This window comes from Coturnix japonica, chromosome 1 (assembly GCF_054131305.1).
Source record: "Coturnix japonica strain WE chromosome 1, WE-NBRP24, whole genome shotgun sequence".
Taxonomy (NCBI): Eukaryota; Metazoa; Chordata; class Aves; order Galliformes; family Phasianidae; genus Coturnix; species Coturnix japonica.
In genome coordinates this window covers 133,567,283-133,855,640 of record NC_140663.1, presented here as the reverse complement: position 1 = coordinate 133,855,640, position 288,358 = coordinate 133,567,283, and the positions used below count along the sequence as shown (strand labels likewise).

At 42.6% G+C, this 288,358-nt stretch overlaps 4 protein-coding genes and 1 long non-coding RNA gene across 49 annotated transcripts; 2 read left to right on the top strand and 3 right to left on the bottom strand.

The window, feature by feature from the left end:
• Positions 1 to 28,363: 28,363 nt before the first annotated feature.
• On the bottom strand, positions 28,364 to 33,005 carry LOC107308012 (2-oxoglutarate receptor 1-like). Its single transcript, XM_015851554.3, has one exon. It carries the CDS (start codon positions 29,519 to 29,521, stop codon positions 28,556 to 28,558), a length of 966 nt encoding a protein of 321 aa, XP_015707040.1. The 5' UTR covers positions 29,522 to 33,005; the 3' UTR covers positions 28,364 to 28,555.
• Positions 33,006 to 38,958: 5,953 nt separating this feature from the next.
• Positions 38,959 to 45,342, bottom strand: OXGR1 (oxoglutarate receptor 1). Its single transcript, XM_015851555.3, has one exon. The coding sequence runs from the start codon at positions 45,340 to 45,342 to the stop codon at positions 44,311 to 44,313; it is 1,032 nt and encodes a 343-aa protein (XP_015707041.1). The 3' UTR covers positions 38,959 to 44,310.
• A 66,570-nt stretch (positions 45,343 to 111,912) lies between these two features.
• Positions 111,913 to 212,704, top strand: MBNL2 (muscleblind like splicing regulator 2). 41 transcript variants are annotated; one of them, XM_085535956.1, is made up of 12 exons: positions 111,913 to 112,021; positions 145,610 to 146,084; positions 146,223 to 146,465; positions 183,637 to 183,801; positions 186,807 to 187,007; positions 188,079 to 188,342; positions 192,517 to 192,570; positions 193,223 to 193,376; positions 196,551 to 196,586; positions 197,996 to 198,090; positions 202,595 to 202,657; positions 209,587 to 212,704. In XM_085535956.1, exons 3-12 carry the CDS (start codon positions 146,292 to 146,294, stop codon positions 209,599 to 209,601), a joined length of 1,221 nt encoding a protein of 406 aa, XP_085392082.1. In that variant the 5' UTR covers positions 111,913 to 112,021; positions 145,610 to 146,084; positions 146,223 to 146,291; the 3' UTR covers positions 209,602 to 212,704. The 41 variants fall into 41 exon arrangements, with proteins under 41 accessions (XP_085392082.1, XP_085392075.1, XP_085392103.1 ...); XM_085535953.1 differs by lacking the exon at positions 111,913 to 112,021 and adding exons at positions 122,087 to 122,433; positions 123,745 to 123,856 and having other exon boundaries at positions 145,610 to 146,465; XM_085535955.1 differs by lacking the exon at positions 111,913 to 112,021 and adding exons at positions 126,663 to 126,950; positions 128,377 to 128,608 and having other exon boundaries at positions 145,610 to 146,465.
• Positions 211,176 to 227,771, bottom strand: LOC146762739 (uncharacterized). The gene is made up of 2 exons (XR_014942055.1): positions 226,449 to 227,771; positions 211,176 to 225,172 (listed from the first exon to the last, which is right to left on the bottom strand). It is a non-coding gene; the product is annotated as an uncharacterized LOC146762739 (long non-coding RNA).
• Positions 227,733 to 260,632, top strand: RAP2A (RAP2A, member of RAS oncogene family). 5 transcript variants are annotated; one of them, XM_085535988.1, is made up of 3 exons: positions 227,733 to 228,316; positions 228,774 to 228,802; positions 231,345 to 231,836. In XM_085535988.1, the coding sequence occupies exons 1-3, from the start codon at positions 228,003 to 228,005 to the stop codon at positions 231,371 to 231,373; spliced, it is 372 nt and encodes a 123-aa protein (XP_085392114.1). In that variant the 5' UTR covers positions 227,733 to 228,002; the 3' UTR covers positions 231,374 to 231,836. The 5 variants fall into 5 exon arrangements, with proteins under 5 accessions (XP_085392114.1, XP_085392115.1, XP_085392117.1 ...); XM_085535989.1 differs by lacking the exon at positions 231,345 to 231,836 and adding an exon at positions 256,602 to 256,862 and having other exon boundaries at positions 227,734 to 228,316; XM_085535991.1 differs by lacking the exons at positions 228,774 to 228,802; positions 231,345 to 231,836 and adding an exon at positions 235,542 to 237,530 and having other exon boundaries at positions 227,735 to 228,316.
• Positions 260,633 to 288,358: the final 27,726 nt, after the last annotated feature.

Genomic DNA, 288,358 nt, shown 5'->3' with positions numbered 1-288,358 from the left:
GCCATGTTGTGGCAAATTGAAAGTGGGTGCCCTTAACCTACATCCTTTTCATCAAAGCCAACTGACCTCTGCTAAGTGCTATGGAAAGTCTTGTTAAAGGTAAAAAATTATAGTCAGCGTGAGAAATCACACAGTGAAAACAGCAGTTGTTCAGGGCAGCAGAAGGAAGGAAGTTCTCAAACATTCTGGTTGGTTTTGTTTTCTAAATTGTCCTTCATAGAACTTTACATTCGCAAAGCTAGTGATTAAAAAATGCTGTTGTAAGGGGAGGCTGATTGAGTCTAGAGGAATGAGCACCTCTGTGGAATTTATCCTCACATCATCCTACCTGGTTTTGTATTTTTTCTCAATTTAACTGTACTTCTGGTCTTCTCTTGAAATGTTTGTGTATGTATGTGGGTATGCACCTGGGGTCTAAATGTATCAAAAAGCATCATGAAGAGGAAGGTCAAGTGGTGCTTGTGCCTTGCAAAAGGTCTGTTTGATAAGCTTTTGTACCCCTTTTACTGCTTTTGGTGAAATCCCTATTGCAAATTTCCATTTTCTTGTCACCTGTACCAATTTTTGCGTGTAAAATTTTGGAGAAATGAGAGGATTGGAGGACTTTGTAATCTCTAGATTTCTCAAAATTGTACGTGTGTCAACATCTCATTGCTTGCTTGGTAGTTGATGTGAATTAAGCTTAATTCCTGGGAGGCAGATGTCAGCCTCTGGAAACACATAGTGTTTTTTGAAACCAGACCCCCAGAAACTGATGGCTGAATGAGCAAAGAGAGTGGACACTGACAGCGAAGACCAGATGGCGTGGGGAGCTCATTCTACTTCAGAACAATTCAGACTGCTAAACAGAGTCATCCAGCACTGTCTGCCTGCCTGGCCTCCAACTCCTTCTACAGAAGGATGTCGGTCTCAGCATAGATGCTGTTCTGTATTCATAAACCCAGTGCAAATGTCTCAGATACCCACAGGTCTCCACAAAAAAAACAGACTCTCTCTACTGGAGACTTATATTTAGAAACCCAGATTGCTGCCCCATTGCTTGTATCATTTGAGGCCATCAATTGAGACAGTCTGCAAGGTGAGAGTCCATCATCATTGCCAGTAGTGAGCACAAAATCAAATGCACTGCAGGACAGTGTGAGTGATAGAAAAGCAAAATGAATGTTATTATGTTTCTGAGTCCTGCACTCTAGTGAAAGCAGTTATGAGGCAGGGGCAGAAAGACGGTAAATGAAATAAATGTCTGTATTACTGATAAATATTACTATATAGCAAAAGTAGAAATGGATTTTGCACCAGAAGACAGATAACTTTTTTCCACATACATAGTTACATTTCAAGAAATGTGTCAGAAAATTGTACTGTAATGCGCAGTTATGGCACAGTTATAAGCAAGTGTGAGAATTGACATTTCTGGACTTTATTACACACAGCTGGAGAAAGACTTTCATTTTTAAGGTTTCATTCGCATTTATTTCTATTTTAGCTACAGAGGTTATACAAGGTGTGACACCCTTCAGCATTTGCTAAGAAATTTGTGATTCTGTCCCTAAAATTTGGAATATGAGCAAATGCAATTAGACAGCATGGAGGTAAGTAAATGACTGTTATAAATCCTAAAGTTACATGAAAGCACAGAGTGCTAAAAATGTGTAATGGTGAGAATAAATAAGGCCTGCCCTGCTCCTACAAGAGGTCTACTGCAGGATTTTGTCCTCTGGGTAAATAGCTTGCAGCTTCACTATGATACACATACGGTGAAAGTCCCTTCACACCATGAGAAGTCAACTGGCACACAAGTTTGTCATGCAGCCCTTGGGGAACCCCTGGCAGGGCATAAGCATTTGGACTGCTTTAGACATTTGCTGTGGAGTAAGAAGGCTCTTGTTCCAGAAATGGCTCCTTCCCCACACTGTCTGCAAACAGGAGAAATAAATCCCCGAATGTACTTTAGAGGAGGTAGAAGCTCTGTGACAAATGACGAGGGTGCAGCACTTCACGTTTGGAAAGCCTGCACTAGAAACGAATCATAGAATCATTAAGGTTGGAAAAGACCGCTAAGGTCTTCTAGTCCAGCCATCAATCCATCACTGCCATGCCCACTAGCTGTGTCCCTCAAATGAAAGTAAGGCTCCCAGTGTGACAAGACTAGAGATATTTGAGGATGTGCAAAAACCAGAGAGGTAGGATCAAGGATGGAGAGAGCTGACCTCGGGACCCTCTGTGCAAAGATAACTCTCAAAACCACTAGAATGAGTTTGCAAGCTGAGAAATAGAAGATAAGCAGGGAGGAGCACAAGCATCAGAGAGCCAAAGAGACATCAGCTGTGTAGAGACAGTGTGGATGTCCTGAAAAATCAGTGCAAAGATCAAGGAAATAATTGACAGCAGATTTTGGTGGGTTTCTATCTTACTCAGAAAGCTTTCCACTGCTTAATACATGCTCAGTCTCAGCCTAATGAGGCAGGATCTGATAGGGTCACATCAAACTGCATGTGCTCTGCCAATAGTAGGCAAGGTCCCTCTGGGATTCCACTGCTATGATGTGACATCCAAGTGACAAATAAGCAGCCTCGCTTTACCACACACACGTGAAGCCTAAGAAGTCTCCCTTTGTCTATACTGAGTGTGGAGTCAAAATTGCTGCTCCAGCTGTGGGACTGTGAATCTGTGCCCAGAGATGCTTATGATAAGCAGTAATGGCAATATCACAGCTTCAGAACTTCAAATGTCTCTAACAGAATGCTAGAACATGCATGCCAATAAATGGCTAGATATTAAATAAGAAGAAGTCATAGTTGAAATCCATTATCAATAGACCAAAATAAAACCGCATTATTATAATTAACAATATGATCTGACTTAGAGATGCAAGTTGTCCCAGTCAGGACAGGGACCCGAGATCAAATCAAATAAACACTGAAGAGAAAGCATTGACATTTTGGAAGACGTGAATGCTGCACAGCTCCAATTACTGCTAGGGAGTAGTGGGGTTAATTCTCATGAGTGACTGAAGATTAATGCGTATGGATGGATGTGTGTGTCCGCATGTCCAAGTGCACATGCACAGACATACAGTATGTCACTGCTGGCCATTTGCTTACAAATGTGTTGATTCCTACATGTTGGACCCATATATTTCAAACTATAGTCAGATAGAGCCCAGCCATGCACCTGGCTTTGATTTGGGGGAAGCTTCTATGTAAGGACCAGATACAGGGAAATGAACGGTCCTCCAACCAACACAACTGCTAGAGCAGGAGATCTTGTCACCTGGAGGTGTACTGACAAAAGCTATGTCATCTTCTGATAGCATGAGTGTCCACCCAGAAGCTGAAACCTCATTAAATTCATATTCTTTCTCTACTATTTAAATACTTACTAGTGATAGTGTGTGGTTATGCAGAACATATCTGATTTCAGAAATGAAGGTAAAATAGGAAATACTAAATCCCCTCCCCGGTTCCTCATCGTTTTTGGGCACACTGTAGGATTTGTGTCAGTACTCTCAGGGACTAATATTTCTTACAATGAATCTCTTCATCAAACTGCCTTTATGAATCATGGATCAAGTTACATTCTGTGGACCTTAGCTGTCTTGCAGCTTTCCTTGCTTTCTCTCCTTTGCTTTGCCATCTGGTATGCTCACACACACATATGCTCACACTTAGTTCCTCTGGCTATCCATGAACTGGGAACTCTGCTTTTCTTCTGGACCTTAGTTTGAAATTGAGCCTCAGCTTCATAAGGATACCCTTGTCCTAACCAAGTACCTTGCTCTCCATGCAAAGAAAACAAAAAGCAATGGGGTAGATGGATACTGTGGCCACTCCAGTTGGAGGGAGTCTTCCAATGATGAAGGCTGTGGGATGTGGGCTTGACACGCTGGATATATAAATTACACAATTGTAGATTTACTCACCTATATGTTTATGGGAATTAAACAGCAAATAAATGAGTTACAGTTTATCAGTGGTTTAGATAAACAGTCGTGGGATGTTTCATCTCCTGTTGGATCAGTCAGGAAGCCAGCTCAGCAGATCATGGGCTGAATGTAAACACCTCTTGGGTCTGAGCCACTCTTGTCTTTGCCAGATTTTATTTTAAAGAAGCATCTTTATTTATAAACTCACAGCAAAATTTATGCTACATTTAAACCAATTTAAATAAATCACAAAATGGAATAAGAATCTGAAGGAACAAATAGGTAAGAAATGTGCATTTGTGGTACTCCTGGGCAAAATATGCACTCTTGTTGAGTCATAACGGTCCCAGGTTTGGGAAATGTAGGCACTGGGAGAAGGTGATTCGTCTCCTGAAACATTTCTTCTTCACCATTTCTTGGTCTGCTTCACCCTTCGTTGGAGCTGAGGGGGGAAAAATCTGCCCACAGAATTCAAGGTACAAGTTCACTAGGGATTTGTATGCTGACAGAATGATATGCTGCAAGATGTTCATTATTGTGGTAGGAATTTTTTTTTCCCACAGTATTTCGAAGAATTCAGTTTTGATATTTTCTTTCTGACCAGTTACGAGCACAAATCTACACCTCCATCAAATTATCTGTTATAAAGGGAAGGCCTTATTTCAAAGTAGTGATATTCAACTCAGAACTCTGCACAGTGTATGAAAAATTAGGGATTATTTTTTTCCACATCTCCCACTTTGAATTCATCTAAGTTGAATTTCATCTGCTGCTCTATCACTGTCACTCCTTGTCATCAGGGCCCTCTGCAATTCACACTCAGCCCTTATCTTTAGTACCCTGACTAATTTAGCTGCTATTCTCCAGCAGAGATCAGTGTCCCCAGAGCTCATTCTGCAAGCTGTCGAGGCAGCAGGGGAGCAGAACTTGTGGCAAGCCGAAACAGCATCCCAGTAGCAGGTATAAAGGCTTCATTTACCATCCCAACCACTTTGATGAAAGTGCTGAGATGTACGCTCCCATTCTGCTGCTCTCGCCGTGGAGGTGAAAAATCAGTTTTTATTAGTGTTGAAATTGCTTTTCACGTGGGTTGCCATAAACAGAAAGGTATTGCTTTTTGGCTCATTCTTTTAGCAGAGAGTCATACTGAAAATGTGTTTAATTCCCCTTTCTCATCTGTATTCTCAAATTCTTTTAAAACTTTGGAAATTATAACCATTTCCCTCTTTCGCACACAGATTTTGGCAAATAGGATTTTCTGTTTGTTGAGCACACAAGCAGCTCCCATTTTCATTTCTCTCTGCTGTATGGCTCTAAACAAAGGTATGTTGAGTGAGCTGGCCATCACATTACAGAAAGCTGAAAAGGTCAGAATCTTAAATTACGGATCACATAAGACAAAGAATTTTAGATATCTCACAGCAAATAAGAGAATGAAAACATGATGAATGCCGTGTGTAACAGCTTGAAAGCATGTATGGAAAAATGTGAAGTGCTATAAACTTCCTCTTCTGATTTAATTTGATACAACTGCATATAGGAATTATTGCAAAAATGCACTGATACGCACATTACACATTCTTCTTTACACACAGTGGGAAGCAAGCCTGAGCCACATTCAAAGACTGTCAAGAAAAAAAGGGGAGTGCTTTAGTTCTGCAAAAATCTTGTTAATACTGTTTTGGTATGGAAGCTCTAACTTGCCACGCTAGCAACTGCTGGAGACATACAATTACAGTGATGCTATTCTTATATTTCAACAGTACACGAGAATTTGGGCTCATGTACTTCTCTGTGTGTGTGCAATCAGGAGACTTGAGGGAGGAGACACCCACTTTACAAGGGACAAAAAATGGGGTCCAAAATGCACCTTTCAACAGCCCCACCTGTATGTGCGGTTGTTTTCTCCAGGAGTGTATAGGTGACCCAAGGTTGGTGACCAAAGAAATCAAAGCCATTCTGAGGCAAAAAAACCAAACCTGATTTCTGACTTCAGTGTTCATTGTGAACAAAAGCCATTTTAATGAACAAGTCCCCAAAATGTCCCAGATTACAAGGAGAAAAGTAGCATCCAAAGTCAAGGTGAGTTACTGGAGCGTGGCAGAAAATACAGGTGAGTGGGAGGTGGCCAGAGAAAGGAGCTGTTGCAGAGTATGTAGGGAGACCCACTGGGTGAATACTTCCCTCTTGCCTTGGTCTTTTCAGATCAGAGGCAGCAACCACCTGTTTCCCCTCTACTGGCAGGATGGCCCTGGGGTCAGGCTGGTTTACAGCAAGGTGATCTGGAGAAGAAACAGGTTAATGGATTTTGGCAGTACTGAGGACTGTATTTTCTTCAGCTTTTTCCTGTAAGACTCAAGGACAGGAACCTTAGCATTTCTTCTTAAAATTCTTAAGACTTCTTATTTATGAGCTGTTTCTGATACTGAAAACATCTCGTAGTCTCACTTCAATATCCCAGTGTTTGGCCTAGTCTATAAATAAAATAACAGTGCAAGCAGACGCATTTCCATGGCAAGACTGTAAATGTATAGTGAATATTGATATCCTGTCTTCTAAAATAGGTGGGAAAAGTTGCCTGCCCATGAGCATTGGTTGGCTGCCGTGTGGGGTTAATGAGATGAAAGCATTCTTCTGCCAAGTGGGAATTCTCAGGTCTGGTCACCTCTTACACTCAGTGCATTGGTTTGGCAAAACCCAGGGAAGGAACTTCAGCCTGGCAGATGTGAAACCAGTCAATGTTTATCCTCATGCAGCTTCTTATACAGAAGTTTGTTCCTGGTACATTCCTCCATGCTCTTCCCTGTCCACAAAAAAAACTTCTCTAAACTGTGTATTATTGACCATAAAGATCCAGGCATGAGATTACAGTTGACTTTCCCAGCAAGCAAGATACCCACTTAATAGTTTGACTTCACAGTTTATCACAGAGAAACAGGCCCGGTGGAGGGACCTGTAAAGGTCTGGACACACTTTTGGGGAGGAAGTTCCAGCAGCACAAGGCAGTGAGGAACTAGATATTGGATCAGAAGCATGGGAGGCAGGAAAGTTCAGATACTCTGCAAAGATTGCATTTGCAGTAATCAAAACTTAACCCTACTTTATACTTTCAACTACTTGGAGAAAGAAAGCCAGGTAGGCAGCAGGAATTGCTGAAGGCCTGGTGACATCAATTATCGACTTCCTAATTCCACTGGAAAAATGTTTTCAGAGAGGTCTGTAGAGCCCAAAATGTGGTCTTGAAGTGCAGTAATCAAAATAGAGTAATCTCAGGGACTAGAAATGGTGTTTTCTGGGGTATAATTAGTCAGCAGGCTCTCTGCTGATTCTTCCTTCTCAGTGCTCTCTCCTTTATGGCAAAGATTACAAAAAAAAATAAACAATCAAAGTCTTTCTTCAAATTCTTAAACCTCCAAAGATCCCCACTGTTATTAGAAATAGTGTAATTAGTGTGCACGGCCCTGTAGCTTTCAACTTTACCTCTTAGATATTAGTAAAATTGCTTAATCTCTGATTTAAAAGAATCCAAAATCCAAGAGACTGCAGCTTCTCTGTCAATGCAGAGAGCATCCCATGGAGCAATTACCATTTAAACTCTGTGGTAGGTGCCCTACCAGGAGGCCAGAAGAAAATCTGAAGTCCCTGAGAAACTTATCAGGGACTTAGAAAATGGAAGAGAGCCCTGTCTCTTTCTAACTTCTCATCAAAGGTGTGAGATAAGCCCCAGGATGCTGTATGTGTTAATGCTGTTGCTGCTGCAACCATATGGGAGGCAGAAGCAGCAGTATGAGTTCCTCCCCCAGATTTGTTCATTGTGCCCCGCCAGCTTCAAGAACTGTAACCTTTCCTCTGGATGAGGATTTGTCAGCTGTTGGTTTTAATCTGCATCATTAGTGGGAAGATCATTAGCAAATTACACACTGTAATGTGTTGGTAAACTTATATCCTAAGTTGTCTGCTTGTGGGAGTCACAAGAGTCCCACACAGCACAAGAACTACAAACAAACAGAACAAAATCCCAAGCCCTTCCAATAAACCCACGTTAGAGCAAGTGATAACAAGCAGCCCACAGTCTACATGCTAACACGCTACTTTTTCTAGTCCTTGTCTTTCCCTGCATTAATTTATTGCATCTGTGAAACAAACCATCCTTAATCTCATGTGCAGGATTAGGGGTGTCTGACCTGGCCCTAGCACAGTGCAGATTGGCTCACATAGATCAGGAGGAACATCAGGGGTGTAGTGTTGCGCCATGCTAGATCTCCCCAACAGAGGCTACAGGAGCCCCAAGCCCATGGCATTCCACAGAACACAGCCAGTGAATGCAGTGCCACAGCGTGTGTGGAACCAATGGGAAGACCTGGAGAAAGGATTCAAGTGTACGCTCATGTTGAGCATAACACAATGGCTCTGAGTGCTACTGAAGCCTAAAGTTACCCAACAGAATTAGTGAATAAGGAGACTAATTAAAACCAAAAAGCAAGCAACAGAAGATTAATAGTTTTTTGCACAAGAAAGCTTGGATTTTAGGTTATTTCCATTGCTTTGAATTGACAGTATAAAAACATGTACACTTCTGGCATCTAGGTTTGATCTGGGAGACACCTGAGCTCTGCTGTTCCCCTCAGACACATCACTAAAACTATTTCCTTTCTAGTTTACTCTCTGTGTAGCACCTTGTCTCCTTCCTCAACTTGCAAGATATTTTGCCCCGCTCTCTGCGTGGCTGTTTACCTGTTGGAACATTCCCATTGATGCTGCAGAGCAGGCGGCCGCTCTTGGCAGTTTTCCTTCGGACCCAGTGGGCCAAAACTGGAACTTTTTCAGCTTGAAAAGGTCAGGTCATTACAGAAACTGGCAATTTTTAATTTGATGTCTTATGCAGGGAGCTGAATGGCACTCACTGAACAAATAAATTAGCGTGAGAATGACTACTTTTGCTGAGCTGCAGTTGTCATTTGGGGGAAGAAGTAAATTAATTCCAATAAACAAAGAGAAGTCCTTGATGCCCTTCTGACAACACTGGGACCTCAGCGAGGAAGGAAAGAAATTTAGCTTAATAATTGCTTGTGTCTTTGGCAAACTCCCAGTTTATCTTTTCTGTTTGGTTAATGATAATGTTTTTCATTTGTATAGACAGAGGGGGCTCTCAAACACTGACAGAGCCTCAGCCACACAGCATGGCCACAACATCTCACATAGGAGACAAATTAACCTGGCACAGAGAAGGCCACCAGGGTGCATTTGTCATCACAGCTGTACTAGTAGAAGTTTGTGGGAAAACATGTACATGAAACACATTCTTTTTAAGCAAATCTTATCACTGGAGGCATTCAAGGTCAGGTTGGGTGGAACCCTAGGCAACCTGATCTGGTAGGTTGTAGCCCTGCCCAAGGCAGGGAGTTGGAACTGGGTGAACTTTGAGGTCCCTTCCAAGCCAAACCATTCTGTGATTTTATGATTCCCCATTCTGTTTGTAGGAAGGTACAGAGGACCAAGGAGTGCTGCTGCAAACCCAAGCAAATCCATCCCAATGCAGATGCTGCCAGATGGGCAGATGATGTGCAAGGAACAGCAGCAGTAGTTGTGAGCAGTCAGAGAGCTGCAAGGGGCTCAATGCTTAGTTACCCTGGGGCCTCCAGAACTTCTTTTGACACTAGGCTCCAGAGAACCTGCCCTGGTTCTCCCTTCTCCTACCTCTGAGAAGTGGATACGGTCTCCATCAGGGATGTCACATCCTGTCCTTCCTTCCTTCCTTCCTTCCTTCCTTCCTTCCTTCCTTCCTTCCTTCCTTCCTTCCTTCCTTCCTTCCTTCCTTCCTTCCTTCCTTCCTTCCTTCCTTCCTTCCTTCCTTCCTTCCTTCCTTCCTTCCTTCCTTCCTTCCTTCCTTCCTTCCTTCCTTCCTTCCTTCCTTCCTTCCTTCCTTCCTTCCTTCCTTCCTTCCTTCCTTCCTTCCTTCCTTCCTTCCTTCCTTCCTTCCTTCCTTCCTTCCTTCCTTCCTTCCTTCCTTCCTTCCTTCCTTCCTTCCTTCCTTCCTTCCTTCCTTCCTTCCTTCCTTCCTTCCTTCCTTCCTTCCTTCCTTCCTTCCTTCCTTCCTTCCTTCCTTCCTTCCTTCCTTCCTTCCTTCCTTCCTTCCTTCCTTCCTTCCTTCCTTCCTTCCTTCCTTCCTTCCTTCCTTCCTTCCTTCCTTCCTTCCTTCCTTCCTTCCTTCCTTCCTTCCTTCCTTCCTTCCTTCCTTCCTTCCTTCCTTCCTTCCTTCCTTCCTTCCTTCCTTCCTTCCTTCCTTCCTTCCTTCCTTCCTGTTTTAAGCCTGCTGCTCTTCTTCCCAAGAGCTTGGTGACTTCACAGCCTCCCTGGGCAGTCCATTCTAATACCTGACTGAAGAATTTTTTCTCAACATCCTTAATCTCCCCTACTGCAATTTGAGGTCATTCCCACCTATCCTATTGCTGTTACCTGGGAGAACAGGCCAATCCCCAGTATGCCACAACCTTCAGCACCCTGTTGGCTCATGTTTAGCACTCCCAGGTCCATTTCTTCCACACAGTCTTCCAGCCACTCTGTCCCAGGTCTTTAGTTTTTTGTGGTGTCGTTGTGGAGAAAGTGCAGGATTTGGTACTTGGTCTTGTTGAACTTCATCCCTTTGGCCTCAGCCCATCAGTTCAGCCTATCCAGATCCCTCTGAAGGTCCTTCCTATCCTCAGGCAAACTGACACTTCCTCCCAACTTGGTGTCATTGTTCAGTCTCTATGTTTTCTTACACATGAAAGAAGTTCCAAGATCTGTGTTTATTATGTGGCTCTTGTACTTCAACTTTGCTTTGGAGATCTCATTTGGTCTCCAAGGTTGTACCCTGCACACTAGCAAAGACAAGACCAAGGCCCATAGCTGGTTGGTTTAATGTTAGACAGACCTCAAAAGTGGAAGGGAAATCATTGCCATCATTTTCCACAAGGATCAGCTTGAACATGAAGAGGCTTGATTCTCCCTCTGCTAACAAACGTTAAGAGCTGATTCAATTTGTCTTGTTTGCAAACTATACCCTAGGTGCTGACTTACTACATTACACCATCTGTTGTAGTCACCATCTCTGGGGGCCCTGCTGAGGCACAGAAAATACACATGAGGCTGTAGTTGTGAAACATAAGCATAAGCCACCAGCTAAATAATGATTCTGAAGGAATATATAAGCCCATTGTTGGTACTGAGAAAGGTCACGAGCTGGTCTTCAACAGGTCCAGTGCAATGACACTGAATCTCTTGCTTGGAGAGGACCTGCTGACTACTGACACGGTGCTTGGGAGAACTATGCAATGAGAAAATTTAAGGATATGTGGGAATTTGACTGAGGGAAACAGAAGGGGTCCTGGAGGTCAGGAAAGGAAAATAAAGCAAAATATATTCTTAAAAAACTGTATAGATTTTTCCAATATCTGTTTTATTAAAAGTGAAGGCCACATTAGGCTTAGGACCTTCTGAACCTATGCACTGGTTAATACAAAAGCTATTACTTAGTAGAACACAGTCCCTATCAGAACTGCCATAATAAAACAGAGCATTTAATATTTTCTTTTAGTGTAACTAGAAATGAGGCTCCATGTTTTCTGACTGGCAAGGTATATCACACTGGTTTTAAGCTCTATTCTGTAAATCAATATTCAAATTCATGCAATCTGCCAAGCAGGTAATGAATATCAAGGAGGTTTCCAGGAAAACTATGGCAAGTTGAATTCTTTAGCTACTGTAATTGATAAGGCCTGTCTTAAAATATACTAAACATCATGCTTTTATGGAGCAGAAGTCTGAGGACATAAATGCCCTTTGGAAGAGAACCATGCAGGGGACAGCAGCAAAATAGCAAGCTAATATTTATGACATGCTTTTTATGTCATTAGGTGGTCAATACATTGCTCAGCACACACAGAGACAATGCTGTTGTTGAACAGGTGTCTCCCAGGAGGTGGAAAGGCCTTTTCTGGTGCCCCAGCCTGGCCCGTGATGATTTCTTGCCTTGCTGTTCAATTTATTCTCCTGCTGCTGGAATAACTGACAGCAAGAGAGTATTATGGCACTTTCAGCTGATGATCCCTGACAAGGTGAGAGGAAGGGTGCTCTCCTTTCCCGTAAGCACTGCTACTTATCCAAGCCTCAAACCCCTGTCTTGGGGCTTGATGTACACTCATCTGATGAAAGCATTTTGTCTGAGAGGTAGTTTAGGATGCCCAAGGCATAGAAATGGGCTATTACCGTTTTCATTTGCACTGTAGTTATCTACTCACTGTAGATCACATAGATCTTTCTCTGTGGCCAGATCTTGAATGTGCCTCACATACATACCTCTGCAGCAACTGTTTCGTGGGGGTGCATTAAGGAATTGCTAAAACCATTGAGCAAAGGAAGGGCAGATGTAGTCTGTTAAAGGCAGGACCCAGCCCTGCAGGTTGGAGCTTCCTTGCAGCTAGATGTGGTCAGATCTTTTCCACCAGGATGGCTGAGCAACTTCTCAGGTGCTGTCTATGGGCTGTTCAGAGCACGGTCTGGGTGAAGGGAAATTCTAAGGGTCAAACATGTGCCCAGGAGCAGCATAATAACAAGGAAACAAGGACCCAGAACAAATTATCTCGCTAGTGTAGAGGTGTCCAGCTGCATCCTCCATTCCCCTGCAGTGAGTATTTTGTACATTCACCCTGAGCTGAGCAGGGTAGGCAGGCAGCAGTCTGGGAGGCACCAGATGTGTTTACCCAAGGGCTCAGGGAGCTGGGGGAATAACCCCAGAAAAAAATCATACCCAGCACCCATCTGTTGTGTTGAGAACGATGCTTAAGAGCAAAGATGTCCTTCCTGAAGTTTCTGCACCTACATCCTATCAGCAGGAACAAAGAGCAGCAATTACTGAGGAGTGTGGTTCAGAACCTTGTAAGAGAGTTTGATAAGGAAACTGAGAGTGAAGCCAGATGCCTTTAGCTGCCAGAGATCTCCCTGACCAACAGCAAAATGAGCTTGCCTGGAGCACACCAGCATGCAATTCAGCAGTTCAGGTTTCCTTAGAGCAGGCTGATAGAGCAGAAAATCTGAAAAGAGCTCGAGATGGTCAGGCCATCAGCGGAGCTGCACTCTGTCACTGGACACACTCTTCTGCTGCTTATTTGCTTCATGGAACTCCTCCTGCACCTGCACAAGCTGTCGAGGCCCATCTTATGGGGCTGGGAGCTGCAGGCAAGCTGCCATAGGCTGAATATTGTAATCTGTGAACTTAGTGTGAACTCAGCAACACAACATTAATCCTCCATGCCTTTACAAGCATTGTCATCCTCTGACTGAAGTGGATCTTTAAATAATGAATGTGCTGTCACGTCTCATGTTTTCTTAGCTAGGAAGTGTGAGAATTAAACAGTGTAAAAAGCCAGCCTCATGGCTAATAAGACTTTAATTCCATTTGATGTCACTTACATGAGCCACAGCTCACTCTGTCTACTCAGGGACACCGAGCTGAATGACACTTCAGTGCCCACCAGTGTTGGAGGTGCCCAGCCCCAACATCTCTTGCAGGGAAAGCCACTATGAGAAGCTGTTTGCCATCGAACAGCTGGATTGATAACTCTCTGGAGCAAGCAGCCAAGAGAGTTACAGAGGTGATGGGAGAGCTGCATAATATGTATATGTCAATTTAATTGGGAGTTGTAATGGCTATTCATTTGCTGGCAATTCTATGTTGCATATGCACAAGTAACATTAAATGCTACTAATGGAGAAGCCTTGCAGTGATGGGTTGTTGTTTTTTGAAGAAGTGGCATTGCACTCAGCCGAGACAAATGTGCTCAGGCTTAATTGACACCTTTAAAATGTTTCTATCTGCAAGTTTTTACTCTGGGTGCAAGCCACGAAATATTTGCCAAGATATAAGGAAATGATCTTTTACAGGGAGGGTGGTGAGGCACTGAAATGCATTGCTCAGTAATGTGGTGGATGCCCCATCCCTGGGGACTTTCAAGGTGAGGCTGGATCAGGCCATGGGCAACCTGACCTAGCTGTGGTGTCCCTGTTCATTGCAGGGGAGTTGGACTAGATGGCTGTCAGATTCAACGATTCTATGAAAAATGCATACAGACCTTGAGTATTGCTTCATACAACAGCAGACATGGATATGCCCCTTTGGATGAGCTGTGGAGAGACCTCACCAGAAGTCTGCAGGGTTGGGGCACTGGGACCTCTCCATTGATGTAGATTAAAAGGCACTGAGATATGAAGTGCTGTCTCTCATGCCTGTAACTAAGAAAATCCTTAAAAATAGGCCTACTTGTTCACAGAAGTATTTTTGGCTATAACCTGGGATAGGTGAACTGTGGAAAATATATACTGTAAGAAATGTTTATGAGCAGAGCTGTAGTTTGGTCATGCTGTTACCACTGTAAAATTTATAGTTGGCTACTGCACACTCTTGCTATAAATTCTGGCTCCAGTAATCTGCATTCTTATTAACAGCTTGGTTTAAGAAAAGAGGGAAGTGTGGGAGGTAGAGGATTAAAGAACAGTATATGCCTGCCTTAGATACCTCTTCTTAGCAAAAAGCTTACTTAAAGGGAAAGAAAAACAACAAGCCCTTCTATCCTCTGGGGGAGCTGGCTAGAAGGCTAAGTAGGGAAAGATTGTGTGCAGCTGGTGGGTTAAGAGCAGCCATCAGGTGAAGCTGTTTGCAGGGAGCTAGAAGGGTTTAGAAAGCTGTTCATGGTTTTGATAAGCAAGCGTGTCATTTCAGGGGGAGATAATATGCCAGAAGAAAATGAGCTCAGGAGATATCTTCTAAGCACATCCACATGGAGGGATGCTGCTGCCTGCAGTGAGCAGCCCATGGGTCCCTGTCCATTCCACACTGCTCCCAGCCACACACCTTTCCCTCCAGGTTCATGTGCCAAGTGTGTTCACTCCGACATGGTCTGGTTACTCTCTTGGTAACCCCAAGACCTCTTTGCTTAGGCTTTGCCATTGAGCACATTGTTGCTTTTGCTTAGGATGGATGAGAGGCAGTTTGCTCTTGCCCAGTACCCCCTTGGATGACAGGGAACCTGAGGGCTTCAAACCTTGTGCTCAGGGTTTGGCACAGCTTGTAGATGAGGCTCAATCACACAGACAGCCAGTGAGATAAAGTAAAGCAATAACTTAGGCTCAATGATAAGCCAGATAGATGTGATATACGGACATACAGAAGTGATAACTTTATAGCGCCATTCTTGTAGCATATACTAGAAATACTAGTTTTGTGCCCAAATCAGGGAATCCTGTTCAGATGAGAATTTTGTCTGTGAGAATCTTACCAGCTTCTTATAGAATTACACTATTCTTCAGTATCTGTATTTTAATGAAATGCACATAAAAACCAAGGACCATTCCCAAAGACTGATGACTGCAGAATTATTTCAGTTCCAGGAAGTCCCCATTACCTCAAGGAGCTGAGAAAGTCAGGTCTCCTGGGCAGGCAGATCCTTATCACAACATTCAATTGGGTGCAGCTGCCTTGTTGCTCCAGCTCTGTTTTCCCCCCTGAGTAATCTCATTCTTGCTGTGCATTGCAGGAAGGCCCCCTGATGAGAGCACTTGTGAGGGGGAAGAAAGGCAATTTTGGCTTGGAATAAGCTGCAAGTCAAGCTGGGGACATGCGTGGGAGTAGAGTGAATTCAGCACTCAAGAAAGCACCCACCATCTCACAATTCACCCAGTAATAAGAGCGAGTAATAATTCTAGCTATAGCAGAGCTGTCCCTGGGGGAAATTAAAAATATCCCCATCAGCTCTATCATTGCTCCCAAATTAGTTCTTCAATTGTTCTTGCATTTATACCCAGTAAAGCCCCAAAGCCTTCTTCAGAACCAACTGTGGAAATGGATGAGTCCAGTTCCTCCAGCACAGAGCTGCACTGAGTACCACTTAGAATCATAGAATCCTGGACTCATTAACTTTGGAAAAGATCACTAAAATCATCTGTTCCTACTGTCAACCCATCACCACCATGACCACTAAACCATGTTTCCCTTGCTGATGCCACCTGGAACTGGGTGCTTTGGGGCTGGGTCCCGGGGCCTCAGGGCAGGCTGATGTGTGCCCAAGCATCCTCAGGACACACTGGGTACCTTGATGCACATGGCAGGGGTGTTTGCCTGTCCTGCCAGCTCCATCTGCTTGCTCATATACCTAAAATATCTCTCTAACATCAGAATATGTTCAGAGCTCATCTATGCCAGCTGGACTCTAAGATTTCTTCTATAGCTGGAAAAAAATAAATAAGAAGAAAAAAAAGACCCTAAGTAAAGGTGGCAAAATCAGCAATACACATTGCTGCAGCAGCACGTGGGTGTCCAGGTAGCTCCTTAGCTTTAGCAGCTTAGAGAGTATTTAATTCCCTCACTCTACTGCAGAGCAGAGCTGGGCACACTAGTGCCAGTGTGGCCTGTAGGAGCCCAGTGATGAGCAAAGGAAACAGAAATGCAACACCACCAGCCACTTTTTGTGACCGATTTTGGTCCTCTTGGGATTTTAAAAGCAAGGAGAGACTGTGTATTAAAGCTGTAACATCATGTTAAGGGATTGCTTCATCAAACCTGTAACTTCATAGCAAGTTGTGGCATAGCCTGTAAAGATACATCCAGCTTTGATTTAAGCACTCCCAGTACTGCACATCTCATTTTGAACCTCAATTAATTTCACTTCTTCTTGCCCAGAAGCTGTGCTTGTTATGTATTTGGATTCAAGAAGTTTCTATTAACAGTGACTTCTTTACAAAGCTACTCTGAAAGCAAGACAGAACCAACCCAACTTCTTCTTCGTTAAGCCAAACAGATCAAATTTCAGGGGCTTGTCAGCACACTCACTGCTATGACTGTGCTGTGAAACCAGTGTTGAGCACCTGTATGAAGAGTGGACATCTATAGTGGTTATCACTGCTTTGTACTGATGCCAACAGCACTTTGCAGGAGTGATGGCATCTCCTTGTGTGCTGCAGAAACACCCGTTCTTTGCCCAGGGGCTGTCCAAACCCACTCATATCCCGCTCTGCAGGGAGAAGGACTGACACCACAGGCTCTTGTTGCCTTTCAATGCTGATGTGAAGAAACTTCAGTGACGCCTTAAATACTTTTTCTGAAGTGATGTGGTCTTGTCTGGTCTAATAGCCTCTGAGAAACAGCTACGCGAGCACTTACAGAACAGAAAAAGAGATGGACTTTTAGCTAAAAAGCATTTTAAATGGGTTCTGCATCCTTATTTTGCAAATGCATGGTCCCCATGGCAACTGTGGGATAAATGGCTCTGTCCCCATACCCAGAGGAGAAAAAATAGTGACAACACATCATGTTCACAAATCACTATCTGTAGGGATTTGTCCAGTTTTTTTTTCCAAGAGAAACATGCCCCTTTCTATCCACAGGCAAAGAAGTTAAGCTGACCTGCTCAGTGCTCACAGTGGGCCAGCAGCACAGCCAGAACAGGGCCCAGAGAGCGTTGTGGGAGAGCATACCTCCCACTGGGTGCTTTTACACCATAGGCAGCAGAAGCCTGCAGTGAGCTGTTTTAAATCAGCCAGGGTTTGTACTGAGCCAGCTACAGCCAAGGGCAGATGCAACAAAGCCATCTCTTTTTCTAGCCTGGAAGTGCTGAGAAACCTCTTGGACATCCTCTTGTGACAGAGTGTTGTCTGTGCATCGTAATCAGCTGCCATTGAGAAAGCACAGCACCTGGGTCCTGTCTCCTTCACAGGACACACCAGGCTTCAGTAGGGTGCTGATAAAAAAGAAAAGTGTGTGTTTGTGTGTGTGTAAAACGCCAGCTTCCACAGCTCTAAACCTGCTTCCTTGTGAGGAATTTCTTAAGGACTGTATGTCATTTTATTATTTCTCGCTTCAGTTGCAGCTCCTCGGTGACTGACTACTTCTACCTATTTGTTCCAGAATGATGGCAGCTTTATTTAGGTGATAATAGGAGAGTGATGCTGCTTTATGAGACTGTAATCCAATTCCCAAGTGGATGAATACTCTCCAAGGCCACACAGTTTCTCCTGACAATCCAAAGAACTGAATTATTGACCAGAAAAATTGTGGTGTTCCTGCTCATGTTGTTATGCCCCAATTCCTCAGTATTTTTGCTAAATAAATGTTCAATGTGTTCAGAGGGAGAAATAATACAGGGAAGAGCACAGGGAGATGATGGGGTTGGCCATGAGGAATAGACCGGAGGAGAGCTTGGAGCTGGGGATACTTCATGGTTTGTTTCTTAATTATTTCAATAATTCCTTGAGGATATTCCCCACCTTCAGCTAAATCAGAACCTGTGCACAGGTCCATAGGGCTGAAAAGTGAAGATTGCTCATAACTTGTAGAGTTTAATCTGCAGATGCATCGCCACGGGATGAAGGTGGTGGTAGTGCTTACACGGAGCAGGCTCAGGGCTCCCTGTACACAGTGTGCAACAGGGTGACTGCATTTTTCTCTGCTGTGCTTCCTTGTCCTGCTTGCTCTTGAAAGAGGTCTAAAACTGATTCTGGCTCTTTGGCTGTGCTACAGATGCAAGAAAGACACTTCTGACAGCTGTTAGGCTTCGTGTCCCACTCCAAGGCTTAGCACATCTCCACCAGTAATGTTTGTGCAAAACCTATAAGAGCTCATTTGGCTCAGGAATAAAAGTGACAGCTTACCTTAAGAAATGAATAGATGTCGTAGATTCCTTCTTTGAGTCAGCTTATTTCACAGCACCAGTGGAGGGTAAAATCACAGTTTCGCAGAACATCCCGAGTCAGAAGGGACCCACAAGGCCAACTCCCAGCTCCACATAGCATCACTCAAAATCCAAACCCTATGTCTGAAAACAGTACCCCCTCAGCCTCCTCTGCTCTGACCTGAATAAACCCAGGGACCTCAGCTGCTCCTCATGCATCTTGTCCTCCAGACCCTTCCCCACATTTGTAGCCCTCCTTTGGGCACTACATTACCTTACAACTAACTAAAATCACAGATTAAATGTTACATCTTCCAGTGTACTTTGATACTCACTCTTGATCTGAGCATGCAGATGTGAATTTGTCCTCCCTTTTTGCACTGGACAACTGGACTGCCTTTATTGTTTAGTCATCATCTAATAGTGTTTACCAGAATTATCAATCAATAAAGCATTACCGGCTAAAGAAGCTTTATGTTAAAATTCTTACCTGTGTATTACACATGGAGGTATTTACCTAAATCCCAGTCCTGCAAAGCATTTAAATTAATCTTGCTGACTGTGGGAATAAGTACAGGTTTACATATGAGCTGTCTTCCATATGTATGACAGATTAGTTGTGGCTTTTGTTTACACAAGAGATTTTCTTTCTCTTTTGGTCAGCATACTCACTCGTACTTACCTGAATATTTGTGTCTGTACCAGCAAAATAAATGTTAGTCTATCCTAATGTTTCCTATGACCCTTTGGGCCAAACCCCAAATTCAGTTTCTTGCTGAAAGAAGAACTGATTGCTGTCCTGATAGCGGCAGGCACTGTGCATGGACACCAGGTCTGCTCTTGGTGGCTCATTAGGACCTTTCAGCCAAGCAGCAGTCACCCAAATGCTTGGCTAGGAACATTTTAGAGGAATTCTGTGCTTTTTTGGAATTAAGCAATTAGTCCAAGTACCGATTAAACAGCATTTGGCTTTCTTGGGTAGCACATGAATCATGAGTTTGAAGATTGGATTCATTTATCTCTTGGTGACAAATCTACTTAAGTGATGTGCAATTTTGGGGGCAGACAGAGGTGCTTATTCAAATAATAGTCACGGTTCAAAGATACATACATTAATTATCCCATGACAGCTGCAGCCATATCTAATAAAACATTTCTCAGCCTAGAATAATATAAATAAATTTTCCCTCACTGAGGGGTTTCCACATATCTGAGAAGCACCTCTGATAATGGACGCCACTGGTGCATGCAGAACGTGTGCAAGGAGCAAGACCTGGTCAAGCTGTTTGAAGGGATGAAAGAAGATGTTTGTGTGAGGTGGGACTTGTCCTTATTTGGTGTTTGTCACTGCTCTGATCTTTTTTACCACTGACCTTGCTGCTAAGTCAGTGTCTAAGCTCATATTGCTCTTCAGTGGCAAGGCATGAGCTGGCATTGGTGGTCCCAGACAGCACCCATAACCTTCTACAAGGCAAATGAGGGTGACAACCAGATGGTAATATTCAGAGAGATATCTGCTAAGTGACAACAGAGCACTGCTATGGAAATTCAAGCTGAGTAATAAGTAAATCTGTGTCTTATAACAGAATTCAAAGGGATTGCACAGGTATGAAAGAGAACCATAAAGGAAAAATGGAAAACAAGGGTCTCCAAGGTCTCCAAGGAAAAAGATGTCCCTGGACATCTTTGATACCTTTCTATCATTTTTTTACTAGAAAGGTAATGAGGTACTGGAACAAGTTGGCCAGAGAGGTGGTGGAAGCCCCATCCCTGGAGACATTCAGGGTCAGGCTGGATGGAGCCCTGAGCAACCTTGATAGTTGTCACTGTTCACTGTAGGACATTGGTCTAGATGACCCGTAAGGGTCTCTTCTAACACAAACAATTATATGATTCCGCGGCCTAATGTTTTGGTGACCTGTTTGTGACCATCTGAACTGCTATACATACTAGGTCCCACCTGAGTGCGTGGATTTTGGTGTGTGGTTGCAGCAAACCCCACAGTCTGTTGGGCTGGGCCACGGTGGGCTCTCTCTACCTTGTGATCTGACGGAGGTGCAGACAGAAAGAACCATTCTCTTAGGGAACATCAAGGTAAGCAAGTGGGAAGGTTTGTCAGAAAGATGTGTGTTATTTGTGATCCTTTCGGGACATCTGAATAAACTTAGATAAAGGAGAACTTGAGCACAGTATTTGCAAACAGCTCTCCTAACTTGTTGCTGTGATTGGTAGGTATGCCTCTGTAAAAGACAACAGTAACATAGAATTGACAATGTACAAACAGCTGGATCAACATGATATGGTGAAAGCTGTATGGTGTAAGGAATAAGTCATACACACCCCTCTGCACCTCTCTCCTCCATGTTCTTCTCTCAATGTTTGTTTCAGCCATCGCACTGAATTGTCCTGGTGCAAGTGGGAGATATTTTTATATTGCATCCTTTGATGTGGGCATAGCTTGGGTGAAACCAAGACAAATTTTCAGCTGTGTCATTTTTTAGCTAGAAGTGTAGCTTAGAGATTGCCGAGCATTAGAAATGAGAGTTAATGCTCGTCAGTGCAGACGCCTGTTCCACAGGTGGGGAAGATATCTCTCCAGCTGCTTGTCACCCTGCAGGCTGCCACTCATTTTAATCTCCCCAGCACCTGTATTTCTCAGGCACTTGCAGCACCTCGATTTTACTGCTGAAAATTATGTGCTTCAGAAGTCCCATGCAGAAATTTAATAGTTTGGTTACATCGCAGGAAGGAATCTCCCACAAGTTGTGCTTCTGAATTTCCATAACATTTTCTCATATGCCATCTTGGGTGTTAGTTAGAGCGTATCCCATCTCAGTGTTATGGCAAATTAGAGGGGCCTAATGAGAAGTCCTTTTCTGACAAGCTCTTCTAAGGGTCTCAAAAAGCTCTCCAGCAAGTTCAGTGAGTTTTCAGAGGTGCAGGGCAGTGATACTTCAGGTGTGCACCACCAGGACTTGGGCACAATAAACCGCCCCTCTGAATGGCTTCTCAGGCTCTGAAATCCATGTGCATGTGTCTGGTGGGCACCATGTCTGCACACTGTAGTCGTCCTCTTCTTCCCTTGTGATGGCTCTCTTCCTGTTCATTTCATTCATGTTTGCTCAGTGCTCTTCATCCTTTTTCTGACTGCTGAAAGCACAAATTCTCTCATGGCTTTGGCTGATGTTTTTGTAACTCCCATTCTCTTGTTTTTTCAGTGCTGCTACTGTCCTTCCAAATACCCTTCTCACTACTTTCTGAAGCCCAAACCCAAATCCTAGCACAGCAGCAGCCCCTCCCTTGCCATACCTTGCAGTCCCCTATGCAAAAGTATTTCATCTTCATAGACAAATAGCCAGTAAAATAAATATACATTCTAAATTGAGTATATTGCCACTTGGGTGTGTGCATGGAGGGTGGGATACTCCATGACACAGGACCGGGGATAGGGACAGAGCCTTGAGTGCCCCAGCTCCTGTGTGCCAAAAATTTGATCTGAGTCTTGCCTTTAGATTTTTCTTAGTATATTTTTGAATGTTTTTATCTTTCATTATTATTATTACTATTTCTTCACAATTCCACATGTTCTGTTGTATTTTTCTCTTCATATTGTTCTGCTGTTGTTGTTCTGTTGCTCACTCATTATTACTATTTTCTGTTTTGTTATATTCTCCCATGTCTCATCCATATGGTGTTGTAGTTCTAGTGAAGCACTGGAACAGACTGCCCAGAGAAGAGGTGGATGCCCCATCCCTGGAGACATTCATGGTCAAATTGGACTGGGTTCTGAGCAACCTAACCTAGCTGTAGGTAGCCCTGTTCTTTGCAGGGGCTTGGAATAGATGATCTTTAAAGGTCCCTTCTAACTAAAATGATTCTATTAATCTATATATAGTCTTTCTATAAAGCAAATACTGAGAATACATACAGGATGTTCTGTATTCTGTTCCACATAACCACATCTTCTCATTTAGCAAGGCAAACAAATATAACACAGATTTCCTAAATTAGGTTGCCTGAAGATACTGATTAGCCAGAAGGTGTGGCAAAAGTTCACATTATGCTTCAAAACATAACATCAAAACCTGAACCTGTTGGTTTGTTGGGTTTTTTTCCCCCAAACTTTTTAGTACAGAAATAATGATCATCATATGGATGAGACACAGCGGGCCAGGTTCATCGTGCCAGAGGCACTGAAGTCAGAACTGTGGACATCACTGACTGCCTGTACAGTTCATCTGCCTTAGGAGGGACTGACTGAGCCCTCCAAGTTGCCATTCCTCCCTGCTGGCTGTAACACTATCCATAGTTAGCTGAGAGATGATAGGTCTCCATTTTATCTGAAGTCAGTTGAGGGAGACTTAGCTAGGATGACTGCTAAAAGAACTTAAAATAAAAAGGCATGCCAGAGATATGATTCTATTTATTTTTTCCCCCAGAGGAGAAAGGAACAGATGCTTTACAGAAAGCAAAACTTGTCACCCTAAGAGGGTGATGTAATGCTAGATATGCATATAAAACAGGTCAGATAAGGATGCTCTTTGTATTCTGAGTATGTGAATAAACGTAAACGACTTGGACAGTGAGACACACTCAATTGTGCAGTGCTGAAATGAGCCACACAATCGTCTTGAAACATCAACAACTTAATGGCAAAATTTACATCAAAATTTACACAAGCAAATGCCCCACACTTGAATAGCCTCCCCCTGGATGCACAGATAAATCCATTTTAATACAGAACATTACTGCTTATCACATAGGCAAATAGAGCTTGTTTCCATGGCACAAAAAAAAGAAGCTAAATAGCCAGGTGCCACTTATATTAAATATAAACAAAGCAGAATAGCTAGAGATTGGCCTTGGAACCAGTAGTAAAACCTTACTAATTTGTGCACAGCAGAAAATTATACCTGAGAGATGATCATGTTTATTTAACCCAGAACGTCACCACGTTTTTTGGAAAACTGCTTCCAAAGATTTTGCCCACTGCTACAATTATTGTGTAGTCATTTCTTTTTGCTCTGAAAAGGTAAATCCTTTTCAGCCAACCTGTGCCCTCAGCATTGTGCTGCTCTGGTACTAAGAAGAGAAAAGAAATAAGTAAAATGTGCATTCATATCCTAAGGAAGAGGTTTAAACATAACGCAGCACTGTTATTTTGAAAGAATGATGTTTTTGCATTAGGTACTACTTCCCTGTGTATCTGTATCTGCACGTCTGTGTTTCTGTGTCTCTATAAGCACAAATGCTAAGTAGCTGCATCATTTACATTTTTATGGCACAAGTCCTTGACTGAATTTTCATAATGCCAGGAGGGTCCATTTGGGATTCTGATCCTGCTGTGCAAACGCTCACTAAGGCATCTGCCCCAAAGAGCTTATAACTCTAAGCGGATAAAATGTGGCAGGGGAAATAATTAAGGGAAAATAAAGTGGTTCTCTGTTGCTGGATGGGAGGGTCAGCCAGCTTTAGGACCAGAGCTTGGCATTCCTCTGAGCTCATGGCCAGACTGTCCCTCCTTATTTGCTGGTGGATGGCTTGGCCACAGCACACAGTAACATCTTCCCCTCCACTCATGATTGTAGTGCACAGGAATGAGAACACAAGCTGCAAACTGCTGCAATTGCCCACTGCCCCTCAACTGGCAGATTTAAGTAAAATTCAGAGCCCTCCACAAAGCCTTTGTTTCCTTCTACAGAAGTCCATGATGTATTTTGATGTTGCCTTCATCTCTGTCGTGCTGTCCCAAGATGCTGCAGGAGTTCAGGGTGGCTTCAGAGAATAGGTTTGGCTTGTCAGCACAGTTTGTGTTTCAGATTCTCAGACCACTGCATGTGATTTTAAATGAAACCATCCGGGTCACCATTCTTCAGGGTTTGCATATGCAAACTGATGCACAGCCACTGAGGTTAATGTTTGGGTTGGTGGTTTCAGAAAGGGGAAATCTGTCAAATATCTGTGGGGATGCACTATGTGACTATTTGCGTATGATTGGTACATGTACAGAAAAGAAAGGTTCCTGACAGTCATCATATTAAATACAGTGCTTAAATAATGATATTCTTAACTGAGGGTCAGGTTTACTCCTTTGGAACGAAGACATCTGATGAATTAGTGGAAGCTTCTTCTTTCCTATACGGTCACAGGACCAAAGAGCATTTTGTATGTCCATCCTTGTGTGGTTACACTTCTACACATGTGACCAGATGACTCAGTTTTATGGGTTGCTTTTGTGGTTTTGTGTGGTGCCTTCCCTCCCCACATGGGCTTCACTGCCAGTCACCAGGTCCCCAAGCCCCACACTACTAACAGGCAGGTGTGGGGAACAGGCTTGACAATCTGCCACTATCACTGCTGCTGGCACCAGCTGGGTTTCTCCTATGCTTGTGTAAAAAGAATCCTCACTGTTTTTCCTTTCCATTGGGAGGTGATTTAGTAGAGGCAATTGGAGAACAGCATTTCACTCTCTGATATTTTCATGAGTCCACAGCCTCCTTTCCTTGGAGATGAGGCTGATGGAGCTGCCCGAGGGGTGAGAACATTGCCTCTACACTTCTAGGGATGGATCTGTTGCCTCCAACAGACCAATAAGAAATCTCCAGAGGAGCCCTCCCAACAATCCTAAAGGGTAGCCTGGAGATGAGAGCAGAACATTACACAGTATACACAGTAATATTCCTAACATTTACTATTTGCTTTACAAAACGTGATTCCTGCTGCTTTCATTATATAAGGAAGCATTTTATAAGCCACCAGTTTTGGTTCAACTACTGCTGGGAATCAGACACCAGAGAAATTCTGTACCTTCTGAGAAAAAGTCATCCTTATCTTCTGTGGGTGCTCTCCTTCCACCTGTGCAGTTACCTGTACAGGAGGTCTGGGACTCCACTGAGAACCTTAAAACATCTGTTTTAATGCTATGTCTCTCTGGCTTGTGTGTGAATGCAGTTATGCCCCAGTGCAGTGAGAGCATCACTGACGTGATCAGTAAATGACTGTAGTATGCTACTTAATTAAGGATTGGTGCCCTACCTGTAGTAGTAGGCTGAGTTACAGGCCCACTTTATTCCTTGAACTTGATTTCCTCTTCTTCCCTAACGCAAATGTATTAGAGATTGTTGGAATGAAACCCACACAGGGGTAAAACCAGAAATTAATAAAATACTAATATGGTTAAACTGTTCTTCCTATCTATGGTGATGTAAATCTGGATTGTGTTCTCCTATTAGACATGTCTTGTCATGGCAGATGCTTGCAGTTTCTTGATAGCACTGCAGTAGTCTTTCCCTTTTCTCCCCCCTGGCTCAGGCTGAGGATGAACTACAGTGGGGTGCTGAATGATGCTGACAACTGTACAGCAGCTGTGACCGTGTGACTGCCGCTTTTGGTTGGCTGTTGTCACACCATAGGATACAGGGTCAGGAATGAGCCTCCTGAGATCTACAGCCCTACAGCAATCAGTGTGCCAGGCATGCAGTTGGAGCAGTGGGGTGTGAGAAGGGCAGGGGAAAAGTGGGAGTATGTCTGCACAGAGTACATTCAAGGGGGGTAGGTATCACAGCATGGAGCAGTGTAGAAACTACATGCCAGCAATGACTGAGGGGATAGGAGCCAGGGAGGACTCTTATAGTCCTCCTTTTTATGTCTACTATTTAAAATGTAAAACTACAGGTTATAATTAAGTCACTTACATATTTGCTCTTCTTGGATTGCAGAGAAACCAAGATCTGGTTAATCAAAATTATAAATGCCTAAATTATACAAGGTGATGATGCTAGTTCTGAAGGCGTTCCAGTCATATGGCATTTTAAAATGGTGCAGAAAGAAAAAAGAGAAAGAGGAAAAGGGAAAAGGCAAAAGGCAAAGGGAGAGGAAAAGGGAAAGGAGCCTTAACTTTTGCTTCAGAGCCCACCTTCTACTCTATCATAGATTAATAACTAATAATAATAACAACTAATGCTGTTCTTCCTTTCCCCATCTCTCTTACTATGTCAGGGATGGTTTCTCACATCCTCTCCTGCCCCTGCTGTGCCTGTTGTTTGCTGTTGCCTGCTGTTTTTCCCTATCTGCTGATACCCTAAGAAAGGCAGTGAATAGTCTCCCTGTGCAACAGAGGAATCACAGGCTGTCTACCAGCCATTCAGGCCCGTGCATAATGACAGCAGTAGGTTGGTGGTCACTTGAAAATAAAGGGACTGGACAAAGGCCTTAAGAAAGTCTTACGGAAGCATGTGTTATCAGTGATTAATGGACATTCTAGAGCAGTGAGTGACAGTAATGAAATATCAAATAGAGATGCTATAAAGACATTAGATGAATCATTCTGTGGCCATACTTCTAGTCTCAAATTATTATGTTGATAGTAGTTTGGTGCTGGTGATGGCTAGGATACCTTAGCTGGTCCTGGGACCTCTCTAGATGGTATCTGCAAGTATTAGACTTCTATTTTGCTGTGAGTCTACAGTTGCGGGTTTTTTTCTTGTGAAATGGCCCATATTACTTGTCAGATATGTTATTGCCCAAAGCTGTTCCTTAGAATCATAAAATCGTGTAGATTGAAAGAGACCTCTGAGATGATCAAGTCCAACTGTCTCTTTATTTGGTGTGAACAAATAGAGCTCCAGTGAGTAAAGAAAGAGAGAAATATGAATCTCTGTTTTCTATGGATCTGGGCCATTGATACATCCATCTACTTACACAGAATCACAAATGTATAGAATCATAGAATGGCTTGAGTTGGAAGTAACTTAAAAGCCCATCCAGTTCTAAACCCCTGTTATGAACCAGGTTGCCACCCACTAGATCAGTGGACCCAGGACCCCAACCACCTCATGGATGTGATATTCACAACTCCTCCGGGCAGCCTGTTCCAGAGCCTTACAACCCTCAAAGATTTTTCCCTTACCATCTAACCTAAATCTTCCTTCTTTTAGTTTAAAACCATTACCCCTTGTCCCATCACTAAAACTCACTGATGGAGAGTCAGTCCTTGTTTCTCACTCCTGGTCTACAATTAATCCACAAATAACTGTTAATAGCACAGAAAACCCTTATATGAGAAGGCTTGTGTTACTGCAACATTAATGCTCAAGAGATTATTGAAGGTACCAAGTAGAGTCTTGCTGTATGAGCCCCTTCTTCACCACCTCTTGAGAGCAATCCATCCCACTCTGTACTGGACCAGTATAAAAGTAAAGCACCTACATTCAGGTCTGTGCCCGATCTATTTACCTTTTATGGTCAATGGTGAGAAACAGGCACTTCTAGGTCATGATTCATCTTGTCTAAATGCAGGCATCAAGAATAATTAGGTGAATCACACTCTAAAAACCGCTTATTTCTCTCCACTATAGTAGAAATTTATAACAGGAGGCCAAGGTGATTAGCTTATATATAGAGATCTACTCTGTCAAGGTCTCTAGGGAGGTGAGATGAACACTCCTGCAGGTCTAAAGTAGGTGTGATGAATTGTCCTCTGGAGCATTTCATCCCTCTTCTTTAATTAGAAAAGAAGTCAAATCAAGGTACCTAACTTAGATTGGGCACTTTACTTCTAAGTTACTAAAATTAAATGAAATTACTCCCATCCTGAATCTGTATCTGCCACTAACAAACAACTATTTTTTTGCTGAAAATGATAAGCTCTTCTCCAAAAGAGACATTGCGGATTCAGGAGATAAATGCAAAAAAAAAAGTCTGAGAAATTAACTTATTTTCAGTATTTTATTTCATATTTTTGTTGTAATTTTTAAGGGGGGGTTGTTTGTTTGCTATGATGATGTGTAATTCCAAAACACAGAACGGATAAATTCTCCTTTGGCATTGGAAGTGCGAGTCTGAGTACTCCGACTGAGGAGAAGTTCTGCCTGCCTGGTTATGGGCAGGTTTGGACTCTCTCTGTATAGCTCTTTTATGGCATCAGTCTTTTCTATTTCAAGTTCTTGTGTGTCCAAAACTTGAGGAGTGAGAAGATGGCATGCTGGAAGCTGTCTCCTGCCACTACGTAGAGCAACAAGTTTCCAAATGTATTTAATGCTGCTAAAGGTTTAGTTAGAATGAATATAAAAAGGATCGTGTTCTTGAGATTGCAGCTCGCCACTCGCACACGAAGCTCAATCCGAATCATCTGAAAGACATGGAAGGGGAGGAAGCACACATAGAAGACCACCAAGAGGACGACGGCAAGCCTGCGGGCCTTCTGTTTGTAGCAAGCCTGCGTATGGGGCCCTGTGGCCAAGGCATGAATAATGAGTGCATAGCACAGAGTTACTGTCACCAGGGGCAAAAAGAAGGCAAATATCGTCAGCAGCCAGTTATACCATAGAGTACTGTCAAGGTCCTCTGCAGAAGACAGGTCTAGGCAGATTGTCCTGTTCTGTGTATGCTTTATGGAGATCAAGGTGTTTAAAGGGCTGATCGTTACCAGGGAAATCAACCAAATTACTGTGCAAGTCACCACAGCCCATCTCTTCTTTTGAATAAAAAAGCATCTAACTGGGTGGACGACTACAAGGAATCGGAAGATGCTGAAGCAGCTAAGGAAGATAATACCGCTGTACATGTTGAAATAGAAGCCAAAGTGAATAAACTTGCACATGAAGTTTCCAAAAATCCAGTTATTTCCATTAGCAGAGTAGTGTATAAAGAAAGGAAGTGTAGCTACATACAGTAGGTCAGTGACAGCCAGGTTTAACATAATGATGGTGCTGCCTTTCCAGGGCCTCATCTTGACAAAGTAAACAAAAATGGTCACAATGTTCCCAGGGAAGCACACTAGGAAGATTAGGCCATAAAAGGCAGAGAGGTAAGATTTCACCTGTAAGAAATTTTCATCCTTGCAACTTGTCGAAGGGTCTGACAGAGCAGTAACGTTGTCTGTGTGTCCAGATGCCATGTTTGCAGAAATCTTCTTTAAGCTTTACAAAAATCAGATGTTTATTTTTAATGTATTCACCTACATCTCTTGTCATTGCAGCAAACTTCTTTATGATAGGGTTTAGTAAAGGGGAAGAATAAGGTTTTGTCAACATACCCAGATCTGACTAGATCCCCTCCACTGCTCAGTTTGATTTCACCCTTCCACCCACCTTCTGTTGAATTTTGATAGTGATTAATTTTATCTTTGCTTTATTTAACCTTCTACACTAAAGATGACAATTGCTGCTTATGTGCAAACCTACAAGGGCAGCAAACACACTTACAGGAAACTAGAGAGAGTTCATGCCTAGGTTTTGCAAAACTGTGCATTAGTCTTAGCCTTTCAGAAAGCAAAGCTATATCTATCTCTTATGTTCATTAATTTGAACTCATCTGTAGCCATGAAATCAGAGACAGCATTCTGCTTTCATGGAAGCCAAAAAATGCTCAGTGCAGATACAGATCTCAGGATCCAATGCTCCTGTGACCTGACAGTCAAGGCTTGTTCCCTGAGTACAGTCATATTCCCCTGGAGTCATCAGAGTATGAAACTGGTAGAAATGCTTTTCAAGAAGAAAAAATGTTTGATTGAGGCATAAAACTGATTCAAATGACTGAAGACTGTTTCTCAAAGAGCAGAAGGTGGAAAGCACAGATACTGTTAAAGGCTCTGATCTTGCTTCCCATTTAGTGCAAATTGGAACTAGATAGACTTGTCTCTGAAATGGTTTCTCATCTGCCATGGGCAGTTTGGATCTCTTCACGGTGAATTCAAGATATAACCTTTCTTGATACTGTTTTAACCTGAGAGAATGGTAACCAAGGATGAAATTAACCTCATCTAACTTCAGACATAGAAACATTAGATGTCTAAACTGGAGCCAGTCATCCTAAGTCCCTCTTTGCCATCAGGGGAGAGATCTAGTTTCCTCCAGGGCAAAATGTCTTCCCATAAGAGAAGTTTCAAAGATAAATGATCAACTCTTTTGACACACCTATTTTTCTCCCCTGATGACAAAGGCAGCCCAAGGAGACTAGTTCAGACATGAACATTTAACATTTAACTTTTAGATGTCTCAGGTGAAACAAGAGGCATTCCTCTGGGGATCTTCAATGAACAGAGACACCTATAGCTTGATCAGGGTGCTCAGAGCCTCATCCAACCTGACCGTGAGTGTTTCAATGGGGCACCCCCTACCTCTCTAGGTTAGCTTAGGGTATAGCAGCTTTGCTGTCAAATGAATTTGGTAAAGACTATGAAGCTTGTTTTAAATAACTGCAGATTAACCCTCAGACAAAAGGTAGATATAAAACTTTTCTCTCTCTTCTGCTGCTTGGTGATACCACTGTCACACAAATGTATGTCTTTAACAAGAAGGTACATTTTAAATAAAGCTAGGTGAAATTTCCTAGAATACTTGATTCACCCTCATTTTAGTTTCCTTGTACTTCTGATCTGTACTTCACTGCAATCTTGAACCCTCCAAACTAAAAATGGAGAAATACTGCTTACCTGAACAGCTGCAATTCTGCTTCTAGCTTTTATTGCTGCGAACAAAGAACACTACAGATGAAATGTATTTTCGTCTTCCTTACAGTGAAGCAGTTTTAAGTATGGCACAGTCAGTGCAGGTTATAGTATAGCATCAGTCACTGGCTTAGGTATCAGCTCTCAGACCTGAGCAGTTGTAGGAGCTATCTTCTGCCCCCTGTCACTCATAATGTTCTGCCTTCTGAGGGCATATCGTGGTTTACTGGCGGCAGTTCTTTGTGCTGAGGTAGTCCTGTAGTATTCAAATAGCAGCAGATCACATTTAAATTAGTATGTATGTGTTTATAAAAGAGAAAATTAAATTTATTCTCTGTTTCCTGTGAAGTGAAACCCAATCACCAAACAGAATAAGGTGTGATGCCATTTCAAGGTCAGGTGAAACGTATTACGACATTGTTTCTTCATTAAAAGCAAATGTCTAACAAAGTCAAATTTTCAGCTCACGTAAAAAAATGAAGTTTTCTTTGGAAGCGATGTGCTTTTCAAGAACTATGGCACTTTCTGCTTATTTTTGGTGACTAGATTATATGCAATTAGCACCAGCTAGTTATTAACAAGATAGCTGAAGTTGCAAACTTGCTTTCTTTTGAGCCTTTGCTTTCAGGCTTCATGATTCCCAAAAGCTGCAATTTTCCATGCTCCTTGAACCAAAAGACTGTTCTTGAATAAAAACCTCATTATCATTCTTAGCTTGAGGAACAGGATCAAAAGAGATTATTAGAAAAACCCAAAATCATACTACCTTGCACTTTGAAACTGCTGGCTTCAATCCCTGATCTTGCAGCCTGGTCCATGCATAGGTGTCCCAGCTGCCCAGCATGGCCAGCAGCCTCGTGGCCTTGGTACATTTTATAGGTCCTAATCAGCGATGAGGTCTATGTGTTAGTATTAGGAGAAAAGAGAGCAAGATTCCAGTTCTGAACAGTAGGTATGTTAGTGTAGTTGCAGAGAACCACTTAGATAAGAATATTTTTAGGAAGACCATCTTAACTCTGCTTGGATGCCTACACCATAGGCATGAGCTGGGAGAACGTTACTTGTTTTGCTAATCATGCTGTAGGGAGAAGATTGGTAATAGGCGTAGTTAAGATTGAAAGTGTCTAACAATCTGCTACCACTAGGGGAAGGGCATCATCTCTGTTCTTATCTGAACAGAGTATTTGTCCAGCTCAATGGCTACAGTGCTTTTAAAAAATATCCAAAGTTTCTCAATCATTGTAAAATACATTGTCGTGTACCAGCTCAAGGATCAGCAACTGTTTAAATAGCTATTACCCTGTTCCCAGTCACTGCATGTGTCATTAGAAATCATTTGTATGAGGTTGTAGTGTTAGGTGCACAGTGGGAGCTAATTATAGTTAGGGATCATTTAATGTATCTGCTACTTAATCTATTACACTCCTGTGAAGCAGGGGCTGGTATTTATCCCACCTTGGTGGTGGTGGTGCCTTACAGGAAGCAAAAACAGGATTTCCCAGGACCATGACCATCACTACCAGGGATCCAGGGGACTGTGGAACTGGTGTCACCTCCAACTATCTGACTTGGGCAGAAGAGAAATAAACCTCTATTTTCACTTCCTCTCTTCTTAAACCACATGGTGTCAGTGGTTCTAGTGTTTCTACAGTAATGAGATACATCAGCTAATTGAGTCGGCCGAAAGCAAACTGTTTTTGTTCTTATTTCTGGCATGCTGCTGAGTGGCCATGGCTCCTCCTGTTTGTGCATGGGCTCCAGCAGCAGGGACTGGCCTGAGCAAAAAGAGGGCAGCAGAAAACTAGCTCATGCAGGGGCATGGCAGTGAGACTATGTGGCAGGTAGTTTTGTCATATGATCTACCATTTTTCCCCAATTTGATGACTGTTTACGGGAATTAGGAAGACCAGATAAGCGCGAAGAGGAAGCTATATGCATCTTCCCTGAAACAACCACTACAAAATCCTGCAGAGTTCATGTGTATATATAATATACATATATTATATTATATATATTATATAATATATATATGTGTGTGTGTATTTTTCCTTCAATGAAAGCAAAGTGAATAGGAAACACAGAGCATGGGTTCATGTATTTGGAGCACACAGTCTGCTACAGAAAACTGTAGTCTAGAATACAGAAGTAGAGAATAGATTCCAATGCCTTTATTTTTCTGTGTCATGTTAAATCACTTTTGGCTAATTGCGAACAATGCCCCTTTCCTCCACGTGGGCTGGCCATTAACTTCTGCAGGCAAAGGGGCAGAGGAGATCTTACAGGGATTTTTGTGGTCTCTCAGCATCACTGCCAAGTTTGACTGTTATTATGACTTGTAGATGTGAAGGTCAACAAGCTGTCCCTCAGGCTCAGAGGCCACTCTCATATCATGAAATCTAATCTAAAATTGATGAGTGTAAGTGAAAGACTTCTGTCAGTGGTACTATGCTTAGGGTCAGACCTCGAGACATAAACATGCATGGTGTAGCACAGTAGGGATCACAAGGATAGCTCTGATTGATGACTGTATAGGAAAATAGGCAGTTTGTTGGGCAAGTGCTAGGTTGCAGAGCATTAAGAGCTTCCATTATATGTTTTACTTTTAGTTCGGCAAACATATAATCTTTCCATGGGCTATTTCCTTTAGCAGGCATGCATTTGTTTGTCTGGTCTTACCCTGTATGTGATTGAATACCTAATTATCATTGTTATCAGAACACTGTCGAGAAATGCTCTGTTCTGTTGAGAATAGTGCCATGTGTCTTCATTGCACAGGAAAGCCAGCTCCTGCTTTTCCCTTTACATTTCTCCTCTGGGACAGACTGGTAAGGGCAGCATTTTTTAATCCCCAAAAGCATGTTAAGTTTCAATTAATCATTGCTAAATGCTGCCATCCAATTATGTAGGTAATAGAGACTGTTAATGAAAACTTCTGGAAAGGAATATTTTACCCTCAGAGAATTGCATGTATAATCTGGAATATAAGCAGTGCTACCACATCAGCTGAGCAGAAGTAGTTCGATACAGTTCCAAAAATAGTCTGCATGGATCTGAGGTGCTATTTTATGGCTAATATTAGTCCTTGAAATGAATCAGTGCTTGCAGGCTACAGTGCATAGAATAGGGAAAAAAAAAACTACTGAAGCACTGAACTTTCAGAAGGTGAGCTGTTCCATGGGCAGTGGGCAGAAGAAAGGCAATGGGACAATTTGCTTAAAGCCAGTATGTGCTCAGATACCTTGGTACACCTTGGGCAAATCCATAAAGTGGTGAATAAAAAATGTTTCAGGAGCACCCAGCTATGAAGCAGCCTTAAATGTAACAGCTGTGCTGGGTAGTTTTCCCACCAGACAGTATAAGCCAAACTAAACTCACTGGAGATGTGACAATGGTTGTAATTGTTTTAGGTAATGGAGCATTTCCTGAAAATGACCAAACTTAGATGATCCAAAAAGAGAGAGGACCAATTTGCTGGTTGTTGTTCTGGTTTTTAATTTAGACATGAAGCAGGCTCTAAAGTCTTGTGGGATAAAATGGGCATCCTTGCATCAGTAGAGGATTCATTGAAAGGTGCTGGTAATGTGGCCTTCAGTGTACAAGCAAGCTTGTAGTCATTGAAGATATACTCTGTTGTGTTGCCACTGCTGCTACATTTTTTTTCTGCAGAGCCCTAGGGCAGATGAAGGAAGGTCTAACCTTTGCCTCAAGCCACTGTAACAAAGTTTGTCTTCAGATGATTACATGGCAGCCACCTACACATGAATTCAGTATATGCAGAAATGAGCCTTGATGTTATCTGGGTGCTGTTCCCTCAGCAGGCAGGAGTCCCCGACTGTGCAGAGGACCACTACATTGCTGTCTTACTGCATAAGTCTCAGCAGCCCTACTACCACCATCCTCATGCTGCCTCCTTCCCACACCAATCACTGCTATTTAAGGCACTGCACTTGGGCTGGGACAGTCCCAAGTGTTTATACAAATTGGGGGAAGATCTCCTCATGAGCAGCCCTGCAGAGAAGGACTTGGGGATCCTGGTGGATGAGAGGCTGGACATAAGCCAGCAGTGTGTGCTTGCAGCCCAGAAGGCCAACTGTGTTCTGGGCTGCATTAAAAAAGGGGTGGCCAGCAGGGAGAGGGAGGTGATTGTCCCCCTCTACTCAGCTCTTGTGAGGCCCCATCTGCAGTACTGCATCCAGGCCTGGGGACATGGGTACAGGAAGGACATGGAGCTCTTGGAGTGGGTCCAGAGGAGGGCCACTAAGATGATCAGAGGGCTGGAGCACCGCTCCTGTGAGGGAAGGCTGGGGGAACTGGGATTGTTTATCTTGGAAAAGAGACAGCTCATTGTGGCCTTCCAGTATTTGAAGGGAGCACATAAACAGGAAGGGAAACAGCTATTTAGAAGGGTGGACAGGGATAGGACAAGGGGGAATGGTCTTAAACTGAGACAGGGGAGGTTTACATTAGATATTAGGAGGAAGTTTTTCACACGGATGGTGATGCTGCACTGGAACAGGTTGCCCAAGGAGGCTGTGGATGCCCCATCCCTGGAGGCATTCAAGGCCAGGCTGGATGTGGCTGTGGGCAGCCTGGTCTGGTGGTTGGTCACCCTGCACATACCAGGGGGATTAAAACCAGATGATCATTGTGGTCCTTTTCAACCTAGACCATTCTATGATTCTATGGGTCCTGTTCCCATCCACTTTGGAAATGAGCCTTTCTCAGCAGGGCTGGTGTCAAAGTGTTGTCACTGTGTGGGCAGTGAAAGGAGCTCAGTCCTGTGGGATACATTTCAAATTTGAAAAGTATTATTTTCCTCCCAAGCTCACTTATTTTAATTCCTTTCTTTTCATGATCATTAGAGTTATAAACGAGTAAAACAGTTGTTTGCATTACCACTGTTTGTTTCTGATCAGGTAATGATGAGTTAGAATTGTAGTGTCATAAAACATTTAGCAGAAATAATCATCAGTCAAAGTGAGTTTGATCGACCACTGCAACAGAAAAAGGCTAAACCAGTATTAGGGAGATGGTGAAGAAATCACAACACCTTATAATAGAAGATTCAGCTCCTCAAGAGAAACTGTTGTCTTGCACTAGCTTTGAAGCCAAATTAAATTGCACCAGCAAGGCATCTAGCCCTCTAACCCACTGGCTTTCATGGCAGTCAGTGCAACAAGCCAAGTGCAGAATCCTTTCTGTAGGATTGCCTTGGGTGCAGGCAGCAAGTTGCCTGTCTCTCCTGAAATCCTGTGTCCTGATTCCAAGAGGTTTTGCCTGCTGGCATTGCAGGAGGTGCGGTAGAAGCGAGTGCCTCAGGAGTCTGATGCCTGCAGTCTGCACTCTCATTTCCACATCCCATTCTGCTGTTTGCCCTTTTCACAGCATATTTGTCTGATATCCAGCTTGTGATCTGCTAAGACCTTTGATTCTTTACTGCAGTAATGCTGCCTAAGCAGGCAGACCCGTTTTTTGCAGTTTTGGTTATATTCCTATAATCATAAATTTTGCACTTGTCCTCACTGAATTGCATCTTGTGTTTTCAGACCATTTCTCCAATTTCTGTAAATTGCTTTGAATCAAATGCTGTCTTCAAGCATGCCGACAGTCATCTTGTCATCTGCATGCTTAAAGGGTATGCTTTCTACTCCATTGCCCAAATCACTACTGAATATAGTAAGGGTGAGCTCACTGCATAATCTGGACTTGGATGGAGAATTTTGTGATGCAAAACATCCTGGAGCTGGGTCTTGGACTTCTCTCCCAGAAACTCCCAACAGTGTTATTTATGTCTGGAGCAGCAGCTCAACCACAGCTCCAGCAGCACAGGCTTTTGTGAAAAATCTGAGAGAAGCAGCAACATATCAGGTTTTATCCTCTTGTGGCCCCCTCCCAGAGAGAAACATTTTCCATCCCAGGATGGGAGCTGGATGACACCAGGCCGAGCAGCTTCTGAGGCCAGCAGCCCTCTCCATCCTACTGTTGTGCTCCATCCCATTCCCCATTTGGGTCTGCTTCTCTGGCTGGGTAGCTGAGAATCCTGGATGCTGCTACCTGCTTTCTGCCAGCATTTTTGATAGATTGAAGACATTCACGTGAAGCACTTTGATTCTCCCAACTCAGCATTTTCTGGGGGAAAAGTACCCTGTGGGAAATTTTTCTATTAGCTGTAATCAGCATATATGAATTCTTCCCAGATAAACCAATATAGGGAAGTCAGCCCTCATTCTGAGAGCAAATGGCTCTCTCTTATCTTGGGTCAGGCAATTTTTCCTAATTCTCATCCTCAATGGTTGGTGTGCGGAGATAATCCTCACTGCAACCATGGAAGTGGCTGGACTGAGCTGAAGTCTCCTGGATAGTAAATTGATGGTGTCTTTGTGACTGGCAGTGAAATATCACATCGCCTCTGCATGCCAGGGTAGGGGACAATAAACTGTCAACCAGAGAGGGCTCTACACCTGACAGGAAGAGGGGTTCAGTAGTCATATAGCTAATCCTTTCTTCGAAGACTTGATTCACACTGCTTAGTGTGGCTGTTCACGCTCCAGTGTCTCTACCTCAAGAAGAAGTGTACAAAAACCTTCATCATCTGCCTAGGATCAAAAAGGTTTAGAGTAAAAACTTGTGCTCCTGAGATGACACTTCTCATGCACCACAGAACACCAGCAACAAGTAGGGCCTACTTTACAGCTCGAGCCAATGTTTTGTGCTCTGTGGAATCCACAGAACAGCCTTGAATTTCTCCAGGAGGCCTCAAAAAAGAATTCATAAGACTGTGCAGAATAAACGCCGTCTCTCTATATTAGTAATCCTTAGTTAAGGCAATACAAGGAGAATTTGTACAAAGCTTAACATCAAATGATCCCCTGAGGGAACTTCGTGGTGAGAGAGAACAGGTGCTGAGATCCATCTGATCCTTGCCAAAGTCACCTTGTTGACTCCCTGCAGGAGAGGTTTGCTGGTTTCCACCCACTGCCACAGACTTGTGTAGAACAGTCTTTCTTTAGTACAGGATAAGGTTTTCTTTGGAATAATGAAGATTTTTGCATGAGAACCACATCATTTGAAGTAGCTCTCACACTTAACAGGGCAAGGAATGTTGGTAGGGGCACTGATAACCTCTGGGTAGAGAAATCTGATCCCTTGGAAGAGTGTGGTAGACATCAAATACAACCTTGTGCTGAATTCCACATACCTCTCCCCAGCCAGTGCTGGTATCCAGCAGTGCTACATTCACACATTACAGTACAAGCCAGACAGAGAATATGTAATTTAACCTCATTTGTCTGGACTGCATTTCAGGATTAATGCTTCTTCCTTCTCTTCCAGTAATGTGCTGTGAAAATCTCTTTGCAAGGTATTCATGTGCCTCAGTGTAGTAAAAACACACGCTGCTGCCCAAAGGGCTCCTCTCTGCCTCATTAGGGCCACAGAGGTAATTCATTTCCAGGCACACCTCCTCTCTAGCCTTTGATGTGATAACTGTGGAGACTATTGCCTGTAGTGTCACATCTCCACCAATTTCATCAGCTTGTTTGACTGGAGGGAGATGGAGGGAGATTCACTGCCACCCACCCAGACTGTGCCAGCAGGTGTGACCCTTCCAGAATAGACAGGACATGTGCCTTTCAAAACACACAGTTCTTGCAGTAGGGAACATTGCTGAGCCTGTCTTCCTGAGTTCAGCAAATTTCAGGTCTAAGGATGGGAAACAGAGGAATAAGCCCAGCGGCAGGCATTGTCCCAGCCTTAGGGCCTTCTGGGCAGGAGACATTTTCCTGCTGCCTTTCCCCCAGAGCTCTGGTCCTGGTTCTGCACCAGGAAGGAAGCAGAAAATAAACTCTTGTTAAATCTACTTTTAGTAGATTTAAGTCTGGGTTATAGTGAATCAGTGTGGAATCCTGCTTCAGAGAAGAAGAACAGCTGATGAGAGAGATCTGTTCCCAGCACCCTCACCTCAGGCAGGCTCACCTGGAGAGGTGTCTGCTCTTCTCGTGGGGAGAAAGAAGGAAAAGATGCGCTGATGCATACAGCCACACTTCTCCCTCGTTTAACAAGGTACAAAGAAACCTGCCTGCATTTCATATGTGCAAAAATGGGTGAGAAGGAAGCACAAGCTGTTATTGCCTGCAGCTACAGAGTGGTCAACACCAGGAGGTAGAGAAAGACCCACTATTGGTTGTGGCAGTCAGGAGGGGCTGAAGTTGTTGCCCAAAGAGGATAAGCTAACTTTCTGTTTTACCTTTCTCACTGCTGTACTTACATGGCCCTATCACTGCTTGTGAGACAACATCCATAGGCACAAGATGAGAGGTACTTGGTTTACGCTAATTTATATTATTTACCACATAGCCACTCTAGCTATACCCAGTTTAAAAGTATGAACCAGCTTATGCTTCTCTGGAAGAAGTCGAACCAGCGCTCCCACCTTGCTCTTGTGGATGATACAAACATCATTTTATTCCTCTGCCTGTGCTCTGCTGCTTATCCAGCGCAGACCTGTTCCAAATTACAGTTATCCCACACACTTAAGCTTTTACCAAGGAGATCCCTTTTCTGGAAGTGCTTTGTCTGCCCTCTACTGGGAATTAGAATTATAGCACTTGCAGGGAACAGCAATTACTCGCAGCTCCTGCAGAGCCAAGAACTGCTACATCAACTGCTCTTCGTGGTGCTTCCAGCACAATACGAGCCCCCATTCCTGTTCCTTCAAGTCTGCATTTTACGGGGGAAATGTCTTCTAGGATTTTGTTCTGGTACAGAGGATTTCCATCGACGTTTGTCAGCCATGTAGGTGCAGAGTGCAGTGCTGGGAGCGCACTTGGGCTGAGCTCTGCTCTAACTTGGACTTCATTGCTGACCTACCGCTACAGAGCAATTTGAAAGCCTTGCCTTAAGCCTTTATTGCACTCTGAAAAGCCCGGGGCTGGGAAGTGATCTTTTCCTGCTGCTCATTTGTTTTGTGACAGAGGCAAGTCACTTATCTGCACTGTGCCTCAGTTCCATCACCTGTTAAACAGGAATGATGTGCAAGAATCACTGTGCAATTTACCCACAGAGAGGTAAAGGTGAGAACACTCCTGTAGGCAGGGGCTGCTGCCTTGTCTGCTCAGATAACTTCCTGTTGCTAAGAAGCCTTATGAAGCGAGAGGAAATAGCAACTTTCAAAGGGACATATTGCTTTAAGTTGCCGCACAGTATGTTTGCATCTCTTTTTTCTGCCAGGTCTTCTTCTTTACTTCTGAGCTCATAAACAATCGGACAATCCTGGTTCATTCAGTTGAAAATAGCCCCTCTGGGATTATTCAGGGCTGAAGTAAATCCATTCTTAATGCTCCTCGCTGACAAAGGAGCGTGCTGGAAACACAACTATGCTTAATGAAAAGATATGAAGAAAAATGTGTCTCTGGGAGCTGGTACTTTCTACCTTGTTTCATTAGGATTCAGTACAGCATTGGCTGTGTGCTCCCAGCACTGCATTTTGTTCTTCTTCACCTTATATTCCACTGCTATTCCACAAACTTAAAGTAAATCCATGACAGAATTTGATCACAGAAAAAGCAGAAGTATAGAAAAACACCCCAGAGCTCTGTTTTCCTTACAAGAGCACAGTGTCACTGTGACTGTAGCTTCCAGGCAACCACCTCTCTCTTGGTTTAGGTATCAGTGATATCATCCACTGAGGAGAGCAAAGGAATAGAGAAGAGATCTTAGGAGATAAAATACCCTTTAGATCAAATGCCTTTCAGGATTCTAGAGGTGATGAATCAAACACACTCTGCATTGTACTTTCCTGCAGCAACCCAGAAAAACCATGTTCCCTCTGTGTGGTTTTGAGCAGTCGATGTTTGAGTTTTAAATTTTGTTTTGGAAAGAGACTCAGCTCACTGTTTACTGACTTTGCCCCTTCTCCCTCTGGGTCCCAAAGTACAGCTCTGACTCAAAGGAGGAATGTATTTTCTCTCCTGTGTTAGAATCATCTCACTGTCTCTGTGCTCCACTGCAGCACTCAGGCATCCCAGGCACCAAGGCTGCAAGACACATCAGTTAGGAGCCTGAAAACAAGCCTTGAAATATACCTTCTTCAGGGCATGCTTCTTTCCCCCCAGACATAATTTATGGCTTTTATGTTAAAGTGGCATCATCTGACACCACTAATGCCTCTACTTTCACAAAACATATGGGAACTGTAAAGGAACAGAATAAGCTTTTTTTTTAATCTCTTCTCCTTTTGTTCTGGCAGGGAAAGGTGAATACATTTCAGGGCTTGAAGCAGTTGAATAGCAATGTATTCATTGCTCATTTGTTGTTTTAGAGTTTAGGATCACTCAGCCTGCATTTGCAGATGACAGAAGAGTGACAGAGGGGAGCAGCAACCATCCCAAGTTTATCCTCCCAGCAAAATGATAACATCTGTCCAATGTCTAAATGACTCCATGGTGAGGCCAGTACTGCCCTTCCTTCACATGGTGGATCTCTGCTGAGGAGTTAAACTGCACGGCTAATGTCACAGCAGCCCAACTGCACACACAGTTACACCTGAATGAAACTGTGGCTTTGTCTCAGATCAGGATCCAACACAGAACTTTCAATAGTCAACCACTGCCAAGCTTTCACTCTACTAGATGTTAAGCAAGGTATTCATTTTCATTATACACGCAGTTTAACTATTTCTAGGCATTCAGTCAAACTGAGCACTGGAATTGTTTGAAAGACATTTAGATTAGGACAAGGACAGATTTTGCAAGATATTTTCTTGTTGATTTTGTTGTGCAGAACATGATCAGTGATTTCCTTTGGGGGTCAGTACTGGAACAGTATTTTTTCTGGGAGGTCTGAGTTGAGTTTTGTTTTCATTTCTAATGGGAACACACAATGCTGGCAGAAAAGGTAAAAACTGCTGATTGCCCTTCCTGACAAGTAATGGTAAAAAATAACTCTGCTGCAGTCTCTGACACTACGTAAGTCACTGTGAAGAGTAAAGTTCAACATGGCTATGAAAGCAGTAGGCAATTCCACAGTCTCTTCATTACTATCATCAGAACTGACATCTCTCTAAGAGGTCCGAACCCTGTTTACCTTGCAAAGTTTCCTTTTTGGACACTACGCAGTCCCAGGCAGAGAGCAGATGGTTGCCATGCACTGAAGTTGACACGACTGTCTTTGCAGACAAACTTCTAACAGAAACCTGGTTAGTGGAGCATAACTACTTTGTGAATCAGCCTTCAGTATCATAGTAGCTCACATAGCTTTTTTGTCACACTGTATGCAGAGCTCGGATAGTGTGTACTGTTTACTGCAACTGAAACACTGGTCCTTGTTTAAGCAGTAAGCTTACAGCTGCTGAAAATAGAAGCTATCAAATCTCGCCCTTCACAGCAAGCAGAAGGAATAAGTCACATGAGATAATGATCTCCTGGTCCCACAGGGCACCTGAGCAGACCCTAAATTCTTTAAAACTGCCTGCACTAGGGCTGAGCTTTCACCCTTCAGATTTAGCCACACTTAACAGAAAAAAAATGACTACCTTTCTGGTGAAGACTGCCATCCCACTGGTGAATCATGGCTCCTGGGAGTGCTTCCTAAATACAGGATAGATTCAGGTTGGATATCAGGAAAACTCTTAACCAGAGAGTAGTTAGCATGGAGCAGGCTGCCCAGGGTAGTGGTCGTGGCACTGAGATGCTGAAGTTCATGGAGCATTTGGACATTGATCTCAGATTTAAGGTTTGAATGTGGAGTCAGAACTGGACACCACAGTCATTGTGGGTCCCTCCTGATGCAGGAGATTCTGTGATTCAGCACTTTGGAAGCAGGTAGTTCAGCCCAAACTGAGTGAAGAGAAACAGTAGGCAAGTAGGTGAGACAGAAAGAAGGCAACTAAACTATGGCTAAGTTAAGGGAAAATAAAGAGGAAGAGGTGGAACGGCAGCCCCTTTCCAAGTCACTGAAACTGTGAGACTGTCACTCTTTCTGCTCTTTCTCAGAGATGGAAAGCCTTGAACACTTCCATTACACACTTTTTTACCTTTAGTCCCTTCGTTTTATGTTGTACATGTGGCTGTACTTCTGTTCATGTGCGATAAGCTCAGCTTGGGCTTGAGAAAGAAGAGCTTCTGAGAACAAGGATTAAAAATGTAATGATGGTCCTTGCTCTGAGAGAGGAAAAAAGGTATTTTCAACCCACTGAGAGGATCCAGGTCTGTATGTATAAGCAGTAGGAGACACATTTTGTGCTTCCACAGAAGAGTGTATGTACTGTGCGTTTGTGCTTTTTTTTTCATGTTAGAAAGTTAAGATGTAATGAATTTATGATATCAGAAAAGACTTCTCTCACGTGAATCATCTTGCATATTTGTTCTGGACATGAATCAAACGTGCATATGTGAAACCAGGCAGCTTGAGCATGAATGATCACCATCTAGTGGCAAGACAAGGCATGTAAAAACATTGTAATGTCATACACACAGCGCTTGCGTAGCACCATCTGTTCTGTAATCAACCATAAAGCCCAAAACAAGGGAATCTTGTATTTCCCAAGTATCTTTGGAGTGGTGCTAATCCGTAGTGGGTACCAGCCATTGTCAAGAAGCAAGTGTCTGCTGCTGTCCCTCCACATGCCCCAGGTGCCACAGCGCTGTGGCAGGGTGGTGGGACAGCCTCCAGCCCCAGGGATGTCCCTGGGCACTACTTCTTTCACTGGCACTGATCTTACCAGCAGTGCACACCTAATAATAGAGCTGATTGTCCAAAATGGATCTCCAGAGATCAGGTGGCCTTGTGTCTCTCTTGTCAAATGACTTGATATCTGCTCCTGGAGACACACAGTGGCATGGGCTCCTCTTGTCCTTTCCAGTGCATTGTTACCTCCACAACAGAAAGCCCTCACTGATGTCCCCCACTGAGGTACTTTTGGACCACTTGTTTTCATGTCCAGTTCCTTTTCCCTTTCGTCATTCCCTTGGGAATATTCTTACAGAGCTCAACTCATCGCCTCTTCTCTGGCTTTTATTTTTCCTTTTGTGTTCGTACAGTTCATTATTTCTACTTAAACTCAGTACTTTGCACCTGTCACTGCCTAATAGCACCCTGTGGTTTTTCAGAACATGGTTGCAATTTATCATTGTAATTTTGTCCTCTCAATTTCATGTCATTTGCAAACACAATAACCAGACTTGCCTATGTGGCAAGAAAGCAATCCCAGGTTTGCTGAAATTTTCTTCAAGGGGACTCTTCTATATGCTTAAGGTGATTTCTGACTTGTTCACATAATTACTGCTCCCAGGTGTCTGGATGCATTTGCTCCACTTGCACCATGAGAGTGAGAGGATGGCCTGCTGGAAGTTATCTCCCATCACGACGTACAGCAGAAGGTTACCACAGGTGTTGAGTGCAGCCAGAGGCCGAGAAATGATATAGATGGTGTGAATCTGCTTCTCAACATGACAGCTGACAGGACAAAACTGCAGTTCAACCCGAGCTACCCGAAAAAGATGGAAGGGGAGGAAGCACACATAGAAGACCGCCAAGAGGATGATGGTAAGTCTGCGAGCCTTCTGTTTGTGGCTAGCCTGAGCCTGGGGCCCAGTGGCCAAGGCATGAATAATGAGTGCATAGCACAGAGTTACTGTCACCATGGGCAAGAAGAAGGCCAGGCCTGTGAGCAGCCAGTTATACCACCTGATTGCACCCAGGTTTTCAGAGCTGGCGAAGTCAAGGCATAAGGATCTGTTTTGCTCCTCTTTTGAGGAGATCAAGAAGTTGACGGGACTGACAGCTGCCAAGGAGATCACCCAAATGGCTGCACAAGCCACTGCTGTCCACCGCTTCCTTTGGATGTGGAAAAACTTCATAGGGTGGACAATCACCATGTAGCGGAAGGCACTGAAGCAAGTGAGGAAGAGGATGCTGCTATACAAGTTGAAGTGGAAGCCAAAACGAATGAACTTGCACAAGAATCCCCCGAAGATCCAGTGCTCCCCACTAGCATAGTAATGTATCAGGAAGGGAAGGCTGATGAGGTAGAGCAGGTCTGTGAGCGCCAGGTTCAGCATGATGATGGTGCTGCTCTTCCAAGGCCTCATCTTGAAGCTGTAAACACAGATTGCAATGATGTTTCCTGGGAAGCCCACCAGAAAGATGAGGCTGTACATAACAGGGAGGTAAAAAGTCTTCAGACTGACTTCTACATCAGTGCAGTTGGGAAAATCATCTCCGATGTCTTGCCATGTCATGGGGTTGGCTAAATCACCACTTGTTGTATTCATGTTTCTTTCCTAATGCTTAAGGAAGAGAGAAATACTTAGTGCTCTCTGACAGAAAAGACCCTATGCTAGCCTGTTAAAAACAATGAATAGCCAGGTCTTATTTCAAGTTCCCACCACTGCCTCTGTTAAAGTGCCTCTATTAAATAAGAAAAGGCATTGCTGCTTTAGTGAGAATTAATCCTGATCTATAGGCCTTTTGTTCATATTTATACAGATACAGTAAAAATCGTATTCCCACATATTTTCAAGGAAGAATTTCCACAAGCAGAATGTAAGGGACTCCCAGCATCACAGTGGGTGACGTGTCCCCCAGTGCACAGAGGTCATCTTCTGCTCTTATCAGGGCTCAAATACAGCAGACAGACTGGTTGTGCTGTGTCACTGACCAAAGGCACACAGAGGAATGTCCAGAATGTTGCTGCTACATAAAAACTATTCGCTTCATTGATAATTAACTGGAAAACAGAGCAGATGTTGAAATGTTTGCATATTCTTTTTAGCACTGGAGTTCAGTAGCATTTTTATTCCTGCTTCTTGAAAAAAAAAAAGAAAACTGATACATGAATATTTAATTTTTTTTGTTCATTAACAAGATTAATATAGCAAAGAAACAGGCCCTTCCTAGATTTACATTAGCTGTTATGTAAATGTCTATTCTCTACAAAAATTAAATGAATGATGATTTTCTTTTAGACAGTAGCCTTCAGAGTTCTCTGAAGAATTTGAATAATTGTGGCCAACTTTGCAAAGCAGCCATTCTCAAGATATATGCTGGGTCTTGACCAAGATTTAATGGACTTAAAGATGGTCATAGAATCATAGAATTGCTCAGGTTGGAAAAGGCCTTCCATATCATCTAGTCCAACCCCAACCTAACCATGCTACCTTAACTCTAACAACCCTCTGCTAAATTTGATCTCCAGTATCTCCAGTACGTAGAATCTCCAGTAGGAAAGATGGGGCCACTGAAGCTCATAGGAAATAACCTCCAAGGTCTCACCCTGTAAGAGCAGTTTTGTGGATGCTGGTTTTCTTTTAAAGCTTTTTTGATGGGAAAAAAAAATAATTGTGCACATCTCAAATGTAATTACCTCCTGAGGTAGGCCACCTCTTGCAGGGTGATGTCCATCCTCAAATTACTGTGGTCTGTGTCTGCTAAAGAAAATCCTACTGAATCATCACCTCCGTTTCTTGTTCCACCTCAAATTTTCTTTATGTGGCTCCCACCCTCACTCACTTTAGGGATCTCACAGAGGCAGGTTCCAGGATTTTAATTCAAATTTGTGTGGAACATACAGTTGTATGTGTGAGAACGACAAGACCACCAGAGAAAAGCCAGTGCTGTCTGTGAAGCTCTATTTCATGCCATATAGAAAGATGCACGTGGATGAGGGCAAAGAGAACATGATGTGGAAAGATGGCTGGTCAGAAGAATTGCAGCTACACTGTCGTACCCAAACCAACCTAAAGCCACCCTTCAGTGAGGCTTGTGAAGGGCCTGGAAAATCAACCCTATGAGGAGAGGCTGAGGGAGCTGGGGCTGTTTAGTCTGGGGAAAAGGAGGCTGAGGGGAGACCTTATTGCTCTCTTCCAGTATCTGAAAGGTGCTTACAGTGAGAGCGGAGCAGGTCTCTTCTCACTGGTGACAGGACGAGGGGAAATGGCCTCAAGTTGCACCAAGGTAAGTTTAGGTTGGACATTAGACATTAGGAAATACTTTCTTTACAGAAAGGGTAGTTAAACACTGGAATAGACTCAGGGATATGATTTAGAGGAGGGCTGTTAGAGTTAGGGTACTATGGTTAGGCTGCGGTTGGACTTGATGATCTTTGAGGTCTTTTCCAACCTGAGTAATTCTATGATTCTATGATTCCATTAAATGGCTAATGTTTAACCAGCCAAACAGCAAAGGCCCTGTTCCACAGCAGCATGCTGTCCTCACTGGGAGCACAGCCCTGCTCACAGTATAGTGTTTACAGCATGCACCTGTTAACCAGGCTGAAGGGCATGGCTGGGCGCTGTTTCCTGCACTTTCTTCATAGGTTTTTTAGGGCTATCATTTTGTCAACAGCATTTTTTCCTGCCTACCAATGTGTTGCTGCAGCAAATCCATAGAACAAACCTATAGGGGCTGTAGGGCAAATATCTACAACCATCAAAAAGTGTGGTGGCAGGAGCAGCATTCAGCTGCTGCAGTACATGAGGACCACCACTTTCTCCCAGTGGTCCCCTACATTATGGGTTAGGTATCTGACAGGACAAGGTTTGGGTCCTGGGCCAGTTAGGGATACCTGGTGTGAGGACAAGTACTGCAAGAAGAGCATTGAATCTAGGGGTCTCCCTTCTGACCTGCCCTAAGATTACACCCAGTGTAACAGTCTGTCAGTGACTAGAGAGAGCAGACAGCAAGTCTTTGCTGTTGGCCTTATTATTTCACAGTCAGAATTACAAATAGGACGTAGACAAAACTTAAATCTAATTAAGCAACAGTTTGTGCTGTGGCAGATTTTATCACACTAAGTAATTGGCCGTAATGGGACTTCTGCAGCCTGAGCTGAGGGCAAGTGATATATGCTGTAGACACATAATGAACTTTAAATAAATTATCCAAGAGCAGAACTCAAAATAAAAGGGAACTAGGTTATTGAAATAGAAACTCTCTGTCTTTGCAGTGGAGCCACCGCTCCATTACATGGTGTTCTTTACTGTAACCAATTGATCGGAGTCACTTCAAAAAATGTTGTGATTGCATGACTTTAATTGCAGTCACGTATAAAGGAAACATATCTGCTCCTGCATTGTGATAATTTAATTAGAGCCTGCTGGAAATCAAAGCCAAATGTCTGCAGCCGCGGCAAAGTAACCTAATGCCCGTAATTGGACTATATTTCACACAGATGTGTTGCTGAATAAATTAAACAGGATTTGGCTCACAGCATCTGACTCTTCCGCTGGCCCCATTCTAAGAACCACAAATGATATATTTAAGGATGAAGATATAAGTTCAACTTTCCTTAGTCTGTAAATTTCTGTGAGGTGTCTCCATGGAGGAACATGTGGATTTAACCTGAGCAAGGGATGCATTCCAGAGAAGATAAATTTGTTGTTAATTTGTTCCATGCCTTCGTCACCCTTTAACCCTTTCTCGTCTCTCCCCATTCTGCCCTCTCTCTGCATTCACACTGTTAAAGCAAAACAGACATGTTACCTGTAAGTTCTCAGCATGTTCTCCTCTCCTCCTCACAGCTGAATCCTTAAATATCCTGCTCCTGGTGCACTGGGGTGATCTGGGAGGCTGCAGCAAATCCCCCAGCTGAAGTCAGGCTGTGGGAAGGCTCTGTCCCTGTTTGCAGCTCTATGGCAGGTGAAGGCAGTGTAGGCAGCACCACTCTTGCACAGGATGGAGAGACTGACCCAGCGTCCATCACAACATGGGTCAGGACTGCCTGTAACCTGTCTGGTTTGGCTGAGGCGGTATTTTTTGGCTGCTTCCAGCCTCCTGGAAAGAAGCAGTCTGGACAGAGAGAAACAGTACTACAACAGAGTCCAAGTGAAGGAGCACTGGCTCACCTGGTCCCAGCACAGGGGAAGTGGGAAATGTGGGGTGTTATGGAGAAGGAGCAGGCTGTGAGCTGGGGGGAGCTGCTCTGCAGATGGATGGATGGATGGATGGATGGATGGATGGATGGATGGATGGATGGATGGATGGATGGATGGATGCTGAGGGCAGGACCAGGCCCTGGCCTTTCCAGAAGGGTGCCTGTGCCTCCTACACTGGGAACAGTGGGACCCTCCTGTGGGGAGGAACTTGGAAGGAAGTCAAAGAATCATAGAATCATTAGGGATTGAAAAGACATCCAGTCCAATCATCAGCTCATCACCACCATGCCCACCAACCGTGTCCTTCAGTTCCATAATCTACCCCACTCTTCTCTATCCCTCTCTAACATCTGTCTCACTCTTCTGAGAGGGAGGAAGAGCACAGGCACCTTTTTGGGTGTTCTGGGGCAAGTGTTTTACTTCCCTTGCACATTGACCTGCAAGGAGCCTGGGCTTGCTCAGAAGTGCTGGGGTAATTACATGGGAGGAGGCAGTTAAAGATTTTACAGGATGACTTTGCTTTCTGGTTTGGTGCTACCTCAGACTATGACACTGCTGAGATTTCCTGCAGAAACAGTGTTTAAACATAATGATTGATCTCTTCCCCCCTTCCTTTCCAATTGTTTCATTTCATGGGATAGCTGTGCTCCATTGTGGACAGTCATCTTGTTTAAAAGCAGCAATCAATGTTCTAGTTTCAAGTTTCTCTTCTTTTTTTCTTGCTTTCTTTTTTCCTCAATGAAGAAAACAAACTTCTTTCAAAAGCATAAGTACCAGATTTGTTTTGAATCAAATATTTGCAGGCAGGAGGGAAAGTTATTACCTTTAGAGGAAAATGTTTGGTTGAGGCTGAAAGGAATGTTTTCCAATGCTGAGCTTAATTTCAGATCTGGCATCACTGCTCGTTTGAATCTATTATTTACTTTCTCAGTGTGATAAGAGATGTGAACTTGGTAACACAGACAGTTATGTACTGCATGATGTAATGGTGAATCGGGCCTCAAAATAATTTGCAAACAGTGCAATTTAAATTAATACATAACTGTCCAATTTCCTTACCTTTATACAAGGGATGCTTTGAAAGTCATGCCTCCTACTTTATTATGTTAACCCGTAGCACCAGAGGTGGATGTTGGTGGTACTGCAGTAGAGGTTGAACCTTGCCACCAATATTCCACTCCATGTTGTTGCTGTGTGACAGATAGTAGCAGAGGGGCAGTCTGGCAGAATGATATCTGACATGGAAGTGTAGATGAAGCAAAGGGGTGTCACTGAACTCCTCCACATGGAAAAAAATGGCACCCATTGACATTCGTTGACACTTGCTGAACGGTTATGGAGACCAAATGGTAGGTGTGATTACTTGAGGCAGTGGGTGATGCATTTCAGCAATGCCAGTGTGACTGTCACCGTGTCCTATCATCCTTCCTATTTCTTTCTTATTGGGAGGTGGTTGAGTCACCATCCCTGAATGTGTTTAAAAACCATTTGGATTCGGTGCTCAGAGACATGATTTAGAGGAAGATTGTTAAAGTTAGGGTAGCGTGGTTAGGTTGCTGTTGGACTTGATGATCTTGAAGGTCTTTTCCAACCTGAACAATTCTATGATTCTATTTGATTGGTAGCTTTAGTGCATCCCACTGTATGCCTGAGCTTCTACAACCTATTCTCTCTTTCCTCCCATCAGCCTTGTGAGGTAGAACATGAGGTCCTCCAGACTCTATCCCACATTTCTGCATCTTGGACAGTATGGCCAGAGCCAGTGGCACCAGACTCAGAAATCCCATGCATCCCCAGTGTGTGTACACAAGTCAGCTCTGCCCATCTACCCCATGCGACACTGCTGAGGCATCACAGATAGTGTCTTCTGCACATCTAACCCCTTGAAGAGGGGTAGTTGGAATCCTACCTGCTTTGGGCCTCTCTGTCCCTTCACCCACAGATTTCATCAGTTTTTCTTCATGCATCAAGTGAATACTATGGTCACACTCCCATAGGGACAGAGAAAAGGAGAAATGATCACTGTATCCCTGTCTTTTTGATAATCCTCAGTTTTTCCCTTGGGAATAACTTCCCTTTTCCTTTGACTCCAATTTGACACAATGTCCCCGCATTCCTGCTGTCCTCTAGGAGCTCTGCAGAACCTACACCACTCATTCATCCAGCCATTCACTCCCCCTTCCTTTGCCAAGTACTTCCTTCCTGTGCCCAGTAGAAAGCCCAGACTGACAAAATGTGATGCTAATATCCCTGTTATTCTCTTGGTATAACATGTTTGTCCCCAAGAGAGGAGCAGTGTGCCTGCAGGACCTAGAAATACAGACAGAGGCACATGGGATGGATGTATAGGAGGGACGTCTTCCTATGCGTAGCAGTCAGACACGTATAGTCCAAAGACATACACCTATTTCCAAATAACTTCCCCACATACTGTAGCTGTTTGCTGGGATGATGCAATAAAGAAACAAATAAATAAATACACGCAATGCCAGAAATGCCTGTGGAAGCTTGCACGGCAGGATGAGTAATTGGTACATAGTCTGTAGCGTGATTAATTGAAAGCACTTTTTTCTTTATTTAAGTTCAGTGAGATTGCAGTGCTAAGATAAGTTAGGTAACTGCTGCAGAATATATATTTCAAGGATGGGTTATCTCATATATCACACTTAGGGGGCTGTCTGTGTCTGAGCTAGGAGTTCATGCTTCTTACTTTAATTCACTGCTTTCATATCAGCATTCATGACTTTGATGTTTTTTCAAGCTGTCTCTGGCATGGCATTGAGGAAATCTCTCTCCTTCATTATTGTGCTACACCCTGCTGAGGGTTCCTCTTATCTCTCAGGGTGTGTTTTGTCAAGGGTGGGTGTTGCTGACAGATTGTTCTGCAGCTCATTGCAAGTTATTTCCTCATTCCCTTTCCCGGTAGGGTTTTGCAGGTAGAGCTATTTACATGTCCTGTTCTTAGCAGTTAGGGATGGACCTCGCTGCTTTTCTTTAGCTACAGAGGTCCAGTTTAGGCAAAACAAGGACAAATGCATAAGGGCAAGAACTTCTTTGTTTTCAGTAAAAAAAGTGCCTCACTGTGCAAAGTGTGTATTTGATCTGACCTTTCTCAGGCCAGAATCCCACACCTTGTAGACTCCTCCTTAAAAAGAAGGAGGACTGGGCTGGCTGGTTGCACATCCCCAGTTCCAGAGAGCTTCTGTCCTCTTGATTTGTTGATTTTTAAATGTTACTGTGTTGCTTTATTCACAAATGGCCCAACTTCTGTCCTGACAGAAAGAGGGATGAGGTGCTGGCACAGGCTGCCCAGGGAGGTGGTAGAGTCACTGCTCCTGGAGCTATTCAAGAACTGTGTGGATGTGGCACTGAGGGACATGGTGGGGACCTGTGAGCTGATGGTTGGACTAAATGATCTTAGTGATCTTTTCCAACCTTAATGATTTTATGACTTTGATACTGACGGCTCCAGGTTTCATTTTTGTCAACCCATCTGAAGTGTGAGTTACTGCTACTCGTTATAATAATGCTGACTCTCACTCCTTGCAGTTGATAGCGGCAACTGCAGACCTGAGAGCAGAAATGATCAGAGCCCACCCAGCATCCGTGTCCTTATAAACCAGGTCAGTGTGCACCAGCTCTGCTCTTTGTGATGAACAGCAGATGTCACTCTTGCCTAAGGTATAGAGAGCTGTTTCTAGGCTGAAAGAATCTTTGGTGAAAGTGTTTAAGAGGAAGGCAAAAAAAAAAGAAAGAAAAAAAAAAGAAAGAATTTCGAGTGCTGGTTATAATTACTACTGAGTGAAAAGTTTATTTTCAAGTAGGAAATGTCTACTTTGAAAAACCTGTGGTTTCCTGTTGTATTCAGAACTTGTTCTGAATTTCTAAAGAGAGGTATGTTTCAGGACCCTTTTTTCATCCACTTCCTTTGTTAATATTATTATTACTATTGCTATTATTATTACCCTGAGCAGTCTTTGAAATGTATGTTGGGGGACTGCTGAGCTGCACACAAGCACCCATCTTTTCATCATTTTGCCATTTGGAAACATAAACGAGAGAGCATATAACAGTAAATTTGGATACTAAAGGGCTAGAGGAGAAATTCTTGGACATCCATGCTACATGTGAAGAGCAAAACAGTACTGCTCCACTACCTGTGAAGGTGGAAGGGCTCCAGCCTGGGCTGTGAGGCCAAGTTCTGCTCTCCTCTATTCACAACAGCTCCAAGGACTCACCTAGCAGCTGTGCAAATCATTGCAGTGATCCCTCAAGTACCAAGGTCTGTAGTTCGTAAAGGAGAGAGCTTTGCACTACAATTGTGTATGCTGCTACACCTGACTTGTATTTGAATATCTTGTACAGAGTCCTCTTGAGTATCTTGGGAGGCTGGACTGGCTCCCAGACAGGACTAAAATGCCTGTAAAGTAGCAACCTCTGTGAGCACATGCTATTTCATTTTCTCTTTCTTACCAATTATGATCCACATTCCCCAAACAGAAACATCAGATGGTCTCAGAGAGGCAACAAGTGTTGATGTACCTCACAGAAAATGACACTTTTTAGGGATACTTGGAATTTGTAATCATTTCTGACACCTGTTGGACTTTGGGCTGGTGGTTTCTTACAGAAGTTGTGCTTGCTTGTATAGCAACAATTTTAAAGACTTTGAACATAAGGTCAGGACTTTTCCTATCAGAAAAGAATTCCATTGTTCTGGCATATGGACTATATAAATTCTTCCAGTTGTGTCTGGATCCACAGAAATTCATTTTCACCATGCAGGACCAGAAGGTGTTTACAGAAAGAGATACCAGTTTTCTTTGTTGTTAATGTCTTCTGAGGATATGCAGTTTCAAGAAGGAGAAAGAATGGGGGAACAGCACAACAGGGACATTACTTGAGGGAGAGATGCTTAGGCAAGACATTTCACATTGCACGTCTGGTACATACTCCTTTCTTTCCTAATCCCACCCTGTACTCACACTGAGATCTTTGTTGATCTCAATCAAGCATTAAATGTTTGTTTTTAAAAGAATCTTTGAAAACATAAGATTAATCAAATTAGTGGCATTATTAATAATCCTAGTGAAGACGGTGACAAGGATGTATGTCAGTTTGGCAGTTCTTTAATTTCTCCAGAGGAAGTCAGTGCACAGCTTCCTTCATAACAGCAAGTCACATCCACCCCAGAGATTCTGCAAGAAGAGAGCAGTGCATCAGGAGAAAATAGATAGCTGGCAAATGCATGAGTCTAATTAAACCAAGGGGTACACGTAACACCAAGGGAAACCTCATGGATCCATCCACTTACACTATTTGGGAATTTTATTCTTCTGAAAAGTATTGTTTGGAAACAAGCTGTCACAGTGAGTGATAGCCTGCAGAGCCCTGGGGCTAATTTAAGTTCTGGCAGGATGGCAGGTTAGCCTCTGTCTGGGGCGTCTACTCCATTGCTGTCCCAATACTGTGGTCACAAGGTCTGGCTGTTCCTTCCCAGCAGGGAGACTGCTGATGCCACAAGATGGTCAGGCACAAAATCAGGCTGGTTCATGTTGCAGTGCTGCCCTTTGTTAACAGTGTCAGGCACTGTGGGCCAAGGGCTAAGAGTGTCCCCCAGTAATCACCTCCATACAGCTGTATGGTCTGTACCTTTTCTTTATCTCTTTCATTCATTCTTTTGCTCTTTAAAATCACAGAATCACAGAATCACAGAATTACCCGGGTTGGAAGGGACCTCAAGGATCATGTAGTTCCAACCCCCCTGCCTAGCAGGGCCACCAAACATACACATTTACTAGATCAGGTTGCCCAGGGCCCCGTCCAACCTGGTCTTGAACACCTCCAAGGACGGGGCATCCACAACCTCACTGGGCAGCCTGTTCCAGGACCTAACCACCCTTCTAGTAAAGAACTTTCCCCTAACATCCAACCTAAATCTTCCCTCCTTCAACTTAAAACCATTTCCCCTAGTCCTGCTATTATCAGCCCTTTCGAAGAGTTTACTCCCCTCCTGGGAGTAAGTTCCCTTCAGGTATTGAAAGGCTGCAATGAGGTCACCTCGCAACCTTCTCTTCTCCAGGCTGAACAAACCCAACTCCCTCAGCCTGTCCTCATAGGGGAGGTGCTCCAGCCCCCTGATCATCTTCGTGGCCCTCCTCTGGACCCTTTCCAAAATCTCCATATCTTTTTTGTACTGAGGACTCCACACCTGGACACAGTACTCCAGATGGGGCCTCACAAGAGCAGAGTAGAGAGGGACAATCACCTCCCTATCCCTGCTGACCACCCCTCTCCTGATGGAGCCCAGGATCCCGTTTGCTTTCCGGGCTGCCAGAGCGCACTGCTGGCTCATGTTAAGTTTCTCATCTATCAGGACCCCTAGGTCTTTTTCAGCCGAGCTGCTCTCAAGGACAACTCCTCCCAGCCTGTACAGGTGCCTGGGGTTCTTCCGGCCCAAGTGCAAAACCTTGCACTTTGCCGTGTTGAACCTCATTAGGTTCACCCGAGCCCAGCTTTCCAGCCTGTCAAGGTCCCTCTGAATGGCATCTGTTCCCTCCACCGTATCGACTGCACCACTCAGCTTGGTGTCATCAGCAAACTTGCTGAGGGTGCACTCCATTCCCTCATCGATGTCATTAATAAAGATGTTAAAGAGCACCGGTCCCAAGACAGACCCTTGAGGGACGCCGCTCGTTACCGGCCTCCACCTGGACATAGAGCCATTGACCACCACCCTCTGTCTGCGGCCTTTCAACCAATTGCTTATCCATCTAGTTGTCCACCCATCAAATCCACCTCCCTCCAATTTGGAGATGAGGATGTGATGGGGGACCATGTCAAAGGCCTTGCTCAGGTCCAGGTAAATGACATCGGTCGCCTTCCCTTCATCCACCAACGCCGTCACTCCATCATAGAAGGCCACAAGATTAGTTAAGCATGACCTTCCCCTGGTGAAGCCATGCTGGCTGTCTCGGATCACATGCTTGTTCTTTATGTGATCAAGCATGTTGTCCAGGAGGATCTGTTCCATAATCTTCCCAGGCACAGAGGTGAGACTCACCGGCCTGTAGTTACCCGGGTAACTACAAACTTAAAAGGCCAGGTTGGATGGGATTCTGGGCAGCCTGGTCTAGTGGTTGGCAACTGTGCCCATAGCAGGGAGGTTGGACCTGGATGATCTGTAATGGACCCCTCCCAGCTAAGTCATTCTGTCATTTTGTGACCAGAGTGTAGTGTTCAGGAATGACTCTGCCTGAAGGGGCAGTAGAAGAGAACAAGCTCACCAAGCACTCATATTGGTGTATGAAAGGGGTCCGTGAGCAATGAAAATGCACTCCTTTGTCCTCAGGTGTTCTTCATGTAGTTTTTGCTGCTTAAAGTAAGTAAGCCCAGTAAGTAAGTGCAGTCTGTCTATCCAACAGAATTCCCTCAGTGCTCTTGGCTATTTCCTCAAGGCAGTATCTGAAGAGACGCAAAGTCCCGGTCCACAGCTCAAGTGGGTTTCTCCACAGCTTGAAAGAATCTGGATCTGCATATGGATCCTGCACATGGACCTCACAATCCCTCTCCGGTCCCTGAAGATCCCTTATGATGAGATATATTGAAACACATCTTGAAAGCTTTTCTGTTTTGTTCTCCATTGCAAATGATTGTGTTGACGATGCATATCCAGCTTATCCCATGGAAGCCATTATGGAGCATCACGAGGATCACTGGGGTGTATTTTATCTTGGAGATGCATGTGGTTCTCTGGTCATGGCTCACCCAGGCCTTGGTTCACCTGACAGACTCTGGACCTACATGTGGTTCTCACAATACTATGTGATCCCCTGCCAGGCTCTGCAGTCTCCTTATAGAGAAGCCTGCTACAACGTGGAGAGGAAAACTGTCTTCTGTTTGTTTACATACCTGCCTGCATGCAACACATCTGAGCTGCATCATTTTCATCAGCCTCAAGGATACTCCAGAGGTGAGTGGTCTGTCTGTGTTCATTTCATAGTGTCAGCACTTATTTTCAGCCTTGTCTTCCTGTGCAACTTACCTTACTACGTTCTTTGCTGTTGCTGGGATGTGGAGAAGAGCAAAGCAAAAATCAGGAGAGCACAGAGATGTGCCCTGAGATTCTTTGCCCTGCAAAGCCGTTTGCCAGCAGCCCCAGCTGTGTGTCTCTTCCAGTGCTGACCTCAAAGGCAGAGGCACTTGGGGTAGTGTGTAGGCTTCCTGAGGGTCCTTTCCCCCAGCAAACCCATGCATGGTTTGTTTTATGCCAATACAGTGCTTCTTGTGGCACTTGGTACCCATTTGTCCCATATATGTAGTGGAAGAGGGAGAAAAGCATGTGTCAGTAAGATTGCTGCTATTCAAAGCTGAAGAGCTTAACTGCAGTGTATGAGAGAAGCTGTGATCTGCCTTTGGCAGATGTAGCCACTGGGGCTGGCTCTGCAGCTTTGCAGTGGGATCCTGATTTTGGGACTTGGAGGAATCACATGGGTACGTAGTGTGTCTAGACTTCATGTGAAAGCTGCCAGGCTGCAACCAGAAGGCCAACTTGATCCCTCTGCAGCTGTTGTTTATGAAGCAGTGTATCACCACACGTAATGCAAATGTTCTTCCTCTGTTTTTTAATTACAGCTGTTGCATTGAAAATGGCTTCTCTGCCTTGTCAGGTAGATCCTGCTTTTGAGCCACAGGAGTATCCCAGGGGTATGTTGTCAATGTCCGCTTAGCAGAAGGAACAAACATTTCCTTCTCGAGTGGAAACTAATGTCAAGCTCCACACTCACCGCCATTCAAAGCTGATGAGGTGCATTCAAATACACAGTGGGAGTTCTGCCTGCCGCAGCAGAGCTGGCCATAGAGGATGGTTGTCAGCTTCCCAGAAGGATCCTGGTTTGGGTCCTTGGAAGTAATGCATGGGCAACAGACTCCTGTTTATTCCCTGAGACACAGCTGGAGGTAGCGACTGTTCAGCCTCTCCCTTGCAAGCAGGCTAATTGCAAGCAGGCTTTTTGATCTTTTGTGTTTTTGTTTTTATGACAGTGCTCTCTTTATTGATGAACATACACTACTGAGGAAGAACTGTGATTTTATAATATCTCTCATTCACTAAAACTGAAAGGTCTCCTAGTTGGTGTCTGGTGGGACACAACACATGGGCCATATTAAGATGAAGCCCCACAGGCTGGAGTGCCCCTAAGGTAGCTTGTACTCCTTCAAAGCATACCCCTGGTGTAAGGCACAGGCTAAGCAGGGTAGGCTGCTGGATTTGGGGATGGTTTAGCCCCAGCAGGGCTGTTCCTACAGCACAGGGATTGCCAGGCAGGTTCCTCCATCTTCCTGGCACACTGAGTGAGCCCTGCTGTATCTGCCCTCTGCACAAAGAGACACAGATTGTGAGGGACCTCTGGCGATCATCTAGTCCACCTCCTTGCTAAAGCAGGTTCTATACAGCAGGTAGTACAGGAAAGCATCTGGGTGGGTTTTGAGTATCTCCAGAAAAGAAGACACCACAGCCTCTCTGGGCAGCCTGTTCTGGTCCTCTGTCCTTTGCGCTGCTCTTCAGGTGTTCTACCATGGACCTCCATTCCCTTTCCTGGCTTTGGGAATCTATTGCTGGTGCTGACACCAAGCATGTGGGATTCCTGTATTTCTCTCCGCCATGTTACCTAAAATGCTCAAGTCGAAATCACATGCTTCCAGGAGCTCTGAACATGTGCAGGAAGCAATGTAATTCTGTCATCTTTTACCTTCCATTCTACATACTCTACCAGAGTAAAGGAATCCTTGGAAATACGGGCTGCCCAAGACAAATGCATTGCAAAGACATTTTGGTGATTACAGAACAAGACTTTCTCTCCAAATCAACCCCCCTCTGGTAAAGATTGTTGTTTGTATTCTACCAGTATTTTATTTTAGAAACTTTCCAAAATAATAATTTCCTTTGACAAAGAAATAAGTAGGATAAGTTTTTTACTTAACAAATAGCCTACAGGTCACCTATAGCCTCTTTGGGCAGCATACAGGCACTATGGTGGTGTGTGTGGTGCTGTATGATCAATTAAGGGACTGTATTCTCAAGAACGTAATAAATAAGATCTAGGTTGTATTGTACAGTAAAATGCTAAGTTCAGTTTTGTTAGGATAAGCAAAAGAGAGCAAATGTTATAATACAGTGCTGAAATCCCAGCAAAACTGACTTGGTTTTGATTGCTTTTACCCAATGACTGGCTGATATCAAAGTTTCTGTTCCTAAGGAAAAGGTGTATTTGATTTCCTCAGCTATCTGAATGATATTTGAAGCCACACCAGCCACGACAGATGCTCATCTGCAGAACATGGCATTTTCTAAGGTTGGCTGCTTATCAACCTCTCCCATGGCACAGCTCCATGTTGTTAAAATATCTCTAGGAAACCAAGGAAGAATGATTGCAGTTGCTTACCTGGGAAACGTGGATGCTCACCTGGGAACAATGATAACCAAGTCTCTTCCTTGCTCCACTGATTGCCCAATAATTCAAGGTCAAGAGCCATCAGCAAAAGGTCTAAGAGCTTTTCCCATACACTGTATCTTGTAACATGAATAGCAGAGTATGCTCCTGAGGCACAGGATATTCATTTTAAAACCCAAAAGCTAGAAGTAGCTTCCCCACTTCCCAAAGAAGAGCTGTAGCCAGTTGGCCACCAGGTCAGGGGTTGGCAGAACCCACCCACAGGTTTTTGAATTCAGCTCCCCATTCCACCCCAGTCTTGATTCCAGACAGAGCAGAATAAAATTGGTACTGGTTTGGGAGGGGGGGAGGGAAACAACACAATTTTTGGCATGTTAACCATTTTCTGAGAAAATGTTACCCAAATCTAACAATAATAACTCCTATAGTATCAACATTCACAGCGAGAAACTCAAAGAGAAAGCTCCTCAGTCTGCAAATGTGAACATTAAAATCATTGCTGGAAGGGTTTTCCCCCCCTTTTCTTTGAAACTGTTTGTGCTCCCACTGACATGAATGTGAATGCTTACCCTTATGTTTATAACCAGTCTGGCCTACCTGCTGTCATCTACAAAAGTGTGCTCTGCACCTTGCTGAGTGTGTTAACAGCTGAAGGTAAGCAACACTGTTAGCAGTGTGCCTGTGTACTTCAGCCCTCTGTGGTTAGTGCATGGCTAGATTATACAAAGCAAAGTATGTACTGTGTTGAAAAAAAATAAATGACCTTTCAAAGGATAACTATGAAGACAGCATGCACCAGAATGCGTCTTTTTCCAGGCACTTTACCTAATAGTAGTTTAGAAAAATCAGTGAGGTCTCTATATCTTTATATATATGTCCAGATTTCTAGATGCAGGCTGGGTATCAGGAAAAGGCCTTTCACCAGAGCCTGGTCAGGCACTGCCCCAGGGCAGTGGGACTGAGATGCCAGAGTTCACAGTGTCTGGACAACACTCTATCAGTCATCTGGTCTGGTTTTGGGTAGCCCTGGGGACATAAAACAAGCCTCAGTGATCTTTAGGGTTTCTTCCAACTCAGCATGTTTTATCATTCTATGATAAGTGTACATATATATATCTACTTCTATCAGAAGAGATTTTCTTCCTGCATTTCCACTGCTCAAAGCTTATCTAACATGTCTGCCTAACCTTCAGACACATGTTGTCTTCCAGAAGGGACCCAAATTGGAACTTTCAGTGCAAGTCAAGAAAATGTTCCAAATGTGCAGTTAGAATTAGCTATAGTTGGAGAGATCTTTGGTTCTTTGCTTTCCTTTACAGAGTAGAAGATCTTCTAATGCTGAGACTAAATATTTTTATAAGCGGTGCTTTCAAATCACTGAGTAAATTGCTGATAACTGCTGATAAGCTTCATATCCTTCAACAGCAACTGTCATTTCTGACATTACAGTTACATTACATTACAGAATAGAAAGCTACAAAAACATACAAACAACAAAAAAGAGTGAGGAAGGAGAAGCCTGTTGTATCAGATGATATGCCTAGCATGTGATTAAGAACTTTATCATAGCAGAAGACAGCTAATCGCCAAGGGCGCTCATTTGCTTCCCCCTGCAGTCACGAGCAAGAGCCTTGGCATCAGCTAAATACAGGGTGTGCGCTGTGCAGAGCATGGGGTATTCTGACCTTCATGCTCTGCACAAGACTTGTGCCTGAGGAAGCTCAGCATCAGAAATATTTTCCAGTGTCATGCTGCTGTGGGGCATGGTATTTTTAATCATCATCTTCCTGTACACTAGCACTGTCTGGGGACCCCAGGAAGGCTGTCACCGCAGGGGAAGACAGAAAGGTCTCCTTTCCCAGCCTTTAAAATGTTCCTGCTCCAGCAGCCTGCTCTGTATTTTGGTATCATTTTGTTTGCATTTATGGTTTAAATGTGAAAAGATGCATTATGATGCCATTCATTATCTCAGTTTAATAAACTTCCACCTCACAGAATCACAGAACTGCAGGGGTTGGAAGGTACTTGAAGAGATCATCAAGTCCAATTCAGTTGTTAAAGCAGATACCACAATAGGTCACACAGGTAGGTATCCAGAAGGGTCCTGAATGTCTTTGAAGGAAACTCCACAACCTGTCTGGGCAACCTGTTCCAGTGTTCCATCACACTCACAGTCAAGTTCTTCTGCATATTTGTGTGGAACTTCCTATGTTCCAGTTCTTGGCCATTGCCCCCTGCCCCATCACTGCATACCACTGGAAAGGTTCTGGCCCATCCAATTGCTTCTTCAGACATTTATGATCATTGATCAGATCCCCTCTCAATCTTATCTTCTCCAGGCTGAACAGACCCAGGTCTCTCAGCCTTTCCTCATACAGGAGGTGCTCCAGGTCCCTCACCACATTTGTAGCCCTCCACTAGACTCTTTCCAGGAGATTGCTGTCTTTTTTGAGCTGAGGAGTCCAAAACTGGACACAGAACTCCAGATGTGGCCTCACCAGGGCAGAGTAGAGGTGGAAGATCACCTCCCTTGACCTGCAGGCCACACTTTTTTTAATACACCCCAGGATATCTTTGGCCTTCTTGGCCACAAGAGCACATTGTTGGCTCATCACCAGTCTGTTGCCCACCGGGACACTCAGGTCCTTCTCTGCAGAGCTCCTCTCCAGCAGGTCAGCCCCCAACCTTTACTAATACATGCAGTCATTCCTCTCCAGGTGCAAGACTCTTCTTGTTAAACCTTGTATCACGTTTCTCCCTGCCCAATTCTCCGGTCTATCTATCCACGTCCCGTTGAATGGCAGCATGGCCTTCTTTGTCAGCCACTCCTCCCAGCTTTGCATCAGCAGCAAAATTGCTGCAGGTGGACTCTATCCCATCAACCAGGTCATTCATGAAGATGTTGAATAAGACCAGGTTCAGCATCGACCACTGGGGAGCACCTCTAGTTACAGGCCTCCAACTAGATTCTGTGCCACTGATCTCAACTTTCCAAGCTCTGCCAGTCAGACAGTTCTCAATCCACCTCACTATCCACTCATCTATCCCACACTTTCTAAGTTTCATTACAAGGATGTCTGTGCCAAACACCTTTCTGAAGTCAATCTCCACAGCATTCACCTCATCATTTATTTGCTGTTAATGCATAGACCACAATCATTGTGGTTTATTTGGCCCAGGTTATCTGCCTATAAGCAAGAAGCAGACATAAGCTGCTTTGATATTTGCATGACCTGTAGCTGAGCTTGCTTTACCTCTCTGCATTGCTTAACTGCGAACAGAAATGGCACCACTAGGCATTATTTCCATGTTCTGCACACAGTGCTCAACTTGTGCACAATTTAGATCATAAGAAGTGTGCATATAAGGTTGTTTTCTACTTCTTGCTAATGGAGAAATGGAGAAAATGGAGACAAAAAAAAAAAAACCAAAAATAAAAACCAGCAACAAACATATCACTATAATAGCAATAAAAGAAGTATAAGAATAAAAATGACAGTTTAATGGGAATTTGCTTGAACTGTATGTTTTCCTTTTAACCAGTTGTTGTGGTGCGTTACTAACGGTTTTCAACAGCCTGAGATGGAGCTACTGAAAACATTATGAGGTTTGCAAATATGTTATGTTTTGGGCCACTGGTTCAGTATGCAAATAGTCCTACTGAGCTTTCAGAGCTGCGATAAGTGCTCTAAGCCTTGGAAAGCAAGTTGCCTTTCTCCTTTTAAATGTTGTGCTTAAGCTGTCAATCTCAATTTTTTATATACAGTTAGCTTTTCTGAACCAAGAAGAATTTGTCTATCACCATGAGGAAATGCTGTCACTTGATAAGACTTAATCTTCTGGTCATTATAAATAACTTTATTGTAATCACTCCTCTCTTACTGAGACTTACTTTCTTGGTGATGCTTTTGGCTCACAGTAAAGCTGTGCAAGGGAAAACGCTGGAGAAGAAGCATGCATGACCTAATGCAACAGTCTCCCTTCACAAAGTTCACCAGTAGACTGAGATCTTCTTAAAAACTTTACGGATTTCATACTGAGTGCTTCCAGAATAATACTGAGAGACTGAAGTGGAAAATAATGCCACAGACAAACCCAAAGCCTGGTTCCTGGGGAAACCTAGCAATCAAGCAGTTATTATATGTATTTTTATGAAGTAGATGTACAAGTCTTGGTCCTCTTACTGTTTCTTCTTCTTCTGTTGCTTCTTTTCTCCACTACTAACAGAAGTTCGGACATCTTGGCAACCTGATCATGGCATCACAATAACCCACACAGCATTTCTGTTGTGCATTGCTGTCTCGCTCTTAAGCCATGCGGGAAATTCCGTGGTGGTTGTCAGAGCGCAGAGCCAGCTGTTCATCTCTGTAACAGGAACAGCACAGAAATAGCTGTTCTGCTCAACGCTTCCAGCCACATCAATCTCCATAACAGGCGCTGGGATCTGTGCGTGACACCACTGCGTAAAATTACTGCATGATGTGATGGCTGGCACCCAAAATAGTGTTTGAGCCCTGGCTGCCAGGGTTAGTCCTTGTTAGTCTGTAGTGCCCTGACTGCAGGACAGTGGGGCTTCTGGTGTGACAAGGAGAGAGCACTTTGCTCCCCACTGACCACAGCTGGAGAGATCAGTGCTGGAAGCTGACTCATTCAACTCTACCTTCCCCAATGCAATATTTTTTTTAACCAAACCCTAGAGCAAGGACATCTGCCTCTCCTGAGGGCCTGCAGGACACCCTGGTTCCTGGGCAGGTCTCCTTCCCTGCTCCCCTCTTCCCCATGGCCATACACACATGGAAATGCTCATGATTTTGTTTTCTTCACACATTGTCACAACGATAAACAAGAGAAACTCAGCTTCTGACAGAAGCATCCACAGCAATATTAGTAGTAGAGGCAATGTATTAAGATGGTAAATGCTTCCACTGCAGAAAACTCATTCTGAGGTCTGTGTGTCTTCTGCTGTACTGCTTCCTGTTCCTCCTCCCTTGTCTTCTGGTCCATGGCCTAGTGAAGCCAGTGCACTGCTTTTGTGCTATGTTGGGTACCTGACAAAAGGAACATCTGCATCCTCAGAAAGCTCCATAAAAAACTTTATGTTTTGCAAGCATAGGTACACTGAATGCATCATCAGCAATTTGTAATTTGCCTGTATTTTCCTGTAGTCTCACACAAGTGTTTCCTATTCTCCACTGTCAGATCTTCCTATGTAGCCTGACAAAGTAATGTTTCAATTAATACAACTCATCTTCTAGCACATGATGTTATTGTGCAGTTGAGTCAACCTGATTCAATTGAGAAAAGTCATAGCTGCTAACTGATAGCTCCATGCTGCACTGACAGCAGCCCTGAAGAAACTGAGGCAAAAGGCAGCCCCTGAAATACTCCATAAGCAGATTAGCCATGTTGTACTTAGCATCGCTACTCTGCCCAGACCATGAAAATGGTTTCTGCTTTTTCTTATATTTTTATTCATGCTGTGCCAGTATCATGTGCTGGTCTCTCTGGAACATAAGTCCCTTATTCAGACCTTAGTACTGCTATGAACCTTCAGATAAATATAGCATAGCCCATATATGTTCCAGCATGGATACCCTGAGCTGGGCATCCAGCTACTCCAAGGTGACCAACTAAAGAGAGGAGCACCATGGCTGATAACAAAAACATTGGCCACATGAGGAAGGAACAGTCGGTGGTTTTTGCTCTTCTGGACCTGTCTTGCCATGCAGCCCAGTAGGAGTTTGTAGCTGGATTTTTTTGCTCTGCTAGTTCTTCATTTTCTCTTTTTCGTACCCACAGTACGTTGTCTTTTGCTCTGTAAGTCTTCTTTGTTTTTTGTTTTTGTTTCTTTTTCTTTTTTTTTTTTTTCATACAGATTTGAATTAAAAACAAAATAATGCACAAATACAAACCTATCCCAAAGTGACTTTCCACTCTGTAACTCCACTCTAAAGCCAGCAAGAATGCTAAGTCAGGAGTGTATATTCACCTCCTTACAGCTAAACAGATAATCAAGGTTGTTCCTATAGGGGCTGGAAAGCTGATCAGTACTATCAGTGGCGCACAGTATGCAGTTACCTCATTACAGGTAAGCATTTCCATTTGATCTTAAGACCCCACTTACTGGGTCAGCTCATGCTACAGTGGCAGACAGGAGACTCACAGTCAGTCTGGAAGGCCAGCCACTGACAAGTGAAGCAAGGCCAATTGAATGTACAGTGAAAGTGAAAGTTTATTTACATAATCCGCCCTTGGAGTGCTCCTGAAAAGTGAAGCCAGGTAAGAGAATAGCTTTTTATCTTTCTTTCTTTTTCTTTTTTATTCCTTGACAACAATAGCACAAATTCCTGTGGTTCAGCTGATGGTCAGCTGAAAAAACAGCTCCACCTTGTAAGGTAAAGTTGAGGACAGGTTTTTCTCTGGTGGATTTTACATCAAGTAGATTAGGAAAACCTCTGAAGTTTGTGCTCCACACTTCACGCTGTAATAAGTAAGCCATGGTAAATAACCTGGAGTGAGTCTGTGAGAGCTGATAAGGACACAAAGGAGCAGGATTTCAAAACAGATAAACTGAAGAAATGCAGAACCACACACGTGCACAAGACAAGCAAAACCAATAGTTGTTAAATATTGTCTGGAGGACCCCAGCTGGGTATTAAACCTTCATTGTGCAAATATACCAAATAGACATTCTTCATCCTACAGAATTAAAATATTCATAGTGACTGATTGAATTGAATTTAAAGTGGTAATCCTAATGTTGGGTAAGGTCTGAAGTATACATCATAGGCTTCTCATAACATTTTAATTGAGTATATGCATGTATATGTTAGCTTACTTATCGGTGAATCTGGTGGAAGACTGTCTTGGTATGGTGTGCAGAACCAGGACTGCCCTCTCCATATAAAAGCACTGCCACGGGGCTGTAAGGTCTATCCTTTCTGCTTTACTTTTGCATCCGTTTCTTGGCCTCACCTTGAATGCCCTCCCCTTTCCATTAGCTTTCTAACAATATTAGGAGGAAGCTGCCTGACAGGGAAAAGACATCATCATTTTCTCACTTACTGTAGAAGAAAGCAGTTGTGGGATTTTGTCAGCCCTTCAGTGCACAACCACTGGGGAGGGCACAGTCACAGTGTCAGAGCCCAGAGAGCAAAGGAACCATCACCTCCCGCAGCTCTTGTGAGGTCAGACCTGAGATAGGTACCAAGTGGTTGAAATAGAAACACTTCCCATGGCCGCAAGCCTAAAGCTATGCATTTGGGGATTTTTAAACTTAAAAGCAACGTTCCTATGCATCAAGGGATTGTAACAGTGCAGCAGAAAGTGTGCAGGATCTTCTATGTCAGGCAGCTAAACTCTATTCTGGTCTTTATAGGCTGTGTCTGGACCTTACAAATTTCCATCTGCAGTGGTTCCAAGACCCGTTCATGTAACGGACTATCGTCCTGTAAAACTGCAGTTTGAAATGCCTTTGGAGAGTTACAGTAAACATTGAAAATGTAACTGAGAATACATTACCATTCTGTTTTTACTATTAGAACTCTTAGAGCAGAAAGCATTTTATACAAAAAGGGTCTAAGACGAATCTCTTCTCATTTGAATTTTGCTGAAATAATCTATAAACTGTTTTCTTAAAAGCACTGTAAAAGACATGCCCCTCTGCTTCTCTGCTACGCGAGTGGTGCATGAATTACTATGTCTAAGCTTCTGGAGAGAAGAACTTAGAAGCAAATATTGATGCTGTCTTAGCTTTTGTGCTATGAGCAACGCCACACTAACAGAGCACACCAATAAAGTGCTGCAGTTCTGTATAATTATTATATTAATTGGAACATTATTTACAGAAAGGACTGCCTACACAGCATGCTCCCACTTTCTGAAATGCTCACAGCACTCAGCACTCAGCAGGCAGCCAACATAAAAGTTCAGTTAAAGAAACAGTAAAATAGCCATCCATAGAAGTACAAGTTAATGAACTGAGTCCTCCCGGCAGGAAGACTTGGATGTGGACAACCATTCCAAATTTAAGAGGGGTGACCTTAAAAGCCTGCCATACATCTGAACTAATGCAGTGTTTATGGTGATGCTGATGGGGCCCAACAGATTTAGAAGAACAATGAATATTGTCTATTGAATTTCAATACATTGTATATAACGCACTATACATTGTACATTTTATTCTGACAAAGATCCCTTGTGGAAACCAGAGTAAGAAAACAACCATTTCAACACGTAGGGCCACCATGTCACACTTAAATGAAGTACTGAAGTAGCATTTTACATACTAAATCCTGTGCATGGCAGTTGTTTATGGAGTCCCTCTTTCATGAAAGTTATCCAGACACCATGAAAACGAGCTGCCACCCCCCCTCCATGCACCTAAAACCAACATTAGTGTCAACTGTTCAACAAAGTGTTTCATATATGAAATATCCTCATAAAACTCTTTCATCTGGCAGAAGGGAAATTGCCATTGCGGTGTCCAACTGACTTCTTAGCCAACTCAATGACTTACACACCAACATTGTAAAATGAAGCCAGTCACTTCCTTGGTGATTATATGGTACAACAGCAGTCTGGATCCCAGTTAATCTTCAGTGAAAATTAAAGTGTTTTATATTAGGTATTCAGAGGAATGAAGAGCACTCTGGTGCCTAATTTCCTCTGTGGATCATGTCAGAGAATTGCAGTATCACAGAATGGCTTGAGTTGGAAGGAACCTTTAAGCCCACCCAGCCCCATCTTGCTGCCATGGGCAGGGCTGCCCCCACTAGCTCAGGCTGCCCAGGGCCCATCCAACCTGGTCTTGTGCGCCTCCAGGGATGGGGCACCACAGCTGAGAAAATGTGTTATTGAGAAGCACTTAGGTTAAAGCTGTTTAGCTTTCCAAAATAAGATGGATAAAAGATTTGGTATCAGTAAAGCTGTACCTATGGAAGAAAACATCAGTGTTAAAGGACTATTTAATCTAATGAGGAATAGCATAACAAGAACCAATGACTAAAAGCTGAACTTAGACAAATGTAAATGATAATTAATGTCTCTCCTTCTAGCAGTGAGAGTCATTAACCTTTAAAACAAACTACCAAAGGAAGTGCCAGATACTCCATTTACTGAAAATTTCAAAGGAAGACTGTGTGACTTTCTGGAAAATAAAACACATCAGAGGAATAAGGAATAGGTGGTTACCAGACATTGCCTGGCATTAGTCTAGGGGTCTAATCCCTCTAAGGCACCCCTGGCTGGGTGCAGCCAACAGCGTTACACTTATTCAAAGGTATTTTTAAGATTAAAAGTTACACAGGAAGAGAAAAAAAGTATGCTATCACTGCAACTGAAGGAGCAAACCTGCCAGAACCACCACACTTTGACAGCATGAGGAAAAAACGTGAAGTACTTTCCCAACTCAGAAAGAAGGAATTAAAACAATTAATATTCCCAAGCATTGGGAACATTAGTGAGTAGCAGGGTACTGATTTGATTCCTGTTGGACAGAAGTATCTAGCTGATGCACAAAAATGATTCACTTAGTTGTTAACTGCCAGTTCAGTGACCACATTTCACACCAAATCATTTAAGTACCTTGAAAATGGATGCTTTGTACTTGTACATTGTTTGGTTTCTCCTTGCTTAGAGTGAATGTTGAACGGGTAGTAGGAAAATATCCATATGCTGTGTTCACTGGCAAAGTTTTAGCCAAGGTAATATTTTTTTAATGGTCATTCTTTGTAAAACAGTCTAGTACAGAGATCTGTAGATTGCATGCAAAAAACAATTGCTCCTATGTTTTGCTTATGAAAGACATATTCAGTTTTTCCTCATTTAAAGATTCTGACATAATACTTAAATCATCTGCAGTTGATACCTAAGCCTGCAGCTGAGAGCCCTGTGATGGAACAGTAGCCCAGGGCAGCAAAAGGATACTTGAAGAGACATGATGTCCATGCTGTTTAGCTTCCCCTCATGCCTTGCAAAAAGTCAGTGAAGGGAGCTAGCTGGCAGCTTGCTCCCCTACAGGAACACCAGCTGCTTGCACCAGCCCTCCCACTTCTAAAATAAATGGGGATCTGCTGACCTTGTGCTTTAAGTGAAAAGGAGACAGACGTAAAATAATCATTCCGGCTGAGCTAAGAGCATTAGGCACTTACATGGATCAGCCTCATTCAGGCATGCTGAATCCCCCTCCAGATGAGGGGAGGCACTGCCTGACAGCCTACCTTCCCAGATAACAGACAATGGCAGGGAATGGCACTCAGGATGAGAAGCACTTTCCAATGGGCACTGGATACTGGAATCCAACTGACAGCTAAGGCAAACAGTAAGACCCATAGCCAATGAGACCATTTCAGAACTGTGCTTCTGGGCTGGATAGAGCTAGCTGAGCACTGCCAGAAGTCTGTCTATTTATTTCCAATTAGTGATTATCAAAAAAGATACCCTGCAGTTATATGTTATTTATCAACCACTAAAAATAAAACCACAAATTCCCTGACAAATACCATAGAGACTAGAATTGGCAGAAGTATGAAATTGTTTCATATACTGAGTGTTGGTTAGAAAGCAGTAATTCCTTGTCAGTAGCAGACATTCCTAGGAGGTGAGGGAGATGTGAGGATGTAAGAAAGCTGTACCCCTTCTCCAGTTATATCTACTGATGTGGCATGCCTCTGCTTTCATAACTTTATGCAGTCTGACTCCAGTGCTCTTCAGCGTCTGTTTGATTATAGCTGGGTCTGCTCCTGTGCATCACCACCAACACTGGTACCAGCCCAAACGAGAGAAACAGCTAGGGATTCAGACAGCGCTGAGATACAGGGAGGCTTTAGGCACTGTCACTTTTTGGGTCCCTTGTGTGGACATTAGAGAAGGTAAGCGTTCTTGGAGAGCAATCAGCTATAGAGAAAGAAAATCCAGATTCCTCACTTTATGTCAAAGCCTATTTTCCCCCCAGAGTAGCTACATATCATTTTGGATAGAACTGAGCAGAAGTAGGTAATAGGCATGTTACTCCTGCAATTTCAAACGCTGGTGGCATTCCCTTGGCTCTGTGACAAGTTTAAAACCATTACATGCTGTTGCTAGATTGTATAAATCATTACCAAGCTGCCTCTGAATACTCATTGCATTTCAATAGTGTCTGGATAGCGTTTTGCATGAGTTAAAGCTTTAAGTAGTATCATCTTCCATCCAATATGATCTTCCTTCCAGAAATTCTACTCCATACCATTGGCTCATTATTTTTTCCAAACAAATTTACCTCAAAATATTGAGTTTTTGATCGCTTCCACTCAGCAAGAGGAAATTTTAAAAGGCTTAAGGAAAGTAAATTAAACCCACCTCAAGTAAGGTAAGCACACTTGTTTATGTGGACATTTAAGTTGGATGGGTTTTCCTATAACAGATCATACCAACCTCTGTTTGATTCATAGGTAAATCAAGTTACTAAAAGTTCACATTTCAAATGCGAGCAGCTATGATGAAAGAACTTTATTATTATTATTATTTTAATGTTGCAATGCTACTGTGCAACTGTAATAGAGATAGCTCAGACTTAGGCAAACCTGTGGTAGGTCAAATGCTTATCACAGCCATCTGTTCCGGCACTGAGTTGCTTTCTCTCATTTCTTTCCTTAATCCTTGTCAATGACAAAGAATTCTTCTGGCTCTTGTAACTGTATTCACTCTTCTTACTTCTGTCAAAAGTTCATTGAAAGTTTGATTTACGGATGTGAAATATGAGTTGCTGAAGCATGTGAATTCATGCTCTTTTTTACTCTTCTTTGTGTCTACTGGAAGCTTTGCTCTTTTAAATTACATTTCTGACTCCAAATATATCAAAAGCTGTTTATATTGCCAACATATACAGATGGCATCCATTTGACAGAGTAGATTTTTAGTATTGGGTGTGGACATTTCATGCAATCAATCTGACATCTTCTCCATAACACCATTTCTTTTTTAACGTTCCAATAAGGTAAATAGGTGTTTGGACAAATGTTTTTGTCTGGTGTACACTCACAATATACAGAGTGCTGGATCAATGATGTTCCATTTATTATTTCATTTGAAGAGCTCTTGAAATGTCCAGTAAATTTGATCTTTCTGGTAATTCCTAACACTGTGTGTGTATCAGAGCCATATGAACACCACATTACATCTTTTCAAGATCTCAAGATCTCAAGATCTTCAAGATCCAGTCTCTTCAAATAAAGGAGAAATTAGAAGAAATAAAGAGCTTTACCTCCATCTATGTGTTCTTTGGCCTTGACTGTATTTACTGACCCAAGATATGGAACTAAACAAACACAAAATTACTCTCCAGAATTGCTAAACCTTTTTCTTCCAGGAGTCTGAAAGTATGCCTATGAAGATGGTTGCATTTAACAGTGATTTCTGAAGCCTGAGGTTTATGAAGAGTAGCTGGATTACATTATCATAAACCTAACTGTGATAGGACTGGAGAAATTTACGTAGATCCTGTGGCTGTTGTACTGTATAGAAGTGAGATGAGCTGCTGAGGCCAAGTGATAAGCACATACTCATGCTCTGGGTCTCTGGGACTCCTCTCCTCCCAATATGCTTACACAGCTCACTGGAACATACTTATTTTCATGAGCTTTTTGTCAGATCAAGCTGTTGGAAGTGCTTTATAACTTGTTCTGCAGCTTGCCAAAGTGGCATCTTTGTAATGTGAAACTGCGTACTCGTATGTCATATCTGAGACTGTAAAATATTTTTGAGATAGTATTGAGAAACTGTGCAGAATGGAAAGACTCAGACTTTGAGCAGCTTTCTCCATGCCCTCCTGAAGTGAACTAGTTTGAAGAACTGAGCCCTGGCACTGGTGAAAGTCAGGAGGCAACCTTCAGGGGCAGCTATGCAGAGAAGTTCATCCCTGGGCAACCTGAATTAGGGTTAAATGCTATTTACTGTGGTTTACAATTCTCCATAGTTCATCTTGAGATTTAATCTGGTTTTGGTGTCCAAGGAGCTTAAGAAGGAGTAAAATATTCCTCCATTTCTATCACTGTTTCTGCTTCTGGAATACTACAGTCCAACAGCCCAGAAGTTCAGTGTTTTAAATGCTGAAGAATGATTAGCTGAAAGCTAATCTATCTACAGAGGCAAACCTAAACATCCTGCAACTTCCATAAAGAAAGGGGAAAACACTGAAAGTTTGCATGACATGCACTTTCAAACATGGTACTTTCAAGCACAGAGAACATTTCAGGTGCTTTTCTGGCCAGATGTGGCACTCAGGACAGAATCCTAAAGAAACTGGTTTGACTGAGGAGACTTATGTGCAGTCTGAGACATGAGGGGCACAGTGCTCTTCTCATAGCAGATGAATAGGGACAGGAAAAATACCAAGACCGAGGAGAATCTTCAACGCGGTGCAGGGTTCCCTGGGACATCAGACTCCAACAGGAATATTAATGTTTTCCATCTGCCACATTCAGTCACTCATGTTAGGAGATGAAAGCAAACCTTGTGTAGGATGCTCTGCAACCAGTTCCAGACCAATGAAGGCAATTCCCAGTGAGCAGAGCTCATTTGGTATCATTCCCAGATATTGCCAATGAGCTGCATGGCTCATACCAGCAGTCGCTCAGCAAAACCTAGCCAAAGCTCTGTTATTGATCTCAAACGTCCTCTCCTTTTCCCAGCAAGGTGCTGGAAATAGCATAAGGTTCTCCATTTACTTGGCAGAGCAGCCTACGGACACAGCAGGGAATTGCTGTGGGACTCATCACATGGCAGAGACAGATGGGTTCTTCCTGCTCTTTACCTCCTCTCATTGCCTGTGCTTACTTCAATGCCATCCTCCCCTTCCACTGAGACTATTCTCAAGGGATACTGGACAGCCACATAGTTAGCAACACTGATATCTACAGCTGTGCTCTCTTCTCTGCACTCATGTTCTCAAAAGTTGCCATGTCATCCTGTCCAAATCTTTAAGCAGGTCTTGGGGAACAGCTTACAGAGGCATCATATAAATATGTTCTCATATAAAGTCACACAGTTCAGAGGGAAGACCATTGTGCCCCAGGAATATCAACATAGATGATTGCACCAGGATCTGAACATCTCCACATACCACCAAGACACTACAAGAGATGTTGGCATTGGACTTGTCCCTGAAGGTCCTCTACCACACAGCTGTCTGCTAAAGACACATTCCCCCTCCTTGTTGCTGAAGGTGGTCAAGGCCCCCTTAAAGAATTCTTCCAAGGGACTCCAACTATCAGGTAGGGCTACCTGTCTCAGTGGGATGGAGCATAGGTCACAGCTATGGAGATAATACTCTCACACTTACGATACCAATGTCTGCTGAAATGAGTGAAGGAATAACTAATGAGAAGAGAAAGAGGAAAAGAGCTTTTATGATCATTCCTGATGACTAATGTAGTGCCTAGGGCCCTCTACATGCCATCCTTCTAATTCAGTTAGCTTGGAGCACCTAAGGTGAAGTCAGGCAAATCAGCTGTGACGGTTCAAAGGTAATTTGTTCAGCAGAGTTAAGAAAACAGCCTCCTAGGGCTAAAGACAGGAAGAATATCAGCCTGGAGGTACATGAGAACAAGTACCTGCAGGACACAGAAGGCAGCCTTACCCCCATCATTACAGGTGTGAGCACTTAGCTGAGAAAGGTCGGAGTAAGAGTAACATCAGATCTCCAGGATAACTTCTCTACTTATAACTGCTGTGTATCCAAGCAAAAAGACAATCATGCTTAAAACCTTATGTTTGCAATGATCTCCTCTCAGCCTTTATTATTCCACATCTGTCTGCCATAGGGCTCCTCTCAGGCCCTGCACGATGCATGAAGTTGTCTGTGTTAGGGACAGCCTTAGAGCAGGGCTGAGACAGAGTGACCATCGAGAGCTAAATGAGAAAGATATTCTATTCTACCAGATGAAACCATCGCATTCTCAAGTCTGATCCCAAATATCTTGGATCTCTCTTACTAATCATAACCTGTGTGTGCTGTGGCTATGGACAAAGATACAGTGAATACTGTTACCTTATATTCTGATAGCAGTTCCCACCTCTTTTTGTCACTGGTAATTATTATCCTGACTGCAGCTGAGTGGCCATTACTATTGTAAGGAACTTATAAATTGCTAATAAAGGGTAGCTTGTTTGTTTGCCAAGCTGCTACCTCGGGCATTTCTCTTGTACTTATTGCCCATCATTAAATCATGCCCTCCCTCCCCTGGGTTTCATTTCCAGATAAGCTCTGTGGCCCCAGGAAACATTTTGCATAGTTTAAAAATTAGCAGTCAGTCGGGAGATGGGAGGACTGCCAGCTAGTCAAGCAGCACTAAAAATCATTGCTTTTTTCATCTGCCTGGCTCAGTGCTCCACCTTTCAAAAGCGAATTATATGCTTCCATTTCCAGTGTTTTCTGTATACTTGTTTTACTGTCCTGCACTTTCTATTGAATTTTATTCCTAGTTGTGGAGAGCATTACACTGCTACTATGGAATACAGAACCCATGTTCTGTACCTAATGCTCCCATGTTTTCATTTCATTCTTAACAAATAAATAAATAAATAGGAACAAATAAACTAAGACATAGGTAGAAAGAAATAAGGAAGAAGAGAAGTTTAAAGTGAGACCAACGGGATACAGATGAGTAAGGTTAGGGGAAGAAGAAAGATGGATTAGCAGATAGTGACCAGAAGTCAGCTGATGTCAAGTTGTACACATGGGCTATATACTGCTATACTGAGTTGTATCACTGGGGTATATGAAAGAAGTCAGGTTAGTCTCTGGAAAAGAGTTCTCTGTTATCTAGTGGCCACTGCAAACAGAAACAGGGTGAGTAGGAGGTCATTCAAGCCCATATATTACATATTTAATCATTGTTTCCTCTAATGTGAGGCTTATTGCTGTAGGCATGCTTTCCATTTTATGCATCCCTCCCTTGGGCTGCACATAATTCTTCATACTGTGGCTGACATTTGGGCATCTAAATTACAGCTCTCTGTCTTGCCTCGCAGATTGCAGAGACTTTTTTGACTTAGAGTATTTGCTGTCCAGATGGTTGCTGTCAAACAAAAAACAGGTGGCAGCGCTGACATGTGGTTTGCCTATAAATTTCTTCACAAAATAGCATAAAATTGCAAAACATTCTTAAGCTGGATGGTCTGTATTAGCAAAAGCCATTTCATCATAGATAGCTTACTAATGTCTGTGGGACTCGGGGAGACAGAGCCTTCAAAATGCTTGTGGGCAACTTAAAGACAACTATTTCTATGATTTGTACATTCTTTCCCCAAACACCTGATTGCCCTTTCACATTTGACTCTCAGTTCCTGTATTTTCACCTCCTTTCAGGAAATTCAGTATTCATTTCTAGAGCAGGTGCCCAACAATGGATGTAGCTGCAGCAGTGAAGAGGGCAATGGTGAAGTGGGCACAGGAGGAAAGTGAGGGAAGCCCAAGGAGCGATGTGGGTGATTGAGGGGTGCAGGACCACATCATCTGCAGGCCTATAAGTCTATTTAAACCTCTCTCATGCATTCCCTCCACTAGATGGTACTAGGGCAACACATTTGTCTTCACAGGCTTCCCCAGCTACCATAAACATAAAAATATCCTGCATATTTTAACAGTGAATGGTCAGGCTTTTCTGACTGCAAGAAACTTCTGGCAAAAGCCACTAAACTTCCAAGGTGAAAAACTCAGAATTTAGTAAAAGCTACAAAACAGGTGGCCTGAACAATCCTTGTTTGCAGTTACACCTATGAGAACAACGTTCAGATGCATGTATCATGTTTCTTTATTCAGTATTTTTATTCATTTCTTCTCTAAGGGCATATACAAAGTAGAATACTGTTACAGAAAACACATGGTAAGAATTATGTTGCAGTTAGATCTGACTACAGCCTTCTTTCCCAAAGTTGCCATTTAATGAAAGATTAATTCATTTGCCTGTCCTCACCAACACATGCATTGCTTGCTGCAACGTATGGCATTCAAAGCACGGCAAAACTAATCCTTGTAGTTCTCTAGCGTTGCTGGCAGCCATCAGCTCAGTAAATGGTAGTATCAGTGACTTCACAATATTCAGATGTTTTACAGTGATGTTTTTAATACATTGACATTTGTATTTTTGGGATTTTTTTCAAATGAACATAGAGAGAGGAGTGAATCTGCACCCAGGCGGGATGTTAGGATAAATTTATTGTCTAAAAGAGCAGTAAGGGATTGGGGGAAGAAGGAGGTGGAGTCACTGTCCCTGGAAGAGTTCAAGAACCGTATAGACATGGTACTGAAGGACATGGTTAGTGGGCATGGTGGTGCTGGGTTGACGGTTGGACTAGTTGATCTTAGAACTCTTTTCCAACCTTAATGATTCTACTCTATGGCAGTAATGTTCCCAGGTAGAGCGCAGTAAATTCCTCCATGGACAGAATGGTGAACATCTTTGGCTATTTGAGTTGTAGGCTCATGTGAATGAGATGGATTCTGCCATTCTGCTTCAAGACAAACAGAACTGTAATAAAGTCTGTACAACTTGTCAGCCAAAAATGCTGTACAGCAATAAAGGAACAAGCCTCTCCCTCTGTGCTGGAGGCTCTGTCAGTTCATCAGACAACAGCAAAGCTTTCTGAAAGGGAAAAAAAGAAAAAAAGATGAAACAAACACTTAGCTACTAGGGCACGTTGGCCTCCCTCGTATGACCCTCAGACTTCTAAATCAAAGAATCACTCAGCTTTGGAAGTAAGAGGTATGGACTCTCTGCAACAATAAGCCACAGTAATTTTCATTTAAAACCACTTCAAACTTGGGCTAAGTCCTGATTGCTTATCCACTATTTCTGCATCACCTACTGCTGGATATGTGTATATGATAATGCATTTTTCTTCATTTTCCCCATGTGTGTGACTGAACGATTTAAAGCATTACGTATATCCTGTTTTCACATTCTATGCCTATAAGACCTCCATGAGCTCTAGAAAAATACCAGAAGATACAAAAGTAAAAGATACTGTACACTTCACATTATTTATTGCTTATAATTCTGAAATATTTTATTGGTCATTAATGTTACAGTATGACATCCTTCAGGAAGTTTCAGGCTGACAGCATCAATCTCTTGCCAAAGTGTATGTGAGACGATTTGAGAGCACTTCTAATGAAAACTGGGATATTCATAGATTTTCTTCTTTTAACGTACACATATTAGAATTCTATTAAAGGCTATATGGGGGAAGACAGTTAGAGTTGGTTCCACCAGCATTAAAACGAGATTAATTTCTCCTTTTTTATTAGTTTCTTTTTTTTTTTTTTTTTTTAGAACTGGTACCATTTTTGTGTGTCTATAAAGGGATTTTCTGCCTGCTAGCAACTCTAATGAACCTATGACTGACAGAAAGTTGAGCTTTTCTTTCCTCCCACTAATACCACCATTGTGTGCACCCTGTTAACCAGTATTGTGTATCAGTCACAAGCTGACTCCTTTGTGTCTTTGTAAAGTATCAATTTAGTCAGCATTATCTACTGGGGAGATAATGGCTCTGGTACGCAGAAACACAAAATCCTGTAACATCGTAAGCCCTAAAAGCAGAGGTCTGGCCAGGAGGGCTGAAACATGGGAGGTGGCGAGGATGGTGCTGCCCATGCAAGAGCAGGACTGGCCAGCACAGCACAGGGGCAACTCGGGGAGCATCTCCATTCTGGTCACTGGTTAGGTTGCTTGTTGGGAAAAGAGTTACACCATCCAGATGTGCCTGCTAGCATTTCTTCTACTTGACTGCACTGATATCTGACATCATTGACATATTCCCAAAGACTACTTTGAATTTTATTTGATCAGTCTTTTCCAATAGTGAACTCACTTCCAGTATTGAACTGCACTGAAAAAACCATGCATGGCATGCTTAGAATGTAACAGCTCTGATGCTGGACCTGACACTCTGCAAGGAGTTTACAGCTCCTTGTTCCTGAAAAACCTGAGCTTGCTCCTCATTGGTTTCTAGGCGGACTTGAAACAGGAGGGGAAGACCAGCTTCATCTATGCTTTCATGTTTTACTCCTGAGCAATGGTCAGCAGAAACAACCAGCCCCCCAGTGATGGCTGCATCCATCACACCAGAGAAGGGGAGGGCAACAGCTCTGTGGGGGTTCTGTGTTTTGGATGAAATTGTCCCTTTGTTGGTCCAAAATAGCTCAAATCGGGCAACTTTCCAAGCATGCAGTGAAAGACGTCTGTTTGAGACAGTGCTCGGAGCAAGCTGAGGACGGAAGGCTGGAAAAGAGGTGCCTGACTGGCTGGGTTCCCACTGGCGTGATTAATGTAATGCTGCTGGGATTTTACTGCATTATTAATGAAGTGTTAGGGGTGCCTGCAGCACTGCAAAAACATCTTTGGAAAATTATTACTAAAAGTCTGAATTGGCATGTTGGATAACCTTTCCTATTATTTTTTTCCCTGCCTATAGAGCCCTCATCATGCCAGGGGGATGGCTATGAATACCAACCAGCAGAGCAGGACCACGCAAGTGCTCTGCCCTCCACCTCCCAAAGAGCGGGGGCTCAGATCACCAGCAGTGCACCTCCAACATCCCTAATCGGGGGCTGCATCCTGAGGTGCTGGGATCCATCCCACAGTTGAGGCTTGTTGGCTGCACTGATGAGCAAGAAGCTTGCATCTCAGGTTTTATCAGAGTAAAACATCTCTGTGTTTCTACTGAGCTGTTATAGATGATATCTGATTTTATTTCTCCTTTTTTAATCAGCTTTGCCACGTCCCATTACTGCATTAATTTTTCTTCCCTCTAAATCTTCTACTTATTTTATCCATATTTTAATCACGTTCCATTTTCTGATGGTAGCAACTGCGGGTTTGGTTTAGGGATGCTTTGCAGACCTTGTGACTGTGTGGTGTTTTGGTTTTGTGGTGTTTCGTTGTGTTGGTTTTTTTTTCCAAAATTTAATTTAATTTAATTTAATTTTTTTCAGACTGCTGTGCTCTCATCAGGCTCTGTCTGTCTGAAGCTTCCCGTTGCTAAGCGACTTTTCCCCTCCGCCCTTTTTGCAGCCGGTTGCCATAGCGCTGCCAGCCTCTGCTATCAAGAAGCAGAGAGCAGTCATTACTCACCGCCTCTCCTCCAAAAAAAAAGAAAGAAAAAAAGCAAGAGCAGGGCTGCACGGGCAAATACATACTCTCTTCACTTTTTAATTCATTTTGGGACCTAGCGGGAGGATCTCTGCACGTATTACAGCTGCAGATGCACATTGCGATATTTCCTTGTAGAAGTTCTTGCTTTGGTCTCTGTGCTGAAACACCACAAACTGCAGTGCTGACTCATGGACACCTGTGACGTGGTCCATAGCAGCTACAGATACCTCAGGATGGACTTTCTAAGGCAGTTCTCATACCTGTGCAACTAGTACTGCACCTTCCTGACGTAAGTTCACTGCAGATGCTCTGCAGCTCCTCAAATCAAAGCATCCTTCCTCAGGAACATGGTTATACGTGTGCAGCTTCTCTCTTGAGATATGTTTTATTAACAGTAATATCATAATTACTAATATATGTGTTGCGCCATCACCAAAGCCTAAAAGAATAAAAATTAGCTTTTCAAATGTGCACAAATTCGTATGAGGATTCATCCCCAGAGAAACAGAGCGCCTTACATTCTTTTTTTTAAGGGAAAACAGTGTTAGTGGCTAGGGTGAGAGGAAAGTTAATGTCAGCCCTAAACAAAAACTTAACTTATTTCTGCTCTAAAACTGAGAGCTTTCTCGTTGCCAGCCTGCTGGCTGCCAGGCTTTGCCAGCTGGCTGCCACACGGTAACGGGGAGTGCAGAAATACAGACCTGGAGCTCTCGTCATCCTTGTCATCCAACATGCCTGGTTAAAGAAGTATTTGGCTTCTGTATAAATCTGGAAGCGTGCGTACAAGGCTGGCTTTCAACATGCCTCACTAATGAAGAATTTGGTAGTATAATATCACCCGTGTAAGAATATAAATCGTGCAAGTTCAGTATGAGATGGTATTTGAGGGACAGAGGCTTTTACATCAGTGAATGTTAAAAACAGTACTCGAGTTTGACAGAGAATAGCTTCGGTTATTCTATTATTTTAGTTTCCATTAATCATGACAAAAGCCTCCACCTCGGTTGTCAATATAAAGCCTCTCTTAACATCCAGAGAACTTTCTTCCCACGTTCTGCAGTTGGTGAGATATTGTGCTAATAAATGCAGCGAGGAGCTACACTCCGTGTCCTTAAATGCCCTTCCATTTATCCAGTCCAGCATCTGCCTGCTTGAACAAGTGCATCAGATACAGGCAGCCTGCCAGCTATTAAAATGTTACACCTACCGCCATGGAGCTAAATTGTACATTTTGTTTTCCCTTGTCCTTGACAAGGGCTGACTCCTAAAGTAAGAGGAATGTACTTCATATCTGCTTGCCTCCAATTCCCTCTTTATCCAACTCTCTCTTCCTTGATTTGATATTTTATATTCTCTTTTTTTCATGCTATTCTTGGGAACAATAAATATTATTGTGCAAGAAGAGACATTTAAGAAAGAACCTTTGCCAACTGTATGGAAAACTGATTTAAAAATCCATTTCTACTCTGATGAAGCATAGAAATCAAATATAGTGGGGGAAAAAAGGGGGGTTTATTTCACTATTTCTTTTTCAGCTGAAATATTTTTGTTCTCTTGGGGAGCTGACCTGAGATAACTTCATCTAGAGGTCCCCCTGCCATCATCAGAATGCAGATATCTCTGAGGAATCCTTTGGTTTCAATAAGATGAATTTTCTTAATGGAGAAAAAAATACAAAAAGAAATACTATTCAGTTTTACTATTTGTTGCTCTAATGGAAGTCAAGATTTGCAAATGATTGCGTTTGATAAATTAGAAATTGAAGGCCAATTGAACGCTCTGGAAATATTAATTTAAGGGAAAGCATTGGCAAATATATTATGTGAAGACCCTTGCCTAATCACAGAAATAGATGAAGATCCATGCCCTTGCTTAGGCTGCTTTAGTTCTGGGCTTCATTTCATCCAGAAGAGAAATTACTGGAATAAATGTTAAATATCCAAATCAGAAGTATTATTGCCTGTGTTCCCTGACGGTTGAAATGGTAATGGAACAAATTGAACATTAACCTAGTAGGACCAAAGCATCTCTATGCGCCCGATTTTGACATCTGAATTGGGCAATAACTTCTCCTTGCTGAAATTATGCAATGGTTGTTAGTCAGTCTCTCATTTCCTCAAGCATTTGTGCACAGATTACATCCGCATATTATATTTTAGTATGACTCATTAAAATGCTAATCGACAACAGTTTGAGTTCACAGTACCAACATAGATCTACATCATTGAAGGGTCTACATTTTGGTACCTCTTCCACAGCCAACACAACACATCAGCTGAAATCCATATCAGCGGCTCGCTTCTGGGTTTCTCAGCAAGGTCAGTTAGCTTTACATGCTAGTAGTCTCTTTGTACTTCTAGGTCTCTGACCGTTGTGTGAAGTCTCCTCCTGCTATGTTTCCAGTTTTCTACCTTTCTTCTCTGTGCTTACCTGTTCTTGAGGTAAACTACAGCCTCATGGTTAAGCCACTCTCATGAGAGCTGTCACCTCTACTGTCTGAATTCTGTATTTCATCCACTTATCACAAATACACCTCTTTGTTCACCCACACAAAACCTGGCTATGCCAGTTGTGGCATTCTATCCACCTATCTGACTCTTTTCCCCAGTCCTGTCCTACACAGTTATTTGATTCACTACAAATTACTTCCCCAGTCACCTAAGTTTTCTATCAGCAAATGCCTTTATCATCCATAAATTCTGAAAGACAAGATATCAAGCTGATCAAACAGTACGTTGTGCTTGTAGCTGGTGGCAGACAGGACGCTTACATTGCCCCTTAAAACCTTTACATAACGACAGCTTTACATCAGCACAATTTCCATTTTGCTGACTCTTACTTACTGAGGTTAGAAATAGATTGCAGGAAATTGTTTTTTGCTAGGCATATGACTACCCTGTTCCCCGTTTTCCACCATTGGCTGTACTTTGATAGCATATTGATGATTTTCCTTGCCACTGAAATTACTTTTTTTTTTCAGTTGTTCTGTAAAATTACTTCCCTCTGACAATAAAAAATTCTGGGGTTTTGTATCTGTTTCTTGAAAATTTACATTATAATTTGAATCTAAGTATTCAAAGATATTTGCCTTTCCTTAGAGGAAATTACTGAGAAGGAATGATCGATTTTAATTCAGAGCTGCAGTCTGCCTCTTTTAAAGTTAACATTCCAGGAGGAGTCATTCATCTTTTAACCCCACCAAAATGACGTCCCCAGCTCTTGGACTTTGTATCAATCCATAATTTTGTGTGACTGGTTTACATCCTTGTTCCTGGACCCCCTGACCATAGGGGCAGGATTTGTAGATTTATCAGTGTTAATTTGAATATCAATTTATTTGAATTTAGGGCATAGTTTTAGGAAGGCCCAGGTTTATTTGCCCACAGTGATAGCAAGCGATGCTGACAGTCTTGAGAAATGAGAAAGCTGACTCTCTTAAGAGAATCATAACCTGGATTAGCTGAATCTGGGACTACCATGACACTGTCTAGATGGTTGTGACTGAAGAAGGTTGAGGCATTCTGGCTGCTTTCAAAATAAATATGTCGATCATCTGCTGTCATTGGCTCCCACTCCAGTTGGCTTACTCGAGTTCTTAAAAGTAGCATGTCTGTTTGTCATGCACCTGGTGTACTTCTATTTTTGTACTACTATGCGGCATTTTATAAAGTACATAAATCATGCCAAGTACTGCAGTATTTTCAGCATGTGTATGTGCATGTAATACTAGCACATAGCCCCGAAGAAAACCTTTTGTCAAAATTACAGATCTCTAGACATTCATTATTCAGCATTGTTTGCATTTCTGTCCAAAACACTTTATTATCCTTTTAGTCTGATGGCAGTTTTCAAGACTGTTGTGCAAGCTTGTGTTACTTAGCAGTTCATCTCACCCAAAATTGGAATAGCAGGCCTCTTTTTGTCTACCCAGATTCACACTGTTTGCTGTTTGATCTAATCAAAGAAAAAAAATCCACACCACTTTTCCTTCCACAGAACTCTCAACATACGGACATAGTTCATGTACAGCCAGAGTTCTTCAACAAGAAAAACCCCACAACCCCACAAAAAACCTTGTAGAAGAGGTTAAGCCTCAGTCTAAAACAGCGTGTGATAGTATCTGTTAAGAGTAAATAGGAGAAACTTTAGCATGTTCTATGGAGCTTTTGACTGGCTCAGATCCATAGATGCTTAGATACTGCTGTGATGGCAGCCTTTAGAAATGAGTGGGTAGATAAAACTGGTATTTATCTATCACCACTTTTGTCATCGAAGTTTTATATGTACGGGCTTTCTCACATAATGAGGTTCTTCTTCGACTGACGATTACTTTGGGTAAGCAGTTTCCTGAGTACAAACAGGATGAACTTCCTATTTCCTCCCTAGAAAAATGATTATTTCAAGTAATCAATATCTGATTCCAATCCACTTCCATGCCCTTCAACTGGAGATGCCTAAGTAAAATGATTTCTTCTCTCTACAGATAATAAAAGTCAATAACCCACAGCTTCAGAGATTAAGGTGTTTTTGTTGCTCTTGTCATATTTTTGTCTCCTGTTACATTCTTTTTTTGTTTTTTCTTAGTCTAATTCCCAATTCTCCTGTAGATTTGTATTTAAGATTTTAGCCAGAGGCACGAAGAGCTTCTTAGAGATTCTCTTGAAACTCCTCAGTCTATTCCAAGAAATCAGCATGAACATTCTTCTCCTATGGGACAACTAGAATAGAAGAAAAAAAAAAGCCTACAAGGGCATGTGAAAAACCACAAAGAAGAAAGAAGTGAGTCAAGTTGACTACAACTCAGCCTGGCTTTTTACCATCAGTGAGAAAGTCTATCCTCTTATTTCAAAATCAAGGCCCCTCTCCGGTCTTCATTGGAGGCAGAGGAATGTTTTTCTAATTCTGTTATTCTGTGACCTGAATGAGAACTGCATTAGTCCTCAGCAGTCCTTTTCTGCTGTAGACCTCATTAAAGCAAGGAGTTAAGTCTGGTCAGGCTATGCAATACCAAAATCACTTTTTCCTTCTCAGGCTAAGCAATTATCTGGCAATGTTTTGTCCCTTTACATTACTTAAAGGTTTTTAATACTTTACCAAAACTTCAAGAACACAAGTTACACTTTTCAAGACACCACATGCGTCTTGAAGCCTAACATTCATTACAAATCAATCGAACTTTCAAGTCAGGTTGATGCAGGAGGAAAAAACTTACTGTGCTTCTGAGGTAAGGTTTATACATTTTGTCATTCCTCTCTTTCAATCTTTTCATAGACACAAGTCACACTCTTGCCATCCATCTCATACCATTCCATCAGTGCAAGATGAATGTCAAATTAATTTAATCCAGCTTTTTATGATCTCACTTGCTCTGTGAGATCCACTGTTTGCATTAGTGTTTGCATAAGGAAAACCAAAGATCAGTTATTGACAATTAACATGGGAAACAGAACTAAAATTCATCCTTATTACTGAATAAAACTTATTGGTGATATTTACATGCCTGTAAACACAGCCTTTCATAAATAGATTTAAAGCTTTTTATATCCCTGAACTTAGTGTCCACAGGCCGTGCTATACAGAGGCAACCAAGATCCCATATCTAAGGTAGATATTGGTAGAAGTTCAGGCACTGAGATTTATAATGAGAATCTTTGAAGATCTAATCATAGAGAGTACAGGAGAGAAAAATTAATTCCAGAATAATGCACACCTCATTCCCCACCCTGGGCAGTGGAAATCCTTATACTGAGACTTATTAGCTCCCTAACAGCACCTTTGTTCACACTGTACCCTGGTCTGGGCACTGAAGACTCCTTGTGTATTTGGAAGTCCTGAAGTTGTGAACTAGGACTAGGGATACCGGCCAAGGCACGTGTAAATCCCCTCCTTGCAAGGGATTCTAAAGGGTGCCTGTGAAGTGGCTGAAGATGTCTTGGAGCAGTAGTTCAAAGACTTAGAGAACAGAAGTCCCAGTAAGGGAATTTCTGTTGGAGAGCTTCAGGAAAATTTCATGTTTCCTCATTTTCAGTTCTTAACTGAAATACTTAAATGATATTGCGGATTTGTAATGATCTCTATAGTTGTATCTCCAGAAACATAAAATCTCCATAGGGCAAAACAGACACCTCTAGAGGGCTGTCTCCCTTCACTTTCCCCACAGGGACCATGAGTGAGTGACTCAGCTTTCAATGGAGGCACATGATGTAGATGTTTTCAAGCAGATGGCATAAACTTTCCTATGTTTTGTATGTGCACGAGGTGATGTAGATGTTGAACTAGAGTTTGTAGATCTAGGATAAACTTTCACTCTCTTTCAGGAAACCAACGTCTTCAAACAGAGAGAAAGATGGAGTTTCCTTCACCCGTTCCCTTTGGTGAAGGAGATATTAGAACCCAGCAGAGGACACGGACCATAATATATGAACACACATATGATTATGTGCATTCCAAAATCTTTTGCGTGTAGAGGCTTTCACAACAACTGCCACACTGCAAAGCATTCTTGGTAGAACAGAAATTCTGTTGAGAGAACCTGTTGGGAAAGAGGTAGAGATTGTTTTCACACCTGACTACATACTATTTTCACAAATATGTGTGTGCTGACTGCTTCATGTTCTTGCAGGAAAAGTGGCACACCATTTGTGCTCAGTGGTTCAAGAGCAAAGCAAAACCCAGGCAGCACGTCTGCTGTTTTTTATTGCTTTTGTTTATTGTTGGGAGTGGTGGGATTTGGGGGTTGAATGGGTATTCATTATCAGGGTGGGTTTGTTTGTTTGTTAGTTTGTTTTATAGTACAATGGAAAAAGGAACTGTGTGATTTACTACCTAATGTACCATTCATACATATTTTCCACCTTCTCAAGTTGTATTTGTTGTCATCTGTTCAGTAAGTCCTAATCCGCAGTCTCTCCAGCAGAAACTTCCCAGTTTCCCCACCCTTGCTCTCAGTTTGCCAAAGATATAAATCTTTCCAAAATAGCAGCTCTTCCTCCCCAGAGAATCTATTTATATGATACGATAACTACAAAAATAAATCCACAGCCAATGATGGACTGAATTCAGGTTTGTTTTTCACTCTAAGAAGGCAAAAATTTAGCTTTCACCACGCCCAGGGCATCCAGAATAATCACAGCAATCAAGAATCTGTTCAAACTACTTTAAATATAACTACTTAACCTTTGAAGACCTTATACTAGGATTTGACAAACTATTTTCATCAGTAAATTAACTGCGTTGTTGGCTCTTAAGTAGCCTTTGTTTCAGATGTTAATAAATACTTCTATGTTTAACGGGGTATACACTCATTTAGAGATACGCAAGAGAGTTTTCAGCTGCTAAGAATGATGGATAAATACCGTATTAATTCTACTATGTTTCTGAAATGTGAGGAACTTCATTAGGGAAGTAGGGAAAACCTGGCGCTGTCTCTACTATTGCAGCTTTGTGTACTCTGCTTCTGGTTGCACACTCTGCTACTCAGATTTTTCCCTAGTCAGCTGCTGCTTGGGTCACACTGAGCCAGAATCCAGTTGTTACGTTCACAAGTACCAGTGGTTTCACAGGACACGGCCACTTCACCTCCATTAGAGCATGGCCTGGTTAAACTGATGTTGGAAATAACCTGTTCTGGAGATGATATTGGTCTGATACTCCACAAATGTTTATGTTCAAAAGCGCAGAGGTAAAATGTCATTAAAGGGCATTATTTTCTGGAGCAGATATATCAAGTGGTGAGAGCATGCTCTCATTCGCTCTTTAGCACATAGAAGAGGAAATATGGCTGGCAAAGCAGTGACAGTGGAAAAGCAAGGGGAAAGGGAAAGCACATGAATATTTTGGTTGGCAAGCAACCTTTTGCACAGAACGGGGTCTTGGCAGACTTAGGACTTTGTAGCAAAAGAGCTTTGGATTTCAGTGAGCTGAACAGCTGGAGCAAGCAGGTGCAGAGAATAACACGCTGGTAGCTCAAGTTCTCCTCATTCCACTGCGATCACAACAGATCACTGGAGCTACTTTGTTTTGTTGCTGTTTGTGGTTTTCATCCCAGTTGAAGCCATTTGACAAAAATGCAACATGATTTCCCTTCCCTCCCATCAATCACAAAAAGCAGACAAGGGAGAAGGGAGAACAAAACAGCACGCGATAAAAATGTGAAATGGCTATAGCAGTGCAGTAGAAGCCCCAAAGTTCAGAGCTACAGAAGAGCAATGCAGTATTCCAGGAGAGAATACATTCATTATACAGACAGTTTTATTTATTTAGCCTCATGTTCTTATACAGTTTTTATTGATCACAGAGCAGTTTAGCATACCTGCAGAAATGTTTCCTGTATCCCTCTGGGTATTACTAAAACCCCAGCAATATTTCACATTCACTGGGGTCAAGAGAATTTGTTATGCATACTGCCACTGCGACACTGTTTTTAGCAGTACTAGACAGCATTAAAGTTCCCACTGATGAATGCATTAAGGGCTTAATAGCTGTAAATTGCAAATTACTAAATACCAATGGATTCGCTTAAAACTCATCTTGAGTTCAATAAACCAAGGATGCCAAACATATCAAGACAGCTTTAACAACCCTTCAAAAATATTGATCATTGTATTGCTAATTCTTTATAGAGCTTTCAGCGAGACCAAAACACCTACACATTCACAGATAGTGTAAGTGTCGATTGCAAGTTTGATGTAGAAGAAAATGCCAGACAGAAATAATCTTTCAATCCATGGGATTTCTTTCTGAGGGATAGGGTGACAGTATGGTACCGTGTTCACAAACTTCCAAACAGAATCTACAGCCAGCATTTTCTTGCCACAAAAAGTGGTCTCAATGCCATACGTGGAACTTGACCATGTTATACACCGGGCACAGCTGTATCTTTTGGTTCAGGTTTGTATAATGAACTGCTGGACTGCTGATAGCATGAGCTTGTTTCCCTTTTCTTGTAGCCACACTTGGTACTAAAGTCAAGGTTGAGAAGTTTCTGTATCCTCTAGACACTGGCTGGCCTTGGCCCTCTCCCTGTAACTGCACTTGTCTGTTCCTTTCATTGCCCTGTTTTCTGTTTTCTATCCTGCTTCTTTGGCCCTTTCTTTTTTTAACCCACCCAAAGAAGCTAACTGCTAGCTCCTATTTAGCCATAGTGGACATTCCCTTTCCTCTTTCCTCTACCAGAAAAGCTGTTTCTCTTTGTTTCTTGCTTAGTATATGCATGCTCCTATATAGGCTTTTGGACATAATGTCCAGTGCACAGACTTGTCTCAAAGTCCTGGGAATTACACTAGTGAGTTAAGATACTCATTAACCGAGAAAAGCATCCTTACTTCTAATCACTGCCCTAATATTAGTGTTTCCAAAAATAACTTTGTTGTCTCCAGTCTTAGCCGCATTCTTCTAGCGCTGTTACCAACTCGGGAACCTGAAATACAAGTGTCACCAACCTCATTAGGTCAGTCTCATACCTGATGATTGAATGTAAGTTGTTTTTGAACATCAGAAAGCTAGGTAGTTTAATATTTGTCTCTGCTTTGGTTCTCTTAGTAAATTCTGAACCTTGTCCTTCTGCTGATATAACAAGCAGCTTTTTTTCTTTCTCTTTTTTTTTTTTCCAGCTACCAAACAGCACCAGTCTGTTTTTGCTATATGCAGAAACACTGGATTTCCTTATATATTTCTCACCAGTAGTTTCTGCTCAAATTCACTGGCTTATTGTAGCTCTCTTTTAAAAAAAAAAAAAAAAAAAAAAGCAGTGACAAGACATATATTGAGCCAAAAAGTTCTCCAGCTTTCTTCAGAGAAGAATGTGTCCAGAAAAACATCAACTTTGAGCACTTCTGTGTAGCTCGTATTACTTAACAAAGGCTGTCACAAAATGAACGAGATGACCTCTACTCTTACAAATAGGTCATTTGGATTTACTACCGCCTTGCTCTCCCTCCTGTCTCTTCACTCAGTAAATATAGAGGCACTGTTCAGTGCTACTGCCAACATTTCCGTGAACTCAAGGCAACTTAACCGTTCTTGGCACAGATGCCATTAGGACCAAGTGAGCTGTCTCTTATCCTGACTGCGTCCCCTTAAGTGAGAGCTTTGATTAACTCTGAAGTACAACGTCTGCAGTTCTCCTCTACCCTGCATACCAAACACACTCAGACTGGGTACAACTCTTTCCTATACTAGTCTGTAAATGCGTGAACATGTGAACATGATCTTTTTATCAAAATACTGTCCAGAGAAGAAAGCAGAGTTCAACAGTCACGATAAGATAAAATTAAAAGGATTTGTCATTCCCCAAGCACTACAAGGACTACATAGGTATCTAGCTTGGCAAAGCTCTGCCATCATAAAACCCCCAGAGCATATTCTTCCCATCTTCTGCAGCCATCCAGGCAGATACTTGTTTGGCGCAAATAGCTCCCCAGATCTCAGTAGAAAAATGTCCTTGTCAATTTAGATTGTTTTCTGGTTCGTTTCCTAGATTTTTCGACCTTGCTAGTCAAAAATGAATCGGTGAGCTCTTCAATGAATAGGTTCTAACTTTCTATGGAGAGCTTTTGTGCTTGATACCAAACTACAAGGACTTTCCTAAATGACTGTCCTGTCTCCTGCTTCTTTTATGATGTAGTGTCAACACACTGCAAACAAACTAAAGCAACATAATCTGCTGTGACTATGCTAATAACCAAGGCCAGATCCTCAAATGTTTTCAATCTTACTGAAGCCCTATCAAAAATAGATGCCCAGACAATTACAAAAGTCTAGGCCCACACTGTATGCCATACATACAAATCACCACAGACTGGCTGTGTCCCTTGCTAGAATGGGATGGAAAGAAGATGTTAGGAAATACATATTCAAACTTGTATTACAGGAAGACAAAGATCTGACCACAACTAGACTGAATAACTCTGGTCCTTCCTAAGTCAAGTCACCAAACAAAAGAGTTAACATAGCAGAAACAAAAAGTATTATTAAAGATGAGGAAAAACTGGGCTGAGGAAGAAAGCAGGTAGCAGTATGCCTGTGTTGAATGGCTACCCTCAGACAATTCCAAAACAAAACAAAGGAGCTGCTGCAACCATTTGGTTTTGTACAAGACAGTGGGCAAAGAAAGAGTTATGTGGTTGTTGGAGGGCTCTCAGGTGGGGACTGAAGAGGAAGCAGCAGGACTGGACTGAGAGACAGCTGACTAGAGGATAGAAAAATAGGTCTAGGAAAGGAGTGGGAAAAGCTCTGAGACATGTCATATTTTTGGGTGGTTTCATGTGGAGCCAGCAGTTGGGCTCAATAATCCTATCCTCAATGACTCTTATGAGGAGCAGCTAAAGGAACTGGGATTGTTTAGCCTGGAGGAGGTGCAGGGTAGACCTAAGGCCCTCTACAACTACCTGAAAGGAGACTGGAGTGAGGTAGGTGTCAGCGTCTTCTCCCAGGTAACAGTGACAGGACAAGAGGGAATGCCTTTAAGCTGCATCAGGGGTTACAACAGGTATCAGGTTGGAAATTAGGAAAAAAATTATTCTCTGAAAAAGTCGTGCAGGCTGCCAGGGGAGGTGGTTGAGGCTGCCCTTGGAGGTGTTCAAGAGCCCTGTAGATGTGGCACTGAGGGAAGTGGTTAGTGGGCATGGTGGAGATGGGTTGATGGTTGGAGTAGATGATCCTCGTTGTCTTCTTCAGCTTTAATGGTTCTGTGACCATTATGGGTCCCTTCCAACTCGGGACATTGTGACTCTATGGGATGGGATCAGACAGGGCAGAGAAGGATCATGAAATGGGAGAAATCCATGCAGTTTTAAGTGGTTCTCTGAGGTCCTTACTTATAAATCTGCAAATCAATCATATCAACTGCTCAGTGTTTTACTCCTTCCATGGATCTTCCAGCTCCAAGAAACTGAAGCAAGCCCATCCCTCGCTATCATGCAGTCCCTGACCATCACACTGCTGCTGCTTCTCAACCCGTGCCACAAATACAGCATGATGTCTTTACTCAGGTTTATCGGGAAGAACAGGATTCACGCATGAAAACCACACACCGCACTGTCATCCTCCTCACACCATCTGCACCATTTATTAACGCTGAGACAGACCGAGCCCGAAAGACCGCGGTGCCGAGGAGCGGTGACGGCACTGACTGCGGTCAGAGATTGGGGACACACTTCCCACCGCTTGCCACCAACGTCCTTTCACAGGGAACCAGCCAACGCCGTTCTCGGGGAAGGAAAAAACACAATCCCGGCGTGCCCGCCCCGCCGCTGGCCGCAGGGAGCGAGGCGGGCGCCATGTTGCCCCCGGGAGCGGCGCCAGGCGCCAACCGCCCGCGCAGGACGAGGGGGGGTGGGGGGGAGCGGGAGCTGCGTGGGCTGAGGGGGAAGGCGGAGAGCGGCGGCACAGCAGGAAAGGGAAATGGCGCGGCCGGAGCCCGGGGACGGGATGGCGCCCACACCTCTCTGTGGAGAAACTGCCCCCTCCCTGCCCTGCCTTCTCCGGCCGATGAGCTGCTTGGAAATCGTAGGATCATAGAATGGCCTGGGTTAAAAAGGACCGCAACGATCACCTGTTTTCAACCCCCCTGCTATGTGCAGGGTTGCCAACCACCAGACCAGGCTGCCCAGAGCCACATCCAGCCTGGCCTTGAATGCTTCCAGGGATGGAGCATCCACAGCCTCCTTGGGCAACCTGTTCCAGTGCGTCACCACCCTCTGTGTGAAAAACTTCCTCCTAATATCCAACCTAAACCTCCTGTCTCAGTTTAAGTCCATTCCCCCTTGTCTTATCACTATCCGCCCTTGTAAACAGCCATTCCCTGTCCTGCTTATATGCTCCCTTAAAGTATTGAAAGGCTGCAATGAGGTCTCAGAGCCTTCTCCAAGCTAAATCTTTATACGCAATCATTTTTCCTCTCTGAGACACAACCAACATTTTCTGTGGTAATGTATCTCCATGCAGTGCGATTCCCTTCATACAGCCCTTCTTTTTTAGGAAACCCCCTTCCACATCATTGCGTATTTGTGTATACTTAATTCCGTAAAGGGAACATGTTTGGCCTACTTTGAATAGACTCCTCTGGCACAGTGTTAAAAACGGGAGTCTTGCTGGTTTTCTAATTAAGAACCAACCCCTCAGCATGTTGAAAGATGGGTGGTTACGAGCCTGGACAGACAGCAAGGTAGTGCTGTCAGTAGCTACTTGATGGCAGTAGGTCACACTGTGCTAACTGCTTTCCTACTGTACTCTGCCATGTGTAGTAGCTTATCCTTTCACTGAGGGGTAAGCAACCTCAAATTACCCCATCCACACTACAGCTCAACTCCCGGCCTCAGCACCACATCCTCTAATTGCGTATTGTGCTAAGAAGTGCTACTTTTTATCCGTTTTTAATTTGCTACCTTGCAATTTCACTGGATGTCTCTCTAGCATTGTGTTGAGCTAAGGAACAAAGCTGTCTCAACAAAGCTTTTTATCTACCTTCACTTGTACCGTGCTTTGCTTTAAATACAATTATCGTGCACTCTTTTAAATGTCTGCTTTGTAAAATGAACAATCCCAGTCATTTCAGTCTATTCGTGCATGGTTTTTTTCTTTACTCCTAACATTCTTGTTGTTTTCCTCTCAATAACCCACTGTTTGCCATGACACAATTGCATTTGCAACCTGTATTATACAGGATACCAAGCTCTTGTCTAGATAATGAGTCCACAGTAATTCTGGGGGGATGGAAGGGGGGCATTTTTCTCTCTCCCACTCTCAGGCATCGTAAAGTCAGGTTTTGCTTCTGAGTACAGCTGTGTACTAAGAAAGACTTACATCTGAGCCATCCCTTCTGGTGAATGGGTGCCCTTCCTGAATAAGAATCTGAAAAATTCAGTTTTCTCGCACACATGCATTATCTAGAGATGTTGAGCTGATCCTGTCATTATGTTATTTATTTACCTGGATGGGTTAAGTAAGTCCTAATGTTCCTAAGGGTCTTTTCAGGACTTGAGTAGCCTGAATGGCCATCACTGTATGTGGCTCATAGCCAGGTTTGTAATTTGAGGAACTATTTAAACCAGCATAAGCTTTCACTATTCCCCAGCTGCTCGTTCTCTGCTTTATAGAGTCGTACATGTTTGTGTGGCTATGCCATGAACCAAGTTCTGGAACAGATTGATCTATAGGCCAACACACTGATCGGCCTGATCTGTCTGAGTGTGTAGCTGTGGAAACAGCTGTGTCCACAAAAGAATGTCAGCAGGGCAGGGAAGGGAATGAGCTGTAGAGCATGGAGTGTTTTGGAGACTCTTTCATTTGCAGTACTGTCTCATAGAAGCACTTCGTGAATGACAGCAGCTTTTAAGAATGACAGATTGTGGTTTTGGTAGAACAAGCTTTGTGCAGAAGTTTCTGTCTCTGCTATAAATGAACACACTGACAACACTTGAGATGAGCACCTCACATGGACCCCATCACCACCAGGGTGACTTGCTGTTCATGCCCCTCCCATGGCATGGGATTGTTCATTCTTCAGTGGAAGGAATTTCAAGAACTTTCATCCAAATTGGGTTGGATCCAAGTTGACATTAGATGTTGTTGAAAAGCAGAGTTGGGGTGCTGCATTAAAAGTTAAATTAAATCAGTTTGATATATATCAAATGCCAGATATATATCTGAGGCTATTAGAGGCTTCCAACAATAGGCATATGAAGAATCATTAGCCTTGAAAACCTAGAGGGTGAGATCACAAACACACAATCCAATTAATCACATGGATTGCTTTTGGAAAAGCTGATGTACTATGGCATCAATTTGTTTTTACTCTGACGGTCCAATTGGATCAGTGTCAGATCTTCTGTGGGGTAAAAGATTTTGCTTTTAATATATATTCTTTCCCGAATGGCTTCTCTGCACCTTTATTATATCAAACATCTTTGGTCTACTTTGGGATTACAAATAGAATATCTAAAATAGGCAAAACTGCTAAAGTAGAATTGTTGCAAGATGCAGACTTAGCATTGAAAATGCATACAATGAAGCTGCATTACATGATTTTAGTTGAATTGTTCCCCAGTCACTTTGAAATATTTCTGGTTCATTCTTATAACCCCAGCTTTAATCACATCTCCTTCTGAGAAAGGATTCCCTAATCCATATCTTTTGGAGGGAGACTTCAGAGCTAACATGATCTTATTACCTCTTCTGAAATCTTGACTAAAATTGTCTAATCAGACACATAGTAATAAGGTTGGGAAGAGTGATACAGCTAGAGAACCTTATTCTTTTAATGACTGTAATGGTACTTCAGCTGCTATGAATTGGTTTGATTACTAAAGACTTCCCTGCAGTAACATGTAAAATATTTGTAATGCAATCATCAGACTTATTAACGCAATAATGAAAATAATAACATGCAATTAAAGCAAAGAAGTGTTGATGCCAATCTACACCAAGCAAAAAGATAGTATGGCTGCTTTCTTTTGTTGTTTTAAGAGAGGTGGAAGTGATATTGTATGTTTTGTGCCATCTATTCATTGGTCAGGTTTACGGTGGTCTTGTCTCTGCTATTAGAGAGTACAACACTTAACCTGAGTAAGTCCCTCCTTCCTGCGTTCCTGTGCTCCTGTCCCCTTTTCTCCTTCCTTCCTTCCTTCCTTCCTTCCTTCCTTCCTTCCTTCCTTCCTTCCTTCCTTCCTTCCTTCCTTCCTTCCTTCCTTCCTTCCTTCCTTCCTTCCTTCCTTCCTTCCTTCCTTCCTTCCTTCCTTCCTTCCTTCCTTCCTTCCTTCCTTCCTTCCTTCCTTCCTTCCTTCCTTCCTTCCTTCCTTCCTTCCTTCCTTCCTTCCTTCCTTCCTTCCTTCCTTCCTTCCTTCCTTCCTTCCTTCCTTCCTTCCTTCCTTCCTTCCTTCCTTCCTTCCTTCCTTCCTTCCTTCCTTCCTTCCTTCCTTCCTTCCTTCCTTCCTTCCTTCCTTCCTTCCTTCCTTCCTTCCTTCCTTCCTTCCTTCCTTCCTTCCTTCCTTTTCTCTCTCTCTTTCTCTCTTTCTTTCTCTCCTTCTTCTCTCTTTCTCTCTTTCTCTCTTTCTTTCTCTCTTTCTGTCCTCTTGTCTTTCTGTCTTTCTGTCTTTCTTTTTCTCAGTGATGGTTTCTGCTGCTGTTAACCAAGAGTGATAATTAATGTCTCCTGCTGTTTATGCCTGCTGACATCTACAACGATGAGCTGTTATTATTCTGTCTGCTAATACATGGAAAGGATACCACTTGGATGACTAATCCAGAATGCAGCAGGTAAAGGTCATTGTCACAAAAGCCTGAAATGGAAACACTGTTATGGATTCTAGAAGCGAAAGCTATTCATTTTACTGGATCATCTAGTGGAACCTTCTGACTTCTCCCTGGCTATAAACATTGCTGAAAAAGAATTTAACATCCTCCTGACATCCAACAGAGGAATAGGCAACATTTTCTTGTGGAAAGTCATGAATGACAGAAGCTGAAAGCTAAATCTCTTTGATCATTCTATAAACTTTTCAAGAAAACCTCTTAACTAGATTGAAATGTAGAAGAGGGATGTTGAAATGTTGAGTGTGCGTGGGAGGGATCTATGTTGTACAAAGCAGGAGACCAGGAAACAGTGATGTTCACAGTGTAAAAATAGTGAAAGTAAGTGATTTCTTGCAATCAGTGGGGAATTGATTCAAAGAGAAAAAAAAGAAAAAAAAAAAAAAAAGAGCTTGAGAGTTTGAGAGCAAGCCACATTGTAAGGATGATTTTCAATCCACACATCTTGAGTATTTCACTTGCACTCCAATTTTGCATGCCCGTTGAGTCACTGTTTCCAAAGTCACGGCCTGAGTCCTTTAAGAAATGAAGGGCTGGAGGTCTTCACGGGCACCCACACCTCAGTACCAGATCTTAGCAAGCAAATCTTCTTAAAATATGTGTTTAAATGCTAAGAAGTGATGCCTACAATTGCAGACAGCATTGTAAGCAGATTCACAGACCAGAGTGGTGTGTTTTCTTTTTTTCTCAGTGCATTTACTTAAACTATGATTGTTGTAATCTGAAATAATATTAAAGTATTCTGTTTGTCATATCTTTTATGTAGCAGCTCCTACTTGTTTGTGTTAGCGATGCTCAAAATGTAATATGCTGCTACTGCAGATCAAAGTAGCAAAAGAGCTGTTTTCTCTCTTAGCTTATTCAAGGCATGCAGATATCTCTAGTTCTTCCCTTACTTCTATGTTTCCATTGCTTTCTTGTTTAAGTAACATTTGCTATCATTATACATGTTTAATAAGTTGTCCACAGCTGTTCTTTTTGCCTGTTTTACTAGGGACCTATTGATTCTGTCTTTGTGCCTATCAGTTAATCCACGTCAGCCTGCTCTCACCTCAATACCTTCCGAAGCCATTGCTCATTTTCAGCTGGCTTTGAGAGAGGGATTGAAAGTTGAGTTATTAAGTTTTTATGAGTTTTACAGAACTATAAAAGTCTTGCTAGGCAGGCAAGAGAGGCCACTGTTGGAAAGGTTCCAGCATGACTTTGATCTGTTTGGCTTGCCCAATAGCCAGCTAGCACACATGTACTGACTGACTGGTCAGAATTAACACTGTTTGGAACATACCCAGGCATATGACATGAATCATGTTCTTCCATAGTCACCCTTTTGCTAGACTAAGCAATCTGAAGCCTTTTAGCTTCCTGTTGTGAGGCAAGCTCTACATTCCCTGGATTATCTGAATATCATTTGCAACTATCGGAATCTAAACTCCCCTCTCTTAACCATGGGTGGGCAGAATTGAACGTAGGGATCCAGCTGAGGTCACATAAGGACTGGGTGATAATAGTTTTTGCTCGATTTCAATAGGAATATTATGGCTATAATACACAGACCCATTCTCAAAAAGATCAAGAAGGGGCTTATGTTTGTGTTCTAGACATGACTGAAGAACTGAGGACAGGTGTCCCTTTTATATCCATAACCAACTTTTTAACCCACTGAGTTGCAGTGGAGCAGACTACCTTGCCAGTGACGTTTCTGCTTTTGCACACACCCCTTAAAATGCACTGAACCATGTGATGACTTTGAATCTCTGGCTAGTGACAATAGCTTCAGCAAGTCTCTCTAGAGCCATGAAGATGACTTGTCTCGGTCTAGGACAGTCCGGAGTTATTAACTAAAGATCTTCCTTTCTTTTCTTTTATTTGCATGGTGCTTCTAGCTAAGATGTAGCTAAAGTACATTTCAAGGTTACATTCAGTATTTATCTTTTAAGAGAGATTAGTAATTTCTTGACATCTCCTTCATTTGCTTCATAGGAATAAATCTTGCAGAAGCAGATTTTACTGCTTGGCCGTCCATTCATCTCTACCCTGTAGGAATAATACTACTTTTTGAACAAGCTGTTACAGAAATTAGCCTTATGATGTCTCTTAGTCAGATAAGAAAGGAAGAGATGAGTACAGGCAAGCAGCTGAACTAGCTGGAAGAAGAGAAAGCAGAGCTCTTTGGAGGGCTGGCTGTAGAGATGTCAGAATATTTAATGCCGGGCATTAGAATTTAGGGCTTAAAAGTGTGCTTGAACTGTCATTTCTAAAATGTTCTCTGGTCATATGAGTGGATCTTATAGCAAGTGTCTTTCAAAGCTGAGTCAAGAGAGAAAAACTGTCCTCCTGCCTGTTTGAAACATCTCTTTTTCAAATACACTGGTGGATATTTAGATGAAATGCTGAACATATGTTTGAAATTTGCTCGTATTTGGTTTGGTTGATAAAGAGAAAAGAGTGGAATGAAAACAGATTGACTGAATAAGGAATGATTCGTTTTCCTACCTAGTGGAAAAGTATATGCTACTGCATAGGGAAGTCAGTTCTAGTAATGAAGATATTTTTCCTTCTATGCGATAAAAAGGGTGGACTATGGAGTCCCTATGAAAAAGAAGAACAGGCAATATATTGTTGTGAGGTGCTACACTGTGTGCTTCTTGTTAGGATTTTTTTGTAAAGCCGAGTTGCTGAAAGTAATCCATAAATAAGCTTAAAAATAAGCTTTGGAATTTTATTGTGAGTATCTCATCAAGAATAGTAAGGGGAACATTATGTATATTGACAGAAACAACTCTTTGTGTCAAGTATTCATTGTAGCTTCAGAGCTGCTGCATTTTTAAGTATGTTTGCAAAACATCTTTGGGCCTTGTGGACCCACGGCAGTCATGATTGCTTTAATCCCTTCTCTGAAGATTTCCCATGATTTCTGGCTTATGAACATGAAAAAGGCAATCAGCCACATGCATTCAGATAACCAGAGCTACGAGGAGCAGCTGTTTTCCAGACCTCTCTGTGTCGTACGTGACCTATGGTCCTGATTTGGCTGAAATCTGATAGCGTTGTATAATTTCACATGCCATCGTTAGAACGTTTTTGTGAGGGGCACCGGAACAGGCCCCACATCTGGGAGCAGCATGTTTAGGTTGTCTCCCTAGAGAATCTTCCTGCTGGTAAGGAAGCTTCACTCACAATCACACCCAGCACATGGGGAGCCGTGCCCTGAGAATGGGTTTGGTGGGCAGACACAAGTTGGTCTGTGTGTGGAGCCTCACGGAAGCCATGCAGCAACGTTAGTGCTGCGATCAGCACGTCTCACAGTAAGGTTCAGTAGCTGTGGTTCAGTCAGCTACAGCAATTGCTGCCTCAGTGAGCGGGTTTGCACAGTGGTTTGCAAAAACATGCAAACATATCCCTCCCAGCTGTGCCAGGTGTACGTACACACAGAAAACTGAGGCTGTGCACGTGTCAGCCAGTATTATGATGTGTTAGGAGTGGATCAATAGATCTACTGTTAGATGTCAACCCTCCTTCATCTTCAGTAAATGCAGTCTGGAGTTTTGACTCAGTCTTGGTCTAACCTGATATTCTGGACCGAATGTCTCTGGGACACATGCGGTTAGAAACTGTCTGCAGTTTGGTCCAGGCACTGTGGTTTGGACCCCTCCTGGGGATGGAGCACATTTGGGAAGCACCTGGCGCGGTGCTTGAGATTCAGCTTCTCTGAAAGAAATGTAGTTTGAGTGTATGAAAGCCATTCCTCTTATGCAACAGTGTGCAGTAAGTGTGAATGACTGGGGAATCTGGTTCAAAGCTGCTTTAGTAGTCCAAGCCAAAATGTGAGTACAGACAAAGCTGAATTCATTTTCTAATTATATTATTTCTTCGCTTCCTCAGTGTTTGCTATAGATCAACAAGATGTGAACAGTTCACGTAACTTAAAATCATTACGCATGCATTCTCCTGAAGGAGCACTTAAAAGTATCTTGAAATTGAAGAATGTGTTATCAAGTGGTGGAAAAATCCAAATGTTTTGTTTCAATGGCTCCTTCTACTTACATTATGTTGTTACACACTAAGTAGATTAAGAAGCTGGAGAAACAAGTTCAACTAACCGAAACTCTGAGGTGGAGGTTACTACCATGACATGACTGTATATGAAAGCTTAATGTTATGTTATTGTGACATTTTCTCTGCAGTACATATAAAAGATTGGACAAAGAGAAATGATTTGATTGCAAAACCTTTCTAAATCCCCTGTACACTTAAGTGCATCTACCTTGACAAACTTGGGGAAAACACAGAAGAATGAAATTATGAGATATGTGTTTGAATTAATATTATGGTTTCTAATCAACACTGAGAGTCGTGTCTGACTACTTATATCCACTGACATTCACAGAAGGAAAAAAGTCACCTATAAATCAAGTTTCAAGCTAATCCTTTGAACTCTGACTAAAATTAAATCCAAGACTGGTGGCTAAGATCTGTTAGCATGGAGATCACATTTGAGGTGATATCAGTGTGGTCTCCCTGAAGACTTATGGATGAATCACAAAATTCCATCAGACCCAACAAAGAACTGAAATATCCGAACAACAGGCAAGTGGAAGAGCATAGAGACAGAAGTACCTTCTTAAGCTTCATACTCTCTATATATGACTTGCATTCAGGTTGCACTGACTCATAGAGTAATATTTTAACACTATGTACCAGTGTTTAGTACTATTCAGTAAAGTTCAGTAGTAGTAATTGTAAACACTTGTCAAAAACCTCAACAGAGAAAAAGGCATCTGCAAGTGTTCCTTCCAGCGTAACTCCTCCAACAAAGATGTGAACATGATTTAAAAAACCCCAACCCTATGGTAACCTTATAGTGTTTAACAAAACAACTTTTATCCTCAGATTTTATTCATTGGGAGTACCTTTATGGTCTGATATGGAACACATCTAGATTCACATCACTACACAGGAGGGTGAAAGTTGTCTGAGCGTCTTTAGCACATGCTGTCTGCAGAACTGATGCCAGAATTATCATGTTGAAGTTACCACTTCTGATGACGGCAATCTGATGTGTTACCAGCCAAGTGAGTATTAAAAGGACAGATTTTTTTTATTTTTTTTTTAAAAAAGGAAATAAATCATAAATCTCCTGTAGCAATATTGAAATTGCTTTGAAGCAACAGTTCATTCCTTACTCAGAAAAGCTAGAGGCTGAAAAGGTCTCCTGGATTGCCATAGTAACTAAAAGAATAATTTAAACCAGCCTTTTAAAGAGATGTAAATAATGCAAGTGTGATATCAGTCACTGCTCGTTGCCAAGTCTCATGCTCTGGAACACTATTTGAAGAAGATTGTGGTATCACAGTTCCTCTTGTAAGAAATTCCAGCATCATAAAATGATGAGACCTCATCTGTTCCTCCCTCTGTTGTTTCTCTCTGGATCTACCTGATGAGAAATAAGAAATTGTAGTGCAGGCTTCATTTATGTGTCTCTCTGTGATGCTGAAATGCACACAGGCATCCACTCCTGTTTGTCTAAGACAACATTGTTGTAGAGGATCAAGAATATTACTAAGGCCCTGTATGTGTTTGCATGCTGATTGTTGAAGAATATGCTGGTAGCACTGCAGTATTGATACGAGGCTGCAAAACATGTGCCAGGGTCTTCAGAATTACCTTGAAGAGTGGAAACATGCAGGTACATGGGTGCCGCTTTCTATACTGCTAGTAAGTTTATATATTTTTCTTTTAATAGGGATTTAAACACAAAGACAAAATGACACTGATGATTATCTAGAGACTGTTAAAAGTTAATGGCTTGTATGTGTTGGAATAAAATATACAGCAGAATAAAAAGTTACTGAAGAGACATTTAGGTAGCATTTTTTTGTCATCTAGAAGATGGGCATTATAAATAATTCAGAAGATATCCAAGGTGTATGTGTGAATTATAAAGATATGGCCAAAGTTTGAATGTAAACCCATATGCCATTTTAATTCCATATGGTGCATAATGGTTTCATAAGATACAGTAAAAGTGCAGTGTGGGATTTGGAAAAGAAAATGGGTGTGTGCCTTTAAGCATTAGGTCTTTGTCTCTGTCATGGGTAGGTGTGGAACTTCATTGTGTTCCTCCCCTTTGACTGGAATCAGATGGTACAGCAGCATCCAGGCCAATCTTTCACTGTCGTGACTCTTAATTTTTACTGACACTGAGAAGCCTTGGACTAACTCTATCAAGGATGAGAAAAATGTCTTCTGAAAATGTTTTGAAAACTGTAATTGAATTGAATAAAATGCTGCTTTGAAACTGTTTTCCTTAGCAAACAACAAAAGCATGTTTTCATCTCCACTGATCTTTGTTGGGTGTCCTTTGGATAGAGGAAAAGAACAGATCCAGTTAAACTTCCTTTGGACAGGAATCTGGACTTGTCTGCTTTTATTCCAGAACCTCTGTCATTTACATCCATTTCCCCCCCCCCCCCCGGAGAAGCTGTATTTTCCTGAAAACAATATTTTCTTCATGGCTTCTGGTTCTGGAATTGCATATTTCTTGTTAGCATCATTGCAGATCCTGGAAATAAAATCTTTCTCTGGCTCCAGACTGCTTTTAAGCCTAGGCAGCTTGATCTAAGAATGTATACCTGTGACTTTTGTGCCAAGGCTGTTTGGCCATGGTCCAGTCAGCCTTTATGTCCTATCCATCGGCAAAATGTGCTACTGCTGCATTTTCTCCTTGACATCTGAGGTATTATCATCTCAGAAAACCGGAACACTAGATGTGTTTTGGAAACAGTAATATCTTCCACTAGCCTTTACTGGTTATACTGAAGGTGCAATGGGACTCAATAGTCAAGTCCTCTGGAACTGAAAGGTTACGCCTACAAGACAAGACAAGAAAGAAAAAGCAACAAAAGATTTTTCTGAATCTGTTAATATATGTTCCATACAAAGAATTAAATTCCAGGTGTAGCAAATTATTGACACGAGCCTTTGCCTCTCCAAAGTTATGGGGACTTTCTCTGTATGGTGGTATTGGTACAAAGTAAGCAAACCCAATGATGTCTCAGGCAGAGAGAGTGCAAAAGAAGAGAGGTGTTCTAGGACTGGTGTTGGTCTTGCGTTCAAGTAGGTAGGACCAATGTGGATGGGTACAGGTACACCTTGAAAGAAAACTTAGGTAGTTCTAATCAATATCACAAATAAGATGACTTCAACATAGAATCATAGAATCACCAAGGTTGGAAAAGACCTTCAAGATCATCCAGTCCCACCGTCCACCTATCACCAATAGTTCTTACTAAACCATATTTCTTAATACAACATCTAAATGTTCCTTGTCTGACTTCATAGAGTTCTCTTAAACAAATACAGCCCTTCTCCTATTAAAGTTCAGTGTAACATTATATTGAATTCCTAGCACTTATGTTGCACTTTGAAAAGGCAAAGTGCTATAAAGTATTGATCATACAGCAAAGGGATGTTAGTGAGTATTTGAAAAGACAGGGCTCGTGTGCGGTTTTACTTGGGGGTAGGAACAATTGTATCCATTTCCCAGCTCTTGTTTTTGGCAACGGGAAATTGAAGCCTGAAACTGAGTTTCCATTGACTTAATTATTCCATGTAATTCTCCATTCCACCCCCTCCCCCCACCAAAATAAATAAATAAATAAAAATTAGATCAGTGGCAGAAATATCTCTGCAACAACACCTGCAATTCATACACAGTGCACTTTTTATTATCCAGTGATTTTATAGACCTGACTCATTTTCTCTATGGTGCCATTCTTCCTTTGTATTATCGTTCCACTGAGTTGAATGTGTTTTGTGCAGAACTCAACTTCTCCAGCAATGATGCATTTAAAGGCAGATAATGGTAGGTAAAGTAACTGAATAAGAGAGGCTAAAACCTGCTGACATTTGTCATTAAGTTGAAATTTACACAGTTGCAATTTGTAGCCGCAACTGGTTTCCCCCTTCAGTTTGAAAACTGTCCAAAAGGAAAAGAGACACTCATATAATCCGAGCCCTACCCATCTCCACTGAGGCGTGTTGCCATATAGTAACCATACTTTGAAGCTCTGAAATGGCGATGTGCAAAATCCCGAGACATGAGGGGTTGGAATAGCAGAGATCAGCCTGTCCACACAGAGTTGGTTACCTCCCAGGCTAACAACAGGTCATCACAGACTCTGAATGCTCCTGTGGCCTCCTCGTGAGATTTACAAATTCTCCTACCCAGCAGAAGTGTTAATTTCATTCTAATTCACATTTCAGAAGGACAAGAAGAGCAGTTTTCAGCTCCCTATAACTACAGTGCAGTTGTCTAATTATCAACAGTCTAGGTTTGCTTATCAGCCAACAGAGGGACTTAATTCTAAGGCATAATTTGACTATTACTAGCATAAGAGTCTAAAATTGCTAAATTAACTCAAGCAGATTTTTGCAGTACAGATGTGAGGACCACTCAGTATTCCAAGCCCACAACTTAGGTGTCTCTATGTTAACTTATTAGATGAGCTTGCATGATAGTCAATTAATATCTGGTTGACACAGTCAACAGAGCTTTGAGCACAGTAAGCAGCTACATGGCTGCCCAGGCTCTGATGGCAGTATTTCCTCACTCTCTGTAGCTATCTGTCTTATTTAAGGACACACACATTTATCTGATGTTCAGTCCCACACCCACACTGTAGACACATTAAGGTAAATGCCTTATCCATAAGGCTGGTTGAGATGAATTTACATTACATATTTATGTACTATCAAACATGCATTTTCTAACATCACAAACCACAGCCTATCTTTCATTGACTGAACTACTGCATTTCTAAAGTGCTCCCAGCTAAAACATGCTCCACAGTCAGATACCCTGATTCTTCATAGTACTCAATCGTTGCTAAGTTCCAGTTCCTTGTTCTGCTGAGGTTGTGGAACTTTATCATATTGTCTCTTGCTTCCAGCTGGCCCACCTGAGCCCTTGCTCCCTGATAGCGATGTCTGTGTGCAAATTCAGATGGGATCATGGAATGATTAAGGTTGGAAAACACCACTAAGATCATCTAGTCCAACCATTAAACCATTACCACCATGCCCATTAACTATGTCCTTCTCTGTATTGACTGACTGCAAACATGCTTCGTTGCTGTTGTCACAGGTATATCATGCCTTTTTTTCTTTGCTTTTTCTAGATTTATTTTTCATGCAAATGAAAATGAAAATGTGAATGAAAAGCTGCCTGTTGTTTTCAGTTCATGTCAGAATCTGCACTCTTTTTCCAGAAATTCTCATCTGTTTCTTAATGCCGCAGCTGAGATCCACATAGATGGTAGGGGAGTCATGCTTACCAATGCACTGCATGTGTAAGGACATGAATTATTTAAACATTATCCATTCGTAGCAGATCTGTGCAGGTATGAAATTCTGCTTTAACTTCTGTAAAGGTGTGCCAGTAGCTTTAGGTATTTGTTAAGTATTCATTGAGTGTATCACTGGAAGAGTCATTTGCAGACTTTAAAAATTCACTGTATAAAGCCACTGGATATTTCAGTGCTTTGTTCTACATTTCAAAGGACTCATTCTAATATATATATATATATATATTTGCATATTTTTCCTAGGTAGTTTTAAAACTAAAGCTGTTAAACAGCCATCATTCTCAGACATTTTGTAGGAGAAACGCTGCAAATCTGTATTAAATAGCAGAATAAGTCTCTATTCCAGAAGAAAAAAAATCCCAACCTGTTAAGTGTACACTTCCATTCATCTCTGTTCAGCAAGCCTTTTAAACATACCAGAGCTACACTGGAACGTCAAGATATACCTAAGTGGTCTGACCAACAGTGACAAACTTAAACAAATCCTTACAGTTAAGTGCTTTGTTGAAACTGAATTCAGTGATGTAATTCTCACCCTGTAAATTATTAAATAGATGTGGGTGAAACTGTGAGGTGTGAGCTTTGGCAACCTCAACAATGAAACTAAGAAAATTCCTCTGGTGGTTCACTAACGATAGTTGAAAACACATGTGCTGTCTTTCTGTAGAGTAAAACAGTTTGATTAAATTTAAGTACAAGAATTATATTTTAAAAAAGCATGTCTAGCAATATATAGAGATTTGTTTTACAGCAGCTAAATATGATTTAAAAAATACAACTTCTCTAGTAGGTGAGCAGCTGCAGCACTAAATTCTGCACAAATTTACACAGTGTCACAGCAGTAACTGGTGCAACATCTGATCTCTCAGTGCTCTGAGTTCGAGGGGATATGGCCTTGATGTAGGTCCTATTTTAATGCAGGTCTCATTGGATTACTGCCGTGGTCTTCACTAGTGTCAAAAAGCTGTGAGGTAAAATGTGTGAAACAGGTTCTTCTATAAATAAATTATCAAAACATTTGGGTCTTACTTTATGACAAGTTGTTTCACACTGAATCTTATGAGTTATATATAAAATGCCGAAGAGAAAATACATAACGTTAGTTAATTTCACCTAGGAAACATTTCCTGGACAGCATGTATAGGAAAAAAAGTAGTATATAAGCTACATATATTAGTATATAATGAGAAGATTTATTTATTCAAGAGTTTCTCAATGCAACACTCTTTGCTCCCTAAGGGAATGACTCATCATCAGACCTTCTCTTGACAAAGAGTAGTTAATTGTCACTCCAAACACTGCTTTGTTGTTTATGTATATCTGATTAGAATCTGATTACACCCCATTTGCGTGAACATGTAACGTTGCCACCAATATTCATCTATGAAACTAGAAGGTAGCTAATTACCCAAAGCTTAGAGTAATTGTCAGCATAATGGACAGAGATCATGAAGGAAGTGTTAACAGAAGCTGCCAGTTGTTCAAAGACATCCAGTTGGATACGCAGAAAATCATAATTTCATTAACGTGTGAAGCTTTTACTGGGCACAAAGTCATCCTGGTTAAAAAATGAAATGAGAAAATATAAAATTGATTCGTAAAGACTCAGGTGGGAAAAAAAGAAATTAATGACAGGGATTAAAAGTAACAAGGCAGAGAAAGAAGCTACTTGACGGCATACGAGTGGGCAACTGAATTAAACACAGTAGAAGGACACTTTTAGTATTAGGAGGAAGAGTCTTCTATTAAATATTCATGATGTGTGGTGAGCAAACAGTATGGAAACAGCAAAAAAAAAAAAAATGTTTCATAGATTTCTGTTTGGAGTTATGACATGAAAAAGTGGCAAAAAGAACAAATATCACCAGCAAGAGAGAAAGCGGGGAGTATCAGTTCAAACTCAGCCTCATCCCTCAGCATGGTTAGATGAACGCCTGCCTCCAGCTGTTAACAATGTATTGGTTAGATCAAGTGGAATTCTGCAGGAGTAATGTCAAAATTTTCTCAGTGTGTAAAAAGCTTAAAAGGACATATTGAAAAATTATCATATTATATTCATAACCATAGCAAAGAGGTAGCAAATCACAGAATCACAAAATCACAGAATTGTAGGGGTTGGAAGGGAGATCATTGAGTCCAACCCTCCTGCCAAAGCAGGCTCCCTACACCATGTCACACAGGTAGGCATCCAGGCGGGTATTAAATATCTCCAGAGAAGGAGACTCCACCACCTCCCTGGGCAGCCTGTTCCAGTGCTCCGTCACCCTCACTGTAAAGAAGTTCACACATTCATGCGGAACACAGAATCAAATGCGCTAATCTAATGCGCGCTCTTGTCAATAAAAACTGGAGGTTAAAATATCATTAAAACCAGACACTGTGGCATCTCACAAGGTAGGCCTTACTGAACTTCTTTTGCCAGGGGCTGCCCGTGCCCTTCAACACGCTTTGAAAATTGATATAGTTCTGAGTGTGAAGACAACTGCATTCACATACCAGCCATTGATTTCTTCAAGGCATTTTAGTCAATCTCACAATAACACTTTGATTTAAAAGACCTTCTATTATATGCAATTAGCACTGCGTGGATTAAGAACTGACTCACTGGTGGATCTCCAGATGTCACTGCTAATGAAAAGGCATAAACAAAGACCATCATTGTGAGGAGTTTTTTTACCCAGAGATTGATTTTTTTTTTTGTCCAGTACTATTATCAATGATGCAGACAACATTAAATATTATGATACAGTTTGCAGACAATTGTAAATATTGAAGAGCATATATTACTTTTGCCAGTGGGGCTGAATCACTGGATTGAGAGTTACAATCCAACAAAAGGCAAATTAAAGGGGACAAATACAATGTATTACGTGTGGGATCTGACAGTATCAGCCATATCTGTAGGATAAGATACTACGCTTACGCTTACTAGATGTGTGAAAACCTCATCAGAATTCTCGACACAAGTAACAGCCTCATTTCAGGAGGGGTGGTCGTACTGCTGCCTGTTTCTTTCAGTAGAGCATCTGAGAGGTTACATGCATGCGGGTAAATGGCACGGAGCAATGGTCTGGATGCCCAGCATTGCTGTCGGCATCAGCCCCTACTGTTTAATAATCACATAACGCACAGCAACTAACACTCCTTCTGACAATACTGAGCACATAAACAGGTAACAGCATCCCCTAAGATCAGGGAACAACTGTACACCAGGCAGTACAGCTGGGCCAGCCTCATTGGGCACAGAAGATGTTTTAGCCATGTTCATGCAGTGCTCACTGCTGCCCTTGTCCACAGGCTCAAAGAAGAAGCTGATCCCTGTCTTGTTCAGCAGCACAGAGATGTCCCTTTGCAGGCCTGCTGCAGAATGCTCGTACTGTATTGTCCTCCACATGTCCATTACATTTGTAGCTCTTCATTAAGACAATGAATGTATTAAAATCTTGTGTGTCTGGACTTCAGCTGGTTGGCTGCCATAGTAGGGAAAGGCTCCTATCTGATAAACAATAACCCAATTGTATTTTGGGGGGCAAAGGCCCTTGTATTTTCCTTTCGGATCATCTGGAGATGTGGCACCACTGCTTGTTAAAGAAGCCAACCCCTGGCAGGCCTTTGGTCAACCTTAGTTTCTCCTTTAAGAGCAAAAGGCACATGGTTTCTGTAATTACTTTGTCCTCCATGGGTTTAAGAGCTGAAAGGTCTGTGAAACATCCTAATAAATATATCGCCAAGGTATTTGAAGTATTATTTCCAAAAAGCATCCCAAACAGATGGGGGCAGATGGTCCAATTGTCATATGAACAAATTCAATGACAAATTCCCGAAAATAAAGGGCATCTCAAAACTTGTAAAGAAGAAATCACTTAAGTGATTGATTTTCACAAACTTTGAGTGAGTCATTTATGGATACGTGATGCTCCAACTCTAAGAAATATGAAGTTTAATATGTTAATTTATGAGTTTATTGGGAAGTTTAATGTGTTCTCATTATGAAAGAAAGGGAGGAAGAGAGAATGAAGGAAGAAAAGGAAGAAAGAAGGGAGGGAGGGAGGGAGGAAGGAGGGAAGGGAGGAGGGAAGGAAGGAGTGAAAGGAGGGAGGGAGAGAAAGGACGGAGGGAGGGAGGGAGGGAGGGAGGGAGGGAGGGAGGGAGGGAAGGAAGGAAGGAAGGAAGGAAGGAAGGAAGGAAGGAAGGAAGGAAGGAAGGAAGGAAGGAAGGAAGGAAGGAAGGAAGGAAGGAAGGAAGGAAGGAAGGAAGGAAGGAAGGAAGGAAGGAAGGAAGGAAGGAAGGAAGGAAGGAAGGAAGGAAGGAAGGAAGGAAGGAAGGAAGGAAGGAAGGAAGGAAGGAAGGAAGGAAGGAAGGAAGGAAGGAAGGAAGGAAGGAAGGAAGGAAGGAAGGAAGGAAGGAAGGAAGGAAGGAAGGAAGGAAGGAAGGAAGGAAGGAAGGAAGGAAGGAAGGAAGGAAGGAAGGAAGGAAGGAAGGAAGGAAGGAAGGAAGGAAGGAAGGAAGGAAGGAAGGAAGGAAGGAAGGAAGGAAGGAAGGAAGGAAGGAAGGAAGGAAGGAAGGAAGGAAGGAAGGAAGGAAGGAAGGAAGGAAGGAAGGAAGGAAGGAATTGCAGATGCAGAATGGGTTGTACTTTCACAGTTATTTGCTGTAATTCAGCTAAAAGCTTGTGCAGAAGTCATTTCACTTCACACATGCTTCCTTATATGAAATTGCCAAAGTGATGTGAGGCTCTGGAGAAAGGGGCATGCAGCGTACAGCCAGATTTCTAACGCTGTCTATAAGTAGAGCACATTAGCAGGATCCCAGTGTTTGAACTTCACGAGCTGAGACACATGGGGGCACCACTGGGTGGAGGATGGCGGCTGGATGGGAGTGGGCAGCTGCCACCTCCTGCCTTGTTTTAATGGTACCTTGAGTCTTTGTGGCAGGTTGTTAATAAAAACAATAAGGCAGATGTGACAAAACGAACCTGCAAATATTAAAGAATTAATGGTATTTAACTCTGACTTGTTTTCTCCTGATTCTTCCGGGCTGAATCTCTCAAAGCAAGATAATATTGACTAATCCTCATTAAAATGATTCAGAGATTTTTTATTTTTTTTAAGAAACATGCAAAATTAATGAACCATGTTCTAATATCAATAAGGCACTTCAGAATGTACACTGCTCAACTACTGCTATGAAAAGATACTCTCTCTCCACCTGCTCTTGAAGTTGGTGAAGAGATGATCTGAAATTAGCAAGGTCAGGGCAAGAACTTACTGCAGCCTTCCATTGCTTGAGGGGAGCTCATTAGCAGGAGGAGGTGGATTTTGCACACAGGCAGACAGTGGTAGGACAAGAGGGAACAGTTTTAAACTAAAAAAGTGGAGATTCAGGTTAGTTGTTAGGAAGACATTTTTTACTCAGAGGGCCCCAGAGAAGCTGTGGATGCCCCATTCCTTGAGATGTTCAAGGCTGGGTTGAATGGAGCCCTGGGCAGCCTGAGCTGGTGGGTGGCAGCCCTGCCCACAGCTGGGGGTTGGAACTAAATAGTCTCTAAGATCCCTACCAAACCAAGACATTCTGTGACTGTATGAAATCATTGGCGGGCTCTCAAGAAGGCACGACTCTTAGGAAGTCAACACAAGGCTGCCTTTGCCCCAAAATGGTCCCATTGAATACACTGGGCACAAATGGTCCCATTGCAGGATACACTGTCATATATGTTTTGTAGAGTTCTGCTTCTTTTCATTGCTGATGAGGCTCAGCTCATCTACTGCATCTGTTGTGGGCATTGCATCCCAGATTCTCAAGGAGACCAACACAAATGAGGAATGCTTTGAAAACGTGGCAATTTGAATGGAGAAATATGAAGAGCATATTACCTCATGATGCCTTCAGCTGTACTTGTGGAATATTGCCATAATCAGGGTAATATCCATTGTGCTCCACAATCAGAAGAGGAAAGCAAAATTTAATTGGGTTAATGTTCAGAAAAAGAAGCCTAGGCAGAAATAGTTAATGGACACAACAAGTGGTCTGGAGACAATGTGTTCTTCACTTGAGGTTTTTAAAAGCATGGCAACAAAATATGTTGGACTTGACCTGAAATATAGTTAATCCCGCTTCCCTCTGAGCAGATGCCTAATAGAAGGCCTCTGGAGATTCTGCCTTTTATGATATCATCCCTGCACTAAAACCTTATTGATAGAACATCCTGCCCAGGCTTTTTGCATATTTAATAACCTCCAGTTCTATCTCATCTCATATAATGACGATTAAAAAAATAACCCTTGCCAGGAAAACGTTTCACAATCTTGCTTACTTTCTGCCACGGAACCACCATTCACCGGGGGCAGAACTGGGTATTCTTTTAAGCGGTGCCCAGTGCCAGGACAGGAGGCCGTGGGCACAGACTGTACCCCAGGAGGCTCCCCCTGCACACCAGGAGCAGCGCTGCGCTGTGCGGTGCCGGAGCACTGGCACAGGCTGCCCAGAGGCTGTGGGCTCTCCTCCCTGCAGCTCTACAGGAGCCGCCTGGCCATGGGCCTGGGCACCCTGCTCTGGGTGCTGCTGCTGGAGCAGGGGCTGGGACACAGGGACACAGAGGGCCCTGCCTGCCTCAGCTCCAACCCAGCAGCGCTGCCCGGGGGAGGAAGCGCTGGGGCTGAGGGCGGTGCGGAGCGGGGCGGGCCGGGGCGGAGCGGGCCGTTCTATCCCGCCCCTCCGCCCGCAGCCGCCGCCGCGGCGGGAGAGGTGACAAGCAGCTGCGTGGAAGCGCCGCCGCCCGGCTGCGAACGGCCGCTTCCCGGCCCGGCTTCTCCGCGAGGTAAGGCAGCCCCGAGGCACGGTCCCCGCGGAGAGCTCCGCTCCGATGCCCCCGGCCCGCGGTACCTGGGCGGGCGGCGGCCTCTGCTCCCGCGTGGGTGCCCCCCCCGCCATTTTCCCCTCGTGTTTCCCATGGGAGCGGTTGCGGCGCCTCCCGTCCCGTGTCCGCCGAGGGCTCCGCGCTGTGCTATGGGAGCGGCGGCCTCGGGGAGCCGCGGTTTCCTCCCGTTGGCGGCCCCGTGCCCCTTGTCGCCCCCACCCGCGGCCGTGAGCGTGACCGCCGCATTGGGCCGGAGCGCCCTGAGAAAACTCCGTGAGGAAAAGTCGACGTTGTGTTGCAACGAGTTGCGTGTAGAGCCCAGTGTGCGTGTGTACCTACACCTTAGGTGCGCACGTGGGAGATCTATGCACGCTAATAGATTTTCCAAGCCATGACGACATTGCCTGCGGGCTTCTGCTTCCAGATGTTTTCCTTTCTGTTTCTCCCGGCTGTGCTTCCCTTCTGCTGGGAGCAATGATGCTCCCTGGGTACTGTGGACCAGAGCAGTGGGGTCATCTACGTGCCCACTGTTCCTCATGGTCACGCTGGGCCATGTCCCAGTGGGTTCCCATTGCTGTGGGCAGGCAGCGGAGGAAGTGCAATTAATGTTCAGCACGTGACTTGGCCCCGCACTTATCATCTTAACATGGTGTTCGTACCTTGGTAAATAGGCACAGGTTCAGCCATCTGTCCTGCCTCCTCTCGCCCTGTGTGTGCATACCGCAGTGTGAGTGTGTACACAAATAAGACGCCTACCTGTAGGTGGCTTTGGGGCCAAATGTGTATCTGAACTCTTCTGGGAATCACAGAATTGTCAAGGTTGGAAAAGACCTAGAAGATCATGTAGTCCAACCATTACCAATACTTCCCAGCTAAATCATATTCCTCATCACCACCAGGTGGGAAGTGCCACCAAGTTACTGTCAAGGACTGATGGAAAGCTCCTTTGATACGGTTTTTTACTACGTTCAAAAATACCCCTAAACCAGTTGCTTCAGGGTGGGTGATGCCAGTTAGTAATGTGCAGCATGCTTGGCTGTTTGCATACATGTGCTACAGCTGGTTCTGCTGCAGGAAGGCATGCTGCTTTTCCCCTGCAGACAAGGCCCTTTTGTGTAGCTGTGGGCTCCAGGGGTGCGTGAAGCCAGGATGGGCCCTGCGGCCTCTCTCTGTAAGGAGATGGCGTTGCTCATACTGCAGGGTAGGGTATGATAGTCTGTGGCACTTCCATGGCTGCTGCCATATGCTACGGCTTGTCTTTTGCAGGTGAGATTTGGAACGATGTTTGGCTCCAGCAGGGGGTTGCAGTAGCACAAAGGTCTTTCTGTCTTTCTAAGGCAGCTTACAGTACAGTAGCTGTATGGTGATGTTTTTCTATAGCAGAAGAGGCTGGACGTGTAGTGATACCTCTGTGCAGTGTAGATATGAAGATGGGCTCCGCAACGCACATCACCTCAACACGTTTTTCCTCATAAACTTCTCTCCTTAATCATTTATGGCCCTCTCTGAATAAACAGCTTATTTTTAGAGCTTGGCAGACCTACCAAAATCTCAAATCCTTGGAGTTGGTCTGTTTAGGATTGTGATGCTGAAATCTTTCATTCCAGCATCATTTTCTTAAATTTGGCTTTTGCAGAATAACAGTTGTCATAAGAAGATTAAAAATAAAGTCTACTTGCTGCTAACACTTGGTGGGCGAAATTTTCATCTTGTCTACTACATCTGCTCTGCAGTTTCTCTGCTGGTTGCACAGTCTGCAGAGCTGCAGGATGCAGCATCAAATAGATTTTCTACTAACCTAGGGATTCTCAAAGTGTGGTGTGTGTGCCGTGCAGAAGCTGTCCATGGGTTCTGCTGTCCGTGGATTCTGCCACCCATGTGACATATGACTCCTCCAACTTTGGGCACCTTCCTGGTCTTGTTTTCTCTGAGCTTGAAAGCTCAACTACGAGACAGCAGAAAAAAGTGCTGTTAACAGTTTATGGCAGGAAAAAGCATCACATAAAATTGATATTCCCCGTGCTGCCTGATGGTGTTGGGTCCTCTGGGCAGCTCTTGGAATCTCAGCAATTTTTAATGATTATTTTACTCTTTACACTGACGAGTAAAATTATAGAGCCTAATTTATTTTGTTTTGGCATGTTCTCACTGAAACTGATGCCATACCATGTGAATGAACAGCCTATTTGTTTATACCACCTTCCCTCCCCCCTTTTAATAGGCCCCTATAGGTATTGCTGTGGTACTACTAGAAGGTTTCTGAATTTGGTCTAATCTGCCAATAAAAACAGAAACAGAGAACCACCAATAGCATTAAACTTGTTATTGAGGAAGGTATTTTAATATTGATGGCCATCAGGGTAGCTCACTTCAGAGGGCTCCATCTCAATCACGTTTACTGCTCTTCTGTCCTTTTCTTCTGGCAGTTTATTGTTAGCTGTATGGTACTGCAGTACTGAAGGCAGATACGAACACGCTACCTTCATCTTTGCAGAACTGAAAAGTAACCTAATTGGCTTCCAGATCTCATGCCCCTCTATCATATTTCAAACTCTGTCTACTCATTACTGCTTTCCAGATGTCTTGTACTAATCAAATCTCTGCTGGATCACTTTTCCTCACATGCATTATTATTCATTTTCTTATATGCATCCAAGAAATTAAAATGCTTGATGTAATTTTCTTTATTTCTTTTTTTTCCCTTCTTCTCTTTTTCCTTTTGCCTTTCTTCAATATTCTCCCATCTTCATTTGCAACTTTATGTAAGTATAGTTAAGTTAGAAAGCATTCATTAAGATGTCACTGAAGTGAAAGTGTTAATCAAGAATGCTTTCCATTTTCTAGTCGCTCATTTATGACGAATAAACCTTTAAAAACAAAAACAATCTCCTTTTTCTACTGGTGATTTATCCCTTGCTCTGTTAGCGTAGTCTTTATCATTACGGATGAATGATTTGCGATAGCTGGGTTCTATACCTTCCAAACTGCAATACTGAAACACCCAACTGAATATGGAACAAAAAGACAGTTGAGTATGGCTCAGACCTGAGTATGAAGGAAGAGTGGGCCTCTTCAAAGAGCTGGAAGTAAGCAATAATGCAACAGGCCAGCATTTCAGTGACTGATGAAGATGCCCACAGTTAAGGACTTCCTGTGTGGAGCATGAGATAGGCCCGTTGCTATCTAGGGCCTAGGCCTCAGAGTGCTTTAAGACAGCAAGTAGGGTTTTGAGCTCTACAAGAATGCAGTCTGGAAGATAGGAGGATTGGTGTGGTGACGGTATCATCATATGCTGTATGATGTATTACTGGCATGTTCTGGAGCAGTAAAATTTCCTAGAGTGGGAAGTTTCGTGACCTGCTATGGCGTATTACACAGGCCACTCTTTGCTTAGGTAGAGCTGAGACAGCAACACTGTCATTGAGTAATGTGTCAGTATGAAAGTATAATGTCAGTGTAAAGTCCAGAAATACTTCTGACCTATGACCAGTTGAGATCATGTATCTTAAGGCAACAAAGCCAGTTTGTAGGTGGCTGCAGACTCTAAACAGTGTGGTGTTTTCTTGTGTTTTTTTTGTTTTTTTTTTTTTAAATTATTTTTGCTTTCTGGTGAATTCCAGGTTTAGGTTTAAGTTCAATTCAATTTAACTTGCGCTGCTCTTCAGCAGCGGGTCATTTTGATCATGCTGCAACTGTTTGTGCTGAAGGATAAACAGCTCTGTTGTCTTGATACTGAGAGAGCTGGAGGCCGTTTCTGACCTGTTCACATGCCGGTTTGATGCTGATGTTGGAAACAGGGCAGAGAGAATTCTGCTTTGTGGGTCTCTGCTTGGGAAGTAACAAGGGGTGGTGGAGCACCTTCTTATTTAATGCACCCTCTGCTGACAGACTAATATTTCATGCCTTATGGTATCAAAAGAACATCTGGGAGGCTGAGTTTGCATGAACCTGCATCTTCTTTGACTGGAAATTGTGTGGGGTTGAGAGTCCTTGCCTTCTGTTTAGCTTGGTGTTCCTTGTCTGTAGCTTTAGGTTCAATTAAATGAGCCAACAGATGGCTTTGTTACTGATCTTTCTCAGAAAGGTTGTTTAGTAGATCCATGGCAAGTTTCTTCAGTGGCGGTAGGACTGTTTCTTTTTCAAGGATGAAATGCTCAAGAAAATTTACGAGTGTTTTGTTAGTGATTTAAGACTGTAAAAAAGTGTGGGTTGAATTCAGAGGTCTGGGAATAAAAACTGTTAAGAGTTACAGGGATCTCTAAATGTTCTCAACTTGGGCTGTAAGTGAGCGGTTGGTGGGTTTGGGTGAAGGGTGCACTTGTTGGCTGAGCGGGGTTTCCAAGTAGGCACGAGGTTTTCATGAAGTAGGCCGCATCCCTGTGGTGCTCTCTGTTTATATGGATGTTGTAGGCTCTGAGCATTGATGACCTTGGTGTATAGGCTTTGATGAGTTAGTTATCTAACCTTTATTTGCTGTTCTCAAATCTGGAACTTCTGTTTTTTGTATGTATACAATGAATTGTCAGTATATCAAGGTGATTTTTGGATGCGCTTCTGGAGCAGTGGTTGTCAGGGTTTGTAAGTGTTTGCTTACTGTAGCCTTTAAGTGAATAAATATTAATGTTAGCTTTTCAGATTAGTGAAATAGACTAATGATGCCTTACTATAAGCATCTTAGATTTCATGTCTGCAGAACAGGTATATACAGTGTTTCCTGCCCCCTGCTTGTGTTTGAGTCTTCTTCTTAACAGTGTGAGGGGAGGAGGGAAAAAAAGACGTAGGCTTTAGATCTCCTTTTGACAGCACTGGGTGATGCAATTCCTATCAGGTATTTCACTCTTAGTATTCTGTGTTGCCTATTGGCAGTTAGTGATGGGTCTTGTGTTACTCAACTCATTCACTTCATTTCATAATACTTTATGCTCTTCGCTTCCTGTTTGTGTTGGAGGATATTTCTTGTGCTACTTGTAGCCTTTAGATGGTATCTGATGTCTCTGGTTCTTTTCCTAGTTTCTTGAACAGTCCATTTCAGTTTACACTGTGTTAGATGGGTGCCATGTGGGTTTCTAGATGCCATGGGATGGGCTTGGATACCCTGATGTTCTTTTTGGAGGTATAAGTGTTGAATCCTGGGAATGGTTAGACTTGAAGATGTATCCTGTGGGAGCAGTAGTGAGTGTGGACAGGAAGGGTGAAGGCTTAATTAACTGCAATGGCAACATTAGGGCACAGTCCAGCAGAACAAGGCGTTAGTGGCTTCAGTCAGTCGTTCGCTTGAAATTACCTATCCTCACTTCTGTGAATTAGAGGAAGGGGAGGAAAAGTCAATACCCTTCCTGAGCTGTAAAGTTGCAACTTGATCAACAGTGTGACAGTAACTGGAGGCCAAGGCTGGGTGGAGCTCAGCACTCCTCCCTTGTAAAGCAGCAGAGCGGTTTGGTTGTCTGAGTTGTGATGATGGCCCTAGGGCTGACAGGAGGATTATTGCAGCATTGTTGTTGCTTTCTAGAAAGCTTACCTCATGCTTCTTTAGAAATTTCAGATGATTGATGCACTTTTTTCTTATAGTGATGCCAGCGATGCCAAACCTGCTAGGGTTGGTCCCTGCTGTTGCTGAGCCCTGGCGGAGAAAACCTGCTGCCAGAAGCAAACTGGAAACGGGGAGGATGTCACTTTAAGGTTTTGTTTTAGAGAGTTTTAGGACTGAGACAATGGGTTTTCTCAACTGGAGGAATCATTAAAACTGCTGTGGTTCTACTTTGTTTACATCAGCAGGATTTTGTCAGGGGGACTGTAGTTATTTTTTGTTTTCCACTTAAAAACTGGGGGGGGGGAAAAGGAGTAAAATAAATGGAATATTCTTGAAGTTGTTGGTTTTTAAGAGCTTCCAATGCTCTTCAAGATACGTTGTCTCACAAAGAAATATTTGGCCATGGCCGTAATTGGAGAGTCTGCTTCAGATTTTGCTTTCCGAAGGGGTATATCAAGAAAGTTAGCTCAGGTTACTTTGTTCCTTTGTAGTTAAGGTAGCTGGAAGGGTTCTGATGAGACATGGTATAGCTGGGTAGTAGATATCTCTCTAAAATCTAAGTGCACACAATACGTAAAACCTCTGAGAGGACAGAAACAGGGCCCAACAGTGGATGTTTCTGTGGAGAATCCAGGGATTTTAACCTCTCTCTTCTGTCAGTAGTTGAAACAAGAATCAGAAGAAGCAAATGCAAAGCACTTGAGTGATATTCCCTCGTATATGCTGCCAAAAGCAGATAAAGGCAGAAGTCTCTCTAGTTCATCCACTGGGAACTGAGCACACATTCACAACTTTGGACACGGGCAGTATGTCTGGCTCCAGCAAAGAGCTGTTGCCATGTCTGGGCCCAGTGTGAAGCTACCATTACAGGCAATGGACTGTGCTGAGGGAGCTGGGTGTTCCCTGTTGGATGAAAGGAGGCTGAGGGAAAATCCCATGCAGCTAGTGATGGATATTGAAGCCGGGCTCTCATGAGTAGTGCCAGATGACAGCAAGAGGATAGTGGCAACAAGTTTTTGCTTTGGAAACTCAGATTGGACATTGCCCAGATAGGCAACCCCTAATGATCATCAAGAGGGCAGGGAGACTGGTGAGGCTGGCCTTAAGATTTTTGGTTGGTAGACTGTATACATGTGAAATATCTATATGGATTTCAGCCTGCACTGTTCTTCTGCAGTCTCCTTTGCCTACTACTACCTTTAAGCCAAAGACAGCAGGCAAGATACTTTCTAATCTTATTTTGCCTCTACTAATATATACATATTATTCTTCTAATAATTAATCATTATTAGATTTGGTACTAGGGGCAATAGTCAAATTAATGGCTATGTCAATATTTTGTTTTACTTTTTTTCTTTCAAGTGAGAGGAAGAGTAGTAAGATAGAGAAAAATACAGAAGATAAAGTGCCCAGCATTAGCTGGAGAGTAGCTATTTACAGTGTTTTTCCTACAAATAAACTCTTCATTCTATCTCTGGACCTCTAGTCAATGAAGTGGTGTGTGCATTTTGATTTTGAGGCACTCTTTTTGTAATTTAATTTGTTCTTGAGGTGGCGGGGCTCAGTCTTGAAAGTTACTGCTGAAGCTGTATTGGATATCAGGGTTTTTGGATGCCATTTTATCCCCACCTAGTGCTTCTGCTAAAGGACCTTGTTTCTTGCCCTTCATTACTCCTTGTTTATCTGTTTATCCTGAGTGAAAGCAATTCTTGTTTCTTCGTCTGTGTACAGATATTCACTTTCTTGGTTTCCGTTAACGTAACACGACGTCGGGAAAAATAAAGATGCACGACCGTGTATATTTATATAGTGTTATGTGGCAGAATAATTTGGCAAAGAACCGCATGCAATGTTTTAAAACATTGTACACACAAAAGCTTCATAGTAACCATGCAGCAAGCTGTAACAAATCAACCTTTTTGAGGTGAAAATTGAAATTTGATGTAAAACCGGTGACTGCTTAAATGCATGTAATTCTGATGTTTAAAGAAAGGCTTGCCTATGTGAACACAAACTGATAGACTTCACAAAACAGAGCTGCCTGCTAACCAAAAGACTAGTTGCTTGCCAGCGGTTCGCTTGGCATAGCTTTCTCCTACCTGTCATCCATACTTCACAGAAAGGAATAAAACCCTGTACTTACATACTCCAGGCCTATCCTCCTTGCCAATGTAATGCTTTGTTAATTACATGGAGTCCTCTACTTTTACATGTGCAGCTCATTAATTGCTGTGAAAGGGTGAGGGATTCAATCCTGTTCTCATTGATTTTTAAAAGCAAAAATGATTCAATTGCTTCTCTTTTTTTTTTTTTTTCTTTTTCCTGAAGTCTCCTGGTGCCTGTTTTCTCTGCTTACAGTGGATATTGCTTGCTGATTTTGCTGCATGCCCCTGAGCATCTACCCTACAGGCTCATGCTGTTAAGTGGCAGCTTGCAGGGAAATGGCAGCTAGCATCACCTGCTAAATAGCAATGGGATATTTTGCAGCTACCTTGCAGCAGTGTTTAATAACAGTAGAATCATTTTAGACAGTTAGACTAAGTTGAATTATTATTGTGTTAATTTAAGATGGAGAGATTCAAAATGTAGCTTTGTTCGGTGACGTATTTTCCCCTTTGGGTTTAACATGGAGAAATAAAATAGAGCTCATGGATTTAAAGGATAATTAAAGAGTCCTCATTACATCACTGGTCAAAAGTTGTATTATTTACAGCCATTGCTTGAATTATGTGCAGGATCTGGATTACGTTAGGGGCTGATAATTGAATCTTCACAGTAGATTAAAAAAATACTTGGTTTACCTATTACAAAACATAATTGGAATAGGCTGTTTTTTTCAGGTAGTTATGTGAAGGATTATTTCTGGTAATTTAGGAACTTTTTAGAGGACAAATCTTAGTTCTGTTTCTTCCTGATAGGTTGGCTGTTACGGGAAGCCACCAAATTCTATCTTCTCAAAATAAGGGGCAGAAGTTTCTTTTATGCAGCCTTCACCTGTGTTCCCTGAAATACAAGGGGCTTCTCCTATGTGACTTTAGGGATGAGGCTGTTAGGTTCTCTGACAAGGTGATTTATCGAGTGGTTTCCTCTTGCTGTTGTTTTGAACGGGAGCAACTCCAAATATGAGGCCAGAACAATAGCTGTGGAGGAAGTTAGTCATGGAAGGATCTGAGGGGGAAGGAACATGTTTGTATCAGAAATGGAAGAACTTCCCAATACACAATGGTCTTGCTAAGGAGTACTGAACAGTGGTGACTTACACCTTGGCGATGTTTCCAACTGGATGCTGAAGACATACCGGCACAGTACAAGACTTTCACCAGTTAATTCCCTGGTTGTGGTAGATGCTGTATAAGTAAAGGACATGAAATCAATTAGCAAGAAGGAAGATACGTCTTGCTTGCAGTGTTAATGCTTTTACCCCATGATTCCTTCTGACTCATAGAACTGTTCTTCCAAGTAGAGTTCAGAAACTCAGACTCTCAGTTGGGAATCTAAGATGTCACCAAATGTCTGTAACGTTAGTATTTAGTGGGCATGGTGATGATGGGTTGACATTTGGACTTGATGATCTTAGTGGTCTTTTCCAACCTTTGTGATTCTATTGTAATACTTCTGTGATTTGATATTTCAGATCAGTGGACTTCAAAATGCTCAGCCTTTTTTTAGTTGTCACGAGGAAAAACAGAATCACTGTTTTGATGAAACTTTAGTGTAAGTCGGCATTCAAAGAGCTAGTTAATATAGGTGGTTTGCCAGTCTGTTTTGCCTAGTTTAGCACTCTGCCAGTGTATATTTCTAAGCTTATACAGCGAGAAACAGCAATAAATCATGTGTTCTAACAACCTTCTCTCCCAAAAAATTTCCCATGAGAAGAAGAAAATCTTAAAGAACTTAGTCTAACTCAGTCTAACTCCTTTTAGGTTAATTTGGTGTCAATCAGTTGTTCAGAGGAAGAAAGCATGGGGGAGTGTAGGGATGGATGTTCAGTCAGGGAAAGAAAACCTGGAACACGTTCAGCATAGCTTAGAGAACAAGCTTGTGTTGCTTATATAGCAGCATAACTGGAACGTGCTTATAGGAAGCTGAGGATTTACACCAAAGCTGTAACTGCATTGTCAAAATACACGTGTTCTTAAGATATATGCTTATGTATTAAGTTAATTGAAATTAATTAGAAAATCTAAAGTGCCATCCAGAGCATGTAACTTCAGTGCCTTAAGTTCTTAGGTTCTTAATAAAGCTTCTTCTGTAGTATGATTTCACCTTTTCTTTGTTTAACAAAGGAATTAATAGGAGGGTGGCCATCTCAGGTAACAGAGACAGAACATTTCGAGGATGTAGAAGAATCTCTTAGAAGATCTACTTTGGTATATGATGAATCACAGCCTACAAATGCCTGTTTCTCTTCAGTGACTATAAAGAGAAAGGAGGAGTAGAGTGACTCATGGAGATGTGGTTGTTTATATTTGGTCATGTATATTTCAAGCCAAGTGCATAAGGCTACATTCAGAGGCCGCTCAGCCCTCTGGTGCACCCGGTCTATGTCTCTCAAACATTCAGCTATAAAACCTGGCTGCGGTGTTCTGCAGCTCTCTTCTGTCTGGCATGTTCATTACCCTTCCCAACCACAACCACCACAGGAGGGAAACGTGCACGTATACTCGGTTTTCGTGCTGATGTGGAATTGGTGTCATCCCAGAATAAAGTCGGGATACGGCCAGGGTGCATGCCTGAACCCATGCATTTGGATCTCACAGTTTAGACATGGCTTAAATTCCCTGCACAACCAACAAGAGGAAGGACAGGATTTGGAAGGCCTCCAGAAGCCCTCTCAAGTTTGGTAAGGTGAATCCTAACCTCTGACTCGAATATGTGCTTGCTTATGCGATATCTTACTGTTTCATATTTCTTTCAGTGTAGATGGTAAGACTAGAACAGTCTGTTTTCATGTCTGTGTACAAACCATTTCAAGGTTTTCTGGGTTAGGGAGATGTTTGGAAATCCAGGTACTTGAAAATTAAAGCAGTTGAAATCCTGGACTCTTAAGTTCATATAATAAGCATATTTAGTAAATAATAGTACTAATTGCCCTAGCAGTGTCCTTTTGGAAGCATACTTGCTTCTTGACACTAACTTCAGTTTTAGCAGTACTAGAGATCTTATTTTTGCAACTTACTGTGATTCCTGCCAGCACTTCAGCTCCAGCGCCTCGGAAATAGTGAGGTATTTTGCAAAGACTGGCATCAGTGACATTGCCTGTGAATAGGTCTAGGTGTCTAGATTTAAACTCATGGCAGCTGCCTTGAATTTTCTTTTCTGCTGTCATTCAGATCATAGCTACGAAGGTGGAATTTTGCTGGCGCTAGCTGTTGTGGGAAGTCTATTACTGACACAAGGAAGTTTTGAAGTTGTTCCTGCCATTGCTGAACTTACCCAAATGTCACCATTGCTGTAGGTCATCTACGCTCAGCTCAAGATCTTCTTTGTGCTGTAGTCAGTATCACATAAGCTACTTGTCATGTTAAATGTTAGTGGTATCTACAGTCCTCTCTGTTTGCATAAATCGAGTTTTGTTGGTTTCTGGTGTTAGCTCTAATAGCTATCATCAAAGAGCCAAAAAGGAAAAATAAAGCGTGATTTTTTTGCTTGATCCATTTTACTACAACTTTATTACTTCCAAAAGAGTCCAGTTTTCTGGGGATGCTATATCTGTACCATTCAGAAAGTTGCAAGAGTCGCCTTTAGCAGTGTGTTTACATTGAATCATTAAGTACAGGAGACTGTGAAACAGAGCAGGTGGTATTTTCTTTGTTCAGAATGTACCTGTATTTGTTCATCTTTTTCGAGTTTGACATCAGAACTTCTTTGCTTCCGTATGATTTCTTTCATATTGCAATTAAATATATAATGCAGTTGCATAAGTAGATCTGAAAATTGAAATCCTGACCATTTTAATTGTAACTGATGTGAAAAATGCATGATCGGATGGCTACATCTCCAATTCAGATCAATCACTCTGGAACTCTTCGTTCAATGTGCAGAAGACCGTATTTTTAAATATACATTATTTTTTCTCCAGCCCTTGAACTCATGCCTTGCTGCATGCTATTCAAACACCATTTCTAAGGAAGATTACATATTTTCTCTTGAGCTTTCTGACAGAGGCTGGCTGAGGGGCTGATACATACAGTGTGTGATTTGAGAAGCTTCTGATCCCTTGACAAGGGAAGAACTAAGATGTAATCATCCACACAAGAATCCAGGTGAGCACGTGGCCGTTGGTTTTGCATATGTCATTCTAGCAGCCTAGGTGTAAGACTGTAAGACTTTGGAGAACCTGAACCACGCTTTGACTTCACCCAAAGCCCTGAGCCTGCAGCCAGCTTGTCTGGATTTATTTAACTTCCTTTTTGCAGTTAACTTGCAAGCTTCTTAGAAGCAAACTAACTACCCATGGAAATTCTTTGTGTGCACTGCCACATTGGTTCATAGGGAAAGGAGGACCATGGCAGTGTGTGTCTCTGGAGAGGAGTGAGCTGCTGACCTCTTGAGCCTGGGCTGGGAGCCATGACCGGCCTGCATCTCCACTGTACAGGGCTAGTTCCTCTGTAGGTGGAGTGGTTGTGACTGTGCTGCTCATCCTCCTGTTTGGACCCTTTGGGGTGCTCTGTGGCCACCAGGCTCCATCACTGTTTTGTCCCTGCCTTGGTGTCATCTTTCATCTACTGACTGCGTTGCAATTGCTGATGCTTGGTGCTGTCTGTTCTGTGCTTCTCGTCCAGCTCAGGCACTTTCTGCTTCCTTGTTATAACCTTTTTGCTCAGCCAGACCCGGGATTTCCAGACTCAGTCTCTCACTTCTCTTTCTCCCCTTCCTCTGACTGCCATCTCTTCCCTCCTGCCCAGCTTCACGCTGTGGTCCCCCTCAACCTTTCTCACACCCCACTGCAGCGCTGTCTCAAGGCTGTGTCTCCTGCACATCCGTGGGACATGAGCCAAAGGGTCACGAAAGCAACAGACGAGGTTGTCTTCCTGCTGTCACTTCCAATGTCTGGTCTTTGGCAGATGGGAGCAGCAGTTACAGGGGAAATCCTGCTAATCTCCTGTAACTTGAGCCCGTTACACGCTCAGTCGCACTGTGGGGCTGGTGCCTTTCCAGCCACATACGGCCATTCGGAGGAGGTGGTAGATTTACATTGCACAGCTCAGAAGGAAAAATGTGATGATATATCAGCACCGTTTTGGCAGGTCCCACAGCTTTATCAGATAGGAAAAATATTTTCATAAGAATTGCAAAAGGTGTAGCCTTGAAAAATAAAAGTAGAGAGTACTGCCAATTTTCAGGACTGCCCTTCGAGGGGAGGGGGTAGAGTTCTCTGGTCAGTGGGCTCTAGGAATGGCAGAGCAATGTGTTTCTGTCTAGGCTGTCTCAGAAATGGGCAAACTGCGTTTTGGCAGTAAAATAAATAAATCCTGCAGCAGATGTCCAGCATGGAAAATTTTAACACAGGCAGCTCGAGTCTGGCAAAGTCAGAAGGCTGTGGAAAATCCCAACAAGACGCAACGGGCCACCTCGATCGTAGACGGAGTTGCCAGTCTTGCCAGCAGCGCGACCCAGCTCCGGGTCTCTCGAGGCTTAATGGAACCAACTGTTTAGGGTTATTTTTGTCTGTTTTTGTATATTAGAGTGGAATGACGGGGGTGATTCAGCAGAGAGGGAGGGCTGCCCTGTAGGAGCCTCTAGGCAGAAGCCAGCAGCAGGAGCCAGCAGAAGCCTGAACTTGCTGGAATGGAGGAGGGGAGGGAGAGGAGGAGTGTGTCATGGTCAGATGGCGGGGACACCGGCAGCAGCCGGCAGGGGGCTGCGGTAGGGGGGCCTGCAGTGCTGGAAGGGGCAGACCTTGACAAATTGGAGGGGAAATGATGAAGCCCGAAGGAGAGTTTTTGCTTGCGGGATGGCAGGGTAATGGATTTTGGAAAGCTTCATTTATAATATGCAAAACAGGCGATAGGAAACAATGGGGCCTTGGGACAGAGCTGCCAGTTGAATGAGGGCTTTGTTTTCCTCTTGTCTATTCATATTTTTAAACTTTCAGTGGGATTTTAGATACATTTTACACATTTTTATGTAAGGGATTGAACTACATTAACTACTGTCTAAAGTAGTATTGCACTGCAATCTTTATCCCTTTTTGGATGAAGATTGACTTCCCGGTTAAGCTCCTTTTTTGTATTCTTTCTTAATTGCAACTCATGTTCAATAATCCTTTGCTGCATTGCACTTTTTGTTTAAAACTAAAGCAAAATTTGTGAGAAAACACCAGACCTTTTGTCCCAAGTGTACTGATCTGCCCTGGGCACAGCCAAAAAATGGCAACTGGTATCACAGCCTCAGTACTGATGGGCATCAATGGTGAGCTGCTCACCCTACTGGAGTGAGGGCGCTGCTCATATGATCTGTCTGCCAAGGGTATTAAAACCACCACCATTAGGTCGTGTCCTCATCAAGGAGCATCCCATACCTGGAGCACCTGGTTTCAAATGTACTGAAAGATGCTGCCTGCGTGTGATGCTGCTAAATGAGCGCGCTGCACGGTGGGATTGTGCAGTATTTAGGTGAGAATACTGCGAGCTGGATAGGAGTGCGGTTTTGCTGCATGTCGAAATGAAAGACAGATTGTTTGGTTTACGGTGCACGGCAAACCTTTCCGAACAAAACAGCGTCGCTGCGGTTCTGCAGTTTCAGTAATACCGTTTGTGCATGCGTTTATGATCAGCAGAAGCTTTATAAAATCCTCGTGCAAAGCCAGCGCCGAGCTGTCGTTGTGATGCAGGGGGAGTTGTTTTTTTGCTTCTGCCGCATGTGGTGCTTCATGGAGGTATTGCTTTACCTCGCCAGCAGAAACCCTCTCCTGCGCGAGGGAGATTCCTGGCTCATCAGCATGGACGTGTTGTTTTTCCACGTTGGGAGCGCCGCGCTGCCGTGTCAATCACCCATATCCAGTGGGTTCGAGAGCGGCAGGGCTGACGATGCGGGGTGTGATTGGCTGCCATATGCTGGGAGGGCTCTGGGAGAAGGAAGGGCTGCAGTCCTCCAGCAACAGAGTTCAGGCTGTGTCTTTGCTTCATCATCTGAGGAAAAATCCCCCGATAAGGCTCAGGGCTTTCTGAGTGCAAGAAAAAGGAAAAAAAAAAAAAAAAAAGGAAAAAAAATAATAATAATTTAAAAAGGGACAGCTAATCGCTCGGTGTGGCATCCATTCATCACAATGATGCGATGGGAAAGGCGCGGCTGTTTGTTGATGTCAGATGTTTCTGTTCACATTGGAAACGTGCCGAATAGACGGAGCTGAACAAGGTAGGAGGACTGTCGGCTGTTGTCTAGTGTTCAAAGAGTTTGCTGCAGTGCGCTGCATACCGGCTGTGCTGCCTGGGGCAGGCGGGCAGGCGAGATTTCCCTGGTGAATACCTGCTGTCAGGGCTCAATATGCGGGTGTTATGCCAACTCGCTTTGAGAGGGACTTCGTTTATGCCATATACAGCTCTCTTCAGGAATAGATAGTGAGTATATGCATCTTAAAAATAACACGAGCAAATAACAGAAATAGGTCAGTGTGTTTCAGAAGTGCTGTACCCTAATTGGATTTTTAGCCGTGCTGTCGCCTAGCAGTGCTTCCTAGCCTTAATAAAGAGAATGAGTCAACCTGGAAATCTGTGAAGTTTATAGCAGATACGTTTGAAGATTTATGTGAATTAGAATGGCTCATCTAAATAATTCCTGATCAGAGGCTTTAACTAAAGCCGGGACGGTCTGCCTGGGGCTTGAAGAAACGGTAGGGTAAGCTTACAGCGTTTCACTCCATTACAGAAGTCCAGGGGTTTTCAGCCGTGCAGTGATTCCTTGTGTTGGCGAAGGCAAGCTGTTAGTTTCTGGCAATGTAGTTCAGCTGAGTATTCCCCCTGCCATTTCCAGGTCTTTGTCTTGGCAACAAAACGGGATCTTTATGTGAAAACAGGGTTACTAATGTGTGCTGCAATTATCTGATCTGTGTGCATTTTTAATGAGAGGACACACAGCTAGCAGAATAATTTAATGAGCAAGCAGGCTTTCGCAGCAATGATTTCACTGTGCTGAGATGCATCAACTTTCTTGGTGAGGAGGAGCCTCGGGAAGCAGTGGAAAGGATATATGTTAAGCACACTGAAGAGAAGATGATTATTTAGGCTGAAGTCTTTTCAGTTGTGGAAGGGCTGAGGAATTGGTATTATTATTCATTATTATTATTTGTTGGATGTTGGAAGCAAACTTTGCCGCTGTATTGTTGGGAAGGTCTGAGGACGTTGTCTCATCCTGTGACATGACGTGCTGAAGCCTCTTGGACTTTCCTAGACTGCCATTTATGCTGGCAGAGCTCAGTACCTATCAGGATCCTACCCAGTTAGCTACCTGACATAGCGTGCTGTCTTACGTGTGCTTATAGCAGCGTCAAGTTTGTGTATGCAGTACATAACTTTAAAAATAAATAAGAGATTGGCAGATGGTGAAACAGCGAGCAAATGCTATTATCTTATTTCTCTTCTAATACCCATGAATGTTATATAGAGATATTTTAGTTCAGGTAAGATGTGGGTAGAAAAATTAAGTGTGTGATTTGAGGAGGAATGAAGATCAGTGTCTCGAAGTAGAGATTTATGTATGAGAACCTTTTACTGCCTGGAAAAACTTGAAATAATCTAAAAAATCTTTTAATTTAAGCTAATTTTAAAAGCGTTGTGTTAAATAGGCCCTGCTAGACCAACAGTTCCCCCGTCTCCTTCACCCCCACTTCTTCAAGGAGAAGTACAGGGCATGGCTACAGAAATCCTGATGTCATCGCCCAGCTCCTCACAACAGACTTAGTTCAGAAGAGGCCGATTCAAATTCCCAATTATTATTTGGCTCAGTGCTCGCTGAAGACCTGGGGCTGGGATGTCGATACATCTCCAGTTTATGAAGCAGTAATACGCTGCGCTCGTGTAAGTAACAGCAGCCGCATGTATCTCCCGAGAATTTCCAACTGCTAACAAGTGAAACACGTCAGGATGTAGAATGTTATTATTAATAGGATGTGAACATGTACGTTTCGCAGTTGATTACTATCGATGTTAAGATGTAATGTTTGTGCACACAGTAGGTTAGGCAAGTGAAGCAAGAACTGATAATTAGAAGTCAAATAATCTTATGCAAGACATAGAGTGCGAGCTACTTTGTTATTTTTTGCAAATAAAACTATTTTCTTGCACAACTTGCACAGAGATCTTTTCAGTCTCATATTTTGAGACTCTGACAGATACCTTAAATGACTGTTTTTCATATCTTTGAGGTGACATTGTATAGAATTGGCTTTAATGCCGAGGTGTCTGCCTGCTCTCAAAGAGCAGTTACACAGTATTGGATTCATTTCTTCATTTTCCTAAGATAATATTTACCAATGATGTAGTGTAGCGTCTACAGAATGTTTATGAAAGGAAAGTTCTCTGTTTGTACACATGCATTTTACAGAGATTTGCAGTAGTCATATGCTGCAAGTATTTTTTTTCCTGTGCGAGAAGAGTAGCTATTAATATTGCATAGGATTTCAGGCACTCAGGTCTGCTAAGTCATCTCTGCTGTGGACGAATGTTCTTCTCTGTAGCTCACCAGTATGTCAGCAATTACCTGTACTGTATTTATTTGCAAGAAGCTCTGAATGTTCACTATTTTATACCATTGAGAGGTGAGAAAAAGAGGGTTCAAATGGCATTCCTCATTTCTAGTTCAACATGTGGTTTTGTTTCCTAAATCATAAACATTAGTGACGTGTCTAATTTTCAGATAGTAACCACTAATGACACCTTATTCTCCAGTGTTACTAGAAATTTCTCAGGCTATGAGGATTCTCTTTTATCTTTCAGACAAGAAATGCTTTTTAAAGCCCAGAGATTTTTCCTCTTTTTATTTTCTCTAAGAATACACAACTGTTTACAAGAGTTTAGCAAATGAGAATATAATTTCCTGCTTTAGGATTTGTTAGTATGTTTGCTTTTAAAAACCATTTTACAGCCTTTGATTGTGAAACCAATTTGGTATCTTTAGCAGTGTGTTGTGGTCAACTAGTGTGTAAACAGGCTGAAATTACTGCCTGCAGAATATAAAACTCATTTTAAGAGGGTGTCAAAGCTGAAAACTAGCTCAAATAATAGTAGCATTAACTGCTTGACTAATTAAACTAATCGTCTTATCCATTATTAGCAAATGCAATGACAGTTGTTGGTCATTGATATACGGTGTCCAAAGTCTCCTTTAAAAACAAACATTTCAGCTCTGTTTGGGGTAGAGGGTGCTTGAGGTTAAAAATCATACATCGCCTTCCTAGAATTTACTGATGTCTTAATCGCCATGTGAGTAAATAAAATGCATTAAATAAGGGATGTAAAGTTCTTATTTCAGTGTTTTGGGTGCACTAAAAAAGGAGTTTGAGACTGTGGAAATTCACAAGCACACCTAACAGGAGACGAGAGGCATATATAACTAATACAAAGAATATATGTTAAAACTCACAGCTATGCAAATAAATAGTAAGCATGTGGAGGACTTTTGTGCTGTTTTTACCAAAGCTATTGAGAGATGCCAGTGGTCAGCTGGCTGCTTTAGAAGGACCTGTAGGATTCCTGTTGTGATAAGCCTGGCCCAGGATCTGGTGGGCTTGTGGTACCAGCAACAATGCAAGTGAGAAGAGCTCGGCTGTTCTGGTTAAATGAAAGAGATGCACAAACATGCTCGGTGCTTTCTTTTTTTCCTTCTTTTTTGTTGTTTTTGTGTGTGTGTGTGTGTGTAGATGTATGCACACACACATAGGCGTAATAAAAACATCGTATTTCATTTATGTGATTTTGAAATAAAAAATACATAATGGTACGGTAGGGGAATTTTTGTGGTGCAGTTCTTACATAAAGAAACAGATCAAGTTAGAACAGATGGTTTATATCACTCTTTTTTTTTCCTGTTATTGATCGGTGAGTTTTAGGAATTTCCGAGTGCATCTTACACACCATTTCAAGATCATTTGAGTATCACACGTCGTTGAATTGTAAGCCAACAATTGGTAGAGGGGCTCATATGCTGGTGAAATCTTCTCTCCTGCAGAGAGTACAGCAGTCTGAGCAATAGGCAGAATTAGAGAAAACACACAAGGAAAAATACAGCAATGTTTTTCCTGTCAGGGTTTATGGAATGAAGTTGGAACTCAGAAGCGCTTATTTTTTGTCCCTCTTTCTGTGGATTGCGAAGGCAGATTTTCAGTGTTCAAGTGATTGTGCTGTAGGATATCAAAGCTTTGCTTTAGTCCATTTCAACCCCCCCCCCCCCCCCCTTCTAGGTGTTTTTTTCTTGGTGCTGTTATTAACAGCTACATAAATATTTCACTCCTACAGCTGTGTTGCTTTGTAAACAGACACCTCTGTCTGTCCCTCCCTCTCATGTGGGTATCTGGCACACATGCAGGTATTGCCCCGTTAATGATTCAGGGCTTTAGCAGAGCCCTGCATTTTATTTATTTGAAAGGTTGTGGTGACAATTGTGGGTTTTTCCTGACAGCTGTATTCATTGGCGGCTCGGACCTGGCCTTGTATTGCTGTGAAAAGAACTGTGCTGGTTTTCCTACTGTAGCCAGCAAGTGCAAGGCCCAGTGCTATGAGGCAGAGACCCTCAGGCTGATGGAGGTGGGCTGAAGGCCATCTCCATCACAGAGCAGATGGGAGGCCCTGGGAGTACGGCAGGCAGTCACAGGGAATTCAGGAGCTTGTCATGCAGTGTTTTTGAGCAGACTTTTGTCTGTGGCAAGGTTTCTGTGCCAGAGGACACTTGTGTGTGGGCTGCTGGTGCTGCTGATGGCAGAGCTGCAATGCTCATTGAGATGCTAGGCGTGCAGCAGTAGCACGGTGCAGTGCTCTCCTGGAGCCATAGCACATGTGTTAGAAAACTTTTCGCAGGTGTTTTTTTCAGTTCCCTTGTGTATTTCAGTTCCTCACTGGACTGTTTTATTGTGATAATTTTGAAGGGTAGGGAAGGGGAAATACTAAAAAGCAAGGCATTAAGGCCTTTCAAAGTGACTGCCCTGGAATGTTTAGGAAGCCAGTACCTTTGCTGCTTCTTTTTTTTCTTTTTTTTTTCTTTCCCCCCCCCCCCTTTTTTTTTTTTTTTTTTAAGACCTCATTTAATGCTCAGGACATTGTGTGATGTGGCTACTTTCAAAGGCTTTGCAATCCACTGCAGCAGCTCTTTGAAGTAGAAATGCCAGCAGGGGACACGCTAGCAGCTTAATCCTTGGTATAAAATGTCTGAAGTGGTAAGAAGCCACTGCATCCATCTCAGGGGGAGGAGCTAGAGGGCCACACCTGGAATTACATCCATCTCAGAGACATGGACTTCATCCATGGAGCTGGGAGTGGCTGGACTCTTGTAGAACATGGGAGATATGGTTCCCTTTCACCTTCATGTTGTTTGCCTACTTTCTATCCTACCTTCTCTTGAGGAGTGGGACCCAACAACCACAGGTGGGGGACTGCAGCCTGAGAACCACTGCCTGTTTCTGCCAGTTTTTTGCCTTCCCAAACTGATGGCTGTTCCCCTTGCAGGGCAGTGGCACACTGTGTGGGCCTGCAGGATGTACATCCATGCCCTTGTGCCGCCCTGAATTGTGCCTTTGGAGGTGCCCTTCTCTCCTTTGGCATTGAGGGCAACTGAGGAGATGGTGCTTTTCAGTCACCAGGGTCAGGTTTATGTGCCTCAACACAGGTTGTGTGAGTCTGCAGACTCTGAAAACTGTTTGAAATAAGAGATGACTGCTGACTTTCTCATGGGAGGCCTTGAGGATCAGCATGTCCCTGAGGATCTGTTGCCAGGCCTAGTTGCAGAACTAGGCTGCTTGTAAGGAGTGGCAGTCCCAAAGTGGAGAAGGCAAAAGGGTAAGCTGAGGACAGGAATACAGAGCTTGACTGGCATGTTACTTCAGCTTTTGGTCACTGGGTTTCTGGGAAGGAGTTTCCAAGTGAGAAATTGTGTTTAGTAGCCTTTTTGTAGTGCTGACGGTGCTATCATTACTCTTCTTCTCCAGCTCTGCTGTTGCTGCTCTAAGATGAGGGGGTCCCACAGTATCTTTCTTCTCTAGTAGGGTCTTTTTTGAACCTAATGGTCTATGTGTATTACTAATTACTTTTGTTGTGTGACTTTTTCCCCCCTCATCTGCATTATTTTGCCTTCGTTAAGTTCTTATGTCATACTGTCATTCACTGTACTCATTGTCATGAGATCCTTTTGTAACTCTCTCAGTTGGCTCCAGGTGTGATTTGGCAATATTTAACCGCAGACTTTCAGTGATTACACGGGTGTACTGCAAAGGAGAGGAGGATACTCTGTTGGTAAACTCCATCATTACAAAAAACAGAGCTCATTATGAGAAGTATGCTATTTAGCCACGCGAGCTTGCTTAGATGGGGAGCCTCGTAGAGTTCACTGACCCAGAACTTCTGCTCAGCCTTCAGCCTTCATGCCATCTGCAAGTACTTTACATTTTTTACTTCTTTCTTTTAATTAAATTCCTTTTGACATCCGTAAGATTCTTATCATCGTGAGAGTTAAGTCCCACAGTAATCATCAGATTATAAAGATAACTGAATCGTTTGCTTTCATTTTGCTTAATGCTGAGCTTTTTGGGATTGGTGGTTTCTTCAGCTCTTCGCCACGGTTGTCAGATTTGTAATTTTTAATAAAAACTGATAAGTTTCCTGTAAACATATTTGTAGATGTTAAGGCTTTATGATGTGCACTTGGTGTTTTAAAGGCTTCCATTGATAGGGGTGGGAGCTAGCTCTACTACCGAGAATTGTGCAATAGATCCATGAACTTAAGGGTTCTTGTGAGAGGAATTGGTATAGGTTATTTTCTTGAAGATAAAGGATATTAAAACTGTCTTAGTAGTAGTGAGTTGCTGTGGTAAAGACAGCCAAATGTATCTCATTCTTCTTGGTCATCAGACATTAAAAAGTTAATGTAACTTTTTACTTAGGGGAAAGGTAAGTATGGTAGTTTTCATCTTGGGAACGCTTCATCTGGAAGGTAAAAATAATTACCTGAAAGATGTACTGAGTAGAACAGAAACAGCAGACAAGTTTCTGCTTTACTGATTTAAAAATGCTCATCTTTTTTGATTTATGTGCCTGCATTGACTCCAGTGCTTCAGTTATGACATTTAGATTGTGCCGTGCCTTACGCTGTGGCAGGGCTGTTCTAAAGATTTTTCCTTTCTCAGCAAGCTTGGCAATAATCAAGTTAAATAAAAGAGGGGCTGGGGTGGAGGAGATCTTAAATTGAGGATTTCCATCTAACATCACAAAACTGCAGTGATTAAACAAAAACATTTTAAGATGTAAATGGAGAGAACTGTGTTTCTAACACATTCCGAATGTGTGGAACTAGAATACCGCTGTAGCTAAAAACTTTCTCTCATTTCTCTCAGACTATTATAGTGTTCTTTTGGTAGCAGACGGGCAATTCTATTCAGTTCCATTAAAGTGGTACTATGGTTGCTACTATTTCAGATGACAGACAAAGGGATAAATGTGTAGAAGGACCTTACAAATAGTTTTTTAAGGTTTTCAAGAGTCTATACACTGTAATAGATTGAAAGTCTCTGTGAAAGCCAAATATTGGTGATATATGCTTTGCAGCACATGAAAGTTGCACAGTTGCACACTTGAGGGCATAATTCTGACTGAGAAGAAGTTAGTAGACATGTATTTTATTTTATTTTTTTCTAGTCTGATTTGGTATTTCATGTTCTGCTTGCTTTGTCCTTGAAGTGATAGGAGTTCTTTTTTCATACATCAAGTTTCATGGCTGGTGGTCAGATGAGATAAAATCTCTCATTTACAAGCTAAGCAAATACTGCATAAAAATTAAGTACATTCAACACAGAAATCTGTCATTATTAAGTCATTTTTTTGCAGGCTTGTTTTCTGAAGTAGAAGTAAAATCACAGCAGTCCATTTTCTTAATGTTCATAAACAGACAATGTTTTATCTCACAGTGATGTTTTTGGTGTTGTTTGTTTGACCAAATCCATAACATTTTTGTGCTATTTGTTGAACTTGTAACACAGAAAGATTTCTTTAAGGCAAAAAAAAAGAAGCTTTTAAGAACAGTACTGCCTATCAAAGTGAGGCTTGTGCAAGTTTAAGGGATTTTTTTTTGTGTTACAGTTTAACAGAGATGTTACACAAGGCAATGCAAACCATAGAACGCAAAACCAAATGTTCATTCAAATACCCATTTGGGACTAAGCTTGAAATACAACAAACAAATTAAACCTTTGAAAAGGACAAGACTGCTGAGACTTATATTAAACAGTCCAAATCTTGTGCTGCAAGTTGAGCAGAAACATTCTCTTGCCAAAAGCCGGTTGCTTGTACTTGGTGTCATGAGCGTATCCATTGCTTTGGAAGTGCTCACCAGGCTGCACTTAGCAGTCCCAGCAGGAGAGAGAAATCTCTGCAGTTACAGGTAAGCAGATATATAGTAGACAAAGGGCTGGAAAAGTGCTCAATCAAAACGTTTCTGGGAAATGCATTTAGTGGAAATTTTCATGGAAAAATAAAATGCTGTAATTCCTTGTTTCCCTAGGATGAAAGAACTTTCTCAGCTTCCATATCAAGAAACAATTTATAATGTACTCCCAAAGAGCTGTGTACTTACCCATGATGATATTTCACAGTATAATGGTTCTGCCATATGAAAATAAAGCATACAGGTGTAATTGTTTCAGTATTGCTAAAATACCTCTTTCTCTGATATTTTCACCTTTCAGTCAATGGAAGCATTGAGATGCTGGGTTTCATTCAGGAAAGTTTTCGGCAAGTCCTAGGGAGAGTAGGAAGGACATTTTTTCCTATTGTGCTCTTTCCGTGTCAAATATCTGAGTTAAAATAGCAATTTTTGTTTTCATAATGGAAAAAAAAATATACAGTCTATTGATTTGAAGCAAGGCTATGTGTGGGGCTCTCTTTATGACCTTGGACTGTCCAAATAACCTTGGACTGTTGCTGCATACCCAGTCAATACTGTTACCTGCATCCACGCTCATCTCAGCTCCAAAGCCAGCAGAAATGAAAAAGAAGGCTCTGCACATTAAAGTTGGTTTTACATCAGCCTGACAAGGGTTTTTCTTTCACAAATATTGAAAGTGGTTTATGTCCATTTTCACTGTTGTAAATGGCTGAACTTAGCATGTGGCTGGAAAAGCAAGTATGAATTTACCTGGTGTTGGTACCATAGCCTGATAAACTTCTTGAGCTTGTTCCCATGTATCTTCCATATCCATTGTTGTAAATGGTTTGTCTTCCATTACTTACTTAAAAAATGGATTATTTTATAAAATGAAACTGGGTTAAAAAGTAACTTTCTTGAAGTGCCAATGGGTGGTGAGTTTTTTGGTCCAAGATCAATGTGACCTATTTTTATTGGGTCAGCACTTCCTAATCAGCGCTCAGGCGAAAAGAAAGGTCAGCGCTGCAGATCAAACACCGATTTCATCAGATCAAAAAAAAAATGAGGACTTGATGCTCACTCCTTCCAGTTGTAATTGCATCCTTTAATCCTGAACCAAAATAGAAGTTTTCAAGATTTCATGGAAAACAGAAATTCACCAGACTCGCAGGTGCTTTGAGAAGAGCAATTTGTTGATGCTTTACTGTCAGTTGCAAAACTAATCGTTGAGGAAGAGCCCTCTATTTCTGAACTCATGATACACTGAGAACAGAACACTATCTTCAGAAGAGACCAAGTGAACCTTCTTCATCCCCCTCACTTTGGTGCCATATGGAAACAAACAAGCAGACGTTCTTTGAAGAAAGCAACATTTCTTCACAATGATGAAGGGTCTTTGAGAAATGCCTTATAGTGAAGGGTTTCAGCTTAGGTTATTTAAAACCTTTGCCATTTGTTTGAATGTTGGCATAAAAACATTAATTACATTGTAAAGACGTAATAGAAGTGCTTTTGAAGACACTTGGAAACAGTCTGATGCTCTATAGGTGACGCTGAAGTTGGGTCTCTGTTCCATCTTTTTAACTGCTGTAAGATATAAAGTATTCTGACGTACATTTAATCCAGCTGTGCAGTATGTCCCATGAGATATGTAAGAAGTAAAAAGCTTGCATGTGTTCAACCTCATGATGATTTCTTTAGTTCTGGAAGTAAATAAAACTATGTTTGTATGATACATGCACACCGCTAATGGAGAGAGAAAGGGAAATTGAATATTTGTGTTTCAGTGGGCACTGGTTAAAGGTTGCCTGGATGGCCCTTTGAGAAGCAAATACAATATACGCATTATTTATTTTTCCTGTGATAGGCACTTTCCTATTGCAATGAGTTGCCTCCAAAATGTGCCTGAGGTTGTTGTGAAATGCTTAGGGTCTGGCAGGGCACAGTTGTTGTGCCAACTTTGGATCTTTCAGATGTGCTCTTGACTTTTTCTTATTCTTTCTGATTCCCCACTGGATTACAAACATAGCATTGCTTTTAGATAATGCATCTGAAGATGCAGAAGGGATCTTGGTGTTTCTTCCCATGCTGATAGTTCTTAAAAGCACTTCTTGAAGTTCCACTAAAGTGAAAGGAAAAGGTATAACTCATTCAGGAGCAGTAAAAAGGCAGTAATAACACAGATTTAGTTAAGGGTTGTTTTTTTGTTAGTCACCTTACTTCACAGCAACATGTTCTGTTTTAGAACATGCGTGCATCTCTGAAATCTTGATGGGTTTCCTTCCATATCAACTCTCTTCTTCAGAGGGGCCAATCTTTTGTCAGCAAATGGAAAACAATTCTCTCTTGATGCTGAAAGACACTCTGATAGGGCAGCATTCAATAAGGGAGTAGGCAAATCCATGGAAGAAAAATCCAGTGAGGTATGGTAGATACAGATGCATCAGTAAGAGATGCACGCTCTGCTGGCCCAGTTCTTGTACTTTTCAGGAGGCATCTGGTTCCTGGCCATGGTTGGAGACAGGATATTGGGCTAGATGGACGCTTCAGCTGGCCTGCAAAGGTATCCTTTCTGTTTTTTAGTATCCTCAGTTAAAATAGAAATGGAGAAAGTGGTGTGAAGATGCAGGTATCTCTGGACAGTGATGTTTCTTGGAGCTCATGCAGGGAATGTTTGTCAGAATGGATTTACCGCCAAAGAGATGGTTGAGGTTAATAGTATTAGATGATGCTCTTGCTACACTCTCCTCCAGAGCTTTTTTGAATGTGCCATACAGCTTTCCATTTGTTGGAATTTAATAATGCTATTGGCTGTCTTAAGTGTATTTTTAGCTTGCAAGCTCAACATATTTTAATTTACATGGTGTTCTCAGTTCGTTCAGAGCTGCCCCTTCTCACCTTGGAGGGGGATACTGCTTGTGACATAAAGAAATACCTTTGTAGCAGTTCTGTCTTCTGGGCTCAGTGTGTGAAACCCGGGAAGAGAAAACAGAAAACTGACAACAGCCCGAGCTCTTTAAAACTGTGCTCTTTTGTAACAGCGTGTTGCCGATCCTTTGGCAGGTGAGCGCAGTCACTTGATCGCGGACTCATTCCATGCCAATCCAGGACTCTAAAATAATTTCGGAGTATATACACACGCTCTTCTATGAATATTTTTACAGTCCTAAAAACATTGATGTGCTTCTGCAGTTGGGCATGTGTAGGACCTCCTAATGTTCTGGGGTACCCTTCCCTGGGGAACCAGGTTTGATTAATAACTGCTGCGTGGTGCACTCTGCTAAAAGCAAAACACTGGTGTCCACCAGAGGCCAAGAGATAACGTCATTGCTGCCAGGGATGATTAACTCTGCTCTCAGTGGCACAGAAACAGGATTTGCTTTAGCCCCTTGTCAAGGTGGGAGCAGAATGTTATGTATGAATTTGTGCAGCTAGGGGATGAAAACTGTTTTCATTGGGCTTGAAAACAAGAAGTGTTTTAAGTTACAGACCACAAAAAGAAAATGAGGACCAAGAAAGAATGTGAAGGTTCAATGGAGCAGGTTTAAAATCATGATAAAAACCAAGTATTTGTTAGAAGAATAACTATTTTCTACAGGTGTATTTTAACAGCACAGTGAGTATTGGTTTTATTAGCATGACTTACAAACACATTGATGTTAGAAAATACTCCTATGGCTTCTATTCACCTGAAGCCTTGAACCTCAGCAGAAATACTTCACGGTCCATTACCAAGGTAGTGCAGGGGACTGCTGAAGAGGTCCTGAGCTGCGGCTGTTGTTTCACAGCTGGCAGCACACTTTCCTCACCTCTTTCCCAGGGGACAGAGGGCACGGGTGGTGTTATGTTGTACTGCCAGCTTCAAAGCACACAGCAGGTTTTTGTAAGAAGCCCAGCATTATGCTATAAGTGGCACAGAGCGTACTAAAAAACCTGAAGCTCAGAGCACCAGAAGGAGCAACATGGCACGTTAGTGATCTCAGCAAGGAGAATGCGGCTCATTCATCAAAACTGATATTTGGAGGTTATGCGCAGTTCAAATAAAACAGACCAGCATTTCCTAGCCCGTCTCTGGCTTTCTGTCAGAGTAACCAAAATGGTTAGAATTGACTCTTGGCAAGTTTTCCATTTCTATTACACGTGACGAGTGTTCGTCTGTCGTTGTGTAACAGACAGAGAGGTGTTGAAAAACTTATCTGCAACTCAAGCAAATAACATAAGTAATGGCTCTTTTGTAAGTCAGAACATGGTTGACTTCAGTAGAGTTCAAGTCAAATTAATACAGGAACTGGGATTAGATTTTTAGTATTGTTGGCTCCTAGCCACTTGCTCTTTCAAGTATCAGGCTTCCTCCCTGATAGGATAGTTGTGTTTCCTTCCTCATTTGAGCAATAATGGTTTAGTCAGTGAAGAATGGAAGCTGCTTACTGTCTTTTCAAAGAAGTGTTGTGGGGAGGAGCTCTCTAAATGATTGGAGAAATATTCAAAGTGTCATTTGAAATTTGTAGGGAAAAAAGGATGGATTTGTCACTTTCTACTACCATTGAATGTTGTTGTTTGTGTGGGTATAAAACTGACTCTGTACTCACTGATGAGGGGCACCCCTATGTTGCTTATCACTTTCTAGTCTCGTTCCCTAATCTGGTGGGCCAGTGCAGTGAGAAAAGCTTATATACCATACAAAAATCTCTTGCACGTTCTATCTTTAAGAACATGATTTATTCAGACATGATTAACAAGCATGCCAAGTGTCACATTGCTTGTCAGTAGAATAATTTTCATCCATTCACTGTAGCATCTTTTGAAATAACAACCTCTCTCTATTGGTTAGTGGGGGATTTTTCACAGAGAGGTTTAAACCAGCTTGGTCAGCCTTACTTTCCAGGGACAGGGAGCCTATTTTGTCTGATACGGCATTGTAAATGTAGGGCCTTACATCTGGGAGCCATGTGGGCTGCAGCACCAAGATGGAGGACCATGAAGGGAGCAGAAAGCAAACCATGGTGCCAGGCCCAGCAAGTCTGGAGATGTGGGCATGGCTCTGCTGAAGTAGCTGGCATGCCTGGTGCTTGTGCCTGCTTTTTACTACTGTTTTGACTCTATTCCTCATCTGGGAATGCTGTCTGTAGCTGATCCAGCAGGTAATGTGAGGTGCTGTGAATGAATGGTTTGTGAGCTGTCAGAAAATCTGTTGGAACAAAGTCAACTTTAGAAAGACAAATGTGAACCGATAGAGAGTACACAGGATCAGCTTGCTGTCATGTGGAGCATTATGCCTGCCTTTAGCCCAGGATTAAACTGCAGCCTCACTTTCCTGAGCCTTCTTGGCAGAGGACCTGAGGGAGAAGTACAGAAAGCAGTACTGGGGAGTCAAGGAAACAGCAGGTATGTGGCATTTAAATGGTGCTGGAGTGTGCTTGTGGGTTTGTGGCGGTCATTTGATCTGCAGCTCCTATTTGTTTTGGAGGCCTGGGGTGCTATTTAAAGCACAAATAGTGCAAAAAATGACATTTAAAGGAACGTAATAGTAAGGAGTAGGTGAAAAGCTGAAGTAAAGTCACACCATCATTGGACTGATGTGAAACCTGGTTGTACAGCCGTGTCCTGAGTGCTTTAAAAGTAGAGTTGCAACTCAGAGGTAGGGCTTCATGGGATTTGCATACTTTTTTCTGGCCTTGAGGGTGAGGTGTCATGTTCAATAGCTGTCCTCTGAATATCTGAATTTCCATTATAAATATGTAAAATATGCAACTCATCATGATTCTGCTTCATATGGAAAAATCCCTTACGTATTAGATTTGTACAGGGAATCTCTCCACAAGGTGTTGACTCTTACCATGGCAAAGGGCAAAGCGAGTTTTACTTGGCAAATATCACTAGCCACTGAAGACTCATCCACGAAACAGGACACATCGTTAACTCTTGTGCTTGGATGTAATGGAATTGTGTATGAATTCAATGGAATTCTGCACTTCTCTGAATGGTTATGCTTTGTCCCATGTTGAAATCCCTGCTGAAATCACTGGTTTTAAACTAGTAAGTCCAAATCAAAGGGGATGACTAAGCTGATGGTAATATTTCTTAGAGATAAGTTTACTTCCTGGTCAAATAGCTGGAACTCAGTGAATATCATGAGAATCTGAGTGAGACCAATACATGGTTGGGACATGGTTGCTGGGTCATGAACTTGCATCGTTGAGAGTGAAGCTTGTGATGGTTATGGTTAACGATGCCTACTGTTGTGAGGTAGCTGTTCTCAACTTCCTACAACTCCTATCCGGAGCTTAAAACTTCAGCTTGAAGTTCTTTGGGGACTATGTAGGTAGGTCCTGAAAGTGAGCTTTATCCCACCTGATTTCCGGCATTGAACTGAATTTGGGGAGGTTCATATTTTCTGTCTTTTAACAGACTCCTGCCCTATTAGTAACCCATTAGTAACCTATTAGTAACCTATTAGTAACCTCCAACTGTCCCGTGCCTCAAAGAGGACTTTTTTTTCCTGATTCTTTTTTATCTTTTTACTTTCTTTTTCTTTTTTCTTAAGCAAACTGTTGTAAACAGTTGAACTCATAAAACTAAATATATTTAGCAAATCTCTACTGACTTGCTGGGAAAGTAGAGTTTGTGTACTTAGCAATGTTGCTTTGGTGTAACTGAGGTTTTCCTGAATTTCTTAGTACTTACCATTGCATGTATAGAAAAATATGTGGATCGTGTTTATGAACTTAGACAGTAGCAGCAATAAATTAAGTCCCGTTCTTGATATCTCTCTTACTGAATAGTTTGAATACTTCAGGGTGGTTGATTCTCAAAGAGTTAAGTGGAAAACTTTTAATTCCTTTAGAGTTACTTTAGTGGTTCTTTTGGAGATCTGTGTTTGGACCACATAGGGTGGACTGTGGGTGTGACTCTGCTTCTTTACTGGAAGGTGACTTTACTGCAGACATGACTTCTTGAAGATGAGACTTCATAATTATACTTAGATCATTATGATGTGTTTTATTAACAGAAGCATAAACATACCATGCCCAGGAAGCCTCAGCTTCTCCATTACACAGATACTACATAATATTATAAATAAAGTCAGACTGGCCTATGTTGTGTTTCTAGCAAAAGCTCCTGTTTTCCAGCTGAGCAATTCACTAGCAGGATTTTGTGGGGTTTCTAGCACCTGTATGCTTTGCATTATTTGATACATAAAAGGATCTTTAAATTATTGTTGTAATTTTTACTGCAAAGGTTTATTTGCCAACTTGGAAAAGGAAAAATGATTTAAAACAGAAGGCAGATCTGGAGTCTGACAGGCTCTTTCCTGCTATCTCAGGAGAATATGAAATTGGCAAAAGGCTCCCACTCCTCCATGTCTTGCTGTCTTTCTGCAAAAGGGAAGTAATGCTTATCTGAAAGAAGAGATCTGGAACTAAATATCTTTTTCAAATAAATGTCCTTGAATTTATTTCATTTAACAACAACTGAACAACAAATTGAACCCCCCTGAGCAAACCAAAAAGCAAAGCTTTCTACCTGGATTAGAAACCCAATTGGTGCCAAGTGCTATAGGCTGGTGAGGTCCTGTTGATTTTAGTAGGGCAGTTTGATACTTTGGAACAGAAATTGAAGTTAGAGGGACAGAGTTTACTCTTGCTGGAGGGTCTCAGTGTTCTCTATGTGGATGTGCTCTGCAGTAAGTGGCCAGAGTGTACTGTGGTGTTAGTAACGGCCTATGGTATGACAGTTATTTTACTGAGGCTTTTTTATTAAGAGCATTTCATTTGTGTTTTCTTTCATAAATACTATGTTTCTTTCCCTTGTTTAGTTCAATCAGTTCACCTTGTAACCATAGTATCTTCTGCTTTCCTTCTAAAATCCCTTTTCTCTTTTTCCTCTCAGTGTTCTCTTTTTTCCCTTTTGACTTTCTTTCACACCCATAATTTTCTGTTACTCCCCATAACACCCCTTCCATCCTTCCCCCTTCCCTCCATTTCCATAATGAGCCATTTCACTTTCCTGCTTTCTATTCCTATATTTTCCTTCTCTTGAACTCTTGCTTCACGTTCTTGAACTCCTGTGATCCTTGGTTCCTCCTGTATTTTTCTTCCCCAGTTTCTGCCCTCTACCTTCTCCTCGTATTACTTTCCACTCAAACCATATCTTTCCAAACAGTACTCTGTCATGTTCCAGGGATAGGTGATGGACAGAGGAGGTATGGTGCTGCTTGGGATATGGCCACGAATACACTGGACACAGAAATGGTCCCCATGTGCCCCCCTGTGTTGGTGCCTGCTTCCTAAGGAAGGCATGTCCTCCTTCAGGCTCCTCTGAAGCCTATTTCAGTAGAAGCTGCTACATCCTCAACCCTTGCTGAGAAGTCACATTGTGATATTTTGGAGATTTCTGAGAAAAAACTTATGCTTCCCTTTCTTCAGCAAGTGTCTACTAGGATGTTGATATATTAAGAAGATGAGAAGTACAATGAAGCTGCGCTTCATTCCTCTTCCACTCTACTCCCCCGCCCCATACACTGGGTGGTTCTTGCTTCAGTCTCATGAATCTTGTGTGTGGTTCTGCTGTGAGTATTTTTGTAAAAACCATGGCTACAGCCATTTATATAACATGTTTGCTTTGCCACCACGTGTAACGCCTGTTTTTCTTCAGTCTTCACACCTACTACTTGAAAAGTAGCCTAGTCTTTTGTAGTAGTGTGCAGCACAGCAGGAGCATTACTACTCATGACTTTGAGCTGTGTGCAGTGTAGCATTTATCCTTATCCTAAAATTTTGGTCCATCTCTTACATGTATTCCTGACAACCACTACTGGCATTTCTGAATTTGAATGTGTGGCTCTCGAAAGAATATTTCCTCTTTTGCATTTATCCAGCTAAATCATCAGGCTGACAAATTATCAGCTCAACAGGCTTTTTGGAGAGGCCCTCCCTCTCTTTCCCCCCCTCTTTCCTTTTAATCATTTCCAAGTATTTTCTCACCTCTTTGTGCGTTTTCAGCTTCACCCCACTCTTCACTGATGCTGTGGGACAGCGCTGTTAGAATGTTTAATTAAATAAATGTTCAATTCTTATGCTGTATTGTGGCACGGTTGAGTAGAATTGCTTTCAAATATACTCACTCTAAACATACTAAATTAAATTGTTCTAATTCTCAGACTTAATAGATATCTTCTGGATATGGAATTCTGTAATGAAATTTTTGAGCAATTAGTATTTCATTACCCGTATTCATGCTAGTAGTAGCAAATTTTGTTATAGGTATCAATCACAGCAAATAGTGTTTTTTGATAGTGTTACTTAGTTATAGAAGAGCCTTTGGATGCAAAGACTTGGAAGTCAGAACTACAATCTGTTCCTGAAACAGTGTGTGAGTAATTCTTACTCGCATTACTAACAGTCCTGGCTTCGATTAAATCAAATGAATCTAAGCACAGAATGGTAATTATTTTGGCATGGGAAAGCTGACAGTGTTTTCAGAGCTATTTTTATTGCTGCATTTTAAAACATCACTTATTCCAATCTTCCCCCTTTTCTTTATTCTTCTTGCATAAAAATAATCCATCAACTGTTTCTGGCTGTTATCTGCAAAGTGAAGTTTGTGTGTTCCTTTGAAGCTGAACAGAAGGAAACCTCATGACCGTGATTTCACTGTCTGTGTATAATATAGTCATTTATTAAGAACTGTTTATAATGTCTAACCCTTTGATTTTCCAACCTGTTTATCTGAAAAATAGCCTAGGTATTTTACGGTCCTAAAATAGCTTAAGTTCTGTATTAAAAACTCTTAGGCTTTGGTGTTGAACCATGTATTTGTATAGGTACATGAAAGCCAATTTAATAAAAGAAAAAATCAGATAAGGGCTGCTTTGTATTAGAAAGCACTCGCCAGAGGATCTTCTGTGAAGCCTTTTTGAAACAACCTTTGGCTTACCAGGGAACCATTCTATTTTCTGGCAATGTGAACTTCTTTTCCTGTAATTGTGTGAAGGTGATTCTTTGGGAGAGAGAGAGAGGTGAGAAATCTAAACAGAACGCTACCATCTTCATTTCTAAGGGAGAACAACTAAAAAGTAGCAACTTCTGATGAAATAACACAATCTAATGGGCCAAATGATAAATTAATGGAAACTGGTTCTTGTATATTGTTTTGGAGACTAAGCACGTTAGATTGAATTGTTTCACAACCAGTGTGCCTAATTATTGTGTCTGCCACATTCATCTATTTAAATCATTCCCAACTTTTGGATTGCTGCCTAGAATATTATTGCAATACGTGTTTCAGCTGGCTATTCCCTTGTCTACTTGATGAAGGAGGCTGATTTTGTTTGGAAAAAGAAATAGAAGTAAGTATCGGTAGGATATTTAGAGTACCCGATAAAAAGCAGTGATATGTTTCATAATGTTGATGTGAACGAGCTGGATGTGAACTGATATTATATTTGTTTTTGTCAGGTCAGTGATTTAAGAAGTGCCTTTGTGAAGTCACTTTTATGGGAGAGGACTGCTACGCCTGTGTTTTCAATATACTGTCTTTGCCAGCTAGACGTTGCCTTGACCTTAGCTGTGGTGGAAGATACCTCAACTGTCTTGATTTGCCAATTAATTGATGGGAAACTGAACTCACCATAAAAGCAGGAAGAAGGAATTATTTTTACTGGGACATGAACAAATGAATGCATTGCTTTTCTTGTGTGATCGGTACCAGCAAGCGACCTGCGGCGAACTAATATTCCATCCAAGAGTGCCATTGCATTGAAGGACGTGCACTTGAAACTGGCGTGTCAGTGATACAATCAGTGGACCCACAGGTTTTACAGACAGAAATGCTCCTGAGCATGATCTTCTTCGGCCAAAAGTCTACAAGCGGGACTTAATGATTGATGAGTGACTGCTCGCTGATAAACTTGCTCTGTTTATTCAGTGTTGTGTGAGTTGGACATCATTAATCATCCCCCCTACTATTTTTTAAAGAAAAAAAAAAAAAACAAACTTTCTTTTAAATTGGAATTATTATTATTTTTTTCTTGTGTTTTGTTTTCTTGTTTTTTTCTTTTTCCTTCATCAGTAACTTTGGAAATTTCTTTGGCATAATTCACTTGACGGCAATTCGCAAGTTCTACATCAGCCTTTCATCATGGCTTTGAATGTCGCTCCTGTAAGAGATACAAAATGGCTAACGTTAGAAGTGTGCAGACAGTTTCAGAGGGGAACTTGTTCACGCTCTGATGAAGAATGCAAATTTGCACATCCCCCTAAAAGTTGCCAGGTTGAAAATGGAAGAGTTATTGCCTGCTTTGATTCCTTAAAGGTAAGGAAGAGAATTGCATGTTGCAATGTATTGCTGATGTATTGTATTGGAAGCAAAAATTGAAAGTGAATTGCAGCTAATCAGAAAGTAATCCTTTGGTTTGTTCTTGGTAAGATGTATGTTAATACAAGCATTACTTGTTTTAACCTTTGTTTATTGAAGCTCTGAAAAGATTTCTTTCTAAGGATTTTTCTTCTCCAGTGTCAATATGTTGTAGTGCATTTTCATTTAAATCAACAAAAGTAACAAAAGTCTATCCGTCGCTTCAATTTTGACACAGCAGATTGTTTACCCTTTGTATTGTAGACTCCAAGATAAATGAATAATGTTGCTTTTTACGTACATATTGTTAGTATAGATAGCCATCTAAGTTTAGAATGGAGCAAAGGGATACAGAGTGCCTGCATTAGAAATAGTGCAGCCAGCAGGCACAGGGAGGTAATCATCCCTCTGTACTCAGCACTAGTGAGGCTGCACCTCAAGTACTGTGTTCAGCTTTGGGCCCTTCACTACAAGAAAGATATTGAGGCCCTGGAACGTGTCCAGAGAAGGGCAATGAAACTGGTCAGGGGTCTGGAGCACAAGTCTTAAGAGTCTTAAGTGGCTGAGGGAGCTGGGATTGTTTAGCCTGGAGAAGAGGAGGCTCAAGAAGACCACATTACTCTCCACAACTTCCAGAGGGGAGGTTGTGATGAGGAGGGGTTTGGCCTCTTCTCCCAGGCAACAAACAGAACCCAAGGAAATGGCTGCAAGTTGTACCAGAGGAGGTTTAGATTAGACATAAGGAAAAGCTTTTTATCTCAGAGTGTTCAGGCACTGGAATGGCTGCCCAGGGAGGTGGTGGAGTCACTGTCCCTGAGAGTGTTCAAGAGGCATCTGGATGAGGAGCTACGAGACATGGTTTAGTGGCCTGTGGTAGTAATGGTGATGGGAGGACGGTTGAACTGGATGATCTTGTATGTCTTTTCCAACCTTGTGATTCTATGATTCTCTCCTGTGGAGGAAAACTAGCACTTATACTGGTGGACCACGAGCTCTGTGTGACCTCCTAATGACATCATACATGCTTCAGAAAGCTATTTTAAAAGTTTTGCAAAAACATTTTGCTCTGCTGAGAAGACTGTGAATAACCCCATGGGATTTGAGGAGTACACAGTGTTTTCTGTGAAGATGCGTTCGTATTCTCATGTCAACAGAAGGAAAGAAATGACCCTTTTTTTTGTGTGCGTGTGTACACATAATGACCAGGAAAAGTTAACCATTTGAAATTTTAATTTGAAAGTTTAGGCAATTACTTTTGTCTTTTGGGTGTAGGGAATGTATTGGGCTGGTTTTTAAACTCAGGTCCATAGATCAGAATTTCAGTTGCTTTCTGAGAGCTCTTGCTATGACACAGTATCAGCATGAATGAGAAGAAAATTCCATGTTACTTGAAAACGTTCATTTAATTCCATTATACTGTTGAAAATTTTTAGTTACGATACAAAATGCTCTACTACTCATCACTTCTGTTCTGATTTCCTCTTCTTTTGAAGACTTGGAAAAAGGTAACTTGATGGAAGTGTTTGTGAGGGGTTTATGTTCTGTCTGTCCTGTAAACCAGAACAGCACCTTTGGAGTCATCACATCGAGTGCTATTAATGACCTTAATCCGTGGATTACTGCACGATAAACTGCAGCAGCGTCTTTGTAGATGTTCTAGTATGTTGGTCACTTGCCAGTGGGATGATTTCTTTTTCTTAAATGGACAGGCCAGCAAAGGGGCAGTAAGTAGCTTTCATAGAAAATAATCAAGTTGGTGGAATTATTTCAGATACAACATTTTCCCCATTATAGAGACTCAGGAAACATTTTACAGGCTGCCAAAGAACTTTAATTTAAAACTAAGGCTTTTTCTTTTTTTTTTTTTGAGTGTTTGTTTATAGAACTGTAAGATTTTGAATTGGTCAGACATAGCTTAATTCTTCATTATTAGCATCAAACCTGAATTGGCATTTTATCCCTATAACCTTGGGGATTAGTGTGAGAGGAGAATCATTCTTACACTCTTCTGGTTCCCTGACCAAAGGAGTTTTTAAACAACAGAAGGCTTGGCCATACAATTGGCCTCCCAAGGGGACATATGAGCAGGAAGGGAAATGGCTGTTCATGAGGGAGGATAGTCATAGGAGAATGGGGAATGGTTTTAAACTGAGACAGGGGAGGCTTAGGTTAGATATTAGGAGGAAGTTTCTCACTCAGAGGGTGGTGATGCACTGGAACGAGTTGCTCCAGGAGGCTGTGGATGCCCCATCCCTGGAGGCATTCAAGGCCAGGCTGGATGTGGCTCTGGGCAGCCTGGGCTGGTGGTTGGCGATCCTGCACATAGCAGGAGGGTTGAAACTAGGTGATCATTATGATCCTTTTCAACCCAGGCCATTCTGATTCTATGAGGCAAATCAGTGCCAAAGCAATAGTCAGCTTCAGAGTTTAGGAGTACAATCCTAGTAGCTGTATAGATAAAAGCAAATCTAGGAAGAAGCTCAGTTGACCTAAAACTCAGTGCTCTGAGTGTGTGCACCCCTTCTTTTTCTGAAAGAAAGAAGGAATTGGTGTTACAAAGCTGCACTGGTTACAATGAGCTTTGTTGCTTCCTTCATGACTGCCCTTGCTGGGCAGGAGGCCTGATGTGGGGCAGAGAGCTCTCTTCATCCTGTAACAGAGGGGCTGGCAGGGCAAGAGGCTGCTACTGCATCTTCAGAGCTAAAGCATGCTTGTGCTGTCTGCTCACCTGCCCTGACAGTGCAGGGTGCCTGAGGCTCTGACACCAGTTATTTGAGCTGGAGGCTTTTGTGCTGGGATGATCACCACCCGAGAAATGGAACTTGTGTTGCAGCCAGAGTTAATAATGCAGTGAGGGATTGCTGCGGATAACTTGCTGACAACCAGCATCGTTGCTCAATGAGAAGAAGTCCGAAACCATTTTAAAAACAAAGTCAAAGCAAACAAGCGCGTTTTGTCCTTGTGCAGTAGGGCACCAGCTCTGATGGGCTGGCACTTCCAAACCTGGCACTGGGGGCCAAAGCTGAGCTGCCCTGTCCTGTCCTCTGCTCTGTAGCTCTGCCCCCAGGCAGCTGGCAGAAGGGAACAGGCACCCGTGCCTCCTGTGCTGTGTTTGTCAAGCTCATTTGATCAAATTGCTGGTAAAGATGGGATCAGAACGAGAAGCCCAATTGCGGCCTGAAGCCACAGAAGCAGAGGCTCAGGTTTCCTTCTGCTGGCCGCTGCAAGCTGGCTGATAATGTCTGCAGTCACTGATAATGTCTGCGTAGCTCAGCATCAGTCAGAGCCCAGCCTTCAGTACATGGAGGGCTTTGAGGAATCGCTGAGAGTGCGTGGCTCGGGGCTGTATCAGCAAGTATCCTGCATCCGTTATCTGCATGATTCCAAAGGGTGTTTGTAAATTGATGCACGTATGGCAAGAATGTGTCTGGATAGCTCGATTTGTTTATACTGCTGGTGGAGAGGCTTCTGTTGTTAGCCACATAAATCTATCTGATGGCGTGGCTTTCCGAAGTGCTGGCGTTAATCATATGGCTTCAGAATAACTCTTTGGAATTCAGCAGGCGGGATAACATTTTATGTAAATAAACAGTCCAGAGTTATAGATAAAATCAGGATTTAATTAAAAAAAAACAGAAGCTGTTTTCTTTACTGAATATTGGACCATACTTTAACGCGGGCAATTATTTAGAGTTTATTTGTGTAATAGCCAGAGCTTTGGAGACTTAGCATTTTTGCTGTCTTGGTTCGGTGCATCTGCTGTACAAATAAATTACAGTGAGTACGTTGAGTGTCATTGGATAAATACCTTCCTACCCGGAGAAGAAGCAGGATTTTTTTAGTCTAAGGTTGAGGTATTACATTTATGTGGTGCCTAGCAGCTACAGCACCTCTGTAAGAAATCAGACACCAGATACACAGCACTCAGGCTGTGGCTGTCCTTGAACCACAAATCATATAGGTTTATGCTCAGAGAAGGAACATGAACCTCCGGACGTGTTCTTCCTTCTGGTTATCTGGGACAGGAGAGGGAGCAGTGAGGTGTCTGTATATGGCAGGCTCTGTTCAGTGGTGCCCAGTGCCAGGACAGGAGGCCGTGGGCACAGACTGTATCCCAGGAGGCTCCCCCTGCACACCAGGAACAGCGCTGCGCTGTGCGGTGCCGGAGCACTGGCACAGGCTGCCCAGAGGCTGTGGGCTCTCCTCCCTGCAGCTCTACAGAAGCCGCCTGGCCATGGGCCTGGGCACCCTGCTCTGGGTGCTGCTGCTGGAGCAGGTGGCCTTTTCACCTCAATATTTCTGTGATTTTGTGACCAGAAGCATTTCCACTGTCTCTGCTTGTAGCCTCATGCTTGGTTAAGGGTAGTAAAAGCTGGTGTTAAGAAAGGAAATAATCACAGCCAAGGGATGCTTAGCTGTGGGCTGCACCACATCCTTCTTTGTGCCCCCATTGCTGTCTCGTGGTTGTGCAGTAATCCAGGCTGGGAAATTGATTGTGGTTGAAACAAAGTTGTTGTTGCTGCAGTTGCTGCTGGCGGAAGGGAGCAACTGTAAGGACCAGCAGAGCTCTGCTGCTTCTGCAGGGATCGTGCCATGGCTGTAGGCCCAGGCTTCTGGAGTAACAGGATTGCATCAGAATCCAAGTTTTCCCGTATTAAAGGGATCTATTTGTAGGTCTGCTGGTTCCAAGTAAAAGGTCAATAGAATGTAATGAACGTTGTTTGCTTTTAACTCAGAAAGCATTTTTGACTCTGAATACCTGTCCTAGTAATACTTGGCTTTAAACCCAGAAAAATTTGCAACAACCGCCCCTCGGACTGATCGCAGTTTTTCAGATCCAAAATGCTCACTGTCTAGGCTCTGAATATCCTCCACCTGTGAAATGCTCCAGGCTAAACAGAAATAGCTCAGGACTAATGAGCCTGGTTCAATTGCAGGCCAGAAACTTGCTGATGCCAGCTCCTGCCACATGGGCTTCTCAGATAGTGTTTGGCGTATTTTGTTTGGTTGAAGACAGAGCCTGGCGTGAACTACAGAGAGTACTTTGGGGGTTAAGAGTGTAGGGGATCATTCCTGTGCTTCCTGTAGGCACTGGTGCAGCAGTCAGTAGATAAGCACCCATTAACCCTTCACAGATAGCATATCCTCCAGCATCTGGGCTCCTTCTATCAGAAGCCCTTCACTGCTCTGCCAGCCAGTGCAGTACCTGAAATTGAACCAGGCAAGTGGCTCCCACTAGCTTAACGCCAGGATGAAAGTGGCTCCCAGCTAATCCACTTGCCTGTGGCTGACGTGGATTAAGGCGTATTTACATGAAGAAGCCCAGAGCCTTTGCTGCTGGACAGGAAAGCTACTGAAGAAGCACTGCCAGTCAGAGCCTTGTCTGCTGCCTTAAACCATACTGAAGCCTTTCTGGGACTGTTGCTTCACCTTAGAAGCTTCCCTTTGGTTAGAAGCTTCCCTTTGGATGCTGCAGTGATTTTGGGTCTTGTGATGAGGCCTATTTAAGGGGAAGTTTCAATTTCAGGAACTCCTCTGTTTGTGTTTTCGTACTTCTTGCTCAGTTCAAGTAGATTAATTCTTCAAAGGTGAAAAACCTGAATATAGAACACTTCATATGTCACATGCAGAGTACTCCAAGTTCAGCATTGCAAGCAGGCAAACCTGTTTTCAAGACTTGCTTGTCCTGCTAGCGGTAAAGAACAAAATCCTTTAAAAGGAATATTAATATATAATCTCTAGGGATGAGAACATGCAGAGCTTTGCTGTATTTAAAAAAACTTAAATAAAACACATTAAAATGAATACTAATGCCTGTGAGAGGAAGAGGGGAGAAGCTTGGCAGGTAAAAATATGTCCCTGTGCATTTCAGCAGGAGCTGACTCTCATGTTCTCAGGCAAGTCTAGCTTTTAAATTACAGTCTGAATTCTCTTGACCTTTTCTGCCAGTCGACTACTAGAAGGATACACTGTCTAAGCTAGTACAGACAACAGAGGAGATATCTTAAAGATACTGTCACTGCAAATTTTATGGTGGCAACAGGAAAATGAAAGCATTTTTATGGCTGGAGTTGGATTTTCTGTATTTTTTTCTAATCTATTTACTAGTGTCTAAATACATTGAACTGTTCTATTTACTGAGCCAGCAGACTAGTGTGAACTGTTCATTTGCATTTTCATGAAAGCCTTTTAAGAACATGCCTATCTGGTCTCATTTGGCAGTACGGAATAAAAGGTAATTGAATGCTGTACACAGTAGACCTGTTTACCAAGTTAAAAGGGTTCCAGGAAAAAAAAAGAAAAAAAGAGAAATTTTAGGAACATCCACTTTGTTGAAATATCTGAAACTAAAAAGAATCTGTGTTAGAAGGACTTGGTTTTATTTAGAAAAAGGAGGGGGAAAAGTCTTTGTAAACTGAGCAGGCTGTCTGTAAGGGAGTGATCTCACAGTTAGGATGTGCCAGTTAGCCATTCTGCAGTTCTTTTAGGGATCTCTAAATGCTTTATAAATGTTAAGGAATTGGGATCTTATCACACGGTGGGGTAGATGATACCTGTTCTCACTTTGCAGTGGAGGGAATCTGGACAGATTGTAAGTGCATGCCATAGACAGAAGTGACCAGCTGGGTTTGTCTGTACCAGAGAGCATGTAAATGAGCATTCATAGTGTTTTAACTGGCACAATTAAAACTCACAGTTATGTGGTGTGACGCTGTTCAAAGACAAGGTGAGTTCAAGGGCTATGCCTACAGCTGGTGGGAACAAGAGAAGAGTGACTGAAAAGAGCAAACTCATTTCTCCTGGGTGACAGCATTGTTTGTTCCTTCTGGGCCCATGAATTCAGCCAGCTTTGCTGCACAGTGACCTAATTGCAGTCAGATGGATAAGTTTAGGATCTGGGCATGTGCAATTTGCAGCCCAAAACTGTTCAGGTGAGGATTCAGAATCCTGGTCCCCTCTTTGTGAATTATCCATGTGAAAGGCAAAGCGATGGGTTCAGTCGTGTCACTTCTTATTATGCTTTTCAAGAGTAAAACCGCATGTGAACAAGTTACAGGTAATCTGGCAGCACCTGGTAGAAGCTTTCCTGTCTCTGAATTGCAGAGAAGTGTGGGCATGAGGTGAAACTGTCAATCAAGGCTGGTTTTAGCCAACTGAGAAGTACTCTGTGGGCTCCCTCTCTGTTCAAAATAGCTGTGGCTACCTTGGGTCAGACCAAAGCCTGGTTTAGAGATGCAGAAGGGCTGGTAGTAAGAGGCGTACAAGCATGTAATGGCCTCCTGGAGTGCTCTTGTAGCTGCCATTGGTCTGCTGCTCAGGGACTTTGAGAGCCAGATGCAATCTGGTTGTACTTAATTCTTGCTGAACATCTTTCTCCTGGATTTGCCCTGCTGCTTTTTGAACCACATATCTCTTCAGCACACACAACATGCTGCAGCAAGGGCTGCCACAACTTCATTACACACATAACTGAGAGCTGCTGCTGAAAGAGATGGTTGCATCCCATCCTATATTCTGCCACACCTAACTGAGTTGGTTTTTTTTTGGCTTTGTTCAAGTAATCAGTCGTTCGTCCACACAACTTGTTTGAGATGATCCAAAAGAAAGGAAAAGAACTGCATTCAAATCTAGTGTAAATTAAGGTTCAGTTGAGTTGAACCTGCACAGGCCAAAGCCCAAGTCTGCATGAGTAGGGCTGCAATGCAAGGGCAGCAGCAGCACAGTGGCTAGGATGGAACAAGTCCTGACCTATTACCAGCACTTCTGGAGCGAGTGTTTTGCCCTCAAACTGGAGCTGTGAAGAACGCAGAAGCTGAAGCAGTTCACTGTGTAGGCAGTGTTTCTGTCTTGTAGAAAGAACAGGTGTTTCCTTCAGGCCTTGTTTTGTTTCTCTGTTTGTCTCTCATAGCAACAGTACTGTGAGCACTAAGTTATCCAGACCATCACTGTTACCCTGTGTTACCAGCAGAGCTGGGAAAGTCCAACACTTTGCTTTGATTTGATGTCAGTTGATATCCACCCAGTCGGGCTGTTTGATAACTCCTTTGCTCAGAGGGTCTGGGAACACCCTTGGTCATCATTGAGCTTTGCTGTGATCAAAGCAGAAGCCCTTCATGTCTGGAAGACCAGTTGCAACAGCTTGTGCCTCCTTGGGCCCGTTACGGCTACCTGAATGAGCTCGTGAGTGTTTACTGGCAGCTTTCACAGTGGTAGAACTTGCTGAGTAGGTCCTATGGCCTGGGGAGGAGAATGAGCAACAGAAGCATTAAAGGTTGAAGGAAAAGGCACTTAAAGAACAGCAGCTGAAGGATGTAGTACAAATATATCTTCTTGTTCAGTGAATCACGTTTTCCTGAGGGACCCACATTATTCTTTTTGTAGTTCCTGGTCACTGACCATGCTGGCTTGAGTTAATTCCTGGAGCTTGTTGCTTCCAGAAGCCCCAGCAAAGGCTGACAAAGAATATTCCTAGGTATTTTGCCATACCCCTTTATCTCAGGTGCAGCTGCCACTCAGTTTTCAATCTCAGTCTGAATGATGAGGAACAACTCTGCAGACTGGTTAGAGCTGTGGGAAACATTGTGTGGAAGGGCAGATGTTCTCATGCTCTTGGGGGTCCTTCACATACCCACTAATTCTCTGTGCAGTTATTGTTGCTGCACCAACCCGTACTCCCCTAAGCATTATAATAACTGGTCTGTGGGTGTAGTGAAGGCATAATTCAATCAGTCTCTGACTCATCCCATCACTAGGATTTTGAACACAAGAGCAATTGCTCACTGCCCACTCCTCCCCCACGCTCCTTATTAACTCAGGTCACTGTTCCTACAGGCTTGCTCTCTCCAGGTCTTCCCACCTACTCTCTTTCTTTCTTTTTTTCTGGCAGGTGGTCCTTTCTTTCCAGGCTTCATTTTGTTGTTTTTGTTGTGTCTTTTTGTGTGTTTTTTTTTCTCTTGGCCCACAGTATGCAGCTTTCTCTCAGCTCAGGAGTCAGCTGTTCTTCCCAAGCTGTTATACTTGGAGTGCATTATCAGTATAAAATACAGCTCTGTGCTCAGATACAGGGAGCTTCCTGATGTAGAAGCCTGGTAGAGTCCGGACCTGTGTTCCTGTTAAAGACTTCCTCAAGACTGGAAAGATAAGTTTAATAGCAAAAGATCAGAAAAGGCTATTTATCTGCAAGTCCACTTGACAGCTATCCTGCTCTCCCAACTCACATCTCGCACAGAGACTGGCACCTTGTTTCTGAGGAGGTGGATTGCATTGAAAACCTACTGGAAAAAAAAAAAAAAAAAAAAAAAAAAAAAAAGGAAAGCTGTTATAATTTAGAGATGTTGGAACTTAGTGTTGAAAGGCTGGTGTGAGGTATCAGTCCCGTAGCTAAAATTCAAGAGGAAATCATGTGTGTCTGCTTACTTCCGCAACAGCATGTTGTTTCTCGTGGATCAGAGCATATTGTGCCACCTGGGATTAGATTCCCACCTGGGAATCCATATGCTCTGTCCTTGTAGCTGGATGGATGGCTTGGGCCAGCCGCCCATTACAGCTGTGCTGCTCCTACCTCACTTCATGTTCCCTAGGCCAGACACCTTCTGAACTCTGTAAAACACTGATTTATTTACTTTTATGTGAAATTCAGCTGGGGCCTCAAGTTGAGCATTCTGCAAAGATGCATCTCTTAATAGGTTCGTGTGCCATTTTATTTGTTGTCGTACTGTCAGCCTGGTGGCAACGGTGTAGATAAGTAGTAGCCAGAAGAACTGGGTGGCTAAGCTGAGAATGGAGCTGCTAGGACTTGTTCTATTGGTTCAAAGTGAGTCGAAAATGTAAATCCAGCATGTCAGATGCTAGACTAAGCCACAGTGGCTGCTCTTGAACAGTTCCTCCAGCACTCACCCTCAGCCAAGTAAACAACTTCACAAAAGCAGCTTTCCTAGCTAGATGTGAATTTTTAGAGACATATATTACCCTTTATTCTAAGATCCCTTTCTAGACTAGGCCATCACTATAAAATTAATGGATACTTATTTGCAATGGGAAGGACTAGATCTTTGGGTTTGAGTTTTTGGCCACAACAGGGGAACCTCATGCTGTTTGAGATGCCCTAGATGGCTTTCCAATGACATGTCAGAAGAGTGTGTCATATCTGTTGGCACTGTGCAGAAACCTGGAATGTCTCAGTGTGCTCCAAATGGTTCTGCTGACTTCTCTATGGCAACTGACTGAAACCCATCTCAGGAGGCAGCATTAGCTGCTCAACTAAATTGAGACCGTGATGCTGACTGCCTTGAGTAAAAAGATGGACAGTACATTTGTCTGATGACCTGGCTGAAAGGAAAATTGGGGTATAGGCTAAACCCAGAAAAATAGATGCGTTCTGTAGCAGAAGAATGTTGGCGGGTAGAGCAAGCAGAGGAGGAAAAATTTCAGCATGTACTTACAGTTCACCATTAGTAATGTTATCAGCTAATTTAAACTCATTAACTTGAAATAAATGCAACCCATGTAACTAGGCTCTCCTGCTATCTATAACAAGAAGGGAAATCTTTCCAGGCACAGGGATGTTATGACAGTGAACTCGGCCCGTTTAAAAATAAGATGAGCAATCTTCTGCAAATTTAAATTGACTTTTCCTTAATGAAGATTTTAAAACTAGAAATTAACTAGGACGTGGTCTCTGTGTTTGAAAAACCAAGAAAGTTTGAAAAACCAAACCCCACTCCCTGGGAGCATAATTCTCCATCACTTCACATTTATCACAGATGTGACCATGTGTCAAGTACCATCAGATGTAGCAACACATAGCTGACTTCTAATACAAAATAAAGAGAAACTATTTGCTTTACAAAGACCGTGTTAGTGATGATTTTCCTAAGTCCCCTAAGTTAGGGGATTTGATAGTGTCACGAAAATGCATACTACTCTCTAAAATGCATCTTACCTTTGTGCTTTATAGTGCTAGTCAATATGATGTGTGCCAGCATTACATGGGATTTGCATGTGCAGAGATGGAGGTATGTGGATATAGATACAGAGATGCGGTATCTGTGTGCGCCTGTAAAGATCAGTGTTTGTATGAAGGTGATTTTGTGCTGTGTATTGAACATGTTTATGCTGTTGAAGCTCCAGCCTGCAACAGTCTACAGCATAAATCAATACAAACATTAATTTGCTGCAAAACACTCATTACTTCACTGAGAGCAGCATTGGCTGATTAGTATGCATGAACCGGTCTGTGTTAGAAGTGCAGGGAAACTCTGCGGTTCCCTTTCTTTAATTGAACCTTCTGGCTATAATTGTTTGTAGCCTGGATTCTTGAGGAAATGAGGCTTATGCAATCAAACTGCCTCTCTTTCCCTCCTCCCCCTTCACTTTTGAACCCACCGGCCAAATTCAGCCAAGTTTGACAAAGAGATTGTAGTCTCAAGGATAATTAAGTTCCTACAAGTTTTGTGAAAACAGGGAGCCAAATAGAAGAGGGGAAAAAGAGAGACGGATGTACAGACACTTCCATATGGAAGAAAAGGTGTTGGTTGGAGTCTACTTCTTGTTCCCAGAGAGTATAGGGGGCTCTTAAAACTCAGTTATTCACAGGGAAGTCAGGTTTGGGGATTTGCAATCAAATGTGTAAAATCCCCACCTTGGTTTGTCCCAGTGCTCACAGAGCTGTCTTGTTTAAGTACAGTCTTTTTACTGGGAAGCAGCTGTTTCAGAGGACTGCTCACAGTCATTGCTTCTAATCTGTAGCCTCCACTTACTTTTCAAGTGTAGTTCTCGTGGTATTTTCCTTTCTTGACCTTTTCAAATATCAGATTTATCGTATTGAGTCATCGGGACTTGCCATTACTTATTCTTCAGCAAGAAGGAAATTTCCAGTAGGAGTGCAGGCTTAGGTCTTATTTTAGATGGGTGTACAAGGCAACAGGGGGATCCCAGGTAGTAGGTGAGGGTCAGCTTCAACACACCTTTCTGAAGCTGGTTATTGTGTGGGAAGAAATATCTGAAAGGTGCTTACAGTGAGAGCAGGGTTGGTCTCTTCTCACTGGTGACAGGTGACAGGATGAGGGGAAATGGCCTCAAGTTGCACCAAGGTAAGTTTAGGCTGGATATCAGGAAACACTTCTGTATGTAAAGGGTTGTTAGGCACTGGAATGGGCTGCCCAGGGAGGTGGCTGAGTCACCATCCCTGGATATGTTTAAAACCGTTTGGATGTGGTGCTCAGGGACATGATTTAGCAGAGGGTTGTTAGTTAGGGTAGTATGGTTAGGTCGTGGTTGGACTTGATAATCTTTAAGGTCTTTTCCAACCTGAATTCTATGATTCTATAAGAACAAATTCATAAAAGGCAGCAAGAGAAAGCAAAATAAGGTGCAGTTGTATAGACTTCATGGTTAGAGCTTTTCTGGAAGGAGGGGCTTTGCAGTGACCATCTCTACTTCTTGATTTCATTATCCAGCTTTACTTTAGGCAGCTACTGGATGCCAAAAAAATAAATGAGTAAAGGTGACAGTGCTTCATAGAAGAGCCATATGCCATTTTGTCCTGAGCTCTTTGCATCTCATTTTTACATCCCCGCATCTTTTCCTATGTCCCAGAGCAGGAATAAGCTGGTCTTTGGCATTACTTAGGACTGGCCTAAGAACTATTTGTGTATCTTTTTTCTTCCCTCAAACTGGATATTTTTGCAGTGCAGCTTAGTGCTTACTGTTCCATGCACAGATGGTCTTTTAAACAAGTACTATTGTAAAAAATACATTTAGCCAGCTTTCCCTGAAGCACCAACAATGCTATAAGCAGGTTTTCCTTTATTGGATATTTCAGCATGCCAGCTGCTACGATATATGTAATGCGTTTAATGAGTAAGGGAGTTTGTTATTATTTGAATATGGCTCTTCTTTCTATATAGTTGTTTTTTCCTTCAACCCAGGATGCTGCGAAAAGGTCTGCTGTGATCTGAGTCTGTAGTATCATGGTGTGCTTTGGTTTGGTGATGCACGTGAAAATGGGGGCTGCGAAAGTAGGCAGCAGGTTTGTTATATGAAATAAGAAATGCTGTCATTAGCTAATTAGGTAGCAAGTTATTTCATAAAAATATATGTGGCCAGATTCTGTTTAGTGTGTTCACTTATTGGTGCAGACTTGGAAATATCAAATGGGAAGGTGGTGCAGTAAGTTAATAAATACGTTGCTTCTTTAGAGGCCGTAGAGAATTGATGGTAAATTGATTTTTAGCTCAGTTCAACACAAGTTAATTAAGTGGTATACCTAGCACATTTTGTTGATCCCAGCGTGTTTGCAATTGCAGACAGCTTTATCACCTGAGATGAGATCTGAGGAGAGCAGCCCAGAGGAGGAGAGTGACATGGCCAAAGCAGCTCATCCCCAGCTTAGGCTTTGCTGAGCCCTAAGCCCAGTGTGCTGCATCACTGTGTGTGCCATGAGGGTACACAGAGGGGACAACAGCATTTGGAAGAATAACAGAAGTATGTGGAAAGGGAAAAGCTGTGGCCAGAACCATGTGCTGCTGTTGCATGAGGAGTGAAAGAACTTTCCCCTAAACTGTTTGCTGTTTGTAATGAGGGTAAGAACTAGCAGACATGGGGAGCACAGGAATGCTGAAGTTAAGAGTATGTTGTGATGCCATTGTGTGTTCTCTGGTTCAGGTGCTTAATTCAGACCAAATGGGAGGAGAGCATTATGTGGAATAAAAATTCACTGTTTAGACAAAGAAAAATTAAAACAGACCCGAAATGAAGGTCAGGCAGGGCTGAAGCTTTCTGATATGGTATCTGCAGGATCACTATAAAAACTTATTACTTTGATATGTACTTCAATATGACTTTGTGGTTTTATGTGCTTACCGAATGCGGCTTAGACCCTGGTTTAAACAGACATCCATAATTTGTCAATATAAATGCAGTAACTTTAACATTTTATTAGATTATAATTTCCTGAAGTGATTTCTTGTATTTTCTTTACACGGCAGCATTTGTCTGATGATGTGCCACAGACCTCTGTTAATGCCTGTGTAAAATATACAGTGTTTGAAAGCATCCTTAGTTTCAGATCTGCTATTGGTATGGCTGTGTTTTACACTGGTCTTAAAATTAGTGAATGAGGAATCAGAATCTTTTTATGATATCAATCATTGTATTTAAGCAAAAGTCAGTGTACAAAATGTTGGTTAGCTTTTTTTTTTGAGTTAGAATGGGGACAGTCTTAGATCAACAGTTCACAGGAACCGCTCGCTTTGTAGCAGATCACTTCTGGCTAACAGATAACCTTGGGAATTATAAGATGTTTCTTTAAATGGCAGCTTTTGACGTGATGTGCTGTTGTTTGACGCAAATTGTTTCATACCGTTGTTTCTTTGTTTTCCCCTTTGTACACAAGATTGAGCTGTGTTGATTTCTTTTTTTTTTACTTACCTCTTTGGTTTTTAGAAGTGGGAATAAATAAGCTGTTCAAGGTTAGAAGGGAGTGATAATAATAATAGACATAGCTGGAAAAGCCATAGACTTTTTTGTTCATGTAAGAGGCATTGTAAGTACAGAGTCACGGTTACAAGTCTTGTAAATACAGCTCACACCTGTCAATACTCAGTGGTGGAAATATAACATATTGAAATGTCTAGGAAATATCTAGCAGTTATTTCTGTCATGCGACTTATTGGTCACATGGGAGTCTGTGGATGTGTAGAACACCTACATGATAGACACACATGTACAACATCTAGCATGTTCTGTGCTAAGAACTACAGTTGGTAGATCTGGAATACAAGTCACTCCTGCAGCACAAAAGCATTTTGCTTGTGAGTTCCTGACATTCAAACAGTAAATTAGTTTGAATCAATAGAATCAAGAGGAATTAAGAGCATTGGTGGTTGCTTCTGCAGCTCAGAGAAGGGATTTGTACCCAAAACCACAGAGGGACCTTTGTCTGCCTCTAAGAATGTGGTAGTTGAAGTGGAAGATGGGATGCTGATGGTGAATATCCCCTAGACATAGCATCTAAGGTCTCTCCCTTCTGAGCAGTTGACCTGGATGTTTAGATTCAGGCTCCTCAAAATGGAGGCAGGCAGCCTGTGGAGCCCCTGGTGTGAGGGGTATTGCCCAGCAGCCCCATAGCCATGCTGACAGCCTGGTGCTGCACAAATGGCCACGTACCCCAACTTGCTCTGCAAGCGGTTCCCATAAGGAGCTATTTCCAGCTTTTTGAAATGCATGGCAAGCCAGAGACTCTCAAAACCTGTCAGGCAGTGCTGTATTTTTGTTTTCATATTAGGGTATCTATTGAAGCCTGATGTAATCTTGTCTTAGCTTCTGAGTGGAGAAATGTAAGCCTTTGTTGAGGTTTCCTATAGCTGTAAATTCTGTCACTTGAAAGACAGAAAATAACATCTGAGTGTGCTCTTTCCTTGCCATTCTTTATCTACAGTGTAGCTTTTCAGTGTGAAATCAGAGGCTCAAAAATCCATTATGGATAGTTTATTGATATTTTTAATAGATATCAACTGCTGTAGTATAACGTTCAGTTTACCTGGCCTCACCTGCTTCTTAGCCAAAGTTTTCCCTCAAACATCCTGGTACATGACCAGTGCTTTGCTTATCTCTGTATTGAGCAAGATCTCCTGCTTCTGTATCCCTGACACCATTCCTACAAATACTTACTGTATTAGTGACAAGTTGGAAATATGGTTTTGAGGGAGCTGTGTAAGTCAGATCTTCCTGTGCCTCTTCTTATCCTTGGCAACCACGTTACCTCTTCAGTACATCAGTCACTGACTGCCGTCCTAAAAATGAGTGGGGGTTTTGGAGGGCATTTTTCTGCTTCCATCACAAGATTTTCCTATAACTTCTCTCCTCAATATGCCACCTTCTCATTTCCAGTGTGGATTTATTTACTCCTGTATTAACCTCTGTTTAATTGAATGCTACTGTTATTTTGTAGCTTAAGCAATTGCACTGTCCCTTCCCATTACCCCAGCTCCTCTGAGGACATTCACTGCAGACAGTCAAATCCCTCCTCAGACCTTGTTTTAATAAGCCAAAAAACCGCTACGCTCTATTTCTCTGCTTGTAAGACAGTCTTCCCGTTCCTTGAGTCACCTTGGCAGCCCTCGCTTCTGCCTGCTCCAGACCAAATCCATCTTTCTTGAATGCTGGTGGCCAGAAGCACACACGGCATTGCAAGTGGAGATTCGCCATGAGAGAAAAAGTCATCGTCACATTTCGTTAGCTTAGCTGGAGCTTCTGAAAAACACAGATGTGGTGTCCCAAACAGATGAAGCTTAACAGTGTAATCGAAGCAGTTGCTTTCTGCATCTTTGACTTTATAGCCCCTCCAGGCTTTGTCCCTACAGATGACTTCTCCTGGGACTGGAGATAGTGTGTTCAACTAAGCCTGTAATAAATCTTCAGTTGATTTCATGGGACATTTCACTGTCCCCACATTTTCTGCATCTTTGTAAATTCAGCCTGGTTTACATGTTTCTGGCACGTTCTTAAGAAGTATCTGGTCAGTGTGGTGCACCAATATGTGCATATACTCTTTCTGTGAACAGCAAGTGAGATTCTGCATTTCTCTTGCATTTGTGAGCGGGGGAAAAAAAAGGAAGGAAGGAAAGGGAAATCATAAGATTTATCTTCTGTTCAATTATCTTTTTATTTTGAAAGGAATGCTTCATGCTTTCGCAAAGGGTGTGTGTGTCAGACTTTGTTTTCTTTAGGTTTTTTCCCCCTTCTTCTGTCAAAATTCCATCTCTGTTTTCCATCAAGGATATGTGAAAAATACTTTCAATATATATCATTAAATGGTTTCCTTGTTCTTATACTACTCCCTAGGCATCCGCTGCTGACTGCTTTTGGAAACAGGATACTGGGCTGGATGGACGTTGGTCTAACACAGTGCAGCTGTTTTTATTTTCTTAAACGCTGAATCATTTGTCAGAAAAAAAGTGATTTTTATTTATTTACTTCTACGCAGCTGCAGTGGCTCTCAAGAACTGGAGTCTGCGGTTTGTTCTTGAGAATATAAAAGACAAATTCAGAGGTGTACAGCAGCTCATCTAGGTAATTACCCAAGGGTTTCTAATTGTAACCGTCTGCAGAGCTCAGCCAGTCACCATGTGTTGCAGTGAAGTGTGCAACTTGCAGAACAGCCAGAGGACTCCAGCAGCAGGGATGGAGGGAAATGTCCCAGGTCATACTGCAGAGGGAAAGGTGCCAGACGGGAACAAAATCTGCCCGAGACTTGGTAGCTGTTGTTGCCACTGCTCCAAAAAGCAGATAGGGGAGAACTGGGGAGGTTCCTGAAATGCATAAATATCCTAAACTCTGGATGTTAAATGTTTGAGTAGGTAGTCAGCAAATCTTTAAGAGCCCATCTGTAACCCTTCAGACGTTCTTTATGAAATTTCTATATAATTGATGTCAGTCCATGACTATTTTATTCCTTTTAATATGCAACATAGTAAAATATTACTATATTGTTTTTGTTGTTGTTTTTCTAAGGTGTAAACACAGAAATATGGAATATCTTACCTTATAAAGCCCTATTTTTTGTTGTTGTTGTTCTCCTACTTAAAATGCCCCTGAAGTCGTGCTGTGGTGTGTTGCAGGAAGCCCAGACACTGGACTTTGGAAGATGGCCTTACACTGTTCACTCTGTGCTGAGCTCTTTGAAGATTCCTGAACATTCATCTTCTTTATCTGCTTATGTGGCCATACGTTTTCTTGGGATTAGGATTTGAATTCCCAGAATTTTCAACCAAATTCTACATCTGGCCATCAGCTTAGACTTTTAATTTACCTTTCTTGTACTTCTAACCATTCAGTTATCAGAACTGATTATACAGCTAAGCACACTGTCATCTGATTGAATTCCTTTCTCCACAACTAGTGTTTTTCACACTCTGCTGTCTGGCTTTTTACCATCTAACTACACGCTCTCGTTTATATTTTTAAAAGGAGCTGGAAAGTTCGAAAACCTTGACCCACATTTTTACATTTAAAGTTGGCAGAGCATTTGCAGCTACTGGGCTTTGTTGACTTGTTGCTCAGGAGTTAAAGTTGGCTGAATATCTGCCCTAAATATTTTCCTAGCAGTGGTACTTGGAACACCAGTTTTCCTTTCGCCAGTGATGGTGAACTAGCCAACAAGCAATATATTCTTATCTGACTCCACTCTCCTTGAAGGACTTTGATCTTAAGGAATGCCAGCATGTGTGTTTGCTTTAGCTTTAAACAGTGAAAAATTTAAACTTCTAGAACAGCTAAAGAGACGTATGAATGTTAGTGTTTGCCCTTACTCTATTAGTGAATGTGGGCAAAAATAAAGTTTGGATGCAGTTTGCTTTGTATATAAATCACCTTGCCAAATGGTTGATGATATTTATCTGAAGAGCATTAAATATGTCCTTTTATGTAGCTAATTATTTAAACAGGCAAGATCCGGCTGGCTCACCCCTTGGTTTGTGAGATCTGCCAGTGCTAAGGTGGAGGGGATTGGGTTGAGTTGGGGTTTTTGCTATCTTTTCTATTAGGAGATGGGCACTGGGTTTTAGGCAGCATCAACAGTCCCACCCCTAATGGTGCAGCTACTTTGAGAAGAGGAAATGGAAACTGGAGGCACTGAGTATTGCTGTGGAGTGGCAGCCAGTAGCTTAGGCTGTCATGTGTCCCTTGTAGACAACTGACTGCTTGGATCAATGAGCCATGCTGTATACTTGGGCTGTGTATAGGCACAGAGAAATGTCCTAACATGAATTTCTCATTCCCAGACAGACAAATGCTCGATTACCCCTAGTCCTTTACCAGCATTAAGGATCTTACGGGGCTTTTTAGACCATTGGAGAGCATGGATAACGATCACATTTCTGTCATAGCGAGGCTGTTGTTGTCCTCTTAGCTGCAGTCGGAAAGATCAGAAAAACACTTCATTATTAATCTAGGGTCTAGTGTTTGCATGAGTTTGTTTTTAATAGCCGTCATAAAAGGTAGATTAAAGCATTAGAGTCGTGTTTTTAGAGGTCTTCGTAGCTACATGATGAATTGGCAGACAGCTGTTTGATGGTATGTGACATGTTGTCTGGTACTCAAGTAGCATAACATTTCCCAACTGCAGTCCAGCATGGTTTGCATTGGATGCTGTTCTGATATCACTTGCTTGCTCACAGCAAATTGAATATATTAAAATGTATCTGAGATTGTTCAGCTTTACTCTGAAAGACCTTCAATTCCTCATTAATTCTAGTAGTCCATGAGGAGTTAACAACTCTCTAAGGCTTCTGTTTCTCAAGAGCCATATTTAATTACCTGGTGATTGGCCTTTATGTTGGGGTTTTGTTTGGTGAATGTGGAGAGAAATCCTTTGTGTGGTGTTTTTGTATTGTTGCACTGTAGTCTTCAAACTGGTCATTCCACTTGTCAAACTGGGTTGGCTTTTGCAATCTCTTTTGTTGTGGGATTCTTCTTTGCTTTCCCCAGTGCATTCCAGAAATGGTTTGCTTGCAGGCAATGCTATTTTTAAACTTATTTCGTTTCTGTTTGATGTTTGGAAAAGTTCTTTTTCATAATCCCTACCTTTCCTTTGGCTTTGCTGTGAGATGCTAATCAAATGTTCCTTAACTAGTTAAAACTGAAGGCTTGTTTGTTAAATGCAGCTGGCCAAGGAAGTCCTTCAGGCATGTATCCCCATGTTTTACTGCCTCTGCTTCATTGTTCTCAGGATCACAGCATGGGAAACACAAAGTGTGGTCTACAGTATGGTGGGCAGCTGCACATATGATGAACCTTCTATAGAGACCTTTACAATTCAGAATGTTTCTCCTTCTGAAGGCAGAGTTGACATAGAGAGCTAATTTGGTATTCTCTGTTCACTGAAACTTCAAGTCTGGGACTAACATTGATGAGGAGAACTCAGATAAATACTGATGATAAAACACGTGTTTTGGTGTGCGATGGTAGAGTAAAATACATTAAAAGACAAATTGGAGGAGGCAATTTTCTTTAAAAATATTAACAGTGCTGCTGTATTCTTAATATCAAAATGTCTTAATGTAAAATTCATCAAAAGACATTTTACCCATTGGCAGTTTGTTCCTTTCTGCTGAAGGAGAATGGTGTTTAGTTACTGTATTCCATGTGACTTGCTGTAGGAAAGTAAGTTACTTCTAATCAGTCTGCTACAAGGTGTCTAAATTGCTACAGAAAGAAGTAGAGCTTAATAATTGTAAAGCTAGTGACAAGGCACCTGGGGTGCATCTCTGAAGCATCCCTGTGTTGAAGGTCACATCTGTAAAGGTATGGAGACACTCATAAGAATCTTGCTTTACATATGTAGCTGCTTTGTCTATATATGAGGGCTGCTCTGAAAATGATGCCTCCTGTTTTGTTATGTTGGCCCAGTGGCAGAGGCAGACGTTGCTGGTATGGAGTAGAGGTTGAACCTTCCCACCAATATCCCATTACATTTTTTGCTGTGTGACAGGTGGCAGTCTGACAGAGCAGCATCTGACGTGGAAGTGCGTATGAAGCAAAGGGATGTCATTGAATTCCTCAGTGCAGGAAAAAATGGCTCCCATTGACATTCATCAATGCTTGCTGAACAGTTACAGAGCCCAACCAGTGGATGTGAGCACAGTGAGGTGGTGGGTGGTGCATTTCAGCAGTGGCAACAGCAACAGCGGGTCACCTCTGCAGGTGCAGGTTTTGACAAAGGATGGCGTGCAAGTTCTTGTTCGTTGCTGGCAAAAAATGCACAGCTAATGGTGTGACTGTGTTGAAAGAGGGTGTGTTGTCGCTGAGACTTTGCTCTATCCAAGAGCGTTGTTGTGTTCCCTATCTGCTGTAGTTTCCATGGAAAGAAACAGAAGGCATTACTTTCAGAGTAAACTATGTATAATCCACATATCCTTTAGTATGTGACGTGCCTACAGATGAGATGAATGCAGTCCTTCCAAACGCCCACGTCTTTTCTCTGTGTGCTTGCTATCTATTTGTCAGCAGTTGGGAATAGAGTTTTACCCTTTCTGTATGAATATGCTCCTTCTGGCTCATAGGGCTTCCAGAAGGTCCCTAATGAGTTTTAAGTTTCTGTACTGTGTTTGTGGATATCATGACACTTAGCTCTATAAATCAACTTATGTGTCATCACAGCTGGCTTGAAGATGTGAAAATATATGTGAAAGTTGATTTTTCTTTTCGCTTGCACTATTTTATTACTAAGTACTGTCACACAAGAGTTTAATAGCTTGAGGAATAAGATTTTGTAGGCTGCCTTGTAAATGGCTGGTAGTTGGTAAATGCTTATATCAAGATATAAGAGCATATAAGAGCATATAAGATATAAGAGCATGGTTTTACATTACATTTGTTAAAGAAAGTCTGACGATTGTCTTTGTCTTCTTAACATGGCAAGATAGCTTGTAGTGCTACATATGCCCCGCTTCCTACAGTCACTGTTTGTTGAGAGAGCTGTCAGTGTGCTGTGCAGAAAACCCACAGTAGGTGTTGCTGAGTGCAGCAGGCCTGGCATTGAATTCATGGAATTGTCCAAACTCCGTTACGCCTTCTCTCCACCCAGACACTGAATCCCTGGTGATTAAACAAGGGAGGTGGTTAAACCCTGTCTAGCTTCTGGTTAATGATCTCATATTTTGACTATTTCCCCTGATGAATGGTACTCATCCATCACAGTTTTTCTTCACCAGAAAGCAGCAGGATGGAGGGGGGGGGGAACAACCCAGCATTAATTTGGCCACCTAAATACTTCTTTTGCAGACTGTTTGCAATTACAAAAGGCTTTGAGAAAATTCTGAATCGTGATTGTTTCAATTGTGTTTAACATTTCATACCGTACTACATTTTAACTTGGATGCTCTTCAGATCAAAATTGAAGTGCCACAGTGATTTTAATCATTTTATGATGTGTGTATCAGACAAATAAAAATAGAATACAAAAACAAGTACTGAATGTTTCCTGGCTCTGAAAGAACCACTCTTGTGAAAAGTATGAGATCACTATATTATTTTTTTTTTTCCATAAAACTTTGTTTTGATTTGCGGAGGTTTGGTTTAGTTTAGTATGTTCTTCAGTCTTTTGACATTTATAAAGAGTATTGAAATGGAGGTCCTTTCTGACCGCAGTGTGGCTGTGGCTGTGGTGAATGATTCTCTAGCAAATGAGAAAAACATGGTTTGGCCATGCCACCAGGCCGGGTAGTGACAGATAACTTGTCACATGCTGTGTACAGTTTTACAGCCTTAGTTGTTGCTGCCCTCCTCCTCATCCAGAGAGGAAGGTTTTCCAGTCTCTGATCCACCCCCCCCCCCTCCTACTTGAGAGCAGAGAAGGTCTGTCAGCCACGGGCGGTGTAATCATCACCTAGAGTTTGTTAACTGTTGTTGCTTTGACATAAACAGCGGTGACAGAGACCTTGGCTGCACCCTGGTTCTGCTTGCATCCTCTCTTTTATTCCTTGGCACCCAAAGGAAAGCATTTTGACACTGAGATGTTTGAAGGGAATCTTTGTCTTGTGATTGCTGTTCAGATGCAGCGCAGACAGTGGAAACACTTTATCAGAAAGTCATAAATTATGTGCTAATCGGATTCCTGTTTGGAGAACAGTATTTAGGACCCAGAGGCAGTTTCTCATGAGAAACAGATGAGTGTGCTGCCAAACAGTGAAGGCTTCCAGAAGAAAAGCAGTGAAAACCATCAGTTTGCCACCTGCACAGTGAGAACCTGCTCATCTCCTGCAGAAACTTGGAAAGGATGAGATAATCGATCACCAAGGTGATTCATTGACCCAAGTGGGTTTGCACGTTTCCTGTCAGGTCTCATAATAGCCTCTTGGTACCTGCTGGACTGCTTTTACTTATTCAGAGTTAGGGTGTGAAGAAAACTCAATGAAGTCCTTGTTTAAGTCAAATGGACACAGCTTTCTTTTTGCAATTGTTTTGGCACTGGAAAGACTCTGTGCACTGATGGAGCTTAACTTAAAATATAACAAAGAGTTTGCCTTGGAATGTCACTTACATGCTTTTAGGCATTAAGTTCTTCAAAGCATCATTTGGTAGCTCCTTATTGTGTCAGTGGAGTGTGTCAGCTGAGATATACATAGGACACTCTGAAAGTAATGCCTCCTATTTCTTTCCATGGAAACTACAGCAGATACAAAGAGCACGATAACAGTATTTGATAGAGCAAATTCTTAGCTACAAAACACTCTTTTTCAACAGTCATTTGCTGTGCTTTTTTTTTGTCAAAATCTGTGCTAGTGGAGGTAACCCTCCCTTGCTTTGGCTGGAAGGTACCACCTACCACCTCACTGTGCTCACATCCACAGGTTGGTCACCAGAAACATTCACCAAGCCTCAGTGAATGTTAGTGGATGCCTTTTTTCCCCCTGAATTGAGCAATTCATTTACACAACTTTGCTTCATACGCCCTTCCACATCAGACACCATTCCATCAGATTGCCCCTCTTCTGCCATCTGTCACACAGCAGCAACATGGAATGGAATATTACATGGTGGAAAGGTTTAACCTTTACTGCCATACCACAAACATCTGTCCCTCACGTCATAGACCAACAGAATAAAATAGAAGGCATTACTTTCGGAGCTGCCCTCATATAATGACTATTTGTATTAAAGTATTTCTGGACAAACAGTTGGGCAGATTTCATTTTTAAAATGACTTGTTTATGGTTGCGTTTAAATAATTTTATTTCTCAGTGGGTGCTTGGAGTGCGTGCAGTCATCAGCTTTTGGTTGGGTTTGTTAGTGAAGCACTTGTGAGGGATTTATTACCAACGGTGTGCTGTTGTCATCTCCTGGATTTAACTTTGCCCACCACTTTCCATGTAGTAAGCCTCATTTTCTGTAGCTTGTAAGTCTCTCAAAATGCAGTTATTTGGGCTGAAACGTATGAGTAAATGACTCGGGATATTTATTTGCAGTTTTGGTGAAACACTTCAACCATTTTTGAGAAACAGCTGAGAGGTGACTACCTTGATTTTGTTTCTGAAGTGTTTCTTAAAATTGCTTCAATAATAAACTTGATTTCTCATTGTTTGCAGCTGAAATTTGAGGTCCCCACAGCAGAAGGGTTGCTCTGATATCAGTAATTTGCCGTATGCTACTTTTGTGAAATTTCACCCAAATTTGATCATTTTTGTAAAGCATGAAAAGTCACTCTTTATGCCTAGCAGAGGCTTTGTACTGGTTTTCATCCTGATCAGACAGGCTCTGTGTGCACTGAGCTTGCTTCAGTGCAGGGCTTCGAGGACTAAGTACAACCATCCCTACACTTGGGGGTCAGTGTGGGGTCGGGCACTAGGCAGTGGATAGCAGCTTGCCATGGTTCTCAGCAATGCCCTCCTTATGCAGATGTCCTAAAACACATGTACGTGGGAGAAGGGAGGCAGTAAATTTAGGGGAGACTGGTGGTAACGGAAGGCAGAGGAAGGGAAGAGCTGAGGCGTGGTGGCAATTTGTGAGATTTGAGGAAAACATGTCAGCAGTGTGTTTTTCAGGTAGTGACAGCATACATTTTCTGTTGCCTCAGTGTGTGCATGGCACAGATGCCTTTCTGGAGAGGGGCTGACCTGTGGATGGGATAAGGCATGTATTTAGATGAGACTGGCTGGGGCAGAATGGGAGGAGATGGTCTCCTGGTCAGATCTTCATGGCCCCTCTGGAGGACAGTGAGCAAGTCCCTGAAACTGGTTTCCTCACTGTTAGCCCTTAAGTGGCTGTACTCCCAGAAAATGAAGACTGGGAGGAGTCGTACAGGAAGCATCCATGTGTGCCAAGTTGACACAACTGCAAAGGGAAATGAGGACCAAGATCTGCAGTCAAAAGCTGCAGGCACTTCTTGTTGTTTTAACCATATTTGGACTTGGTTTGTTCTGTGTTGAGTAGGAGTAATGCTGTGTAATCTCACAAAGAGACTGAGAAACCCATTAATAATTTTAATGGAACCATTCATGATCTGATCCTATGGAATGACTCCTGTGGATAGGCCTAAAGGAAATTAATATGTTGTGTTCAGGATGGGAGAGATGAATATGCAGTAGACTATTACCACCCGTTGTGTCAGGGTTACAAGATGTACTGTTTGACTTCCTATTCACTGCCTGGCAAAGAAAGTTGTGTTAAAAAAGCACATGTGATCATGTAATAGAAGTTGGGATCAACACATCTACTCGTGACACTGATGAAGTAAGGTGCCATGAACCTCAGTATACTAAAATATAGATGCGGTATAACAATTGTGAGGAAGTCTGGTGTGTGTGAAGGCCATGGGTATATGCCTTTGAAAACCTATCGGCAATATTTTAATGTGAGATTAACCTGGACTTTTATCTATTTGTCACCAAATCTGTTCTAAAGAAAAGAGTAATTATCTACTCCTTCAACATAGCACTGAGAAGGTATAAGCTCTCTCAAGACCACTATCTCATGTCAGAGGCCTGGATGAATATAGCATTCAAATAAGGTAATAAGACATCCTAACGTGTCTTTTCTCATAAATGTGATTTAGCTCCTAATGCTATAAGCTACTGTTCGAGATAAATGTAACCTCTTTCTGCTTCTTGCTATTTGTTACTCCTGGAAGTTTCCTAATACAGGAGGTAGGGGACAAAGAATTATTCAACACCAGCAACAAAAGATGGGATTTTCCTTTAGATACTGAGGTGTCGGAAGTTCTTTCTTGCCTCTTGCTCAAGTTTCTTAAGCTGATCTGGACTGTTGATTCCCTTGGTAATTCACACTAATAACTCTCACATAGTACTGCTTCAGAAGAAGAGGTCTTATTACCCTTCCTGCTGGTAGTTCTGTTTTACCTATTCCCTAAACAGGGAAATCTGAGTTGTGCTGAGCTTCAAGAAAAGCTAGAAACTGAAATTTACCCCTGATGTTATTAAGAAAGCTGATACCCGGGAAAGAAGTGTGGACTGTTATGGAAGTGGCTAGGAAAGGTGCCTGCTTACCTTCTGCTTTTCAGGTCAAGTGCACATGTTGGACATTGTTCTCTGTTAGTGGTCCTACAGTGGAACAATGTCTATTAATCTCATTTGATTATTTGATGCTTCTCATGTGGTAATGGGCACTATGGGGGATCTTATTTGAGGTTCTTTTACAGAAATACAAGTATATTTTCTTTTCATTTTGGGGGATCCTTTTTCTTTAATACTTGCTTTTTAGTTAAAAACAAACAAAAACAAAGAAACAAACAAAAAACCATGTATTTTCTAAAACACCCAGACATTCCAATATGTTTTCAGCAGCTTTCCAGTGAACTAGAAACTTGTGTCAGGCTCCAGCTTTGCTGGTACATCCCAGGAGCGAAGCCTGTGATTTATTAATAACACAGCTGTGGTTCCTGCACTGTCATTAAGGGCTGGTAAACAGTCTTCCTTCTGCAGAGGGAAAAGATGGTGTACTTTTCACCTCAGCAATTATGTAACGCGTGCTAAGCTGTTTGTATATTTAACTAGGAAGTTGCTTTTTGTTTGTAGGGTGATCAGCTAAGAAAGCGTGTAATCCACAAAAGAGAGGCTTTGTGTGTTATTTGTGTCTTGATAGTGCCTGGCAAAGCCCGGCTGGATGTGGAGCCTGCTATCGAGTGCACGTGCACTTGGGAAGCTGTGGAAACTACTGACATGGGGTGACAAAGCTGGGGAAAATGTTGGTCAGTGTAAGGAGTAGCAGAGGGACTCATCATCAGGAGATCTCTTTTAAGAAAGGGAGAAAGGAAGATCCAGGGAACTACAGGCTGTTGAGCTTCATATCTGTGTCTGGGAAGATTACAGAACAGGCATATGTGAGAGAAACAAGAAGGTCATCAGATATAGCCACTGAGAGCAGATTGTGCCTGACCAGTCTGATGGCCTTCCATGATGAAGTGACAGCGTTGGTGGACAAAGAAAGGACAACTGTTGTCATCTGTTTGGACTTCTGCAGGGCCTTTGATATGCCCCTCATCACATTTTTATCTCTAAATCAGAAAGTTATGAAGGGTGTTCTGTTCAGTGGAGCAATTGGTTGAATGGTCACAGCCAAAAGGTTGTGCTCAATGGCTCTATGGCCAGGTAAAGATTGGTGATGAGTGGTGCCCCCAAGAGCCTGCACTGGTACTGATATTCCTCAGCATCTTTATCGGTGACCTTGATTGTGGAATTGAGTGCACCCTTAGCAAGTTTGCTGATGACACCAAACTTAGTGGTGCAGTTGATACAGTTGAAAGAAGGGATGCCATCCTGAGGGGCATGGACAGGCTTAAAAAGTGGGCCCAGATGAACCTAATGAGATTCAGCAAGACCAAGTGCAAGATGTTGCGTTTGTGTTGGGGTGATCCCAGATGTGGGAGAAGAACAAGAGCAGAACAGAAGAACAAGAACTCCTCAGGCTTCCTTTGGACGGGTGACTGGCTGACCACCACTGAGGTGCTTGATTTTACTGCACTCTCCCTCCATTTAGTTGTTATCTGGTCACAGATAGCTCCACATTACCAAGGTCCCTCTCCTGCTCCTTCATGGTGCCATGTAATTGATTTTATGACTTCTTCTGAAGCATGTTCAGCATTCCAGCTGTCCCACTGAGGGAACTGTTGTTGAGGCATCCCAATGGTAAAGCCTTATCCTCACTACTGACAGCTCGCTCTTTCTTTTCTATCTTGATAATGGCAGAAGGTATTCTGTATCAACACTGAGGACATTTTAGCTTTCCTCCACCGCCACTGAGAGAAAAATAAGGTGTCTCAAGGCACAGACTGTCAGCACTGCAGTTACTTTTGCCTACATTTTCACTGCCAAGTGATGTTTCCACACACACGTAAAGCACAACTTTGAGTTTAAACTCACTCTTGTTCATATGAACAAACTTGTATTAAAACCTTACATCTGCTTGAAGGCTTTTACAGGAGTTGTAAAGGAGGTGAGGAAGGAGGTCTGCCAAGGTTCGGCACCATGCTGTGCTCATTCTCTTGTTTGGTCACAGCTTAGTTTATGCTATTCTCCTCTATGCGACTGTTGCGTTTTCTTTTGTCAGCTGATCCGCAGTCACGTAAGTTGTCTTTCTTTACTGGCTTTACTTCTGCAGTGGCTATTTTTGTCTGCTCTGGAGACAGTGAGAAAATTGGAAAAAAATTTCCTCTTACTGAGATTTTCAGCTTTTATCTTCTTTTTTTTTTTTTTCCAATCCAATCAAGTTAAACTCAGTAGTAAAGTATGTTGTTTACCAGCAAAACATCCGTGTTGCCCTGAGTTACCATGCGGTCCCACCCAGGATTTACACAGTTCTGTTCTGTCTTAAAAACAGTTGATCTTTGTAATGAGCACTGGGAGCTGCCCAGTCATCAGTTCAGTGTGTGTACTGCACTCAGCCCAGCAGATACCAAGCCTCTGTAAAGGCCATGGGCGTATTTTCTGTAATTCATGCAGGAATCTGCAGACCCTTTGACTTGACAAGAGTGAGTGGTGCTGGAGCACCTAAGGCACTGCTCTGTGTTCCTGCAGCCCTCCTGGGTCCCTCAGCAGCCTGCATTATGCCTAAGGGCCCCACATAATGCACCTTCACATCCTCCCTGATAGTATAACTGAAGTAATAGGTTTGGGAACAAAGTTACCCTTCCCTCTGCTTCCTTTACGTTAGCTCCATAGGAGCTTTCCCTTAGCTCCACATTGGCTGCCTTTTATTTCATGGAAATTGCCTACGTGCATTGGAATGAAGATGTATTTCGAGGGTTGTCCACAGTTGTTTGTGATATATTCATCAGTGCTGGTAGCCAAGCATGAAGCTGAAGTAAAAATAACTGGTTTAGATTTTGAGTGCCAGTGTGAAAATGAAGGGGGGGGGGGAGAGGGGCGAAGAAAAGAAGAGATTATATGATTGGAGAAGAAATAAACTTTATTTCCTGATTATTCTCAATTCACATTTGAGTCAGTAAACATGGAAATAAAAGAAATCGATATCAGTGTAAGCTATTATTTCTTTGAGTTTTCTTTGTCTTATTTGTTAATCTCAAGGATGTTTGTCAAATGACTTGCAATTTCATACGCATCTGAGCAATTTAATATTGAGTACGCTTCCCCTGATATTGCAAGGCAAATTATTAAACCATTCTCTGTAGCGATCCTTCTCCACATTTGTTTGAAAGAGCATCTTGAGAGACTCGGAGCTCTCTGTGCATTGCAAATGTGCTCTCCAATAGAACATTTTGTCTTTTTCCATTTAAATAAATATCTCTTATTAAGCCTTTAGTGTTAAGACTCTCACGTCATTAAGACATCCCATCTTTTTGTAAGACTTCCATTTTTTCTTATCTATATTATATATATATATATATTCTTATATATATATATTATATATATATATATCTTCTATATATATATTTCTTCTCTATATGTATATTTTAATGCCAGTTACAGGCATAAAGTAGTGTTACTGGTAGCTCCTGTTTTCCAGATTTATGAATAAAACGATCATTTTTACTCTACAAGTTTCTAGTTTGTAGCAGATAGCTGAAATAATTAGAAGAGTAGCTAATGGGTTTTCTTAGCTTGCTGGAAAGCAAATCAATCTAAAGTCACCTGAGAATTTGTTTTGCATTCATTTTCCTTTCCTGCTTTAAAGCAGGAAGGTGAATTTGCTTCTACTTTTTCTTAAAACGGGAACGTGTAGGTGCATATAAATATGTATGCACACTCACTAACTTTGGTGGGTGGACTTGCGAGGTAGCGTTAGAAATAAGGAATTAATTTCTCTACAAAATTTTGAAGAGCTTTTCTTTTTTTTTTTTTTTTTCTTTAGAAAAACAGCTCCAACAGCTGAAGTATTTCAAGTGTGAGATGTTCTTGGCTTTCTGAAACACGTTTTGTTCTTGTCCTAAGGTGTATTGGCAACAAGTGAATTTTCAGATCTTTGAACTTTCCATTAAGAGCTTAATATTTCTATTACCATTTGGCCTTTCTATTTTCTTCGCCTCAAACAGTTCAGTTATGTCTCATTTTCAAGATAGAAGATCTTACACTGATCTCCATTTCTTTATTTCATTTTTTTTAATATAAAATTAGATATAATTCTACCTAGGCTACAGGAATCCTGTTTTCATATGCATTCATTTGCAAGTCAACATACTCTTTATATGAAATTATGCAAAATTCAAAAACCCTTTAAAGCTTTTTTATATACATTAAGGAAGAAATAAAGTAATAAGATATATTTTTAAAAATCAATGACTAGTCTCTCTCAAGGCTTAACTAAATCCCTTAAGTCCTTGCATATGTGCTTAACTCTGCAGGCAAGTATAGTCTTATAGATGGTGTGAGATGCTAAGTAACCGCAGCAGATAAAAAGGAAAGACTTTATTGAGGTCTCTTCTTTTTTACTTTCTCAGAGAACTTAGGAAGGAGATAGATTTTTAAAGGAGAATTGAATTCCAGTGTTGAAATGCTAGATGGAAAAGACTTTTTATCCCAGTCCTAACTGGAATCTAGTATTAGGCCTTGATTTTGAGTGTTGAATTAGCTGTTGGCATTACAGTGCTCATGTACAAAAATGAATAGGAGGAATAAGTAAATTCAAGTTCTGCAGAACAAGGGGAATCATCCTTCTCTGCATCCTTCAATGAATGTACAGTCACTGTTTTCTTTTCTGTGTTTTTCCATGATGGTATTTTTTGCATTTGAAAAATAACATTTCAACTGGATGTTTTGGAGTGAAGAGGACAGGAGCACAAGCTTAAGTGCCTCAAAGTCCTTGCCTTTTATTGACTGTGTCTGGTTTTTGGTCCTACAGAGCCCAAGCTTTTTGGAATCGAGAATTTCCTTATGTATGCAATGGTGAAAGTGTTAAATTAATTGGGATGGATCACACTCATTCCCAACCAGAATTTGCTAAGGGGCAGCTGAAGAAGAATGCCAAAGGAGGAGAAACAGTCATTAGAAACTCTTCCAGAGTATTTATGGCTTTGGTACCTCCACAACTGCTGACATTGCTGTCTCTGTGGCTATTCTTGCTGTGTGCTGCCTCTGTCCCAAACAGGGCCGGTGATAGCTCTTACTCAGCCAAGCTCTGAACAGCATGTAATATCTTCAGGTATCTAATATCAATATGGAGCAGGTGGTATCTGGCTGACTAGCATGCCCACAGTTGCTTATGGTTTATTAGAGTGTGATCTGATCTTTACAAGCATGTGCAAAGTTTGCTGAAGCTTTAGGACACATAATTACAAATATGTGTATGGATATATATTTACAGTTGTAGAGGTAGTTGTAGCATCAGGTGTTTCATTGATGTTTGGTGGGGTTTTTCAGGTGTTTTTCTGACTCCAGAATATCGGGCTCTCTGGGTGTCTGGCCAGAGACCAGCAAATCTTTTTGCCTTTGTAGTTGCTCAAATGTCTTCTAAAACCATTCACATCTTAAAAGCCATATATGTTGTTGTTTTTTTTTTCCTTAAAATTGCATATTTAATCCTGAGAGATCATACGATTTTATCTGCATCTGTTAGTTATTGCTTGTTTTCTTAAGGTAGAATATTTTGTGTAACAACACTATCCATACTTTTGTCAGTCCCAACCTTGCACCATAGTAACTTTGAACACCCTAGCCAATTTTGCTGAAAACAGACATCTCAAAGACATAGGACTTGATAATGTAAAAAATAATCTTGCTATTTATGCAAAAATCAGTGCTGAGTAGAAGAGAAAGATCCAAATTTCTGCCCAGTTAAGGAAAAGGCTGCAGCCTGAACTGAGCCACTCCTGAGTGTGGTCTGCCAACCACATGCACATTTTGGCTGGCTGTTGAGGACACACACTGCTCAAGCAAGTTATATTTATTATCTGACTTGTTTGCTGGTCTATAGTTAGGAGAGGTGGGAGAGTGCTCTGAGAAAGGGAGAGGGAGGGATTTGGGGTACAGGAGGAATCTGGGAGTGGTGGAAGGTGTAGGCATGGCACTGCGGTTGCAGCAACCCCCGCTACCAATATAAGCTGAGGGATATAGGACTGGAGCACAGCCCTGCCAAAAAGGACTTGGGGGTGCTGGTGGATGGCAGGCTGGACATGACCCGGCAATGTGCCCTCACAGCCCAGAAAGCCAACTGTGTCCTGGACTGCATCAAAAGCAGCGTGGTCAGCAGGGCACAGGAGGTGATCCTGCCCCTCTGCTCTGTGCTGGAGAGGCCTCACCTGGAGTACTGCATCCAGATGTGGAGTCCTCAGAACAGGAGAGACATAAACCTGTTGGAGTGCATCCAGAAGAGTGTCACAAAAATGATCCAAGGGATGGAACACCTATGAGAACAGGCTGAGAAAACTGGGGCTGTTCAGCTTGGAGAACAGGAGACCTGAGAGCACCCTTTCAATATCTAAAGGAGAGCATTAAGAAAGAAGGGAACAGACTCTTCAGCAGCATTTATTGCCAAGGGGGAATGTTTTCAAACTAAAAAAGATTTAGATTGGATGTAAGGGAGTAGTTTTTTACAGTGAGTGTGATGAAGCACTGGAACAGATTGCTCAGAGAGGTGGTGGATGCCCTGTCCATGGAGACATTCAAGGGCAGGCTGGATGGAGCCCTGAGCAACCCAGACTAACTGTAGGTGTCCCTGTTTGTTGCAGAGGGATTGTTGGTGATCCAATTACTACTGGACCTTTATGATAAGCATAATAAGAATATCATAGAATCATAGAGACACAAGGCTGGAAAGGGCCTATAAGATCATCTAGTCCAACTGTCCTCCCATTAGCATTGCTACCTCAAGCCACTAACCATCTCTCATAGCTCCTCATCTAGACAATATGTACAGCTGTCTCCTGCCTTAAAATCAGCCTTTGGTAGATGAGTGAAATTTTTGTGGATAAATTAGTTGAACCTCAGCTTAAAAAGATAAAAGAAACATTTTATTGTTGTTATTTGGTTGCTTTTTTTATTATAAAAAAAAAAAATTAGGCATCTTATTTTTATGAGAATTAAAGGTGATTTTATCAAGTAAAAGCTAGTACATTATGCATGAGCAATTCCCAGCCTGGGTTAATTATTGTTGTTGTTCCTTTTAGAACAATAGTAAAAAATTGAGGAAAGCTGTGAATTCATAAGACATTCAATAAAGAGATGTGTCTTTACAACTTGCATGCAGGAAATCTTGGTATTTTAATATGTACAGTTAAAGCATTTTAATTCTCACTTCTTTATTCTTACTTTCTTACCATTCCTGGTTCCATAATTCGTGGTGTGACACAGCTCACAAAGAGACACATGATTTTGATGCCAGGCTAGTCAGCAGTTCACAAGAGCATTGCTCACATGGAAACAGGGCCCCTTGTTGCAGCAGCTGGGTACTGGGCATCATAGAATCATATCATAGAATCATAGAATGGCCTGGGTTTCAACCCCCCTGCTATGTGCAGGGTCACCAACCACCAGACCAGGCTGCCCAGAGCCACATCCAGCCTGGCCTTGAATGCCTCCAGGGATGGGGCATCCACAAACTGCTTGGGCAACCTGTTCCAGTGCGTCACCACCCTCTGAGTGAAAAAAATTCCTCCTAATATTTAACTTAAACCTCCCCTGTCTCAGTTTAAGACCATTATCCTTTGTCCTATTACTATCCACCCTCGTAAACATCCATTCCCCCTCCTGCTTATATGCTCTCTTCAATACTGTAAGGCCACAATGAGGTCTCCCCGAAGCCTTCTCCAAGCTGAACAAGCCCAGTTCCCTCAACCTTTCCTCATAGGAGAGGTGCTCCAGCCCTCTGATCATCTGGACCCACTCTAAGAGCTCCATGTCCTTCCTGCACTGGTGGTCCCAAGCCTGGATGCAGTATTCCAGATGGGGCCTCACAAGAGCTGAGTAGAGGGGGATAATCACCTCCCTCTCCCTGCTGTCCATCCCTTTTTTAATGCAGCCCAGAACACAGCTGGCCGTTTGAATTCCCAGTTCATTGAGTACATTCCTTCTGCCTCCCACCTCCTCCTGGAATGAAACCTGTGGCACACCCCAGGTGCAAGCCACAGCTTGTCCCCAGTCTGGATAATCAGCAGTAGAAAAAGTGGTGTTTCTGCTAAAACTTTCCATTCACTGCCAGAAATATGGCCCAATGCTTTAGGCTAGGCCATCTGTAGAGAGCCGAGCAAGAGAAATGAGAGAGGTCAGAGGTAGGTAGGTACCAGGCTTCCAGAGCAAGGAGTGTTGGGAATTTCAGCCGAAATCCATGCATCATTACTCTCAATTACAGATAACGAGGCAGCTCATTGAGAGTGAGTTTTGGGAAAGAAATCACATGGAAAGTGATCAACAGCTTGTGATGCGCGTTTTGATAACCTTCATTTTGTAGGTGGAAGGAGTTTCTAGGGACTAAGCTTCAAGCCAGTCTGTCTGCACTCTGTGTCAGGACTCTGACTCATATGTGGGAGTAGGTTGTAGGTTGTATGAAGCAATTATTTTCCCTGCTGCCTGCCCTGTCCTTTGAATAGAGGCTGTGCTGCTCCTCACCACCAAGTCTGGAGCAGCTCCTGTGCGTCTGTGATTCTAAGAGCTGTGATGAACCAAGCCTTGCTCCAGGGGCTTGATACCAGTATATCCCAAAGCCAAAGCAATCAATTTTGCCTCCGTATTTGTTTCGAGGTAGCCTACTACTGTGGTATTTTTTCTTTAATAATGCTAATTAACCTTTATTGTAGACCCAACATGATGAATACTTAAGTGTTCTCTGCTGTTCGGTTGATGTGTTGCTGTCACTTCTGTCGGACTTTGGTTTTGACTTTTCAGTAAATAAAAAAACCCAGGGTTACATCTGACTGAGATGATGCCACAAGTTTGAATTTTTATTCCTTATTTGATGGTGATTGGGTATCAGCCCAATTCTGCTGTTGCCATCAGCAGTTCACAGGGACACGGACCATTTCTCAGCAAAGAAATGAAAGGTCACTTATAGGCATTTTTCCCCAACCACTGAAGGTCCAACAAATGAAAGTTGGTCTCGGAATTCATTTGGTTTGGGTTGCTAGGACTGGATTCATCTGCACACTATTTTCAGTGCTCATTCACTTGTGGTTTATTTTGGGTCATTTCACTTTAACAAGGCTCGATCTGTTTACAGTGCTTTCTATAGCTGCCTGACAGGGCCACATAACTCTTTTATAGTAAGTTCATTGCTAACCAAGAGCTCAAAGAGAACCAACAGAAAAAAAAAAACCACTAACTAGTAAATGAGGCACAAACATGGATAACTTCAGAGAATAGAGCACATTTTTATGTGTTTGGCTTATTTTGGAAAGTTTTCTGAAATAACCAGTCCTTTGTGCACTGTGGGTTGCTTTGCTGAACTGGAAGTGCTAGCACAAGCTAGCTATGTGCTCTTGGAAGCAATAGCAGAGGGCTGGCTTTAGGCTCTTTTCAGAACCGAGGTACTTCAAAAGCCACTCTAGTTGAGAGTTACTTATTCTCCTTAATTGAGGATCACTTTCATTTGCATAGGTAGGTATTTCCATCAGATAGAGTTACTTGATTTTGTTTTGCTGTTTTCATTTTCAGATTTGCTGTATGAGCCATTTGCATACAAATTAGATTAAAGCTAAATAGGTCTCCTTTAAAAGTGCCTTAATCAGGAAATCCTCGTCAACCAGCAAAAAAGCAGATGCTCATTGGCCACGTTAAACATGCGCCTGTTTAACATGAGAAAGGCAGTGGCCTTATTTCTCCATGAATGGAAGTGCCTTTTTCTGTGTCCAAGACAAATTGTGACTATTCTGTTTGTGCTTCAACCTGAGGATAAAGTAACTTTCCTTTTTCATGCTTGATTAAAAGCAACAATTAGTGACCTGCAGAAATAAGAAGAAAGAGCGCACCATACTGCAAAATGCCTCACCTACATCAGCGTGTTAAAACAGTTCCAAGAGATGTTCCTTGGCACTGAGGCCTGGCTGTGTGCATTCTGCAATCGTAGCTTTCTTGAGCTCTTAATACTGATGTTCTGTGTCATCCAAAGCATACTGGTGGTTTGGTAGGAAAGTGTGTGTGCATACGTAGTGTCAGAGTACGTGTGTACTGTGTAATGTTCTCTTGCAGGGATCTAAATGTTCCTGTGGCTGTAGGAGGATATTCCTCTTGGCTAAGAATTATAAAACATTCATAGCAGAGAACGGAAACTTTAAGGAGCAGTTTAAAAAAAAAAATTAAATATAATCTCCATTAGGAAACTTGTCTTCGAGAAGTTGAGTGTATCACATCCAGTTTGACAAATACTTTGGGTCATCCACTCACAGCTCTTAAAACTTAGTGACTGTTTATGAGCCGCGCCATCAAGGAGCCTCTGATCTTAGCACATCGTGCCTCCGCGGTGCACCCCATCATTTCCTTTTCTGGGGAAAATGTATCAGTTTCTTATGCTGCTCTGCCTGCATTTTGGCCCGCACGTGGTCAGTAGACCAACAGAAGCCATCTTGAAGATGGCTGCATGACATATTTCTGTTGTCTGTACTGTCTATCTTGTAACCATGTAAAGCCCCTGGCTTCAAAAGTGCCAACTTCTGTTCCTTTACACTTGGTTGGAAATAGTTCAGAGTTGTACTTGATGTAATAAAAGCAGGAGGCAAGAAGGCAGGGAACTGTAATTCAACATGAACTTGAAGGAAGACACAAGCAGAGAGTTGTCACACCGTTGGTTTTTTTAACATGCAATGTGCTTAAAAAAGCTGTATTTCTCTTAAGGAATATTTAAAATTGTTATCTGTGATGTAATTTATAAAAGCGTGGTATCTTAACAGTAACGTGATACTCTAGCCAAAATCCAAGAGAGGCAGTTCTGGTAGCCTGGATAATACTTGGGCTGTTAATTGTATCACAGTGGTTTGTACTTAGCAATGAAAGTGTCATCAACTGTTTTCAAAGCCCTTCTCCTTGGTTCATGGCTGCTAGCAGTAACAGTCAGTCAGATGTAGTGGGCTGAGGCAGAACTCAAGGCTGTCAGCTCCTCCCAACCCGCTACACCATTCCCAGGAAACACCCTGCATTTCATTAGTTCTTGCTTAGCTTATGGTGTAATATTTTGCCCCAAGGCATTAAGCTATCATCAAAAGCAACAGACCAATTAGTGTGACTTCTTTTTCCAGGGTCGTTGTACAAGGGAGAACTGCAAGTACCTTCACCCACCAACGCATTTAAAAACTCAGCTGGAAATCAATGGCAGGAACAACTTAATCCAACAAAAAACTGCAGCAGCTATGCTTGCTCAGCAAATGCAGTTCATGTTTCCAGGAACCCCACTACAGCCAGTGGTAAGTATATTTCTCTGATGGTGTTGCTGGTAAGTATGTTGAGGTAGAAGACTATATTGAGCTGCAAAAGGTTTCTAAAGTAATCTTAATAAAAATAAACTTCATCTGTTGACTTAGGGAACCCTACTGAGGTGCTAGAAATGCCTTCTTCTATGTTTGTATTGTAAAAGATGAAAGAGTGTTTCTGGAGATCTGATATTTCTTTTTTTTTTTAATCCCAGACTCATTTGCTTCCCCCCCCCCCCCTCTTTCTTTTCTTTTTTTTCCCCCTCATTCAGCTCTTGTTAAGTTTTGTCTAGATTCACAAGGCTTTTCCCCATGACACTACTGGAGGCAAAAAGCTGTGTAATAAAAAAAAAAAAAAGAAAAAAAAAAAAAAAAGAAAAGCGATATTATTCTGGGTAGTGATTTCTTTCTCTTGAAATCTGAAGTGTCTCAGATTAACACAAGCAAAGAGTTGATGATGTGTCCACTTGCAAATTCAGCATTTTATCTTAAGGTAACACACTTGAAATCCAGGATGTGACATAAAACTAGAGTCTTGCAGACATGAGCAGTGTCTTTGGGATATATACAGGAATGGTCAATTGCTCTGGGCTGCCTTTGCAGTTCAGCTCCTTGTTGTACCAGACTTGCAAAGCATGACTAGATAAGTAGTCTGAAAGAGGCATTTGATGGCTAATGATGTTTTCTCAGTTGAAATACCTATGCAAGGAACAGGAGTGGGATTAATTCCTCTAACCTGAAGCATCTGGAACATTGGCATCAACTTCCACACTGGGCTTCCCAGGTCCATTTATAGCTTATCAAAAGCAATAGGCACTTTCAATTACTGTTTGCTTGGCTTGTTTCAGAAACTGGTATTCAGATTATATGGTTCGGTTTCTTTTAATTGCTGTTGTCTTTCCGTGGACTGTCAAAGGAGATAACTATAAACATTTCAGATGAAGAATCTGTATTTGGCCACATAGCTTACTTCAGATTAATTTTCAAAAATGTTTTTACACCGAAGCATCTACTGTAAAGTGGGACGTGTGACCAAAAACTGGGGGTCACGAGTCCCTGAGTCTGAGTATGTGTTTATCAGCTTTCAGTATGCATGCAAGATGTGTCTTGGTAGGTGGTCAGAGTGTGTTTTGCTACTCCTGATTTTATACTGCTGAAGTTTTCACCATTTTTTAATTATTTTTTTTTTTCCATGAAATAATAAAATGATTCCACTTCTTGATATTGTAATAGAAAACTGAAGTGGCAAAATCTTGCTTTTTTCTGCTCACTCATTCCATCACTTGAACTTTACGTTTTCATTGACATAATGCCTTCTGTACTGTGGGCTTTGATAAAAGCGGGGAGTTTTGTTTTTCATTCCCACATAAATTGCCACATGAAGATGACTCAGCCTTGACCAAATGGATAAAAAGTAGGAACAAACTCCATACAAGTCATTTGATGTGTAGATTTATTCTTAAAATTGTATCTGAAACAAAGATGGTATTTGTATTAAACATGACACATGTTGTCCCCAAAATAGTTGAAATGCTTTTTCATATAAATCTTCATTACTATGCTGTAAAGAATTTAGTTCCCAGTTGGCATATAGACAGTGGTATTTGATATTGAGCAGTTTGGGTCTGAAAAAACAAAGCATTATTCACTTATAACTCTATTGGTCAAATACGAGGGCAACTTTAAAAGTAATACCTCCTATTTATTCTATTGGCCCAAGGTATCAGAGGCAGATGGTGGTTCCAAACACCTGAAAAAGAGGTGAAAGAGAAGGAGAAGGGGAACAAACAAAATACCCACCCAAAACATAGCTTGTTGATTTCTCTTAATTATTTTCTATATGTTTCTTGCTAGCTTCTCTTCTCCAACACAGACCATGCAAGTCACCTCAATGAGAAACAATTACCTTTCTCATTAACCATTTTTAAATCTCAGTCAGTGTTTTTACAATGTTCTGTTATTGCAGGGTTCATTTCTAGCTGCTGGCTTATTCCGGAACTTAATTTGTGACAAAGCTGACCTCAGAATTGTCCTATTTCATCTGAATTTTTCATTCATAGTCATAATTATTTATAATTATAGCTTCACTCTGGAGTAAACATCAGCTCTGCAGAACTAAATCACTTTCCAGTTCCAGTTATGACCGTGGTCAGACCATGGCTATGTTCTGCTTCCATCCCCACTGGAGCTGGTAATAACAAAACCATTCTTCTACTGCGGTAGGGCTGGATTTTAGCATCACACAAGCGCTCTTTCTTCTGATCATGACTTCACTGACTTTTTCTGGGGAGGTATGAAACAGATTTTTAAAACCATATCATTTCTTCCAATCAACCTTTTTTGTAAGATGAACTCAAGCTAAGCCTGAGTAATCCTTTTCTAAATATTATGTCCATCGGAGATTATAATATTTATTCTGCTTGCCACTGGTGACAGCTGGGCACACAAACATTCTCAAAGGTGAGGCTTTCCCATGTGTGAGCTATAGCAACATATAATTGCAGGAGGTGGCAAAATACAGCATGCAAACAGATGAAGTTGAGCCAAAGAGCTCATTGTATATGGTCTTATTAGAAATATGGCTTTAATATAGTTAATAATGCTTCACCTGTGAAATTTGGTACTTTGAAAAATAGCCTGTTCTCCCAAGGAATGCAGGTATTGAGAAAAAGCAATAAAGTCTATGTTATTTCTGCTTTTAGATGTGTAAATAAGCCTGCAGTATAAGCTGGACCTCCACAGAGATTCGGGTTCACAGTAGGATTCCCTTTGCATTGGCAGCCTCTTTTGCAATAGCAGAGCTACAAAATGTGTGGTTCCTAGTATGCAGCTGGAATGTGTTTCACGACTAAAAGAAGAGAACATGCTCTGTGTTTTGCCAGCTGCTTGAAATTTTATGATTAAGAAAATGAATTGGCATCAGGGAGAACATGCAAGAGACATCTAATGAGCTCTTGATGAAGATTTTTTTCATCTTGGTCTGTGTTTTCATTTTGCAGCCCACATTTCCAGTGGGTCCCACAATAGGAACGAACACGGCTATTAGCTTTGCTCCTTACCTAACGCCGGTAACACCAGGAGTTGGCTTAGTCCCGACTGAGATCCTGCCCACGCCACCCGTCATTGTTCCTGGAAGCCCACCGGTTTCAGTCCCTGGTTCTACTGCTACTCAGAAACTCCTCAGGACTGATAAACTGGAGGTACTGTAGACACAGCCATGACTAGAAATGCTGTTCTCTGATAAGCTGTAGGAAAGCTCCTGGAGGAATAATTCCAATATTTTAGAAACTCTGCTTAAAATATAGTTGCTAAAAGTACAGACATCATAACTAGCCAGAATTCCTACGCTTGCAGCCAATAGTAATTAAACAGTTATTTAGAAGGTAGTTTACTCAAGTTCAATACATAGAAATCAGCATGAAGTTTCATCTTTCTTTGTCTCTTCAAATGACCCTCAGCTTTACATGCCCATAAAGGAATGCTTTGATGAAATATTTAACAAGCATATTTTTATTGCAGTGTTAATTCTCTCCTGATTTTAATTAATCAGTATTAGGGTAATTTTACAGGCCTTCAGCCTTGAGCTTCCAGTAAAGGAGTTGCATGTCACAAACCTCAAAGCAGACTGGGTAGGAAAGCCCCCTGTTACATGTAGAGTCTCCATGGAGTTGGTGGATCCCCACGTGGCCAAGCTCAGTGGAATCCACGGTCCAAGCACACAAGAAGGCCAAATGCTGCTCACAGAAATGAGTGCCCTTTCCCAAAAACCCAGTATCTAGAGCACTTGGCTCCATAATAAATTCAGCTTATTGGTTCGGTCCATTTTTAAAAATTGTTTTTTGGAGGCTCTCCATTTTGCTTTAAGACTCTTTACAGTTCTTTGTGTCTTCCTGGAGTATCAACAGGAGGAGCACTTTCCCTACCAGTGGAGTTGGAAGAACTTAGAATATAGTTGAAAGGGACTGGGCATTGTGAGTCTCAAGTAGTTTTGCAGGGGCAGTTACTTCAGTAAGAATCTTTCCTAGCTGTTTCTAGGTACAATAAGGGAAGGACGTTTTGGAATGTTTCTGTTTCGTGTCCATTTAGCCACCACATCACAGAATTACCTAAGGAGTGGTAAAATAGATGCATTCTCCCTCTCCCAGAAGAAGATAGCGAGTTCATTAAGTTGGACTCGCTGAGCTAACTGGGGGAGGGGGGAAGGTCCATCTTGGGAGGCGTGGGCTCTCCCTTGCCGTTTCGGGTTGCAACCAGTATTGTTTTGCACGTAGGTGTGCAGGGAGTTCCAGAGGGGAAACTGTGCGCGTGGAGAGACTGATTGCCGCTTTGCACATCCGGCAGACAGCACAATGATTGACACAAACGACAACACCGTAACCGTGTGTATGGATTACATAAAAGGTCGTTGCATGAGGGAGAAATGCAAGTATTTTCACCCTCCTGCACATTTGCAGGCCAAAATCAAAGCGGCGCAACATCAAGCTAACCAGGCTGCAGTGGCAGCCCAGGCAGCTGCGGCAGCTGCGACTGTGATGGTAAGTGCTGGCATATGTGGCTGCTTTTCTTGACAGAAGCTCTCTGATGCCTATTTTGCTTCAATATAATGCTATTTGCTTATACTTTATTTTCCCTTTTGCTTTTTTTTTTTTTTTTTTTTGGTAAAAGATAAAGAGTTTGTAAAATTTCTACTATTGCTTGATGGGAGGAAGCACTCTTTTTCTTTATTCTCTTATTTTAATGCTGTATTTCTACCCAAGACAGTGAAGCAAATGACACTCTATACCACTTCTGTTCTCTGCCTTGATTATGTGTTAAATTTGCCCCCTAGTATTTCCAAACAGAAATAAAACTGCTCAGTGTCCCCTGGAAAATAGGGGTCGATATGCTGGTTTAACTCTCTGACAACAGTTAGGCGTGTGGAAATATGGAAGAAAAGGAAGAAAAGCGAAGAGGGTGGGTTTTGCTTCAGTTTAGTACTGAGAAACGTGTTAAGGTTCAGTTCTCCCCACTTTAGATGCCCTTCAGTCAAACAGCTTAACCCAGCCACCTCGGTTTCACTCTATGGGCAGTGGAGTAAACCCAGCACATTCATCTACACTGTTTATCTGATCCACTACCATTGGTGCCTGTCTGAGGAGGAGGAAGAATTATCCTCTGGAGATAGATGGCTTTCCTCACTGCCTAAGAAATGCTGACTGTATCTTCTTGAACTCTGGCTAAGGCTAATGAGTCTCATGCTAAGAGGCCCTTCTTTCCTCTCCTACTGACAGAGCAAATTCATTGAACCGCTGTGCTGCCATTTTTTTCTTTTAGCATAACAGGGTTTAAAAGTAGTAAACTAAAATGGGAATAATTAAGACAAAGCGGAGGAAGTTTAGTTAGAATTTCTATTTTCAGAAATTTGAAGGCTGTTCGAGCGAGGCAGTCCATCCATTTACCAATATTGGTTATCTCTTATGGTTGCTACCAGGGAAGTTGTTAAATTTAAATAAGTGGTATTGATGAAGCTAAAGAAATCAAGCGTGCAGGATTTGACTTGGGAGACAAAATTGCTGGCAGAAAATCAAAGAATCGTTGTCCTCGTTGCTGGCACTGGACAAATAATTAAGCAGATGCAGTTTGTGGACTTGTGGGCAGTGCATACAATAGTTACAGACAATATAGTTATTCTTTGAGAAAGGAGCCTACCACAATACAGTACAGTATATAACTACCCCGAGCTATTGTATTTAGCAAATTCGCAAAGGGCAGACCTTCTGAGGAACAAAGGGTAAGTTATGCAAGTAAAACCTCTAATATAGGAAAAATTTTATTCATTTTTTTGCACTTCAGTAATGGTTGGGCATGTATCCTTTAATATTTAGGCTGTCAAATAGAAGAGATTATTTTCAGTCCAACTATTTTTTACTTTATGTAGATATGAAGGAATAAGATAAAGTGAATGAAAAACCACCAGAATAACAACAACAAAAGGTAGAAATGATGCACACCTGCAAGCTATCCAAGAATGAACATGAACAAGCAGTTGGATCTAGAGATCAAACATAAAGCAGAGATACAAACACCTGTAGGGCTCACTTAGAGATTGTTCCAGGTTGAATTGTAAGAGGTCTTCCTTCCTGAGGGAAATGTCTGCACTGCTTTGGCCCAGAGGGTTTTTTTCTAGGCAAGTATTGTGGACTTTACTGTAGTAGACATTGTAGTTAGACCTTGTAGGCCCATTGAAGGTCAGTGAAGACTACGTCTTGGACCATAAAATGCCCTGCCTGTGTTTTCATACACTAACGATTGGGAACATTTACTCAGATGTCCTAAGTTTCCATACTTTGTCCATACTTTAAGTATGTCCATACTTTGAAGTAAAAAGAAAGGGGAAAAACACTGAAAAAGGCTAAAAACTGTATATAGCTTAAATCCTAAATACATTAGAAGGCAGTCATCTGTCATTGTATTCAGGGAGCTCCAGCTATTCATGTGCTGCATCAGAAAACACAGGAAGTTACAGAAGAACGTATAGAAGCTTAACTTAAAATTTGCATTAATAGTTGAGATTGGAAGGGGCCTTGAGATTGTCTAGTCTATCCCCCCTGCTCTGGTTGGATGGGCTCAAGCAGACAGACCAGGACTATGCCTGGTTGGCTTTCAAATTTCTCCCAGAACAGTGACTCCATAACTTCTCAGAAACAGATCAATTTAATGCCTCTAGGTTAGGCCGTGTCTGGAAGGCAAAAGGAGAACCAGCAAGCACTTCCAAGTAGGGAAGTAAGGGTGAGAAGACCATAGAGAGGAGGTGGAGAAAGGCAGTCAATATAGAGATAACAGATGAGGACAAATAATTTGGTTACTGGATTATAGAGGTAATTAACTGAAATGCTTTACTGTTCTTCATGTTGGTATGAATTTATGTGCTTCATCATCACATAATGCTGAATTCAATTGTAATACTTAACCTACACGTAGGCATCCATCTGTGGTGGATGCAGAGGGTCTGTGGTTCTGTTAGCTAAGCCAAGGTACCACACATCAGCTGTGCAGCACTGTGTGTGAATGCTATCCACATCTTCACACTGCACCAGCTGTTTTTTGTTATAGCTGAGTCTTGACCCAGACAGATGAGCAGATCCTGTACGTCAGGGAAAATAATCCAGAAGTGCAGTGCAGGGTAGATGGGGAGGATGCTGGGAAGCCTCACACAATGTAGCTGCAACAGGGCTGGGCAAAAGCTGTCCTGCAGAATACCCTGTTGGTGTTAGCTAATACCATGACTGCAGGCTGTCTGTAAGGCATTTTGTGCCTTGTCCTCTTTTTTAGACTTTTGTTCCCCATTTCCACATGCTGATGTCAAGAGAGACGTAATCTGCATATCCTGAAAAAAGGTTAAATATCAGCAAGTGCTTTGGAAAAAAAAAAGGTGGGGGGGTGAAATTCTGATTTATGAGTAAATCATCCTTGCTGTCTGAAGGTTTGTAAAAATAATTTATAGTACAAAATTTGGAATAAATGTATGATTTTTTTTTAAAGAATATCATCATATCAACCACAGGTTTAATCTTACAGTAAAAATATACAACAATATATATGTCTGTTTACTATGCCTACATATTTTCTTTAAAAAAAATTTATAATGCAGAACCGGTACTATGAGTCATATTTCAGTGTTTAATACTGCTAGGAGCAGCAGTATTTTTACTCCCTGCTCCCAAAGCTGGTACTGTAAGTTGCAATGAAATTTAGAAAACGTGTTTCAAATTCTGAAAGGCTGTTGTTTTTTTCCTCTCAATGTGATGTGGTAAGTTGCAAGGGGAAAAAAAAAAAAAATCTACAGAAATGACCCACCTTTAGGGAGAACTATAAGGAATTAATGATAAGTTAGTGTAACGGGATGTGTTATTTGTTCTGCACTGGGAATAGAATCGCAGAATCATAGAATCGATCAGGTTGGAAAAGACCTTAAAGATTATGGAGTCCAACCACGAGCTAACCATAGTACCCTAACTCTAACAACCCTCTGCTAAATCATGTCCCAGAGCACCACATCCAAACGGATGTTAAACGCATCCAGGGATGGTGACACAACCACCTCCCTGGGGAGCCCATTCCAGTGCCTAAAGGGAAAGGAGAACCTCTCATTCGGAACCCCAAACCTGTTGGATTACGCACTTCTGTTGCCTAAGCCCCTCTCCTTGCAAGCACAAACATTGGGAATGTTTGTGATGCATTACAGCTTTCACTATTGCTTTTTGTTTGGACGTGCAGCATTCCAAATTTAATTGTACTCTTGGGAATTCGTTTTGGCTAACTTATCAGGAATTCTTGTAGGATTATCCTTAAAACTTTCCGCATCTCTGTGAAGTGTTGATAAAATGCTTTATAGTGTCTGCAAGCTGCTGTTTTACTCAACTTTCCTGAATTTCAAACATCTATATTTTACTCTCTTATATGCTTTTAACTAAGGTATAGTAGATGCATTTTTGCTTCAGTACTAATTCGAAATGTAATATTCATTTCTTTAGAAGACATTTTTGTTGTTGTGCATGCCTAGTGTTTTGTATGTTGTATATTGCATTCAGAATATTTTTTTCCTTCTCACCTATCCACAATGCAATGCCGTTCCCATGATGCACCTCTGCTTGCTGTTTACCTGTATGTTAATTCGCTTGAATCCCATTGGCCCACTGCCATCATGTGCTCGCTGCCTGTTATTAAAAGACTCAGTCGACTGCCAAAGCAATGAAGCGACCTCTCGAAGCAACTGTAGACCTGGTACTTTGACCTTTCACCTTTTGCTTTGCATGTAGCTTTTCGGAGAAGCAACTAATGAAATTTGTATTGCTTTCTTTTTAAACATCAATCGGAAATGATTTCACATACTCTTAATTTACCGGAAACTCAGTACCGTATTTATCCATCTCATTCTCATACGTAATAAACGCAGACAATTTAGTTTGGTTCCTAACACGGTTTCATTTTTAAATACCTTCTCATAAAAAGTCGAATTGAGATAAAACTGCTTTTGTAATTGAAAACGCTTAACATAATCCATTAATCTGTATAATAATAGGAAACTGTTTCAATTTAAAAAACAAACCAACAAAACAACCCATACTTGGCAATGAAACACAAGTGGTTTTTTCTCCCTGTGATATCTGAAAACCTCTTTAAAGGAAATGCCATTTTCGTTGCTTTAAAGGCCTTTCTTTTCAGTAGTTGTGCTGCTACAGTTTTAGGTTAATAGTACCATGCTTTTGCTATCAATAACAAAATTTCACTCATTTTACATTGCTGTGCTTTGAGTTAATATGCATGGCGAGGCATCTTTAGCCGCTTTAAAAATTATAAGTTTTTCGTATTTTTGTATACGTTGCAGACAACGCCTTAAAAACTACTCCCTTTTAACTAATTTTCTTATTCACAGGCCTTTCCTCCCGGTGTTCTTCACCCTTTACCAAAGAGACAAGCACTTGAAAAAAGCAATGGTGCCAGTGCCGTTTTCAATCCCAGTGTCTTGCACTATCAACAGGCTCTTGCCAATGCTCAGTTGCAGCAGCATGCAGCGTTCATCCCAACAGGTATGTCGCACCCACACCTTGCCCACCTTGTGCTGGGTAGCCTCTGCAGCAAGCAGTTGTGCTTACCAAAGGGTTACGCTCCCTGCTCTGCTTGAGATGAGGCCTGCACAGATATTTCCATGCTGATTTAATTCCTTCTGCAAAGTGCAAAGGGTCAGGCCGAAACTTCAACATGCCATTTGACTGCTTGTCATTTTCATGGCCTCCATTATTGCCCACAGTTTGCCCTTTTTTCCTACATTGAATTGGCTGTATTTTGACTTCACCTGCTGGAGCTTTCCTAGGGAATGAGAGGGCAAAACACTGCTAGGAAAAGGCTGGGAAAGGTGTACAGCGTTGGAGATGCCAGGGGTGTCCCTTTATGGCCTTCTCTCTGTTGCTGCTCTGCAACAGTGCACCAACACGAGTCTTCTGCTTATACCTGCACAGAAGCATCCCCAAAACAAATTGCTTCTCACCTTGACAGTAAAGGGGCTTAGAGGCATCAGATTGGTTTTCGTGGCTTTCTTTTTGGCACACAACCAGTGCTTTTCCTAGCATTTGCAGCTAAGAGCTGGGGCTGAGCCATCCAGGTGAGCCAAAGGTTAGGGGATGCGCTCTGCGTGTCTGCACAGAAGCCTGGGAGATCGAGTCATCCAAAGGGCTAATGCAGCTCAAGCTGCACCACAGTGCTGGTGTTGGGACTCCTTTCTAACATCTTGAAAGAAGGAGCACACGGTATTTGCGCAGACAGTTACACCAGGATCCTTTAAATTACATCAGACACCCTCCCTCCAAACTTTCTGCTGGTGAACTTCCCCTCTAAGGAGTGAAGTGTTTTGGTCTGTGACTGACAAGTGGCATTTTCTGGTATCAGAACATTATCAAGGGTGAACATCAAGGATCCTTTGAAACTTCTTGTTTGCAAACATACTTGACATTTCAGCTATGTTATTTTTGTTTATAGAAATAATGCTGGTTATAACAGGGAACGAGATACAACATGCAAGGATTGCCCGATCTATCAGCATCCCCATATGTCTTTAAAGATGAAAATAAACACAGATGGCATTGACTTCATGTGATTTTGCTATAAGGCCTGAGTAACAACCTTGGAGCCTGCCCCTATGTTGATAATGGCAAGTTATAGAATGCTGTATTTTTAGCACATTCTTGTACTAGAATGTCTGTGGCAGAAAACACACCAACATTTATGGGAGTGTATGATAAAAAACTGAGACTGCCTATATGGATGTGAATGGAAGACCGCCCAGTGCTTATCAATGTACAGAAACCTCCACAAATTTATTGCATATCATAATGCTAACAATCCACACTACGACTTGCATTATTCCTTCTCTTAAGCACTCCCTTTCGGGGTTTATCACTGCTGTAAGCAACTGCCATAGACTTTAATTTAACTCTGGATAATAAGAGTAGCTTAAACCTTTTTCAGTGAAATAGCACTTGAAATTTTCCAGACTCTTGGATTAGTCACGCTTCTTGAAGTAGTTGATTCGTTGTACCATATATTGTCCATCCCTCTTTGCAACTGTTGGCTATCATTGCAGTTTTATCTTATAAATTTCAGATGGTAGAGAGGGTGGCTCTTGGAACTAAGTCCTAGAAGCCAGATTGTTGGCAAGTCCAAAGCAAGGGCACAAAAAAAAGTAGAGAGAGGGGGATAATACAGGTGAATGCCCATGGTGGAAGGCCTTTCTCAAGGTGCTGACTTTCCTGCTCTTGTGAATGCCATCGGCACCTAAAAAGGATGTTAGAGAGATGAATGGGATACAGAAGAAGGCTAGAAAGGGAGAACCTGCTCTATATGAGTGGATGTAACACAAGTTTGGTTAAAGATGGTTCCCCCAATAGTCCCACGTTTCCTGAGAAGTCCCAGAGAAGGTTGGATCCGGTAGGTGTGAGGCCTATCACGTCACCCAGCCCTGAGGAGCAATGCATGACATTATCTATGGGATTGAAAATGATGATGTGATATTTTCTGAACTGGTATAATTTTCCAATGTGTTCCCCGTGTGTGTGTGTGTGTGTGTGTGTGTGTGTGCGTGTGTTATAAAAGTTAAATTTTAAGACAAGTTTTGCTGCTGGAATATATATAAAACTTAATTGTTTTATATAACCTCTCTGCTTTCTTAACCACTTGCTCCCCTAATGACAAGTGTGAGGCTTCACTTAGCATGGCTCATTTCCAGATTTTGGCACTTCACATGTTTTCCATCAGTTTGATTGCTTCGTCACCTCTCTTTCTTGGTTGGTGAATGATCTCAAGAACAACAGATCTTTTCTCTCCTCTCATTGCTGTTCGTTAGCATTTTTATGGCCACTAGCCTAGGAACTGTGTGTATTTTCCAGGGGTTGTTCTTCTGTAAGGTCATTCATAGTTACACTGCTGCTGGGACAGCTGTAAGCAGGAAAATAGGAAGCATATTTGACTTAGTATCAAATATGTGTGTGTGTGTGGTACAGTCTCCCTGCCTCCTCCCCTTCAACAGCTTGCTTTATGCTCTGTGTCAAAAGCACATCAGTTTGTTGGTTTTTTTGTGCGTTTTTTTCTTTTTTCTGGTCTTCTCAGAAAGGCTAAAGCCATTCAGCACCAAGACCCAGCGGCCTTTTTACTGCCGAGCTTGCGCACCTTTAGATATTTAGCCCTTTAGGTGTTGTCCCACTAGTCTTTTTGTTGGTCAGAAGCACCTCCCTGCTTCATGCCTTGCATTAGAAGTGTGTAGGTTAACATTAAGCATCAATTTGACAAAGCCCCTTTAGTAGTAGATTGGTAGTAGATATAATAGTAGATTTTAGAGTAGTTTTGGATACTTCCATTTTAGCTTTTTTGGTGAACGCTGATCCACTCAGCATTAAGCTGTCCGAACCATTTTAGAGTGAGCTCTAAAATTACAAAATAATGTGATATTTAATCTGTTTCTGTAAACAAAAACCTGTTGCTGCAGATTTATGTACACAGAAACACTCCAAAAGTCATATAGTAGTGCAGGAATTTAATATGAACCTAATCACATCTTTAGCATTAAAGCAAAACTATGAATGACCTTAAACTCTCATTTAACTAACTTATCTGTGGTTATGCTTGAATCTCACTTTGAATGTTAACTCTAAACAGCTAACCTGTTTCTTCCCTTTATCCACTTTTTTCACCTATCATTGCATGACACGCAGGGTCAGTTTTGTGCATGACACCCGCTACCAGTATTGGTAGGTTCCAAATTTCTTTATTGATCTCTTTTATACTGTATATGATGTATATTCACTTGTTTCAAAACTCGTAGGTGAGATTTAGGCAGTGACTAGAACTAAAGGCTCACTTGTCCTTCTGGTTGACTTTGTGCAGTATTTAGATTTGTAGACGAAAGCTGCAGCTCAGATGTGAGTTCACCTGCTATAACAACTATACTGCAAAAGCATAATATCATGAATTCCAGCCTGCTTTTCAGTTTCCAAAGTTTTATTTCCCTTTGTATTTATATTGTCTAGTACTATAAAATCATAAAATACTGGAAAAAGCCAGCAAGTTTCATCAGTGTTTTAAAGTTTCATAGTGGTGTGCCTATTTCTCCTTTTTGCTGTGTGTTAGAAAGTTTTATCAGCGTTTCCCAGAAATACCTACTTTGATCCACAACAGTTTGGTTGAAACCCGTGATAAAAATCTCACTCCTCCTTTAAATATATTTACCTCTTGGAGCAAACATTTTGTGCATGCCAAATTGAAGTCCGATGTAGCAGAGTCTAAGATGGGAAAGTAATGTTTCTCCTATTCTGTAGCTTCATCCCAATGATTTCTTTCTGCGGCTGCTCAGATAAGCAGCTAAAAGCTTAGAAAAGGTAAGGTCAGCATTCTCTCATGAGGGTGCTGAGTAACATTCATACTTCAGATGAGCAAAAGCAGCAGCTTTCACAAAATCGATCTTGTTTTTTTAGACCAAACAAAGAAGTATTCAAATCAGGAAAATGGTTATCATCCTTATTCTGATTTTTGCCTCGAAGCAGATGGCAGTTTAACTCTGATAAAGTCTAGCAGTCATGCAGTGCTAGTAGAAAAAAAAATCAACACGCAAATTGGATTATATAGGAAGACGACGAGTATCTGGCTTCCTTCAAAATGAAGATGCATGACAATAACTTGTTTTTAATTCTGTTTAAAAATGAAGATAAACAGTTACCGTTTTCCTTCCCAGTTGAAAAGGCTGTAGGTTCTTTTCAGTAGACTTTTATTTTGGAGTGCTTTGTAGCAATACTGGGAGGGGGAAAAAAAAAAACAGATTGTGTACGAGTTCTCAGGTAACGGGTTGTTTCGGTACAGACCTGTTCTTAGAGATAACACCCGCATTTTCAGTGGTCCTTGCTCTTTTTTTCTGGGAATCGCCGATCGTGTTGACAACCTTCCTTTAATTGTACTTGTAATAAGCTATTTTCCCTTTTGTTTTTTTTTTCTTTTATTTCTCCGCCACGCTTTCTCGCTTTGCACTGTGATTGCATGCCATCTGCTGGTTTAACCCATGACGATGGCTTGCCGCTCTTGATATTCACCATGCCAAAAATACCACTTCTCTTACCATAATGCTGCACCCTCCTGTTCATTGCTTCCATGGTTCCCCTCCTGAAAGTACCCATGATGCACAACGCTACGGCCGCCACTGTCTCTGCAGCAACAACTCCTGCAACAAGTGTTCCCTTCGCCGCAACAGCCACAGCAAATCAGGTTTGCTCCTTTTAAAGCTTTCTTTCACAAGATCCCGAACTCTAAATGAGTGCTGAGATTTTATTTATTTTTTTAACAAAAAAAATTCTCCCGGAGAATTTTTTTTTTAATTTATTTTTTTTTTCTGTGTTTACCCCCATCAAATTTTTATTTTTAAGTCGTTTATAGCAAGTGTTTGTGGGACAGGTTGCACTTATTTAGAGTTAGCATTTGTTGCAAATAATGATGTAGCTGTGTTTTGTGTTGCGATGTTTGTACCTAATTATTGTGTAATTAACCCAGCTGGAATTACAATCACGGTAGCACTGGACTGCTTATGATAGTCTCTTATTAACTCCTAAATTCAAAAGGAAGACATCACAGGTTAATGTCACCTTCTCCATGAGGGGTGTGGAAGTCACTGATGTGTAAGCATGGAAGCTGTCCGAAATAACAAGAGGGAGGAAGGCAGCTGAAAATAAAATGGAGAGAAACCAAATGGAATATTTTCTGTAAATGCGGGTGATCAAAACAGCCCTGGGGGTGTTTATGACTGTGTCTGCTTTATGTTTGAAAGAGCGTCTTCAACCTGGAAGTAATGTTTCCCTAAGGAAGCACGTTGCTACAGCACTTCTCCAGGATTATTGGCATAAACAGAGTAGGCTAGATGAGCCTTTCTACCTTTGTGCTGCAGTTTGTTATGTTAATGGAAGTTTCAATTCCTCTAGGGTCTCCCCCTCTTCCATTAGGACTGGAGTGTAGGCGAGCTGTATCTATCACGGCTCCCCATGAGCAGCATTGATTCCTCCATTCAGTCTATGGAGGCTCAACCCTGGCTTTTCTCTTACTTTATGAGTTTCATGACAGCACTGGACTGCTCCGTTTTTCTTCAGGTCTGGAGAGGTCAAACTGCAAAGCAAGCACGAAACAGGTTTGCTTCCCAGAAGCAAGGAAAGGGCCGAGACCTGGTCACATCTCCCAGTGTAGCTCCTGGCCAGGCTGCAGACCAGGCAGTCCTCTCCCCCTGCCAGTGAGTTATGAGGAAATCAGTGAAAATCTTTTGCTTCATGATGTTACACCAACAGACTGATATATTCAAAGCCACAAAATGGTTTTAAGTATCCCGTGGAAAAACAGAATTTGCTCTGAGAGTTTATTTATAATCATCTAGGGAAAATATACTACCTCTGAAATACACCCCGTTTTATAAAGAAACACAGCCTAGTCCATTTTCTTTTCAGTTCTTGAAAGGTCCATTTGCCAGCATTGCAGTTCTTTGTGCTTCTATAGGTGTTTTCATCAAAAGAGAGTTGTTGTTTTGTGCGCTCCTTCCTAAGGGCTGGCTTGTTTTAATGAAGCAACACACGGTATGTACAGGGAGGGAGGTGTACCGGGCAGGTGCTGCATTAAACTGTCCTTCCTTTTGGCATTTCATTTGTGGTAGTGAAGCGGGTGGGTGCTGGTTGGGTCGGCTGAAGGGCCTGTGGGATGGTAGTGAGCATGGAAGAATATGTCTGACGGAGAGTGGCCTAGTGGTACCCAGGGCAGTTGTGGGATCCCAGAGTGGTGACAGAGGGGTTTGGGAATGGAAAATGAGAAAATGGGACTGTTTTGGAGAGTGACTCAGCTGGGACCCTCCCCACACAGTGCTGTGAAAGGTGCCCAGGGAATGTACCCAAGAAAAGGACTGGGAAACATTCAGGTTTTTTTTAACAGGGAATATTTCACACAAGTAACTAGAACCACTGGGGAGACAGAGGTGTGTCTTAATGCATTTTCTCACCTAGGAGGACAACAGGCAGAGCCCTTCCATTCCTGGTGCAGATTTTATTTGCATTGGAGGATTAGAGCAGTTTGAATTTATAGTAGTTGTAAAAGTATCTGTTTGTACTTATTTGGTTACATGTCTGTGTGTGTGTATGCATAATTCCACATCAGAATTAAAGGATGTTTAACACAGGGATAGGTTTCCACTTGTAGACACTTTGCGGCTCAGCATCCAGTTCACTTGCTTTTCTGTAAGTCTGTGCTGGGGCAACATGACTTGCCCTGGAGGGTCCTTCCTCTTTCTGATGGCTTTAAGAAGCTTTAAGAGCTACTTTAATAAAAGAACTGCATTTAAAAGTAGGTAAAGTAGAAGTAGTTATCCTTACAAGAGGTAGATCTCCAACTTTGCTGCTTACTTATAACCTCCTAGAGTTGGAGACCAAGCTATGCTGGAAAAGATGCCGTGGTAACTCTGTGGTCCCTGCCATGGTAACTCTGTGTTTCTCTAACCCAAGAGACACAAAAGCAGCAGGTCATTAACTTGAGTTCACCTGTTAAGACTTAGCTCATGGTCATTGTGTCCTTTGTTTATGTCTCTCTATATGGACTTACACTCTCCCGTGTATTTCAGAAAAGGATATATTTTTTCCCATCTAGGTAAATTTTCATTTTCTGACCTATGCCAAAGCACAGACTGATTGCTTCTCTGTGGGATCCAGTTTCTTCTATCCAGTGTATCTACATCATTTCTTTAATCAACCTGTAGCCTTCAGTCTGTCCTGTTTCTGCTCCTACATCTTATTCTCACAATGCCAGGCATGAAAAAAAAGTCATTGCAGTGTTTAACTGTCTGGCTTAGGACACCGTGAACACCATCTTGCAAAGTGGAACCAACCAAGTGCCAGGAATCGCGGAGTAACTGGGAGAAGTGTCAGGGAGAATGAATGGAGGGCTTGGCACCAGCTCCCTCTAGTGCATGCGAGTGGGTTGGCATATGCCAACATCTCATTGAAAGCATTAGTAGAGTACCATTGCATGTAAATATAAACATCAGGTACCGTTATTAAAACTTGTTATTTTTATTCATATTCAAATAGTGGACTGTTCAGTGCACTAGGCAGTACCTGAGCAAGCAGATCAGTTGTTCCCTACTCAGCTTTGCTCAGAGCTGTTTGTAAGATATCAAAGAGGTCAGTTTGCCCTGCCATCACTTGAAAGATTCCGTGTTGCTCTGAATTCTGATGCTGAATTACAATTTTGAATGATGCCAGCCTAGTTGATTCTGTTGCCTAAACGTGTGTCGGCTGACATTTCAGATTGTCCGCAGATAACCTTGAATGTCTACGTTATCCAAGACAGTCTTGGCAGATACAGCACAGGACCTGCAGGGCAAACATGCACACTTCTGAATATGCAGTTGGATGGCAGGCAGGAGACCTGAGCCCAAGCAGTAGTGAAGCCTGGCGAGCCTGTAGTAGCCAATCCCACTAAGGGATCTTCAGGCTCCACTGACCTCCTGATGAGATTGTACCACACTGTTGACTGCCATGGGAGTTTAATTGATGTGTTTTAATGCATCTTCAAGCTCAGTGTGTGCCTCCTTGATTGTTAATTACCACAGAGTGATCAACAAATTCCAGATTGCTTTAAAGAAGGCAGTCTTGTTCATATCATTTCAGTGCAGAGCAGTACATGCCTTTATTTTTTATAGCAATGCAGGTGGGCCAGAGACTGACCATGTCAAAGGAGTATTACAAAAAATACTGCTTAAAGATGCTAACACAGCTTTATTCTGCTGGTTATGTGACCTTTAGACAAGGAAGAGAAATTAAATGGCAGATCTAGTATAAAAATGAACTACTTACAGGCTGTGTCTGAAAAGAATTATAAGATCAACAGTCTCTCTCATGCTAAGGCTTGTGATTATCTAGCACAGCTGTTTTAAATTATGTATCAGTGTTCTCACTAAATGAGGTGGTAATTATGCAGATATTAATTATGAAATCATTTGTTAGCCTTCAGTTTTGTGAAAATCTTTAAAAACACAAAGAAGTGAAAATAAAAAATGATGTGTTCCATTGCAGTACTACAAACAAGGGAACAATTAAACTTCTTGCTTTGGAATTCACCAAGTTATTAACATTGCATAAAAAACAAACCTGCCAAATTCTTGGTAGGGATTTGAGAAGCCACGTGTGGCAGCTCCCTCTGGTGTGAGGGGAGCAGGGAAGTGCAGTATGAAGGCACCTCTCATAGCCAGGAAAGGTGTGGGGCTGCCCAAAAGGCAGACTGCCATTAGGCTGAAACATCCTGTGGCACCTACTGAACCCCAGGCAAGTGAATTTCTTCCTCTGCACTTGCTCCCTCTAGCACATAGAGCACTGTGTGCCCCATAAAAGTCATAAAGTCTGATGGTGGTTTCACGCCTTGAAGTGCTGCTCCAAGTATTCCCATTTTAAATGGACAATGCCCCAAGACGCTGGTGAAGGCCAGCAATTAGCCCAGTTGAGTTGTCAGAGTCTGGAGAGGCATAAGAACAACTCCTCATAACTAATATATTTTGGGGGAAGGATTAAAGAATTCCACTTCTTTCTGTGTAGCAGCAAAAGGTGGAATTCTCAGTTTGCTGGGAGGTTTGTTTTGTTATAAACTATCCTTGATTGTGAAGGGTATCCTCCAGGGAAGGTATTTGGAATAGCAATAGTCCATTGTGATGTGAAAGGCAAACTGAAACTGTTTGCTGCCTATTTCTTGCTAGATACCTCAGAATCAGAAGCCTCAACTCAAACCAGTAATAAAGTCTGAAGACACTGAGTCACATGTAAGTAGCCATAACTTCGAGAATTACACTTTCAGACTCAAAGACCACAGCAAATGTCAAGCAGTGTCAAGAAAAGATCCTTTGAATTGCCTTGAAGCAATTGGCACTACTAATCGTGTGGCAAAACTTTGTTTTCTTGAATTGTAAGTCTGCAAAGAAGAGAAAACCAAAGTCAACCTTGGGGGATTTGAAGGAAGGCTATTTTAAATCTGATGCAAACTTGAACTAAGCTTTAATTTTAATCTTTTTTGGGGGGGAGGTGGGGATATCTTCAGCTCAGATATTGGGGTTTTCTTTTCAGTAATTCCTACTTCACCCCCCAGTCCTGTAGGGACTGCAAACTAAACCTGACTTCCCCCGGTTGCCTGCTAGATGGCAGTATCACATAACGTGAGCACATAGCGGAGGCAAACGCATTTCTTTTATGTAACAAATACCTAGACATATTTCCCTCCCCTGTTATAGACTGTCTTAACTTTCATAGCATCACAGTTAATGTAATGGAGTTGTTAGATATGATAGCTTTCCTTTATGCTCTTTCGTTCAATAATTCAACAAATGATACTTTGACAAGTTGAGTAAAAGTCTCTTGAGGCATCTATTCATTATTTAAATGTAGGAGACTTTTCCTGAGGTCAAGTGATTTTGTAGGCATTTGGGGGGGGAAAAAAGTGAGTTAGTCTCCTTGTTCTTAGCATGTGCACACAGCTCATATCAGCCTGTTTTTTTCCATCATAAAATTTTAACAAGACAGCACTGTGCAGAGCTCCAGATGTATTTGCTTGGGATTCTGCTCTGTGAAAGCACTGTGTCTGTACATCTACAGCTGCTTCAGCTATTTGCCCTTGAAACGAACTAATACCATCTTTTTAATCTTTGTATATGATTTATTGAGTGAGCATTTTGCCCACCAGAAATGCCATTCTTTGGCCCTTAGTGTAAAGGAATCTGCCCACAGAACAGCACTGGAAATATTGATTGTCTTATTTATTTGTTGTACCTGCCCTGTCTTTCAGGTTGAGGCAGGGCTTTGCTTACTATGCAGTGCCACACAAGCTTATGTAGATATGTTTACACAGAGCCATGGAATGGTTTAAGTCAGAAGGGACCTATAAGGTTCATCTAGTTCCACACCCCTGCCATGGGCAGGGAGATACTAAAGTATCCAGGTAAGAATAAAAAGAGGGAAGTGGTAGGTAGGTCGTAGTGAGGATCAGTAAGTTCTCCTTGAAAAAGTTATAAATGAAGTGAGTTTTATAAAACCAACAGAGTTCAGTAACTGAGATCTGTCCTATTATAAGTGTGATATCTGATGAGTAACCTTGGTGAGGAAAATCTAAATGCGGTACATATCTGTGTACAAGAGAAGTTTTGAATGCAGCAGTGGAGCATCGACTTGTGTTTGCCTTGTCGTGGAAGGCTCATTGTGAATGAGGGCTCACCTTGAGCGTGGGCTCAACTGAAGTGTAGGAGGAAAACAAAGCAGGTTTTGTAAAAATGTAAAATAAAGTAAAAATATACTGGATGAAGGCAACTGTGGAAATACAGGTTTGAAGAAGCCCATACTGCATAAATCAAGGATAAAAGAGTGAAGAGCTGTAATCTTGATTTAATGAGAACTTGATCTTGTTTATCCTTATAAAGAGGATACTAAACATACTAAAGCAAGTCTCAGAATCACAGAACGGCCCAGGTTGGAAGGGACCTCAAGGATCAGGGACCTCCAGCCCCCCACCACAAGCAGGGCTACCAACTTCCACATTTGATATTAGACCAGGCTGCCCAGGGCCCCATCCATCCTGGCCTTGAAAGTGTATTTGAGAAACTCATAATATGTTTTCCTTACCCCTTAAGATCAAAACTTATGTTTGTCCCTGTATCTGACCTTTTGGATTCACAATGAAATAGCATTGCTCTATCTTGCCCAAACAAACTGGACCGAATAAGCTTCCATGGGTACATGGCTACGTATTTCATTCTGGCTGTGATGATGTGCAGTTTCAGTTCCGATAGCTGCTAAACCTCCCACTGGGTATAATACACTTGTTAGCAGACCCCAAAAATGCAAATAATCAAAGTAGTGGGGCAGGTGTTTCACCTCAGCAGTCTTTGACAAGTGGCCAGAAGGAAACATGTGATGAACCCTGTGTTAGTGACCATGTGGGAAGACAACCCAGGAGATCATCTGTGGCCTGCAGACCTCGCATTTATATGCAAAGCAGAGGTCGCCTTACCGATGGGCAAAGTAGACAAATGCATTGGGAATGCATTGGATAAATGGAGAAGCAATAAGATAAAATCCTCTTTGCTCCTGAATTAAAGAGAGGTGCACCGTTAGAAAAACAAAGTGAGCTGATGTTAAATAGTAACATGCTGGAAAGGAAAACAGGGCTTCTGGCCAACACAAGAGCAGGAGCTGCAAAGGGAAGCAGTCAGTGACCCAAAGTGGGGCTGGGTGTGTTTATGAGCAGTGATGAAGCAATCAGCAGTGCTGGTGGGGGACAGGGCAATAACTAAAGTGTGGGAGATGCAGAGTGTACCCAAGCAGCCCTCCAGCAATGTTTGGAGCAGGCAGGCTGCTTTTCATGCAGGTGGTTGAGGGCAGAGTCAGGTCCCACTCCTTGCAGCAGCATTGGAGGGAGTCCTGAAGTGGAGCACTGATTGACCACAGAGAAAACAGAGGTAAAAGAAATCAACCTGCAAGGCTACGTACAAATGATGTGTGACCAAGTAGAACTGATGTGATGGTGAGCACACTCAGTAAATGCCTGAATATTCTCAGACATCGCCTGAAACTCATGCTTTCCCATTTTTGATTGAGAAAAGAGACTGATTCACTGCGAAGACAAAGAACAAGACACGCCACAAAAGAGCATTCTAAGAGAAAATGAAAAATAAAGAGATGAAGGCACTTCCCAAAGGCACTGGGAAATATAAATAGTCCTGGATTTCGTGTCAAAGGGAAGAAATACTTGGTGCTGGTTTTATTTTTAGAGAGTGGGAGAAGTTATGAGACAGCCTGAAAATATCTGTCGGTTTTAATGTATACCCTCCTTACATCTGACCATCCTGCTCCTGGTGTGAAAAACATGGAAATGGAAAATGTCACTGTGGTAGGAGTCATCTGCCCTGACGCAGATGGCTACAAGTGAAGTACCTCAGTGTGAACTGCTTGCCGCAGACTCTGATGTTGTGTGGAGGGAAAAAAAAGGATCATGAGCTTGTAATTTGTCTCATGGTAAGATAAGTTGCCTGAGGTAGGGTAGGAAGATGTAAAACAGGGTGACCGGCTGCGGCTTGCATGTCTGAAACCATCTGAGATGTCTGCAGAGAACTATTAGTACACTGCTTTGAAACTGAAAGGCGGAGATGTTCACTGCATACGAGGTCATTTTTGGAGGGATAGATGCTTTGCAGTGTGGAGGTCAAGTATGATCTTAATCCCACCTGAGAAATATTAACACTCATCAAGTGTACTTTGGAGAATTAATTTGAGAACTTCTTAAAGAGAAATGTCTCCGAGCCAGATGCAAAGTCGTGTTTTCCAGCATGTCCACTTTGACAGATCTCTGATATCACAGAATCACAGAATTGTAGGGGTTGGAAGGGACCTCTAGAGATCACCAAGTCCAACCCCCCTGCCAAAGCAGGCTCCCTACACCAGGTCACACAGGTAGGCATCCAGGCTGAACTTGAATATCTCCAGAGAAGGGGACTCCACAACCCCACCTAACACTGGCACTATGTCAGTGATTTTAGTCTAGAGAGTGGCCGTCTCCAGCACTTGATACAGGGACTGAGTAAGAAGGCAGTGACATCTGTGGCTCAGAACAATGCTGCTTGCTGTTATTAAATCTTCTGTGCATTACTGTCTCAGTCTGCACGTGCCAGGCCATTGTGCTAGGAATAGTGTTACTAGATCTGCAGAAAGTCTCTTTTCCTGCATGTCTGTACCCAGTCCTGCAGATACGGATGTGGTATTATCCTTATAGAGCATGAGAAAGTGCTTTCCCATGCTTGACCATTGCATATGGGAGCGTGTGCATACACACACACACAGATGCACACTCATGTAGTTGTATTTTTCTACTTGTTATGCTCACATGTACTGTGGTGTCGATACATTACACCCAGTTGTTAGGAAGCTTAATGAATGTAATAGTATCACAGCACATGGGATGAGTCATGTGCATGTACATAAGGAGACATCATCCTTCCAACAGGATTTCTGGTTGTTAGACCTCCGTACAAGTAATGGGGGAGTGGAGACTGTATTAAGCGTTTGCAGGGTTCTTTGGTCACTGCTGTCTGTACAACTTCTCCTTGTTCAGTGTGCAGGCAGTGGAGCAATTAGCAGCGATGCAGACTTAGATAGCTTCCATGTTCCATCAGAGCTTACTGCTTTGTTTGTAGGTTAAGTGGGAGAGGTTCACTGCATATTTTCCATGTAAAGCAGTTTACCATTTTGTGTTCCTCTGTCAGACACAGAGAAAAAAAAAAAACAGTTGCAGAAGCTGCTACACGTGTACTGAGCTGTGGTGGAGTTTTGATATCTTGGGAGAAATGGGGTGTGAAGATATAATTAAAGACTATGGGATGCATTTTACACTTTGTGGCTGAGGTTAAAAAAGAAATGTAGCTCCTCGGTTCCGCACCTCTGCACTGGAGAAGCTGCTTCTGAAGGAGAGACTTGAGGATTTTTCCTCAGAGGACTCCTACGTGTGCTAGGAATAGCCAGGGTGCAACATGCCCTAGTTACACACTGCACGAGCGTTGAGTTTGCAAGGAAGATGTGCTGGGGATGAGCTGGGACGAGGAAGATGCAGTGGAGTCAAACATGGGGGGGAGAACTGCAGCTGCTGTCTGCTCCCCTGCACCCAGCACCATGTAAACAGGACGTGCACACAAAGGAGAAGTGTCCGCATTGTCTTTGCTGCTTCCTGAGTGCTGAGAGTGGGGGGCAGATGGCAGGATGGGGATGGGGGAGTGGAGGTCCTCACCTGGACCCTGCTGCTCACCTGAGTGGTGAAGGGAGGAGGACTCAGCTTTTTCACATTGCCCACAGCTGTCCTGTGTTTTGGAGGAGCTGGGAGCATCTGTACAGTTTGGCCCCTCGGGACATCTCAAAGTGGCAGTGATCTCCCTGTCTGTTCTCTGTGTGTTTCTGAAACAGTGGTGCGGGGAGAAAATAAGTGAGAGCAAAATACAAGTTTTGTCCCCTCAAAAGCTGCCAGCGGAGTCAGGCAGCTGCAGTATCTGAAATCCTAATTTTGAAACTGTGTAGATTTCAGGTGACGTTCCATTAAACTACACTTTAGGATCCCTTAAATACATTTGCGTGACCATGGCTAACCCAGTATAGCTAAAGCTGCTTTATTAATTACATGGACATGTTGGGTTGTAACATGCTAAAAATACCAGCGCTGATAATCTGGGCCACTTCTTATTTTCAGCACGGCTTCATTCTTTGTACTAACTGCCAAGTCACAGTGCTGTAGATGGACCAGGATTATCACAGGCGAGGCTTTGTTATTTCAGCAAAGGTATTTCTCTGTTATTTCGATAGGAAACAGCAGATAGACGATAAGCCCACAAACTCACAATGAGTGGAAGTCATTACAAATATATGTCCTTGTTGTAACTATGATGTATTTAGACGTCCAGCCCTTTGGAGTGGGAGTCACCAAGTTATCGGTGATGATAAGAGATTACTTTCAGGCATGCCAGCAAGTTAGACAGGGTTTGTATTGACTGGCAGTCTTCGTGGCATGGTGTGCTGATCCTAAGGCCCTCCTTGGTGCGTTGGGAGCAGGGCAGTGTGGGGTTGCGAGGCATGTTCAGAGTGGTCTCAGGGTGCCTCAGGCAAGGGCTTTCCACACAGTGCTGAGCGTGTTTCTTTTCTGTATGTCAGAGGTAGTATGTTGCTGAAGTCATTTTCAAAACACCTTTTTTCTTTCCCTTTTAAAATAAATATTGCATTAAGCAGCGGTCTGTCTGCGTACTACACAAGTAGGTCAAAGTGCTGTCATGCCTGTCTTGCAGACTACCTGCAAACACAGCTTAAAAATGCACGGAGTGCCAAATCAAACAGGAAGAGCAAGTGATGTACTCCAGTTCCTTGACTTGTGCTTCGGTCTGGAGTACAGATTAGCAACAGCATGGTAAAACATCAGACCCCGTGCTTCTGATATCCCATTCACCAACAGCCCTTTATGTGGGAGAGGACGGAAATCCTGATCATCTCCCAGTACAGCGTGCTGGTCGAGGCAATTGCTTTCACATTTTGGAAGCTCACTGGGCACATCCTGCCCAATACCATCATGGTATTGGAGGCACAGGAGCTTGCACCTGCAGAATGGTTGCTTCATCCTTAGGCTGAGGCCATTGGAGGCAAGCAGGCAGGTTAACAACTGGCTGAGTGCCTTTAGGACCATCCCCCTGGACTTGCTGGCGTGAGGAAGCGTGAAGGAGCTCTCAATTCACTGACCTGCTGATAATGCGTCAGAAATTAGCAGTTGCTAGAAATGCATTAGAAAAACCCAACACTTTAGCTTGTCACAAACATCCAGCCCAGTACGCCTTTTTTTTTTGGCTTGGTAGTGGTGAGCGGCCCGGCCTCCACCTCTGCCCCGTGCTGTTCCCATTTGGCTGTCAGAAGGAGGTGGGCACTGGGGCACCTTGCTGGGCCGGCCACCTGCCAGCCTGGTTGCCTGGTTCCCCTCTCATGTTTTGTTACTGTCCTCTCCACGTGTCCTCACGCAGCAGAGGATGCGCTGAGCAGGTCTTTGAGACTCACAGGCTCCCACCCAGCATTTAGGGCATGAGCAGCTGTCCTGTAGAGGCTGGCTGTAGTCAGAGCAGTGCCGCCCATTTCGGGGACTCGGCGGCCTCACCCAGCGGCGCGATCACGCTTTCCTTTCTCTCCACAGATAATCCTGAAGTAATCAGCAGGAATGGGACGGAGTGCCACGAAGCCTCCCTGCGGATGGCCAAGCACGGCTACTGTACATACTATCCTGTCTCCTCCTCTCTAGAATTGCCACAAACTGCATGCTAAGTAAAGAATTTGTTCTTACGGACAAATCACAAACTCTAAAAAGCTAGTGCTGCTATGTCATATATGAATATTAAATATGGTATGCTTACTATACTCCGACCTAAAATAGTTAACTACCTGATACCAGCTGTGATGTTTCAAGACATAAAGGGTAACATTTAGTTTTGAAGATTTTCTAAACATAGTTTAATTCTTGCAAACGTTGTCTTTTCTCCATAACTATACCTAATGGGAATGGTCCAATTGAGTTAGCCTTGGGAGATTCGCGGTTCATGAATCTTTCAAGCTCAGCAATAATTAATTTGTATTGGCTAAAAACATATCCCGGTTGCACATTTAGTTTTAACCCAAACTATAATTGGGGGTTTTCTCCTTGGTTAAAAAAAAAAACAAACTCCTGGTTTTGCTCCCCGAGCAATCTGACCCCGAGAGGGAAGAAGTGCAACAAGGCCCGGCGTCCTGCACGTCACCCCAGCAGTCTGAATTTTTTAGCCAGAAACCCAAAGCAAAGCACAAATTCCTTTAGATGCACATAGTTGGTATTTGACTTGTATGGAGAAGTTGCATTTGAGTCACAGCAGAATAGGAGGAAAAAAAATAAAATAAAAAAAAAAGAAGAAAAAAAATTAAAAAAAAGAAGTGAGAAATTTTGCACAGTATGAACTTCATACCCCCCTTTCAGACCCCAGAAGAACAAAATCTAGAGAATATTATTTTACGAGTATATTTATAATGTTTTTAAAAGAGACTTTGCAGAAGTGCCTAAATTTTGTCACATCAGACTTGGTGAAAGCGAGCCTGATGCCAACAGTCAATCCTAGCAGGAGCGAATATCTCTCAGACTCGCAGTCGGGTTACCCAGGAGATCCGAGCTCTTAGCGAGTAACCTCGACCGACGTAAAATCAAACGAAAAGACCAAACTGACAAAAGGAAAGGAGAAAAAGAGAGCTGTAGATGAAGAGAAGTGTACAATAGTTTAATTTAATGGAAATCCAGTTTAGTCACTGAGACTTCATAAGTGACTTTAATCTAGGTTATTAACTGAACACTAAGAATGTAGAATGAGATTCAGTTTAATTAATCATTACTGTATTTGCTTTTTTTTTAATTGGGTTATGAGATTGTAACCAGATTAGAATGGAGGAAAAAAATAGTTCTTCTAATTGTTTTTTCTTTAAAAACATATTTTATGTCATGAAAGTATGAAGATATCTTTAATACGATTATATACATATTATATATACATACATACATATATATGGATGAAGCAGATTTTAATGTTGTTTACTTTTTTAAATACTTTGTTGATTTACAAGGTAATTATATATGTATAATTAAAATTTCATTTGTTTGATTTGAGATTTGTTTCAAGCACTATCGTACCAAATATTTCATATTTTCACATTTTCTATGTTGCACACGTACCACGGAAATGACGTAGTTTTTAAATTATTGTTTAAAAAAAAAAAAAAAACAAGACAGTTGTTATAAGTGGATATTATGTATAATCGTTTGCGGCATAAGTTTTCTATGTGGACATTATTAGTGATTGCAGTATTTTAACTTAACCTCTTCAGATTGATTGTAAACTACTTTAAACTCTGGCAGCACTGCCCGTTGGGAACGACTGAAGGCACTACGTGTGGAACTGTTTGTCTAGGAAATGATTTCCGGGCTAAATCTTGTTCGTCCAATGTCTAATTGCTATCTATTTATATATATAAAGCTGGAGATTTGATCATCTGACAGGAAAAAGGAAAAAAGCAAGGATCGCCATTGGACTGTAAAATTAACATAGTGCTTGTAACGTCGCGTTAGTTTTAATTTGTGGGAAAAGAGCGTATCTTAACTTGTTATTTAGCAGTTAAGGTATCACCATGATATACTATTAAAACACTAATATTTGTAGACTTTCTCAGTCATTATAATTAGGTAGTTGACACTGCAACTTGCCTATATCCGTCAAAGTTGTTTTTATTTTTTTATAATAGTTAATTTAGGCATTTGGGTAGCTTACTGTATAATACTAAATGGTAAATTATCCACGTTGTTTAAATATTTTATGTAGATAATTCTACGAGGCATCGTTTTATGTGAACTTTTTATGTTTCGAAATAACCGTTATCCTATTGTTTTCTACAAGTAACCCAACACGACTATGTGTTGGTTTTTTTTTTTGCCCACGGATGACGAAGCTTCAGATACATCAGGTCTTTCATCCAGATAAACTGACAGACAAAAAAAAAAAAGAGAAAATGTATTTTTAATAAAGAGATCCACTTTCACGACTCGACGACTTTGTAATATTCCTAAAAACTGCACGAGTGCAAAAACCTATGCTAACGGTAAGGAGGCAATTACAGAGATGTGCAAATGCGTGTACGACAGATTCTGCATTTTATTTATTTATAAAGTAATTTTATAGACTATTTGGAAATTTGGGAAGATCTAAAAGCTATTTTTCTGTATAAATATTATTTGCCAAAACTTTGTTTATATTTAAAAAAAAAACAAAAACAACAAAAAAAAAACTCTAACAGAGATGATTAAATTTTAAACGCTTTGTTTAATTAAAAAAAAAAAACTACAAAAAAACCACAAAAAAAAAAAAAAAAGAAAACAAACCAACAGAAAAACACACAAATAACCCCCCCCCCCCCAAAAGGAACCATGAGATGGGCCAGCACAGAGGCAGTAAATACTGCGGCTGAGGCGTAGTTTCGAGCTACTCAAGGTGTCTCAGCGTAATTTCCTTCGAGCGATGATGCAGCTCCTCACCAAAATACCTTTTTGTTTGCCTCTCTCATCCACTGTAACTGACAGCGCTCACACAAACACCTCGGGAACAGTTTGAGAAGCCCCTCCATTTGCTCGATTCTGGCGTATAACTACTAGTGGTCTGTTAAATAACCATTCTATTTCTGTTGTGACGTTCAGTTCATTCACCCAATGTACAACCACTGAAATAAAAAGAAGCATTTTAAAGTGATGGCCGAGTCGGACCCTTCCTTTATTGAGAAGTGACTGAGAAGATGGGGCAGGGACAACAAATATGGACTAAAGAAAGCACGAGTTGTCTTTTAAAATCTTACCATTTTTCTTGATTGCACATTCAAGGAACAGATTGTCACGTGTGGTCCCCTGCTCCTGGACACACATAGGAGCATCCCTGCCTGCTGCCTGCGCCCTGTGCGGATCAAAGCTTTGGGCAGTGGTGTCATGTCCCTGTGCCAAGGAGGAAGTTTGTCACTCAGAGGGTGGTGACAGGCTGCCCAACGAGGTTGTGGATGCCCCATCCCAGGAGACATTCAAGGCCAGGCGGGATGTGGCTCTGGGCAGCCTGGTCTGGTGGTTGGCGACCCTGCACATAGCAGGGGGGTTGAAACTGGATGATCATTGTGGTCCTTTTCAACCCAAGCCATTCTATGATTCTGTGACACTGGACTGCATGGATTTAGCCCCTCAAAAGTCATTTTGTGCCCCTTCCACCTGCGGGAGCACACTGGGACAGCTTGCAGATGGGTAACCACTGCGGGGTTTGTCATGCTCCATCCTCCTGCCTTGCACATATCTCACAGAGCTTTATGCCATCAGCTAGTCCCCATCGTCTCATAGTTCCTCTGGGAGAGCAGCATTGCCCCTGCAGAGATCACACAGCAAGCTCAGTGGCAGAGGAGGGATTAAAGCCACTGGTTTGCAGCTCCATGGTTTTCTCACACCATCTCCTCTGTCCATGCTTTAAATGCTTGAAAAAAATAACAATTTCTGCTCCCTTAGGAACACATGGAATCAAGAAGAATTTGTGTCATAAGGCTGTACACATTGCATCAGCGTGGGACTGGTCTGAAAGGAGTCCAAGGTCACAAGTGATGTGGAAAACCACCAGGTCAACCAGTCAGTTTGGATGCATCATGAGCGTAGAGAGCCAGAAGCCTGCTGAGAACGCGCATGTGGGTTGGAAGAGAGACACAGGGCTGCCTTGCAGAGAGAGGGCTGGAGAATTAGAGGGCTACAAGGGCATTGTGAAGTAGGATCGGCAAGCAATTCAAATTCACCTAAAGATCGAGTAGGTGAAAATTTCTCTTTTTATGCTCCTTTGAGTTAAATCTCAGCCTGCAGTGACCTTCTGGCAGTTGTCAGGGTCAGGATGTGTTCACTGTCTCATCTAAAAATGGTTTTGTTTTCTGCATAGCAATGAAAAAGCTTTTCTGGGAGACAGGAGCTTTTGGGAGCCCGTCAAGCCAGGGATGTTTGTACATCTCCATGTGCGGAGATAAATTTCAGGGTTTCCAGATGAAGATATTTCCAGAGAGGAGATTTTGGAGACCTTTTGTGTTCTCCACAGGGCAGCTGGCTGTGGGCTGTGGCTCTAAAGCCATGTGTATGCTCTCACACACAAGCTGGTGCCACCACTTCGGTGCCAAATGCTGTGTCCCCCCAGGGAACAGTTCCTTGCCCTGCAGACATCACGTTGCTTCACATCAGCCTGGCCTGGCCAGCTCCATGTTTGCTGCATCCATCTCCTCAGGCCTCACGCAGCACAGCCATGGCCGTAAGGCACGGTTCATACTTCCATTGTGGTTCTGTTTGTTTTGCAGTTCAGAGGTCTGAAGCAATCTGAGGGCTGTTGTTTTTTTTGCAGGCCCGCTGAAATTAATAGCATGAAACAAAAGGATGTGTGACATCTGAGGGGTCAGTACCTGCTGGGATAGCTTTGCATGTTTGTATAGAGTGAAGGAAGCCAAAACTGGTTCAGCCGTGTCCGTGCTGCACTTTGGGAGTGTCTGCTGAGCAAGTAACCAAAACAGCAGCTGGGTTGGTTTCAGAAAGAGCTATTTCTCTCCAGCAGAGTCTAGCAACAACCCAGCCCTTCTGAGTTGTGGCTGGTGAAGGAGAAGGGACTTGTGGGCACGGCTGTCAGGCAGTGTGGACTCTGCTGGATCTTCTGCTGGAGGCATTCACTGTATGAGTTGACGGGACCCAAAAATACACCTTGACTGGAACTGCTAAAAACCTTCCTTGGCACCTGATCACATGCATACCATGCCTCCCTATGCCTGCAATCATTTCTCTAGCCAAGCCCTTACCAAGCCCTACTTTTCAAGTAACCTCCCTTTTTAATGTCATATAATTGACAGTTCAGAAGGGCTTTTCCAAGGGCAAATTGTGATAGGTATAGATTATATCCTTAGATTTATTTGTGAAAGAATAAATTATACAAATGTCTGCTAAGTTCTCATTCGTCCGGTTCAGTGGTTAGAGAACCCTCAGAAACTGCAGGAAAGAAATTACATGTTGTTTTATGGAAATGCCTTCTGCTACGGGAGGGGAAAAAAAGAACCTTACAAATAGGATAATGGTGTGAACTGCTGGTACGAGCAGTGCGGTGCCGCAGTTGCATCATTTCCATCAAAGTTTCTTTCCCAGTCAGGAAAATACACGTGGCTTTATGATGTGGGAAAATCACTGCAGGAAAAGACACCTCGCTCCTCTCATCTTCAAAGAGCTGCATTTGGATATTGCTCCGAAGGAAAACGAGTTTTGGTGATCATCCCCCTCGGCCGCGTTGTTGGTGTCGTGGCTGTGCTCAGGGTGGAGGTGCTGGCGGTGGCGGTGAAGTTTGCTGGGAGCGCCTCTCATTTCACAGGGTGTTAGACAGGGGAGATACATTTAGTTCCTCGTTTTCAGCTGAAAGCCACCACACTGAATGCCAGGGGAGCACATTCAGAGATGCTGAAGTTGGTGACTGACAGTGCTACTGTAAGCCAGCAAGCTTTCCACACTTGGAAAGCTGCTAGGAGGGATTCCGCTTTTACCTGTAGCTGCTGTGTCATCTCAGACACTTGGCCTGGAGCCGCTGCTCTGAAGGAACACCGATACACTTGGGTATCTCAAGTCTGGCAGCCCCTGTGGAGGCCTTAGGTACTCGGCATCACTGAGTATCTTTGCATATGGAAGCTTGTATTCACCTACAGCAGTGCCTAGAAATGCTTCTCATGTCACCTAAATGCCCACACGCTCACCGAGCTAAGGCCAAAGAGCAGCTGATAGCATTCTTGAGGAAGTCATATAAATCACCAGCACAGATTTCACATCTGGTGTCTTTGAGATGTTGGTATCTCTATCCAGGTTATAGGAAGGAATTTAGAGTTACCGTACCCCTCTGACAGGTAGCATCAGGCATAATCTTCACACAGGCTTTATTCCATCATTGGGATTGTACCAACACAAGTACAATTTTATCCTTACAACTTAGTGTGAATGAAGTTTTAATCATAGAATGATAGAATGGCCTGGGTTGAAAAGGACCACATGCTCATCTAGTTTCAACCCCCTGCTATGTGCAGGGTCACCAACCACCAGACCAGGCTGCCCAGAGCCACATCCAGCCTGGCTCTGAATGCCCCCAGGGATGGGGCATCCACAGATTGCTTGGGCAACCTGTTCCAGTGCGTCACCACCCTCTGAGTGAAAAACTTCCTCCTAGTATCTAACCTAAACCTCCCCTTCTCAGTTTAAAACCAATGCAAAGGACCATTCTTGTCTGCAAATGAGTTGTTTTATTCTAAATGGTTTGGGTAGACCCCCTGTACTATACTCTATCTGACCCAGATCTACGTATGGGAACTTCTGGTTGGTGTTTTTCTCCCCAGTCTACTTGGGGGTTAGGCGGCTTGCAAACCCTTTGCAGCTTTCAAAGGTCAGGCTACTTAATTTCCAGTTTGCTTCAGTCCTCTTAAAATGCACATTTCAGATGCGCCCATTTGTCTTCTAGATCAGTTCCTCTCAGCCCTGGTAGAACAGCTGCTGCAGCAAGGTAATTCAAATCTTCCTCTGTATGAAGTACAATCCAGAAATAATTTGCAATGTACAAAAAGCCTATGAGGCAAATGCAACTGAATTATCTACTGAATTGTCAGCTAACTGCGCCTTCTCACTTGCAACTGCTCTGTTTTCCAGATGTAGTACAGTATTTATATGGATTGCCTAAACAGTGGCAATAGTTTTCTTCTGGCCATCTTTTTCTCTGTACTGGCCCACTAAAGTCAGGTGGGAGATGAATTAGAGTAATAACAGAAGCATATTTGTATTGCACAAAAGTTAGGCCTTCTGCCTTCAGACTCAGACTTTCTGTGTGAGTAAATGGAGTGAGAAGGGGAGGCTGGAGCCAGCAGAAGTTCCTGGGTGACCCCTGCCAAGCCATTCTAGGCGCTGTGCATCTCCCTACCCACTCCCAGCAGCCTCCTTGCTCTGACTTTCACCTCAGCTTCTCTTCTGAGCATATGTGCACCACGGGAACCCCGTGCTGCCTGCCAACTTCTGCTCCTTCACTTCTGTCTGAGGTTGTGGGGTTCTTAAAGCGTCTTGTGCCACATGGAGACACTTCCTGCAAGCTTACGAATCCCAAGAATCACAAAATATCTTGGATTGGAAGGGAACTTAAAGATCATCTGGTTCCAACCCCCTCGCTGTAAAAAAAAGCCTGCGTGGGAGCTATTTCCAGTTAGACTGACCAGACAGTCTTCATTCTCGTAACTGAAGCAGGAAGCCACAAGGGTCTGAGTATTTAAAGCACTGCTTAATTAGGGATTTGCTTTGTGTTGATGGAAGAGTGGCCAGGACATTCCTGGAGAGGGCTTTTTGCAAAGCCTGCCTGCTCCATGCAATGTTTTGAGACCAAAGAGAAAATGGCGAAGGCTTCCTTCCAGGCAGGCTGTAAATAAACCCACTTTGAGAAGTGTTGCAACTACTGGGTGAGATAAATTTGCTGGTGTTTCACAGTGAAAGCTCCCCACGGGGCAGGTTTTGATGACAGCTATCAGGTATTGTGGAAGCCCAATGGAAAGCAAAGTGGTAGTGCAATGAGGGGACACTGTACAACAAGAACCCAGCAGGGACACTTGAACAGAAATCCAAGCACAGTACTGTTGTTCTCTTACTTGCCTCTCACATCCGTCTGCATCAGGTGATCACTCTACGAGACACTTTGCCCCTTCTTGCTGAGATGAACCATTTTCTTAAAAGGACCTGTTTTTCTCGGAGCCTACATTCTTTCTTATTCACCTGTTTCCTCTCCCTTTGCTGTAATTTTAGCCCTAATGCAGATGATCTTCTGTGACATCAGACCAGCCTTCAAGTTTTGGTGAATTCCTCCGTAGGAGTAATTATCACAGGAACTGCTTTCAAGTCCAAGCTTCCTGTGCAATACAATTATTCCTACTTAAATAAAGGACGCCGGCAGTGCTGCTCAGCAGCACCTCTCTATATAAATCCAGAGCTCTTTTCTCAGAGCACAGCTTGCTTTCTTCTCCTCTCAGAAAAGGACTCGGTCAGAATCAAACATTAGTCATTCAAAATGCCCCAAATCAACCATCATTTCATAGCCAATCGAATCCTCACTTTTATAAATAGCACAATCAAAGCAAACTATTTTACTTTCCTTTATGGTTACCATTACAAGAGCTGCTCCAAAAGCAGTGCCTCCTTTTTTATTATGTTGGCCCATGACGTCAGAGGTGGATGATGGTGATAGAGGTTGCCATATGACTTCCTACCATTATCCCACTCCATGTTGTTGTTGTGTGACAGATGGCAGCAGAGGGGCACTCTGCTGTAATCCACATGGAAAGAAAGAGGAGGCATTACTTTCAGAGCAAACTACATATTACTTCATGAATACTTGCAGAGAGAAACAGCTGTCTCGCCTTGGTATCTTAGCTCCATTCTATGGCACAGCTGGATGTGGCTTCACCCTCCAGGAGCCTGCACACTTGAGCCAATCCACCTTAAAACTGATAAAAGAAAATGGCTCTGCTAAGATCTGGTTTCTGCAGTGCCTGGATTTAGTCTTCTCAGAGACGGAAACGTGTAGGCCACACACTCCCCTCAGCTGCTTTGTAAAGTGCTGCTTAAATCAAGGATCAACATGGATGCATGTAGCCAGGACTGGACCAAAAATATTCTTTATTTTGACCTTGTCAGGTTGAAAGCTCTGATATTTATACAGTAGTCTCAGAGGTCGCCTCCTCGGGTCACACAAACCAGTGCAGCTTTAAGATACTGGAGTTCATGTCAATTTATAGCGGCTGTGACTCCAGCTGAAGGTTTTCAGGGCTGCGGAATATACTGCAGCTCAGATTGCTCCTGCTCTTTAATTTCCTTTATGTGTTTTTAAATAGATGTTTCATCTTCTAATCAAATGGCACTATATAACTCTATATCAGGCTCAGAGACAGTCCGTTCCCCAGGCACTAGCTGAAAAATGGAAATAAATAAGAAAGCGCAAAGAGGGTTGTAAATAGTCTGGTTTAACCAAAACATGCTGCTTTGTCTTGTCTTTCTAAATAGGTGGGGGGAGGTGTTGACTGTCATCAGTGTCATCTGTACAGAGGCTGATTTAGAAGGTGAGACACAATATTTCCTGCTCAAACAGGCACGAATAGGCCACTCTCTCAAACTGTGGGGGTTGATCTGTACCACTAAGAGAAATAAGAGAAATGTTTAGGGCTGCAGTGAGCAGTAACTTCCTGTTCCCATCTCCCTCTGTGTAAACTGTGGTAAGGTTATACCCAAGAGAAGTGCATTATTTCTAAAGCGGGCACAGCACTGAGACACACAACCACAGCTGGCATACATGCACACACCCCTCCTTGTTAAGCTGCCATGGAGCAGTAAGTTGCACCTATGTCCCCCTGAGACGTGTCCCTACAGACCCCAAACCAGCAAGCAGCCCTGCTGTGAGCTGCAGCCATACCTTGGTACAGTGGAGATGTGTATGAATAGCACTGTTTTGGATCTATCACACTCTTGACAGGGAGGTCATCTGCTCATGGTTGATTTAGTGCTACTGTTGGCTCCTCCTCCACCTACATTAAACTAGCAGCTAGTTGTTCTTCTGGGTCTTGGAACACCAGAAGGGTTTTGTTCCCAACGACTTCTAAATGACTTCAGGGACTCGATTTCCCTGCTACATTAGACCATAGCTGACAAGACAATGGATCACATCTGTCAAATACGTGGATCAGTTGGGGGTCCACCAGCCACCTTCTCAGCTGGCTTACACACTGAAGGCCACGAGCCACTGAGATGGTGTTTCAGCAGATGCCTATCAAGGTGGCATGGAAAGAAATGGCTCTTAGCCCATGCTCAGTGTGATTTCCCAGTTCAATCTGGAATTGATTTACTGCATAGCTCCCATCTGGTGCATGCTACACGCATGAAAACATCTCTCTGGACAACTGCTTTGTGCAATTCCTCACTGGATATTTATGTGCTCTCTGAGGTTATCTACCCCCTGCATATTATATAATGCTTTCCCAGATGAAACTGGGTGAGAATGGCCAATTAAAACTCTTTTTTATCTTACAGGAACACCAGTGTTTGATTTTTAAGCATTTGGTAGCTTTGATGAAGGAGCACATTTGATGTCACAGCAACGCACATTTTAGGAAGCAAAAGTAAGCCCAATAAAATTATATGGCAGCGTGTATTATTCATTAGGTTTTTTTTATTAAACAATTAGATTTTGCTAACAGCTGCCTGGCATGAGATATGGCCACTGAGGTGAATCGCGTCTCAGCCCAGGGAAGAGCTGAACCATCACAAGTTTTACCTGACCTATAATTTTTTCAGTGGAGGATTGATCAATAGTACAGCCATATCTAAAGGCAGCGAGTGTTTGAAGATAGGAGCTTCTCAGGAAAAAAAGAGAAAACAGTACCTAGAGAATCAGATGAGGCAGTTCCAATTATGTGCTAATTAACATTTTCAAGTTAAGATGGTATTTCTGTGCTATTTGTGCTAGCTAACACAGTTCTCTGCTCTACCATCATTTCTGTTGTCACAGAGCTGCATCCAATATGCACTGGACTCAATAAAATAAATGTAGTTTCTTATGTAATAAGAGTAAACATAATGAATGCTTATTTTATTACAGCATTGTCCAGCAACTAGCCATTTATTGGTGTACTGCACAGAAAAGACGATGCTTAATAGATTTGAGGATGCTACAAAGCTGAGGAGGGCCTGCAAGTGTGTTGGAAGACAAAATTAGAACCTGACAAGGGTAAGAAAAAATAGCACAAGATATGTGATGCAATTCAGTGAAGACAAGCGCAAGGTACTGCCCGTAGATATGAACAATCAGTTTCTCAAAATCAGGGCAAGGTATTAGTAGCTGAGCAATCCACTCTCCCGCCTTCTCAATGGTTGTAAGGAAATTCCAGCAAGTTTTAGTTGCAGGTCTTCATGGAAGTGATCGTGACATTCCTAAGCAAGATCTACAGTGCGGTCTCTCTGTAGGGGCCAAGGCAACACCCTTCATAGGTGATTCTGAAAACCAACAACTGTGCCAAGCAGTGAATGTTTATAGGGATGAAACATCAGGATTTGATAAACCAAAAAAAAATTTGCAAATGCTGAACTTCCAATCACATCCAGATGTTTTTTTGGTAAGTGCAATCACAACAGGAAAACAGAATTCTATATTTTTTCCTGACTACCAACCCCTCAAGCTATATCAATAACCCTCCAAGCCGTGACTGAAAGAGGAGGAGTAATGCTGTGCTGGAACCCAAAGGCTCTGTGCTGAATGGATGAGAAAGCAATGGGAGTGTATATGGTGAGAAGAGAGGAGGAAGAGTAGGAATTCTGTAATTCAGCTTCTCTGTCAGAGCTAAATACTGCAACAATACAGCCCAAGGGAAGATCAGTTTTGAGGACACTACGTTAAAAAGACAAGGAAGACAACATGAAGCCTGATGAGGAAAATATACTAGACCACAACAGTGTCTGAAGAGGAAATGCAAAAAGAGGCCGAAGTTAATTCTTGAATCTACTTTCCTCGTGGAAACTAACTGTGATTCTTTGTTAAAGTAGCACATGTATATCTCCCACCTATAGGATGAGCCTCAGGTATAGCACAGCCCTGAAAATTTGCTAGAAAGCAGCAGTCACAGGGTTTCATTCTTGTACAGCATCGAAGACTTACAGAAGAGGATGTGGACTTTGTATACCTCATAAAGCCACTTCCTTTTTGTTTTTCCTCTGCAAGAAACTCACCACACTCAGCATGGTTACTGAGCTATTTTTACCCCTTTCATAGTCCCTCTTGCCACAACTTCTGATTTTATACTTACGATACGGAGTCCTCTTAAAGAAACAGCGATTGAATCAAGAGTGTGAGACTTCTGGCTCCTGTTTAAAAAAAGACATGTTAGAATCGTAGAATCATTAAGGTCGGAGAAGACCTCAAAGATCATCAGGTCCAATTGCTAACCCATCACCACCACACACACAAAGCTATGCCCCTCAGTGCCACATCTACACACTTCTTGAACACCTTCAGCAATGGTGACTCGAACAGTTCCTGTTCCAATGCTCTGCTCCTCTTTCAGAGGAGAAATTTTCCTTAATATCCACAGACAGAACCTCTCCTGGAGCAACTTGAAGCTGTGACCTCTGGTCCCATCACTAGTTACCTGCAAGAAGAGTCCACCGCCCACTGTATGATGAAGTAATGAAGCAATAGTTTCTAGAGATTAAAAGGCAAATCCAACAGTTAGTATTAAAAAGCATCCAAATCTTAATGATTTTCAGACTCCTAATGCTTTGCTTTGAAGCAATTCCTATGTTGATCGAGATTATAACTAAAATTCCTGATTTCAAAGCACTAAATTAGAACTTCTTGCTTCAGCAACCAAAGGACTGGCTCAACAGTCTCCCAAGGCAGGAATTCCTGAAGAAGACCTGCAGCTAGAAAGAGGCAAGCTGCTTCACAGGTGACAACTACCTCCTCATATCACATCCCAAGCTACTTCCTATGTACTTGAGAGAAGTCAGATCTGAGAGACTGAGCTCTGTCCTCCGTGGCAGTGACAGGGCCCGAGGGAACAGCATGGAGCTGTCAGGGGAGGGGCAGTTGGGGGTCAGGGACAGGGGCTGCACCACAGGGTGGTGGGCATGGAACGGGCTGCACAAGGCTGCGGGCATGGCCCTGAGTGCTGGAGTTCATGGAGCATCTGGACACTGCTCTCAGATGTAGGGTTTGGATTTTGGGTGGTGCTGTGTGGAGCCAGGAGTTGGACTCCATGATCCTTGGGGAGTCCTTCCAACTCGTGCTTGGGAACATAAGCATGATATTAGGGAGGGTGGATGATACATGATCTGGGCACATATGTCCATCTGCTTGCATGCAGAGTGGAGGTCAGCAACTGTACACACTCTGGCTGCTGAGCCTTTTTTGGAAAGACCCAATCTCATTCCCCCTGGCCAAAAGCCAGCACCCACCTTGGTCTGCTCCTAAATCTGCTCCTCTTCAAGGATCTGGGACAGCGGTTGCATACTATTTGCTCTTTCCTGACTAGAACAGGCAACACAGATCCAAACATCCAGAACAAGCACCTCTACTCTGACATGCACCGAAAGTACGAAATCAGTTTGAGCACATGTACAAAATTACGTCAGCTATGATTTGATCACATCTGAGGTGATTAAATACTGCCCCATTTAAGAAAACGCTTATTTAAGAAATAAATACAAGAAAAGTGGGTTGGAAAGCTTAATTTAATTGCGTAACTCACAGCAATTAAGGCACCTTAAAGATTAATTGAGTTCTGAATGTTTTGCTCAAAATAACCGTATACAAGGAAAATAGTACCATAAGTGTAATATTGATTTTTAAATGACACATACAAAAATCTAATGCTTGTGAAATACAAGGCCCCAGTGCTTATATTGTGGTTATTAAAATGGGGGATTAAACATTTCCTTTCATGTCTGACTCAGACAGCATCGTCTACTCTGTTTGCCATAGATACTCCAAGAGTTTTGTACCTTAATAAAAACAGATCATCATTATTTCCACTTTCCCTTAAATCTTGTGATTGAATTATTTTTAAACATCATAAGGAGAAAGAGAGAGTCAAATGGAATAATAAATTAGCTGTTTTTAATTTATTTCACCGGGGTTTTTTTATATCCTGAAGCTGACACCCCTGTTTTGAACCTACATATGGATGCCAGCTATTAACTTAACTTTATTGGCACATGAGTATTTCTTACAAAACTCAAGACACGTAGAGGAAGTTTTTCATTAAAATTAATAACATCGCCAAGGTTTCTTGTTTGCTTTTATGGTAAGTAAAAGAACTCTTTGCTGTAAAATGCGTTAACGCACCAGCAGAAGTCCACCAAAACTCCACTAAAAACAATAAGAATCAGGTCACAAGATAAGACAGGATATTTCCATTTAGATTTCTCAGTGCTTTGGGAATGGTTCGATACAATTTTTCACTCCCAATAAAAACAGGCCAGGAGCAATTATTCTTTTTAAACTTAACCACCATCTTCAATTAAACACGACGACCTTATTACGTGACAGGGATGGATACGCGGCTTCACAAACTAGTTAAAAAACATCACCCCCCCCCCATTGGTGAATGATCCCCTTCCTCAAAACAGTTAATCCACATTGTCAGGAAAGGGCATTAATAAGATGGTAACAGAAAGCTGTCCCCATGTGCACAGCTACCAAACCGGTCATCCTCTGAAACAAACCCATGGGACTGAAGCCTGAATGCTCCTTTCTGATTAGAAAATTAAATGATGGTTGAGAGGAGACTTTGGTCTGCCTACTTCTATTGTCTCCGTGCCTTTCAAATTGCTTAAAAAAATAAAGTAAAATCCCTGAGGATGGGAGCACACAATTGGAAGTGACAGCTACAGCAACTTAATAAGTATCTGCTGGCAGAGCCACACTTAATTGCGTTCACACTTGTTGTCCCCTCCAGTTGTACGGTAGAACACATTAATTCAATCTAGTTCTGCCAGAACATAATCTGGTTTGCTTTACTTCTCAAAACAAAAACCATCTCGTGGGAAGCAACAGGCGCGAGTTTAAACCATTTTGAGATGTGGATGGAGTTAACTCTATTCCTCTGTCCTGTCTGAGTCCCTTACAGCTACCAACTATCTCACAATTTGCTTTTCTAGTCTGGATTAGTATTCCACGGATTCACGGGGCTGCAGTGGCTCAGCACAAGGCCAGGAAGGCTACGACAGTGGTGTAGCAAAGAGGTGGTGTGGATTTGGGAGGAGCAGGGAGACTAAGCAAGGAGGCTGGGTGTGTTTACACCCCATGGTACACCAGGTACCTGCTCAAATTTTGTCTCCCTGATTCCAAAGATGCTTAAATGAAGACTACACAGAGTTTAACATGAGGGGAAAAGAACTGCCAGTGCATCCTTACCTGATGGTTTAGGATCTCCCATTTCGGTGTGCTTGCTTGCCATTCCCTCTAGTCCTATTGTTAGTCACATGGAAGAAGAGACCAACTCCTCACCGCAACTCTCTTTCAGGTCATTGTAGAGTGTGATAAGGTCTCCCCTGAGCCTCCTCTTCTCCAGACTAAACAATCCCAGTTCTCTCAGCCACTCCTCATAAGACTTTGGCTCTACTACTGCAAAACACAAGCACTACAACCTTGAAACTTAAAAGCTTTTTCCTTAAGAACAAACAAACAAACAAGCAGCACAGCTCTATCATACAGTCTTCCAGCAGTACATCAAACCCTACCCTGTGCCCTCCTGGATCCCTACCAGCCTGGCTCCTGTGCATACACTGTCCTCAGTCAAGCTCAGGTCCAGTGTTCTGTTCCTTCACAAGTGCCTTGGTGTGGTTCCTGCTCTCATCTGGAAAGCTGCTGTTATCATGAAGATGACAAACACCTATGATTTGGTAGTTGGTAAGAAAAAGGTATAATGCCACTATAGGGAAGAAAGGGAAATTAACAGTGTGATCACCTACAAGTGCCAGGGATAAGAAAAGTCAGCCACCTTTCACTTTAGTTAGTTGTATCATGAGTTTGGTAGCAGCTGTATGGACAGTTCTAATCAGACATTTTGACAAGAAGTATTAGGTGGAAAACTAAATGTGATCTCAATCCTCAGCAGTTAATGCTGGCTACACTTGCTCAAATACTGAAATGACACATGGCTAGATGCAATCCATGTGGTGACAGCATTGCCAGCTCAAGTGCAAAAACATGGCAGTAAGTAAGAACGGGAAGTCACTGTCATTCTACTACCGTGCAGTGAATAAAAATAGATCTATAGGCCCTGTCCATCGCTTGTATGCTAGCACACAGTCAGAGGCCACAGCAGCTAGTGCAAAACTTATGCAACAGAATGTTGTTTGCTGTGTAAAAATAGGAAATATTTATAGAGAAACTCCAGCCTATCATAAGACGGTGTGGTTAGCCACAGGCTGCTGAAGTCTGAAATATGATAGCTTGGTATAAAAGACTCGAGAAGGGAGCAATAAAACTGTCTGAAGCCTAAAGTTTCTAAACTCTGTGAAGGCAGCAAAATTCCAGCCACACGGCACAGATGGACTGGATAACTCCTGAGACTGTTCAGAGAAGCTGCAAAGGAGGTCATGCTGGGAAAGGAGACTGCCTGTCTGCTTCTGCTCATCAGATGTGGATGGAGATATCAGCCTGGACAAACCCTGTCTAGCTCAATCTTTGGTGGCATAAAACTTTCTCTTTCTTTGAAACATACTTTTTTTTCTTTTTCCATCCAACTATTTGGTAGAGAACAGTGCAAGGATAAGCAATGTGCATAAAAGAAAGAACTGGCAGTACCGAAGCAGCCCCATGTTCTCAAACTCACTAAAAATAACTACACATAACTAATATCTGCATTTGTTTTTAGCACAGAAATTCCTGCACTTACCAGCTGAATTTTCTACGTTGTCATCTTTCCCAGGTGAATCAGAATCAACAGGGAGAAGGCTAGAAATCTAGGGCAATGGTAAGGTTTTTAGCTTCATCAGGGAAGTGACAGATCCTCAGGAACAGTCACCCATTCTGGGCATCCAGCACCTTCTCCCCCTGCCCGTTCTGCCCTTCCTTTACCATCTTCCAAGCCACAAAAGCTGTTCCCATGCATCCCATTTTTCTGATTCTTTTGTCCCTGCAAACATCATCCCACTATCATTAAGTGACAAAATGCCTCACTGCCCATGAAACTTGACCATCTCCAGACAGACCAGCTGGCGCAAATCTGTTTGGTGTGAGCACTCCTGTTGCATCTTCATTCTGATCACCCCCCTCACCATAAACCAGCAGTCAGCACCTTTAGCTGTTTACGAGGCTGAACAGTGATAGGACAAGGGGGAAATGGTCTTAAACTGAGACAGGGGAGGTTTAGGTTGGATATTAGGAGGAAGTTTTTCACACAGAGGGTGGTGACGCACTGGAACAGGTTGCCCAAGGAGGCTGTGGATGCCCCATCCCTGGAGGCATTCAAGGCCAGGCTGGATGTGGCTCTGGACAGCCTGGGCTGGTGGTCGGTGACCCTGCACATAGCAGGGGGTTGAAACTGGATGATCTTTGTGGTCCTTTTCAAGCCAGGCCATTCTATGGTTCTATGAGCACTTCTTTCTTCAAGGCAGACTAAAAGATGGGTATTGTGGCCCTTTTCAAGCCAGGACATCCTATGGTTCTATGAGCACTTCTTTCTTCAAGGCATCTGTGAGCATCCTGCCGAGATAACTTAGTTTGGAAGCTCCGCAGATCCAAAAGAGGAGGAAAAAGCACAACACCAAAGGAAGATGAGAAGCGCAGCCCCACGAGAGCCCTTTTCAGACAGCGTTCGGAGCATTATTTGTGCCCGTAACAGGCACCAAGCCCCTCCTCTCTATATCCCTCGACACCCAGCGATGCCCCATCACTATCGACGCCTCACACTGAAGAGACGAGCGCTCAACCAACCCCAACTTGGCGCCTCCCAACCAGCACTTCCGGCCGCGGCCCCGCCCAGCTCTAACCCCGCCCCCCTCGCGCTGCCATTGGCTCAACCCTCCCTCCGCGTGACAGCGGCGCGGCCGCCGATTGGTCGAGCGGCTCGGGGGGGCGAGTGGGCGGGGCATCTGTCTCCATGGAGACAGCGCAGGGCCGGCAGGAAACCGCCGCTCCCGGGAGTCACGTGCCTCTAACGCGCTCTCCCATTGGCCGGCGCCTCAGGGCGGGGGTAGGCGGCGGGGAGAGCCACGTGACTCCGTCCTCCCCGCTCTGTCTCCCGCCGCCCGGTTGGCTGTTGCCGTGGCGACCGGGGAAGGAGGGGGCGGGGCGGGCGCCCCACCTCAGCCGCGCCGCGGCCGGCAGCACCCGGCGGGAGCGGCGGGGAACGGGACGGGAGGGGGCGGCTCATGGCGGGGGGGTGAGGGTCGGGCGGCAGGTGAGGGTCGGGCGGCGGCTGGAGGGCGGAACGAGGCTCGCCGGGAGGATGCGCGAGTACAAGGTGGTGGTGCTGGGCTCGGGAGGGGTGGGGAAGTCGGCGCTCACGGTGCAGTTCGTGACCGGCACGTTCATCGAGAAGTACGACCCCACCATCGAGGACTTTTACCGTAAGGAGATCGAGGTGGACGCGTCTCCTTCCGTGTTGGAGATCCTGGATACGGCGGGTACCGAGCAGTTCGCCTCCATGCGGGACCTCTATATCAAGAACGGGCAGGGTTTCATCCTGGTCTACAGCCTGGTCAACCAGCAGAGCTTCCAGGACATCCGCCCCATGCGCGACCAGATCATCCGCGTCAAGAGGTGCCGTGTCCCCGCGGGGCCGGGGCGGGGGTCGGGGGCCTCCGTGCTCCCCGCGGCCGGGGTGTGGGGGGGAGCCGCCCGCAGGCGGGGCCCGAGCTCTCCTCGCTTCCCCGCGGCCGCCGAGCCGGGTGTGGGCATCGGGCTGGAAGCACAACGAGGGAATGCACGTACCAGCACGGCGCTGCCGCTGTACGAGGGGGAGGGAGCCGGCAGCCCTTGTAGAATGGGCCACCAGCACGGCTTGCACGGTCCGGAACACGGTGTAGAGCCGTGGTGAAAGTGGGCAGGCAGGGCCCAGGCCTTCGGGAGGGCTGCAACTTTCTGCTTCCCTGATACGTGCCTTAACTTTTTTCGTAGGGGGTATCAAGGCTGATGTAACGCGTTTTTCTGTGTTGAGTTCAAAATAACTTGGTTTTCTTTACCTTTGCGATTCTCGCCGTGCATGCAAACGTTATAGAAGAAGAGGTTTTTCTGCAAGTAGTGAAGGTAGGAGTTATGCGCTCGTTAGCCTTTGGTTCCCCCGTGCTTTGTCAGTCTGAGTGCTGTGGCTCTGCCTGTGCTCAGACCCGAACTGACATCTCTAGATGCTGAAACAGAATAGAAAGTGACTGCCACTTCCATGCTTACATTGACTCAGCACTGCTTGGGTAGGTCTGAATGCCACTCTTGTTCTTCTTCTGTTGTGTCTTGTGTCACAAGGCTTCAACTTCTGGCTTGCAGAGAGGTTCCTGATGAAAGATTCACCAGCAACGCTTTAATTCTATATTTCCTGTATGCAAAGTAACCAAAAAGCAGCTGAAATCGTGGTTCTAGCCAGTCCTGATGCTTGTAAGTGAGCTGCAGTTGAAAGGCAGATGCTGTTGACTTGCTGAAAGCACATCTTCCAATTCACTTTTTAACATTGAAAGTGTACCAGATGCTCCCTAGCCAACGTACCTCACGGTTTGTTGTTGTTCTGTTTCAGAGGTTGCTGGAGCTAGCAGGCAATGTATAAGATGTGTTGTACTGTCAGTTTAACCAGTAACAGGGGTGCAAGCTGAACTGGAAGAATGCGTATTCAAAGATATGCACCTGTGCAAGTAGTTGTTATATATGAAATGCAGCTGCACAAAGGCATTTAATCCTTACTGAAGGGCAGGTAATCACAGTCTGATTTACCCAGGGATTCTGCAGGATGCGTACCTAGAAAAACCAAGTGTTTGCTTATATTGATACAAAACCATCGCTGAGTTATCAACGTACCTGAGAACGGCTCAGTGAGGTCTCGTAACCTGTGCGTATCTTTATATTTTACATGTTGTCCCTGCTCTTGTTTTCTGATGAAGGTACCCTTGTATTCTTATATAAGCAGAGTTGCTTTTCATGTAAAGTAGAAAAGCCAGGTGAAATTTCCTCTTCAAGTTGAGATACAGGCTTCAATTTTCTGCCTCCCTGGTCTAACCACATACCAGACCAAAGTAAGCGAAGGAAGGCCTTCATTCCACCTGATGAAGTTGTTTTATGTTAGAGGAATGAATAATGTGTTTACAGGGCCAGCAGGGAGAGGAAGATGTAGACCTTCACTCAACTCTGAAGCGAATGGTTAGAAGCAGTTAAGGTAGCTGTTGCCTCTATGGTTTCTGCTGAATGGCTATTTAATGTTAAAAAACAATGCATTAATAGGCCTGAACAGGTCTGAAATCCAGGTCTCCCAGTTTCCAGAGAAGTCTCCTAATGGTATAACTAAAAGTCTAGCTTTTTTTGTACTGCTTAGTGTGGGAGCCCTGCATCCCTTTCAGGTGTGGTGCACAGCTTTAGCAAGAAGAGTGGAGGGTGTCTCCATAGCCTTTAACAGGTAATTAAAGTCCTTTAGTGCGAAATTTTGGTTTAAGTCTAAACTGCCTTTTCCAAATAAACATATTTTTGTCTAGATCTTCCTGGGGATGAATCAAAGCACTACCTTCAGTGCCGAAGTCCTGTCAGTGCTGAGTGGATGGATGCACTGCCAGCCCTTTCTGACCAGACATAAGATGAGTAGAAGGGAAAGGATTTAGAAGTGCTTCCTGTGCTGTAGGATGGGGTTTTCCATAACTAAGCATACCACCAGTGTGGGATGGAAGACTGTGGTGGTACAGGATCAAAGCTTTACAGAATCAAGTCTTCCTCCTTTAGGTGCTGCTTCTTACAGGAGTTCCTACCCAACAAGTGACTTGGCCATAGCTTGTGATGTACAAAGCAATCACGTTTGCAGTGAGCTGTCCTTGCAGTGCTGCCAGCCAGCCATGCTTATCTGGAGATATGCTTCAGCACAAGTACATGGGGAGAAAGAAACTGTTGAAAAAGTGAAGCAGTGGCAGCCTTGTTTTGCTTGTTGAGGAATGTAATCAGAAAAGGAGAGTGAAAGATGTGTGGTGGCTCAGTGTGAGGCGTCGGGTTGTACGCGGTGAGTCAAAGGCATAAGGTTGCTGTCTGGATTTGGGAACTTGAGGGCACTTCTGTGCTTGTTTGAAGCAGTTATCACCGGTGATGATAGATAAGCTTAGTTTGGGAACTCCTACTCGCAATGCAATTTGAAATGCGTTGTTCAAACCCCACGTGTTCAGGCACCTAATACCAGCTTCTGGATCCTGCTTGCGCCAAATCTGTATCTTAAACCTTGGCTCTTCCAATTCTTGAAGATGAGTACTTCCGAATGCTGAGAGGTGGTAGCGTTAGGAAGATGAGATGTACCCCAGCATATTTTTCATGTGGTAGCTTACTATGTCCATTTTTACTAGAACCTCGTGAAATAGAAAAGTGTTCTCATTTCTGTTCAAGCAGAAACTAAAGCACAGAAATAACCATCTTACCCATTCAGTTTGCTGTTCTTCTATTGCTGTAGTTTCTCTAGACATCTGACCGGTGTTATGAAGACAGGACTGTTGTGTTTGTGTCTTGCAGAATCTACTAGATAATACTTGTAGCAATACTCTTGGGAAATGCTTTGTTTCAAGTAGTGGGAAAACAAGTAAATATTAAATTTTAATTAATCTACTGCTTTCTTCTCTAGGAAACAAAGACCAGAAAACATTAATTTAGGTTGACTGAAAACGCGGGCTGAACGGTGTAGGTATATTAAGAAAAAACATCACAAGGACGTGTCTAAACTGAATGTTCTTTGTGGCAATGTTCACCATCAGGATGAAAATCTGCCTCCTGGTCTAGAGATTCTGTGTGGCAATTTCAAGCATATGAGAGAAGTGATTATTGAAATCTATTAATTGTGAAATCAGCATCTTGAGTCAATGATAATTGATGTACTTAAGTGACTTAATGGTGATTAAGTCTGGAAAACTATACTTGGAATTACAAATTGCTCAAATGTCTAGTTGAAAAATGTTGTTTTCCAAATGCTTTAAAGATTAAATGCTTTCTACTCAATGATCATTTAGTACATTGGGGTCCATATCCTTGTTAAAACTAGATAATATGATGATAAAAAAAAATGGCTGTCAATCAGTATAGAGTTTTGAAGAGATTAAATAGTTTACTTTGTTCTTTAGCTCTTTGCTTCAGTTAATATTCTTCAGACTAGGTTGAATTTACCAGCGGCCACAGAATCCCAGAGTGGTTAAGGCTGGAGGAGACTTCTGGAGATCATAGAATCATAGAATTACCCAAGTTGGAAAAGACCTTGAAAATCATCAAGTCCAACCACAGCCTAACCAGAACCCTAACTCTAAACATCCTCCACTAAATCATATCCCTCAGTACCACATGCAAACAGCTATTAAGCACATCCAAGGATGGCGATTCAACCACCTCCCTGGGAAGCCTATTCCAGTACCTAACTACCCTTTCTGTAAAGAAGTTCTTCCTAATATCCAACCTAAACATGCCCTTCTGGTCCAACTTCAGGTTCTGAAAATAACCACCTGGTGCAACCCCAGCTATTCTGAAGCCCTGTGTATTTCACATTTCTTTTTGACTAAAGAAAGTCCCATTTAGACCGGTATTCATGAAGCAGTGCTGTAACACACTTGACAGCAAACAGGTTCCGGCCTTCCAGGAAGAAATAGTTAAACACCCAGTGGGACTTAAACTTGGAAAATACTGCTCTTCTAAAGCACTATTTGCAAAAGAACAAAGCAAATGCGTAGAGATTTTCATAGATGCTATCCATGCAAAGATGGTAGAAATAAGAAGAGACTGAAATCCTTAAGTCTTTCTAGCAAGAGGGCTTTTGTTGTGATCTTGGTGTAGTGAATTGATTACTCATCTTCAAGTGGAAAAGGCAGAGCAGGTAATAAGCATGGTCCACGTTCTCCATAGCCTGCCAGGCCAAGCTGACACCCGTTTATGTGCTTGTTAGGTGAAACTTACCACGTTATTGCAAGAAAAGATTTAGAGATTTTTAATAAGTGCAACTTTTTCTGAGAAAACATGGGAAACTGGGTAGAATTCTGACACGATCTGGGCTTCAGACACTACATTTAAAGTATTTTAAGTACAATAGGAGACCCAAAGCAGCCCTTTTCCCTTCTTTAACTTGAAGGGACATCACAAATGGCTGCAGTGGGAGGAGCACCCAACTCCTACAGGACATGGCTCTAAAATTTGTTTCATCTTCAACTTCAACTTTGAGGTTTTCTTTGTGTTTTTGTTAAATAACTGCCAGACTTCTTTCTCTCTTTCTTTCTTTTAAGTCAATCTGCCTTTGTTTTAAGTTGAAATTAATGAAATAATTCTGTCAGACAAAATTATAGGTTTCTTGATTCAAGAGGGGAATTCATACATAGACTGTCCTCCAAAAAAACCGTCTGACAGCTCACAGTTTTAAGCTATAGAAGATGATTTTGATGTTGCTCAACTTAGTCTGAAAGTCAGATGTTTAAAGTATTCACGCGTCCTTGGAACATACTGCCTTTAGTATTTTCCTGCTAAAGCTTTTTAACTGAATTTCATGCTTTGTCTTCCCTTGGTTCACTTTTTCCCCACTTGCTTCCATGATACTTTGAGTTTTCTTATCCCCTCCTGCTTTTTGGGTGTTTCTTTGGACTTCTGTTGAGAATGCCAGGTAGATAAATGCCTTTTCTATATGCGTTTAGATGGTGCTTGTTTAGATCACAACCTATCTTCTTTAAATTTCTCTTAATGATGCTTCTGTCACTTAGCATTACTTTCTCTTTATAGGTCTTAATTGCTGCTGTAGCTTATGGCGCTGTGGACATGTGTGGATATGTATGGACAGCTAAAATGGTCAAGTAGTGGAACAGTATGGGGCAAGATTTGCCTTCAGTCATGCGGTGTTACTTGATTGTGTCCGTGCTGTAAAAATGCAATGTAATGTGTTAAAGATTGAATGCAACAGTGGCTTTAATGGCTTTCGTAGTTTAGTGCAATAATACGGCATTGATGCTTGGGGCTGAATATCTTCTGTCTTGCTCTTCATTAAGCTGTTTTGACAGATTTTGCAGTGAGTGCTTGGAAAATTCTATCAAAAAATCATTGCTTACCAGAGTTTCTGTTTTGCCTTTGATATGTAGACAACAATAATTCTCTAAGTACTGTTTTTCATATAGCCGACACAGTTGGCAGTAACTCACATCTTTTCTTTCAAAATAACCATGATTGTGCGCTCTTCACTTGGCTACTATATGGAAGAAACACATTTTGTTGTTTTGGTCATAAATAAAACATTCCGAGTACCAGTTCGTTCAGCCGAATCTCTTCCGTTAGCAGGCGTTCTCTTCAGCTGAAACTTTAAAAATGGCTTTTCTGTGACAATTGAGAGTTTTTAAGATGAGTACAATTTGAAACGCCTGAGTGTGCCCTGGTGGCGCAGTGGTAGGAACGCCGCGTTGCAACACTGGGGCCTGGGTTTGAATCCCCTGTGGCGCAAGTGGTAGAAGTGCCGCTCTGCTACACAGGAGGCTCGAATCCTGGGGGTTGGACTTGATGATCTCTAAGGTCCCTTCCAACCCGCACGAGACTATGAGACTACAAGTAAGTGTCTACCCCAGAATTATTAGATCCATTCTTCTTGTTTTCCCCGTAATTCACTTTAAGATTGTTGTTTTTTATGCAGCTAAGAGCACACCTGCAGTTACTGGTTATTAAACTTCACAAATATTGCAGGTGTTGTTCAAACATCTTTTATTTTTTCTTATCCCACCCCCTTGTACATTGTGTAGGTGGGATGCGATGATAACGTTTCGAGTGGGAATAGGGAAGCAAACGGGACTGCAGTGCTGAATTATCTTGGCACGTAGTGACTTGTACAGAGATTGGCATGATTAAGGCTACAAGAACTGTAGTTATCTTCTTCTTTAATCATTAGCTTCCTGCTTCCTTTTTTCCTCCTCGAAAGTTTCCAATGTGGACTGAGTCCCCAGTTTCTGCTGCATTACAGTCTAGGTACAGTTACAACAATGGCTGTAACTCCAATGCTTTTCGTTGTTCAGCAGCTGTGTTGTCTTAAATCCTAGTCTAGACGACTGAATTATAGGTGTGATAGGAGTGTCATCCTTTCCTAACATTTATGTCATAGAGCTAGCTCAGTTAGTTGGTGCTGTGCTCTTTAAATTTGATGCTGGTGACGCTTAATTGCCTTGGTTAGGTGAAGGCTACCCTAGATGAAGTGTCAGGTGATGGGCAAAAAAGTAGAAAAAGTGTATTTGTTGTTGACTAGCTTCTTTTGAAACATTGCATGTTTGGCTTGGAAAAGACTGGGGAGACCTCATCGTAGCCTTCTAGTGCTTGAAGGGAGTGTATAAGCAGGAGGGAGAACAACTGTTTACGAGGCTGAACAGTGATAGGGCAAGGGGGAAATGGTCTTAAACTGAGACAGGGAAGGTTTTGCTTAGATACTAGGAGGAAGTTTTTCACACAGAGGTTGGTGACGCACTGGAACAGGTTGCCCAAGGAGGCTGTGGATGCCCCATCCCTGGAGGCATTCAAGGCCAGGCTGGATGTGGCTCTGGGCAGCCTGGTCTGGTGGTTGGCGACTGCACATAGTGGGGGGGTTGAAACTAGGTGATCTTTGAGGTCCTTTTCAACCCAGGCCATTCTGTGATTCTATGATTGCTGAAGTTGTGTGGATAGACCTTCAACATCTTTTAAGATACAGTTGCTACCATAGCAAAAAATCTGGATAATGAGACAAACACTATCAAAGCATTTTAAAGTGATCAATTACTATAGTTGTCTGTGGTGAAATAGTCCTGTAAAGTAAGAGTTGTGTTTCTTTCTTGTGTTCCCATTGCAGTTCTGCTTAGCAGGGAGACACCTTAACCAAAGATTAATAGTGTTGGAGATTCCCATGTGAGTATCGACTCCACTGCAATTTAATTTGAGCTGGAAATGATTTGGATCCCACTGAACTGGATGAGGGCACTGAACTTGAAGTGCCCTGCATGTTGTGAAGAAGTCGGTCCCGGTTTCCAGATGAGCTGGAAGAAAAAGGTGCTTTCAAGAAATAGCCACATAGATCACCTCTGGGCTGTGTGTGAGCTTGCTGTGACAAGCTAGTTTGCATTTTGGTAGGAGGCTGTGGGTGCCATTTGCCCTCTTACTCCTAGTGTATTTCACAGGGTAGAGCACAAGCCAAGACTAAGCAACCTACTTTCATCTGATGAGATCTGCTTGCAGTTTCTCACATTGCTATAACATCTTTTTAACTGCTTCACAAAATCTTACTTGAAACATTTTATAAATATGCAAGAAAATCAGTAGGCTCTTTTTTTTCTTTCAAAAATAAGACGTGAACTTGATAAGATCCCTTTAGAAAATGCATAAATCTGTTCTCAAGAACTGCTTTTCATCTGAAATTTCCTCTCAATATTTTCAGTGTTAAATTTTAGAAGCATGCTGGTTTTGTCAGAGTAAAACAAGGATTCTGAAACGTTTTGCTTTTATGCCATTGTCCTAAAAGCTCACACATGGGGGGGCAGAATCTTTGTTTTTTCCTCCACCCACCTCTGTGTTTTACTGCATTTGGACACAGTACAGAATCCTGCAGGTGTGTCTTGTGAGCTACCAGGCAGCAGTCCTTACTTGTACACTGGGGGGGTTTCTTGGTGTGTTTTTCACTTCTTTCTGAAGGTGTGTTTTCAGCCTGCGTGTTATTCTGTTGCCAAGAGGACTTAATGTCATGAAGAGTTTTCCTGGTAGTCGTCTTCTAACTCCAGGTTCCAAATTTTGCTCCTCTTTTGCTGCAAAAGGGTTGGAAGTGGGGAGGGAGGCAGGAGGGGATTGTTGTTGTTTTCAGCTTTAGGATTTCAGTTTCTTTTTGATAAGAATTTGGAGAGCTGAAGATGATCACCTTGAAATGTTTCTTCTGGAGCATTCTCTCAGATGCCTTTCATAACCTCAGAAAACAGCCTAACTGGTCCAAGTATTCCTGAGCCTGATCAAATCCAGGCTCTGCATCTCGCTGCTTGAGGAAGGCATCTGCTCTGCTAGTCTCAGAAACAGTGAGATTCTTTGCAGCTGACATGCAGGTTACTCCCTACAATGCCTGAAAGAGAGAAGTATGAGTCACCTTCTGCTGGGGTAATGCTGCGTTCCACAACTGAAATCCCAGCAGTGATTTGGAATGAATTCTTCCATTGCTTTTGCTGGCATGTTGTTAAGTTTTGAGGGGGAGACGGGATCAGTTGGTACCACTTAAACCTCTTCCATCTGCTTCTTTCAACAGATAACTTCCTTGCTATACAGCAGGGGATTTGGGGGCAAGGATGAGGGTGGCTTCATTATTGTACTGAATGTGCAGGAGATTGTCCAAACCAGAATGGATACAGTGATTCCTGATGTTGATTTTACTGAATATGTTATGCACTGGAGACAATGTGTTTTTATATCTTCTCCAGTTTCAGTCTTCCCTTTTCTGGCCCTATGGACGGGGAGGAACTTACATGAGAAGTGGGTATTGCAAAAGAACTTGGTGTCGTTGTGTGCTGGTTCTTTAGGAACCTGCTGTACACAGAAGTGTGTGGTCTTGTTGGAGCAAACACCCATCTCTTTACTTACTTTTCCGAGGGAGGCCCTCTCACTAATTAGAAGACAGAGGTTCAAACAGTATGGGAGGAAGATGGGAACCCATATACCATCATGGAGCAACAGTTGACCTTTATCTGAAATGCTGTGGTCCTTGGATAAGAGGAGTCCTTTGGTATCTTGTTTGGTGTTCAGAGTATTGGTTTTGTGATTTTTACAGTGACGTTTTAATATAAAGCGAATAAACAGTACTGGGAAATCTCTGTTTCAGTCCCTGCTATTTTTCTTTAGATTACTGTCTGTACTGTACACTTAATCTTTTTCTGTCATTCCCTTGGAAATTGTGAATTTGTCCTCATGTATTTGTATAACGGGAAGATCGGAGCATTTTCCTTACCCTTGCTTGTAGCTTTCTCTTGGAAAAGGCCAATGAGAAGCTCCTGAGACTAAAGAAGGTGCCTGTCCTTCACCAGAGCTGCAGCTGCTGCACTGCTGCAAGATGAGAAACTGCACTGCTATGGCTTCCTGTTACTTGCATGGTTTTGTGTGGAAGTGTTATCTGCTGTTGTTTTTACTGAGCACTTCCATGTTGTTGCATTACTAGATTCACAGATGGGTGTTTAGTCAATTAGGCTTCTGAGGGACTGAACTGCTTGCTGGCCTGATCAATAAATCCCAGGAAAGCTCAGGTAAGCATTGTGGTTCCAGTATGTGGCCCATGGGGCATTCCAGCTGTAGGCCCTCAAGCAGCTGGGTCACTTGAACAAAACCTTAGATATAGGCTTGCAGGAACTGAAATGGGTAAGCAGGAATCCTGTGGAGCAGCCTCTCAGATGCACCTACTTAAATTCTTCTGGAGTCTCAGGGCGCTCATATACATCAACTTTATGTTCAGGCCTTGCAATATTTGCTACCAGGATACTTTTCTCTCTTAATCATAGAATCATTTGAGTTGGATGTAACCTTTGAAGATCATCTAGTCCAACTCCCTGCAATGAACTGGAATACTTAACAGCCCAGTCAGGTTTCTCAGAGCCCCATCCAGCCTGACCTGAATGTCTTCAGGGATGGGGCATTTCATCCTCTCTAGGCAACCTACTCCAGTACCTTGCTACCTTTACAGTAAAATACAAAAACAACCCTTTTTCCTTATATCCAGTCTTAAATCCCTTTACTTTTGAACTGTTTCACCTTGTCCTACCACAACAGACCCTGCTAAAGAGTCTGTCCCCTTCTTTCTTATACACTCCACCTTCAGATACGAAAGGCCACTGTCAGATCTCTCCAGAGCTTTCTCTTCTCCAGGCTGAACCTCTTGCTTTGCCTCATGATTTTTCAGATCAGCTTCATTATGTTCTGAGCAAGGTAATTCCTAAACACTGTTTGCATGAATTTTATCAATATAGAACAGTGAGTAGAAGAGAGACTTGATTACAAAGTCCGCACTGTTCTCTCTGTTCTTTGGAAACTGTTTCTTCTGAGATTTGTTGTCAGTCCCTCAGATAAACCAAAGCTTTTACATCCTCCACACGACTATATTTACCACTGTTCAAATGTCTTCCTTACTTAAAATCAAGTTCTATGCACGGGTTACATTGCGGATTATAAAGTTATATTTGGAGTAGAATCTACTTGTGTGGCTGTCCTTGTACAAATACTGTCTGAGGAATGATAGACTCCTGTAGGAAGAAACTGGGTAGCAGGTGATACTGAGGTAGCCTGTTGAGAGGCCACAGCTTTTAATGTCAAGTATCAAGCTTGAGGAAGGTTGTTAGTTTAGTCTTCACGTCCTTCTCTGCTGTATTTCCTCAGCTTGGTTATCTGCAGCCTTACTTAGCATTAAAGCTGCGGACTCTTAGCAGACTATCTCAGTATCATCTGCTTCTTTACAAGTTGACATCGTGGATCAGATCATAATCGTTCCTGTACTCTTTGGATACCTAACAGTCTTTAATCTGGTGTGTTGAAATCTTTCCCATCAGCATCTGTGTACCCTCTTTTGTTTACTGAAGTATTGCTGTTTGTTTTTGTTTTTTACTTGGCTGCTGCAAACCTCTGAATAATCTGTTTACCATTGAGCAGTTTTCAGTCGAACCTCTTCTAACACTTCTGGTGTTCTCTGTAACCGCATTTCACAGCAGCCACATTCAGATGCTAAATCTGCTCATCAGATGAGTCTGTCAGCAGCTGTTGGTGAGGAGCGCTGTTCCTATTACCACTCCAAGTACCGGTTTTTATTTAAAGGACTGCAGCTATTGTGGAAATCGCCCTGCTGCCTCCAGGCCTTATGCTTTGCTCCGCATTGACCTCTGATTCAGCAAACAAAGGGATTGCCGGACTTGCTCTGCACCTGTGCTATAGGGTGGTGTTCAAGAACGGCAGTGAGCAAACACAGTCCTTGGACAGTCTCCTGATGGACTGGTGCTGCTCTTTCACAGAATCACAGAATGACCCGGGTTGGAAGGGACCTCAAGGATCATGTAGTTCCAACCCCCCTGCCTGGCAGGGCCACCAAACATACACATTTACTAGATCAGGTTGCCCAGGGCCCCGTCCAACCTGGTCTTGAACGCCTCCAAGGAGCATCCACAACCTCCCTGGGCAGCCTGTTCCAGGGCCTAACCACTCTCCTAGTGAAGAACTTTCCCCTAACATCCAATCTAAATCTTCCCTCTTTTAACTTAAAACCATTTCCCCGTGTCTTGCTATTGTCAGCCCTTTCCAAGAGTTTACTCCCCTCCTGGGAGTAAGTTCCCTTCAGGTACTGAAAGGCTGCAATGAGGTCACCCCGCAACCTTCTCTTCTCTAGGCTGAACAAACCCAACTCCCTCAGCCTGTCCTCATAGGGGAGGTGCTCCAGCCCCCTGACCATCTTCGTGGCCCTCCTCTGGACCCTTTCCAAAATCTCCATGTCTTTCTTGTACTGAGGGCTCCACACCTGGACACAGTACTCCAGATGGGGTCTCACAAGAGCAGAGCAGTCTTTCCACCTTCCTGATTTGCACCGTTGTGCATGTAGTTCCCTTGTATTCATCTGCAGGTCAGTGATAGTGCTTTATAGATGGGACACATCATGTGAATATATAACTAACCATAGGGCCCATTTTTAAGGGGAGATGATGTTTGACACTGGAAGACAGTGTAAACGTACAAGCATTCTCCTGAAGTGTATGTAAGATTCTATCACAAGAAGCTCATGATTAGCCTTGTGGTGTCTGATCTGAGGATGGAAAAGTAGCTCCTCCTGGCTCTTTGATCAAACATTTCCACATTGGTCAGTTTTCCTACTAAAGTGTACAACGTGACTGTGTTCTGAAAAGGCAAATGAGTTTTAAAGAAAGCTGAGGTCAGGATACTCAATCTTCTAGATCAGAATTACTCTGGAACACACAATGAAGAGGGAAGGAGGGTGGCCTGTAGCCTGTAATGCTGCAGCCCTATGCTTGAAGTGGGCCCATTAGGAGGAAGGCTGTGGTTACAAAGTTTTCATCTCTGAAAAGGAGTGCTACCTTGTATACTCACTATGGGAGATTAAATTGGATATACATGTTTTAAATCAGTTACCCAGTATTTCGTCTGCAGATTCTCAGGAGCTTGTTCATCTAATGATTTGTTGTTTATTGCAGGATATCCTGTTTGGTGTGTTTTTTCTTTATCCCATTCCAACCTTAGCAACTCTATCTAGATAATGTATACCAAAAAGAAAAAAAAAGAACATTTTTTCTTTTTTTTTTTAGATTTGATATGCATATTCAAGAGTAAAACATACTGCCCAGAGGTGGTAGATCGCTGATCTTAGAGTGTGTTGAACTCCTGCAGGTAGTTTATATTCAGAAATAGTGACTCCAGTCCTGGTAGCGCAGCCCTCCAGAGAGGAACAATGGGAAGCTCTGTCTTGGATGAAAACTGAAAAGGTACACCTTGGAAATTCATTTATTACTCTGAAATTAAGCAGTTGTGTTGCCTTCCTCGCTGGGATAATTGGGTCAGTAATTGAAGTCTGCTTTCTTCTCTCCAAGATGATCAAAACCGCCTTCCTTTGAAAGACTTTATCTGTCAGCAATAAACGCGGTTAGATTAAAAGGACTGGGAAAAGTCTGGGCTTCAAACCCCACACACCTTCGTGTTAATTGAAGTGGCCTTTCTGCATAGGGCAGCTTAATGTGGAGAAAAACAATTAGAGGACTGTTTTCCAGAAATTCTGGTTACCGATTAGCAATTCAACAAGGAAAGTGTTATGGACACTGGGTGTGTGGTTCTTTAAATACAGACATCCTCAAAAGGAATCCAGCCTTTTCTCAAGTAGTTTCTTACCATTATGACTACCACTCTTGAGGGTTAGGTCTACAAATTACCATCCTTTCTGGATGGGAATTTCATCACTAAGTAACTTTCTGAACGAGTTTAGTAAAGCCACATTGTTTGATCTCACTTCAGATAAACTTAACCATTTTCCTCACTAATTCAAGCAGTGCAAACTTGGTGCTTGTGTGGGAATTTACAGCATCTTAAAGAAATGACTTTGGCTGGCCTGGCTTATTTCTTTTTTCCTTCTCTCTGTAGAGAAGCTGACACTGAAAGGTGTAGCCTTTTGTTGTGAATGTTATCTTATTTTCCCTTCTCCTGCACTTGTTCTCACTGTAATGAAGCAAAGCCCACCCTTCCTGCCAGCTGAGCCCCCACCTTTTTACCTGATAGAAGCCATGGCAGTGCTGGTGACTGTGACACCAGCCTGAGCAGCAAGGCAGATAGAGCCCTAGTGATGTGGCCTCATGGGTAGCTGAGGGATGATGGAGGCCTGGCAGCTGGCCTTCCTGCTGGAGACATGACCCAATAGGGCGGAACATGTGCAGAATAAAGCCACTTTCAAGGTGGTATAGGTACCACAGAGTGTTTTTGTAGCAAATAAAATGGCTGTCAGTCATGTTAGTGTAACTCATCTGGGAAAAGCTTAATTTTTCTTTAACCTAGACAAAACACAAAGAAATTAACATTTGTGCATGAATTAAAATATAAATAGCTCAACATCTGGGATCTTGAGCATACCCAAGTTCCTCATGCTAGCTGACTTCATTTTAATAGTTGCACAAATATGAGATATGAAATGCACATAAGGAGAAATATTTTTTTCCACATTATGTACCAGATATCCTACATCTGGTGTAATTTTATAGACACTGATTTCTTATTAGAAGAGTTCTGAACATTAGAATGGTCCAGTATATTCAGGATGTTGATTTAGAAGGAAATAGTTTGTGAGATTATTAATTTTTTTTTTTTTTTTTTTTTTTTTTTTTCTGTAATGGAAACTTATCTTACTGTAGAAAGAACAAAATAACTTCCTAAGAAAATTATGTCAGAAGTTTATGATCAACATGGCTCTGGACAGCCTGGTCTAGTGGTTGGCAGCCCTGCATATGGTGGGTGGGGATTTGAAATTAGATGATCATTATGGTCCTTTTCAACCCAGACCATTCTATTATATGATTCTATGATGTGATTCTAACATATAAGGGAGATTATGAGTAAATCATGCTTGAAATTCTCAGAATAGACATAGTATGTTGGGAGAATCTACTCAACACTTGAAGATGATCTGAAACTTGGAAAGGTGAAGAAACAACTTCACTTAATGGGCTGATCAGTTTTCTCTAAATCAACAAAAGTTGTTAAAGATAGAGGTCGCTTCCAAAAACCGTGGATAGGAAACATTCTTGCTGCTCAGCTCATCCTTAGTCTTTAGAACATTCGAATTATCTAAACCGGGCTCATGGTATAGTAATTAAATTAATTATTACTTCAGATAAGTCCCACCAACCTTCTGAGGTCATGGCAAGATGTTGGTGTGGTTTTTTTCTTCAAGTTAGGAGGTAAATGGTAGAAACTCAAGCAGGAGTGAAGAGGCTTCCAGAATATCTGTCAATGAAATAACTGTGTCTGTAACCCGTAAGTTCCTGGTGTGCTTTCCTTGGTGACAGACTTTATATCTTTAAAAGAAAGCTTGATTATAATCAAAAAGATATGATACACTGCTTCTGAAGTAAAAAGACAAATTGGTAACAGTTATATTATCTCCTAAATTGGTTCTCTATTCTGGTGTTGACACTTGCTTAGAGTCTCCTTAAAATTGTCTATCTTAAAATAATATGCAGAGTTGTAATGTGATTGTATTGTTGTGAGGGAAATCTGTCTCAACAGAGCATTTTTTTTTGCAAAGTTTCCGTATAAGTATTGTAGGATATTTTTATTAGCTTGAAGGACATTAAGCTGTATTATTCTGTGGTTACTAGGGTAACAAGGAAGCCTCTGCTTCATACTAGACACTCAAATGCTCTTCAGGCTGTGTCACATCACATACACTGTGGTATTCATCTGCCTGAGGATGAACATGAGGATTGATGAGAGAGCAGAAGTTCATCAGGTTGCTTGCCTCTTCATTCAGTTATTTATTCATCTTTTCCTTCAATTTTAAGTGACTTGAAGCTAGGTGACTGCAGTAAGTCAAATTCTTGGAAAAGCAGAAGGCACTATGGAAATGCGGTTCCTATCTTTTTAGATATGAACTATATAACTATATGTGAGGTAAACATTTAAGGTCAAATCTGATGATCTTCTGAGGCCCTTTCCAACATGGGCTATTCTCCAATCTGTGAGTTCTGTGGTCTAGGCTTGTATCTGTTTCTGGGGCTGTATACCATGGCAGTGGTAAAAATCAGCAGCTCTGATTTACCGGAGTAAGAAGTGTGTTGCCTTGATACTGAGAAGCTGTGTGGTTTAGTTGGATGGAATGGCATGATGTTCCTAAATTCGAATCCTTTGGGAGCAGGTGATGCTACTAAGAAGGTTAAGAATTAATTGTTAGGCCTATTCTTGAAGACTGTAAAGGTGTAATTCTAATGAGCTAGAAAAAAATCCTATTAAAATGGTTTAAATAAGTTTTGCAGTGAAATTTTTATCTGTGATTATAAATGGTTTAAATTAATATATTTACTTTGAAGAGTGAAATAATGCTTTTCAGGATTGTGATCAACTGGCCCTTTGGAAGGGTTTAGGCATTTGATCATTTATGCTAGCTGAAATTTTCACTTTGTCTATTTGCTAATAACCTTTACATATGTAATAAGGAAAAGAGATTGAAGTTGCTGTTCACTTATGCATGGAGCTCCAGTTAATTTTTGTAAAGTCTAGTTAAGTCACTTTGCATTCAGAATGACAGGATATACACCTGCCTTGAGTTCTATAGGTATGGTTGTCAATCCCTCAACGTAAACTAATAGCTGTATAGTTTTAATGCTTGTTTCTCAACCTTTTGTCTATGGAAACCAGCATTATGCAGCTCAGCTGTCAGCTTCATCTTCCTCCGTTACCAGCCAATAAGCTTTGAATTTTGTGGTGAAGTTGAACTAAATTAAGTGCTGAGGCAAGTTCCAGAAGAGGTTGTGGAAGGTTCCATGCTAGAGGTTTGCAGCACCCAACTCTGTATGTACTGCACGTAGGCTAGTTAGAATCTCCTAGCAGACCTTAGTCTGAGCAGGGAGTTGGACTGGAGACTACCTGAGGTCCCTTTCATCCTCAGTGATGCTACAGTTTGATGTCTGGGGAGGATTAGGGATCCAAATAAGAATTGAAGTTCTTGCTGATCTGTAGCTGGGAGAGAGATCCTGTTAGTGCTCAAGCTGTGGCATGTGCTCAACCCTAATTAGAGACTGGAGAGGAAAACAGTTGAGAGAGAACTGAACAAGAGGAAAAACTAGCTTTACATATATACTAAATCTGTAGGAAAGTAGACCTAGTTCTGTTACCATATATTTCTTGCTAGTTTCCATGCTTTACATAAGGGCAAGATGCTGCTTCAGCTCTCCCAGTTCAAGCACTACCAATATTTTTGTCTCAAAGCTTTTTCTCTAACCCATCTATAGGCATGCACTTTGATATATCTGAATTGGTACAAATCTATTTGCTGACTTTCCGTCCTCCTCTTTGCCAGTGCTACCTTGTGCAGTGAGTTTATAGTACGTTTTAAATCCTACCATTATTCTTAAGAAGGTTTGCATCTTAAGGAATACAGCTCCAACAGAAACGTCTTGTGACAAAGTGTGGATTGCTAGATAAATGGTAATGCATTCTAGGGTCACTTAAGTTTTATGAACACAGCAATTTAATAAACTAAAAGTATGAAACAGTTGGACTTGGCAGATTTGCTTTATGATGTGAAGGAGGCATATATTGCTTTTAATAGGTATCTGCATTTTTTTTCCTTGCCTTTGCAAAGGGTTGTATGCGTTCCCTTACCCTCAGAGCAAACTGACTTCCTGACCTTGGGAAAGTTTTGCATGGGAAACCAGGGAAGAGGAGAAATCTGTGTCTGTGTTTTAAGATATCTGTGTAAGCTCTGTGGCTTCCTCTCCAGCCTGTGTAGCTGATGTGAGACAATGTCCCTGGCATTCTCCCCCATGGAATCATTAAGGTTGTAAGGGACCACTAAGATCATCACATCTACCCATCAACCCATCACCACCATGCCCACTAACAGTGTCCTTCACTGCCATGTCTGCCTGTATCTTGGAGCTGCTGTTCCTGGATGTGTTTGCTACTTCTCTGGTCAGCCTGTTCCAACACATCACCAAACTTTATGCTGAAGTTCTTTGCTCTTGCCATGATGCGTGCCTAATCTAGTGGCTTTTCTGTTTCTGCTGGCAAGCTGGATGTATGTACAGAATCTGCTCTAAAGTATCTGTTCTCAGTACTTGTGAAGAACCCAAAGATTCATGCTGTTATACAGTGAGCTGCTGAGAATAGCTAGGGTGCAGGATGTTCCTTGCTCGGAGAGAACAAACTCACCAGTATGTTCATCAGGATGCTTGGATGACCTCTGTCACCAAGGATGGAAGGCTTCAACAGTAGTTATGTGCCATAGGCATTTGGAGGCTAAGACTGGTTTTCCAGGTGGAGGTCGGAGGTTCAGAGTTCAAGGGACTTGTTAGATGTCAAGTGGGAAGCCTGTAGCAAGGTATGGCACTGAGCCCACATCTCTTAGGACACATCAGCACTCCTCTCACTTGATGCTAATGTGTTTTCTGTTAAGGGTCAGAGGATAAAATGTAATTCTAAGTGGTTATGTCTGGAAAGTGAAGAAATGGTCATCTTGAAAAACTGCGTTTTGTAAGAGTTTAAAGTACAAATCAAAGATAGTCTCTTGTCTCTTTAATTGTAGGATTTTCTGTTTAATTGTATCTTCATGTTGTACACTTGATAGCTACCAAAACCCTTGACATATCGAGTCATGCTCATTGCATTAAGCATTATTACAGAACCATGGTATATAGCTTGAAAACATTTCAGGTCAGAACACTAATACAGTCATTAAGAGTAATTTTCAGTTATGGATCCAAAGTGCAAAATGCTTCGATATGCAGCCTAATTTTCAAGGTGTTGGGCCATTGCTACAGGTAGTTATGGTGTTTTTTGAAAGATTAGATGCTTAGAATTAATGTATCTGGAAATTTTAAGCAAGAGCCTTGTATTTAAGCAACATAAGTGCTGTGTATCACTTAGAGTCTTTTCAGTGTTGATTGCAGCTTTAGATATGAATTGCAGTGATAGATACTAGGAATAGGAATACTCCTTCAAGGTGAAAGCTAACCTCTTGCTTGCTAAGGTTGTCAGGCATCTGAACTGCCAGTGGAAGAGAACTGGTGTTACTTGTGGCATAGGCTCATTGTTGCCAACCCCAGTACTAAAAGGGCTGCTGGCCTGCCCCTTCCTATGCCAGAGCCTTACCTGGAGGGAACTGGATATCATTGGATGTAATTGAAAACGTATAGGGGCTTCTATGAACTTGCTGAGGAGGAAGCCTTCCAAAGGTCTTGATGATCAGTGATTTTTCTTTAGAACTGGTTCAGTATTGAATTCATCTCCTTTTGGGGTGTGTTGGCAGGCCACTGAATTTCCAGGCTTTCTTGCTGTGAGAACTCTCACACTCTTACTTAAACTCTAGGTTCTACAGTTTAACCAAGTGAACAAGCTACAGACAGAGATGCTATCTGTGGTGACCTGTGGGAGCAAGCTGAACATCTGGAAGGAGGTTGTTGTAGCTCTGTTCCCATGTGAGATCTTAGATGTATCAATCCTCTGAGAATAAGAATTTCTCTCTGAAGTGACTGGAAATAGCTTGGAAAATTCTTCAGTGCCAAGCATACATATGTAGATGACATGCATCATTCTGATGCAGCAAAAGAACGTTGGTTTATTAGGTGCAGTCTGAGTACATGGTGAAGGGTAATATCATTTACTATTTGTGTCCCTTGCAAGTTCTCAGCTCAGAGCTGCCAGGAAATAGTGAACTTTGGTTCAAATGCATTTGGAGTGCTTTATTACATTGGCCTTTGTTTCTTTGGCTGTTGGTTGGAGGATGACTGTTTCCTCTAAATACTAATTGGTCTCTATAACAGTTGTGATCCTGTCAAACAGTTTCAGCAAAGTCAGATTTGGCTGAACTCTTTTGTTAGAAAAAGAAACAGCGTTGGGAAATGTAAGGAGACTATAACAACCAGTGAAGTGAATTGGTTTTGTAAAGTATTTAATTGAAGTTGAGTTGATGATTTCCAGAAAGTTTCATGTCCAAGAACAGTTTCTGAAGTCTTCTCCAAAGCACTGTGGTGTGGTGGTTATTTATGACGTTAATATTACTCTTAAAGCCATTTTACAACTATTATTTAATTTGACATCCAGTGAGTAAGTACAATTATCCTGACTGTATACAGTTATCCTCAGCCTACCCATCTGCAGAGTTTATTTCCCGAAGGCTACACATAGAGTTCGTGTCAAAGCCTTGAATGAAATGTTAGATTCCTGTTCCTCCAATTAGGCCATACACTGTTCTGTATAGCAAAATGATTCATGACTCAGCCACTTAATTGCAGTGGGACTTCCAATAACCTCTTTAACATCTCCTCATTTATAGAAATGATTTTAAGACTTTTTTTTTTTAAGTGCGAGTTGTTGCTTAAGTAATTAAATCCTTACGCAATATAGCTTACGAAACTGAATATTAAATGCAATTAATTGGCAGACTGGAATTACTTGTTTGTGGAAGACCTGTGGGGGTTTTACAGCTGTTAGTTTCAGATTTACCTGAGAATCTGCAGTAACTTCTGTACTGTAGAGAGCTCAAACTCTGCAGAAACCTACTTATTTTTAGATTTATATATATATATATATATATATATATATAATCTCCTGACACATTTGATTTATGTATACAGGTGCAAGCACATCTTCATTGGCATGTATCTGTAGAAATCCATGGGGAAATGATAGAGTTCTGTAAACTGGGTGTGTGCTGTTGATTTAACCTATGATGTTAAAATTCTTACAACTATCAAAATACAAGGAATTGGGGAAAAAACTGGAAACTGGGGAACTGGAAAAAGGGAAATGTCCTCTCTGGCTACATTTATTAAGGTAAGCAAATGGAATTTTAACTGTTGAGAATTTTACATGAAACATCCAGGGAATTTTGTGAAAGGGGTAAGAAAATGTCTTGGAATAAATTCTTTCTCTTGACAAGGGAACTTCAAGTTCTGACAGATTTATTGCAGGCAGGCAAAATTTGCAAGCTGCATTACAAAATAATGTTTAGTAATAGATACATACGAATTTGTAAACAGCATAATAAATTAAACTGCTATTTATAGTACTTCATTTCATAGTGCCCAGAACTGTTTTACTGTGTCTTTTGGCAAGATTCTTATCACGTTTTCTTTCTATAAACCAAAAGTGAAGAATAATTATTTTTTTCTGATGTTCTGATTTTCTTTGTGTCATCATTTTCCATGGTATCTTTACCACTTCAATGGCTTTTCTTTTTGAAATAATGGGGAAAGTGCCACAAACACCCTCAAAAAAGGAGAGGAGAGGGGGAAAAAGACCTTAATGCCTATGAAGGTAACAAATGTGGGTTCAAACTGAAGACACCTTTTGATGATTAGGAAATGTTATATAGATAGTAGATATACTTTGATGGTCTTGGCATTTAACATGTAAAGCTAGAAGTCCATATACCTTTCTATAGTGTTCAGTGGGAATTAATGTAGTAATAAAAACAGTCTTCAAGGAGGTATTTTTTCTTTGTATTTGTTCTTATTATACAGAACGTTTCTGCATCTTGGTTGAATGTGCCTGGCTCTGGTGTGAAGCTCAGGCAAAAATCCTAGAAAAGAAACAGTGTTTCCTGAAGATGCAATTAAAAAGTGGGAACCCCTCTGAGCTTTATGTCTTCTCCTATACCAGTCCAGTACCCTATTTATTTATTTACTTTACAGTTCTAGGGGGTAATGGGGACTCTCTAGTACAGTTTAAGGGAATTAGATCTATTAGTCAGCTCTGTGTACGCTTTTCAATTCTTATTTTCTGTTCCTCATTTTATTATGTTTTCACTTCACACCATCTTTTTTATCTTGATCCTGCGACAGCTCTAACCAGAAATGTGAGAAGTACTTGGTAAATGTGAAAGCGATTCAGATGTGCTGTTGGGTACTGCCTATGTTTTCCCCTTTCTGAATAAAGCTGGAGGTAGAAAAAAAATGCGAGGTAAAAATCTGTGTGGGTCATTTACATACCATTCATCTGGAGACTTTCTAAATGTTTAACAAGTTAATTAAGCCGTTACTCAAAGTGTACGTATTAATCTAAACAGAAACGTGGGTGTGCGTGCCATGTAAGCTAAGATAAAATATAAAAACTGTTTATCACTGTGGCGTGTGAGGCTGTGCGGTCAGTGGTGCATAGCTGAGTTGCATTAAACATTTAAAGTCTATGTATTTCCTGGTTCCATGTGACTGCAGTGTCCATCCTTGGGAAAACTGAGGTATTTACTCTGGCCTCAGTCCCAGAAGCTCATGAAGATGGATACCACCAGGGTAGGGTTTTTTATAGCACTGAATTAAGTCATCTGGGACTGATAAATACATATTGGTTGCGTTCTGTGGAGCAGGGACTGAATGTTGCCAGTAGTGACATTCTAGATCTGATGGTATTTGACTGCTCCAGTGTCTTTCATTGGGCTGCAGGTGATCTCAGTTGGGTTCTACATTCAGGAGTTGATGCAGCTTGGCATCCATCATATCAGAGCCTAAGCTGGCAAAGTCTTTTAAGCAGGGTGAAGTACCTTGTTCTTAAAGCACATTCTGCAAATACATGTAATTGATCTTGCAAAAATGTTTTCCCAAGGAGGTCTTGAAAGCCCATTCTTCCTGTGCTACATCTGAGCATGTTTCCCTTAAGCTCCACTGTGATGTTTGCCCTAGAATACATACTTCACTGCACTGATGTAGAGGAACAGGCAGCAGTTCTCACTTTCACATGGCCCTCATCCTTTTCATTAGGAAAGATCAGTGCTGCTCAAAGCTTTACAGCAGCACAGAGAAAATTGGATTTTTCTGTTCCAGGAATGAGAGGTAGCAATGTCCTACTTCTCTGATGTGAAGGGGACAGGTGGGGGAAGAGGCTGCCCTGGAATGTGAGAGGTAGACAACTCCTGCAGGGGACAGCTGCCCTGTTGCACACCCCAGGGTGGCAGCTGCAACCATTTCTGTGTTTTTGAGGACTCTAGCTTAGGTAATGGGGTTGTAGCCTCTTTTATTCTGCTCATACAAAATCTGGTAGGTATATACTGAGATGGAATTTACTGGATGTTGATACAGAATTGAATAGAATAAAGAGCATTCTGTCTGTTCTGGGACTGTGTTTGTTAATAGGTTAGATCCACCTTGAAGCTTTTGGAAGGATTTGTGAATTCCTGTGCTTCTATTTGAATGTTGCAGGACAGCTCTTCCTTATTCTTTTTCCTTTCATAAAGAAACAGTTTTTGTGTTGGGTCACTACAGTCCACAGGGAGAAATGCCTGTGGGGGAAGAGATGTTCTTCCCTTCAGAATTCATTAGAATCATGTAGTTCTGCTGCATTTGATAAATAGCCCTTTCTTGTTGTAGGCCATGTGGCTACACACCATCCCGGTGGCATGCCAAAACTCAGGCACTGCAAAGTAATGAGAATGGCAAGTGGTACCTTCCTTCAGTTTGGGCAGAGAGGAGCCTAATGAGGTTTCACAAGGGCTAAGGTGGGGTCCCGCACCTGGGGAGGAATAACTGCATGCATCAGTACAGGTTAGGGGCTGACCTGCTGCAGAGAAGACCTGGATGTTCTGGTGGGCAGTAGGTTGGCCATGAGCTACCAGTGTGCCCTTGTGGCTGAGAAGGCCTATGGTATCCTGGGATGCATTAAAAAGAGCATGGCCAGCAGAACAAGGGAGATGATCCTACCTCTCTACTCTGCCCTGGAGAGACCACATCTGCAGTACTGTGCCCAGTTATGGCCTCTATTCAAAAAGACAGGGAACTTGTTCTAGAAATAATCCTGTGAAGGGCTACAAACATCATAAAATCATAGAATCACAAGCTTGGAAAGGACCTACAAGATCATCCAGTCCAACTGTCCTCCCATTACCGTAGCTACAACAAACCACTAAACCATCTCTTGTAGCTCCTCATCCAGACACCTCTTGAATACTTCCAGGGGTGGTGACTCCACGACCTCCCTGGGCATCCATTCCAGTGCCTGACCACTATCTGAGCGGATAAGTTTTTCCTTATGTCTAATCTAAACCTCCTCTGGTACAACTCACAGCCATTTCCTCAGGTTCTGTTTGTTGCCTGGGAGAAGAGGCCAAACCCCTCCACATCACAGCCTCCCTTCAGGAAGCCATTAGAGGACAAAGAGATCTCCCCTGAGCCTCCTCTTCTCCAGGCTAAACAATCCCAGCTCCCTCAGCTGCTGCTCATAAGACTTGTGCTCCAGACCCCTCACCACCTGGACACATTCCAGAGCCTCAGTGTTTTTCTTGTAGTGAGGGACCCAAAGCTGAACACAGTACTCAAGGTGTGGCCTCATCAGAGCTGAGTACAGGAGGAGGATGGTTACCTCCCTATTCCTGCTGGCCACATTATTTCTAATACAGGCCAGGATGCCATTGGCCTTCTTGGCCACCTGGGCACACTGTCAGCTTGTGTTCAGCTGAGCATTAACCAACACCCCCAGGTCCCTTTCCTCTTCACAGTCATCCAGCCACTCAGCCCCAAGCCTATAGCGTTGCATGGGATTATTGTGGCCCAGGTGCAGGACCCGGCACTTGGCCTTGTTGAACATCAGCCCAGTGATCCAGCTTACCTGTATTCCTCTGAAGGGCCTCCTTACCTTCAGGCACATCAGCACCACCTCCTAACGTGGTGTCATCTGCAGACTTACTGAGGGTACACTCAGTCCCCTCATCTATGTCATCAATAAAGACAATAAACAAGGTGAGCCCCAGTACCAACCCCTGGGGGACACCACTTGTAATGGGTGGCCAGCTGGACTTAATTCTATTAACCACTACCTGTTGGGCACAGCCCTCTAGCCAGCTTCTTACACAAAGAAGGGTATACCTGTCCAGGCCATGGGCAGCCAGTTTCCCCAGGAGAATATTGCAAGAGACTGTCGGAGGCTTTGCTGAAGTCTAGGTAGACTACATCAACAGCCTTTCCCTCGTCTGCCAGTCTGGTCAGCCACTCATAGAAGGAGATTAGGTTGGTCAAGCATGACCTGCCCTTTATGAACCTTCATTGGCTGGGTCTGATCCCCTGGATGCCAAACATGCTGTGTGATCTCACCCAAGATTAACTACTCTGTAACTTTCCCTTGTACTGAGGTCAGGCTGACAGTCCTGTAGTTCCTTGGGTCTTCCTTATGGCCCTTCTTGTAGATGGGAGTCACGTTGGCAAGCCTCCAATCCTCTGGGACCTCTCCAGATAACCAGGACTGCTTGGTGATGAGGGACCTGGAACATCATCCATAAGAGGATAGGCTGAGCAACCTGGGACTATTGGTAAGAGGATGGTGGTGCCCAGCGACAGGACAAGTGGCAATGGGCACAAACTGAAATGTGTTCAGTTCTATCTGAACACAAGGAAAAACTTCTTTACTGTGTAAGTGACGGAACACTGGAACAGGCTGCCTGGGGAGGTTGTGTAGTCTCCTGGTAATATCCAAAACCCACCTGCCCAGCTTACTCTAGGGAGCCTGCTTTGACTGTGGGACTGGACAAGATGATCTCCAGAAGACCTTTCCAACCCTTGTGATTCTGTGACCTCCTGGTGCAGAAGGACCAGCAGTAAAGACAGCCTTGAGCCAGGAAGCTTGTCTGTGCTCAGCAGACATAGATTTGCCCAGGATCTGGAGTGAGGCAGGAAATTCTGGAAGCTTGAGGGTTTGTGTGGTGTTACCAAAAGCTGGGGCATATAGAGCCTTTGAGTGGAGGTCAGCAGGGCTGATATGGAGACCCGTAGTTTCTGCTAGAGCCTGCTACATCTGAGATGGTACCATCCAACACAGTCTGTCTGTCATCATCTTGCTATATGGAAAGTATAACACACAGACATCTGGTCTAGTAGGGCTGGTACTGAAATGGAGCTAATAAACCCATAGCGCAGCAAGTCTTCTGCTCAGCATTCATGGACTAGAATCCTGTGATGTTCCAGTCTGTGTTCATCTAGATGATGAATAATGGCTTTTCGTTGTATTCTGTATGAAGAGTCATATAAAGTGTGTGTATATATACATATATCATAGTATATGTTCTGAATTCATATAAATTTTAAAAGGCACGCTGAATTTACATGTATTTTATATAGTATTTGCTTTGAAAATTTGACTACTCAAAAATGAAAGTAATACAGGATGTATTTTACAAGCGCCAAACTTATTTTTGCCCTTTGAGGAGGAATTTGACAAGGCAACATGAGGGTTTTGCAGAATCTCTTTTCTTTTACACAACTTAATGTTACAAAGTAGTCGTTGGGTGAATGTGGATTATAAGATACGTTAAGACTATTGATTGTAGGATTTCAGTCTCTTTTTAAGTGGTGAAGGTAGGCAGTGAACAAGGCAAACACAAGCTGTAAGGGCAGGAAAAAGCAATACAGAGAAGTGATTCTGTCTATTCTGTGTAGTAGCTCCTAGATGATCCTGTGCAAGTAAATACAATTTTTTTTTTTATATCTATCCTGTCAGCTCATCAATTCCTCTTTGTGTCTTCCAGTACAAAATTTGTATCTCTGTCCATTCACTTCTCAGATGCTGAGCACTCATAGCAAATAGTGCCTTAGGTACTTAGTTAGTTTCCCAGCTTTTCTAGGGTTCTTAAACCTTTCTGAGCACTTTAATATTTTAGTGGAGCTGTCTGTAAATCTGCAACAAGTGTGTGGGCTTTTTTTCCCTCCTGTTTCTAAGTAAATCGGAGTGATTGTGCAGGACAAGAAGAAGCGATGTTGTTTTAACTCTGGCTCATCCACTTCACAGAATGCTTCTCAAGTGACTGCTTTGAGTTTCTTCCTTTTTCTCACTTGTGCAATTGAGACGATATAGAATATCTAGAAGAAGTAGAAGGAAGTTTGTACTTTGGGGCCCTTAGATATCACGACATACTGCGAAGCTGATCCCACTTCCACTGAAGGACTTTAAGACTTTACAGCAAATAAAATGAAATTCACACACCTGGATAATAAAGACTAAGAAATAATTGCTGTCTTATCTGTTTACCATCCATGTAATTAAAGACTGTGCTATCACGTGTTAAAATGCAGGAGGACAGATTTTCAAGATGTTTTTGTGTGTTTTGTTACTTAATGGCAACTTAGCTCTTCTAAGAGTTCCAGAGGTACCATTGTGCTAAATACTGTGTATCTAGAGAGTAAGAAATAGATTGCATCTGTTCAGGTGGTTAAATGAGGATGGGATAAATGGTGAAAAAGTGAGGAGATTCCTCTGCAGTTAACGACCATGGCTTTAAACTCAAGATTTGAGTGATGCGCTCAGAGTTGGCAGAGAGGCAGAAGAAAGCTTAAAATCACACTTGCATCTTTAGGGAGTACTGGACCAATTTTAGATACTGAGTGGTGTAAGAAGTCACTGTCCTTATACCCTTCAGCTTGGAGCCCACAGGCCTTGTGATGGAGTCAACAGGAACACAGGGTTTCTGTTTCCATGCAGAGCCTTGTTAGCTTAATTCCCTCATCTCTGATGAGTTAGCACAAGCTGTAGGGGTACCTGCACCAGCTCCACTCTGCTGCCGTGCCTGGGAAGCAGGAAGAAAGAGGTAAATAGTTGATATATAGGTGGCATATGTAACATCATAAACTGCTGCGGGTAGTTGCAGTAAGTGTTGTCTGTCCACAGCTTGGTCTTGCTCAAATCATGTGACTGAAAACAGTGCTATTAAGCTAACACAAAGTAGAAAGTTGGGTTTATATTAAGAGGGAGCCATCTTGTTTCTCTTGGATCTTAATTTGGTTTAAATGTTAAGAACTGTAATCAGTTTTTCTCTCAGTCCTTCTTGCTTTTTTTTTTTTTTTTTTTTTTTTTTTTTGAGAAAACCAGTGTTGAGAGCATTTTGGAAATAGGCCCAGTGTTGTCTTCTCTGTTATGTCAAATATGTAAATTTAAAATCTGACTAAACATTTGCTTAGCTCCGTGTCTGAAGAAGGGTTTTATGCACGTGAGGATGGAGATAGTAAAAGACAGGCATTTCAATTAGAAGGAAAAGGCAAGGATCCCCTCACAGTGGTGCAAAGTAATAAACTCCAAGGAACTGTGATAGCATTGCCTGGTATTTCTTTTTCTTTTCAGCTTTTATAACTGGCACAATGCTATGAATACTGCAAGGGAAAGTTGTATCTTCTGTATTAGCTAATGCATGTTTTTATGTATCACTGCTTATGTGTGTAGAAAGTGGGCTGCCTGAAATTTCAAATGAATTTTACTGGCACCTTGGTTTTCTCTCATTTATTGCTCTCCTGAGAGTTCTGTATATATTAGCCAATGGTAGATGTACCTTTGAAAGGGAGAATGATGCATTTTCCTTATTGGAAGCAAGAAATGCAGTATGCTGCCTGTTCACAGAGAAGGAGGATGTGATGTTGGAGGGAGACTTGAACTTCAGTCTTGTTCTTGCACCCTAAGTGAGATGAACAACATGGAAAATAGGATTATATCACCTGCTTTTGCGGTGTGGCAGTGCTCCAGGCAGGTTTCATAGTGGAAGGCAAACTTAGCTGTGATAGAAAATATGTGCAATAAATCACTAGAATGCAGGATATTCTTCAGTGTGAAAATTTCATTGCCCAAACATCTTTCATGTTGGGTACTGTTTGCAAATAGATGCTTACACATTTGAATATGTTCTTCTCTGAAATGTAACTATCGCTGTGGGTTTTTTGTTTTTGTTTTTTAACTGCAGGTATGAGAAGGTGCCCGTAATTCTGGTTGGTAATAAAGTGGACCTGGAAAGCGAGAGAGAAGTGTCATCAAATGAAGGCAGAGCCTTAGCTGAAGAGTGGGGCTGCCCTTTTATGGAGACCTCTGCTAAAAGTAAAACAATGGTGGATGAGCTCTTCGCGGAAATTGTTAGACAAATGAACTATGCAGCACAGCCAGACAAAGATGATCCATGCTGTTCTGCATGTAATATACAATAGCATTAAAAACGACCTAACCTGGACTTGAATTTGCAGAAATTTTGTAAGGTGGTAAAACTGTCTACTTCACTTCCTGGTTTGTGGGTCACTTGAAATACATCTGTAGTGAAGTAGCAACATTAACTCAGAGCTGAGCATTGAAAGTCAATCACTGACTCTGAATATAATTGGGTTCAATGACCACATCTCACCCGTTTTTCTCTTTGAGCACCTGCAATGTTATGGCATAGCCAGTCGATCTACAGGGTCGTTCCATTTGAGCATACGTGTTATCGTGTCCAACAGCAATGACAGCAACTTTTCTCAAAGAATTTGGAAGACCTTGGAGGTGGGAAACTAATGCAGTGGAGAGAATGTCCTTGAAGACCATTTGCCACTAGCAGAAGTGAAAAAGGAGAGCTAAGTCTTTGAGTGTCTAATTGCTGTGCTTTGGGACGTGCGCTATCACTTGTGGCCAAGTTTGTTCAACTGTGTTGATTTCACCTGAACTTCTGACAGTGTTAGAGGAAGAGGTTACCAGAGACCTACATTGTTTGGATTTTTTTCAAAATCGATGCTATTATTTCTACACTTTTATCCCACATCTTGAAATAGAGTACATTGCATCAGTGAGTGAAGCAAGAGGCAAGATCTGCAAGCAGGTGACAGGTGAAGAAACAGTACGGCATTGGAATGTTTTAAATCTTTCGTTTTGCTGCTCAAAAATGGAGGATCGCTTCAGGTTTTGGTCTGCAAAAAGCCAAACAAACCCTCTGTTTACAAAGCAGGAAGCATCTTTATTTATCACATTACTGAACCAGGAGGAAGCAACTGTGATGAAAAAATTGCTGAGCCTTACTAACAAGGAACACTTTAATAGATTAACTAGTACCATCTTGTAAGGAAAATTAAGCCATGTTGCATCCATATGTTCCCTTCTGCAGAAACCTCATGGGACAGTACGAACATCCTGCATTTTTAAGTTTGTTAAAGACAACAGTTTTTTCTTGCCTTTAAGGGCTACGTTCTCTGGTGGGATCCCTAGCTAACCTTTGAAAATCAAGTTTGCTATTTCACAGCTTTAATGACGGAAGCTTAAATTGGATAACCATGTAAAATCATTTGGTTCGGAGCTGAAATAGTTACAGTTATGATTCCTTAAGTGAGTGTGGAAATGGCTCTTTAATTGCCCGAGGCACACTATTCAGAGGTTGCCCCAATTATTTGAGTGTTAAATGGTGGGAGCAAGTATTTTATTTTGAAAGGATGCTCGAGCTCTGGCTTGCTAGTTTCATAGCAGTGAAGTATTTATCATTTGCATGACTAATGGCACAGAAGTACCTATTCTGAAGTCTTACAATCAAAGTATAGAAAAGTTTTCAATCACAGTGTTTAGATTTTACATGCTGGAGAGATTGTCTTGAGCTGGATCTCTTATAGGTAAAATTGGCCATAAAAATAGAGTCACTGAGCCTGTGGTCTAAATAACACCATGCATTCATTAGTTTTTCAATCTTGTGCAGTAACAGTGTAGTTCCTTGTGTTTAAATGAGTGAAAACAGGGGTGCTGGGCTGTGTGTGTGTGTGTTGAGTGTGTATGTGTGTGTGTATATGGCCCTTAGAAATGCTGTAATTGGAGTTAGGTTCGAGAGTTTTGCCTTCATCTGCAGAACTGCCTAAAAATGCTCTCATCTTCTACAAAGGAAACTTTGTACAGCACACTTTGCATATTTTCATATACATTCTTAACGTTTAAATTGTAGTTCAGTGGATGGTAAGCAAAGGAAATCATATTAATCAAAGAGAACGGACCATCTCTGCCCTTAATCTTTCAAAACCTTTCTACAACCAATGCATCGAAGGGCATTAGATGTCACAAAACGTCACGCCTTACTCAAACGTTAATATAGCCCTTCTTCCCATCTACCTTTTGGAACTTTTGTTACTGTACTTTGTTCTCCTAGAGATATTCACACCGTTTATTTCTGGCATCTGAATGCCCGCTTTGGGTGCTCTGAATTGCCCTCCTAGAGGCACCTACCTCTTTCCATTGACTATATAGCAAAGCTTAGGCTTTTATCTTTGGTCCTCTGAGTCACGCAACTTCTATGCCTAAACTAGATGGTATGAATGTTCTCTTCCCCCCTCCCCCATCCGCCCGTTTCAGCCACATGCTTAAGCAAGATTTCAAATACTGAATTGGTGATTCTGTAATGTTTCAGATATCCGGTTATTGAGCAGCACAACCTATCTGTAAAATAGCTTGTCAGTGGGAGATGCACTGCATAAGCACTCAAAAAGGAATTAAAAGCCCCGTAAAACTTAGAAGAGCGTGTTTTGCAACGTTATTTACAGAGATGTCAAAATCTTACCTCGTAGATCGTTCATCGGCCAAGAAAATGGCACGAAGTACAATACGAACGGCCTAACATGGAGCTGATAAGATATAAAACAGATGGGCTTCTAATAGAAGAGAAATTGCACAGTGAAATTCCTAACAGAAGATACTAATGAAAATAGAGCCTGGTCTTGTTTTTGCATTACACTTTCACATTCTCTGAAACTTGGATCTGCGTATGCTATCACGCAGTACTGCGGAGGGGGGTGCGTGGGGGGCGGGGGTGGTTAAGCCTAAGTGTTGTTTATTTCATATAATTCTGAGGGAGTAGTTATGCACTATTTGTATTTCCACTAATGTGAAGGTAGTGGAGCTTGAATCAATGACAGTTGCACTTGACAGAGACTTTCTCCCGACTCCAGGGGTAGCAGGAAGGTAGGTGCGTGAGCCGCGCAGCGCTTCTATGGCCGCCCCGTGGGGAGTCACGCTGGTTGTTTGATTTGTACCCTGAAAGGATTACCGATTCCCATCAAATTTCTTACAACATGCCTTAAAATGTTATCGTTTGTTCCAAAGACCCGCTTTTTTCCTTTGGCTGTTCTTGTAGAGCTTTGTCCTTTTCTACAAAAGCAGCATTTCTCCTTTTTTTTTTTTTTTTTTCTTTTTCTTTTTCTTTTATTGTGCTTTTTTTTTTAACGTTGCAACTTTTATTCTTTCCAGCCATGATAGTGATAGCAACTGGTTCCTCTTTCCCTTGAAAGCGCTCTCAAGAAACTGGTCCAAGCAAACGGAATCAAATCAGGAGTGTTACACATAGTTGCTTTTTCCTGTCGTTTTTGTTCTCCCTCTGCCCCTTTCAAGAGCATCAGAAGGACTCGGTGAGGTTTTCTGTTCAGGTTCTCGCCTCTCTCCCTAACCCCAGTGCTACAGTTGCCATTACTTCTCTGTGGGAAAAATACTGGTATTTGCTTTCTTGTATAGAATGTTGCCTAAAGATGTCAGCCATTTGGTTGGGGGGTTTTTGTGCATGTTTGTTTTTTACTTTTTTTTTTTTTTTCCTTTATGTTGTTCTTTTTGCCAGTGTGCCCTCAAAGCACTGGTTAGGCTTTAATTGTGAAACTCCGCGACAAAAGCCAACATTTTGATGACTGCAGGAAGCTTTTATCTGCATTGTTGTGCATCTGTTGATTCTTGATCAGGGTTTGAAGGAAGACTGAGGTGTGTGCTGGAACCAGGCTTAACGCTGTTGATTTGGAGTTTCCCAGAGGTGAATTAATGTGTTTCACAGATAACTGTTGAGCTCTGATACAACTGGCGACTTAAAATAAATGGGGCAACAGTTTGTTTTGTAACAATGTCAGTTGTTAAAACCTTGATGTTTCAAATAAAACAAGAACTGTACATAGAACTCAATGCAAACTCAGCAGTTGTATTTGGAGTTAAATTATTTTAACAAATAAATTTATTTAATGAAAACTCCCTTGGATTCCCCTTGTTGTCCATTTCGATTTGGTCACCCAGGGTCCACCCAAAGCTTTACTGAAGCAACCCAGTAATTTTAAACGTGCTGTCTGTTCTGTTGGGATTCAGCAGAGCGTTTCTTGCCAACATGCTGCTCTTGTACAAATTAAATAGCGCTAAGAAAGAAGTTAGCATAGTTTCATTTTAACAGATGGGTGCGCACATTGATTTAAGTTATATGCCTGACAGAGAACTACAGCAAAGGTTTTCCTGCCTTCTCAGATGGGTTTGTGCTGATAACTGTCAGTAAGAATTGGTGTTGTTTAAGATATGCATCTTGCCATGGCAAAAGAACGTTTGCCATGAAGCGATAAAATGATGTATGACCATGTTCGATATGTGATGATTAATATCCGGTGTTCTTTTTATAGCAGTGAGGTTGTAAAGGGTTAAAAGGGGATTGTTTGTTATATCAGCTGTTTAATTGATGAGCGTTTTCTCAGGCTTTCATCGTGCTACAAAAGGAGTTAGCGTTAGAAACGACTTCAAATACAATTAGCGTTTAAGAGATTTATAATTGAACAGTTGAGCTAATGCTAACAGGATTATTCTGGCTAATTGGCAGTGATCAGCAGTTAGGTTTTAGTCATGCCAGTATCACTGAAATACGCTGTTTTCAGTAATGGTGGGTGCTTGGTGGTCTCTTGGTTCCATGTTGTGTTTGCCATAAGGAACCTGACCCCTGAGGCTGGGACATCGTAAGAGGTCTTAATAGTATAGAATAGTGTTAATCTTGTGCTTTTGATTTGCTGGTTCATTCTGTAAAATGGTTTTAATGAAGCTTCTGCGGGTGGGTTCTTGCAGTCCCATTAACGTAAGGGTCTTTGTGCCTAGGAAGATGTGTATACAGGGGCAGCAGGAACTCATTGGGCTCTTCTGAAGAGTTCCAGAAGAGTCTGCAAAATATGCACGTCTCAAATACTCAGTAACTAGAAATCTGGGTGCTTTACTTAACAAATGCATTCCTCGAGCCCTTTAATTATAGCAATTATTTTTTTTTTAGTTAGGAAGCTAGTTGGCTCTGAGAAAGCTTCTTAAAGTATTTTAAATGGAAAGGAATATCTCGCTATCTGTACCTGATTAATATATGTCTTACAGGATGTAGATGTAATATTGTCTATCTTCTCACACTGGAGGTATTAGTTTAATGTAGTGCTATATGCACAGTACTTCTGTGCTAATTTAGTGCTGCATGAAGAATTGGATAGATAGTCACACTCAATTTCAGTCCAAGCAGGAGCCAGTAACGAGTGATGTCCCTCAAGGGCTGGCAATGGGACCAGTATTTAACATCTTTGTTGGCAACAAGGGTGGTGAGATTGAGTGCAGCCTCAGCAAGTTTACAAGTGATGCTAAGCTATGTGATGTGGTTGATCTGCTGAAGGGACAGTGACAGTCTTGACAGTTGGGCCCATGTGATACACACAGAGTTCAACAAGGCCAAGTCTTGCACCTAGGTCAGGACAATAAATATGGGCTGGGTGAAGAGTGGATTGAGAGCAGCCCTCAGGAGAAGAACTAGGTGGATGAGAGACTCCATGTGAGCTAGCAATGTGCAATTGCATCCCGGAAAGCCAACTATGCCTTGGGCTGCATTAAAAGAAGGGATGTGATTATACCCCTCTATTCTGCTGTCATCAGGCCCCATCTGGAGTACTGCATCCAGACCTGATGCCCTCAGCACAAGAAAGATGTGCAGCTGTTGGTTTTTTCCCCTTTTTTCTTATTGGCTCCAGCTTCTACACTGTGTTCATAATAGAATCATAGAATGGCCTGAGTTGGGAGGACCTTAAAGATCATGTGATCTTTTAACATTTTGAAGTGGCACTTCTGTTTGAAATGTGACCTCAAAAGCCCTACATGAAGGGCTGGGCTACCTCACGTAATTCAGAGTTGTATCTGTGCAAACTTAACTAGGCTTAGTGCCTATTTGCCTCATGACACCAACACACAGCATGGAAGCAGGAGCGAGTGTTTGAGCTCTGAGATTGCAAGTGGGTATCAGGGAAAAGATATTCCTTCAAACCAGGCACCACATAGTACTGCAATCACCAACAGCAAACCTTCATCCTACTCTGGTAGAAGCAATTTCTCTGTATAATTTCAAGCACGTTTTGGTTTGACTTGAATGTGAAACAGTTTGGGGATCAGTGAGAATTTATGTCAGTTCTCATGGTACGATGCCCACGTTTGAAGGCAAGTGGATAACGTGCCTGCCTGCTCTTCTAAGGAGTGGGAGCCAGGTCAGGCAGCCACAGAAAAACCTCACTGAAGGATGGAGAAGTGAGGTGGGCGGTTGGCAAGAGTGGAGATGCATCTTGCTAGAGGTAAAAACTCAAAACTGAAAGATTGCCCAGGAAAGATGCTGAAAGTAGATTAAAGCATTATGTAGAACAAGAGTACAGCCTTTATCACAGACCGAGACTCAGTATTCCTACTCTAAAACATGTATTAGCTTCAAGATAAGTATATTCAAGAACAGGGTCATAAATGGAGCCTTCTGTGCAAAATTTTTTCTAGTTGAAAGGAATACAAAACTACCTCTTGAGACGCTGATGGGAAAGATTCTGACTATTTGGATTTTTACTTCTTTTGTAGTCCATATACAATTTAATAACCAAAAGGCTAATGTCATCCTCAAGTAGTTGAGACATGTCACCTTATTGCTCCAGATGTACAACACAGTTTAGAAAAACGAAAGTCTTCCATCCTGCAGCTAAGAATATACACTAGATTGATGGAAAGCTTAGCACAAGCCAGCAGTGTGCACATGCAGCCAGTGGTATCCTTGGTTCCATCAGTGGGGAAAGAGAGGTGATTGTCCCCCTCTGCTTTGCCTTAGTGAGGCCCCAGCTGTGAAATTCTTGAGAACGGTCTGTTAAGATTTGGCACCTTTCTGGTTTCAACCATAAGGAAATTGCCTTAAAGAACGCTATCTCAAGACATATGTCTTAACGTAGCTATGTTGTAAGCCTCTGGAAAAAAAGTGGTTAAAGTATAAAACAGGATTGAGCTGGCATCCAGATTCTTCAGCTGCTACAGGCTATGCTTTTGGCCCTTTGTAGTTCATATTTAGAAACTTCTGGGAACAAGACACCTTGCGCAGTGCATGACAGTGTTCATCCTGGAATGGAAACTGCTGAGCAAAACAATTTTTTCCCACTCTCTTTCAGTGCTTTGAACAAGTCGTGTAGAAAGTCTTTGCTGTGCCCTCAGTGTTCCTGCTGCTGGTAGCATAACGCTGATCTTCCTTGAAGGAAGAGGGAAGAATGAGAAGAGATTGTAGGCAGGGTGCAGGCGGCCTTATACTTGTTGGGATGAAGAATTTGCAGTGAAGCTGCTGGGGATGGCAACATATATTTGTATGTAGTGGGTGGGAGCTGAGAAATAGAGTGGGAAAGAGTAGGATGAGATTGTTCAGCAGGGAGGATTCCCAACCATGCATCTTAATGTTATCTTGCTCAAGAAGCAGAAATGAGGTTTGCTGACACTGAAGTCCTCAGGAAGGGATTCAGAGCAGGACTTCACCAACACCAGCAGTAGGGGACTGGTCTGAATGCGTGAACATCGTAAGCTGCCCAGTGGCTCTAGAAAAGCTTTCAAACAGTGTTAGGATAATTTTACTTGGGAAATCTTGCTTTCTGAAAGTAGTCTGATGATAAATTAACTTTTACAGTATTGAAGTGTGAGGTTTTAATTACAGGAACACTAGTAATTTATCAACCCAAAGAAGGTGGGATTCCGCAAAGCAAGATGGAAGATGAGTGTCCAAGTGGTAGCGAGTGAATGGATGATGACTTTCAATACAAATACATGCTTCTCAAATTCTCCATGAACACCCAAGAAACACATCTATGTTGCTGTGATGCAGGTAAGATGCTGTAAAGACCTGCATGTTTTTCTAATCATTTTTAGCTAAAGTTTTTGTTTTTCCTTTTCCTGGCTCTGCCGTAAAATTGTTCTGGGGAAGACAACACTCACAGTGAGCCCAATGCAGTATTGATTTTATGTTTAGTTTTGTGTTTTAAGATGGAAGGAAATAACTGAAGACTCCGCCAGCTTAATTTATCAGAGAAAGATACAGCTGTGAAGATTTCAAGGCTTTCCAAAAGTCTTCTTAAGAGCTGGCACCTTCCCACAAAATGAACTCAGGGACCTTTTCTTGATGAAGGTGATAACTGTAGCGATTTCTGGGAACCCGCTCACTCAAATACTTAAGAGACCATTAAGAGTGGGTGCCCAACATGTTGTTCACTTGCTCCACTGTCAGATTATCCCTAGTCTCTGTCTTTAAAGTGAGAGTAAACCCATCAGGTGTGTATCCTTCATGCAGTAGGACACCATCTACCAAGAGCTGGGTTTTATGAGATGAGTGGGGAGGAGGCCCTCAACACTGCTTTAAATCTAAAGCAAATTGCTCATTTTCTGTGTCACTTCTCCCATTTACAAACAGCCTGAAGAGTAACAAATATTGTTTTCTTCACATCCGGATATCGATGTTACACTGTCAGAGATTTATCTAGAAAAAATGGCAAAAAAACCTTCGGATTTGTCAGTACGGAAAAAAGAATAGTGATAAGGAAGGCTTCTTTTACTTATTATCAAGGTTATGTAGTTCTTCACCCTAGGCAAGTTACCTTTGCCACTGGATGGGCATCCTCTTCCCACGTTTCGTTTTTATTAGGTGAAAAGCAACTTCATTCAGTTAAGAGGAAAGAGTTTCCTCCCACATTTCACCCTTTGAATTTTTCTTTCTCGGCTTTGCACTTTGCAGCCTTTCTTTGGCAAACTGTTCTGGAAGCAATAACTGATGGCAGAAGCCACTCGGTCTGCTCTCAGAGATACACAAAGAGCTTATGCCTCACTAAAATTATACATGTTGCTTGCTTGTTTATAAATGGCAAAGTTTTCCATGAAATGAAGACAGCACTTGAGCAAAATTTGTAATGCTGTATCCTCATTAAAACATTCCATTTGTTCTGCACTTTGGCATCGTGGCCTAAAGTTTTAAAAACCAACACCACCAAAACACAACCAGAAAATTAGACACAAAATAATCCAGGTCCAGTCCTGGTTTCCTAATCTGAGTAATTGCCACAAATGAGGTTTCTGCTCATCACCTGTGAATGTGAATAAAAGGGAAAGGAGAGGGAAGGCTTATAGGGGGAAAAAAACAATGGGTTCTGACAGCTCACTGAATTCAGGTGGCAATATCAAAGTAATCCATAAGGATCTCTGATCCAGCAAAGAAAGATTCTGGAAGCAGGTGATCACTCTGGACTAAGTGGTAATAATAAAGAGTTCCTTCTTGTCCACATACAAGGACATACATTTCCTTCACAGGAAATGGAAGCATGTGAATCCAGCACCAAGAAAGCCAGATTAGCATTGCAGCAGCTGCTGGATTCACCATCTTCAGCTAAGATTTTATGCAGGTCACGGGTGTGTATGTTTCTAAAGGTGCTGTCCCTCACAGAGGAGGGCTGGGCACATGGTGTCCATCAGAAACTGCAAAACCAGTGTATGCTGAATAACCAATCTGCTACCTCTTGTTCCTGCACCTATGTGTCAGTATGAGCCTGAACTGCTACTGCTACCACATCTCTTCTGGGTAGGAGGCCTTGACCAGAACAGTCTCTGTCACACCACCTGGTTTCTGACTGATCCAAAGAACACCAGATCACTCTTTTCAATCCATGTGAGAAATAACGTTTGAGCTGCAGCTGCCATCAGGCCACCCTCAGCCTCTTCGTGACAGGAAACCTTGTATTAGGGTAGCATGCAGGCTGCTTTCGACATATCTACCTCACATTATTCAGAGGAAGAGGTATTTCCCTTAACATACACAATGCAACACCATCACTTGCAGACCAGTGTTGGCTGTTCCAACATGAGACCAGAGTTTTTCCTGCAGTTAACTGAAGGATCACGAGGACTGGAAGGCTTTCTGAAACTCCTAAAGAGCCAAATTAAAATGGAGCAGAACTTGGCTCTGCTCCCTGCCTGGTGATTGCAATGCAGCAGCATTTAACGCACTCTGCCAGGAATAGTGAGCCACTGATGGTAAAAACAGGCTTTTGAAGGCCCATCTTGGAAGTGTGACGAAAGGTAAAACACCCTGGTAACATCTGCTGAACAGTTTTAGGTAGGTAGTAGCTGATCTGCAGCTAAAGTGAGGTTAGTTTCCAGCCAAGAAGACTGTTTGGGGTGTTTTTTTTTTTCCAACATCTTTCTTCTGTACCATCATTGTAAAATGTCCTTGGAAAAAAACCAGCAGTCATCTCGGTGTCTCCAAGGTGAGTTAAATTCAGGGCCCTGGGTCAAAGCATCTCAAAAGGCTCATGCTTTAAACTTCTCTTCCGTGTTAGGGCAGGGAGACCTCTGCATACTTGTGGTGCTCAGGCCTGGGAAATAAGAAATCTTGTTCTCTGCTGATGCTTTGATCCAGCAGCAATTTATCTGGGCATGTATGTAACCTTTATCACCACTAGCTTTTTGTTTTAATGGCCCAGCTGCTTCTAGGAGGGAAATTTATCTGAAATCATATGGCTTTTTGGCTTCTGAGCTGATAGACTATGTTGGTATGGTGTCAGGCAACGATCTTTAAACTTTTTAGTAAGATGAGAGAGTTATAGCCTCTCTTTGTGCCTGTTGGGAAGTCTCAGAGAGTTACTCACCCATAGGAGCCCTACCTCATATCTCAGACACTTTTCCTCTTGTGATCAGCACAGATGTGGCAACAATAAGAATTAAACTGAAACTAAAGGGGCTTGAAAAAATGCCAGGTTAAGAACAAGCTTTAGAGCCACCCCGCTTCTGAGGATGAGTGTATGGCAACAAGGTGGGAATTAAGTTTGCTGTAGTCTTGCTTGCAACAAGTTGTTCCATCTTCAGTCTTCATTCTTTCTTGTTTAGAAATCCTAGTGATGTAAGAATCAGCTCTTTAAGATCTTTACTTGTGAAAACAGTCTGGGTGAACATCAGCTGTATTCCAGTCCTTCTAGTGCTGTCTGTGGGGAAAGACACAAAGCATTTTGAATGCTTAAATGGGGACAGGAGTCTTCTGGAAAGGGATGGCCTGACTAGAGTCAGTTCTTATGACTCCAGGAAAACAGGGGCCTGGGCTTAATAAACTGGCCAGCATTATTAAAGAACAGCTGTCAGAAGTGAAGAATGGCATCACTGAGTACACCAGCACACTTCTGCTCACAACTGTCATGGCTGAGAAATACAGATACTTGGTTTTGGTTTGACATTCAGGCTCAGTGAATGGGAAAAGAGGAAGCAAAGAGGGGGTGCATTCCTTGCATGTATTTTGATCCTTGATTTTTTGGGGCAGGGAGCAACACATTATAAACCCAAGAGGAGGAGAAAAAAATAAATAAAGCTCTAAATGCTTTCTCCATCCTAAAGGAAAACAAAGAGGCAATAGCAGAGATGGCTGTTCTCACCATCTGGGCTGTCTGGTTCTAAGAGCTTTTCTGATGGTCCTGCTGAGTTGATTCAAGCAGGCAGTTTCCACTGGTCTCTACATACCTATAGGCAAACACTTTGTAAAGTTTCTAAAAACGTTTAAAAATAAAAGTTCAGGCTGATGCTGGCTGCCATCCCCTGGTAAAAAGCACTTTGCCTGAAATGGCCTCCAAGAAAAAGAAATAGAAAAAAAAAATCCATCTTGTTCCATACCCACCTGCCTTGAAGCTGATGAAGAGAAAGGTCAGACCAAGTGTCATCACTAAGTGATCAGTGCTGCAGCACGCCCCAGGGGTCCTGTGGGGTAGAATCTCAGCTGGGTATTAACTGATACTTACCATTGTGGTCCGTTTATTTGACGAATGCTACCAATTAATTAAGTAATCATCATCATCAACTGGCTATTACTGCTGAGCAAACCCATGGGCACTATGGGTTTGGCTGTGACTGCATCCCAGCTGTAATGTGTCTGCAGCGCTGATTTGGAGCAAACTGAGACCTGGGAGGCAAGTTAGAGAAATACAGAGCCAGGCATGTTCCAAAAAAACATACTATCTTGCTCTCAGCAGCACCAATGGGTCATTTAATGGGCCTGGTCACAGGAAAAAAAGGGAGATTTGTTTATCTCCTATTTAGACGAGTGAGAAGTTCTGGTGACAATGCTGTTATCCATCACTTCTCATCACATGTTTTGAGTGAGCAGCCCAGCCCAGCCCAGCCCATGTTCTCTCAATGTTTGATGCCAACTTTGCTGTGGCTCATTGAGATTCATGTCACCCCAGTTGTGCTGATGGGATGTGAGATTGCAGAGTATATCTGTTCCCTGATTGAGAGTGGCTTTTAGATAGAACTTCATTGTGCCAATGCTTGGCATGAATTTGAAATTCACGTCTAGCATGTATTGTGCAGGCATTTAAAATTCACCTGTCTGTGAGCTCTCTCTCTCTCTTGTGGGTTATCTTGCAGTGTTGTCTTCTTGGGGTGCCCTCATCTCTGCAGGCAGTGAGAATGCATCATCTGGAATTGTGGGCATGGGGGTGGGATGCCAACTAGAGCTGCCTTTCACCTTCATCAATACAAATAAAGAGGTCACTGAGCCTTTGAGGATGATCCTTGGGTTGTTTACCTGGCTGTAAACAGGAAATATTGCCTCTAGAGCTGAATGGGGGACACATTCAAGATGACAGATGCTGAGGAGTTCATCCTCCTGCCACTGCCCACCCTGCCCTGTGCCAGGCTGTGTGCACTGGCAGCACTGAGACTGAGTCAGCGGAAGCCTGCTGGCAGAGAGCTGCTGGCACTGCCAGACCTGTCAATCCCACTCACTGGGTGAAGGTACTCAAGACGCTGGAACTGCAAGAGCAGGCAAAAGATGATTCTGATTATCAACTAAAATAGACAGGAGACAATGGAGGTGGGAAAATGATTCATTTTAATGCAGCAAGAGGTGAGGAATTGGGTAGGCTCTGCGTCTGGACTGGCAGCAGTGATTAACAGAGTTGTTAATGACCTGGAGCAAAGCAGCACTGGGGCAGAGCTGGCTGGCAGCAAAATAAACAGAATCATAGGATAAAATTCCAGAACATTCCAAGACAGAAGGGATCCACAAAGATCACTGAGTCCAACTCCCGGCTCCACACAGGACCACCTAAAATCAAACCCTATGTCTGAGAGCAGTGTCCAAATGCTCCTTGAACTCCAGCACTTGGGGCCGTGCCCACTGCCTGTTCCATGCCCACTGTCCTCTGTTGAAGAACCTTTCCCTACCTCCCAACCTGACCTTCCCCTGATGCATCTCCATGCTGTTAGCTCCACAAAAACCATGGGAGGGTGGAGAGTCAGGTGCCAGCCAGGGAAGCCAGACAAATAGCACAACAGCAAGTGAAACTCCTCAAAATGCACATGGAAAGGGATGACTTGAAAGTGCCCATTGCACACGAACCATATGTTCCAGACTGATTCAAGTCACTTGGATCCAGCTATCACTGTATTCTACTGTGTTTGATAACCTGTCCTCAAAAAAAGACAGAAACCTGAAAGCCTACAGGCTGGAGACAACACTTAAATGGATGGTGAGAATACAGGTATTTTGGTAAAATACAGAGCGGATCAGAGAATGGTACAGCTGGGAAAGCTGGAGGAAGGGCATAGCAACATGGAGGTACTCTGGAAATACACAGACTGATGTTTACTGAGAAGTCTGCAACTGCTGCTGGAAACAGGGCAGAAGACCCAAGTGCTCTGCCCATGGTGGAGTGGTCCTGTGCAGGCAGATGAACAGATGGTGCATGTGCTGGGCCCTATCTGACCACCTTAGAATTGTAGAATTATAGATTTGTTTGAGTTGGAAGGGACCCTTAAAGGATACTCAGTCCAACTACCCTGCAATGAACAGGAGCACTTACAGCTAGACCAGGTTGAACAGAGCCCCCTCCAGCCTGACCTTTAATGTTTCCAGGGATGGGGCTTTCCATCACCTCTTTGGGCAACGTGTTCCAGTGCCTCACTAGCCTCATTGTAAAAAATGTTTTTCTTGTATTCAGTCTAAATCTCCCTTTCTTGCCTGGCAACAGCACAGATACGTGGTCAGGCTCTCTGAAGGAGAGCTGCACCCCTTCCAGAAGCACCACCAAGTACTGGTTTGGATCCTTTAAGGAAAGGCCAAGAGTTACATCTTATTCTGGAAGCATGGTGCTGCTTTGTGCTTAATGCTGTGGTTATCAGTGACCAAATCCTCTTGCCAGATATGCAAGCATTTGCACACATGAATCTGAAAAGCTCACTGTTGACCCATCCCACAAAATGATCTCTGACAAGAGTAGAAAATGCACCTAAAGTTTTAAAAGCAGCAGCTTAGGAAAGAGATACAGTGCTTGGCTGGGAGTTATTCTAATATATGCCACATGCAAAAGATATCACTGACCTTGCCTGCCAAATAAATGGCTCATCTGAGCCTGACATTGGGCTGCTGTGCTCTCAGGCAAATAAAGATCATTTCTCTACATTGTTGCTCTTTGCTCAACCAGCTGTCCCTCACTGCAGCCTGTTGCTGAACGAAGTCACAGCTGGACTACATGATCTTGTAGGTCCTTTCCAACCTTGTGATTCTGTGATTCTATGAATTGGCCTGGGGATGTGGCATCCCTGAACAGAGCAGCCCTCTGCATAGCACAGCTGTATTCATTGAAGTTGTAAGACGAACAGGCCTCTTTGGTCCTGTTCTGTACCCTCCCATTCCCATCTCCAAAATATCTCAGAAAGATACCTAAGGAGCCATTTTTCAAGAGCAGGAAATTAACTTTGAATGAAAAAAAAAAGAAAAAAGTGCTGTCACTTCTGCTGTTCAGACATAACAGGATGACTTGATTCATGTTCCAGCAACTTGTGTAATTAGAGCAGAACCCAGTTACCTGCTTCTACCCCTAATTCCAGCCTCATATCTCATACTTAGAATAGACAAAATGAGCTGCTTTTAATTGAGAGAACATTGCACCACTGGAAAAATGTGACTGGCAGCCTCCCCAAAAATCCTCATCATTTTTATTACAACGTTCCTGTTTGTTTTCGCTTTCCCCTTTGTTAATGTTTTAGGCAACTCAAACGAAGCCCTGGCCATCAAACCATCCCGCTAGAAGTAATGACAGAAATTACTTGGAGTACCCAGCTATTAAATCTAACCATGGGAGCTTGGCAAATCTTTCCATATGCGAGGCAGCTGGCTCCTTTTCCTCCTGCCTCCTCTACCACCCTTTGTCTTGCTTTGCATCTATAAGTGTTCATGATGAGGAACATAACAAACCCAAGGCCCTCTGCTCTGGTGCTTAGCATCGAGCCAGGTCTCCTCCTACAACAGTAGGTGTTGCCAGTGAAAGCATTGTGACTGATGTGTGTTGAACATGATTGTCTGCCCATGTTGGGCTCCCCCAGAACAGAAGACGTGGCTGTGAACATCCTACTCCAAAGGACACCTCTTCTCCTCCTAAAATTGCCCTGCCATCAGTGGCAATTTCCATATCATACACAAGCATTCAATGAGAATCCTCTATGAGATGGCTGATTTGCAGTCAGGGCTGTTTAATGTGTACACAAAAATGGCAATGTGCCAGTCACAGCTTCCTGATGGGCTGGATTTGCCCCATGGAGATTCACTGCATGCAGATCCAGCCCCTTTACAACAACAAAAAAATGGAACCCAAGCTCTGAGACTGCTTTTCTTCAGTAAGGCCTGGCACAAGCAGAGAGTCTTCTCTGTTGATGAACCTTTTCCTGTGCAGTAGCAACTAAAATAAAAAGAACAGTGCTTAAATGGGATTTGTTAGTAGACAGTCAAGGTTAAAAAAGGTTAAACTGTGGAAATCAAAATCTCTGTTCATATCTCCAAGTAAATGGATGTCTGAATGTCAGAATCAGGGATAAATGTCCCTATGAGACAACCTTGCTGGCACTGCAGTGCCGAAAAGCAAACACTGCAGCCCTCCTGCCTGTGCTCGTGTGGTTCAGAGGCTGGTTTTCAGACAGAGATAGATTGGAGGGGTAGTAATGCAAGGAACATGCACCCCCCTGGTGGCTTAGCTCTCACCTGGACAGGAGGAGAAGATGCATGAAGCCACTACGCCCTGGCTCATGGAGGTAGGGACTGGACCACACACCTACAGAGATGCCATCCCCACCCTAACACACAGGCTTCCTCCTCAAACACTGAACTGCATGATTAAAAGAAAGGAAACAGCAAATGCTCCTCAGCTTGCAGTTCCACCCATTGGAATACCCTGGGAGATGATGAAGGTTTTATCGACCACCAATGGCAAGATTCAGTTCCAGGTGGTGGGCTCCTAAATTCATTACTCCCACCTTCCAGTGGACACTTCGGTCTGATCACCTGAACCATCCTCCAGGCTCCAATAACTACAGTAAAGGTGTGGATATTTGCTTCATCAGTAGTCATCTACTTTTAGACAGGTGTATTTAGCTGACCCCAGCCAAGATGCTGATCCCTCTACACCTACACCTTCACCCGCCCCACAGCCTTAAATTTTAAAGCCCAGGGGTGCCAGAGGCAAATTCACTGTAGTTTGCTCACAGGCTGAAGTAGGCAATATTCAAGTTCAGCAGCTAACTGCTGAAGCAGAAGTAAACTCCAATAAAATCTAAATGAAAGTGGATTAACATAGTTGATCTATTTTTCAGCATGATTAGCTTGCCCCAGATAATCAGCATTTTCTTATAAGTTATTAATAATAACACTGGAAAGAAGCAGTTGCACTTCTTCAGGGAGGCAGGAGAAAGAAAACACGTGTATCATCCCGCCTAGCAGTAGGACATGAACTGAACACCATCAAGGCCTTGCTGAAAGAGCAAGCATTTCCAGGTAAAGGGCTCATTCCAGGAGCAAAGGGGCTCTACGTTCATGCTTGAGCCACAGGTCTAGTGGGATAAGTGCTGGCAGGCCTGGAAGAAGAGTTTCAGAACAAGAGGAGGAGGTGAGACTTGGGGAAGCCATGTGTTTTAGGACTGGCCCTGCTGTGGGTAGGAACATAGACAAGACCAGGGAGACACAACCACGGTGTCTACACACCGATTTGATCTGAGGTCAAACTGTTCATGGTTAATGTGAGAAATGTCTTGCATCAGGCCTAGTGAAAACCTGCAAGGATCAAAAAGAAACAGCAGAGCCCTCAGGAGCTGTCACATACACCCAGAACTCTCTAACAGTGCTAAAACACCATGTACAGCCGGGACAAGAAGAAATGGGCTGTTCTTGCAGCAAGGGGGAGGACCAGAGGAAAGCTAAGGTTATAGGGTTGCTTAAGCTATGCTAAACCTCTCATCTAAGAGGTTGGAAAGAAGATGCTAAGAAGAGCACATTTAATCAAAGACAAAAAAAAAGTTGTGTGGGATCTTGAGTGGTTGGGTTTTGTAGTTGTTGAGTTGAGGGGGCAGCAGTGACATCAGCCCGCAGCCTCTAACCTGTCTGAGCCTTTCATCTTGGACTTACCCTGCAAGCAGACAAGAGCAACTGCATCAAAGCCATTCAATTTCTCCCGTTGATTTCTCCTCCTAAATGAAATTATCTGTGAGATCCTGACATTCAGTTTCCTGCTCAGGTTAAAAGGAGTAACAATTTATTTAGGTCTCAAAAAATAAGAGACTAGCTTGCCTGCGCAATTCAATAAGAATAATTATCTAGACTGTAGGGTCAGAGCCAGGATGACTAATGGAAATGTTTAGAGAAATGGAAATTACCCTGCTGCAGATTGAAGCTAAACTCAGAGTTTAATATATTCCAGCTAAAAACACCAGATAATCTCAATTCCCAATGCTGAGGGAACTGGTCCATGAAATTGCCAGTCTAATAGTAAGGCTTTCTGATCTATCAAATCAGAGATAGACACTGTAAGACGGGAATCCAGCAATTGTAGGAAATGAGAGGGAGGGAGCAACCCAAGTTGTTTACACATTCATTAATCCACCCTCAGAGGTTTACAATCATGTAAAACAAATTTTGAAGGAACCAGTAGAATCATAGAGAGGCTTGAATTGAATGGAACCTTATAAGGCAATCCAATTCCAACTTCCTGCCACGTGTAAGGTTGCCTCTCACTGGTACAAGTTGCCCAGTGTTCCACCCACTAGCTAAAGACTTGTAGAAAGGAGGGCTAAAAGGTAGCTCATGCCAAGGGACGGCCAAAGGCCAACCTACTGGCTCTAGCAGCTGACGTGGGATAGCTGCAGGTTACTGGTTGTAAAATTGGGAGCAAGGCTGTTGCTTCTCCTTGAACTATTACACCCTGGAGACAGGGGAGGAAGATGTTGGTGGCAAATGCACTGCTCTGAACAACTGTACAGCCTTGAGTTTATGGAGGAAGGGCTGAGCTCAGCTCTATTGACAGAGCCTATCTTTGTTTTTGGTGCTCAGTAACTCAACTTTGCATGGCTTTGTTGACAAACACAGTCTTGGTGTTTGCCAGCATAAAAAATCACAGATCTCAAATGCAAGATTAGCATAAATATTAGCAAACATTTCCTCCCTGTTACTGTAGCTCATGAAGAGTGATTTTTCTTTTCTTGCTTTTTGGAAGCCATTGGCAGACAACGTTTTATGAATCTGACTTTATTTAATGTGGAAATGTTGCTTCATTTGTCTATTGCACCTCTATAAACAATTCTTCCCATGGTAGGTCTTCTCTGAGTGCAGTGGTATGGCAGAGTCACACAGCTATTGATGCTGGAAGTGATGGAAAGGAGAGGAGCAAAATGGTGTCCAACCGCTCTGTTTTTACCAGCTCTGGCTACCCAGACACCCCTCTCCTGCATACAGAATGCCAGGCAGAAATCTGGGGCTTTTTGGTAATTGCCCCAAATAATCTCAATCTGAACAGAAGATTTTCCACATTTTGTAACTCTTTGCAGGAAAACCTTGACTGAAAACAGGACTTCCAGCACAGAGACTGTCAGTATACTACAGTAATTCTGCTATGAGCTGATTGTCCTGACTGTCCCACACCTCATTGAACATTACTGCCAAAATAGTTTGGCCCTCTTTTAGCAAAGCGCAGGCCAAAATGTGTGATCTTTTGCTGCTACATCACTCAATTATTTCTGAGCTCTGCAGCTCCCTCCTAGCGTGGCCATAATTTCTTCTCGGACAGCATAACTGTAGCCAATAAGTATATAGGGAATAAAGGTTTCAGTCTTGCATTACATCTACTAATAAAGATGAGATTCTGCAAGATCAAGGAAGAACAGTACACACACACACACAGATACCTAAAAGAAAGAAAGGAAAAAAAGTGTTGTTGAGGCTATTTCTCAAAACCCCCCTTTTTTAATCTGGAATGATGCACGATCTCAGAATAGAAAAAAAATGTACAAATGTCTCCATCCCAATACCCATAAACATACACAAGACAAACTCAAGTATATCTGGACAGCTGGAAGAAAGCTTTTTATGGGATTGCTTTCCCATGTCCCCTCACTTCTTCTCCATGCCTCAGACACAGCATCATTCAGAATCACAGAATCACAGAATCACAGAATCACAGAATTGTAGGGGTTGGAAGGGACCTCCAGAGATCATCAAGTCCAACCCCCCTGCCAAAGCAGGTTCCCTACACCATGTCACACAGGAAGGTGTCCAGGCGGGTCTTAAATATCTCCAGAGAAGGAGACTCCACCACCTCCCTGGGCAGCCTGTTCCAGTGCTCCGTCACCCTCACTGTAAAGAAGTTCTTCCGCACATTCGTGCGGAACTTCCTATGCTGTACTTTCATCCCATTACCCCTAGTCCTATCCCCACGCACTACTGAAAAGAGACCAGACTCACCACTATGGCTCCCACACCTCAGGTATTTATAAACCTGGATCAAGTCCCCTCTCAGCCTTCTTTTCTCAAGGCTAAACAGACCCAGTTCCCTAAGTCTCTCCTCATAGGGGAGATGCTCCAGGCCCTTCACCATCTTAGTGGCCATCTTAGAATCACCACCATCACTCTTGAAGGCTTCTTGTATGTTTAATCCTTTAACAGTAGAGTCTTTGTTACACCCAGTCTCAAAGAGATCAGGAAAATGTGTGTGCTCACCTGAACAGTTGCTGAAGCCAGGATGATGCTCATCAAGATGCCTGTGTAGAAAGGCTATTCCAATGGGCCACATAGGGTTGTTCTGCCCCACGGCAGGCTTCTGCACTACACCAGACAGAAAAAGACAGGCTCAAAACCATCACCTCCTGATAAAAGGACTTGAGACATCAGCCTTGGCCGAAAGCCCTCCCTAACCTACCAGATGTGTTAATGATGTCTGAGACTTCTAAATGGGCTGGTGGCATTGCCATCCCACCATACCAATGGCTACTACAGCCATGGGCTTTGCTGGAGGGGGCTGCCCTGTTCCCTTCTGCCACCTCCAAGGAATGAAGGTAAACAAATTGACTGAGTTCTCCTGGAGCTCATCAGTCCTTCAGAAATAACCTTTAGTGATGCAGCAGACTGAGCGTGGCTGATTCAAGAGCCCTGGGCACCAGGCCTCCTGTGCAAGTGTCATCAGACAGGTGTAGTTCACTTCTATCTGATGAAGGTCATCAGAACATCCCATTATGAAATTTTTGCACGAACTTATGCAGGGGAAAGCAGCAATTTTCTTAATTTGGCAGCTATGTCAGTGCACAAAAATGTCCAACTGATAGCCATGCTACTCACAATACCAGCAGTCAGCAACAAATGCTTTTGCAGCTGAGCTCTAATCCCTTTGACTGTGATTCTATCAAACTCCTGTCTCGTACACATTTGTTTTATGTAAATATGTATTTGTGTATTTTATATATGTATATATATACACACATAAGCATATATATAAACATGCTCACTTATGTTTACCTATATATACGTATGTATATTCAGTGCTTGTTACCTGCTGTTTAAGTGTAGTCACACCCATAGCAAGTGCTGTCTCACGAATGATCATAGTGAGTCACAGACACCAAAGCACATGAATACACTTGTATTTTGCCTGACCTCATTAGATACCTATTCTGGAAATGATTTTACAAAGGACACTGCTAGGCTATCGAAAGCACATCCCTTGCAGCCTTGAACAGAAATACAGGCTTTTGAGCGAAACCAAAGGAAAAAGAATAATACAAGCAACCAGATTTATCTATGACTATTTAAGCCATTGGCAAAAACACCAAAATGGGGTATTTCTTGCAGAGGTGTAGTGCTTGCCTGGCAGCCTGGGTGATGTCCAGCCCATCCAAGCAACATCATCATGCTGACCAAGGGGCAACCTTGTCCTGGGGACATGCCAAGGGCTGAGCATTCCTTGGGTGATGGACAAGGAGAGGGAGCATAACTGCATGACTAAGCAAGTGGCTCATGGAAAAAATCACTCACATGACATGGGTTTGCCCTGGAGAGGCCAATGTGAGACTCTTCTACTTTTGCTGTCTTTCTGACCTGACACAGTGGGTTTTTTTAATGCGGTGATTGCTGGCAAAGTGGAATCTCCAAGCATGCACCAGTGTATGGATTCTTTTCATTCACTGCCGTGCCTACAGAAAAAAACAACTGTGATGGTTTTGACAAATGAACTCGAGTAAACATATCCCTTGGGTTTTTTTAGCACTTTATTTTCTTTGTCTGAGAATTTCTGTGTCCTTCTATTTCTGTTTCCCAGTGCTACAGCAAAGCACTGAATATTTGTGCTTCCAAAAGACTTTTGCTTCATTCTGTTTTTGAGCATGACACCAAGCTGAGCTGTGCAGTCAATACACTGGAAGGAAGGGAAGTCATCCAGAGGGATCTGGATGGGCAGGAGAAGCGTTTGCATGTGAATCTAATGAGGTTCAATAAGACTAAGTGCAGGGTGCTGCACTTGGGCCAGGACAATCCCAGGTGTTTATACAAGCTGGGGGAAGATCTGCTCATGAGCAACCCTGCAGAGAAGGACTTGGGGGTCCTGCTGGGTGAGAAGCTGGATATGAGCCAGCAGTGTGAGCTTGCAGCCCAGAAGGCAAACTGTGTTCTGGACTGCATTAAAAGAGGGGTGGCCAGCAGGGAGAGGGAGGTGATTGTCCCCCTCTACTCAGCTCTTGTGAGGCTCCATCTGCAGTACTGCGTTCAGGCCTGGGGCCACCAGTACAGGAAGAATGTGGAGCTCTTGGAGCAGGTCCAGAGGAGGGCCACTAAGATGGTCAGAGGGCTGGAGCAGCTCTCCTATGAGGGAAGGTTGAGGGAACTGGGCTTGTTTAGCTTGGAAAAGAGAAGGCTCCAGGGAGACTTCATTGTGGCCTCCCAGTTCTTGAAGGGAGCATATAAACAGGAAGGGAAATGGCTGTTTACGAGGATGGATAGGGATAGGATAAGGGAAATGGTCAGGGGGGAGGGGGTTAATTTAAATATTAGAAGGAAGTTTTCCACTCAGAGGGTGGTGATGCACTGCAACAGGTTGTCAAGAGAAGTTGTGGATGCCCCATCCCTGGAGGCATTCAAGGCCAGGCTGGATGTGGCTCTGGGCAGCCTAGTCTGGTGGTTGGCAACATTGCGCATAGGAAAGGGGTTAAAACTAGATGATCATTATGGCTCTTTTCAACCCAAGCCATCCCATCCCATCCCATCCCATCCCATCCCATCCCATCCCATCCCATCCCATCCCATCCCATCCCATCCCATCCCACTTGACTCTACTCTACTCTACTCTACTCTACTCTACTCTACTCTACTCTACTCTACTCTACTCTACTCTACTCTACTCTATTTTTTCCTCTCAGGATTTATTTCTCCTATGGAATAACAGTAAAGCTTAGAAGGCAACAGGGATTGAATAAATGCTCACCTAGTGGGAAGTTCACAAAACAACTTTGATGGATCTTTTAACCATTCACATGCTGCTTTTTGAGGTGCTCCTGCTGTTATGGGTCTGCTGGTTGGATAGACAGCAAAAACCAATGGGCAGCTTAGAGCGGGGAAGGCACAGCTCTTAGCTTCCATGACCCCATTTCAGACCCACTGGAATTTCTTTCACCCTCTAGAAGGACTATGTTATGGAGTGTGTGTCTATACCATAAGTTATCGGGAGTTTTCAGAGACTGCCATTTTTATTCTGTTCTCAAGCCTGCAAATGCATGCACTTGCATTTAGCTGAATGCAGAGAAATCCCGCTGGCTGCACTGAAACTCATGACTGTGCCAGTGGTTGACAGCAGCAGCAGGCAGTGCATCAGAGCGGGTTTAGCCTCTCTTTGTGCAGAAAGGTAGAAAGAAACAATAAAAATAAAGCCCGAACAATGGCAGTGCTGATCTGATAATCAACAGAAAGGTTTTTCTCTTCACAAACTCAGGTTTGGAGCGCTGTGAAGAGAGATGACCTCATCCACTGAAAGCAGGTCCTGAAAACAGTTTGCTTCCCAGATGAGGAGCCAGGGATAAACAACCGCAATGGGGAAGGGAACTGTGCAGTGTATGGGAGACAGAAACTCTGGGAAAGACCATGGATATAATGAGCAAGGGAAGGAACAGAACACAAGATAGGAGAGATGATCCGGGAAAGCCATTAAAAGCAGCACTAGGGGTATTAAAGCTCATGTTAAATTGCAGGCTGACCTGGTAAAGCAAAAGGAAAAAATGTGAGTGCTGAAGGAAAACAGAAACTCAGAGCAAAGGAGCATTTCTGTAAAGCCCAGCACAGATGGTTTTGCTGAGCATGGGCAGAAAATGGATCTGCATTTTTCTGTTGCCTTTCCCTAAAGCAATTTCAAGACTAGCCAGCCCTGCCAGAAATTCCCCTGTTGCTGGGCTTCTGCCCAGGCTCCGCAGGATCCATGAAAGGATGAGGCAGTTCCCCCCACAGCCCTTCTGGCACATGTTCAGCAAAGGTCTGCTAACACCTGGGCATGGTAAACATCCTTCCTGGTGTTGAGAGACTGGAGGAGGCAGAGGCTGCGTGGATGGGCCCAGCTCTTCAAGGGGTAGTGGCACTGGTGTCAGGATGGTATGAGAAGTGTAGCAAGGCTCCCCTTGGAACCAGATGCCCAAAGGTTTACCTAGAACCTGCCACTTAGAAATTAGGTGGCTGCCTAAAAACCTTGGTCCTTACACACATGCACTGGGTCACCAGTGAGTAGTCACACCACCAGAAACACTTTTGTCATGAAAGCAGACACAAAAGAGGACAGAAACTTTGTATATACAGTTTTGTCTCTATATATAGACACATATTTTTTCCTGTGGATACATACATCAGCACAGCGCCACTGAGAGCAGTGCAGTGCATAAGGCCGTGTGGCTCTCCTCCACAGACAGGAGCCAGCCAGCCGCAATCACATTTGCAGGTAGAAGCCCTCTTGCCCCTGCATTACTTACCAGCATTAACTGAGAGGCTGTGTTTACAAAATCAAGTAGAGATCCTTGAAAAGCTTGCCCTGGCAGGTGTTGAAAACAGGAGCCTGAGAGCAAGCCATGCAGAACCTCAGCAAGCATGGGCTGTCGGCTGGGAGAGCAGGCTTCCACAAAGGCACAGGGAGAAAAAGGAGTCCTTGCTTCTGCCTTGCTCTTTTAATTGAACGTTTGAGATTTCTGTGTTATATTCTGCCTCATTTTGGTAGAGAGGAGTGGAGCAAGCTGCCTGCTCCCTTCCATGCCCTGGTGCAGGTGCAGGGCCTGCCAGGCCTCAGCGAGTGGCATGCATTTGGGCAGGAACACAGCAGGGCAGGGCAGGCCTGGCCAGACTTGCCCTTTCCATGCCACAGGGAGTCCATAGCAGCATTGCTGGAAGCAGGAGGAGGTGTTGGTGCTCCAAAGCAATGAAAATGCCTCTTTGAATACACCAGTGCTGTTTATGCAAGCTAAACATCCCAGTGGCCTGCTGTGGGTTTGTCCTTCTCCTCACTAGGCTGGTATTTGGTACAGGGTACCTAAGCCCTGGCTTTCTCTATCACTAGGTTTTGGTAGGGGATGGAGATTGTCTTCCACGCTTGTGTTTGCACCAACAGATGCAGGTGGTCTCCAGGTAGAGCCTTAGAGGGTGCTCTGCTTGGCTGAGGAAAGATGGAGGCTTATTTTGCCTCACTACCTTTTAACTCTGTCTGTTTGCACTGTTTCAGGCTCTTGACTCCTTTATGTGAAACCACATAAAGATATGTGAGGAGAGAGACGGGGAGATGGAGTGCCTGCCCAGGGGTTAGTACAGCTGGTGCCCAAGCATGCCCTGTTGGGCAGAACACAAACCAGTGCCTGGAAAGGTCCCCTGGGGTTGTTGTTTTTGTTTTGTTTCTGGTTTGTTTGGTTATTTTTGTTGTTTTGTGGGGGGTTTCTTTTGGTTTGTGTGTGTGGCTAATACATTTGTAGCTGAAGGTTTATTTTTAGCTAGAAGAGAAATCATTGTTATGCCATGGCAACCAGATCTGGGAGGTAAGTTGGAGCAAGCCAGTCTGACTAAAATATATCTGAAACCATCCCAATTGATTACATATCCTAAAAATAAAGATGATAGCTGTTAGCATAACTCAACCCTGATGTTTGTGATTTAGAAACACAAACCGTTTCCGTTACGGCATGTTTTTTCTTCTGCAAGGGAAGGCCTTAGAAAGTGCAGCTGATATCCACCAGTGATGAATGCCACTGAGTGGGTGGGATGCTCTGTCATGGATGGGAGGAAACGGAGCTGCCAAAAGAACCTTCCTGGCAACCTATGCTGGAGTAATTGTCAGCACCGCTTGGGGTGTCTGTAAGGTGAAGCAATGGGTGGGCTTTCCTCTTTCACCTGGCTTCTTTAATAGTGACACAGCAGTGGCCACCAAATGTGGTGACAGCCATGCACAGCCCTGTCTTGGTACAGGATGGAGCTCTTCTGCCCTTGTTGGGATCTACAGCTTGTTCTGAGATGACTGGAACTGGAGAACCCCTAACAGCTCTGGAGTGTACAGAGGGTTCTCTGTGTATGGCCATGTCCACTGCAGGCTGTGGTCCAATCCATTCTGAAGCACTGAGTGACTTCAACCTTCAGATGTGCCTTCTTACCTCTCATCCTGCCTTCTGCTGAGGTTAGCGCTGGTGTTGGACCTGGTTGTTTTTTCCCATTTGGTGTTGGGATCCTCCATGGTTGGAGACTGCTTGTCTGGTCAGTGCAACCCATCCCATTGCATTATTATCCTTACAGTATAAATTTCTTTTCCCTTATACCCAGTCAGCCTCATACTCTTTCACCCAAAATATTTTCCATTGTCAAACTGTTGTGGCAAGTAGCTTAACACCACGAAGCCTCTCGCTCATTCTCCTCCCCATAATAAGATGAGGGAAAGAATCAGATAAAGGAGAATCTTTGCTCAGTTTAGGTCAGCTGTTCTGGTTCTGTTCCTCTGCAGCCCCCTAGCTAGCAGGACAGTACAAGAAGCTGAAAAAAACAAAGCAATAACTAATATGTTGGTATGTTATCAACATTGTTTTTTCTCCTAAAACCAGAACATAACATCATACCAGATGTTATGAAGAAAATAAACTCATCCTAGTTTAAATCGGGACGCAAATGCACTCGATCGCTTCTTCCTTATGCCCTTTTCAAATCCATTAATAGAGCTCTGAAAGTCCTCCATCCTTTCTGGCCCTGATCCTAGAGCTGAAAGCATTCCACCAAAATTACAGTAAAGGCCCTGGAATTAAGCCTTCTTTCCCAGCATTTCGTAATTTGGTACTGCGTAATTTTTACCTCTCAGACCCTACTTGTTGATAGCAAAAATACTTGGGGGATATTGCCATGGTCCAGAAGGTGTTATAGATCATATTTTCTTTGTCATTCTTACAGCAGACTGTCTATCCAGTTAAGTATTACATACAAATGGTATCAATATTTGTGAATATCTTACCAATTTTAAGGAGCACCTGACATGCTTTAGGATGTCTAAAATGATATGCACAACACACAATCCTTTTATTTCAGACTATGAAAACTACACTTACTCATATTTAACGTAGAATCAATAGACTGTGAGGTATTTTTTTAATTAAAAATAAATACCCCAAATAATAAATGAATCTCTTTCAAAAAACTCCCTGTAATTAGACTTCTCTTGACCTATTTTTACAGACAGTTTCACACCTTTTATTGTTTTTTGGGTTGGTGTGGTTTTTTTGACACTGCTCTAAAATGTTCCTATGCTTTGACACAGCAGGAAATACTCTTAATGACTACATTAATAATCATGCACTCAGAAAACCAAGACTGATCACTAAGGTGAATATTGGAACAGCAAAGTTTTCACATGAAGCTTTCAGTGGACTGCAATAATCTGTTTTGCCTGCCATGGCTACAAGGATGTGAAGCATTTTATAAAAAAAAAGACTGTCTTTGGTCACAGCAGGTTACAAAGAAAGGCCTTGATCTTGCGAGTGGCTTTGAGCAGATTCCTGAACCAGTGTAGAGCCAGTTGTGGCAGCATGAACAAAGAGCCCAACCAAAGCTTTGTGCCTCGGAATTTTCATTAATCGGAGGATGAACCTCCATCAGCCCTTTAATGCAGCCATCCTCTTCCTCATTCCAAGTGGCTCACATTCTAATGCCCATGCAAAGGAGTGGCTTTGCTCTACACTGCAGCTGATGAAATGTTTATGGCTGCTGCAAGGGAGGATGATGGTCCTGCATAGTTCCAGCTTTCTCTCCTTACCCTGCCCATGCTCAAGTGTGTCCTTGCCAAAGTCCCTAGGCAACACAAGGAGATTTTTCTACAAAGGCACAAGCAGAATGAGGAGAGAAAAGCGTGGGCAGCTTTTGGTGGCTGGTAGCCATTAGCTGGGATTAGATGGAAGGTGACTCCCCATTACTGTCTACACCCAGAACAGGGTCCATAGCATGAACTAGACCTGAACTCGGTGCTCTGAGGCCATGATTGTGCTGTCAGAAGGTAAATATGGACCCAGCTACAAGTGACCTGAGTTTAAGGTGAAATGTTATCTAGAAGCTTTTGCTGTCCCATACCTATAAAAGATGTGTTTTCCAAGGGCTGTGAACAAGTAGGATGCTTCTGTGGGGCAGCATATCTAGAGCATGGTATCTGTAGGGCTCTCCTTCCCACAGAGATGCTGGCTAGTGAGCCCCCATCATGGTAGGCAGCTCAATCTAGGACCTCCAGCATCCCTGTCCTACCAAATACATGGTGCCCATGTGCCCTCCTCCCTCCCCCCACCTCAGTTGCCTTTGCACTCTGTTTGTATAGCTGCTGTCACTGCCTGGACTATCAGATGCCACAATAATGAAAATAAGACAAAACAGTGCTGGGTTCATTTGGTGAAGCTCTATAGGTTGAATTTAAAATTGATTTTTAATTTTTAATAGGTTGACTCAACACTCATGGGCATTGCAGACAGTAGTTAAAAACTACTTTGCACTGGAGTCAGAAAGTCAGAACTAATTAAAGAATATGTCCACAAAAGCACTGCTAATAGACTGAAGGGAAGACCTTAATTAGAAATTTGGGAGGTAGTAACCCTCCTGTTAATAAAGCTTAAATGACATTTGGGAGCCATGCAAAATAAGTAAACAGCTCCTCTCTGCATGGCTGCAGCCAAAGACAAGACACCAGAAGAAAAATCTAAATAGTCTCAGTGCTGCCACTCTGGAACTAAAACAACCTCTCCTTAAAGCAGTTGTCAGCCGTGTTCTCCACTCAGTAAGAAACAGCACTGCAGCACTTGAAAAAATCTGTAGAGTACAGCAGCAAGGTGACTCCAAGGACTGCAAGGCATGAGCAGGACTATGCAGAAGCTAAGGCTCCTCGGTCTCGAGAATATGACTTAATTCTGCTCTTAAAGCAAAGATCCAGGCACATCTTCAGTTTTCTGGCATGTATAACCGGTCAGGATTCAAGAAACTAACAAAATATTTTGGGCATGCTGATAATGATGCAGTGGTTTGCTGATGACCTCTGTTGGAGGGATAACCATGGCAGCAAAGGGCAATGCCTTGTGAGATTTCCTTTCTATTCAGAAATATATATATATATATATATATATATATATATATATATATAATATGTGATTATAGCTTGCCCACCAACACATGCACGCAGTTGGGAACACTTGCAATTATGCGTTAGAAACCAGGACAATGTGTACTGCTGTTTCTCACCATCACTGATCCCAGTGCAAACAGACTGCTCCTCTAGGCTGACTCCCTTACTCATCTGGAGCATGTACCAACCCTGCCGCCCCCTCAGAGACAATGCCAGTGTGGTATTGCTGAAGCATGCACAGCCTGCTCTGGCTGTCCCAGGCTCCTTTCCTTACCCCAGGATGGCTGTGTTTGTGTAGTTGCAGAGCTCTAAAGATCCCCCTGCCAATCAGGTGCAGAGTCCATAGCAGGATTTGCCTTACTACGAGTGTTCTGAGACACTGAAAATAACCATTGGTGTGTTTGGACTTGATGTCACTTATGTTAAAGAGGCACCATGGATTCCTCTATATCTTTTGTGTTCTGGCTGCCAGTACAGAAATCAGCCTGAATTACAGTACTGTGTAGAAAACAAAGACCACCATGCAGCTTTAATGCATGATAGAACAATGCAAGGGAGATGCTCTCGCTCACTTCTAGCCTATTACCAGAGCTGACATCCCCTTTCACTTCTATCCTATAGAACAACAGTGGTTTGCAGTACTGCAGGCACAAATTATTGGACTGTTCTGTCTGTTTGTTGGTGCCTGACAGTTTCATTGCACCCTTCTCCAGGCACTCTTTGCAACTACGCATTAAGTACACAGCTCCAGATATATTTAAAGATGGAAAACTTCATCAAGGTCACAGTGTTCGCATCGTTCTGATTTTCATTAGCAAGCCGATTTTATTTTAATTTTGTGAAGCTTTCAAGTAGTCATTTGAAAAATATCCAATATGGGCAATTACATGGCAGAGTGCACAAACAACAAGCTTGTTGTATATCTCCTCCAGGAGCACACTTCAGAGCTCCGTGTACTCAGAAACCATTTCTTCCACCTACACAAAGCAGCCACCATGGCAGGAGGGCCATTACAGACTGAAAGTTGCACCTGGGGCTTTTATGGAGAAAAAAAAGAAAGAAGGATGGCTAGTGACCGCCAGCCAAAATGTGAACTCTGAGAGTACAAGGCCCTGCATCTGGGTTAGGGCAATCCCAAGCACAAATACAGCCTTGTGGAGGACTTTGTAGAACTAGCAGATGAAAAACTGGACATAGAACCACCACCTGCAGCACAAAAAGCCAACCATATCCTGGGCTGCATCAAAAGAGAGGTGGGCAGCTGGGCAAGGGGAGTGATTGTCCCCCTGTGCTCTGCCCTTGTGGGCTGGCATACTGTATCCAGGCCTGATGCCTGCAAAACAAGAAAGATGTGGAGCCGTTGAGGTGAGTCCAAAGGAGGCAATGAGGATGATCCAAGCCTGGAGCATCTCTCCTGCAAAGAGAGGCTGAGAGAGTTGGGGTTCTTCAGCTTGGAGGAGGCTGGGGGGGGAGACCTCATTGCAGCCTTTCTGTACCTAAAGAAGCCTACAGGAAAGCTAGAGAGGACTAGACTCATTTATCAGGGAGTGTAGTGATAGAACTGGGGGTAATATTTTAAACTAAAAGAGAGGAGATTTAGATTAGGTATTAGAAGGAAATGCATTACTTGGAGAGTAATGAAGCACTGGCACAGGCTGCCCAGAGAAGCTGTGGCTGCCCCATCCCCAGAGGCATTCAAGACCAGGCTGCATGGGGCCCTGAGCATTGTGGTTTGGTGGAAGGTGTCCCTGCTTATGGCTGCAGGCTGGAACTAGATGATCTTAAAGGCCCCTTCCACCCCAGTCTATCCTGTGATTTCATCACAGAATGCTTTGTTATACATCTGGAGCTCCCTGCTATCTTCAAAAAAGAAAAAGAAAAAAAAGAAAAAGAAAAAAGATAACAGCAAATGATATTACTGCCATTTAACAGTGTTTAAAAACTACAAGCCGTAACATTAAAATAACTTCATATCAGCTCTCACTCTCCTTTAGCAGGGAGAGGCCTTTGGAAAAACAGGAACCCTCATGACAGGTTCCTGAACACCAAACTATAGAAAACATGCCTACATTACAGACAGGAAAGATTATACTAAACAGCTGCCCAAAACAAATCAAAATCTATTTCAGCATAAAATGTGGCATTGCAAATTCGTGTTAAAACAACTCAGTTGTGCCAAATGTCCTATTGTGAAAATGTGATAGTCATCAGTGGGGAACCTGGCACCTGGTCACCAAGAGAAGCTGCACTTTACAAAGGCTAGCAAGAGATCATAGAATCATAGAATCATAGAATCATAGAATCATAGAATCATAGAATCATAGAATCATAGAATGGCCTGGGTTGAAAAGGACCACAATGATCATCTAGTTTCATGGGCAGGGTCACCAAATGATATGGAAGGAACTAGCATCAGCCAGCATGAGCCTTTCAGATTCTAAGCTGAATTATCAACTTAGTCTGAAAAAGAAAAGATTCAGAAACAGGCCATTGATGGTAATTAACAAGTGCACTTTGTGGGCTTTCAGTCTAATGAATACACAAATGAAAAATCAATGGAGGAGGTTTCCAAAAATGAACATGGCAACAATCTTAATCTTGGAGTTGGCTCAAAGACAGCTCCTCCAAAACCAGCTCTAAGGCTGCGTTCCTACTGTACGTTTCTATTATTTCATTGTACATCTTTCCCTCTGAGGAACTCATTAGTCCTTTTTAT

Bases quoted from the DNA above. Each gene is read 5' to 3' on its own strand.
- OXGR1 (XM_015851555.3), bottom strand. From the start codon at position 45,342: ATGAATACAACAAGTGGTGATTTAGCCAACCCCATGACATGGCAAGAC.
- MBNL2 (XM_085535956.1), top strand. From the start codon at position 146,292: ATGGCTTTGAATGTCGCTCCTGTAAGAGATACAAAATGGCTAACGTTA. The intron at 146,466-183,636 runs GTAAGGAAGAGA...TTCTTTTTCCAG, and splicing joins CCTGCTTTGATTCCTTAAAG to GGTCGTTGTACAAGGGAGAA. The intron at 193,377-196,550 runs GTATGTCGCACC...CATGACACGCAG, and splicing joins TGCAGCGTTCATCCCAACAG to GGTCAGTTTTGTGCATGACA.
- RAP2A (XM_015851571.3), top strand. From the start codon at position 228,003: ATGCGCGAGTACAAGGTGGTGGTGCTGGGCTCGGGAGGGGTGGGGAAG. The intron at 228,317-256,601 runs GTGCCGTGTCCC...TTTTAACTGCAG, and splicing joins CAGATCATCCGCGTCAAGAG to GTATGAGAAGGTGCCCGTAA.
- LOC107308012 (XM_015851554.3), bottom strand. From the start codon at position 29,521: ATGGCATCTGGACACACAGACAACGTTACTGCTCTGTCAGACCCTTCG.